This window comes from Phocoena phocoena, chromosome 12 (assembly GCF_963924675.1).
Source record: "Phocoena phocoena chromosome 12, mPhoPho1.1, whole genome shotgun sequence".
Lineage (NCBI taxonomy): Eukaryota > Metazoa > Chordata > Mammalia > Artiodactyla > Phocoenidae > Phocoena > Phocoena phocoena.
The window spans coordinates 78910164-79173460 of NC_089230.1; the positions used below are offsets into that span (position 1 = coordinate 78910164).

General features: G+C 37.4%; 1 protein-coding gene and 2 pseudogenes across 1 annotated transcript; 1 reads left to right on the forward strand and 2 right to left on the reverse strand.

The window, feature by feature from the left end:
* Positions 1–7382: 7382 nt before the first annotated feature.
* Positions 7383–108884, reverse strand: SENP6 (SUMO specific peptidase 6). Its single transcript, XM_065888734.1, has 24 exons — positions 108833–108884; positions 91083–91176; positions 88644–88704; positions 79294–79436; positions 78203–78298; positions 73497–73517; positions 63832–63902; positions 48657–48805; positions 44308–44602; positions 39595–39830; positions 36085–36255; positions 35093–35126; positions 34488–34682; positions 33278–33504; positions 31824–31930; positions 31590–31706; positions 25593–25715; positions 24502–24594; positions 20744–21174; positions 15462–15565; positions 13554–13642; positions 11804–11872; positions 11555–11705; positions 7383–7898 (listed from the first exon to the last, which is right to left on the reverse strand). The coding sequence occupies exons 1-24, from the start codon at positions 108882–108884 to the stop codon at positions 7692–7694; spliced, it is 3336 nt and encodes a 1111-aa protein (XP_065744806.1). The 3' UTR covers positions 7383–7691.
* On the reverse strand, positions 67639–67738 carry LOC136132386 (U6 spliceosomal RNA; annotated as a pseudogene).
* On the forward strand, positions 101493–108792 carry LOC136132305 (protein LSM14 homolog A-like; annotated as a pseudogene).
* Positions 108885–263297: the final 154413 nt, after the last annotated feature.

The window sequence follows — 263297 nt, forward strand, 5'->3', positions numbered from 1 at the left end:
GAAAGAAAACTTTTGGAGAGGGTAAGCCACTGAGATTTTGTAACTGTTACTACAGCGTAACCAAGCCTATCAGGACTCCTAGAGTAACGCGATGGCTAAATTATGGTCCATCATATAATTAACTTTGACCTTGATTCTACCAGGTGACTTGGGTTGATTTTCACAAGATATTGCTGAAAGACAAAAGAAAGATGCTTAGAAACATTTATATTATCCCAGTTTTTATAAGAAAAACAATTAATACATCTTTATACATATATTACTATATAGAGAGATTATATGAATACGGAGAATAATATGAAGAAATACATACAAAGTTGTTCAACGAGGCTATAAAGGAAAGATAAATCTAGACTGTAACACTTTAAAAAAAAAGCTAAGATGTGTGGTGTGATCACATGCCTCAGAGTTATTCATATTTAATTGTAAATACAAATAAAGTATTATTGAGCTGGTATCATCAAATAATTTCATACAGTATTTCATTGAATCTAGGATGCTTTATGCTTGGTGCTCTCTTGGTCTTACCTGCATCAGGTTTTCACGTACCTGGCTGGAAATGCTACTAAGAAATACACCAGGGCTTCTCAAGGTGTGCTCTTGCCTGCGTTGTTAGAAATGAAAATTTGCAGGCCCCACTGAAGACAATCCAGCATCAGGAATTGGGAGTGGGGCCCAGTAATATGTGTCTTATCAACCCTTGCACGTGATTCCAATGCAAACTCGTTCTTAATAAGATGTAGCCTTAATTTAGAGGTCAAAATGTGATTTAAAAAAAGTCCACCTTAGAAATAAGGTAACTTATTAGACTGTCATTTTAACACACTGTCCTCTGTGCTACTTCCGATTTGCAAATTTTTTCTTACTTACAGTATAAATTCCCAATGACCGGATTTGATTGGCTTTGTTTTGTTTGTTTTTTATCTGCTAGGTCACATCACTACACATAAACATCCTTGAGATCAGGTGTTGACCCTAAATCCAGTTAGCTGTGACCGAAGTGAGACTGGGATAAGAGAGCGAGTGGTACAAAATGTAACTAGCTGTTACAGGTGCTTTGGGCAGTTTTCCAAAGAAGTGTGTTTGGAAATGTCAGGCAATTGACCTACTATAATTGTTTTAATTTTATGTTGATAAAGTATTTCTCCTGTGAAGACAATGGAATGTTGATATTTTATGCTAATTTTATACTTCGTTTTTATTATGTTTATATTTTTAAAATACAACACTTTAAAAAATTTTTAATGCTTTTCCTTTGGCAGTTTCACATGCTTTATAAATAATTCTTTTTAAAATCAATTTTCTGTCAACAATATCTTCAGTTAATCATCTTCTGTTCGTTTTTCAGCTGTATGTTCCATTTACATTTAAGTTTTTTTTTTTTTTTTTTGCGGTACGCGGGCCTCTCACTGCTGTGGCCTCTCCCGTTGCGGAACACAGGCTCCGGACGCGCAGGCTCAGCGGCCATGGCTCACGGGCCCAGCCGCTCTGCGGCATGTAGGGATCTTCCCGGATCGGGGCACGAACCCGCGTCCTCTGCATCGGCAGGCGGACTCTCAACGACTGCGCCACCAGGGAAGTCCTATATTTAAGTATCATTGATAACCATTTGTTCGTAGAGAAAAAAGCGAAGCTCTGACTGGGACAAAGGAACTCTCTTTCCTCCTGTTTTTGTTGCCTGTTTCTAAGAAGAACACTTCAAATGAAATATGCAAATTATGTCTTATTATTTTGGCATTCCTGTGATCACAGGTATAACTGTATGCTTTACCCTAGCTATGGTAATTCATCATTAGTTACTTACAGCACAGGCTTGCACTCATTCTTGCCCCCCTCTAATGCTTTCATTACTGCCATCATGATCTTTTCAACATTCATAGTGCATCATGTTCTTCCTGTTTGAAATGCTTCGGTAACGTTTTAGGGTAATGACCAAAATCTTGAACATGGCTTCAAGGCCCTGCATGATCAGGTCCCAGCCTACCTTTCCATCTTACTCTGAGCTCCAGTTACACAGGCCTACTATAATTCTGTATTTTAAATTATGAAAATGTTTAAACATACTAAAAGATAACATAGTTCAAAAAAAACCCTATACAACCAGTTTCCATGATAATCAAGACTTAGCCACATTGCATCTCTAAAAAAATATGGACATTAATTTTCATCTTCTTTTTTCTAGCCAGGTTGACCTAGCTTATAGGGTAAGACGGTGCCCAGCTTTGCTGGGGAAACTATTTCTTTGGACCTCAGTTCTATAAATTGGGAGTACATATCTCATAAAGTCATTATAAATAAATGAATTCATACATTTTAGAATTTTAGAACATGTTTGGCATATAGTACACAGTTCATAAATGAGGTCATTACCATTTAGCACAGGTTACACATCCCCCTACCTCAGGGCCTTTGCACAGTCTACAAGCACTATTCTTCTTTTGCCCTCTCAGACTTTATGTCTACCAATAGTTCAAATGTCACATCTTTAGGGAAGATGTCCCCAACCTCCCTAGATTAGCCTATATTGTCTTCATACATTTTATGCTTTTCCTGCATGGCACTTATTTAAAATTATTAATTGGTGAGGCTGTAACAGTTGTCTTTCCATTGTAAGGAAGCTCCATGAGCGGAGAAGATGGTATGTTTGGCTCCCTGTTTTAAATCCCTAATACCTAGCACAAAGTAGGTACTCAGAACATCTATTCAATATTTAAGGATCAATTTCTTTTCAACTAATTTGTTTTGGATCAAATCCTCTGCTGTCAACAAGTATAAAGCTAATTATAATAAATGTAGTAAGTCTTATAACAGGCTTAAACAACTAATTTTCAGTTACTTGAGGGATTAAACATATTGAAAGCATATTAAGTTAATAAAGAGTACTTCTTTGCACAGGAGGAAAAAAATGCTTCTAGGTATAAAGTTTGTGTGTTTCAACTGAACTCTAAAGCAAAAGGCTGATGGAGTGGAAGTCAGGGGAGGTTTAAGCTAGCAGTTAAGTGGCTCAGATATAAACAGAAGGAAGAGCCTCTAGATAATCATTCAGCTGACTTTCATATTTATACACAATTTCTACCTGTGTATGAGTTTAGGGCATTTGATTACCTTACAAATATTAGTATCATCAAATCTGTTTTCCTCCTAGAAGAATCCACTTGTATATAAGAATTAGGTTTGTAATTTTTTCATTACAATAATTATAAAAGAATGATTCTCATGAAACTTCATCTCCCCAAGACACTAGTCATTTATTTTCAAGTTTCCAAATCATATACCCAACTATTAATAAAATAAAATGTAAAAAAATAACTGACCTCAGGTAAGTTTCAAAAGCACCTTCTCATAAAGTTCAGTTCACAAACACTCCAAATAGTTGACTCTGTCTTCTGATGGCTAGTATTTATAAGGAAGTTTAGAGAATCAGTGCAGGAGAGGAGAAGGATATGGCCAAATTCTGTATTGAGGATACTGTGTTCTGTATTTTCCTCTTGTTTAATCATTCTGCGTATTAGTTCCAAGCAACCTGCTTAATTTGTTCTAAATTTTCCCCAATTTATTTGACACAGAACTTATAACTATCTCTCAAAACTAGAGTTAGCAAACATACTTTGAGAACTGCTAGTCTGGCTGCACTCTACAGATTGACAGGCTCAGAATCCTAGTGAAAATATAAAACCACCTTGGTTATATATAGTGATCCCATAACTCCTGGTGACCATTAAGAGTTCACAAATCATCCATTTATTAATCCATTTTAGAATCTCAAGAGTTGATGTTCTATCTTACAATTTGCAGAATCTACTTTTTGCCTTTTGATTAACAAGGTATCTGCCAGTCTCTAACTTTTGAGTACCTTAATAATTTCTTTATAATTCTGCAAGGCTTAGTAACAGCAATTTATTAAGTTTACCCATCAAGTTCTTAATGAGAATTTGGGAGTTGGGGGTAAAGGGCTATCTTACGGCATCTGAGAGAAGAAAATGCGGACAAGCCTCATTACCTTTGGGACCAGCAACTTGAAAGTTGTCAGGGACAAATATTGATCCTTTTACATCACTGGGAAGTGCGTAATACAATTACTTGAGGAACTATTTGAAAATTCATGGCATCACTGGGGTTAAGACCCTAGGCATGCATGCGTATTCTGAAAAGCTCCCCAGGTGATTCTGATAAACATTTCTAGAAAATCCTTGTTTTGGATAATATGTTCCTCACTGTAATCTTTTACAATAAGCACAACGTAACTGTTATTTGTGATAAAGGCAGTGAAGACCTCCAAGCTTTTTAGCTTTTATCATTCTGTTTCAGGCCATAGGTCTGTGGTGTTTTCCTCTGAGTACACTGCACTCTGATTTCCTGAATAGCACTTTAGGGCTCTCTACCATTATTCCTTGATCTGATTATCAGAATTAAGATGGGAGGTCTATTTCCCCCCAAGGTACACATTTCTTCCACTTGATCAACCAATACTTCCTCTGTGGTTAAATTTAAGTTTCAAAGAGCAGTTCCCTTAACTTTTTTTCTTCTTCTCGGGAGCAGGGAAACAACAAATGCACCAGAAAGTCTTGCTGGAGTATTTTAGGACATTCTTCAGTAGATTACATTTCCTAATAGGGTCTGGTGTTGGCCTCTGTGAGTTCGGTTGCCTTAAACTATCCATTGATAGTCCCCTGGCTAGACAGGTTGTAGTATCCTCCCCCAAATATCTCTCCCTTCTCCTTCTGTCCTCAGAGCAATCTACTACAGAGCCACCTTGTTGTCTGTACCTCTTCTAGATATGCAGCACTACACCACCTCATCTCTTACAGATTCTGTTTCTTCTAACTATATTACCCTTTCTGTCACTATATCCCAGTAGCTTTTTTCCCACCAACTCTTGATCATATATATTAAAATACATTCTTTATTATTCCTCTTCAGTGAATTTTCTGAGACTTTAATTTTTAATCTCTGGGAAATTAAAACTGTTATTTTGTTTTGTTTTTGTTTCTTGCGGTACGCGCGCCTCTCACTGTTGTGGCCTCTCCCGTTGTGGGGCACAGGCTCCGGACGCGCAGGCTCAGCGCCCATGGCTCACGGGCCTAGCCGCTCCGCGGCACGCGGGATCTTCCCGGACCGGGGCACGAACCCGCGTCCCCTGCATCGGCAGGCGGACTGTCAACCACTGCGCCACCAGGGAAGCCCTGCTATTCTTTTTATATCTTACAGTTTTCGGAGATCATAGTTTTTTAAAGAAAAAAATACAGAATTCATTTTGGTGACTTAAAGCAAGATATAATTTAGATAATTATTTTATCCTTTCAAATAAGACCGCCTACATTTAATTGACTAATAGTTTAAGCACAGGTTACTATGCTTAACTTATTTAGGTTTATGTGAATCTGAAATAATACCATTAAGTTTTCAGCTGTCTTAGCAACATCAAAGGAAAAGGACTAGTTAAATGCCACCTTTGCTCCTAAACTACCAAGAGCTAAGACACATACAAATTTTATGGCAAGTAATCTAAAACTCTTCTAAAAATGATTAACTGTTATTCTATCCAACAAGAAAACAAATACAACAAATCTATCTAATTAGTTAAGACACCAGATACTCGTCATGCAGTTTCAGCATCTAGTAACAAACCTCTAAGCTTTAAAACTGTTTCACAACTTCTAAGCACTAATAATACATTTAAAAAGGTTGATACCCACTTTAAACCACATATAAAAGTACCAGAGTACACAATTAACAAGTAAATGCGCATAAACAACGAAGAAAGAGTCTCAAGTCTAATTCTGGAGCTCAACCTGGCAGTCTCCAAAGATTTATCTCCAAAGCAGAGCCATTAGCATAACTTTTAAAAAATAGAATTTTTCATGTGTCAAAACGTGATTGACTGAATTGGCCCAAGGAACAGGTTACCTTTTTATCTTTTCAAAAATTAAGAGTGCAAAATGTAACCATTAGAAACTGAAACAAAACCAAGCATTTCAGAATAGTTCTTTCAGTACCTTCAAATTCTGACAAAATACAGGACAGTAAAAAAATTAAATATGCCAATTTTGCCTACTGCTATCAGGTTTTAAAAAATTTCCATTTTTTGGTCCATATTCAGTAAATAATAAAATTAAACTCTTTTCATATCTGAGTTAAGAGCTCTAGGGTATTCCTTAAAAAGAAATAATGTAATAATAAATAAAAATGTTAAGACAGTTCAAAGTAACAAATCCATAATCAATACCACTAATGGTGATGTTCCTTAAACTTACATTTTAATGTTTCCCTTAATGAGTGTGTCTAAATATAAATATATACATATTTTTTGGTTGTTGTTAACAATACCCACAATCTGCCCCAAACACATCCATGGACTTTATTAAATCCAAGTAAGTAGCCTAAAATGTTGGTTTCAATGCCAGAAATGGCCAGATTAAAAATAAAGTAATTGCTGATGAAAAACGGTCTTCCTTTTATTCTCAACTATGTTTGTTATATGTGCTTTTTAAATTATTTAACAAAAAATGACCTTTAAAATATATAATTTCACATCTCAAAGTTAATTCGAAAGAACTGTGCAACATTTCATTTGAAAATAACAGTTTCAGCAGATATATGCAAGATTCCTACATGAGTTGTAAATCTGTCATCAAAACCATCACATTTTAGTATTTTTAAAGGGGAATTCAATATAGGAGATTTTTTCTGCATTATGCAACTGATTAAAGACAGCACTTTTACATGTAAAAATAATTTACACTAAAAAACTCAGGTGCAAAAAGTCTGATACTCTGTTTATCAAAATAACAAGAACAAAATGAGCAATGATAAAATAGCAAAAGTCATTACAAAAAATAGTAAATTCCTATTTAAATTCCTGTGCTCACAGGTTAAAAATGTTTATCAATTAACTATATCACAGATTGTAGATACTTTAAGCTATAATATAGAAAGGTAACATGAGATATTTGAAATTCAAGTTGTACTTACCAAAATAGTTTTAACCTGAGTCTCTGACATCTTCAGAAATGTACTTGACAATAATGTATGATAAAGTATAGTTAATATTTAGTAGTATAATTCAAAGTTATTTTTCTTTGACGTGCTCTAAATACTGCTTCTTCTTAAATGTTTGAGTAAAACTATAAATATTTATTACACTTTTGGGGCCAAGTTCTCTAAACACAAGGGAGTGTCTGAATCAAAAGCTGTTACTTTTTCCTGCTATACAAACATATGAGGATGTCTTTCATGTTCAAAATGCCTTTGATTTAATCTTATTTTCACATTTCAAGTTATTTTAAAACAAATGCAAAGGTCAAAAGATTATCATAGATACACACATCCACTGAAGAATTTAATACAATCTCACTAAAGGATATCAACTTAATCATCTCCTCCTATAAATATTTTCTTTTTATTTATTTTGTGTTTAGAAGTTGCAGTTTTAAGTACTATTAACAGAAAATACATAACAACAGCTTCCTAACAAGTGAAAAAAAATAATTATAAATGCTGGAAAAATTGGCCTCATTGACATATTTACAGACTTTTATTTCATACAGACTCCATTGGGAATTATATGACATTTATTATACAAGCATTAACATTTCCAAATCACTGCATAGTGAGCACTTCAGTTCTTTATTGTCTATACCCTTGAAAGTCACTCAGTTGCTGAAGGCAATACTGACAAGCATCAAAAATGGTCAAACTGAGATGCTACTGATATATCGTTCTGCTCCTTTGCCTAAAGATGTTTCTGTCGTGTCCTTATGCTTTTTTTTCTCCTTGCTCCTCTGATCCTCCTGCAACTTCAGAATGATGTTTCGGATTTCTTCTCTTTTCGTTCTCATTCTTGGGGGAGGAAACCAGTTTTCCAAATTCATGGGCAGTTCAAAATTGAGAATTGGATTCTGAAAATAAAAACATTAAATGCACCTTAGAAAACTATAATAAAAAGTATCTTGGTTTCAATCACAAAAGCATTCCAGAGAAGAAATGAAAAAAATCAGTACTTACTCATTATCTATTCCATGCAGGCACTGTGCTGGGCACTGGAGATGTAAGACAAGACAGTTTCTGCCTACAGATCTTATAGTCTAGATCAGGGGCCAGCAAACTACAGCTAGTGGGCCACATTCTGCCTATTGCCTGTTCTTGTAAATAAAAGCCTTACTGGAACACACCCACAGTAACTCATCTACATGCTGCCTGTGGATGCTTTCTTTCATGCCGCAATAGCAGAACCAAGTGTAGAGACCGTATGACCGCAGAGCCTGAAATATTTCCTACCTGACTACCTGGTGCCTTATGAAAGTGACTGCTAACTCCAGTCGAGATAGATAACTCAACAATTAAAACAATGAATATGACAAGTATTAAGGCAGGAGAAGCTGAGTCCTATGCAAATACATATCTAAGGGCTTAGCACAATTTCAAGAAGTGATGTTTATGCTAAGACCTGAAGAATGAGTAGGAGTTAGCCAAATAAGGAATGACAGAAGCAACAGGGAAGAGTATTCCAGGTAATGAAATATATACCAACGCCTGGAGGCAAGAGACAATATGACACAACATGAGAGGCTGAATGACATCCAGGGGGATGGTGTGTAGAATGCTGGAGTGAGAATGGTAGAAATGAGGCTAGAAGCTTGAACAGGAGTTGGATGATGCAGGCCACTGAAGGATTCTGGTCTTTAAGTCAAGAATAACAGGAAGCCATTATAAGATTTAAAGCAGAAAAGCAACACAATTAGATTTGGGTTTTGGGAAAACAACTGTGAAAAATACAAGGCAAGAGGCCACGTCAGAGGCTGGTGCAGCAGTTTGGAATAGTGAGGATAATGAAATGGACTTAGTGGTAGCAGGGGTAAATAACTGAACATAAGTGACACTAAGTGACAGAATTCACAGGGCTTATGGCACCACGGGTGGTGGATGAAGAAGAGGAAGAAGTCAAGATAACCGTAAAGAATATCCAAGAGAGCCCAGAGAGAAACCCACACACATATGGTTACCTTATTGTTGATAAAGGAGGCAAGAATATATAATGGAGAAAAGACAGCCTCTTCAGTAAGTGGTGCTGGGAAAACTGGACAGCTACATGTAAAAGTATGAGATTAGAACACTCTCTAACACCATACACAAAAATAAACTCAAAATGGATTAAAGACCTAAATGTGGGCTTCCCTGGTGGCGCAGTGGTTGAGAGTCCGCCTGCCGATGCAGGGGACACGGGTTCGTGCCCTGATCCAGGAAGATCCCACATGCCGCAGAGCGGCTGGGCCTGTAAGCCGTGGCCGCTGAGCCTGCGCGGCCAGAGTCTGTGCTCCGCAACGGGAGAGGCCACAACAGTGAGAGGCCCGCGTAGTGCCAAAAAAAAAAAAAAAAAAAAAAAAAAAAAAGAAAGACCTAAATATAAGGCCAGGCACTATCAAACTCTTAGAGGAAAACATAGTAAGAACACTCTTTGACATAAATCACAGCAAGATCTTTTTTGACCCACCTCCTAGAGTAATGGAAATAAAAACAAAAATAAACAAATGGGCTTAAAAGCTTTTGCACAGCAAAGGAAACCATAAACAAGACAAAAAGACAACCCTCAGAAGGGGAGAAAATATTTGCAAATGAAGCAACTGACAAAGGATTAATCTCCAAAATATACAAGCAGCTCATGCAGGTCAGTAACAAAAAAACAAACCCAATCCAAAAATGGACAGGAGACCTAAATAGACATTTCTCCAAAGAAGATATACAGATTGCCAACAAACACATGAAAGGACACGCTCAACATCACTAATCATCAGAGAAATGCAAATCAAAACTACAATGAGGTATCACCTCACACCAGTTAGAATGGGCATTATCAGAAAATCTACAAACAATAAATGCTGGAGGGCTTCCCTGGTGGCGCAGTGATTAAGAATCCGCCTGCCAATGCAGGGGACACGGGTTCGAACCCTGGTCTGGGAAGATCCCACATGCCGCGGAACAACTAAGCCCGTGTGCCACAACTACAGAGCCTGCACTCTAGAGCCCAAGAGCCACAGCTACTGAGCCCGCGTGCCTAGAGTCTGTGCTCCACACAAGAGAAGTCACTGCAATGAGAAGCCCGCACACCGCAATGAAGAATAGCCCCTGCTCACTGCAACCAGGGAAAGTCCATACGCAGCAACAAAGACCCAATGCAGCCAAAAATAAATAAATAAAATAAATAAATTAAAAAAAATTGCTGGAGAGGGTGTGGAGAACAGGGAACCCTCTTGCACTGTTGATGGTAATGTAAATTGATACAGCCACTATGGAGAACAGTACGGAGGTTCCTTAAAAAACTAAAAATAGAACTGCCGTATGACCCAGCAATCCCACTGCTGGGCATATACCCTGAGAAAACTATAATTCAAAAAGTCATGTACCACAATGTTCACTGTAGCTCTATTTACAATAGCCAGGACATGGAAGCAATCTAAGTGTCCATCGACAGATGAATGGATAAAGAAGATGTGGCACATATATACAATGGAATATTACTCAGCCATAAAAAGAAATGAAATTGAGTTATTTGTAGTGAGGTGGATGGACCTAGCGTCTGTCATACAGAGTGAAGTAAGTTAGAAAGAGAAAAACAAATACTGTATGCTAACACATATATATATGGAATCTAAAAAAAAAAAAGGTTCTGCAGAACCTAGGGGCAAGGACAAGAATAAAGACGCAGACGCAGAGAATGGACTTGAGGACACAAGGAGGGGGAAGGGTAAGCTGGGACGAAGTGAGAGAGTGGCATGGACATATATACACTACCAAACGTAAAACAGATAGCTAGTGGGAAGCAGCCGCATGGCACAGGGAGATCAGCTCGGTGCTTTGTGACCACTTAGAGGGGTGGGATAGGGAGGGTGGGAGGGAGATGCAAGAGGGAGGAGATATGGGGATATATGTATATGTATAGCTGATTCACCTTGTTATAAAGCAGAAACTAACACAACAATGTAAAGCAATTATACTCCAATAAAGATGTTAAAAAAAAAAAAAAGAATATCCAAGGGAGGTGTGCGTGGTATTGTACCTCTGAAGTCAAAGGAAGAACGTATTATGTGGAAGGAATAAAACAGTGTCAAACGGTGCTGCGAGGTCAGGAACAATTCCAATATAAGGGTGAGGGTCAAGCCGGATTATAGAGATTTGAGAAGCAAATAGGATTCGTGGAAATGAAGACAATGAATATAAACACTTGTCCAGAAATATATCTGTGAAGGGGAGAAAAGAAGGTAAAAGATATAGCCCGAATCATGGGAGAGATTTCATAAGGCAGAAAGAGCCAGTGGAGAGGAACTGATTAGTGATGAGTAATGAGGTCAACAAGCCTTGGATTTGATGGAGTATGGTCATTTTTATTTTATGCCTTAAAAACTCTCCAATTTAAGAGTCTTTGCTCCTTGGAATAATTTTTGAAACAACAGTTTTCAATCTCTTCAAAATATTTGCTTACTGTGATTTTTACACTAACATGAGATCAAACACACCATTTTATTATTTATTAAATCAGATCCAACAAACTGAAACCCACCTCAAAAAAGCTCTCTACATACTGCAATACGTATACACCACAATCACTGAAGTTGTTTTGCTGGGGTACTTTTGGATTAGAGCCTTTCATAACATCTTTGGAAAAACTTCTTTTGCATCCTTTTTTAACTTCCCACTCCACTTCTAAATACCTGCAATGATGTGTATATAGTAAGAATACATACATATAAATATACATAGTTCCTCATTCCCACCAGAATACAAAGTACAGGTAGAGTTTTGAACTTACTCTCTTAGAATTTTTACAACATTTGACCGAGAAGGCCCTCTGAGTGAGTCCATCAGTAGGATACAAGGTCTATACGGTAGAAATGACCAAATATTAATACTTTATAATGTTTAAAAGGCATAAAAAGATGTACATTAACAATAAAATTTCAAACCTTAAAAATTCACTTTGTATGACTCAGTAAAGCTTGCTGGGGGGGGCGGATAACACCCTAATAATACTTAACTATCCATGGTTATATTAAATACTGAATTAAAGAGTAATAATTTAATCATATCTAAGTTATGAATATAGTTCACCAAAGTTCCTAAAAACACTTAAAAATTTAGTAGAAAGTCAAAACAATTCTGAAAATTTGAACATCTGCATATTCCAAATTACCAAAAGTGAGACCATGCAAAAGTAGAAGAAAAATAATCCCATTTTTAACTAAAATCTATTTTAGATAAAAAAACCCAGGTGATCTTCACATAAAAGAATTAGTTTAGAATCCAGTGTTTTGGGCGAGGTTCCACTTCAGAACACTCAGTATAAATAATACTCAACTTTTAAAATTTTGTTGTTAAACCCAAGTAAGTGTGGAAGTCTAATGTAGTGCAAAAAGTCCTGAAATGATTAAAGATCTAGGTTCTTCCTGGCTATCATTTTATGGGATTTGGAAAAAATCTCTCAACTGCTCTAGGTCTCTATGTTTTCCTTTATAAATGAAGTTTGCTTTTCAAATGCTATTAATGGAGTTTCAGACAAGATTTCCTACAAAAAGTCAAAAGAGATGAAGTCTAGAAATAAGTACTACTTCATCGCCTAAGAAGTCTGCAGACCCTGGCAAGATCTCAGAACATGTACTTCTGAGAACCAAAATAGACTCACTCTCAATTTGGGGTTTCCATCTGTTTCTTTGTTGTTTTTTTTTTTTTTTTTTTCTGCACCACGGCTTGCGGGATCTTAGTTCCCCAACCAGGGATTGAACCCACGCCCTCAGCAGTGAGAGCGCAGAATCCTAACCACTGGACTGCCAGGGAATTCCCTGGGTTTCCCACCTGGAACATGTCCCTTAGGACTGCCTTAAGTCACTCCACAGCCTTCACACAGTAGCTATGGAACCAGTGTAAACTCCAATTCCCATGTTACTGACGTGAATTTGAATGACATTCTTTGTCCTTTCCTGCTCCAAATCACTATATATCCAAAAGGAGTAGTGGTTTTCTATGCACACGCACAGACATGGAAAATGGGCAAATGGAGAACTGAAATAATTTCCATTCTTCCCAACTCAAACCTTGGACATTGGGCAGGACCTAATTTTCCTCACTGACTCTGAAAGCTTCTGTGATTTTTGCTTAAATACCTGTTTTAATTAAAACAGTATGGTTAATGTTTTATTCTAAGAGGGTACGTGAATAAAAATTATCATGTAGGGTCTTCCCTGGTGGCGCGGTGGTTTAAGAATCCGCCTACCAATGCAGGGGACATGGGTTTAAGCCCTGGTCTGGGGAGATCCCACATGCCACGGAGCAACTAAGCCCGTGCGCCACAACTACTGAGCCCACACATCTAGAGCCCATGTGCAATGAGAAGCCTGCGAACCGCAACGAAGAGCAGCCCCTGCTCTCCGCAACTAAAGAAAGCACGCGCACAGCAATGAAGACCCAATCCAGCCAAAAATAAGTAAAATTAAAAAAAAAAAAAGAGTAACAGTTAAAAAAAAAAAACTATCATGTAGTTTGCAAGATGTACGGTTAATGCTTACTGTTTACAGATAGTAGGTTTTAAATGCCACTGTCCTATTTCAGAATTGCAGTTGTCATCGGCAAGGAATCCATCATCACTGCTGTCATCCTGTAAAAGAGAGCCTACTGTTAGTATTGAAAATATACAATCTAAATTACTAATAACGTAACAAAATAGCACTATTGAGGATAAAAATCCTTGTAGCAAATATGTAAAAAAATATTTTTCTGTTTAGGTGATCAGACATTAGAAAATGTGTTACGTCACTCAATTCCAATGATGTAACACTACAACACAGGCATCTTAATGAAAGAAACCATCAATCAGAGGTCTAAGAAAACTTGTTACATCTATTTACTCAATCTAAATTTTTAAAGACGAAGTATACCATGACTGATTCTTCTCTAGTCAAACATTATGGCTCTGATTTTAGGTATTTTTACAAAAATTTAATTTGTTGGCTAAAACAACTGTTTTCACAATAGGACATGAATGACTTATATTTATCATCTTTTCACACAAAAATTTTTTTCTTATCAGAAACATTTAAAGGTTTTTGGAAACACTGTTTTACTTGACAAAACCCTTTACCCACTTCACATGACAGAAGACAGCTTTATGATAGTGTGTCTTATTCTACTGATTACCTTGAATGTAAAACAAAGCTTTTTTTGTCCTGTGGGAAAGCTTCTGGCAACCTTTTGAATGAAACAGTCAACAGTAGGAATGATAATAGTAGTAATACACGGTTAGATTAACTAGTTCACGTAACTGCTATGACCAAAAACGAGCATATGAAGTGCTCATTATAAACCTTGAATGTAATCCAGATATGTGTCTGTATATATTAGAAAGAAAAACTGTATTTCATAGCCACGCACAGTAGACCAAGGGACATCACAAAAATGTTTTTTGTTCACAAGAGGATTGAGCAAAAAGGAAAAATGGTGCAGTACAAAGTTATCTTTACTACTAGATAAACTCAAAGTTTGTCTTAACAACTAAGGAAGAGGCAGAAAAAGGAAATGGAATAAGCTTTTCTGTCAGTAGAAAATGCCTGTTTAACTGAAGTTATAAAATATTTTCAAAAATATACTTTATTCTTGGTGTTAATAAAGCTTATTAGGGCAAATAAGACTCTAAGGAAATATGAGAATCGACCTACGTTAATTTTAACTAAACATGATCTGCTCCTGCCATGATGCATATACAGCAGATTAGATGAAAGAAAAAATCATTAGACAGGTGGTAAAAATAGTGTAATTCTGCTGTGTTCGTGCACCACACACCACATAATCGAAAACGTGAACACTTGCCTCCTGAGTGTTAAGTAAGACCGAAGGTTAAGCACGGCGCACAAATGCTTTAAAAGAGCAACGGAAAGGGGTGCGGTAGGGGTGGTGGGCGGTCGCTGGGTCGCGGCGGGAGGATCCATTTCACATGGAAACTTTCCACGGTGGGTGATATTAGTTTAGTCCTCAATGGCAAACTAAACAAACAAACAAAAACCCCAAAACAAAAAATGAAACAACGTTCATACATCTATCCCGGCAACTTCTGAACTGAAAACCAAATTTGTGTTGTGAGATGAGATCCAAGTACAGAAGGCATGAGTTAACCGTTTGAAGTAATCGCCTATAAAAATCTAAAGAAAAACTTTTTTTTTTTTTTTTTTTTTCTGTACGCAGGCCTCTCACTGTTGTGGCCTCTCCTGTTGCGGAGCACAGGCTCCGGACGCGTAGGCTCAGCAGCCATGGCTCATGGGCCCAGCCGCTCGGCGGCATGTGGGATCTTCCCGGACCGGGGCACGAACCCGCATCCCCTGCATCGGTAGGCAGAGTCTCAACCACTGCGCCACCAGGGAAAGCCCAGGGAAATTTTTAATTATATAAAACACTAGAACTTTTTGCCAAGCGTTAGGTTTCACCTGGTTATCCTGATCTTCTGAGAAGTCGATGAGTTCATCTTCAAGCATTTTACTACCTTCAGCTGATTCATCACTGTAGTTTAGTCTGATTTTGCTTAAGCCATCTGTATCAATAAGAAACATTACATAATTTTTAAAAAGAACACACACAGAACTTATAGTACATGATGTTAAAATTAATGCTAGTAATTAATTGCATAGTAATTACGAATACAAAATCTTAGCATGTAAATATCACAAGTATAAAATAAGTTACTTTTAAGTGAAAAACCTGGATTATGTCATCTACAGAGTTGTTTCTACTACTCAGACCCTAAAATTTATTAAACTTTAAACACTAGGTATCAATTATATTATTAAATATTTATGTATATTTAAATACATGTATATATATATAAAGATTTTGTGCTACGTATGCTAGGTATCTTTAGTAACAGAAGCTACAATAGTTTGAAAACAACTCAATTGTTCAATAACAGGAATGGTTAGCAAACGTAGAACATAAAATGAAATACTGTGTACACTAGAGAAATTAAAATTGTGAAAATATGGAAAATTATACAAGTTAAAAAAACATGATTAAAACAAAGTAAAACAGGCTTGCTTTTGCACAAATAATTTAAAAAAATACAAAAATGAAAATAATTATGCTAGGATAGTAGTTATGGATGAGTTCCTCAACTCTGTATATTTTTCCTTCATGTTTGGTTATATTCATAGACTTTTCAACAAAATAAAATGACACAAGCCAACGTAGGTGCTGGGCAGTATGAAAATAAATGACTCGTAGAAATATTTGAAATGAATTCTTTTAAAGGTCTGTTTCAAGAATCTAAATCCTTAAAAATCAATGATTTTCTTAAAGAAACAGAAGATTTACCAGAAAATAATGAAAACTGAGCAGGAACTTTGATGCCAAATATACAAATATTGTTTATTATAGAGCATACCATTTCCAAGTTTTTAAAAGCATGACTTCAAGGTATTTTAAACAGGATTTAACTTATTTTGGTACAAGTTATTAAAAGGGCAAAAGAATACTAATATAAGCAAGATAGGATGGGAAAACAGCAAGATAAAAGTGCTCCTGGAAAAATACATTTAACATATATGAAAGTCCAAACGTTGTGATCGAAAACATACTATTTGAAATAATAAAGCACGCAAAGAATAACCTTTTCAATTTCTCTTTCAAAAGTCTGTATTTTTATGCTTTCTTGAAGCAAGAACACCTATATTTAAATAAAACTTGTCCAAATCCTCAGGCAGTTAAGAGCTAGTCACTACAATCAAGTTATTTTTGTAGCAAAGTATTCCTGTCTATACCTATCTATTACACAGAAACTGTGTCATATAAACATGAACCTTATACAAATGAAATACGTGTGCACTGCAAAAAAGGAGAAAAGTAATTTAAATAGTGTAGTCAATTTCTTCAACTATTTCATTCAGTAAACAAATGCCCTAGTATAAATTGAGAGGCAATAACTCAATCAGCTGTTCTCCCAATCAGTCCCATTTCCTGAGCTTTTCTCACATAGTGAGATCACTTGAAGATGCCAAACCAAGCGTGATTCTAGAGTTAAAAAATACACAGTTTTCATGTACCATACAGAGCAAGACAACTACTTCAAATGGTGCCCAACTGAAAAAACACCAAATCAAAGTAGTGATAACAGACATTATTCTCCTACAGTTGACCTTAAAAACCTAATCCCCGTGGCAAGATACAACTCCTTATTTACTGCAGCATGTCAACCGACATCAGTCAACACTCTGTACATGTTCAATGGTTAAAATTATGTTAAATGTTTTATTTAAGTCCTGTCAACAATACTCCCAGACCAAATAGAAACAGATCACTAAGATATTAATCATAATCACAAAAATTTTTACAAGCTCTCCTTATCCTCATTTCTGATACGTCATTATTTTATCTAGGATAGACGGCTTAGCCATCCTCTCCAAGGCAGTAAAGGCTCCTCTAGAGAGCACTCTAATTCAATGTACTTTTGGGTGAGTGATGCCTTGGAAACATCTGATGAAAGATATGAGAGCTCGTTCCTGAAAAATACAGACCCATTCTAGAGAACCATTTTTCAAACTGTGGGACACTATGGTCATTGGATTAAGATAAGCATTGAATAGAAAAATGCCAGTGTATCACACACAATAAAGGTAAATTAATTTCCTTTAAGGAAGATATAGTCGATAAAGTTACACACATACTAAAAACAAAACAAAACAAATGCACAAACTATAATTTTTAATAGAAGAATAAACAGATATTATAAAAGGGCAAACTACATACAACAGATATTCTTTACTTTGGTCTCCATTAGGATTTATGGGTATATTTACTCAAATTTAACAGGTTATTTCTCAACTAGAACATTAACTTGTAGAGAGAGCCACCAGGAATTTCTGGGGTTTGTGTATATGAAGGAAGTCCTAAGGCTTTGTTTGTCCCATTGCTCTAAGACATGCACTTTAATTCATTTTTTAAACTTGAATTCACATTAAACTGTATGAAATTACTGATCAAAAAGGAACTTAAAAAATGTTCTGTGGAGATATAATTCACATACAATTCACCCATTTAAAGTGTACATGTAAGTAGTTTTTGGTATATTTACAAATACTATGTGCAACCATCCCTGGTGTCAACTTTAAAACATTTTCAAAATGTTTTAAATCTGAAAAAACCCCACAAAAAACAAACAAAAACTCTGTACACTTCAGCTATCACTCCCTTCTCCCCATACTCCTGTCCCATACCCGCAACCAGCCCTAAGCAGCCATTAACTCACTCTACAGATTTTCCTGGGAGATTTCATACAAATGGAATCACATAATATGAGGTCTTCTATGACTACTTAGCATGCTTTCAAGTTTCATCTATGTAGCATGTATCACTCCTTCGTTTCTTTTTATGGCCTAATAATATTCCATTGGATGGACGTATCATGTTTTGATTATCCATTTGTCAGCTGATGAACATCTGGATTGTGTCTACCATTTGGCTATTATGAATAATGCTGCTATAAATGTTCATGCCCAAGTTTTTGTGTGGACATATGTTTTTATTTCTCTTGGGTAATTATCTAGGTGTGGAACTGCTGGATCACATGATAACTCTATGTTTAACGTTTTGAGGAACTGTCAAAACTGTCTCCCAAAGCAAGCTGTACCATTTTACATTCCCACTAATGATATATGAAGGCCTCAATTTCCGCACATCCTCACCAACACCTGTTAGTATCTGACTTTCTGATTCTAGCCATGCTGTCAGGGCTATGAAGAGGCATCTCTTTGTGGTTTTGACTTACATTTCCTTCATGACTAATGATGTCCAGCATCTTCTCATGTACTAACTGGCAGGATTTTGTTGTTTTCTTTTTTTATTTTTAATGGGGTATAATTGATTTACAATGTTGTGTTAGTTTCAGGTTTACAGCAAAGTGAATCTGTTATATAAATACATATATCCACTCTTTATTAGATTCTTTTCCCATATAGGCCATCACAGAGTATTGTGTAGAGTTCCCTGTGCTGTACAGTAGGTCCTTATTAGTTATCTGTTTTATATATAGTAGTGTGTATGTGTCCAAAATAAATCCCAATTTATCCCACCTCCAGGACTTTGTTTTAAAGGCAATGAGAAACAGTGCACACTGCCTTGAAGGCTTAATCTTCAGAGTGCCCATCTACACAATGCTTTCTGTTTAGCAAAATGGTAATTAATCTCTAACGTGGCTATTCACTGCCTTTTTTTTTTTCTATTCAAGTATTAAAATACTAAAACTGAAAAAAATTAGTCAGAACTTGGTGATTACGTACTTCGCTTAATCTTCATTCCACTTCCTGCCTGCTGAAACAGACTTGAAAGTCAGCTAGAAAAGGAAGTGCAGTTGACCCTTGAACAACACAGGTCTGAACCGCACTGGCCCACCCACACATGGATTTCTTTTCAATAAAAACGTAGTACAGTACTACACAATCTGAGGTTGGTTGAATCCAGGGATGCGAATCTGTGGATGTGAAACTGTGGTATGACACGAATGGCTGACTATAAAGTTAGAGGTGGATTTTTGATTGTCAGAGGGTCAGCAACCCTAAACCCCATGTTGTTCAAGGGTCAACTGTATTTATCTGCTTGGCTTTCGATATACTTTTTTGCTTTATCTGCTACATTTCCCCCTTCTGCCTTTTATCTTATACCCCCTAAAGGGCACAAAGACCAACACATACGGCTAATGTCAGCTTCATGCAGCTGAGTATGTCAAACAAAAAATATTTTTGTAAGAGCGCAGCCAACACCTTTCTGACTTCCTAAAATAATACAGGCTGGTAGAAGTAGAGTATGTTGAGCATTCACAACTTTTTCTTGAACTTTTGAGTTCAACTTTTGAAAGTTGGGACTCAACTTTCTTACTGAGTTCACATAATTTCTTCTATGCCTTATACTGAGTTTTCTCCTCGCAAGAAAATGTATTAGATATACTCATAGTTTATTAAGTTTGCTATCCTATATACATAGCATATTATGGGTTTATGAAGTAGACTTTGGGGTTGAAGTGGAAATTATGCAGCTGACTTGATATATAATTTAAGTATTTGAAGAGAAACCTTAGATTTCTATAACAAGTGCTAGAAATATGGACCTGATTCAAGGAATAAAACAATTTATTAGAAGTGAAGGGAAATAAAAAAGCAGAGGTTGGACCAGTGCCCTTTCTCCCACTGAAAATCATGAAGGAGAGTGAGGAACAGAAACTAGCTTTTAATTTGAATGTCAACAGCTATTTGGAGGAGAAATTTCTGCCTCTTGCCCCTTGATCTCAACTGCCCATCTGTAACCTGAGAAGATCGAACTAATTTGCCTTAACAGATCTAAAACTGCAACTACTGTTTATGCTGAATAATTTCCTACAAAATAAATATAAGTCCAAGTTCCTATAAATGGAAAATGCAGACCTTGTACTATAATTTTAAAACTTCATTCTCTGTAAGGGTGAGGGGAGGAGACTCACTATAAAGGGGGCACAAGGGAATTTTTTTGAGTAACGGAAAGGTTCTAAATCTTGATTGTTGTAGTGACTACATGACTATACATTTATCAAAGCTCACTGAGCTATACTTATGAGTGAACGTTACTGTAAGTAAATTATACCTCAATAAACCTGACTTAAAAAAAAAGTGTGCCCTGAAATCTTAATCCTATTTCTAAAAATTCCAACTTATTCTAATTCTTTGATTTTTTAAAACATTTAGAAACATACCTGTATGGTGCATAGAACTTAAATATTCATTCTGTAGGCCACTCTCACTTTTAGTCCTATCAACAACTTTCTGGCATGCAGATTCTCCTTTATTCGATTCTTCATTTTCACTTGCAGTATGATTTATTTTTTTCAGACTACATTTCACACTGCTAAGGTTTCTCCGATAACGAGGGTCACTTTCTTCCTGTTCATTATTTGAATCAATTACAGCTACGCAATGCTTTCTGTTTAGCATCTTCTTAATTACAGGCTTGGCAGCAGAGTTTTGAGAATAACTGTCCATTTCACTGGCTGAAGGTGAAGAAATACAACTGTCCTCTACAGTTGAACATTTTTGCGTGACTGTATTTTCATGGTAATGAGGATTAGGTTCATACTTTGGTTTTTCCAAACCAGGGAAACAAACAACAGCCAAAAACCAGTGTGCACTGTAAAAAACAAATGAAACTACTGAATATATTATTAGAAAAATTTATTATATTTGGCAATAAATATTAAATCTTTTTTCTAAAGGTTTTATAAACAAATTTATTAAGAATGCCCAATTTTTTCAATTCTCAAATTAATCCACTTGTTCATAGGATCATTGATTCATTAACAGAATACAATGTCTATTCAAAAATAACATAATTTTTGTAATAACATAATTTTTGTCAGAATTACATAGCCTGCGTTCACTTTTGCAAACAATCCTTTGAACATTTTCTTGCTTTTGGAATGAAAAATTCATTGTTTTCCAGGCAATTTGACAAAATATAAATTACATCACTGCAATTCATCATTCCCATTTACCTTTCCTTTGCCCTATTTATGCCAAGGACAAATACTATCTAGCCTCAAGATTAAAATGTCTTCAGAAGTCTAATTAGACTTTACAATTTTGAACATTTTCTAAATATTGTAAGTAATAGCTTTTAAAAAATTTTATGTCTGTGTTTTTCTTATTAATGAGGTAGGAACTTCTTAATATTGAAAACATTAAATAATTCTTGTCTCATGCTATACTAAAATAAAATACACTAAATTGAAATAATACATCTAATCTAATCATCATCACAGAATTCCAAGTATTAGTAGAATTCCAGCTATCAAGTGGGTACTCATGATAGAGCTGAATTCAGGTAATACAGGTCCCAGCAGTAGGATATAAGCCATGAGTAAGATGCTGTACAGCTAAAAGTGGGTAATATTCATTAATTTAATTATTTTTATTAAGGGCTTACAATTAGCTAGGCACAGTGTTATGTGCTGAGATACAATGAACAGGCTATAGATGTCAGATAATTTATTAGCTGAGCTCAATATATGTCACAGAGTAGGGTGTTCAGTAGATATTTGCTGAATGAAAAATTAATGTTGACATAGATAAAAGTTATTCTATATTCTGTTTCTGTAAAATATTAAATTCCCCCAAGGTACTACTAAGAAACAGCACTGTCTGTCTCTTCATCAGACAGTATGAGTAGAAAAGGTCACAGATGCTGGATTCATTCTCAGTATTGAAAAGGCCAGATAGAGGAATGCCTCTCTCCTCTTCTTAATTATTAATCTTCAGGATCCCAAGGACTTAGGTCAGGTGAGGCTAGGAGAAGAGCAGCACACCATCTTTCTCACTTCATCAATTCTAAGACACAGCTGATTGTAAGTCACATCTCAACTTCATAAAGGTTATAATGTGAAAATATGTGTTTTGAAAATTGATTAAATATTGTATAATACAGTGACTCTCAACCTATAGCTGAAACCTACGTCTATCACAGTTTTAAACATTTTTCAGCTATAACAATATGGATAAGCCATAGTTTTTCTGTTGCCTCACCTAAAAACTTGGAAAAAAATCTTCCTTCACCTAGCTGAAAAGAGAAAGCTGAATCAGATGCATCTGAGGTCACTTTCAACCTCTAAGAGCCAGGAGCCAGGGTTTTGCTTTTATGATCCCTTTTAATATCAGCTACCTTGACCTTAAGCCATCAGTGGGAGAAGAGGCTAAAACAGGTAATTTCGCTTATCTTAAGATGAATTAGATCCAAATATCTAATTTCTGCTCCTTGTCAATTGCTACAATTTTTAACAAACAGCTTATAAACTTTTAGCTTAAAGAAATTACCGCCACAAAGAAAATTAAAAATAAAATAGATGACAAATACATAGCAGCCTAACTAATCTAATTAGCTTTATCTCTTAAAAAAAAAAAAAACCCATGATCTGGAAGCTATTCTTTCACCTACAAACAGCACAGTTCTCTTGGTGAACACTTCACTAATGCTGTACCTTTGTTCATCCTCTACCTTTCACCAAGACGACTAAAAGCACTGAATGTAGCTTCCAACCACATCAGATGCTGTGACTAAGAGGGATATGCCTCTATTGCTAAACTGTGTGTACCTAAAATTATACTTTTATTTTAAATTTTTATAATTAATTTCTGACAAATGGCTTCCTATGTATATCCTCCCTTTGGCCTAGTGGGCAGCTCACTTGCTACTTTATATGACAAATTAATGTCAAGAAACTACTTTGAGGAAAATGAAGAAATTAAAGATTAGTTTTAAACTTAGTTTAAAATTTTTTTATGATACTATGTTTGACTCAAATATATATCTTTGAAGAAGGTGGGCTTTACAGCTATAACCAATGTTTTAACCTAGTCTACCTATCTTTGACCGGGCTAATTAGAGGGCACAGGTTTTATGATTAAAGCATGATTATAAATAAATAGGATTTGATTATACTATAGAGTGAATTTGTTTTTTATAGTGGGGAAAAAAGAGCACATTCAGAAAATAGCTTGGCACAAACAGGCTTATTAGAAATAAACAATCTTACAGAATACCAACCTCAGATAAGGTTACTCTGCAACCATGATAAAATGAGACAAAGTAAGGCCATTTCATAATTTGTCTCAGCAGAGACAAATATAAGATCACAATGCAACCCCTCAAAATACCAAATATACTTTTTTTGCTAAATGAGCGAATGCAACTTCTTTATCCAAACAAACCACTGCTTCCTTAGACCTTCCACCAAACCAAAGCCCAAATTCTTTTACTGCCTCTTTCAAATACACTTTTACTGAGAGGATCCATAGTCGCCCATGTTGTGTGTTCTCCCTTGAGGCAAGTACTAAACCCAAGTTGTCCAACTACAGGGGTATTCCTGGAGGTCTTTGGCTGGAGGACACAGGAAAATTAAAAAATGAAATAGAAAAACTCTCAAGTTTAAATTGTATAATAAGACTATCCTATACATCTATGCCTCTCTAGTCACTAGGGGAGAAAAACACAAAATGTTTACCACCCCCATTTACTTAGAAAATAGCTGTAAGTGGTAAACATGGTTTTCAGTGAGCAAATGACATAAATCCAGCCACCTTTTCTTCTTTTCGATTAAGAGCCAAAGTGTACCTTAAACTAAAGATTCAAATTATTCTGTGTGAGCTAATCACCATTCTGTACATAGCAGTCTTTTCTATATAGGATGTCTGCTAGACCACAAGCACCATTTTTAAAAGATGACATTATTCTACATTGATGAATAAAATGAAATTAGAAAGATCTCTTATCTAGTGTCTGTAAAATTCAGTATCTTATATGATTCACTGGAAAAGTATATTAATTTCCATAAAATAAAGAATATGAGTGTCAATATATACAACAAATTTCAGAAAGAAGTTAAAAAATGGATGAATTATTCACCTCAAAAACACATCTGCTAAAAACTGCCATCATATTAACATAAAGGAAATTCTTACTCACGCTTCATTAAGGGGTACAAAAATAAAATCCTTTTCAAAAATATCTACATGCCGGGTCCATGTTTTTACTCTTCCATGTCGCTTCTGCTGTATCCTGTAAGACAAGAGAGAAACTATCAAGCTTTTGAAGTGTTTCTAGTGTTTCTGCCTCTAAGCAGCAATTTATACATTACAAAGATTGAGATGTTAATAGATCAGTTGTATGATTTAACAAGTTGTGAGAAGAAAGCAGAACATCTGAGATGGAGCTGGGAAGATGGGAAACTGCCCGTCCCTGAACCTGGAAGAAAGAGATTATTTAATTCCTCCTACTACTTACTAGGGTGGATCAGAGCTACTATTTTTATTGTTGCAGAACTGGTTTTAGCAACGATATCGAGAAGCATATCAGACCATGACCTATAAGAACTGAGGAGAAGAGAGCAGGAAAAGTGAGCACTATCTTACAGCTGGTGAAACAGGACAGAACCAGCACTGATCAAAACCAACCACTACCATCAACTCTAAGAAGCAAAATCAGGGATCACTGGAATAGTAGAAAATATTATTAATATTATGCACAGCAGCCATCAATTCAAGACATGTAACAGCACTTATGACAAAAAATGTTCCAACTCTTTGTGTGTATCTTGTGACCAATTGCCAGCAAGTATTAGAGCTGGATGCAGTCACTATATGGAGAGGCATTAGAAATAACTCAGGCCTCATATGTAGAATGTTGTTTCCTTAACTTGTCTGAGAAGAATTATCCAAAGAACTTATTAAAATTACAGATTCACAGGTTCCTCTGTTAGCTATTATGGATGGAACATCTGGGGTAAAACAGAGCAATCGGTATTTAATAAGTATTCAAGTAATTTTTCTTTTTTAAACTATCAGATATATTTGGGAAATACTGATCTAGATATCAGACCTAAAACTTTTATGAATTCCAGGTATTCTTGGAGTTTTAGACTATTATAAATTATATTAATTTTGCTAATTGAGAATGGAAGTAAAAAATGTTGCTTTAATACAAATAAGCGATTTTTTCTAAGTTAAACTTAAGTGACTTACTACATCTGTTAAATATTTTCAAAAAGCTTGACTTACGACAGATTAGTTGTTTCATGAAGATTTCTCCTCTCTCTCTGATTAAGGCGTTTATAGAAGAAAGAACTGAATACATGAATTCGGTCAGCTTCTTCTTTCTTCAATTTTTCAAGCACCAAATATCTGTTTCATAAAAAGTAATTCCAAATAGAATGAATTTAACAGTTTACACTAAAAACAGTGATCAAATATCTATTTAGCCACCATCAATCTCTACTCCTTTAAACTGAAAGAAGTCATAAACAAAATTTATTTCATATTCTAGACAATGATTACTATCAGATTATTTGTAGGTAATAAGTGGTGTTTGAGAGTAAAACTAGGATTTGAAAGATCTAATCTTCTATGAACATTCATAGAAACATTATTTATCATACCCCAAAAATAGAAATGACAGAAATGCTCATCACCGATGAATGGAAAATGTGATATATCCATACAATGGAATATTATTTGGCAATAAAAAGAAATGAAGGACTTCCCTGGTGGCACAGTGGTTAAGAATCCGCCTGCCAATGCAGGCGGCACGGGTTTGAGCCCTGGTCCGGGAAGATCCCACACACCGCGGAACAACTAAGCCCACGTGCCACAACTACTGAGCCTTTGCTCTAGAGCCTGCAAGCCACAGCTACTGAGCCCACGTGCCACAACTACTGAGCCCACATGCTGCAACTACTGAAGCCCATGCACCTAGAGCTTGTGCTCTGCAACAAGAGAAGCCACTGCAATAAGCCCGTGCACCACAACGAGGAGTGGCCCCCGTTCGCCGCAACTAGAGAAAGCCCACGTGCAGCAACGAAGACCCAATGCAGCAAAAAATATATTTAAAAAAATGAAGTTCTGATACATGCTGTAACATAGAAGAACCGTGAAAATGTTATGCTAAGTGAAAGAAGCTAGTCACAAAAGTCCACATATTGTATGATTCCATGTATATGAAATGCTCAGAATATGCAAATCCAGAGATAGCAAGGAGACTGGTGGTTGCTTAGAGCTGGGGTGGGCTGGGGAAATGGGGAGCCACTGCTAATGGGTATTGAGGATCTGTAGGGGGTGAAAATGTTCTAATATCGATTATGGTGATGGTTGCACAACTGTCTGAACACACTAAAAACCACTGAATTATACACTTTAAATGGGTGAATTGTATGGTATGTGCTCTGTACGTCAATAAAGCTGTTAGTTTTATGTTTATTTTGTTTTAAACAGTTAATAAACCATGACTAGCCATAAACTGCTTTTTATAAAACAGAATCTGTACAGTGGTGAGGTTATAACAATGACTCTTTAAAGTGATCTTACATCAGTTCTAATTTTTCCTTGCCTTAGTTGTTTTTTCCTATAGGTCTATATCAAGACAAATAGAAATGGTTTATATTACAGAGAAATTATGATATATTAAATTTAATTATTTATGCTCCAAACTCCCTCAAAGGAGCTATGCAAATTCAAGCTTATGACCATATTCATCTTATTAAAATGAGGAGAGTATGAAAGCCTTGTGAAACCTTACACAGAAAGAGCAAGTACCCAGAAGGCACATCTTTGAGACCTGTCACTTCTGTCATAATATTTGATAATTCTAAAGCTCAAGTTCTGATGAAAAGGACCTAACTTACAGATTGCTTGCTTCAGGGCAACTCAGTGTGCCCCGACAAAAGATATGTGAATCACCTCATGACACAGTTTAAATGAATCGCTGAATTCTGCATCTATATTCAAAACAGAGAATGTAGTGAACTGGACTTGAATTTAGGGACTACACCATAATGGGTGAACCATGCTGCTTTTACCATTACAAACTACAATGGCTATTTTGTAAACTGAATTGAATAAAAAAAGGGATAGTTCAACTTAAAAAAGAAAGTTACTGGTGATTTAAGAAAATGGACTCTACTTCATATAGAAACAAATCCATGCTTTATTTTTGTAAATGAAAGAAAGAAATTTATTTGAAGATAAAAGGATTTTCATACAGAAAACTTAAAAAGATCTACAGACATACTAGAAATAAAAGAGCTTTAGCAAGATGTCTGGCTATACGGGCAAAATATATTTCTTGTTGAAATCCTCAAAAATGTTACGTATCAGTTGTCTCCAAATTGCATAAATTTCGCGGAGGGTTCCTCAAGCTGGCGCCGCTGACATTTTAAGCCAGATGATGCTTTGCTGTGGGGGGTGTCCCGTGCAGCGTAGGGTGCTTGGCCTTACCTCTGGCCTCTACCCACAGATGGTATCGGCACGCATCCCTTCCTTTTGTGAGGACCAAAATGCCCAAAGTGCCCCCAGTGCACAATCACTGATTCTGTGCAATTACAATCAAAATCTCAAAAGGACTTTAAAAATGGAATCTGGGACTTCCCTGGTGGCGCACTGGTTCAGAGTCCGCCTGCCGATGCAGGGGACACGGGTTCGTGCCCCGGTCCGGGAAGATCCCACAATGCCGCGGAGTGGCTGGGCCCGTGGGCCATGGCCGCTGAGCCTGCGCGTCCGGAGCCTGCGCTCCGCAACGGGAGAGGCCACAGCAGTGAGAGGCCTGCGTACCGCAAAAAAAAAAGGAATCTGATGGGCTGATTCCAAAGTTTATCTGAAAGAATCAGAAGGTCAAGCATATCCAAAACATTTGTGAAGAAAAATATGGCGGAGAGCTTGCCTTTCTATTACAGATAACAAGAATAAAGTAACACTAATCGTGGCAGTGTGGTACTGATGCAGGGATAGGTGCACGGCCAACGGAACAAACTATACAGCCCCGAAAACAGACCTGTGCAACTATGTTATCTTAGCGTAACAAATCCTAGAGGAATTAAGGACTTAAAAGTGAAAAAACAAAACTTCAAAAAGCCTTTTAATTTAAAAAACTAGTTTTGTCTTTCTAATCTAATATAGATCCATAAGCATTTCTGTGACTATATATAGTTCTGGGTCTTTTTATGTACATGTATTAGAACTATTAATTTTAATTAAAACAACTAAGTCTCTTATTTTAGAATTAAAGGGAAAATCCAAGTTTATTACAAAAAAAACTCTTGGGAATTTCTTTCATTTTGGGATTTCTTTCGTTTTTTTCTTTCTGTATAAATCATTTAAATATTGGATGTCATGGTGAAGCTGTTCACCTGCTATTTTATAAAGCAGACAATCTAACAATTCAATCATGACATTTAGTTACAGGATGAAGTTAGAAGATGATTTTAAGGTTTTGAAAATAGTTTTTATTATTCTTTTTCCCTGCATTTTATTAACATTCTCTAGAGGCAATGCCCTTCTACTTTTTATAATTCTGGCAAACTGTTTAAAGGTTTGTTTCTAACTTGTAGAGTTAGAAATGGAAAAGAATGAGCAGTTCTGGTAGCAACTCAAATTACTTATTTTTAATAGTGAAGTTTAAAAAAGTTTCCTCTTTTCGGGACTTCTCTGGTGGCTCAGTGGTAAAGAATCTGCCTTACAATGCAGGGGACACGGGTTCGATCCCTGGTCAGGGAACTAAGATCCCACATGCCTCAGGGCAACTAAGCCTGTGTGCCACAACTACTGAGCTTGTGCACCTCAACTAGAGAGCCCGTGTGCCGCAAACTACAGAGCCCACGTGCTCTGGAGCCTGCACGTCACAACTAGAGAGAGAAAACCCACAAGCCACAACTAGAGAGAAACCCGTGAGCCGCAACGAAAAGCCTGCATGCTGCAACAAAATATCCTGCATGCCTTGATGAAGATCCCATGTGCCACAACTAAGACCTGACACAACCAAAAATAAATAAAATAATAAATCTTTAAAAAGAAGTTTCCTCTTCTTAATTCACTTCTAAGAATGTCATGAGATGAATATAAACAAAGATTTTTTAAAAATCATGGATTTTGGGCTTCCCTGGTGGCGCAGTGGTTGAGAGTCCACCTGCCGATGCAGGGGACACGGGTTCGTGCTCCGTTCCTGGAAGATCCCACATGCCGCGGAGCGGCTGGGCCCGTGAGCCATGGCCGCTGAGCCTGCGCGTCCGGAGCCTGTGCTCCGCAACGGGAGACACCACAGCAGTGAGAGGCCAGCGAGCCGCAAAAAAAAAAAAAAAAAAAAAAAATCATGGATTTTGTTCGATTTTCTATCTTATTTGGAATAGATTTGCATCAGAAAGGCAGAACTTGTAGATAATGTAAGTTTACTGTATAAAATTTGCTCTAAAGTTTAACTATATGATGTCAAGGGGCCTCCTGAAAATATATAAAGAATCCAAAAGAATAAAAAAAGACTATAAAATCTCTATTGTAATGTAAAAAATATAGATTTAAGTATGAAATAGAATAAACTAAAATATAAACAAAACACAGGAGTTCAATTTATTTTTTAGATCCAACTATGTGCTTTCAAAAACAAAGACATTTTAAACATAAAGACTTAAACAGGTTAAAAGTAAAAGGGTGAAGAAACATACATCATGCATCAGCAAACACAAACCAAAAGAAAGCTGGAGTAGCTATATTAATTTTGAACAAAGTAGGATTAAAAACAAGGAGATTATCAAGAATAAACAGGAACATTATGTAATGATAAAGGGGTTGATTCTCCAAGAAGACATAAACATGTATGTACCTAACAAGAGAGCTTCAAAATACATAAGGAGAAATAGACAAATCAATAACTGTAGTTGGAGATCAACGACTTTCTCAATAATTACAGAACAAGTAGGTGGAACATCAGTAAGGACAAAGACCATTTGAATAGCACTAGCACAACATGACCTAGCTGACATTCACAGAACACCACTTTATCCAATAACGGCAGCACTGTTCTACACAATCACTTAAGATTTTTCAGTAGCTTGGTTTGTTAAGGTAGTATACATTAGGATTAAGAGAACACATCTTTTTTTAATTAATTTATTTTTGGCTGCATTGGGTCTTCGTTGCTGCACGTGGGCTTTCTCTAGTTACGGTGTGAGGGCTTCTCGTTGTGGTGGCTTCTCTTGCTGTGGAGCACAGGCTCTAGGCACCCGGGCTTCAGTAGTTGTGGTGCACAGGCTCAGTAGCTGTGGTTCGTGGGCTCTAGACCACAGGCTCAGTAGTTTGTGGTGCATGCGCTTAGTTGCTCCAAGCCATGTGGGATCTTCCCGGACCAGGGCTTGAGCCCGTGTCCCCTGCATTGGCAGGTGGATTCTTAACCACTGCACCACCAGGGGAGTCCCTCCAACAGCTTTTAACAACCAGTTTTTTAAAAAAAATATTGTCTTCTGATATACATTTGAATAAACTAGAAAATACTGGAGAGCACTAAACACACTGATAGTTAAGTTCTGTTTTGTTTCATACACACATCCATCTTATAAAACAAAGCAGTAAACACATACAAATTTATACATGTATAAACACATTACACATACATGTATTCATGTACGTGTATATGTTATGTGTATTCTGGGTCATGACATAAGCCCTTCTAGGAGAGCTTCTTGATTCCTCGTATTTCCCAACCCCCAGAGAGAATGAAGCTTTCTTTTTCTGATATGTTTGTACCATGTTAATGCTTCTGCCAATACTTTAATCCCACATTCGTGTTCCCTATAAAATCATAAACTTTTAACACAGTACCTGCCACAAAGTTGGCACTTGGTGAACATTTATTGAAGGAAACGAGTGAAATCATACTTTTGTCCTTGCTCAACAAATTATTACCTAACCTAGGGTAGTAACAATTTTAGATGCTTTAAATACTACAACACTGATAATAAAATAAGCTATCATTTATGATCACTTTGCATGTGCCAGGTATTTTTCCTACCACTTGAAATGTATATCTTATTTAATTCTCATGATCCTTTTAGATATTATTTTTCCCATTTTTAAAATGAAGAAACATTCACAGAGACATTAAATAACTTTTCAGATGTCATACAGTAAGTGGCAGTGATGGAATTCAAAATCCAAACAATTCTGACTCTAGAAAATACATGTATACATTATAAAATGTTAAAAATTTGCTAAAGGTCTAGGAGAAATTTAACTTACTTCAAATAAAAGTCTATAATAACATCATTTAAAAATTCTCCTTCACTTAGACAATGCAGGTCCTCATTAGTAACGGAGATGCCTCCCTTAGCTGGAGGTGGTGGATACACTATCAATCTGTAACAAAATTTTAAAAAATAAGCCAACAAACAGAAATAGGTATGCATATAACCAAAATGTAATAAAACAGAGAAGAAACTTAAGAGTGTTGCAAATGTAAAGGAATCCTCTCACTTTTCTGCAAGGCCCATGAAGATGGTGTGGCTCTCTCCAGTTTCCTCATCATCAAAAAACTGGAATTCATGTTTGTTTTTAAGTTGTATTTTAGATTCAAGGGACACCTGGTAAAGAAAATTAAATTATCAATTCACAAAATCAATTTGAAACATTTTCAATAAAAAAAGTACAAGGCAAGAATGCTTTTCAATTTAAAAAGATTAAAAATAAGAAATAGGCAAAACTAGGGTCAACTTTCTTTTTATCTGTAGCTTCCAGAACAGTGATACTCTTCCAATTTTTGTAACTGGTTTTCCAGTATCCTAAGATCTCAACCATCCATATTAAATTAGATTATGTTAGTAAAATCCAAAGAACAGATAGTGTTTTTTTCTTCTAGGAGTGTAGGTCTACCTAAGCTCAGGCAATCCATGGAATATGGGAGCAGAGGCTCAGGGAACACAGTCCACTGAGCTTCAGTTCTCCAGAATCAAGGAATCCTTAAAGAAAAGAGCCTTCCATTGAAATCTGAGTCCATCACAGCTGCCTTAGGGCTCCAGCTGCTCTTTTCTTCCTCTGGCATTATCTCCTGTAGCCAATTCTGCAAAAGAAGGGGAATGGTTCCCCTTCCTCCTTCTATTCTTTTCTTCAACCCACTAACTGTGTCAATAGCTCTTTTCTGGTGAAGCCTTGCTCAACTTCACCAATAATATGCCTTGGATAGCCAGCCCTATTTCCAAATTTGTAGGCAGATGAAAGATTTAATATTTCTAATAAATTGTCAGCAAACTTCAGTTGCTGTGGTAGGTAAGTCATATTGATTAACAGTATATTATGTGTTACAGTAGTACTTCAGCCTTCGATTCAGGTAGCTTCAGAGTCACCTACTACATAATCCGTTATTCTAGAATTAGTTATTCTAGAATTGTTGAGAGTCAGAATCAAACGGTATACATTCTTCCTTTCCAAGTTTTCAACCATGTAGGCACATGTTACACATAAATGGACAATACATCAGGGACCAAAATTCCTTTATTTGTACTGAAGCCAATGTCACCACTGGGAACCAATAGCAAATTTAAGAAACAGAGTAACAATCGATTTGAATGTAGCACTGTACGTATATGTATGTTGAGAGTGAAGGAAAAAGAAAACAGGATGAGAGAAAAAGAAAAGGAGACAAAAAGTAAAGATAAGAACAGAATGCGGAAAGGAACTAAAATAAAAATGCTTCTGAGACTTGTACCGATAAAATGCTCCTGAGACTTGTACCAATTACAATTTGTGTCACAAATAATCCACCACCATTAATATTTCGACACAAGGTAGTTTACAAATCACATATAAAAGCAAATAATTCTGAAATGGAATTAAAAGGATCTAACTCCAAATGAGCAGTATGATAATGAAACACATTTCCCTTTAAAGGTACCATTTAAAATTACATTAAAAACATTAAAAAATGTAATTACATTTTTAATTTTGTTTTCTTTCTGCACACAACTTCCTTTGCTGCTCTCTTCACATGTTCTTGTACAGGCAACAAGTCTGCTATTGGCTTCATCAAAGGGAATTTTCGCAAAAAAATTTGACACATTATTCTTTATACCAATGTCAGTAATGATATTTTCAAATACCATATTTGTCTGAGGATCAAGGCCATTTTGAAAAATTAGAATTATGTATTGTTCTTCCAAGTCTGAAAAGAAATCAATATAACTGTAAGTATAAAGGAAAAAAAATAAGTAAACATATACTAGAAAAAGAGTAACAACAAGTTATTTCCAAGAGTATCACCAGAAATCCTGGTATAAATGTTCAAAGCACTGTTTGGCATACAGTGGATATACAATACTAGAATAAAGACCAATGACAGTGTCACCTAACAATGTCACCTAAGTTATTAAAAGAAAGGAACCAGAACACATTACTCTACAGCAGCTCAAGAACAAATCTATCCATAGATGTAACTAATTTATTTCATCTAATAGAATCCAAATATATTAGTTTTAAATATATAATCAGTTAACATTTTTGTCAAACACAAATAAGAAACTGCCAAGTGAATTGGTATATCTAGATTTAACTGTAAAAACTGCTATTCACTAATGTGCCAACTCTTGCAACTTTAATAGTAGCTATCATTTACTCATCATTAAGCTGAAGCAGCAATTACTGAGGAAAAATATTTTACAACTAGTCATGCTATAACCACAAACGTTAGAGGGGAAGGGAAACAAAATGGAGAACCACACTGATTTATTGTAGAGGATTGAAGACCTGTTCGATGAACGTTCAAACTTCCTAATCAGGCTAAGTTTCAAGGTTTCCAGATTGATCACTGATTTACCGTTAGAACTCCTATCAGTACATTTAAACAAAACAAAGCAAACAAAAAACTCATTTTATTCAGATCATACAGTGTTAAAATAAAGAGTATATATCTTTTGAATTTTAACCCATTTTGAAAACCTTCTACATGGGTAAACCCGGGTTTTATCTTCAGAACTTCCACTTTCTGTGGACTTTTCCTCACCTATAAAATGAGAAAAGTAATATCTATCTTACAAGGTCACTGTAAGGATTGTAGTTAAGATACATCTAAGGTATCTATCAAAGTCAACTCACATTCTGCTAAACAATGTATTGTATGTATTACTATATTTGCTCTACATAACTTACTTGTTAACTTACTTATTCCTTTACAGTGATTCTGGACTTTATCCTCCATGTTCATCTGCAGTTGCATGCTCAGCTTCTGATAAACTGCTGCTGTCGTCTGAAGAAACACTACTGGTAATTTTCGGACATTACACCACTCACATTTTGTTAGATCAGAGGTATTTAAAGTAATCCCTACAGGTTCCTTTTCTGGTTCTGGAGAAAAACAAATGGAAATGGAAAAGGAATCAATTCTCAAGAGGGCAAAATCATGAATGGAGGAAACTGTAAGGAAGTACAATTTTAAAGTTAAGTACATATTTATTATACTCTGTAAACAGTAACTCTAGTGGGAAATGAAGGAAAATCTTTGATCTTAAAGAAGTATCTACATTTTTTCCCAGATGGAAAGAGGATTCTAATGAAGCATACTTAAAAAATTAAACATAGCTTTTGTGATGTTATAGTATGAAATTATACTATTAAGGTATAATGCCTTTTGTTAAGATGTATGTAATAACTAACCATCTTAATGAATTCTAAGAATATCATTTAATTTTTTATTCCATTAAAGTGTTTTAGTGTAAACAAAGCTTTAGTGAGCAGTAGGATATAAAACAGCTTACCTTCTAGCTGTATCTTGATAAAATCTAAACAAAACTAAAAAATAAGATATGTTAGTAACAATCATAGATTTCTGAAGATTTTGCTACAAACACCCTAAATGACATGTTATTTGGGATTTAGCCCACATAAGGCAGAAAAACTGATCCATGTACTGCATTCCTCTATCTGGCCTTTACAATACTGAGAATGAAGCCAGCCTTTGCTGAAAACATAGTTGGAAATAGTCAGGGACACCAAGTTAAGACATTTAAAATAAAGGCTTTTACAAAATAAGTACAGTGCTGTAGGAAGATTAACCTACCAACAATGTATAGGATACATTAGAAAGAAGAAAAATTATGACTTAGAAGGCAGGTTAAGGAGATTATGTTAAAATTTTAATAGAAAATATACATTTGAATTGGATTGGTGGTAGTAGAGTAATAAGGAGACAGGTATGACAGGTAAGATAAAGGGACTATAGAAAGTCCTTTGGGCTTTATGGACACTGAACTAGTTCAAAACCACAATGCCTCTTGAGTGGCCACTGTAGTCCACTAATCTATTTCTAGGAGTCGCTATGTTACAAGACATTTTTCTGCAGACCACAAAGCTTTTGGATTCTTCTTTCTCTCACACAGTTCTTTAAAATACTCTTTTCATGCATTGAGCTAGCATGAGAATAAAACGATAACACACTGGAGGGTAATTCTAACTCAGTGAGAACAAGCATCTTCCCATGATGAATACGTACTACCTTGAATATTACATCATGATAAATTAAAAAAAAATTTTATTGGAGTATATATGATAAATTTTTTACCCAGTAATTTTTATGGTGAGTAGCAATTTACAATTGTTTATATATTCCTAAGCAATCTGAAGTCTTGAAATAATTTTAATATTCTATTAAATATTTTAACTTATAAATTTTAAAATATTACATATTAGCCTTAGCCATGAAATTTTGAATCTTATAACTGGTACAGTAAAGAGCTTAGAAGGTACTTACAATTACAGGCTCTATTAATAGTCGGCAGAGTGTTCCTACTCGTATACTTCGACAGTTTAAAATTACGCTATCAAAGGAACTTTGGCAGCTTAAAGATACAGGATCAACTAAAGTTTCTTGAGAAATCACTTTGCGACGTTTTAGAGGTATGTTGATAATAGAATTACCAAACTGAAAAAGGAAAAAAAAATTTCACTTAATAAGTTACTAAAACAAAGCTGCAAACTAAGTAGACATATGCAAAGAAGACCCAACATAAGAAATATAATTACTGGGACTTCCCTGGTGGCACAGTGGTTAAGAATCCTCCTGTCAATGCAGGGGACATGGGTTCAAACCCTGGTCCGGGAATATCCCACATGCCGCAGAGCAACTAAGCCAATGCGTCACAAGTACTGAGCCTGCGCTCTAGAACCCACGAGGCACAACTACTGAGCCCGTGTGCTGCAACTACTGAAGCCTGTGCGCCTAGAGCCCATGCTCCACAACAAGAGAAGCCAGCGCAATGAGACGGCCACACACTCTAACAAAGGGTAGCCCACGCTCGCTGTAACTAGAGAAAGCCCACGCACAGCAACGAAGACCCAACACAGCCAAAAAGAAACAAATAAATATTTTTTAAAAAGAAATATAATTATCAAGACATAAGACTGATTTTATTTCAACAGTGTTAGATGAAGTAAAAATTTATTGATTCTATAACAATAACAGTAAACCCTTCCTATTTTATCTTGCTCTATTTTATCTGGCTATTAACTGAAACGCCAGTAATAGCACAGCAGTGAGAAATGGTACTCTGGGAATCAGACAGCCTGGGTTCAAAGCACAACTATGCTACCTTTTAATGATCTGATCTTGTAAAACTTAATAACTCCTACTAAAGTTTTGGTTTCCTAAGCTAAAATGTAAGAGTATTTACTCAAATGAATTAATGCATATAAGCAGCTTAGCACTGTACTTCATGCACAGTAAAATGCTGGATAAAAGTTAGCTAGTAATAGTGGTAGTGGTTGTAGTATTTGGATTAAATTAGCAGCTCTTTAGAAAACATATAATTTAGGAAAATGGTTATTTATATTATAAAATGATGCTTCTTTATATATTAAAAAGTGTTAAATGACTTGATCTGTTAAGATTTCACAGTCACTCTCAAATGCAAATTAATCATAATATAAAAATGTATTTTATATAAATATACTTTAAATTAAATGTAATTAAAAGTAATTATGTTAAAAACCTTATTATCATCACAAGAATAAAACATGATCTTGATTAAAAATCAAGAGGAGAAAAAAATGTCCACTGCACAAAATAGTCACTACTCCCATTATCCCTCTAGAGACATTTCTGTGATCTATGTCACAGGAAAAAATATGTATTAAAACAAAATGTGATACACACACACATATTTATTTCTGTAAACTGCTTTCTCAGGCTTATTAACAGATTTATCATGAATATTTTCCCAGGTTATTAACAGAAACCTATTAGAGCAGTTTAAAAACTTTTTTTAGCTTTAGAATTATTTCTTCAAATGAGACGTTATTTAGCTCAATAATAAGTTAGATAATTTAAGAGCTGCTCCAGCTGAATCCATAGCGGAGAGACTGAGTCTAGAACTTGGGCGGTCCACATCCTCCCAAGGGGCCTGTAAACTGGCACAGAGGAACCCGTACTATTCAGTGTGTCAGTGTAAAAACTGCTCACAAATTCATGGAAATCCACGTTTATTTAACTGAGCCCTCCTATGCTGGACATCTGAGTTCTTTCTGACCTTTCCCCATGACACAATATTCTCTGGCAAGCATTTTTGCAGCTAAATCCTGGAATATACAATTATCACCAAATTGCCCACCAGCATAATTATACCAATTTACGCAGCCAATATTCCATTCCTCCAAACACTAGCCAAGAATAAATACTACTATAGTTTAAATGTTTTAGCCATCTAACACTTAAAATATATTTTACTTTAATTTCTTTTTTAGTACTTTACTTAAAAAAAAAACTCTATTCATACCCTTTACTCATTTTTCTATGGTTTGCTTCTATTTCTTGATTTTTAAGAAATTAAAAATATATAAAGGACCAACTCATACTCTGTCTCTTACTTCACTATTTTTTCCCATTTGCATTACCTATCAAATTCTGTGGATGGTGTTTTGGTTCACTGTTCTGTATCTTCCATTTAATCAAATATATTCATCTCTTCATTTATTATTTTTGCTTGTATTGAAATGTTTGGAAAGGTATTCCCCAAGATTATATTAAAAATATCAATCTATATTTTTTCTATAATTTTAACTATATTTTATTATAGCTATTTTGTTTTTCATTTCTTACAGTTCCTATCTTCATCAAACATGTATGGTTCCATATTTTTATCTATAACTTCTAGAATTCCTGACATATGTACATACACATATAACTTTTTAACATACAAGTTTTTTAAAGTTCTTTTTACAAAAATAAGAAAATATGCACATATTTCTGCATCTTGGTATTCTCACTAAGCAGGGCCATGTAGAAATCCTAAAAGTCATTGGTATAGCTCTGATTTTTATTGTCAGTGGCTGCATAACAGTCCATGGTATAGATATAGTTTCTTCAGCCATTTCTATATTAATGGGCAATGATTATGTTTGCTAATAATCATATTTATACATACAGTCTAAGCACTGGAGAGAGAGAATTCCTTTGAGATTGAGTCTAGGGAATGAATTACTTGGTCATTCAGTATACCTTTTAAATATTTTAGTAGATGTTTTACATTGCTTTCCCAAAAGGCCATAACAACTTAATTTTTTTTCATCAGCATATAAGGGAAGTACCCTTTGCCTTGGATTGTTGCCAGTAGTACATATTAATCGATTTTGCATTAATTTTGAAAGTCTGTTAAGTACATGGTTATATTTCATTTTCTTTAATATGTACTTTTTCTATAAAAGTTTATTACCTGAATTTTCTCTTATCTATTCCTATCTTCTTTTATTTTCTTTTTTCCTCTAATTTTTAAAAGAGGACTAAATTCTGTCCCTTGGTCTATTATAGATATTAGTGTATGTTATCTGCATTATTACAAATATCCCTTTCTAGATCTATTGTCTATAGACATAATTTCTGTTATCTTTGCCATCTGAGTATTTTAAAAATTTTATACAGTAAAATATAAAATATAGTAAAACCACAATATTATGGTAAAATACACCCAAGTTAGAATGACCTTTTCCTGCCCACTAGATTATACAAGTATATTTACACTTACATGTCACTTACTATAAGGTTATTGTTGTTTCTTGCTGAACTTTTTACACTTTAAGCCTTTAATTTAAATTTATTTTTGTATGTGTTTTAATGTTCTTTCAAATAGGCTTCCAAGTGTTATTTTAAGTTCTACTTCATGACTAATTCATTCTTCTCCTAAGATACTGCCAAATTGTCCTCCCCCACAAATATTTACATACCAAAGGAGATTTAATCTGAATAAATGTCAATAAATATGAAAAGTACCTGGTCTTTCATTCTTGCTTTTCTTGGCAAGGTAACTGTATTTAATTCTGAATCTGCTGGAATGCTTCTTAGTTCATGCTCTACTCTACAGGTGTTTTCATTTAGCGCTGCTTCTACTTTTCCCGTGGATGGTGCTGGGGATGAACATGCTGAATCAGCAGGTTGAGGAGAGATGCTTTCTCTTCTGTTAGTCCTATCACTGTCGTCATCATCATCATCATCACTGGACAAAATGACTACAAAGAAAATGTTAAATACTTCAGATATTTCATTCCTGTCAGTTAAAAATGTAAACACATGAACAAAGTGGGAAATATATTTGCTTTCAATCTCCTCCAGATCTGAGATTAATAAAAATTAAGATATAATTCATTCTATCTGATGAAAAGTTAAATTTGGAGAACAATTAGAACTGACATTTTTTTAAACAACATACAAATGTAAAATTGATTCTACAGTCCATCACAATCACCCACACAGAAACATACACAAGTTACAGCAAAAATTAAATGTTTATCAGTAGGTTTATTTCAGAGTTCCAGAAAGTCTTAGGTATGAAGATAATCTGCATATCAATTATTCACAAAATAGCACGCATTTTAAATGTGTGTAAAATTGCATGTGACCAAATAATTTTATCTCACACAAGGAATCACTAACATCACAACTGGTCTTTGGGAGAACTTGGACCAGTGCCTAATGCTTAATAAATCTTGTTTAGTAAATGAACGTGGGCAAGACATTATATTAATTTGTACTCAACATTGAATCTTATCAAACTCATCTCTATATTGTAATTGCACAGAGCCAGCATACTGTACTTGAGTCAAATACTAACTCCTTACTCTGGTTCATACATTTACGTAATCTGGCCCTACCCTACTTTCTCATACTACTCCATTTTTCCCTCTTTATGTTCCAGGTATACCGGCTTTTTTCTGTTCCTCAAACACCACCACCAGGTATACCGGCATTTTTTCCAGGTATACTGGCATTTTTTCTGTTCCTGTCTGACTGTAATTCCCCTAACACTTTTTTGCATTTTGGTCATCAAATATTAGCTTAAATACCACTTTTTGATTGACCACCCAATCTAAAGTAGCACACAGGTACTTATTCACATCAACTAATTTAAATTTCTGTTGTCTTTTGTTGTGGATGTTTACTTGCTCATTTGTCTCTCCCCACTAATATAAACTGTAAAAGAGCAAAAATACTGCCTTGCTTACTGCTATATTCCCAGCATCTAAAACTGCTTGGCAAAGAAAGTCATGTATTGAACAATGTATAAACTTGTACGAGCAATTTTCTTTTTCCGTATCATACACATAAATGCTTAGTTAATATTTTTTGAGTCATATACAAGTCCCAGAGAGGCATCACCCCTAGCATCACACCATTCATCTTTTTTATTTTGCTATCCAGTCTCAGGAGCAAATGCTAAAGTTGATCTTTTTCAGAACTGGTATTTTATTAACACAAAATCTAACAGGCCAGATTAGAAGGTCCAAGCTGATTTACACACACTTGAAAATTAGGGTCTTGCTACTTACTAGCTATTTGCCTCAGTTCTCCTCTGCGATACTGGGGACAATAAAGTCCTATTTCAAAGGACTGTCTTAAGAACAAATGAGTTAATATGTAAAAGGTTTATAGCATAGTGCCCGTCATATGTAAGCTTTTAAAAAGTCCATGAACTGCTTATGTTGTTTATGAAAAGCTAAGCAGAAATACATATTAAACGGTAAGCCTAGTGTTCAACCTACAGTAATTTTTATTGTGCTTCAGAAACATTAAAACTTCTACAGCTACTCTATCAAAAACTTATTTTAACTAGAGCATGGACTTGAGGATATGGGGAGGGGGAAGGGTAAGCTGTGACAAAGTGAGAGCGTGGCATGGACATAGATACACTACCAAACGTAAAACAGATAGCTAGTGGGAAGCAGCCGCATAGCACAGGGAGATGAGCTCAGTGCTTTGTGACCGCGGAGAGGGGTGGGATAGGGAGGGTGGGAGGGAGGGAGACGCAGAGGGAGGAGATGTGGGGATATATGTATACGAATAGCTGATTCACTTTGTTATAAAGCAGAAACTAACACACCATTGTAAAGCAATTATACTCCAATAAAGATCTTAGAAAAAACAAACAAACTTATTTTAAAGCCCCAATACTGCAACATATAGAATTGTACTACATAGCTCTTGTTTTATTAACTTAAAATAGAGGATTGTGCTCAATGTCACCATAACTGTAAAGTAAATGGGGAGAGAGTATGCAAAGATGACAACAGTTAAAGAGCTGTTTTCATAGCTGCTTTGATTCTATATAAAACATGGAATATATTCTATATGAATATACATAAGATTCTGTATCAGGGTCTGCTACGGACTAAATTCTGTCCCTTCAAAATTCATATGTTGAAGCCCTAATCCCCAATGCAACTATATTTGGAGACAGGGCCTATAAAGAGGTAATAAAGGTTAATAAATGAGGTCATAAAGGTGAGGCCTTAATTTGAAAGGACTGGTGAAATAGGAAAAAGAAATGACAGAAATCTCCCTCTCCCTCTCTGCGCAAGCACAAAAGAAAGGCCATGTAAATACACAGAAAGAAGGTGGCTATCGGCAAGCCTGGAAGAGAGGCCTCACCTGATGGCACCTTAATCTTGGAGTTGCAGCATCCAGAACTGTGAGACAATAAATCTCTGTTGTTTAAGCCCACTCAGTCTATAGTATTCTGTTATGGCAACCCAAGCTGACTAATATATGGTCTTTGCATTTACATTACAAACTTGTTCCACAGAAATCAGCCTATCTTCCTCCTCACTTCATTCTAGGCAATGTTCAAAAGTTACTCTATCGGGCTTCCCTGGTGGCGCAGTGGTTGAGAGTCCGCCTGCCGATGCAGGGGACACGGGTTCGTGCCCCGGTCCGGGAAGATCCCACATGCCGCGGAGCGGCTGGGCCCGTGAGCCATGGCCGCTGAGCCTGCGCGTCCGGAGCCTGTGCTCCGCAACGGGAGAGGCCACAACAGTGAGAGGCCCGCATACAGCAAAAAAAAACAAAAAAAAAAAACAAAAAAAAAAAAAAAAAAAAGTTACTCTATCAAGTAACTTTTTCACCTACCTATCTCAAATTCCACCACTTAATCTAAAATTGCAAGCTTCTTCATTGTGACACTTGTCACTCTCTATTTCCTGGACCTGCTTCACTTTTCCACATAGAGTTTATCACTACTTGAGACATTGTACATTTTATTATTTGACCACCAAGGACAGAATAAAAGCTTCATAATAATAAACTATTTTAATAGGAATACAAATTTAAGAATGATAAAGTATATAGAGACTTTGCAACTAGAAAAATCTGTTTTTTAAAATCTACACTTTGGGGCTTCCCTGGTGGCCCACTGGTTGAGAGTCCGCCTGCCGATGCAGGGGACACGGGTTCGTGCCCTGGTCCAGGAAGATCCCACATGCTGCAGAGCGGCTGGGCCTGTGAGCCATGGCCGCTGGGCCTGCGCGTCCGGAGCCTGTGCTCCGCAACGGGAGAGGCCACAGCAGTGAGAGGCTCACGTACCGCAAAAAAAAAAAAAAAAAAAAAAAAAAAAGCAATAGTAATATTATTAATAATAATGTTACTGAATACAGTCAGGATTTATTTGGAGTTCTGTTTGAACATCAGGGATGTATAGCCACAATATTAATTTAATGTAAATTAATTTGAAATAATTCTGTGTGTTCAAGCCACCAACTAGATATATAATTAAGTTCATTGGTTTCATTTTGTTTTTGATTTTATTGTTGTTTTAAATCTCCGACTTAATTTTGTTTTATAATCATGTAGAACATTTACATGGTTCCAAAGTCAAATCTATAAAACAAGGTATATTTGGAGAAATCTAGCATCTATCCCTAACTCCTACACTGTTTCCTACACTTCCAACTAACTTCTTTTTAAAATTAGCTTTTGATATATCTTTTCATTAAAAAAAAAAAAAACCTATATCCTCCCACACTTCATAAATAAAGAGTAGCATACTATAAGCTCTGATCTGCACCTTGCTTTATTTACTTGATTACACATCTTGGAAATCACTCTACACAATATTAAATAAGATCTTTCTTCCCCCCTGTACAGCTACGTACACTATAGTTGATTCAACCAGTTCATGACTGTTTCCAATCTTGTGCCATTTGTTACAAAAAGGACTGCATTTCATATACATACACATATGTACATGTGACTAAAGATAGGAAAAAAGATTTAGGAGATGAACAAAAGTAGTACAGGAATGAATTTTCAGCTCTACTGAGCTATGCTAGGCACTTCATGTTATTTTTAAATTTACTCCCTCAAGAACCCTATCAGGAAGGAAATATATCCACTTATAGATCAGAGAGATTAAATTAACCGGGTCAAAGTTACAAAATGGGGCATAACTGGCACTTGACCTAAGACTAGGGCCAAGGTCTGTGCCTTTTTTTTTTTTTTTAACTATTTAAGATGGATGGAATAAGAACAAAGTCAGTTATATTTTCCAACTACATGGACAGTTTTAATAATCTACCTCAAAACCATGGCACATAATTGACACAAGAAGATACCTTTTAAAATTACAGTTCTGAAATATGCTCATGCTCACATTAAAAATATATGTGAAAAATAACGGATTGATATCAGCAATACTAAAGGGAGTAAAATACTTACTTGGGTCATTTAGGTCTAACAGGCTTGTTTTCCTCTCTTTCAGATTTGTGATTTTGGCTACTTTTGCCCTAGGTAGAATGACTTTCCCATTAGTCTGTAAATTATTCTGTCCACTATCATCACAACTCACAATAATATCAACTGGAACCTTTCCCACACTGTTGCCATAAAACTTCTTGGCTGGTAATGCTGTGTTTTGTGACTTCTGTCCTCCAGAATTCTGATGAATTGATGTTCTTAATAATCCAGTAGATTCATTCAAAGTTACAGCTTGTCTGCAATTTCTTTGCAAATCCTTAGGAAAAGGAATACCACAACTTTGGCATTTGGTCTGGTTTTCTTTTTCTTTTCCACATTTTGGACAATATCCACACTGTTTAGAAACCTTAAATTCCAAAAAATAAGGAAAGAAACAAAAGACTTTGGCATTTTATTTCAACATCATGGAACAGCAACAACAGTAATCTCAAAATTAAATCTCCTACTTCCCATCATCATCACTATGGCTACCACAAAACCCTGAATGTTATTTGAGATCTATCATCAGAATGCTGGAAGGAATGTTCAAACCATCTAGTGCAGCAGTCTTCAAATTGGACTATGTATATTCCTCAAGGGTTACATAAAGATTTTCTAAGGCATACAGGACATATATAATCTCAAGGGAATCAACATCTAGATCCTCAATTCACACATGTAACCTTTCCAAAAACTGATTTGATTATGCTTCTCATGTCAAAGCACCACCTGCCACAATTGTTCTTCTCATACTTAAAAGCAAAAACAAAAAAAGAACACTAAACCCATCTTCCATTTGAAATATTACAAGGGTGCACTGCCTTGCGGTATAAAAATCACCGAACCAAGCAGAAGGATAATTTTAAATGTTGGAAAAATGAATCAATTCTAAGTTCTGATTAACAAAAACTTTTACAAGATAATTTATTTCTAAGACAGTACTTCAAAAATATTTTAAGGAAGGCCTAATCTAGGCCTCTTACAATTGTTATATCATTAAAAAATGTTTTTTGACAGTAGAGTGTCATGTAATTTTGAAGCATATAACACAGAAGGAGTTCAAGGTACTTGGTGATATTACTGTAATAAAACTCTTTCCATACTCATGTACCTATTTATGTGAACAAGGTTCTGTAGCACTTATGTCTATAAGAAGGAAAATAAATATACAAATAATGCAAATGGTTGACCACGTCCTACTGTACCAGAAAGGGAAACCCATAAACAATAGAGCAGTCCCTATCTACATACTACGCTCTAATCCTCTAAAAAATTATCTAAACCCCATTATTTTCATGATGAGCATAGACATATTTCCACCTCTAGCTAGGTTTAAAAAATATCATGGTACACTCAAAAAAGTTTAAATACGTTCATTTATGTGGGAGCTAGACCCCCCTCTGCCACAGTGGGAATCAGCTATGTATGACCTAACTCTGCCTTTTAAGAATCGAGGAGCTGGGTTCAGACTGTCTCCAATACTTTATTGTCTATAATAAAGGACATATTTCAATAAAAAGAACCCCATGGAAAGGCATACTTTCACATATTTTCTTATATAAAATTATATAAAATTGATACAGAAACAGAAAAAGCACTTCTCTACTATTAAAATTTTTAATATTAAAATATAGAAGGAAATATATCATGAGCTATTATCATAAGCCTTCCATCAGCCAAGAAACATGTATCTTAGAACCATTTGCAACAATTAGGAGTAAAATGCAGATCAGCTGAACCAAACATGATATTAAATTTTTCATGATAAAAACTAGAGATTAAGAATTTTATCAACCTAGTGACCTAAAAACTAGAATCTCAATAATGCTCAATTACTTTTAGTAAAGTAGTAAATTTTCCTAACAATTGTATGCTAAGTATAATTTCTTTTGGGAAACAAAGATTAATTAAAGTGTCATTTCCTCCCTTTTGGTCAGTGGAAACTTACAAAATAAAATAAATCCAAATTACATATCACATAGTTATCTGCCAGTCTCTACACAATAATAACCAACTATACTTAATAAGAAAGAGCCTGCCTTTGATGAGACACCACTGAGATAATGTCATACTGTGTAAATATTCTGAACTTTTTATAGTCTCATTAAATACCAAAGACCTTGTTTTCTTACAAGCAGTACATAGTGTGAAATTTCACAGACTACCACTAATCTTATTCAAGAATTTAAAGTTATGTACAGGATGGCACCAATCTATTCTTTATCTCCACTAAGAAAAGCATAAGTGGCACGGGAATAAACATAAAAAGGAAGAAAATATATATTAGATGTTAAAAAAAAAAATTCTGAGGTTTTTGGCTTGCATGCCTAATGGAGAAAGGATGATGTGTCTGGGAAGGAGCTTTCTTCCTCTCTCCTCCTTGCCCTGGGTCAAGCAGTGGGCCAAGCACTGTGGGGAAGGCCAGTATGTCCCAAGCCGACCTTAGGCTGGCATGTCAGAGGACTGGGCACGTAAAAGGCAATGGAGCAAATAAGTAATTACACTGGAGACGATGGGAGACAGGTTTCTCACTGTCAGAGAAGGCAGTTACAAACATGCAACATACAAAAGGCTAAAGTAAACACTGTGGTGTTGGACTAGAAATGGAATTGTCAATGTAAACTCATAGATTTTAATAAGTACTGAATATTAACACAGATGCACACAAATATTTCCTAGTTCAGTCGCTGAGAGGGCCTATAAATGTGACACCCAGTAGCAATGAGCACAACTATTGCCCAAATATCTTCCCTCCACTTATAGAAACAATGGCTCCTTGGGAGAAATGCATGACTAGGGCTGATGAAGAGAAAATACAAAGAAGTCTAGACCATCTGGATATACCATAAAGTAAGTACTCAAATAATGATGGGAATATGTCAAAAAGAAACAGTAGCCAGCTTGAAGAACTTTCCATGGGCCAAGTCTGGGACAATTTGAGCATCAAAATGAAAAATGATAGTTATAGAGTATAACCGTTTTGTGTAAAATAAGAATCTATGTGTCTAAGCTGATAAAAACAGAAAAATATATAAGTAAACGTGGGATAAGAAAAAACTCTTATTAATAAATGAGTACAGGGACTTTCCTGGTGGTGCAGTGGTTAAGAATCCGCCTGCCAATGCAGGGGACCCAGGTTCAAGCTCTGGTCTGGGAAGATCCCACATGCCGTGGAGCAACTAAGCCCGTGTGCCACAACTACTGAGCCCAAGATCTAGAGCTGGCAAGCCACAACTACTGAGCCTGTGCTGCAACTACTGAAGCCCACATGCTGCAACTACTGAAGCTCGCATGCCTAGAGCCCGTGCTCCGCAACAGGAGAAGCCACGGCAATGAGAAGCCCACTCGCCACAACTAGAGAAAGCCCATGCACGGCAACAAAGTCCCAACGCAGCCAAAAATAAATAAGTAAAATAAATAAACGAGTATAGAAATATCTATTAAAAATACCTACTAAAATACCGGGAAAAATCTAGAAGAGTACATCTTAAAAGTGAGTAATGTGAAAATCAACATTATATACTTCCCGATGTGATGCAATAAGATCAAAGCATCACTTCTGAGGATTCTTGAAAAATGTATAAATCATGATGAACCATTAGACAAACCCAACTTGAGGTACAAAGTAAGAGGCCTATATTCTTTATAAATATCAAGGTTATTAATAAGAAGGGAATATCAAGGAATTATTCCAGATTAAAGAAGACTGAAGATCATGACAACTAAATGTACATGATCCTGTTCCCATAAAGGACACTGGTTAGGGAAAATTTGAGTGAAGTTTGTGGATTAGATGATAATTTTGGATCCATGTTAATTAAAAATATTTGACAGTTGTACTCTGGTTATATAGGAATTTTTTTTTTTTAAGGAAACACACACTAAAGTATTATGTAGTAAATGGGCATTCTGCCTTACTTATACTCAAATGGTACAGAAAAATACACACACACACACACACACACAGAGGAAGGCAGAGTGAGGGAGAACAATAAAGCAAATGTGGAAAACTGGGGAATTAAATGGAAGAATATGTGGATACTTATCATTTTTTCTATAAATTTAAACTTATTTCTAAAAACTTCTGATTGAGAGCAATCATTTGAAGTATGCTGCAGGGAAGTACTCACAAATTCTTTTCAGAAAGATATATATTCTGGATTTTTGATAACTGAAAAATGATCTAATGAAGGCAGAAAAGTTTGCCTAAATAACTTTTCTAGTTCTCTTCCAGTCCTATTCAAAAGGTCACCTAGAATTTAATAAATACTAAAAATAGTATTAATAAAAATACCAATTGATTAGCAACAAAGAATAATTTCTCTACCCACCTCTAAATCAGTTAAACATTTTTTGGAAGCAGGAGACAGAGAATGTGGGGTAGACTGACATGTACTACTGTGACGTTTCTGTGCAACTTTCCTTTTAATTTCAGAATCCAGGTGTGATTCAGACTCTTCTGTTTTTTTCATTATACGATCTAAAGGAAGGGGGGAAAAAAAAGTACTGAAATTAAACTTTATAAATTCCTCATGATCTTTTGCTATGAAAAAATACTAACTTATATTATCAAATTATGTTTTAGTTAAAATAAACTAATGTTTCAATATGTACAATAAAGAAAAACAGAACTTTAGGTCAGAGCCAGTGGCCATCTCCTGGTTGCTCCTGCCTTTTCTTTACCAGGATCTCTCTGCCAGCCCCCAAACTGTGGACCATTTTCATCAAGTGTACCAATATTCTCTTCAGCTTATTCTGTGCAACTAAGGCAGAAGAGCACTTCTTGCACTGAATCTCTCTCTCCTTTCTCTCTCTCTCTCTCTCTCTCTCTCACACACACACACACACACACACACACACACACATTTTTTCCTCCCCTAAGTTGGTTACTCTTCTTAGATTGGTAATAAGAAAAATCTGAATTCAAACATTGGGTACAACTGCTTAGATAAAGGAAACTAAACTAATTCTCAATTTAATGGTTTTTTAAATTTAAGACACACAAAAGAGAATTTTCTTCATTATTTTTCAATGTAAATTCAATCATTTTCATTTCTAATTAATTCATAATTTGAATTTTTAAATGATTTAACGAACTCCAAACAGAACAATTTAAAATTTATTACAATCTGACTTCATCAGCAAAGAAAACTGAACACGTTTCTAAAACAAAACTTAATGAATCTACAAACTAAAATGCTCTACCTGCATAATTCCAAGTTTGTTAAATACTTCCATTTTCCTATCTTTTACATCCTCTTATCTTCTGATATTTTTAAAATAAGGAGATCATCTACACATAAAAATTAGCATTATCTTTCTGAGCTTGGTATACAATACTGTCTTAAGAAACCCATGCAATTACTCTGGTTTAGTGCAATCACAGAGTCCCACTGAGTGACTCCACCTTCCCATCCATTGTCCAGTCTGAACACCTTTATTTTCCTGGACACCAAAGCTAGAAATCTGAGTAAGCGTTGACTTGTCCTTGTGTCTCCTTTCTCACAGTCAAGTGAATTCTACCAATAGCTCTTGAACTCATTCCTTCCTCTCCAATTCCACTGCCACTATATTTCAGATGCTTAACTCCTACCTAAAATGATCTCCCTCACTCCAATTTTGCTTGCTTCAAATCCTTCTCCCCTACTGCCAAGGTCATCTTTCAAATATGATTCTACCATTCTAATGCTTAAAATCTCTCAATGATTCCATTAGCTAAGGAAAAAAGTCTAAACCCCGTATCCTGCCAAGCAGAAGGCTGCACTGATGTTCCAGTCTTAATTCCAAAAATACTATACCTCAAACACATGCATTTCTCCATGATGTTTTCTTTCACCCTCTTACATATATGCTGTTCTCTTCACAAGCAAAGCCCTCCCTACTTATCTAGTAAATTCAAACTATTCTTTGTTACGAAGCTACCTCTATCCCACACTAAGCATGATGAAGCAAATACTCAGAGCTTCCACAGCACTTTATCCATACTTCTATTAGTACTCATTTTATTTTAAGCTAATTATTTGCACTGATCTGTTTCCTCTCATTATACTGTCAGCTCTGGAAAAGCAGAAATCATGTTTTAGTCACCTGTTTTCTCAGAGTTTAGAAACTGCACAAGGCAGGGGCTGAAAAAGTGTTTACTGGATTAATGAATCACATCAGAAAAGACTACACGACACATTCAAAAAAGATGAAATCACATGGTTGAAAGGAAGGGATGTTAGTACTATGTCACCTCGGAGAATGTCTTAACTCTGTCACACAGAGAAACGATACAGTCGCAGACCTAGAAACATAAGGATTCAGCCAGGGAGAGGAAAGGAAAGCTGCTCCCAAGAACACCTGAGGTTACAGACCAGCTGCTCCAGTCAAAGCATCTAGCTGTTAGCTATATTCCTATGAAGGCTAACTTAGTTAGATGGATTGGATATAAAAAGCAGTTTCTATACAAATGAGTATTAAAGAACTAGAATGTGGCACTAAGTAAAAAAGGAGGCAGACAAGATTTGGAATTCAGAAAATACACACTGGTTGTGTGTGGAATACACAACCAATTATTGGCGTAATTTAATTTACAGAGACAGCTGTCTTAAAACATGGTTTTTTTTTTTCTCCTCCAACTTTTCTTGGTCTTGGTAATTAAATTTTTGTACGTACACAAGAGACCTTTTTCCTTTTAAACGTATTTTAGGAATCTTTGTAATCCCCACAATATCACTGCAAATCATTTTGCTCAAGTATGTCTCTATATCGTTTTCCTGCCAGGCCCTACTCAGAGACTGACATTTTAAAAACTATTATCATTTCAATCCTGATCATATACTCACACTCTTCTCTCCACTACAGCTATCTCATCATGTCTATGTCACATTTTTCTCTATCTCTTAACACAATTAACAAGGGGGGAAAACAAGGGGTCCAAGCCCTGAGAGAAACTGAAAATTTTTATTGATAATAGAGAAAAACGTTGTTTATATGTACCACATCTTCTTTATCTATTCCTCTCTCAATGGACATTTAGGTTGCTTCCACGTCCTGGCTATTGTAAATAGCGCTGCAATGAACATTAGGGTACACGTATCTCTTCGAATTGTGGTTTTCTGAGGGTATATGCCCAGGAGTGGGATCGCTGGATCACATGGTAGCTCTATTTTTAGTTTTTTAAGGAATCTCCATACTGTTCTCCACAGTGGCCATACTAATTTACGTTCCCACCAACAGTGTAGAAAGGTTTCTTTTTCTTCACACCCTCTCCAGCATTTATTGTTCGTAGATTTTTTTTGATGATGGCCATCTCATTGTACTTCTCTAATAATTAGTGATGTTAGCATCTTTTCGTGTGCTTTTTGGCCATCTGTATGTTTTGGTCTTCTTCGGAGAAATGTCTATTTAGATATTCTGCCCATTTTCTGATTGGGTTGTTTGTTTTTTTGTTACTGAGCTTCATGAGCTGTTTGTATATTTTGGAGATTAATCCCTTGTCGGTCGCTTCATTGGCAAATATTTTCTCCCATTCTGTGGGTTGTCTTTTTGTTTTGTTTATTGTTTCCTTTTCTGTGCAAAAGCTTTTAAGTTTAATTAGGTCCCATTTGTTTTTGTTTTCATTACTTTAGGAGGTGGATCAAAAAAGATCTTGCTGCGATTTATGTCAGAGAGTGTTCTCCCTATGTTTTTCTCCAAGAGTCTTATAGTACTGAGCCTTACATTTAGGTCTTTAATACATTTTGAGTTTATTTTTGTGTATGGTGTTAAAGAATGTTCCAATTTCATTTTTTCACATGTAGCTGTCCAGTTTTCCTAGCACCATTTATTGAAAGAGACTTGTCTTTCCTCCATTGTATAGTCTTGCCTCCTTTGTTGTAGATTAATTGACTGTAGGTGCGTGGATTTATCTCTGGGCTTTCTATCCTGTTCCATTGATCTATATATCTGTTTTTGTGCCAGTACGATACTGCTTTGATGACTGCAGCTTTGTAGTATAGTCTGAAGTCAGGGAGCCTGATTCCTCCAGCTCCGTTTTTCTTTCTCAAGATTGCTTTGACCATTCAGGGTCTTTTGTGTCTCCATATAAATTTTAAGATTTTTTTGTTCTAGTTTTGTGAAAAATGCCACTGGTAATTTGATAGGGATTGCATGAATCTGTAGTTTGCCTTGGGTAGTATAGTCTTTTTTTTTTTTTTTCGGTATGCGGGCCTCTCACTGTTGTGGCCTCTCCTGTTGCGGAGCACAGGCTCTGGACCCACAGGCTCAGCGGCCATGGCTCACGGGCCTAGCCGCTCCACGGCATGTGGGATCTTCCCAGACCGGGGCACGAACCCGTGTCCCCTGCATCGGCAGGCGGACCCTCAACCACTGCGCCACCAGGGAAGCCCATGTATAGTCATTTTTGACAACAATGATTCTTCCAATCCAAGAACATGGTATATCTTTCCATCTGTTTGTGTCATCTTCGATTTCTTTCATCAACGTCTTATAGTTTTTGGAGTACAGGCCTTTTGTCTCCTTAGGTAGGTTTATTCCTAGGTGTTTTATTCTTTTTGTTGCAATGGTAAATGAGATTGTTTCTTTACTTTCTCTTTCTGATCTTTCATTGTTAGTGTATAGAAATGCAACAGATTTCTGTGTGTTAATTTTGTATCCTGCAACTTAACCAAATTCATTAATGAGCTCTAGTAGTTTTTTGTAGCATCTTTAGGATTTTCTATGTATAGATACATGCACTCCAATGTTGATAGCAGCACTATTTACAATAGCCAAGACATGGAAGCAACCTAAGTGTCTATTGACAGATGAATGGATAAAGGAAATGTGGTACATATATACAATGGAATATTACTCATCCATAAAAAAGAATGAAATAATGTTATTTGCAGCAACATGGATGGACCTAGAGATTGTCATATTGAATGAAGTCAGTCAGACACAGAAAGACAAATATCATATGATAACGCTTATATGTGGAATCTAAAAAGATGGTACAGATGAAATTATTTACAAAACAGAAATAGAGTCACAGATATAGAAAACAATCTTATGGTTACTAGGGGGGCAGGGGGAGGGTTAAATTGGGAGATTGGGACTGACAGATATACCCTACTATACACAAAATAGATTACAAAAATAACAAACAAACAAAAAACCAAAAAAACCACAGAACCAATATATAAAGTACCCAAAGAGCTAATGTTAAATAAGCTAATACTATGAATTGGCTCACTAATCACTTCGAGAAAATTAATTTTGGAGAAATTAATTTTGAGAAATCAGGTAAAAAGGAAATTGCTTTCCCAACGTAAAGGTTTATACCCCCTGAGATGGCATTTTAAATATTGCCTTCAACGTTGTACTTAATCCTCATTTATGGCCTAAAAATCCCAACTCTGTAATCATTTTGTGGGCTCAATTAAATAATGTTCTAGCAATCAGTAATCTCAGATTTCTGTACCTGCACCTCACCTGAAAATATAAAATGTTCATACTGAACACCTAATGTTCATATGTTCCCCCAAAGCTTATTTTACAACAGTTTATATACCAGTATACCCTTCTTCATTGAATTTACATCTGTAATATGGAAGCTCTTCTGTATCACTGTGTTATTACAAAATGATTTTAAGAGGGTTTTAGATTTTTAAGAAAATAAATTTTGGCACCAAAAACGGAAAAAAAAAAAAAGATAATAGAGAAAAACGATTTTAAAATCTTGACCTCCTAAATCAAGATTATCTATAAGGAACTAAAGGAAAGAGACAGAAAATGCAAAGAATATTATAAGCATGCGCAGAGTGAGTAAACAGGAGGTCAACCTGTAGAGAGGAGAGGATAACCAAAGAGAAACAAAAGATTTTTCTCCTGTATGGACTCTCTGATGAATGAGAAGATGTGAATGCTGACTGAAGCCCTTCCCACACTGTTCACATTTATAGGGTTTCTCTGCAGTATGTACTCTTTGGTGAGTGTGAAGTGTGGAACTCTTGCTGAAGCCCTTCCCACATTCATGACAAGTATAGGGCTTCCCCCTTCACTCCGTATGGACCCTCTGATGAATGCGAAGATCCGAGCTGTGACTAAAGTCCTTCCCACAGTCGTCACATTTGTAAGGCTTCTCTCCTGTGTGCACCCTCTAATGGATTTGAAGATTTGAGTGCTGGGTAAAGCCCTTACCACAGTCATCACATTTATAGGACTTTTCTCCCGTGTGGACTAACTGATGAATTTGAAGATCTGAACTCTGACTGAAGCCCTTACCACACTCATCACACTTACATGGCTTTTCTCCTGTGTGGACTCTCTGATGAACATAAGTACTGAACTCCGACTAAAACTTACCATGCTGATCACACTTAAAAGGCTTCCCTCCTATGTGAAGCCTCTGGTGAATGTGAAGTAATGAATTTCTACTGAGGTCCTTATCAAAAAAAGAAAATGCAAAGAATGACATTAATTAGACGTTTTAAGATGAAACTTCTGAAACCAACGTGATGTGGAAGTACGGCAAATGACTGACAGTGTATGGGAAACTAGAGTAGATCTACAAAGAGACAATAAGCATAAATATGTTAATGTCAATGTCAGGATTAAGAAATTCCTTTGGGATTCTATCTTCCATGGAAAGAGAAAAACACTTGAGAAGATTATGACAATTCATGTGAAAATTAACTAGCTTCAAATTATAGCCAGAAACATAATATGGCAAAAGATTTAAAACCTGACTGGTCCAGGAACGGCAAATGCCTAACAACAAGAGGCTCATGGAAGTTTTAGCAGCTAACTGATCATGGAAGTCATTTTTGCTAAACTGTACCAAACCCTCAACAAAGTACTCCAGGGAGGTACTTGAGATGAAACCTATGTGACACTCTTGCTTTCACTGAATGCCCCCTTCTGGGGATGAGAAGGTGAATACTGAGTGTTTACCCAAGACCACACAAAACAAACACCAAGATTAACACGAGACACCATAAAGCTCCTGGCAGAGAACACAGGCAAAACATTCTCTGACATAAATAGTACCAATGTTTTCTTAGGTCAGTCTCCCAAGGCAATAGAAGTAAAAGCAAAAAGAAACAAATGGGACCTAATCAAACTTATAAGCTTTTGCACAGCAAAGGAAACCATCAACAAAACAAAAAGACAACCTATGGACTGGGAGAAAATATTTTCAAATGATGCGACCAACAAGGGCTTAATTTCTAAAATATACAAACAGCACATAAGACTCAGTAACGAAAAAAACCAAACAATCCAATCAAAAACCAGGCAGAGGACATAGACATTTCTCCAAAGAAGATATACAGATGGCCAATAGGCACATGAAAAGATGCTCAACATCACGAATTATCAGAGAAATGCAAATCAAAACTACAATGAGGAATCACTGTACACCAGTCAGAATGGCCATCATTAAGAAGTCCACAAACAAGAAATGCTGGAGAGGGTGTGGAGAAAAGGGAACCCTCCTTCACTGTTGGTGGAAATATAAATTGGTGCAGCCACTATGGAGAACAGTATGGAGGTTCCCTAAAAAACTAAAAATAGAATTACTATATGACCCAGCAATCCCATTCCTGGGCATATATCCAGAGGAAACTCTCATTCAAAAAGATACATGCACCCCAATGTTCACAGCACCACTATTTACAACAGTCAAGACATGGAAGCAACCTAAATGTCCATCAACAGATGAATGTATAAAGAAGATTGATATGTGTGTATACACACACACACACACACAGGAATACTACTTCCCCATAAAAAAAGAATGAAATAACCTCATTTGCAGTAACATGAATGGACCTAGAGATTATCATACTAAGACAAAACAAATATCATATGATATCACTTATATATGTGGATTCTAAAATATAATACAAATGCACTTATTAAAAAAACAAAACAAAAAACAGAAACAGACTCACAGACAGAGAAAACAGATTTATGGTTACCAAAGAGGAAAGTGGGGAAGGGATAAATTAGGAGTTTTGGATTAGCAGATATAAAGTACTATATATAAAATAGATAAACAACAAGACAAGGCCCTATTGCAGGGCACAGAGAACTATATTCAATATCTTATAATAACTTATAATGGAAAAAAATATGAAAAAGAATATATATTTATAACTGAATCACTTTGCTGTATACCAGACACTAACACAACAGTTGTAAATCAACTATATACGTCAATGAAAAAAAAAAAAAGATTGGGATATTTCCTGCTGGATTTTCTAGCTCAATGTCTTTTTAATATACCACACTATTTCCAGATATGTAGAAAAGGTAAGAATATGGAAGATATTATGAGACAAGTAAAAGTGATTAATAGGTTGGATCTTTGGAATAAATTTTAAAACCTAAACTTAAAAAAAAATGTCCTCCATAAAAAGAACATTTATAGTAGCTTTACTCATAATCTTAAAACAAACAAACAAAAAACCCCTGGATGGGCTTCCCTGGTGGCACAGTGGTTGAGAGTCCGCCTGCCGATGCAGGGGAGACGGTTTTGTGTCCCGGTCCCGGTCCGGGAAGATCCTACATGCCGCGGAGCGGCGGGGCCCGTGAGCCATGGCCACTGAGCCTGCGCGTCCGGAGCCTGTGCTCCGCAACGGGAGAGGCCACAGCAGTGAGAGGCCCGCGTACTGCAAAAACAAAAAAACAAAAAACCAAAAAACCCTGGAAACAACTCAGGTGTCCATCATCAGGAGAATGATAAACAAACTGGTACAGCCATACAATGGAACATTAAAGTAACAAATTACTAATGCATGCAACAACATGGGTGAATCTCAAAAAAACTATCCAGAGTGAAAAGAACACTTACAACAAAGAGTAAACGTTGTATTATTCCACTTATATGAAAATAGTTACCTTTGAGAGGGCAGGGATGAGGAGTAACTGAAAGGAACATGAGGGAACTTTCTGCAGTGATGATATCATTTGTACTATGTCTTCCCAGGGCTTTGGGTTAGTAAGGTATGTGTACTTGTCAAAATGTATTTAACTGTACACTTATGACTTGTGCATTTCATTGTATGTAAATTTTATTTCAAAAGAGAAAAGAAAACTAAAACATATATTGAACTCTAGATAATGATATGCCTGCTGAAGTGTTTAGGAGTAAACTGTACTGGTGTCTGTAACTTACTTTAAAATACATTGGAAAAAATAAGATGAATTTATATATAAATGATTAGATACACGGATATGTGATAAAGTTAAGTATAGAAAAGTGTTAACTGTAGAATCTATGTAGTAGATATATGTGTATTCACTGTGAAAGTCTTTCAACTTTTTGGTATCTTTGAAAATTTTCATAATAGAAGTCGGAGGTGGGGTGGGGCAAGGACAGCCCTTCACTTTTTTGTTTGAAAATTTAATCGTGATACTACTAATCTGCCGGAAACTATATACCTCAAGGATAGTTAGAACACAAACAACTATCTTTATTATGGTTATTTATTTGCTTTTAAGTTATTTTTATCATCTGTGAAAAGAGAAAGACTAATTAGAAAAACAGCTGGTTTTCTCCATCATGTAGCTGTTACTATGACTGGTTTTCAGTATAGAATAAAATGGCAGTCATATATCACATTCTCACTACAACCTCCTTAAAAATCACTTTTGTCTATGCGAAATATGTGATAAACAGGCAAAGGAGACAACAGGCAGACATGAATAAAAGAAGAAATCCAAATGGCCACTCAACATATAAAATGCTTCGTCAGTAATGAGGAAATTTTAAAAAAAACCAAATACTACTTCCCTATCAGCCTGGCAAAGCCTGAAGGATAGTAATATCTACTGCTGCTGAGGAGCATGTGAGAAAACAGGCACACTCAGATTCTGCTTGCTGGGAGCTGACACCCTTTACAGAAAGCATTTTGGCAGTAATATATCAGAAGTCTTTAAAATGTGCATAAACTTTGTCCTTATAATTTTATTTCTAGGGATTTGACCTAAGTAAATAATAGATAAAATACATAATATGAGCTAAATTATTAATAATATATATAATATCAAAACATTAAAAACCTAAATTATGGTACAGAAATATAGTGGGTCACTATGCTTTCATGAAAAAAATGACCGGAGACTTGGCTATATTAACTTGTAAAGTCCACTATATATAAATTCATCTATTTGATTCTTAAACTTCCCTTGTGTTTTTCATTCTGGTTTTCTTCTGATATTCCAAAATCTTTTAATGAGAGTACAGAAACCGGATAATAATGTAACAAAGTAAGAAGCAAGTTACAGAACAGTAAACATAGTATAAACGCATTAAAAAAAAAAGGGTATATATGCATAGAAGTGTAGCAAGTTATATGTTAAAGTACCAGGAGAAGATACCCTGACTGGTTAAGAGTGAGCGGATATTTTTCTTCTGCACATGAGTTAAATAGTGCTAAGTCAGGTGATTTAGGTTGAAATAATAATGTAATTACATTAAGAATATAATTAAATGTTCACTCAGAGACAGTATATAACGTCTATTAATTCTCTGACAAGAACACAAAGAACAGACTGGAAAACAAAAAGGAAGTTTAAGAAACAAAAGAAAGAATAGAGAAAAAAATAAGAAATCTTAATTTATAGTTATATGTTGTTATTTTACATACTTAGAAAAAATATAAAAAGAACACCAAACAAAAAAGCAATGGGATATCTGATCTATCCAAAAATTATACTTACTAGTTTACAAGCTTTAATTTAATCCTAGAGAACTGCTTATCAATGTTCGTTAGCTTAGTGCTAATAAATGGCTATAATTCATATTAAGTGTCTCTTAAATGCAAAATAAAGGAGAAAAACAATAATAAAGGAAGTTACTTTAAGTGGTAAGAACTATAAAAAGACAGTGATTTCTTTTTAGAGGAAAATTATTCCAGGTGCTATGCCAGTAACTTGATCCTGGGGTTTGAAATCTCACCATTTTAAAAACTAACTCCGGGCTTCCCTGGTGGTGCAGTGGTTGAGAATCTGCCTGCCGATGCAGGGGACACGGGTTCGAGCCCTGCTCTGGGAAGATCCCACATGTCGTGGAGCAACTGGGCCCGTGAGCCACAGCTACTGAGCCTGAGCGTCTGGAGCTTGTGCTCCGCAACAAGAGAGGCCGCCACAGTGAGAGGCCCGCATACCGCGATGAACAGTGGCCCCCGCTCGCCACAACTAGAGAAAGCCCTCGCCCAGAAACGAAGACCCAACACAGCCAAAAATAAATAAATTTATTAAAAAAACTATCTCCAAAGGAAATCCTAAAATAAAATGCAATCTTTATGTAACAATATATGCAATATTGTTATAGCACTGTCATTCATACTATACCCAAGTATACGTGTACCTACCTAACACAAAGCAGCTGTAGTTTACAAGCTAAATATACCAATATGCCTTTCCCAAAGTTTAAAAATACTACCTGTCCACATGATTGTGTGTGTGTGTATATATATTTTGGGTTGGCCAAAAAGGTCATTTGTTTTTTCCATAGGATGCCTCTAGTAGCTTAGTTGTCTTTAAATTCATTTGAAACAATATTGTTAAGACTGTGTTGTGACAGCTGTCACATCAGTGTGCATTTAAAAAAAACATCAAAATTGGTGAATTTTTGTGTGGCCATTTTAATACTGAAGATGGAAGAAAAATGCAACATTTTTGGCACATTATGCTTTATTATTTCAAGAAAGGTTAAAAACGCAAACGAAACGAAAAAAAAAAGATTTGTGCAATGTATGGGGAAGGTGCTGTGACTGATCGAATGTGTCAAAAGTGGTTTGTGAAGCTTCGTGCTGGAGATTTCTTGCTGGATGATGCTCCACGGTCAGGTAGACCACTTGAGTTTGATAGCAATCAAATCGAGACATTAATTGAGATCAATCAACATTATACCACACGAGAGATAGCCGACGTACTCAAAATATCCAAATCAAGAGTTGAAAATCATTGGCACCAGCCTGGTTATGTTAATTGCTTTGATGTTTGGGATCCACAGAAGTTAAGCGGAAGAAACCTTGAGCGTATTTCTCCATATGATTCTTGTAACGAAAACGTTCCATTTTTAAAACAAATTGTGACGGGCTATGAAAAGTGGGTACTGTACACTAATGTGGAATGGAAGAGATCGTGGGGCAAGTGAAATGAAGCACCACCAACCACACCAAAGGCAACTCTTCATCCAAAGAAGGTGATGTTCTGTATATGGCGGGATTGGAAGGGAGTCCCCTATTATGGGCTCCTTCCGGAAAACCAAACGATTCATTCTAACAAGGACTGCTCCCAGTTAGACCAACTGAAAGCAGCACTCGACGAAAAGCATCCGGAATTAGTCAACAGAAAACGCATGATCTTCCATCAGGATAACGCAAGACCGCATGTTCCTCTGATGACCAGGCAAAAGCTGTTACAGCTTGGCTGGGAAGTACTGATTCATCCGCCGTATTCACCAGACATTGCACCTTTGTATTTACATTTATTTTGGCCTTTACAAAATTCTCTTAATGGAAAAAATTTCCATTCTCCGGAAGACTGTAAAAGGCAACTGGTACAGTTCTTTGTTTGAAAAGATAAAAAGTTTTGGGAAGATGGAATTATGAAGTTGCCTGAAAAATGGCAGAAGGTAGTGGAACAAAAGGGTGAATACATTGTTCAATTAAGTTCTTGGTGAAAATAAAAAATGTGTCTTTTATTTTTGCTTAAAAACCAAAGAAACTTTTTGGCCAACCCTATATAGATATAGATACAGATATAGATAGATAGATACACATATATATACACATATACATATATATGTTATATATATGTATATGTGTATATATATATGTATGTGTATATATATATATATGTATGTAAGTATGTATTTACACACACACTTTATTATGAGTCCACAGGCATAAACTGAATAGGTAAGTAAAGGAGACGGTACAGCTCTTTCCTACAAAAGAATTTCAATTAATAAATGTAAAAGAAATGAAGAAAACAGAAAATTACCATTAGATAAACACCAAGTAATAATTGTTGCCAGCAAGATCCACCAATAGATGCAAAATCAGTGGGTGCAATTTTGAGGAAAAAGAGGGTATCTGCATAGTGTCAGAGTATCTCTCCCAAGATCTTTATTAAATACAAAGGGAAAAAAAATAATTTTACAGTGGAGAAACCCAGCAGAAACCACCTAACCAAGGTACCATGTTTAACATCACCAGCAGTAAGACAAATCAACATCATACAACCCCGGATATAATGTGTAGAAAAAGACACAACATCACTTTCATGAAAGTCTTGCCAAAAATGCATAGCCTCAATCTAATCACAAGATAACATCATACAAACTTCCAAACAGAAAGGCATTCTATGAAGTAACTGTCCATTACTCTTCAAAATTGTCAAGGAAACTTAGGAGATGTGACAAACAAATGCAATGTAAGATCCCAAACTAGATCTTAGAACAGAAAAAAGTTACCAGTGAAAACTGGTGAAATGAGACCAAGGTCTGTTGCTTAGTTAAGAATGTTATACCCATGCCAATTTCTTAGTTTTGTAAATGTACCATGATTGTAACATGTGAACATGAGGAGCAGCTGGGTAAAGGGTAAATGAGTCCTATTTTAATAACTTTTCAGTAGTCTAAAATGATTTCAAAATAAAAAGGTTTTCTTAAAAAAAGGTTATTCTTATCTACTTAATATTATTGAATAAACAAAAAATTTTTCAAAAAAGTCTGGGGCTGATTGGTATCTAAAACCATATAATGGGCCAAATCACTTAACTTACTGAAATGCATCTGTGTAAAGGGAATGATAATAGTACTTATTGTGCAGTTCTTCCCTGAGGATTAGGAGTAAGTTTCTTTCTGATCTAAGGAGAAAATAGTAAAGCACAGTGGTTAAGAGAATGCATGGCCTTTAGCATTAAATAGACCTGGATTCCAATACTAGTCTGTGTCCTTGAGCAAGTTGTGTAATCCCTCCAAGCCTCAATTTCCTCCTCTGTACAAAATGTAGGTAAAGTTGAATTTAGCTTATTGAGATCTTGGGTAGGGAGCCACGATAGAAACAAATAATGAATGTAAAGCAACTGACTCAGCATCTAGGGCAGATTAAGAATTCAATAAAGGTTTAAGGTATGAATGTTAAAGAGGCTAGTCATTATTACTACACTTAATAAACTTAGTGAACAGAACTATGCATTGTGAAGTATAATAATTCACATTCATAACTGCAAAGTTGTTAAGAAAGGATGAAGCTAAGTTTGGAATATTCTCTTTATAAAATAGGATATGTTCAATATATGCATAAAAGATTTTCACCCAAACTAAAAGAAAAATATAGGTGCCTCAAAAAAAAAAAAAAAAAAAAAAACAGAAACAACAAACTGCTGGCAGTCAGGAAAACCTAGCTGCTATCTATCTATTTATGCTGCGCCGGGTCTTAGTTGCGGCATGCAGGATCTTTAGTTGTGGCATGCAGACTTCTTAGTTGCGGCACGTGGACTCTTAGTTGCGGCATGTGAGCTCTTTAGTTGTGGCATGCATGCGGGATCTAGTTCCCCAACCAGGGATTGAACCCGGGCCCCTGCACTGGGAGCACAGAGTCTTACCCACTGGAGCTGCTTAAAATCATTAGACTTTGGATAATAAGAGCCCCTAGTGCTATTTAAATAAGCAAAGGCCTATGGGATTAAGAGATACAAACTACTATTCGCAAAATATACAAGCAACAAGGATATATTCCATAGCACAGGGAATTACAGCCATTATCTTGTAATAACTTAATAAATAATAACCTGTAAAGATACTGAATCACAATGCTGTACATCTGAAACTAATATAATATTGTAAATCAACTATAATATTTTTTAAAAGTCAAAAAATAAATAAATAAACAAGCAAAGGTCTGGGACAAACAAGATGGACACACAGATTAAGAATCTATTCTAGATAATGAACATCAATTTGATGGTGAAACATTTTTCATAAATGCTATCTGCTCTTATTTTATTTTTGCTTAATATATCACTGTATTAAAAATTACTTCAATGCAAATATAAACTTCTACTTACAATAATTTTCCAACATCTACTATTAGCACAGTTTTATCAGGTATGGGCTCTTTTTAATTCAGTGCCTAATGTATTCTAAATTTTAGGATCAAAACCATTTTAATCAAGAAAATTACATAATGTAAGATTATAACAAAGAGCAACAAAACACAATTTTGAAGCTATAACCCATCTAGAGTTAATATTTGGATCCTGAGTTTAACAACAATGCTAATATAATCAAAAAGATTTCCAACTATAATCACCTGAATGTGCACTCCTTGAATCATTCCCCAATGATTTCAGGTCACAATTATAATAAATAAATTCTCAAATCAATTATAAAAAATGGGTCTGTATATTCCTATTATACCTGGGAATATTCTAAAACTGGTACCATATTCCTATTCTACCTCCCTTACAACTACTCAAAACCCTTCACAGGTGTAACAAAAAAACTGCACACTTACTTACCAACACCTTGGGGCCGACTTAACCTTACAGGATTACTTTCAAATTTTTGGACATGAGGTGGATATTCTTTCCTAGAAAAGGAAATTTATATAGTTTCAGTCTAAAAGAAAAAAATATTTTTAAAATGAAAAAGTAGAGGGAATACTTAAAATATGTTTATCAAAAGCAAATCATAGCTTGTTTGTCATATAAAAAGTGGTACTATAAAATAGTAACACTGTATTACCCAAATATTACCCAAATAGTGCAACCTTAATGCACTATAAGATCCCTAAGGGCAGTGACTATATTTTATTTAAACTGTCAATCTATGAAAGCTGACAGCAGGCAGTCTTTCAAACAAATATTTAATAAATAAATACAAGTATTTGTCCTTTCAAAGTAGTCACTTTGGAAAGTTATATATTTATTCCCCCAATACACAAAACTTTAGAATTTTTCTTTTGGAACTGCCTTCATAATCTGTTAAAAAAAAAACTTAAAAAAAAAACTCCTAATATTTCATTGTCACATGCATTTTTGGAATAAAAAAAGTTAGTCAGCTTATAATAAATACTCAACTTGCCCAATTTTGCTGTAAATGTTTCTAGTTGTTTAAAGATCAATGAATAAAGAATAAAGAGTGAATAAGATCTTGTCCTTGAGGATAATTCCAAAAGCAGTACAAAAAATGTTGTGTACAAAACTAGAAATCATGAAATAAATATTTTAGTCTTATAATATGACTACATTATGGGGGTATAATTATACTTTAAAAAATATATTACATTGTCAGACTTCACACCTAACCAATTTTCAGAATTCTGAACAGGAATCCTTAGTAAATAAGGATCCTAAAATACTATAGAAGTCCAAATATACAATAGTTTGGGAGAAAAGCAAAAATCCTATAGCTAATTGTGGGATAAAAGCATGAAAGGAGGAGGTTTGCAAAAAAATGCAATAAACCAGGGAGCTACAATAGCTACCTTCCCATCCTAAACAAAAGCTTCTAAAAATATTTTCATTTTATTTAACGGGGGAATTAAAGGTTATTCTGTTATTTGTAAATGCATTCACCCGAGTGATCAATACTTATCACAGGGCAATATAATTATTAAACAAAAATCCTAAAGGAATTTTCCTGTAAGGATTTCATATTCTTATACTGTAAAAGTCAGAGCACCTAAATTGAAAACAAAATATGAAAATGACACAAGAAGAAAATAATAAGAGTAGTGATAGTAGTGTATTTGTGACAGCAGTTAGCAAATAGTGAGCATCATGTGCCAGGTACTGTTCTAAGTGCTTTGTATCTAATAATTACTTTAATCTTCACAATAACCTTATAAAGTATATACTATTGTTAGTACTTTACAGATGAGGAAACTGAGGCACAATGAGGTTAATTAACTTGCCCATGGTCACACAACTATTAAATACCAACACCAGAATCTGAATCTTGGCAAACTGCACCAATATTGATGAGTAATGGTGTTTTCACCATTTCAATTATTATTACTGAGCAGCATTTGGTACAACTGGGTAATTTCCACACTGTCCACAATTTCCATAAGATTCGTGAGGATACGAGTTGTGAAGATGAGAATTTGCCTTAGAGATAGTGGTACTAGTGTTACTAAAAATAAGGTAGGTTTTCAGCTCCTAACTACATTAAGCTTTAAATAAAATGCATGTTTTTATATACTACACATGCTCACACTAAAAATGATATAACATAGTCTTATCTTTAAAACAAACAATTTTTTAATCTCTAATTTTTATAACTCTGCACTGGAAAAGTAAAGATACCAAATATAAAAGGCAACCGAGTCAATAAATCTGAAGCAAAACATGATGATACAATTATATTAAACTACAAAACCTCTATGCATTATATATTTTTAAAACAGTGGACAACAGAAACAGTAGGTATTCTTAAATACTAAGGATTATCAACAAGCAAAATAATTTGACAGAGTGGCCACAAAATCTGAAATACATATTTTGGATTTCTGTCCGCTTAATTGCTCATTCTGGGGTATGCTATAAACACAGGTTTATTCAGTAATAACTGGCATAAATCACTGGAGGCAACATATCATAGATGTGCAGGGATTTCTGAAAATGCTGCACTAATTCACACTGCTCTTTGCTGTTTGACACTGCACTGAACCATGCACTGCTGATGAGGAACAAACAATGCACTGAATATATCATGTAACATCCATGACCTATCATGTATTGTAATGTAATGCTAAAAATTATGCATATTTGCCAACATTTCCAAACCTTATGGCCATTCTGTATCTAATATTTACTACACCTTTCCCTAGACAGACAGAGCAGATTGTTTTAAAAAATGTATTATAATGAGTAAATTACAGAAATAAAAGCATACCTTAAGTTTAATACAAGAATACAATAATTTCAGAATAAAGTAGTATTTGTTTAATAAGGGAATTAAAAGAACTTTCTAGCTATAATCTTGTGTTCTTTAAAACTTAGTTTTTAAAAGAAACTTTGTTAGGTAATCAAAAATGAAATTTCATGTTAATTTCTTAATTTGAGAGTTCCATCACTCTACAGACACTAAAATTTCAAACTCCAAACTACTATGATGCTTAAGGCTAGAATTTAATCTCCTGGTGGATTTTCTTTCCTACCTCAAACCAAGCAGAAACAGAGAAGTGTCCCTATCTTCTGTCTTCTACCAAGCGGGAGCATTTTTTTTGCTTCTGAGGGCTTGTGTTCTGCATAGAAGTTTTAGAGAAAACCTCACTTCATGGACCCAACGTTTTTACAAGCTGTATAAAATGAACTGGAGAGCTTTTTTTTCCTTCTGTGCAGAACTCTTCAAATAACATCAGACTCCTTATTAAAGGTTAGACAGGCTTCAGACCTTTTTTTTTTTAATAAACTTTATTTTAGAATAATTTGATTTGCTGAAGACTTGAAAAGACAATTCAGAATTCTCTTATATCCTTTACCCAGTTTTTCTTAACGTTAACACCTTCATTACCCTCATACATATGTCAAAAAAAGAAATCAACACTTGTACACTGCTATTAACTAAATGCCACGCTTTATTTGAACTTCGCCAGCTATTCCACTAATATCCTTTGTTTGTTCCAGAATCCAATCTAGGATCCACCGCATTTAGTCATCATGTCTCCTTAGTCTCTTCTTTGTTTCCCAGACTGTTTTGTTTCCCACTGTTTTTCATGACCGTGACACTTTGGAAGAGACTTGGTTAGTTATTTTGTAGAATGCCCCACAATGTGGGTTTGTCTGATGTTTTTCTCATGATTAGACTGAAGTTGTAGGTTTGGTGGACAGTGCCCATCTCATCACATCATATCAGGGGGTTACATGGTATCGATGATTTACATCACTAGCGAGGTTATCCCTGATCATCTGGCTAAAGTAGTGTTTGCCAGGTTTCTCCACTCCAAAGTTATTTTCCCTTTTGACATTCTACTTGGAAGCAAGTCCAATCAGTCCAGCCCACAAAAGGGGCAGGGGTAGTTAAATTCTACTTCCTGAAGAGGAAACTATCTTCACATATTATTTGGAATTCTTCTGTATAAACACCTATTTACCCCAATTCATTTTAAGCAGCTTATAAAAACCCCAGGAGAGTTCAATAAATAAATCACTTATTCAATCATTTATACCAGTATGACTCATGAATATTTATTTTATACTTTAGGTTATAATCCAATTGTTTCAGTTTTGGCCCTTGGGAGCTCTTTCAGTTGGCTCCTGTGTTCATGTGACCTCATTCTTTTTTTTTTTTAATTCTGATAAAACATACATAAAATTTACAGAAATAAGGAATGCTTTGCCAATCTGCATGTCGTCCTCATACAAGGGCCATGAAAATCTCTGTATCGTTCCAATTTTAGTATATATGCTGCTGAAGCAAGTACCCCTTTGTTTTTTGAATACCTGTCTGGATCCTGGTTTTCCCTAACCCATCCCTAGAATCAGCCGTTTCTCCATGTTCCTTTTATTAGAGTGGTATTAGAAACCAGGATCTGAGTTCTGCTTTTTTTTTTTAGGTTGGTTTTGAAACTCATTTTATAAATCGTTCCATTGCTCGAACTGATCTCAAAAGATGTAAATTCCTATAAAATAAATTAAATATGTTCATTTTTCATGAAAATGCATTATTCCAGATTCATGTTTAAACTGTAATCTAATTTTTGAAGAGATGTATTAAAATCTCCCGAAGTTGTACTCTAACCAAGAACGTCTTGCATTTTAGATATTTTAGGGGAGCTTTACACAGCTCGTTGTTACTTACACTCTCACGAGTTGTCTCCATTATAAAATGTGCTCCGTTATACTATTTAGTGCTTCTAAACCTTACTTCTATTTCATTTGTTGCTAAAATTCTACTCATGCTTTCCTTTTGTTTGCATTTCTTTTGACTCTAAGACTCAAGAGACCCCTTTACTTACAAATTGTTATTTTATAAATATCTGATTCTGGTAAACAACATGATATAGCTGGGTTTAATTCAACCAGTTTGTCTCTTATTAAATATACTCGAGCTGATCACAATCATTATTGCATCTGATAAACTTCATGTTTTCCTTTCATCTTACTGTATTAGTTGTTTCTTATATTTGTTTATTTTCACTCTTTTCCCCTATTTTTACTGATTTGCACAATTACCTTTCATTTGTTTTTCCTCCCCTGGTTAATTTAACAAATAGTTACCTTCCCTCTCTCAACCCTTATTCCAACTGCATATTTTGTTCATCAACATGGTCTCAAGACTACAACTATTTCCTCAAACAAGATATTCTACTGCATCATCTCTAAGGGGATAAGATCTTTAAAATCCTTTTACTTCCCCATCCTACTCCATTCAGTCCCCCTTCCAAAAATAAAAGGCCTTAAGATACCTTTTACTTCTGCCCTTCTACCTCTCCAATTCCTAGATTTTGCTGAGAGAGTTTTGAATAGTCAAAGATTATTCCTGATTTTCTTTTGTAGCATATCTCTATTTGGTAAGTAAATCACGCTTAGCCTTAACTGAATGCCACTGACTTAAGTTTTTAATTGTGCCAAATTATAAATCATATACAAAAGATTATTTTTTTAAATCTCAAAGATTTATCAGGTAATAACAACACTTCCCTACCTAAAATGACCTGAAATCTTCTAGTGAGTGCACCACATAAAACCCAAACTCTTCAGATCATCTTACAGAAAGACTTTTATGATCTAGGGGCCCTAGCTGACCTTTACCAAACCCACCCCGCAGTGCTTCTTTCTGTTCTTTGAACATGCCAAACTCACTCCAGCATTAATATCTTAGCACCACCTCTTCCCTATGTGGAAAAGCCATCTCTATGATCACTGTATGGCTAACTGCTGCTCATTCAGTCCCTGCTTAAATGTTAGCTTCATAGTTGAGTGTCTCTCTGAACATCTAAAGAAACCATACTGTCACTCTATACCACAACATCCAATTATACTTTTTTACACAGAACTTATTTTTTGGTGTTTTACTTGTTCATTATCAGTTTTTGCCCATCAAAATGTAAACTACACGAGAGCAGAGATCTTGTTTGTTTTGTTCATCACTGTATCCTTATACCTAGAACACAGCAGGCACTTGATAAATATTTGGAAGTAATAAATGTGTATAACTAAGAGGCAGTACGTAATTAGAAGTGTATTTATCAGGTCAAATAATTGTACAATCATGCTGAACAAGGGTGGTAATGTCAAAACTGAACCACTGGCCACCATGCAGAGCCACCATAAAGTAATTCAAAATATTAGCCTATGTGCAAATACCATAATTCAGGCACTGTAAACTAAACATTTATTGATTAGACAGGGTAGCTGGAAACTGAATATACTTGGAATCTCTAGTCTGTTTACTGCTCTACTTTCTAGGCTTTTTTCCAATGTTTCCATATCCAATCACTGTTTTCTTCACAGTATGCTTTATTATGTGGTAAGACATGTCATTCTTCTCTTCCCCCACTTATTCTTCTTTTTATAAAGTAAGTCTCATCTCTTACTCTTCTCAAATATTTACTCTCCTAAATAAACTTTAGAATCAATTGGCCAAATTTCCTAAAATAACAAAGTCAGCAAGATTTCTGACTAAAATTGCATTAAGTTTATTTTAAGGAGCACTGATATCAAATAACCAACCAGGAACCTAATATATGCCTCAGATCAGGTTCTTTAGATATATTTATAAAGGATCTACACATCATTAATTTTATTACTGAATATTTAATTTTAGTTGCTACTGTGAAGGAAATTTTGGTCATTCCAATATATACCGCAATTGATCAGAGTGAATAAAAAATTATTAACATTATTAGTCTTGTATTCTATCATCTTGCTATACTCTTATTATATCTAGGGTTTCAGATGACTCATAATTCTAAGGAAGGCAGTACCATCTGAATATAATTTTATTTTCAGACACCAATTTATAATGCTAATTTATAATGCTAATATAAATTGGTACCACCTGTCTGCAAAACAATTTCGCAATACCTATTAAGAGCATTAAAAACATCTGTAACCTAGCCCAAAGAATCCTTTCCCAGAGATTTATCTTAGGAGATGCACTTAGAGATTTACACGCAAAGTTGTTCCTCAATGTGTCATATACCAGGGGTCCCCAAGCCCCGGGCCTCGGCTGGTCCGCAGCTTGTTAGGAACCGGGCCGCACAGCAGGAGGGGAGCGGTGGGTGAGGGAGCGAGGCTTCGTCTGCCGCTGCCCATCGCGCTCGCATTACTGCCTGAACCATCCGCTGCCCCTGCTTCCATGGAAAAACTGTCTTCCATGAAACCGGTCCCTGGTACCAAAAAGGTTGGGGACCGCTGTCATATACAACAGTGAAAAACAACAAGAAATGGACTAATGGGTAAATAAATTATGTATATCTGCCGGACAAGCTATTACATAATCATTACAAATCATTTTTAGAAGCCAACTTAACAGGGAAAAAGGCTAGGACATACTGTTAGGTGAAAACTCAAAATATGCAGCTGTACTTTTATTATGATTTCATGTATTAGGTATATTTAAAAGTACACAGGAAAAAGAAAATTGGAAAGAAATGCATGAAGATACTAATGATGTAATTTTCGATTATAAGAGCTTTTTAAAAATTATAAAATCTTTCATTGTAATACTTGTCTTTTCAAATACTCTCTTTTAAGTTAACATTTCTAGTGTTTCATATGTCTTTTATTGTATTCTTTTCCCTTTGTATCTTTTTGTTGTTTAAAAATTCTCTACGATACGCACATATTTATAATAAAAATATTAAAAAAAAATTTTTAATTTGAAAATTACTATGTGCTTCAGTTTCATAATAGGTCAACTGTCTTTATCTAAGGAGAAAAAAAAAGTTCTAATACCAGATTAAATATTCTAGGTTGCTGGTGCTACCACGTACACTATATTCACAAGCCAACTGTCCAAGAGTCAGAAAAGAATTCAAGTCATTCAAGTTGTCAAAGTCACCTACAACAAAGAAAAATGGCAGCAAATTTTTTAAGTTTGCAAGCTCTGGACCTTAATATCGTTGTTTAATTTTTATTCCAGCTTGGTTTTAAACCTAAAATATACCTCATTGTGCCCAGTATACAGTACAAAGGGAAAGAACCTGGAGAAGATTAACCTTCCACAACTACCTAACTTTTGTTTCTTAGATAAACCATCCTCTTTTAAAGAAATCATTTAGTTCAGAGATTTACAGTCCTTCATGTGTTAAGGGATAAAGATAAAAGATTTTCTATTACTTTTCAAAGGTCAGAAAAAAAGATGTGGCTTTGTTCATAAGGGAGGAAAAATGGCTTACGTAAAAAAAATTTACAAAGTAAAATCTGACACAAAAGTTCTTCTCAGTTTATCTCTGACAAAGATAAAATAATTTTAGGTGAGATTCCAAAGGATTAATGGGCTAAATGGAACCTAACAGTAACTAAGCTGCTGAATAAAGCACTCCAGTGTATTCATCATAACATATTTTATAAATAGATGCTGCTTCACGCCTAGCCCCTGGCGGTAATGTTGGTACAAAAAGACAAAGAATTTCAGCACCTATTATTACAGAAATTTCAAACTTTACAGTGTATATGTCAGTTTCAAATAATTATCTCATAACAGAACAAATCTCTGTTCTTCACAAATCTCCTTTAAAATTGGACAAATATCATTATCCCCATTTTAGAGTAAGTTATGTGCCTACTGGTAATGCTGGTTACTTAATTCTACATCTCTGACTTCTATTCCAGTATTATTCCAACAGGAATATAAGCTCCAAGAGAGTAGGGATTTTTGTCTGCTCCTAGAAGAGTGCCTGGCACATAGAGTCACTGAAATATTTGCTGAATGTATCAATGAATAAATTTCCCCAACAGAAATATGCATAAGAAGCCAAAACAGTAGAAAAAAATCAGTATAAACCCACCAAGGCTATTATAAGAGAATATTCTAAGACCTTTATACTTTATAAACATCTTATTAATGATCTTCTCCCCAAAATATAGTCACTTATGAATTAAAAATTCAAAAGATATAAAATGACTCATCTATGTCTGACAAGAAATAATAATTTACTCAGAGAGAAAAACAGACACAATAGAAAAATAATTTTTCTTTCCCAGGAGGAAAGTAGTAAAATATTTGCACAATGCATTCATTTAAACCATGTAAGAACTGTGAAGTATTTCAGAATTATAAAATATGCCTAAATCTTTTGCTGACAGGATCATCTTTAGTTCAGAAACCTGGTGTTCATGAAGTAAGATGGAATATATAGCATTCTATAAAATATTGCAAGGTGTCCTCTTTGCCTCCTCTATACCTTTAAACAAAATTATAGAGTCAAAGTTACATAATTAAATAAAATTATAGAATGTCCCTTCTTTTGACCATCACCAATGATATTAAAGTATTGGTTTAAAACAAGGGCTGTTTACCTGTTTTGGGAGGGGAGAATTCATAAAAGGTTCTTGAAACTCATGGAAGCAAGAAAAAAAGATACACACATGCACAAAAATTTCCACATACATACATTGAGGAGAGGAGCTATTCTTATGGGCATTTGATTTAGAAAACTACAATCATTTCACTATTCTAAGAAATGTGTGTTCTTAAAAACCTGTTTCCATGTTATTTACATTATTCAACATTTCTGCTAAAGGATGATGTGTTTGCCAGTGTTATTACAAAGGGAACAAAGAGTGATCATAAAATTCTGTCACAAATTTTTGATGTTTAGAGTTTTAACTCCAAGCTTAAGGTATTCTACTTCTATTTTTCCCCTCACTCTACTAAAGTATAAAACAAAAATATTACCACTGAAATACAAGAAATATTTAAATTAAGTAACTGAAAACAATTTTACTACTAAGATCCTGAAATATTCTATTTCTAAAACAAAAGTAGTTACATATCAGTATAAATATATAATAATCGTTCATGGAAAATATATATATATATTGAGAATTATGGTGAAATATTACCCACATAAGTCAAATATCATGTTGTGCTATTAGTTTCCTTTTTATTAAAATAATTAATAAACTTAATGATGAACTCTAGTTCAATGGACATTTTTCAAAGCATATAAATAATCTGGTATTTTACTGCTGTATCCATGCTCTAATTTCATCAATATTGAGCTTACCTTTCCTTTTGGTCCAGACTGCTTAAAACATGAAAAAGAAAAAAAATGTAAGAGGCAAGACCTCATTTTTGATATATCATTGTAGTTTTAGTAACTGCAGTCAATAAGGCAAAACTCTGTGATTAATTTGTTTTAAACACATTATATATATACTAGTGTTTTAAATCTTGTCAGATATGTAAATTGGCTTTCAATTTCTGTCAGTACAGAAAATAATTTATATCTAAACATATTTAAAGAATAAAAAAGTATGTACAAAAATTCTTGAAAGAGCTTTATTTAACCATCCAACACTTGAGGATATACGTTATTTTAGAGTGGTTAAAGAAATTGTCTTCAAGGAACAATACAACTTCCTAAAAGTTATAAAATTTTTAGAGGTCCCAATCCCGTTATCAGGCGTGATTAAAGTCATCCCTCGGTTATCTGCACAGGATTGGTTCTAGGACCCAAGGCAGATAACAAAATAGTGGGTGCTCAAGTCCCTTATATAAAAGGGTATAGTATTTGCATATAACCTAAGCACATCCTCCCATATACTGCAAATCATCTCTAGACTACTTATAATACCTAATACAATGTAAATGCTATGTAAACAGTTGTTGAGTACCAGAAAATTCAAGTTTTGCTTTGTGGTACTTTCTGGAATTTTTCCCTTGGATTTTTTTTTTTATCTGTGCTTGGTTGAATCCACAGATGTGGAACCCCCAGATACAGAAGTCCAACTGTATTTGCTTCTGAGTAAGAAAAGAAACATTTTTTAAGGCTGAAACTTTTGCACAAAAGCCTTAGATTAAATACAAATACAGTACACGGTTTGGGACACAAGAAAAGTCCTGGGACTTAAAATCATGGCCTCTAACCAAAAGTCCAATGTATAAAATGTCCACCCTTCTCCACAATTCATGGAAAATCTAAAAAGCTATCAATATCAAGTACTCAAGGGTAAAATTATAAAACCCTCAATTTAGAATAAGATTCACATCCTAGAATTATGCCTATTACAAAAGAAACTAAATATTCAGAACTGTAAGCAAAACATAGTTCACAAAAATCCCTGAGTCCCCATATTAACTCTTATATTCCCATCACGTGAAGCACACAGTAAAATATCAATCTAATCCTAGCAAATTAAGAAAAAATAATAATGGTAAGTTGGTTTTACATAACATTGAAAAGAAACACATTTTAAAAAAAAGTTTTAATAGTAAGGAAAAGAATTAATATAAACTTACACAAATACCACATTTGAACTTTTACTTCTGCTATTTAAAAAATGGGATAATCTGTATAAAATAAATTTACGTTGGACAAATGACAGAAAAATGAAGGAAAATTATCATGCCCCTATTAAAGTGAAACAAAATACAAACATAAAAGTTTAAATATAGTCTGTCTATTCTTATATACTTATTTCTTATGGCGTAATATTTCCAGGAAAAGTAAAATAAAAACGAAAAGTTAGACGTTAATACCTAATCTAGCCATTTCCAACCCTACACTGTTGTGCTCAAGAAGTGAGAAGAGTTTAGTACTCTCTTGCTTTTATTCTTTAAACTCACCTGTTGAGAGTAAAAGAGGTAGAAGACAGAGTAAAAGTAGAAGAAACAGGTTTGGTTCTTTCCAATAAACCAAGGGAGTTAGGAAGAAAACAAAACCAAAAAATATATACACCATCCTCATTTCTCTTATCCTTGAGAAAAATGCACTTACTATATCTAATTTATACATTATGGTAATTCTCCAATACTCCTCAATATGTGTTTATTACCAAAGCCCTGTCCTAGAAGAGTTTATATATATTAAAAAAAAGAAGAAGAAGAAGAAAGAAAAAAGCTTTTAAAAAATGAGATGGGAAGCCATTATCAGTAACATAGGGCTTTGTAAAAATGTCGACGTACATTCTTTTTGGACTATTTCTGCTCTTAAAATTTAAAAAAAGGAAAGAAAAAAGATAGAGTGATTGATTCTGGTATCCATGACCTGATTTTGGACTTCAAAAATTCTTTCAAAGTGGTGCTTTTCATTAATAATTAAATCTTGCTTATTCCAGGAGCCCATTTTCCCATTTATGGATTATATATGCTTTTGTAGACATTCATTTCCCCCTATGGTCCTTTTAAGTCTTTCTACCTATCCTTAATAAAAAACAAAACAAAACAAAACGGTGAAAATGTAAATAAAACATAAACCAGTAAATGTGCTCTTTTTCCAAGTGTGGTTAAAGTTAGGAGTGGAGATGGTATAGTTATAAAGATTTTTAATTTTCTGCATTTCATTTCTTCCATTCTAATACTATCCTCCTCTATCACTGCTAGTATATAAACAATCTATCTTTTAAATATGAATTAAATTAACATTTGGAATAGCAGTAAGAAAACTGATTGCAATCATAATATTCTCCAAATAGCAGCTAATCTGATCTGATACTTTAACAATCTTCATTCATTTCTTTTAGACTAAAAACGTGTGCTATACTTGTTCCCATATCTTACAAATTATTCAAAATGCAGGTCTGATTTACTTAAATGACAAGTTATACCACTCACCCCAGGAGTAATGGATTATGTGTGTGAATTACCAACTGGTGGCATTTCCTTTAATAATTTCAAATTAAGAGTTGAGAAAATAAGAAAAATTAGGAGAAACTGTAAAAGCCAGTGTGCTCATCCTCATCTGAGGCCTGACAATTGTGCCAACACTATACTAATTAAAACCAAAAGTTTGGTAGCAATCGTCTCAGGTGAAGGCTTTTTTTCATGCCTTTGAAGATGTGGTTCCTAATGCATGGAGTGTTCTCTTTTAGCTAAAACACTCAAAAGCTTCTTTAATACTTCCTTTGTGAACTCCTCACTGCTCCCTTCTCTGTAAACAGTACTACACATACTTTGTATATCTCTACACTGCACTCACCAGGTAATCATTTGTTTACTCGTCTTTCTGTCCTTTACCCTAACCACACTTGAGCTTCAAGGCAAATACTGTCATATTCATCTTTGACTACTTTGTACCTATACCTGGTATGTAGCATAAAATCACTCAATATTTTTGAAGGAAGAAAACTGGGAAAACTCTCCATGACTGGTATTTGAACTTCAAAATCTTTTTAACAACAGTCACACTGCAGTAGGGCTAAGAAATGTTTATTTTATGAGACAAACATAAGTAGAATCTGTTTTCCTTAATGGATTGTTTCTTTAAATACAAATTAAATTAGGGGTGTGTGTGTGTGTGTAAGAAACAGTATTTTACTAGTAAATACCACTTCCTATTAACAGAATCTAATCTTTTATACAGATGAGCAATGATACACATGGCAAGGTATAAGATGTGCCAGGACCTAGAATAAAACAAAACACATACCAATTCCCAAACTGGAATCAATTTTTTAACATTACCAATGAAGAAAGGAGGGATGGGGAGAATAAGGCATAGTGTAAATAATTCTAAACTGGTAGATAACTTCTAAACCAATAATAATTTTGGTTGTAGAATATATCACTTGATTATAAATCAGTACTTCAACTTAGACCACATTTCAGAATAGCAAGTAGACAGATCTTTCTTAGCGATGAATTCTATCAATGTGATCAGTGTGTGAGAAACAGTGTGTCTATCCTTCTTCCCTCCCGCTAATTACTCTCCTCTTATTGTTTGTTCTCATGTTTGTGCCACATGTAGGCCAGAAAGCTTGATTTGTAAGGCAAGCCAATTTTGTGGTATGTATAGTAATTTCTCCATCTTTTTAGTTGATTTTCTGAAATATCTTATGTCAAAACTACGAAAAATAATATATTTAAGCAAAGGAAAGGTTTTCTTATTGTCCTAAAGTATGAGAATGATAAAATAGGTATTTAAGTTGAAAATCTCTGTTATAGCAAATCTACATAAATAGCAAATACAGCAAGGGTAAGAATCAGGACACATTTTCTGAATGAGTAGCAGTCTAGATCAACATTTTAAAAAATGAAGAACTACATCTAGCATATATTTAAAAAATCCTTAAATTTTACTAGTTATAAAAATTTTATGCAACTATTCAAAATGCAAGAAATAAAGAGATAAATTATTTTTCTAATTGTTGGAGCCTAAGAATTTCTTGGTCAACTGAAACTGATGAAGAACTGAAATTCAACGGAAATTTCATAACCATCCAAAAATGGTTGTGAAAAACCTCAAAAGCATTTAAAAACACCAAGCATTACACTGTTACATTCATTATTTCAAGATTCAAGTAATACTTTCATGATCAATGAGAACACTCAAATTTATGAAAACACAAAAATTTCTCAAACATTTAAAACTAATAATGTAATTTACTTTGATGCTATGAAATCTTATAAACCTTACAAAGAAAGGTAATAACTGTAGTTTTACTCATCAGAACTAAACTACCAGCTGAAGATTTCTCTGTCAAATGTTGTAAAAATCAGCTTAATTTAACAGAAACATAATGCAATAGAATAGCTTTTACTTAAAATGTCTCTATTTACAGAATGTGATTTACTCAAAAGCAGATATAAAATAAAAAAATTCTAGGACATGAATTATTTCAGAAACATGAATATCTCTTTAGAGACAATGGAAACATAATAAAGTTCCACAAATTAAGGAAAAAAAAGGTTTAAAAAAAAAAAAGGCAGTGAAAAACTCCTATTAAAGAGGATGGTGTATATATACTAAACAAAGGCAATCAGAATCCTTACCTTTGGGCTGCTGTTTTTACTATTGCTATCTGTGCATTAGTATGAGGAAAACGTCTTACAGTTCCAGAACATAATGATGCATTTTGTGTATTTGCACTGCGGAGTCAAGAAACAAAGAATAATTTAAACAGGGAAAAAGTATGCACTTACGCAAAATAAACCCTTTAAAATCTAAGCATACCCACACAAAAACCTGTAACACTTAAAGAAAATTTTTTATACATAAACCCATTGACCATGTTAAATTGTCCATTAGTTTTCCACTTTCTGAATTTGTCTCTGAAATGTTTCCAATCCGGTTCATGGAAGAAGATAAAGAGTAGAACACTAAAACAGAAATCAGGAATCCTAAATGAATGTTTCATACTGTAAGAATTCCTGTAAATTAATCCCGATATATTTTCTCTTCTTATTCTCTATTTAAGACTATGTACTATGAGTATACAAACTATGTACTAGGAATATACAAAAGTTTTCTTATATGTCAAAATAATACTAAATGTTAATTATAAAAAAAATAAAAAGTGCTAAATTCTACTTTCGATTCTACCACTGACTTGAAAATTATTTAGCCTTTATGTACCTCACTTGTCTATAAATTGACAAAGTAGAAATAAAATAGTGACTTCAACCCTATTTCTGGGATATGTAACAGTCCAATTGTATCAGTAATAGTGGTTCACTATGACAACCACTAGGAAAGATGAGTTATATCTAGAAGAGAAGGGGAATTAAGAAATCTTAAAAAAAAAAAAAAAAGAGTCCCTCATTGAGAAAATCCTGGTAAGTATTCCCTAAAGGAGACGTGACCTACCTCTAATATTATAACCAAGATTTTGCTAACTTCATAAAAGCAAGATCATCTTATGAAATATTAGTCTACTGAAACTTTTCTTTCAATATTTTAATTCCAAACCAAGAAATCACTGCAATCAAGCCTATTCCCAAGATTCAAAGCAAAGATGCCCAGTGTGTAGGATTAGATCTACTGACAAAGTGAAAAGAAAAGGTGTTAAGTTGGAATGGCCAATTAATTTTTGGTGTCAAACTCTTTATCTTTTCTGTAGGAATGTGTGGTGAAGTGCCTATACCTCAATTTCTTAGTGCTGCTCAACATGTTAAGTCCAAGTGGGTTGCCTTTCAAAGGTTTTAAGCTTTCAGTCCTGTTTCGTTTTGTACATGTCTTCCAGGGATCACCAGAACTAGTAGCAACAATTTCAGATTGACGATTTAACTGTAAAAACCATAAATGTTAAAATCAATAAACAACATAATAAGATAATTTATCAACAATTATTTGAAAACCCATTTATTAAAAAAGCGATAAAAATGTACCAGATATTGGGGATGGGGGAGAAGGATGGCAGCGGCACAGATCTAAGAGTAATTCAACTGTAATACTTTTTTTTTTCCCCTTAAGGACAACATAAATATGTAGGAACATGGGAGTTTATCATATTATTTTCTTTTCATTTCAATATCACCCAAGATATTTGAGAAAATTAAAAGAGAAAAACAGAAGGGATAAGGTAGAGGATCTTAAGATAGCTCTTTCCCGAAAGCAAAAAATAAACATTTCCCCTGCTTAACAGGCCTTGATGCTACCCGTAGGACAGTACAACCAAATATGGCAGTAAATTGTCATTGTACAAGGACTTGGGCTTTAGCATCAAAATTTCTATATAAACACAGAAACCGAGATAATGTCTTCATATTTTCATACTTGAAAATAATAATATAAACATATCAATAACAATCACTTTGCAGAGATTACAGTATGACAACAGGATGGCTCATTCCTTGGGAAGCTCTTCTCAACAAAGAAACCTAGCTTTATTACATTCTTTGCACAAGACATTTAAAAGCTGTTTTCAGACTCTTTAAGACAAAAGTCCTCAGTTCTTAGTGATAATTTACCCAAAACAACATTTTAAAAATCATTCTTACCTACTTTTAGTTTTGAAACAGCAGTCTAATATTTTACTTTTTACTCTTTTACAAGAAAATGTAGTCATAAGAAGATAATAACTTGGCTTTTAGCCCCACCAATTATCTCCACAGAAACCTAACAGTTCCCTAAAAACATATATCTCCCACAAAAAATGTCTTCTGGAGAAGAGCTCACTGTGCCAGCACCATCTTGTTTTGAGGCATGTCTGTATCACAAAACTCCAAAAAGCTGTATTTTGAAAACACTGCTTATCATTTTGAGACATTTTTTTTACTTCTAAATCTTTTACAGCCATGTACTTCGGACTCCTTCATTTATGGTGATGGCAGATTAGATAATGCAGCTCAATCTTCCCTCTACTCTCTGAAAACCAGAAAGCTGGACAAAATAGAAATTTTCTTAAAAAAAAGAAAATCTGTTTGAAGCACCTGAGGGCTACCAAGGCAGTGAAGAATTAAGAATTAAGATCAGGGACAAGAAATTCAGAGATCTGAGCCCAGATTCATATTTTTCTCTGAGACACCTGCTGTCTCCAGAAGATGCAACTTCTGGAGTTGCAGAAGATGAGAGGCTGAGAAGCTAAGCTGAACTCCCAGAAGACTCAGAGAACTGGGGAGACAAAAGCAGAGTTCAACATCCACCAAGTATTGACTGCCTCATAAACACCTCAAAATCTGAATGAGGATATAGCCTATGAATAAGGGTGAACTACAACTATAAATCCAGCTTCCATTCATCTCAACCTCCAACTCAATTAAGTCAGTTCTCCAATTTTAGAGTAAATCCAGAATTACCTGGATGGTTTGTTAAAACAAATTGCTGTGTCCAACCCTTACAGTTTACTCTGATTGAGGAGGTTTGGGATGAGCCTGAGAATATGCATTTCTAACAGGTCCCCCCGGGTGATGCAGATACTGCTAAAAAGGGAACTACGTTTGGAGAGCCACTGGATCGAGGTGATGTGAGACTGCTAAGGCTCCTCCTGGTCACTAGCCAAAAGTAAATGTGTATCTCTACAGGAAGGGAATATTATCCTAGGCCTCAAATTATCTCTGTGATTTTTCATATGCAATACCTACCAATCATAAGCAAGCTCATAAAGATGACAATGTGATCAAAACCAAGAGAAACAACTGATAACAGGAACAGAACTATAGGGGATAAAGATAAGAGGGGTTATCACACTATTTCATTTCCATTAGAAAGAGAATACAATCACTTCTGCATTTGGTGACCCTTTTTCACAGAAACATAGTGCTATTGTAGAAAGATAACTCAGGAATCAAACAGAATTGTCTCCTAGCCAGGTAACTTTCCTTATAATCACGAGGTTATTTTACGCATCAACAAAGCTATATACAAACTGCCTAGCTCTGGAACGGACAAATAGGTAGGAATTCAGTAATTATTAATTCCCACTCAAGGAGAAACACAGATATCCTCAATTAGAAAGTCCATAAATTATTTTATCATAAACAATTGGTCATTAAGCTACATTCACCTGAAATTTCAGGACATCCAGTCACTGTCTATTCCTTTGTTATTTTGCAAAAATGCCCTAAGTTCTCAGGATCAGCATTACCTAGAACACTTTAAAATGCAAATTATCAGGCCCCACTCCAGAACTCCTAAATCAGAGACTGTGGGAGTAAGGTCCAGCAATCTGTTTTATCAAACCTTCCAGGTGATTCTGATGTACACTAATACTGGAGAGCCAGTGCTGCACGTGATTTTGATACATGTCCCGTTAAGAATCTGGGAAGCGGGACTTCCCTGGTGGCCGCAGTGGTTAGGAATCCATCTGCCAATGCAGGGGACACGGGGTTCGAGCCCTGGTCCGGGAAGATACCACATGCCGCGGAGCAACTAAGCCCGTGCGCCACAACTACTGAGCCTGAGCTCTAGAGCCCGGGCCACAACTACTGAAGCCCGCGCGCCTAGAGCCCATGCTCTGCAACAAGAGAAGCCACCGCAATGAGAAGCCCACGCACCACAACAAAGACCCAACGCAGCCAAAAATAAATAAATAAATTTTTTAAAAAAAAGAATCTGGGAAGCAAAAGTTTCCATTAAAGGCTAACCATATAATTTCATTCCTCCGTATATAGATAATTACAACTAATATTTGAGTGCTTACTATGGATAGGCATTATGCTAACTACTTTATATTCAATATCTCATTTAATCTCCATATTTTATACATTTCAGTAGTTCTTCAGATTGGGATTCAGAAACTGCACCTAAAGTATCAGGTCAATTACTTGATGCTACTGAGTGATAGGATCAACATGCTCAAATTTCCCACTTTAAGTCTCTTTCTCCAACAAAATCTCTCCACCATATAACACCTTAAACTTTACTGAAACTCTACCCCTATGCTATTAGATCCTTGAGCTTAAAAAGCAAAGTAACTTGTCCAAACTAGTTAAAAGGATTTGAACAAAGTACTGGCCTGACTCCAAAGCCTATGCTTTCCCATACTACACTGTATAAGGAATTTTTATAGTATTATTTGTAGACATATAAATTCTTAACAAGAGGCAAAACCAAACTATGTTATTCCAGATAACACTCAAAGTCATTAGGATACAGAAAATCTCAAAATCAAAGGAACTGCACTAAAAATTCCTTTATATAAATGTAGAAAGCTAATCCTTCCTCTTAAGAACTGGTTAAGCCAAAATTATCTCACCCAATATATAGGCATATAATTCAGCTAATTCAACATATTTCTGATCAAGTGCTTAAACATTTCCAAATTTTCTTTTTAAGAAAGCATTTAGGCATAGCAATAGACAACCTAAAGTCCATCAATAGAGCAAGATTTGCATAAGGCAAATTCTTAAATTTCCCAATTCTGCTGCCCTAAGGTACTATCAAAAGCTACATGCACTTCAGTCAGCAATAAGACAACCAATACTTCTGGTTTTGCAGATATCTCATGAAAACCTTTTCCTGTATTGTCAAATTCCCTTAGGAAAGGTTCCTTACTATTTGTTATACTTAGAAAGTAGCTGGGGTGATGGGGGAGGATATCACTCCACAGGAGAATCACAGGATGTACATTTGTAAAAGATTCTCCTCTCACATAGTCATAAACCTATAGGACATAATTCCAGGTGCAAGAAAATTTAGAGATACCTGTTGAACTAAAATACAACATATAAATTATATTGGATGCGTGGCACATCTACATCTCTTTACGTAATTAATAATTTTTATTTTCTCTCATTTTATTTGTGCTCTTGGTAATCTACATCAAATTATTGGGAGAAATAAGGTGTAAACAAGTAAAAATCGAACGTTTTATGGCTAAATCACAGATTAGAGCACTACTACTACTAAAGAGAAGATGATATATTCAGTCTAAAGGCCCCTGAAAAACTTTAATTCTCCTTCCCCTCCAACCCCTTATTTAGCAGCCTAACAGAGCTTTCTAGCTAATGCAAGCACAACATCAGGAGAACTCCTGTGGACAAATGGATTAGCACAAAACAATCACATGATTATAAAACTACAAACATGGGCCGTAACTGATGTCAGAAAAGCAACTATCAACACATCGTTATCTGAAAAGGAAAACCAGCTTACAAAGGTTCAATAACACTGCTATTTATGGAAGATTTGCTAGTGCCAAGTACTAGGTGGATTACATGTTCTCATAATTCTCACAACCATCCTATAGAGTAGATAGCTGCAAGCAGACCTAAAATCTGATATTCTGCCTAACTAATATACCAGCCATCAAAAAAAGCTATGTTGCCCTCAACTGGATATCAATCTGTACAGAAAATATTTACACAGTATAAACAATGATACAGGGGTCAGCAAACTTTCTCTGTAAAGGGCCACACAGCAAATATTTTAGTCTTTGAGGGTCACACAGTCTCTGCTGAAACAAATCTGTTCTTATAGTACAAAAGCAGTCACAGACAATACATGAACAAATAAGCACAGTTGTTTTCCGATAAATATTTATGGATACAGATTTGAACTTCATATAATCTTCAATGTCACAAAACAGTATTCTGATTTTTTTCAACCATTTAAAAAATGTAAAAACTATTCTAGTTCATAGACCATAGGTTGTGGGCCAGATTTGGCCTGTGAGCGTTGGTTTGCCAACCCTTGTTTTAACATTAATCATTAATAACTAATAAATAACTAATAAACAGCCAGTTACCAAAATATAAGCGCCACAGGAATAAGAAACTTGTCTGTTTTGCTCTCTATCTCATGAACACTGTGCTCAATACATATTTGCTGTATGAATGTGTATCTCATTGGGACTGCTAAATGTGCAGAAGTTATCAACATGTGGTACCTTCCACCCAAACTTATCACACATCACGAAGCCAATTTAACTAAAACAAAAAAGTAGTCAGGGGCTTCCCTGGTGGCGCAGTGGTTGAGAGTCCGCCTGCCGATGAAGGGGACGCGGGTTCATGCCCCGGTCCGGGAGGATCCCACGTGCTGCGGAGCGGCTGGGCCCGCGAGCCATGGCTGCTGAGCCTCCATGTCCGGAGCTGTGCTCCGCAACAGGAGAGGCTACAACAGTGAGAGGCCCGCGTACCACAAAAAAAAAAAAAAAAAAAAAAAAAAAAAAAGTAGTCAGGAAATTTAGCACCTAAAATAAGATAAGAAAATAAGATAACCTAAAAGAATCTATTAAATGATTAGAGACATTAAAAACATATATTAAAGGCACTGAAATTCTTAAAAACAAAATGGAAACTGAAACAGTACAGAAAGAACTAGACACTATGAAAAACACAAAATTTTGAAAGAGAACCAACGGAAGTTCTACAAATGATGTCACTGAAATTAAAAAAAAAAGAATGGATAGATTAAATTGCATATTAGATATAGCTGAAGATAAGTAAGTGAACTGGAAGACAAAGCTGAGGAAACCATGTAGGATATGGTACAGGGATGATTTCTTTCTTTGCCCTTTATCCTTTCTTTTCTTTTTCATATAAAATATATGTAGGACATGGAAAAAAATGATGGCCTTATTATATCTAATAAAAGTTAGTTCCAGAAAAAATGAGGAAAGGCAATATTCAGAGATAATAACTAAAATATTTTCAGAATTAATAAAAGATACGCATCCTTTATATAAAGAGGCATAATGAAACTGCAGAAATCCAAAGGCAAAGAGATTATTCTGTGGAAGAGAAAGGGAACACTAAGACATTCTGAACCAAAATAAAGGCTTTCTCATAATTCCATGCTCATTTTTGAATGCAAAAAAGGGACTATATTAGTTTAAACCAATGTTCCATATGGACCTACATATTACTCACAAGCCATTAAAAATCCAGGGATATTTAAAACCCTGGGATACACAAAGACTTTCTAAAGGACAAATGGACATGGATAATTTTAAGAAAATCAATTCCTAAATCCTCAATCTCCACTTTAACACTTTCTTAAATTGATCTACTTTAAAACCCATCTGTAGAAAAGGTACATATAATATCTCCTTTCCTATCTCCACTTTCACACCAAACCTTTTTCCACTTTACAAAAGACATAATTCTCATTTATTGTACTAGAGTCTAAAATACTCCTGAAAGGAACAATTTGACATAATAGTATCTGGAATCTCTTTTGGCACATGAAATAGTAGTAGGGCTTCATATCTTTCCCTGTTTTATATATATTTCTGTTAAAAGTGAACCACAGGTTAGAAACTGGGTGTTCTGGACCAAATTAAGATTTTCTTAATACAACAATAATGCAAAATGGAAAAGCAAAAGTAATGAAAATTTGCATTCAATGACTTTGTATCTTTTACTCCAGTTATTATCAAGAAAAGCACTGCCCCAAGGAACAAATCATGTGAAAACAACTCAAAGAAAGCATTAAAAAAAAAAAAGCAAAACCAACAAACCCTTAAATGTGCATGCCTTTATTACAACCAGGTAAAAAAACTTGGGTCAAAACCAAGGCTGCAGGGCTTCCCTGGTGGCGCAGTGGTTGAGAGTCCGCCTGCTGATGCAGGGGACACGGGTTCGTGCCCCTGTCCAGGAAGATCCCACATGCCGCGGAGCGGCTGGGCCCGTGAGCCATGGCCGCTGAGCCTGTGCGTCCGGAGCCTGTGCTCCACAACGGGAGAGGCCACAACAGTGAGAGGCCCGCGTACCGCAAAAAAAAAAAAAACCCAAAAAACCAAGGCTACATTTTTCTGCCTAGAATTCTAAAGTGAAATGTCATCATGAAGATGCAGATTAACATGTATATATGAAATGAAAACAGAAAAAAAACACTATTTATTATAAATAAATAATACATTTGATTTAATTGACTGGCTGTACTATGAACTGGCCTTGACAAGTAAGTTATATGTAGACATTTTCCATAGATCAATAGAGTTAAATATGCAGTTCTTTTAAAGAAAATATACAAAAAATCCACAATATTTTACAAAACTATTTTTACGAAAAAAATTGGCAAAAACCAATTAAAAATTAACAAGATTTCAATTTTTCCAATTATTTCTGAGATTATCTGGTTAAAAAATAGGAATCTAAAAGGAATTTAAAAGTAACAAGTGTAACTACTAGCTAATCATTAAGTCTTGATAAGGCCTTTTTAGTGTATTTTCCGCAAATTCAGAAAGACAATAAATGCAGAGGCTGGATTACAAATTATTTTTAACTTTTAAACTTTTATTACATTGCTAGGTGATTTTCCTGCCATTTAATTCAAAAGGAAAGAACTGAATGATAATGCTATAGCAAAACTCTATATCCATCTATTTATTATATGACCAAGATTTCTCAGCACTTATATCTAAAAAAAGTTGAAAAAGAAAATCACTGTTGAAAGTTTTATTAGACCAATAAATAACATTTATTTATGGACACATGAACTAAATGAATAAGGAAGGAAAACATCAACACCATCACTTTAAGAAATACATTTCCAATGTAATTCTATACAATAGGTTCAATAATTATAAATTACATGTTTATTAGTAATTATAAAGATAACTCAATCCAGCAAAAAAAATTAATACTTGCAACTTTTAGTGAAAATATCATTTAATATTAAATTTCAGTGAATGTATATCTTTTTATTCAGTGAATATATATCTATACAGTATGATAGAGTAATTAAAAGATTTTCAATTGCATAAAAATACACCATGTGAAGTTAAAATACACATATAATGTTAAAATTTTGTGGGAAAACTGAACAAAAATATGAATTTAAGGAGAAAAAGGAACAATATAAATTTCCAACTGTTAAAGAGGAAATGGCACATGTATTTCTTTAAGTTTTTTTATGGAAATATAGTTGATTTACAATGTTGTTGTACATGTACTGTTAAGACAGATGATGCTGAGTATCAATTCTGAATTACCTTTAGAGATCACAGGATACATAAGTGTCATATAAGTTTTATTTTACTTTAAAAGTATCAACATTAAAAAAAAAGGGCATCTGCAAGCAACCCCCCCTCAAGTTAAAGACCAATGTCACAGAAGATCATGATGAAAAACACCTTTTACTTTTACCTACAAAGCTCACTATATTTGTGTCCACCTGAAGAACACCTAAATAGCCCCACTCTAAGGAATCAAAATGTTAAAATAAAAGCTAGAGAAAACTGCAATGTAAAAAACCTTATAGTTTTTCAGTGTGAGTAGCCTTATAGAGAAAAACTTTAAATTCTATAAGCTCCCGAAATTATGTCAAAATAGAGATGTGGGGAAAAAAAAACAACCCACGAAAACAGGGAGAAAAAAGTAACTTTAAAAGTCTCTAAAATACTATTCAACTGTAAGTACAGGAAATATGCAAAGAGGGTACTATGTCAGATTGGCAAAAATTCAAGTTTGACCACATACTCCCCAAAGTTAGAAGAGAAACTCTCATACATTGCTAGCAGTTATGGCTAATGCTAATTCCTATGAATGAGGCATTTGGCAACATTTAGCAAAATCACATGTAAATCTACCTCCTGAAATAGCAACTGCAATTTTAGAAATCTATCCTACAAATACACTGTAAAGATGTGAAAAGGTATAAGCACAAGGCTTTATTAAAGCACTTCTTGGGCTTCCCTGGCAGCGCAGTGGTTGAGAGCCCGCCTGCCGATGCAGGGGACACGGGTTCGTGCCCCGGTCTGGGAAGATCTCACACGTCGCGGAGCGGCAGGCCCGTGAGTCATGGCCGCTGAGCCTGCGCATCCAGAGCCTGTGCTCCGCAACGGGAGAAGCCATAACAGTGAGAGGCCAGCGTACCGCAAAAAAAAAAAAAAAAAAAAAGAAGAAGGTGGGGCGAGAATATATATTTTCTTTGTGATAAATAAAATACTTCTGATGGGATAAATAAGAAACTGGGAATATCATTTGCCTTTGGGGTAGGAAAGTGGGTGGTTGGGACTTACAATCAAAAATACAAATCTTCTTTTGAAGCTTTAGTTTTTAGTATATAACCTAAAAAAATAAATAAATAAAAATAAAAAGTAACACTTGCCTTTTTTCCTTTTGAGGTTTCAGAATCCTCATCTTCATCTACACTGAGTAGATTTGCCTCACTACACAGAAAATAAAGGGGAAAAAGCCTTAAGTGACAATTACAACCCATACATTAAATTCAGAAGTTTTAGCCTCTGTCGTCACCTAATATAGAGATTAGCAAACTTTTTCTGTAAAGGGCCAGAGAGTAAATATTTTAGACTTTGCAGGCCATACAGTCTTGGCAGCAACTACTCCGCTTTGCTTTGCCACTGTAGTATGAGAGTAGCCACAGACTATCTGTGTGGCTGTGTTCCAACAAAACTATAACAAAAATCCAGGGGTGGGCCAGTCTGGGCCCATGCGCCACTGTTTCCTGACCTCTGCCATTAATGAACACATAGTTTTGCTTTCCTTAACTATGGATTTCATAAATAGTCACTCATTTTTCCTTTCTGTCTTGGATTTTAAATTAGGGGGAAGGGGCTGAAAAACAAAGTAGAGGGAAAGAAACATACTGGTAAGAAAACTTTAGTTAATGAAAAGAAAGTAACTGCAATGGTATTAACCCAATAAAATAGTTATACCTCTACCATTGTGGGAAATATCAACCCTTTACTGAGAATCATTGACCTGATTCTAAAAAACCGATATATCTATTAACAGTTCATGTTAATCTGAACATAGTGATAAACCAAAGAGTACAATTCATAAGTGAAACATACAGGACAGGTAGCACCTTAAAAGACACATTTTTTTAATATATAATCATGACAAATCTTCTAACAAAGTCAAAATACACCCTTCTGAAGACAATTCTGCTAAGCTATTTTTAGTAAAATCTTAGCTATTTATAACAAAAATGTAAAATGTTTGTTTCATTATTGTTTGTATACATCCCAACTTTTTTAATGCTAAAAATTCTGTCCTGCAAACATTTTACAAAAATGCTTAAAAGGTGGGATACTGGGCTTCCCTGGTGGCGCAGTGGTTGAGAGTCCGCCTGCCGACGCAGGGGACATGGGTTCGTGCCCCGGTCCGGGAGGATCCCGCATGCCACAGAGCGGCCGGGCCCGTGAGCCATGGCCGCTGAGCCTGCGCGTCCAGAGCCTGTGCTCCTCATGGGAGAGGCCACAACAGTGAGAGGCCCGCATACCACAAAAAAAAAAAAAGGTGGGATACTTTTTAACGTTTACAAGAGGTCTACTCAATTTCAGATTTAATTCCAATTTTTCAAAACTACATAAATAACAAATGTCTGTTATAAAATATAATCAGAAATAAAAAGAAATGAAAGAAAGAAAACCATAAAATACCAATTTCGAGTGAGAAACTTACCAGTTCAAAGCTCTCCCTCAAATAAAACTTCACTTCAGTTCAACATCTCATAGGTGAAGGCACATAAAGTGGTAATGATGAACGGAGCTGTTGCCCAGACAGAAGTGAAGCACCTACAATATTTAGCCAATATACTCTGAATGACTTCTTGTGTAAAATTTCTAAAAAATATTTGCAGTTTTGGTAGAAGTTAGTGTATATATTTGTGTGTCTCTTAATTTGCTGTTTGTTCTGGCCAGTGGAAAACCAGATCAGTAAACTAAGAAACTAATAGCCATACTAAATTTGTAATACAAATCTCATGACACGCAAAAGGCTCTATTAAAACTATTTAAAAAGTTACAGCAGTCATTCCAAGTACATGAACAAAGTGTAATGAACGCTTTGCTTAACGTCTGTCTGGGTCAACACCTGTGTTTATCACTTACAGGGTTTCTGCTTTCTCTGTTAGCAATCTAAGATGAATGTGGTGGGGGGCAGGGTGAGTCACAACTGGAAAGAAAGACACTAAACTTTCTTACAAATTTCAGGAATCATAATGTGGGTTCATTTACTCCTGATAAATGGTGGCTTCTCAAATCACTACGTGAATAGAATGCCATATTTTTTTATTTTTAAAGAACAATTTCTTTAATAGGAATCCTGTAGTATGGTCGCCTTTTTTTTTTTTCTTTACTGTACGCGGGCCTCTCACTGTTGTGGTCTCTCCCGTTGCGGAGCACAGGCTCCGGATGTGCAGGCTCAGCGGCCATGGCTCACGGGCCCAGCCGCTCTGCGGCATGTGGGATCTTCCCGGACCGGGGCACGACCCCGTGTCCCCTGCATCGGCAGGCGGACTCTCAACCACTGCACCACCAGGGAAGCCCAGGTCAACTTTTAATTATAAGGTTACATGTACTATATGCACATATTTATACATTTCAAAAGATGAAGAAATATAACCACAAAATTATATACCAATAAAAAAATTGCTTTTTCTTTCCTTAATGCTACTGTAAAAGAGTTCAATGTTTTCTTAAGAATACCATACTCTTAAAAATATTTCCATGGAATAAAATTGTTTATCTAATGAAAAGTTTCATTCTTATAAAACATCAGAGGGGGAAAAAAACATTCTTACTCTTTGTCTGTATCTCCTTCACTTTCTTCTCCATGATCAAAGCTCCAATTTCTTTTAAAACCTCTATCTCTTTTAGATTCTGATCTAGCCAACGCTGAAATAAAAACAAACTCAGATAAGTATTCATTAATAGAGCCATTCAATACAAAATAAAATTGAGCATTTCCCAAACTTTTTGCTTAGTCAGGATTTTCTTTTAATTTGCTTGCCTTTTGATTATTTCCTCTAAAGAGAAAAAGAACACATTAAAATCTGTTTTTGCTATTTTACACTCATCCATATGTGTGAGTTTGCTACAGAAAAAAAGCTCAAATCAGTAAAATATAATAAAAATGTGGATGGGGATACATGAATATGAAATACATAAAAATCAACCCTGCATCTCCACCGTATTTGATCACTGGTTCTAGAAACTAGTACCTGTTAATTTGCTTGCCTTATTTATGAGAACTAAATCCAGACCACCAGCCTTTTCTTTACCTCAGCCAATCATCTCTGCCTTTTAGCAGAAAAGAGACAAACCAAGGTTTTCTGTGTTAGCATCAGGGTGAACTCAATGTTAGAAATAACTCTCCAGATCAGAACACCAAACACGCTCACGATGAGTTTAAGAAAAATTTTAAGTGCATGCCTGAAATACCCCGAGGCCATAAACAGCTATAAAGTGGGAACCTGAGAAATAAATGAAGTTCTGAAGCTGGCATTTGTTTTTGAGCCATATGACAAACACCTGAGGCCTAGAGGCTGGGAAGACCAGGTTTGGAGGCTCAGTAAAATGAAAGGTCAGATCACAGACCAGAAGACCTGAAGGGTGACAATCCAATTGGGTGAACTGGGTTGGGGCGGGGGGGACGGGGGGTGGAGAAAAAAAAATCTTACTGAAGAAAGAGACAGTAGGGATAATTATGACATCTTGCCGTTGGCTCTGGGTTTGGGGGTGAACTAATAATGACAAAGTGTATCTCTCCACCCCATGTTTAGGGAATTCCTAAACATCAGCTCACAATCACTCAGGTTTGGTACCAGAATCTTCATAACCTATGTGGCCCAGAAAAGCCCATAATTAAAACAGCCTCACGGAAATGGTGCCCAATATCACCAGATGTTAAGGAAATGCAAAGCAAAACTATAATGAGATACTACTTCACACCCGTTAGGATGGCTGTTTTTTTTTAATGGAAAATAATAAGTGTTGGTGAGGATGAGGAGAAATCGGAACTCTTACGCATTGCTTGTGGGAATATAAAATGGTGCAGCCACTGTGGAAAATGTCTGGCAGCTCCTCAAAAAGTTAAACACAGAATTACCCTATGACCCAGTGATCCTAGTTCTAGATATATACCCCAAAATAACTGAGAGCATGGACTCTGACACTTGTACACCAATGTTCACAGCAGCATTATTCACAAGAGCCAGAAGGTGAAACAACCCAAATATCCATCAACAGATGAATGGATAAACAAAATGTGCTGTGTTCACACACACATACAGAGGAGTGTTATTTAGCCATAAAGAAATGAAACTGACACATGATACAATATGGATGAACTCTGAAAACATTACAATGAGTGCAATAGTGGCACAGAAGGACAAGTATTGTATGATTCCACTTATATGAGGTAACTAGAATAGGCAAATGCAGAGAGCAAGTATAATAGAGGACACCAGGGACTGGAGGGAGAGGAGAATGTAGAGTTACTTTTTAATGGGTACAGAGCTTTTGTCTGGGATGATGAAAAAGTTCTGGAAATGGATAGTGGTGATGGCTGCACAACATTATGGATGTATTTAATGGCAATCTACGCTTGTACATTTATAAACAGTTAAAACAATAAATCTTATGTTACGTATATTTTTCCACAGTAAAAAACTGTTTGTAAAGGCAAAAAAACAATCACCAAGACCTCTAAATGACTAGCAGAATCAAATATAAATCTTCTCTAAAAAAAATAAAATTTCAATGCCTCAAAAAACATTTCCCGGGCTTCCCTGGTGGCGCAGTGGTTGAGAGTCCGCCTGCCGATGCAGGGGACACGGGTTCGTGCCCCGGTCCGGGAAGATCCCACATGCCGCGGAGCGGCTGGGCCCGTGGGCCATGGCTGCTGAGCCTGCGCGTCCAGAGCCTGTGCTCCGCAACGGGAGAGGCCACCGCAGTGAGAGGCCCGCATACCTCAAAAAAAAAAAAAACAAAAAACATTTCCCAAAAAAAATGAGTTCACAACCCAAAATATCATGAAACAGGAGGAAACAAGTCATCATGAGTAAATCTGAAACTTCTTTACATGTATAATGTAAATATAAGTAAGTAAATAGTAGATAATAGGAGCAAGGTGTCTCCCTTTCAGAAAAAGAAGTTATGAAAAAAACAAGAGAGGAAAGCTAGAATGAACTGTTCGTTCTAGTGGTGCTAGATTAGAGGAAGAGATATCAGTACCAACTTTTATGTGATACACATACAGATTAATAGATACAGACACGAATATAGATATGCTGTTCCATAGGTTAGTATACAGAGCTAAGGGTCTGTCCTCAGAAGGTGTAGAAGCAGTGATACCCCAGTAGCAACAAGCACACCTACAACCAGATCTTATTTTCTAAATACCATTCTCCAATACAAGGAGCCAGAGCTCCCAGGAAAAATGACTGATTCTAGAGATGACGCAGGAAAAATAGAAGATAAGCCTGGAGTATTATGTAGGGCCAGAAAGGAAGAAGGCGTTTTTTTAAAAAAATGATGATATGAATTATAATTCTCCTTAATAAAATAAATATTCATGAATCCACATGGGTATAAATAATTGAATAAATAAATAAATGGTGAGAAGGGACACATCTTCCTTACAGAATTCCAAATGATACATGTACAAACTCTCCTCTAAGAGATGGAACTGAATTCCCTTTCCCTTCAGTATATGCTGAACTTTGTAACTCACTTCCAAAGAGTCAACTATAGAAAAAGGAAAAAAGTAAACTGACAGTGAGAAACCTACCAATCACTATCTCAGCTAAGTGATCATCAAAGTTAACATCAGAAGTGATGTCTTATTCATAGCATACTTAACATGATGTGATGAAAATGCGACTTCAGCTCTGTGGCTTCTTCCCAAAAGCCCACAATGCCAGTTTAGTCACAAGAACACATCAGATAAACCCAAATTGAGGAACATTTTACAAAATTCCTGACCAGAACTCTTTTAAAACTGTCAAGGTTATGAAAAATAAGATAAAGAAACTGTCATGATCAGAGGGGACTAAGGAGACATGACAACCAAATGCAATGTGGTGTCCTGGACTGGACTGTGCAAAAGGAAAAGGACATTAATGAAATAACTAGTGAAATCCAAGTCAAGTCTGTAGTTTAGGCTATAGTGTTATGCCCATGTTAATCTCCTAGTTTTTGACAAATATACTACAATTATCTAAGTTGGGAATTTTAGGGGAAGATGGGTAAATGGTATACAGAAACTCTCTCTAACATCTTTGAAACTTCTCTATAAATCTAAAATTATCCCCCACCCCGATTTTCAAAAATCAAATGTAAAATGAACCTGTTTTTTAAAAAAAGAAAGGCTTAAGTTTAAGTTATGCCACCAACACAGAAAAGGTAATAAACTATGATGATTACTGTCTATAAAGACTCTATCCATCACTGAGAGTCAGGCAAGTTAACAAAAAAGGCCACTAAGCAGTGAAAAGTCAAGAGATTTTATATTGTGTACGCTCTAAAGAAGCAGGGTTCCGTACACACAGTTCTAACAAGTGTAATCACAGGATTTCCTAATTGACAGATTAGAAGCTATAAATTAACAGATGAAAGAAAAATAACCTCATGAAAGTGATAACTGCCAATGAGAAAAAATAAATTACAAAAAGCAAGCAAATTCTAAGAACATAAATTTTAGGACAACTTGCACTAAGGACAAAAACTCTGAACCCTCAAAAGTCCTTGAGAGTATCAACACACTTCAATATCCTGTTATGGTTGACACTCCTAAGAATCAGAATGGAAAATTATGTCCACTGTACTGTACTTACAAAATTGAAAGGAAATACAAAGGTTAAAGAGAGATCCCAGTTAAGCATCGTAAATTAAATATATGCATTTTTCTCCACACCCCTCCAGTAAAATGACAGTAATGGAAAGAGGGGTAAAAAGCAGAAACCCATAAGAACAAAATGAACCCAGAAAGAAGATAATAGCAGATGAGAGATGTAACTAAACTGATGAAAGGTGAAAATTTGATGGATGGGTAGGAACTGACTTAGTTGACTACAGAAAGCAAACTTAAACACCTATGAGGGCACAGATATTACCAAACTGACACAAGAAAAAAAATTTTTGAACACTGCTGTCAATAAAAGAAACTGAATTATTATAAATCTTTCTGTAAAGAGAAACTCAAGACCCAGAAGGCTTCTCCCACAATTTCTTTCAAACTTGTAAAATATAGCAACAAATTTACCTAAACTTTCCCAGAAAATAAAAAAAAAGGAACACTTTGCAGCTCATTTTATGAAGTCAGTATACCTGATCCTAAACCTGATAACGACATTTAAGGAAGGAAATTACCAAGCACTCTCTCATGAAGACAGATATGAAACCCTAAATAAGATATCAGTAAATCAAATCCAGTGATAGACAAAGAAAAATATATTACAATCAAGTAGGGTTTATTCTAAAAGCAAGGGTTAACATTTGAAAATTATGAATATAATTCACAAAACAAAACCATTATAATAAAAAATGATTCAGGGATGCATCATCAAGGAATGCTGAAACTAATAAATGAATGGAAAGAAGCTAAAACTAATGGATGAAATCTGAAGAGAAATATGGCATTTATATTGCTTCAAAACAGTTTCCCACAAAATATTTAATTACAAAGGGGAAAACAATACCTTTCAGTGGAGAAATCTGGCAAACACTAAATGATCAAAGTTAATTTCACCAGTAATAGGACAAAAGATCACTACCAAGGCATTCCTTATAAAAACTCATAACCTAAATCTAATCATGAGGAAACATCAGACAAACCCAAACTACAAAATAACTGTCCAGTATACTTTAAACATGTCAAGGTAAAGAAAGACAAAGAAAGACTGGAATACTATGATCGTCTAGGTAGAAAATCCAAAGAATCACTCAAAAAAAAAAAAACCCTACTGGAACTAGTAAGCAATTATAGTAAGGCTGCAGGATACAAGGTTAATACAAAACAATTAAATGCTTTCCTATATACCAGTAATGAGCAAGGTAAATGTGAAATTAAAAACACAGTAACACATTAGCACCCCCAAGAATGAAATACTTATCTATAAAGCTAATAGAATATGTACAAAATCTTTATGATGGAACCTACAAAACTGATAAATGAAATGAAAGAAAAACTAAAAAAATGGAGAGATATTTCATGTTCATGAATGGGAAGACTCAATACTGTCCAGATGTCAGTTCTTTCCAACTTTATCAATAAATTCAGTGCAATCGCAAAGTCTTAGCAAGTTATTTAATTCAAAATGGATCACAGACCTAAATGTAAAATACAAAACTATAAAACTCCTAGAAGATAACATAGGAGAAAATCTAGATGACTCTTAGGTATGGTGATGACTCTTTAGATGAAACACCAAATGTATAATCCATGAAAGAAAGAACTGATAAACTGGACTTCATTAAAATTAAAACCTTTTGCTCTGCCAAGAAAATTAGAAAACAAGCCAAAGATTAGGAGAAAATATTTGCAAAAAAAACACATCTGATAAAGGACTTTATCCAAAATATACCAAGAACTCACTTAGTAATAGCCATGAAAAGACACGGAAGAACCTTAAATGCCTATTACTAAGTGAAAGAAACCAACCTGAAAAGGCGATCAACTATATGATTTCAACTAGATGACATTCTGGGCAAGGCAAAACTACGGAGATAGTAAAAAGATCAGTAGTTGCCAAGGTGAGGTGAGGGTGGAGGGGCTGAGGGATGAACACGTGGAACAATGAAGATTTTTATGGCAATGAAAATACTCCGTATGACATGATAATGATGGATACATGTCATTACACACTTATCCAAACCCACAGACTATACCACACAATAAGTGAGCCATAACGTAAACTACGGACTATGATTTGTCGGTGGAGGGTTATCAATTGTACCACTCTGGTGGGAGATGTTGATACTGGTGAAGGCTAGGCAGATGTGGGGGTGGGAGGTGTATGGCAAATCTCTGTACCTTCTGCTTTGCTGTGAAACTAAAACTGCTCTTAAAAAATAATAAGTAACTCTTTTGCATGGCTAGAAAAAAGAAAAATAAAAAGCAAAAACAAGTCTTCCCTGCCCGGTTTTACTGATATATAACTGAGCAGCACTGTGTAAGTTCAAGGTGTACAACATAATGACTTCACTTACATATATTGTGAAATGATTACCATAGTATGTTCAGTTATCATCTATCAACTCATATAGATGAAAGAAAGAAAGAAAGAGAGAGAAAAGAAGGAAGGAGAAAGAGAAAGAGGGAAAGAGAGAAAAGAAAGCAAGCTAGGGAAAGAAAGAAAGAAAAGGGAAGAGAGGGAAGGGAAGGAAGGAAATGAAGGAAGAAAGTTTCTTTCCTTGTGATGAGAACTCTTAGGATTTACTCTAACACCTTCCAAATAAGCCCTATAGGAGTATTAACTATAGCCACCCATCATTTTATACATTACAACCCCAGTACTTATTTATCCTGTAACTGGAAGTTTGTACCTTTTGACCACTTTCATCCAAGTCCCCTACGTCCTGTGCCCTGCCTCTGGTAACCACAACTCTGTTCTCTTTTTCTATGAGCTTGGGATTTTTTTTTTTTTTAAGATTCCACACATAAGTGGGATCACACAGCATTCTTATTTCACTTAGCATAATGCTCTCAGGGTCCACCCATGTTGTCACAAATGGCAGGATTTCTCTCCCTTTTATGTCTGAATAATAGTCCATTGTATATATACACAACATCTTTATCCGTTCTTCCACTCATTGACAGATTGTATCCATGTCTCGGCTACTGAACAGGGGGGCACAGATATCTCTTCAACATAGTGTTTTTGTTTCCTTCAGATATATTCACATAAGTAGAATTGCTGGATCATATGGTAGTTCTACTTTTAATCTCCTGAGGAACCTCCATACTGTTTTCCATAGTGGCTGCACCAATCTACACTCCCACCAACAGCACATGGTCACCATGGTTTCATAATAACCATTCTAACAGGCGTGAGGTTATATCTCATGGTGGTTTCGATTGGCATTTCCCTAATAATTAGTGATGCTGAGCACCTTTTCAGGTATCTGTTGGCCATCTGTAGGTCTTCTTTAGAAAAAATGTCTATTCAAGTCCTTTGCCTATTTTTAATTGGATTATTTGGGTTTTTTGCTATTGAGTTATATGAGTTCTTTATATCTTTTGGATATTAACCCCTTATCAGATATATGGTTTGCAAGTATTTAATAAAGTCTTTTTTTTTTTCCTTGGCCATGCTGCGCAGCATGCGGGATCTTAAGTTTCCTGACCAGGGACCGAGCCCGTGCCCTCTGCAGTGGAAGAGCAGAGTCTTAACCACTGGACCGCCAAAGAAGTCCCATTAATAGTCTTTTTAAAAAACTTTTTTAAATGTACAGAAAACATAAGAAGTAGATACACTACAAATAGATTTTCAGATTCTGTTACCCCAACCTGTACAGCCGACTGGCACTCTCCTGCTATCATAAAAACTAAAGAAATGAACAGTGATTAGTAAAACCAAAAAAAGTAAAGTTATAAGGGACCAATAAGATCAAAGAATTTCTTCTATCACAAAAAGCACAAGACATTAAGAAAAAAACAATAAATGACTACATTTAAAAAATCTGCTCATAAAATTATTCCATGAGTTTAAAAATAAGACAAGTAATAATTCTGTAAGATGTATGTTCAATACACGTAATTCAACCAAGGTTTCCTATCCAGACTATATAAAGAACCCCAACATTCCAACAGAACAAAATGTGCAGAAAACATGAGCAACTAAGAACTGAGGAAACACACAAAATAACCCAAAAAACAAAAAGAAACTCATAGAGTATTTTGTTTAGTTTACTCACACACCACAGGCACAAAGAATAGGGATTACCTCTAGGTTGGCACTCAATATTTTTTGAATATTCAATGAACAATGAACAATTTTTAAAAACACAGTAATAAAGATACTCAATCTCACTATAAACCAGAGTATTACAAATTCAAACCACCATCTGATAACCACATCAGACTGGCAAAAACTAAAACATCAGACATTATTAAGTGGGTAATGATGTGTATAAACAGAAAACTTAAAAAGTGCTAGTGAAAGCACTTTGGAGATCAATTTGGCAATACTTAGGTGAAGCTGAAATTGCACATGACCTGATAATTCCATTGCTAAGAAATACCCTAGATCAGATGTTAGTAAAGTATGGCCCAGCCAAATCTGGCCTGCTGCTTGATTTTATAAGGCCCACAAGCTAAGAATACAGCTTTTACATTTTTAAATGGCTAGGGGGGAAAACAAAAAATCAAACAAGACTAATGTTTCATGTTACAAGAAAATTATATAAAATTCAAATTTCAGTGTTCAAAAAGGTTTACTGGCACACAGCCACACTCGTTTGCTTATGTATTATCTGTAACTGCCTTCTTGATAAACTGGCAGCACTGAGTAATTGTGACAGACTGTTTGGAATGCAAAGGGTAAGATATTCACTAGCCCTTTACAGAAAAAGTTTGCTGACCCCTGCTCTAGAGAAACACACACATGTGCACAAGGAAATATACTTTAAAAAAAAGTTCAGGGCTTCCCTGGTGGCGCAGTGGTTGAGAGTCCGCCTGCCGATGCAGGGGACGCGGGTTCGTGCCCCGGTCCGGGAGGATCCCACATGCCGCGGAGCGGCTGGGCCCGTGAGCCATGGCTGCTGGGCCTGCGCGTCCGGAGCCTGTGCTCCGCAAAGGGAGAGGCCACAACAGTGAGAGGCCCGCGTACCGCAAAAAAAAAAAAAAAAAAAAAAAAAAAAAAAAAAAAAAAAGTTCACAGTGGCAATATGAGACATACTAAAATATTCATAGTAGCAATGTATGTAATAGTAAAAAATTAGATACAACCTAATTCCCACAAAAAAGGAAATGCATAAATAAAAGGTAGTATATTCATACTATGACAAAACACTAGACCTATTCTTATCAACATAATTTAATTTCTCAAACAATGCTGCAAGAATGAAAAGCAAATTACAGAATACAGTATGCCATGATTTATAAAATATTCTAAACATTCAAAACAATTTGTACACACACACAGGTTCAGAGATAAGAACATAAAGTACAAAGAAATGTATGGGAATGATAACTACCAAATTAACGATGGTGCTTACCCCTGGAAAGGAGGCAGAAAGATGCAAAAAAGAAAGGGTTCGGGACTTCCCTGGTGGCGCAGTGGTTAAGAATTTGCCTGCCAATGCAGGGGACACAGGTTCAAGCCCTGGTCCAGGAAGATTCACGTGCTGTGGAGCAACTAAGCCCATGCGCCACAACTACTGAGCCTGCGCTCTAGAGCCGGGTAGCCACAACTACTGAAGCCCGCACACGTAGAGCCCGTGCTCCGCGACAAGAGAAGCACCGCAATGAGAAGCCCACGCACCGCAACGAAGAGTAGCCCCCGCTCGCCGCAACTAGAGAAAGCCCGCATGCAGCAACGAAGACCCAACGCGGCCAAAAATAAATAAATTTCTTTAAAAAATTGTTTAAAATTAAAAAAAAAAGGAAGGGTTCAGCCCAGCTTCAACTGTATTAGTAATGTTTTCTTTAGGCTAGGAAGTAGAACATGAGCTTTTGCTATATTATGCTTTATATTCCACAGATATGAAATATTTCCTAATAATTTTTTATTGATAAGGTTTTACAATAATAAAAAATAGAATTTTTAAAAAAGGATCACGGAGACAGAAGTTAACTTCTGCAACTTAGAAATATAAAAGCAGGGCTTCCCTGGTGGCGCAGTGGTTGAGAGTCCGCCTGCCGATGCAGGGGACACGGGTTCGTGCCGCGGTCCAGGAGGACCACACATGCCGCGGAGCGGCTGGGCCCGTGAGCCATGGCCGCTGAGCCTGCGCGTCCGGAGCCTGTGCTCCCCAACGGGAGAGGCCACAACAGTGAGAGGCCCGCGTACCGCAAAAAAAAAAAAAAAAAAAAGAAATATAAAAGCACTAAAAGAAACCGTAAAGAGCGAATTAAATGCAAACGTCAGGAAATCTCAATAAAGCAATTTTAGGTGGCTCTGTAGTGCTTTAGCCCCAGTCTTTCTCAAGAACCTGTCAAGATTCTCCACAGGCAGTCTCGTGGAGCCCTAAGCCACCATGTTACAAGTATGGGTACCCCGCTGCAGAGACCACATGAAGAGGCCTTTCGACCACATGGAGAAGGAAGGGCCCAACTTTCCATACCGGCCAGAGTCAGACATTTGAATAAAGCTGTCTTGGAGTCTCCAGGCCAGCCAAGCTACCACTGAATAACCCCCACAGGCGCTTCATGAAGCAGAAAAATCACCCAGCTGAGATGAGTTTTCTTAAATTCCTAATCTATACAACCTTTATTTTTTGATACAGGAGACAGACCAATAGACTGTCCAATACTATCTGAAGATGAAGTCTGAATATATTATATCCTTGAGAATAATATTAGACTTCTCTGTGAACCACCAAAAGCACAATATTCTTTGCCTCAGGATCCAGCTGTATTGTTCAGTGTTCCCTCAGTTTATCTACCTCTTCATTCCATTCAGTGGGTTTCTATGGATCTTTCGGCAGGATGCTGGCATAAGTTAGTTCTGTCCAAGGCCAACATCAGGCAGCAGTTTGATGCTGTTGGTGGTGCTGGAAGCATCTTGATCTTCTATGGAATGGAAATACCAAGCAGTGGGTACCTTACCCCAAAGTAATGCAGTTGGTTCTATCTTCACACAGAATACACAATCTCTAAAATATAGTTATCACAAGCACACAAAGTTCCAAAGAGAGAAAACGAATAACCTAAGAAATGATCGCGAGAGACAAGTGGCTCCAAATGCTCCTTCTGCTCCAAGGAAAGGGGAGAACTCCATCAAGATGGCAGGGGAACAGTATTCAGTGAGATGGACCAATGAAACACTTTAATTCTGAAAGTGCAAATGCATCATTCAACAAGGAGAAAATTGACAGTGTCATAATTAAACTTAAATTAAAAGAAGATAAACTTGAAAAACAGGGAAAGCCTATGAACGGTGAAGACAAAGAGACTCAGGAGTTGGTACTCAAACTTGTAAAGGAAACGCTGATGAAGATTTGCAGACTTAATTGCTATACTGACAAAATTAAATCAGTGTTTTTTATTTCCTGTGATAATAGAGAATGGAGACAAACCTGAGCTGAAGAAAGAAGTTTAAATGCCAAAATATGGAATCCCTCCTCATCCAAACAGTGGCATAGGAATTTCAGAGGCAGAGAAGATATTGGTTTCCATGAAGACAGAGTCACCAAGGGTCATGGTGGTAAAAGGCAGTATTTTCACCATGTCTCCAAGATTTAGTGGCAGATTCATACACAGGAGGTTGTGGAGGCAGAAAGTTTGCAGATTTTTTTTTTAATATAGGAAAGACAACAAAGTTATTACATAGTATACAAACAAGTCTCGGGAAATTTCTAGCTCTTAATGTCCTTAAAAATGGCTTCTGTCTTTGCAAAAAATAAAAAAGTACACTTGTTATACACTGTACACCAGCACTGTTTGGTTTTTTTCTCCCTGCTATATTTCAAAGATTGTAATGCAGTTAATGTGGGAGAAAAAAACCCTCATATTCAAAACCAAGCATGAAATGTATTTGAAATAACAACAAAAAAAACTCTCTGAGGGCTTCCCTGGTGGCACAGTGGTTGAGAGTCCCGCCTGCCGATGCAGGGGACACAGGTTTGTGCCCTGGTCCGGGAGGATCCCACATGCCGCAGGGCAGCTGGGCCCGTGAGCCACGGCCGCTGAGCCTCCGCGTCCGGAGCCTGTGCTCCGCAACCGGAAAGGCCACAACAGTGAGAGGCCCGCGTACTGCAAAAAAAACAAAATTCTCCCAAAACAAGGTCAGAATATGGCTTGCTGTCTTACTTTTCAAGCCTATAGTTTCAAGCCTATAGATGGCCTCAAAGTAGTTGCTGTTAACGTGGGACAAGGCAGAGTGTCCACATGTTCCAATTTGCCTAGGACTGTTCCAATTTTAGCCAGGAGACAAGAGGTCCTAATTGCTGGTGATGGATGCAGAAGGCTCTGAGAAGTACAAGACCCTAAGGTAGCCCAAAAAACGGGCTAAAAGTAACTCTGTTTTTAGGGTCAAATGGATACTACATATCTACTTTCTGTTTTTTAGGTGATGTAGGTAACCATAATTTGCAGCTCACAATACTGCATCATCCATTGTTGCATCACTGCAAGTAATGTGACCTAATTGTACAAATGAAGTGGGTTGTAATTGTGATCAACAGTCTGCCTCTGACTTTATGGATTAACTGTTGTGTTTTGTATCAAGATAATGTTTAATTTTTAATACTGTAAATAGTGGTGACCATGTTTCTAAGAGTTTAGGTAATGAAAATGAGAAAGATAACAATAACAACTCCACCATGACCCAGACATCACTGAATGAAAGAAAAAAAGGAAGGAAAAGTTCCTAACATTCTTCCTCTTTTCTTCTTACTTATGCTTGCTTGGTTTCAGAAATTCTTGAATCAGTCCCTAATCAAAGGAAAGTTAACCAATGACTGTTTATGTTGCTATTTATACCTTTGAAACAAATTACAAATGTGTGGTCTAGTTTGTTCTCTTCCTTTGGCTTCCTAAACTGTCCAGAAATTAGAAATTTTTGGATCTCAAAAGAACTGTCATTTTCAAGTTTAAGAAATACTATGACTTTGTTGAAAGTATTAAAAAAAAAAAAAAAAAAAACCCCAAAACAGGGAGGTTTGGGAGAGGAAAGATGGCTGCATGGATTAAAGATGGCTGCAAATTCTTTCCCACTGTTCCTGCTGAGTGATGGTTCTCCTTCCCCTCCTCTTGAATCTGGGCTGGCTCTGTGGCCTTCTGGCCACTCGAACGTGACAGAAGTGACACTGTATAATTTCTGAAGTTGGGCCTTAAGAGACCTGTGGCTTCAGCTTTTGCCCTCTTAAGAGCGCTGCTTCATCAGTAAATGGTAACTCCCCATAACTCCCTATTATTTTCCCGTCTCTTGTCCACTCCCACCCCCAAGGTTAAATAGGTAAGAAGAATGGGAAAGCAAAGGGATAAAGAAGGGAAGGAGGGAGGAAAGAAGGAAGGAAATGCTGAAGGAGGTTAAGGCTATAGGACAGGTCCCAAGCTCCAGTTCTGACTGCCCCACTTACTTGCTCTAGGTCATATAACCCCTCTACACCACTTGATTTCAAACAGTCAACATACTTTTGTAATGGCAACAGGAACAATTAACTTACAGAAGTCTAGACATACGGAATACATAACTTCATTCTGTTCTGTCTCACTACACTAGTCAATCTAGAATATATCAAGAACAATCAGCTAATACCTAGAAAAAGAAAAGTAGTAAGTGAAAGACAACAATAAAAACTAGAATTCAAATGAGAGAGAAGGCAAGCATTAAAAGAACGAAAACAAAGTAGAAAATACACACACCCACACATACATACATATGAAAGGGAAAGCAGAAAAAATGGGAGAAAATATTGGTGAAGCAATTAGTTGGTAGAAGAAAAAAGGTAATGGGAAAGCTAGAATGAACAAGAACAGTATAATAAAGAAAAAGAAATGAGAGAGGAGGTAGACTTGACAGAGGAGAAAAGAAGGGGGAGAATATCAAAAGAAAGGTTACAAGAACGAGCTAACTACCGTCACCTTTGCCCTATACTACAAGTCTCCAAACTGATCTCGACAATAATCTTCTGCCCCTCTCTAGAGCTATTTCCGTGTGGGAGCCAATGACCTTTTCTGAAACAAAGCTGATGATGTTAACCTCCAGTCTTATCTTGTACCACTCTCCTTACTAGCACCACACTGTCCTTTCAGTTCCCTAAACGTGCCATGCTTCCTCTATTGTATTCCCCCTGGCTGGAAAGCTCTATCTCTCCACCCTTCCCTCTCCTATTCACCCTTCAAACTGCCCTGATTAGATCAAATTCTCATTATTACAAATAATCCCCTTTGGTTGCACTTGACAGTTGAAATTTTACACTTACAAGTATGCTTATTTGATTACTGACTCCCCTCACTGGACTGGAAACTCCAAGGGGAAACCGCCTTCCCTCCCCCACTGTGACTCTCAGCACAGTACCTACAATGTTACAGTTGCTCAATAAATATCCTTTGAATGAATAAACAAAAGAGAAATCTGCCAAACTAGCTATCACAAGTGGAAAAGGGGCAGAAGACAACCTTAAGTGAATAGAAGAGAAAGAAACAAATCAAAGAGGGGAAAGAAAAAATTCAATACAAGCTGTGGCCTAATTAAATTCACACAATTTCAGTGTGATACTATACCAACAAAATAAAGTACAATAGTAACCAATAGGTCTCTTTTCCCTAAAGAAGCCAGAAAAGGAAATGGAATTAGTTTTTTACTTAATATTTTATAAGAATGTAAAACATAATTTAGAAAATGGACAACAAACAAGCACCTCAAACTTAAGGAGACCAAAGTAGAGCTATTAACTTACTTCTCATTCCTCTGCCAGTCTACTCCATCTCAGTGAATGGAATCCCGCGCCCCCCTGCAACACCTCAAACCAAAACCCTAGGAGTCATCTTTGATTCCTCCCTTACCCTGATCCTCAATATGCAATGCATCAGGAAGTCCTGTAAGCTCTACATCCAAACGGATCTTCGATCTATCCACTCCTCTTCCCCAACTGCCACTGCTACCATCCTAATCCAAGCCCATCTATTTTTCAGACTGCTACAATACTCTCCTAAGTAATACCCCTGCTTTTATTTTACTCTTGCTCTCCACTAACTCACTCCAGGAGCAAAGCGGTTTTTTTTTAAAACAAAGATAAACCGTATCATTACACCCCTTTGTCCCAAACACTTCAATGACTTCCTACTTCTTAGAATCAAATAAAAATTCATGATCTTGCATGATCTGCTACCTCTCTTTCATATCACTCTCTTCTTTGCTTGCTATGTTTCAGCCATAATGACCTCCTTTTTTTAAACAAATGGAATCCTATATCATCTTGGAACCTTTAGAGACATCATGCCCTCTGTCATACTCTAGTCCCACAGTTAAGGTATTACCTTAATACATGTGTGACCTCAGTAAGGCCTTTCTTGACTTTAACACTGTAAAATGGCTTTCTCATTCATCCACTGCTCTGTATTTTTCTTCCATAGCCTTTATCACACTATTATCACCCTGTTTATTTCACTAACAACAAATAAATATGCTCCACATGCAAGAAATATGATGGTGAAAAGAGAAAGCCATTGCTTTCACGGAGCTTATATTTTAATAGGACTAAAAACCATGAAGACATAAATTTATCATGTGAAAAGTGCTACCATGAAAAATAAAAGTTAAAGGGAATACCAAATTTATCATGTGAAAAGTGCTACCATGAAAAATAAAAGTTAAAGGGAATACCATGTGTTTGTACATGTGTGGCAGCATGACACTGTAAGTAGGTTGTCAGGTCTGAGCAGATCTAAATAAAGTGAAGAAGGAAACTATGTGGAAAAAATGGGGTAAGAGTGTTTTAAATGGATTAACTTTTACTTATTTATAAAAAGTCCCTCCCACTAAAATGTAAGTCCCATAAAGGCAAGGACCCTAACTGTCTTATGCACTGCTGTATTCACCTTGGTAAAGTGCCTAGTACAGAGTAGGCCACTATAAATATTTGATGAATGAATATCTGGCAAGCTATATTGGAGTATTTTATCATTAAAAGTGTAAAGAACCAAAAGAATTAAATACAAAATATTAAACACAAAAAATACAGGTACTAAATATCATTCCATTTATTTCAAAAGATTCAGTACAGTATACGAAAAACTGAAATGCCTGCTCTCCCTTATGCTCATATTCTAAACAAGGTACCATTCACTTGCTTTCTGAGAATGCTGAAGGAGACATGGTGAAACTCAAGTTTAACCCCTAGAGCAATTCACAGACCCTTAAGTCAGAGTAAACTAAAAGCAACAGTTTTAAATTTCACATTGGCCTTGTATCTGTTGGCCTTATTTATGCTCTTTCTATTCTCCCTATGTTCATCACATAGCACCACCTGTAACACAAGCTGCACCACTCTCAGCCCCTGACAGGTAACCATTCTGCCCAAACAAGAATGGAGATAGAATAAAAGAAATACGAAGTGAACCCAGAAAAACTTGCAAGTTTTCCACACCTTCTTACCACAAATCTCATATAAAACTCTCATCACTTTTAAATAAAGGCTGGTTTGCACACAAGGTAAATTTTTGTTTTTGGCTCTGCTACACTCCAAGGAAGATTAAGAAAATTAAGGTTTCTTTTCCCACTCAGCTCCATTAGTACCCATTTGTTCATTAGCCTAATACTGAGTACCTACTGTGTTCCAGGCCCTATTCCAGGTGCAGTTAATAAAACTGTAAACTCGGCATACCCACCCTTCCACACACCCTCTTAGAAGACCTTGTACCACAGTGAAGTTGTACTTTCTTAATTCAGAAATGTTTCCAACTAGTTATCTTTAAAGTACTCCTTTTACCCCATATGAAATTCATCTTTGCAACATTATCCGAAGAGGAGTTAAATCTTTTTTTAAGTCACCGCACAGCAGACAGACCCACACTCATAAACCCGCTCTCCCAAACATATTTATAAACCTAATTACCGGCACAAACGGTGAATCCACAGTCGAATTACGCAATAAACGTTGAGAGTTCCACAACGACAACGAATCTAGCCGTATTTTAGGGATCCTTATATGTGGGCCAAGAGCCAATACTGTTACCCATTATCCCCAACAATAATAGATGGCTTTTCTTACTTAAGACTGGCTTAGTCCGCCTACAGCAAATGTTTAACTTTCCCTCACAAATGAATTAAAATGTAACCACTCAAACTTCGTCTATCAGCTTGGGTGACTGTCCCAAAATTGACACTGTGAATCTCGTTCTCTTTTTTTCCGATAAATTATTTTCTAAAATATCGTTAACAAAACACATTTCGTAAGATTACCTGACAGAGCCAGGCCTAATCTGAATGCTGGCTGCAAGAGGAAGCCTGAAGCTCCGCGAAAAAAGAAAGACGGGGACGGGCGTATAAAACAAGCTCAGGAAACTACCTCTCCCCTCCCTACGTGGACTGGCCCCCGATCTCACCCAACCTTAGCGATTTGAAACTTTCCATGAACACCAAACGAGACCCGAGCGTAATCTGCTCTCATCCTTAGGCCACCACGGAGAAACCAAAAAAAGAAAAAACATGTCAAAGGACACGCATCAACTCCGGCTCCCGGCCGGTCCACCGACGCCCCCTCGGCCTCCCGGCTCCCGGCCGAGCCCCTAGCTCGCACGGACTCGGACCCAGCGCGCCCGCCAGCGCCCCGCAGCCCCCCAAACCCAGCCGGCGCCCACACCTGAATAGCCGGGAATCAGGGGCCCACATTTTCCTGTAGTTCCCCACCCCCAGCCCCTCGAGGGCAGAAATTGATGTACCTTCTAGAAAAGTAATCTCCCCGGCGCTGCCGTCGCTCTTGCCAGCCGCCATCTTCCTCCTCCCACGCCGCCGCCTCCCTAATCCATGGCCCACACCGCCGCCGCGTAAGCCGGGATGAGGGGCCGCGCCGCAGGAGGTTAGCCGCCGCAGGGTTGCGGGCCTAAGACTCGGCCGTCAGGCGGGCGGCGCTCACCCGTCCGGACGGGCCTACACAAAAGCAGGCCGGCTCCCGGGCCTATCCGCGGGCGGGCGGCGAGACCCGCGGCCTGGGCTCCTCAGGCTCCGCCGGGCAAACGCGAGCGGCGGCGACGGCGCTTCCCGGGCCCGGTGCCTCTCGGCCCGCGACTCCCCATCCACCGCCCGCCCAGGCCGCCCGAGAAGCTTCCCCTAGCGGCGGGCCCGCAGGAAGAGAGTCTGAGGGCGAGCACACAAACACGCCTCCCTCAGTCCCGGGCCGTAAAATGGCCGCACCCCCCGCCCCGGGTTTGTGAGGTCTCCGCGACCGTCAGGCGCCCCCGGGCCCTCCGCTCCTTTCAGCAGCCACAGCCGCCGCCGCTAAGGCCGTCCGCCCACCCCGCCCAGACGCGAATGTATCAGCCGAGACCTCTGCGACTGTCCATGTGGACAGTGGTGGGTCTCCTCCGCCACCGCCTCGCGTCCGTCGCCACAGCAGCGCCAGCCGCCGCTCCTCCCCCACGGTTGCCGCTGACGCCACAACGCGCTCGCCCCCCCGCCCCCCCCGCCCCCACCCCGCCGCCGACCCTGTAGACCCCAGCGCGGCTCGCCCTCAGGACCCCGAGCTCGCTTGCGGGTGGAGCGGGCTGCGGCGCCCGCCGCCCGGCCCTCTGTAGCACCGGCCCAGCACGGTGCCGGCTCGGCCCGCACACGTTTGGTCCGACCTCGGGAGCGCCCGCCGAGGTCCCCATGGCAGACCTGAGCTTCCGGGCCGGGCCGGCGATGCATTCGGCTTCTGTGGCACCGCGATGGCCTGAGAAATGTTCCGAGTTCATATTCCTCTGAGGAGGCCTTCGGTTTAAACCGTATACAATTGAAGAGAAAAGGTAGAGTGAGGTAGCGCGATCACATGTGGGGGAAATGATTGTGGTCTTCATTCATTTTTAAAGAAGTTTTCAAAATAATTCATCAGGGAGGATTCTACAGTACCCTTTGGATGACAGTGTAAAAAAAAAAAAATCCTGTCCTTTAATGTGCCTGAGACTTCAAAGCTCGTCCGCTGTCTTACAAGTCAGGCCTTGTAATTGCAGGTGACTATGTCATGTACGCTTTTCTTTTCCTTCTTTGCCTTTCTTTTTACTTTCTTTTTTCCTTTTAATTACAAAGATGACACGTGCATTAATGAAAATTTGGAAAATACAGAAAAGGAAAGATGTCTTGCATGGTCCCACCATGAAACTCAACTCCTTCCTCTGTGTAGTCCTCTAATTAAATACTTTTCTTAAATCCCTCACTATCCCTCCTTAAAAAACAAAAATTTATGCTCCATACCCATGAAAATTCAACAGCAATTAAAATGATACAGATAAACTATGATTTAGTGCAATCTTTGAGGAATGAACTAACTAGTTTAATTGTCCTGTTAAGGCATAAGTTGAAAACCTTTTTGTTTAAAACTTCTTTTAAAATCTTTTCCTAAAATGAACTAATAACCTTTACTGATTTAGTAAGAGTAATATAATGAATATAATTTATCATTTGCTATTTTTGTTGCTTGAGGATATTGAGTGATACTGTTTTACTTTTTTTTTTTTTGCGGTACGCGGGCCTCTCACTGTTGTGGCCTCTCCCGTTGCGGAGCACAGGCTCCGGACGCGCAGGCTCAGCGGCCATGGCTCACGGGCCCAGCCGCTCCGCAGCATGTGGGATCTTCCCGGACCGAGGCACGAACCCGTGTCCGCTGCATCGGCAGGCGGACTCTCAACCACTGTGCCACCAGGGAAGCCCCTGTTTCACTTTAAGTGAAAAACAAACTAATATTTTTTTAAATTATAAATTAATATACCCTCAAAATAACAAATTTCTTGTAATAGTCAATTTCTACCAGGCACCTTCAGTGTCAACATTTATAAATTAACAGTCAAGTTTTCAGGTGACCAGGGTTGGATTTTTACTTTCCTGGGTCTTTGGCGCTTTTGTCTTCATAGGCCCTTCCTCTGTAAGAAATATATTAAAAAATTTTTTTCACAGCCATCAATATTTATTTTTTTATAAGTTCACATTCATAACCATGTTTCTCACTATGAAATTAACAAAAAAATGTTAAAGATAATACTTAAAGTTGGTGAGGATGCTGTGACGTGAACATTCTCATTCACTGATGCTATTAATTTAAAGGAGAACCAACTACCTGGAAAGCAATTTGGCAAAAATCTATCAAGTGTTTAAAAGTCCTATTCCATTGGTCTCTATTATATATGCATTTATAAGCAGAGCAAAAAGACAGTCTCCCAGCCCCACCTCACCCCCAAAAAGCCAAAGTGTTAACGGTGGTTATATCTTGCGGATAATAGGTAGTTTTAAATTTGGAATTATGTATATTTTTTATTTAATTTTTTAAATTGAGGTGTAGTTGATTTATAATATTAGTTCACAACACAGTGATGCAAAAGTTTTGTCGATTATACTGTTTAAAGGTATTATAAAATATTGACTATATTCCCTGTGCTGTACAATATATCCTTGTAGCTTATTTATTTTATACATAGAAGTTTTTACCTCTTGATTCCCAGACCTTATCTTGCCCCTCCTCCTTCCCTCTCCCTACTGGTAAACATTAGTTTGTTCTCTATATCAGGGGTCCCCAACCCCCCGGCCGTGGAGCAGTACTGGTTCGTGGCCTGTTAGGAACCGGGCCTCACAGCAGGAGGTGAGCGGCAGGTGAGCGAGTGAAGCTTCATCTGCCGCTCCCCATTGCTCCCCATCGCTTGGATTACCGCCTGAACCTTGCCCCTCACCTCCCCGTCCATGGAAATGTTGTCCTCCACGAAACAGGTCCCTAGTGCCCAAAAGGTTGGGGACCGCTGCTCTGTATCTGTGAATCTGTTTCTATTTTGTAATATTCATTCATTTGTTACATTTTTTAGATTCTACATATAAGTGATACAATATTTCTCTTTCATTGTCTGACTTATTTCACTAAGCATAATGCCCTCCAAGTCCATCTGTGTTGTTGCAAATGGCAAAATTTCATTCTTTTTATGGCTGAGTAGTATTCCATTGTGTGTACATATATATACACACATACAATGAAGCACTATATATATGATATATATGTAGTATATGTATAGATGTCCATGTCCATTCATCTTCTTTATCCATTCATCTGTTGAATCTGTTGATGGACACTTAGGTTGCTTCCATACTGTGGCTATTGTAGATAATGGTGCTGTGAACATTGTGGTGCATGTATCTTTTTGAGTTAGTGTTTTTATTTTCTTCAGATGTACACCCAGGAGTGGAATTGCTGGATCATGTGGTAGTTTTATTTTTAGTTTCTTTGAGAAACCTCCATACTGTTTTCCATAGTGACTGCACCAATTTACATTCTCACCAATAATGTACAAAGATCACCTTTTCTCAGCATCCTGTCTATTAGGTCTTCTGCCCATTTTTTGATTGGATTGTTTGTTTTTTTGATATTGAGTTGTATGAGCTGTTCATATATTTTGGATATTAACCCCTTATTGGTCATATCATTTGCATATATGTTCACCCATTCAATAGGCTGTCTTTTCATTTTATTGATGGTTTCCTTTGCTGTGCAAAAGCTTTTACGTTTAATTAGGTCCATTTGTTTATTTTTGCTTTGGGTTCCTTTGCCTTAAGCAGAGATAGAACCAAAAAAATATTGCTACAATTTATATCAAAGAGTATTCTGCCTGTGTTTTCTTCCAGGTGTTTTATGGTTTCCAGTCTTACATTTCAGTCTTTAATCCATTTTGAGGTTTTTGGTTTTTGTATATGGTATGGATAATGTTCTAATTTCATTCTTTTACATTTAGCTGTTCAGTTTTCCCAGCACCACTTATTGAAGAGACTGTCTTTTCCACATTGTATATTCTTGCATCCTTCATTGTCCATTAATTGACCATAAGTGCATGGGTTTATTTCTGGATTCTAGCCTGTACCATTGATCTATGTGTCTGTTTTTGTGTCAGTACATACTGTTTTTGATTACTGTAGCTTTGTAGTATAGTCTGAAGACAGGGGATCATGATACCTCCAGCTTTGTTCTTTCTCAAGATTGCTTTGGCTCAAGTTAATTAATTTTAAAACTGCTTTGGTATAAAGATACAATCCAGTCTGGATTCACAATTATATATTTATTATTGTCACTATGTTAATGTTTTTCTGACTTTAGGAGGAATAATATTAAAACATTTTTCATGAGTCAATATTTTTTCCTTATTTTGAGGAATTAGGATTTACTCTCTTAACTTTCATATATAACATACAGCAGTGTTAATTATATTTATCATGTTGTACATCCCTAATAGTTATTTATCTTATAACTGGAATTTTCATAAGCCTTTAAAAGTATCACAGGCCTAAAAAAAAAAAAAAAAAAAAAGTATCACAGGCCTAAGACACTGTTCCTCTTGTGCCTGACGGATAACAGCCCTGTAGGTGATTGCTGGATCCCTTAATGTTCATTCATGGAAATGATCACCTAAAAATCATGTCTAGCTTAACTCTAAGGCAAGTGCATAAGAATCATCTGGAGAGCTTATAAAAAAGTTTCCTGGGCCCCATCTCAGGCCATCTAATTCAGTAGGTTTAGGTAGGGCCCACGAATTTGCATTTCTAATAAGCTTAAAGGTGATGCTTCTGCTGCTGATTTGAGAACCAGTGCTTGGAGTAATTAAGTGTTTCGTTCATGCCAAGGCATTGCTCCCAGTATGATTTTCGAGGTATATTATCAAGATCTCATAACCAACATTTACTGAACATCTACTGTTATGTTTATTTTATAAGTAGAAACTGAGACCCAATACACTAAATAACTTTTTGAGGTGACTCAGCTAGAAAAGTTTAGAGCTGAGATTTGAGCCCAGGTCCATCTAGACTCCAGAGTTCATACTCTCTTATCATTATCCTGTGGTAATGATCCCAGAGGTAGAATATAATCAGTGGTCTTAGAAGCAAACTTTGAAACATGAAATAATGCATAAAAATGGTAAAGAAATGTATTTCCTAGATCATCGTTGTATTTCCCCTGTTTATTGGAGTTGGCTGATGGCTTGCTTCTTTCTGGCTCTTTATGCCTCAGTTCTTACTTCCAGTTGATAACGGGCAAAACACTGTAGTAATGGCTTGCAACATAATTTCCTAAGAGTACTGTTCTGTAATGCTGACTCCCAACTAAAGCTGATTAGGGTTTTGCATTTTTCATTAACTTCACTTTGCAATTTGAACTACTTCATCTCTTCTGCAGGCCAACAAATTTAATCTTTACAGCACAAAGCAAGTATGGGTTAACTTGCACTCAGAGTTTTGGACTCTATACATCTTCACCTTTTGAGGTTAAAAGTCTCATTTTATAACTAGCTTTCTCATCCATTTTTCTTAATATTGGCTCATTATAACTATAAACACACAAGATAATTACTTTCTCTTTCTCCATCCGTGTGTGTGTATATATGTGTATGTGTGTTTCTTATTCCTTTTCTTTCTCTGAATCTTTTTTTCCTCAAGAGCATAGTCTAATACAAGTGTAAGCTATTTTCTAAAGTTGTGTTTTTCAAGAAGATGCTTTGGTGACCTCAAAGTTTACCAAATTTTTTCCCCCACCCCAGTGTAAAGGGACCACAGTGTTTTCACCAATCACACAGACATAATAAAATATGTACCAGAAGGTATATTACAAGGATAGAGAAATGATCAAAAACATTATGCAGCATCCATGTAATGAAATGCTTTGCAGCTATTTAAACCAGTGAAGTAGATCTATTTGTACTGATTAGGAAAGTATCCATGATTAATTGAAAAGAAAAAGCAAATTCCAGGCCAGTTTGATTTCATTTTTAAAAAGTAAATTTATAAGTCTGTATAGCTAATCTGTGTAGCATAGGCTCTTCTGGAGGAAAGAGATTAGAAGGTTGATATGGAGGACTTTGTCTTCTTTTTTATGGAATTTTAAATAGTTTTTGGATTGTAGGTAACTTGCTTTCTTCCTAGTGTTTTTCAGTATTTTCAAATAATTTTAAGCTAACAAATAAAGCTATATTTTTAAGGCATTTTCCTCAAAACTCGAAAGTTTAACAGTATGATCTTACCGTTTTCATAAAAATACATGTTTTCTAGAAATAAAAATATGGTCATTGTAGACTTGCCCAGTTTGTATATTTTTCTTCATGGGCAACATCCTTGAAGTTTTAAAATTTTAGGTGTGAAAACAAAAGAGTTCTATAATCTTGGAAGTGGGAAAACTATTTTATATATCAGTCAGAATTGAATTCTGGACAACTGCAGTTGATTCCTCTATTTTCTATTTCTTTATTATTATGAACATGAAAAAACCATTTATTAAAGGTGTAGAACTTATATGGTGACTATTAAGCCTATAATACAGGCATGTACTACAACCTTGCTTTTGATTATTAGAAAAAAAAATAGGACTTCCCTGGTGGCGCAGTGGTTAAGAATCTGCCAGCCAATGCAGGGGATGTGGGTTCGATCCCTGGTCCGGGAAGATCCCATGTGCCACAGAGCAGCTAAGCCCGTGCACCACAATTACTGAGCCCATACGCCACAACTACTGAGGCCCACGTACTCTAGGGCCCATGTGCCGCAACTACTGAGCCTGCGTGCTGCAACTACTGAAGCCCACGTACCTAGAGCCTGTGCTCTGCAGCAAGAGAAGCCACCACAATGAGAAGCCCGCACACCACAACAAAGAGTAGCCCCCGCTTGCCACAACTAGAGAAAGCCCACGTGCATCAACAAAGACCCAATGCAGCCAAAAAAAAAAAAGCAAATAGTATAATATTATTAAGAATAGATACCAGCCATTAGCCATAATGTGACAAATTGGAGATTACATTCTTATGAAATCATTTCATTTGGTTAGGAGGTTATGTCAGGCTTTTAATGAGGAATTACTTAAAGAATGTTTATGATTATCTCCTCTTGGGAAAAACTCATAATTTAGTTTGGAATGGAATGCATTATATAGTAAATTAGAGAATATTTTATACCAGTCAGCACCTCATGTCCATGAAAGTATTTTATTTTCTACATATTACTGAACTTTGTAATCCTAAGCAAGATAGTTAGGTTTGGTTCTGTGAATGGGTCTTCACTATGCAAAGGCCCTTGCCTCTTATGTAACAAAGATGGCAGAGTAGGACAAGTTCCTGCTTCTGATAGACAGGAACAGGCTAGGGTGCATTATGTAAACTCTGGACTATAGCTATAAACACCAGTGCTGAGACCCTACCTTGCCTCTCTAGCCCCTTTCCCCAGAGCGGGCTTTGTGGATGACTTATGGACAAGGCATGGTCCTGAAGGAGCCATTAACACCATGGAAGTAGCCATTTCTGTCTACCCTGGGGTGGCTGTGTGGACTGGGAAAGATGTCTACCCAGAGGCGGGGCATGAAAGAACAGCAGAACAGGAAGTTGGTGCCACTTCCTTCATACCTGCTGTTGTCACTAAATCAACTCACCTGAGAAAAATATAAGTCCCTGATCTATTTCTTTTAAGTCATGTGGATAGGATAGTCTGCCTTTGGTGTCTTTAATAGATTTAGAATCTGTCTGGAATATGTGGGTTTTAGAAATGAACTAGAAATATGTGGGCTCATATCCCTAAGAAATTTTAAAAATTGCTATAATTATGTAAAATCTTCTGCAGTAATACCATAATGAGAGAAAAATACTGGCCCACAGTTCAACCTGCTGCTTGATAAAACAGTTACTCTAGTATTATTGAGATAGATTATTGAGATAGACCCATTTCTATAAAATATCATGGGAATCTCTACCTTCCCTCAAAATGGCAGAAAAATTGAACCTAATATAAAACTAGATACAACATTTAATAGGTATTCAATAAATATTTGCTGAATTATCTTATAATTTGTCTCTTCATTTTCTGGAGTCTGGACCTGTTATAGGTTTGGTAGGTTGTAGCCAAGCTTACTGGACTGGAATTTCAGTAGGCTTAGTGGTGCACTAGGAGGTGAACATTTTTTCTCATACGGTAATAGGACCAGTCCTTGAGCACTGACTTGGCCTCTCCTTTGTGGCAGAACTTAGGACATACCTCTGTGAGGAAAAAGAGAAGAATCAGGGAACCCCATCCACTCATTTGTACCATTATATCTTGTTTAATCTTTGCATTTCTTTTTACTCTTTTCATAGTAAAATAAAGTGAAATCAAACTTAGTGAAGTCTAGGTCATCAGTCTCAGCAGTCTTCCAACCTAAGTGGCTTTGTGGGCATACACAAAACCTAGTATTCTTCTGAATACCTGCTATAATCATCAGGAGATTTCTCTAACCTAAAAATAGATTTAAAACACTAGATTATAGGGAATTCCCTGGTGGTCCAGTGGTTAAGACTATGTGCTTCCACTGCAGGGGGCGTGGGTTCGATCCTTGGTCTGGGAAATAAGATCCCGCATGCCACACGAGGTGGCCAAACATAAAAAACAACAACAACAAGAGGAAAAAAAAACCCACTAGAGTGTAATATGAAATAATTTTATCAATTAAATAATTTTCTATTAAGTTTATAGAAGAACTTTTCCTAATCCTGTATAGCTAAATATACTCACTTTATCCTCACAATTCCAGGCAAGTCATGTATTTTGTTTTTCTAAATTAAAAATCAAATAAGTTGTGTCTTCTTCAAATTTGTGTCAATGTCACAAATAGATTTTAGGGTCCTAGACCCTGAGGGTGCCTCAACAAGGTCGATTTCCACCTTGTCTCAATGGCTTTGGGGATGACCCCAGCTCCAAGGTGTGCTTGATTTGTGTAACTCAGGCTAATTCCACTCACCCTGGCATAGTGATTGCTTCAGATAAACCTATCTAGTTCTGAAAATACACGTTGATAAAGGTGAGAAGTTCTCTTTCATAATTAAGAAAAGGATCCAAAGACCATTAACATAATCTTGACAAGTTGGCTAACTTTAGCAGTTCATATTTATTATATTAGCCTGTTTCAGAGTGTGAACTTTGTAATATAGTCCTCTTTAAACACCGTGTAGAATAAGTGTATTGATTAAGGTTGGAGACAACAAAGTAGAAGTACAGAAAGAGTGAAAAGTTTTGGAGAAGAAAGATCGTATAAATGATTGTTTTAGCTGCAAGCAACTGGTAGCGGTCATTTTCTTCTGAGAAGAGTACTAAGGTGGAAGGAAGATTTACCTTTTATCATATATCCTGTTCTACTTTTTGATTTTGTATCAAGAATTTTGTATCAAGATACATTTGTATCAAATGTATCTTGTGTATACATTATCTAATAAAAAGGAACTTTGAATTGATGGTGTTATAGTCATCTGAAAAGTTCTCTGGACACTTTTATAGTTCTCAACCTCCTAAATTGCTGCCTTGCGCAAGTGACAATAATGTTACCGAGCCAATGCCCCTGGGTGTTTGTTTATTTCAGTTGTCAGTCTGTAGTAGTAGGTTTGTAATGATTCATGCACATTGCCTTTCCTTCTTTAACAAGTACAACCATCATCAATTCTCACATTCAAAATTATACTCTTGCCTCTATTTTTTAAAGAAAACCTCATCTCAATCTGACCATATTTAAACTCTCCAAGAATGCTTATGTTTAACATTTTTGAATGCCACCGTGTCAAATTTTGACAAAAGCACAGCTGATGCTAAAACGATGACATTATATTTTATTTAAAACTTCAGCCTTTATTCTGAAAGTATAATAAATACAAAGGAGATATGATCAACTAACATCAAATAGCTACAGTTTGGAAGCAACTAATTTGTAAGTTAGTTAAGAACAGGAAATATTTTTAAAGATTTCTTTATGCCTCCTACAGTATAGTATCTTGAACATAGAAGGTACTTAATTAATAGTTGTTCATTGGACTTGATGAACCAAAGATTCTAACATCAAAACACCAGAGGATTCTGAATACACGCTTATTTTAGGTAATTGTGCTGTTAATGGAGGTGAGGTGGTAACATTAAATGTGCAGCTGCTGAGATCAAGTTTCCTCTGCTACTCAATGTGCGCAAAACAACTCAACAAATGTTCTGTATGTTTCAGGTATTTCTAACACTTTTTGTTATGTTATTTTAACTTTTAGTCACCAAAATTAAACTCCTAGCCACAAAATTATTTTAAATATGTAGTGTGTCTGTGAAACAAACTCAGAAGAATCCTAAATCATGATGTAATACTATACTGATTTCAAGTACTAACCACCCTGCCTGCTTGCCTTCTTGTGTATGGTTTTATTTACATATTCTTATTGTATTTATTATAATTTAATCTTTGTTTTAAAAAAATTCAGCCGTACTTCTTACTTAATGTGTGTTACCCATGAGCTTTAAATACACAAAGATGCTGGAGTCCCTTATGAACTTCCCTATATCCATGACAGATTATAAGAGATGACATAGTAGTATAGTAGGGTCTTTTGGTATTTTGCAAAACACACCCATTTAAATGGCTTGAAGTGAGAGCTTTTATGTGACTCAGTCCATGCTGTAACGTGTCCTGTTATAGGATGATTCGGAATACACATAGATATGTGTAAACCAACACCAAATATCTTTCAGACTCAAGGCTGTTGGGGTTATTATTACTGGTACTGATGTGGTTTTTATTACTAATGTGATTAATGTGATCATTCTCTCAAATATTCATGGCTGAGTAGAACAATAGATGATCAGCTTTCAGTGCATGAAGAATGTGCTTTGGTTGGCAGACACCAGCACTACCTCACCCAACATATGAAATTTCTTCAAAGAAATAATCTTACTATTTGCTAACAAGTTAATGGGATTTGTTGTTGTTATTATTGACTGGTATTCTACAGTACTTCTATGAATTTTAAATCAATACTCTATTAATAGTTTCTTAATGATCATAAATGCATCAGAGGTTTTTTTCTTTGTTTTAATACCTGTGGTGATGTTTGGCCCACACTGACCAGCACTAAATTCTGGTAAATTACCACTGGCCAGGATGTGATCTCTCTTCTTTAGAGTTCTGGAACTTTAATAATCACAGCTTTCAAATAACTGGTTTACTCTAGCCAAGCACTTAGTAGGTCAGTGTGTGTGTGTGTGTGTGTGTGTGTGTGTCTGTGTGTGTCTGTGTGTGCTAGAAGATCACTTTATTAATTTTTAAAATATCAGTGTTTCCATCGGCTGGATTACCTGTATCTGTTATCTGGCACCCATTCGCTGGTACCAAAGTAACCAAGAAATCATATAATGTTGCTTGGTAAATATGAAGCAGAGTTAGGGGAGTTTGGTAGTTAAGAGAGATTTTCCCTTCCAGCTGTGGTAGGTCCAGATAAATGAGCCCTCCTTCACTATCAAACATACCTTTCCAGCCCCTGTCCTCTTATCTACCATATGCAGAATTTCTCTTTTCTTTGTATAAATTCTAGATGAAAATCCAGTTTTGCTTTTCAATTCTGTTTTCTATTTTCAATATGCATACTTAAAAAGAATCAGTGACACTCCTTTACTAATTCAGAGTTTAACATGAGAGTCATGAAGCAAAAGGAGGCTCTCGTGCTTCAGCGTGGGAGTGGTGTTACATTTCAAGTGCAGCTCCAAAAGAAATTCCAATCTTTTTTTTAAAAAAAGATTTAATTTTTTATTTATTTTTGGCTGCTTTGGGTCTTTGTTGCTGCACGTGGTCTTTCTCTAATTGTGGGGAGCGGGGGCTACCCTTCCTTTCGGTGCCCGGGCTTCTCCTTGTGGTGGCTTCTCTTGTTGCAGAGCATGGGCTTTTGGCGTGCTGGCTCCAGTAGTTGTGGCACGTGGGCTCAGTAGTTGTGGTGCACAGCCTTAGTTGCTCCGCGGCATGTGGGATCTTCCCTGACCAGGGCTCAAACCCGTGTCCCCTGTATTGGCAGGCAGATTCTTAACCACTGTGTCACCAGGGAAGTCCCCCTAAAAGTCTCTTGATTGCCACTTTCCTCCTAGCTTCTGGAGCACAAGCCACGTGTTCCCAGAAGCATGCCGTCCCCTGAGAACTGTAGTTCTTTCTAGTCCTTTCTTTTCCACTCCTAAGGGACGAAGGAAGAAGCTTAAGTAGGCAGTCCCTGAATGTTTTGTGGAAGCAGTTTGGGGGAAAAGGAAAGAAAGAAGCTGTGCATCCCCTATGTTAATAATTTTAATCTTGTCACATATACAAGACAATAAGAGAGCCCCATTATTTGTGGGGATTATGGAAACCACCTTGATTTTAGAAAATGTGATGCAATGATTATTTACACTCAAAGAAGTATACCTACCTGACCTAAATAGTCTGTCTTTTTCCTTAAATACCAGTTAGGGTCTCTCTTCACCAGCAGTCCTCTGACTAGTAACTTTAAAAAATTTTTATGGTTGAGGGTGCTTCAATAGCTGAAGAGGGAGCATTGTATGAATTATGTCCCTCTCACTTACATACCTTCATAGCCTTTGTACTCTGCATACAAATCTGGGAAAGAGCATTTCGTCCTATTTATTTTTAGCTAATATTTAAAAATTACTTCCTAATCATTTTTTCAAAATACTTTTATTATTAAATTGTTTTCATTCATGAAAATTTGAAAATAAAAAAAGCAGAAAAAACCCATTTATATTTCAGCACTCAAAGGCAAGCAGGAACTGTTCTCATGCTCTCTTGTTCTCTCTCTCCTCTCCTTTTCTTCCTCTCTTTGTCTCGCCCTCCTTTCCTTTCTCTCTTAACATGCCTTTATGAACCCACAGATGGAACCATATTATAAATACAGTTTTATTATATTTAACTTAATTTATTAATATAACCTAACCTTAATATAACCTAAGCATTTCCCACTTATTCCGCATTTGTCTATTTCTTCGAAATAATATACTACATTTTAGGAACTTTCCTTTAATTAGGCATTTAGAATGTATTTTTCCAGTCTTTTGCTCTCATACTGTGGGCACCAGCTTTCCTGGAACACCACCAACATAACCTGGTCATAAGGCAAAGCTGAATGTATTGCTTCCCTCTGTAAAGGAGACCATTCATTACCTTGACAGAACCTTAGGAGCATCTCAGAAGGATGAGGGCAAAGTTGGGATATTTATTAGGCTTTTTGGGGGATCTGATGTAAAGTGGGTCTTTGAATAAGAGAGCTTGACTAAGACAGGGTAAGAATCATATAGTAGTTAAGGATTGATTGGAGGACAGGCCAGGCAAAGGCTTTGAGGCTAAGGTTTTGGAGACTGAAAGAGAAAACCAAGGTAAGAGTCTACCACAAATATTATCTTGGTTTTTGATGTAGAAGTGTTTCTTTTTAAATTACTGCATTTCTTTGACTAGTTGTAAGGACAGTTTTGTAACTTATTTTGGGGTAATTTTGTTTTTTCATTTGAGAATTACTGGCTGATATCATTTGCAATTTTCTTACTGATTTGTATGAACTTTTTGTAAAGTTAATGAAATAGCCCCTTTCTTGTCATTTTTGCTGTTAAAATACTTTTTCCAGTCCGCTACTTTCTTTTGTATCTCAGTTAATTTATCTAGGTGCATATGTATAATATTTTTATATTTTCAATATTATGTTCCTTTTGTATTTAATAAGCTTCATCAGATGTTTGACAAATCTTTACCTTTATTATCTAAGTTTTTTTCTTCTTTGGTTTTGATTTCTTAAGGTTTTAATATTTAATCTATTTTAATTTTATTTGCAAATAGAGGATGAGTTGAACACTTAAATTGGCTTCTTAAAAAAATTCACAAATTGCCATTATTTCCTTAATATTTTTCTCCTCTCTCATTGATTTGTAATTCCTCCTTTGTCTTATATTAAATCCAATAACAAGGTCTATTTCTGTACTCTCCATTTTCTTCCATCAATGGTCTTTTATTCCAATGTTACCACTATACCTTTAAGATTATTGTTATTCTATTATATAAGACATTTGAATTATTGGTAACACTATTTTTCCCCATCATTGCTTTCTATTCTCACCTAACCATAATATATGATTTTCAAGATCATATTTTTTTAAGTTCTGATATAAGTATCCCATTAGAATGTTGACTGGAATTATTAAATCTATGGGGAAAACGGAAAACATGAAGTTTCAAGTTAACAAAAAATGATTTTTTAAGAAAATGGCATTTTTTTTGAGAACCTTCTAAAAAAACTACTAGGCTTTTAAAATATGTTTCCTTTTTATTCCCCAAATGGCACCTGCTGTGCAGTTTTACTGCCAGCTAGAATGTTGTTCTCAACTTCCACGGGAGGTTTTTTTTTCACTCAATCTGCAGGCTCTTTTTTCTATTGTATTTGCCAGCATGACATGTACGGTGAAGTATATTTTATCACATATTGCGTATATACAGAATTATTGCATGTGTATTACATACACACTGAGTAAACTGTATTTACATTGATTTTTATATTCTCTGGACAGTTTTACTGTAAATAAATACAACGTTTTATCACTTCGTTTACTTTTTCCTTTTTAAAAATTTTACTTATGGTATTCTTTTGGCCTTTGATTTTGGTCAGTGACCTTTAAGAAAAAACAAGAAGAAAAATATATTTTACCCCTTTTCTACTATAACTAAGGTCTCCACAGGCACTGTCTTAAGTGTGAACTGGGTCACTGCTCGCTGAGGAAGGAGTAGTCTGAATATAGCTCCATCGAAGGAAATTTTAAAACATGCCTTTATACTGATACTTACAATTCTAATTCAGCACATCAAGGCTATTTCTGGTCTTCTCCCTTTCCATGTATGTAAGTACCTTCTCCAACAGTGAGAAATCTGGCTCTCATTATTTTCAAAGCTAACCGCTGATTGTTTCAATCAATTTATTTTCTCATTGTATCAATCTCCCAATCTCAATGTCTCCTTCACCTACCACGTCCACGCAACCACCCGCCATCCCAGTCCTGCATGTTTTGGTGCTGGTGTGCACACTGCGCACCGCTGAGAGCCTCCTGGTGGCTTCCCCCTCCCTGCTTTATACTCCATCTCCTTGGGCGCTGGCGGGTACATCCTCCTTCACCTCCTCGTCACCCTGAATGCAGAAGGGAAGGGGAAAATAGGCAAAGATTAGGAAGAGAAAGGAACAGGAAAGGAAGTGAGCAGGAAGGGAAAGGAGGGAAGAGAAAGGAGAGAGTCTAAGGTTTTCATTTGAATTTTATGAGAAAGAGTGAGTAATTAGATCTTTAAATAAACAGTACTCCTGATGACTCCAAAGGTTCTGGCAATAAATGAAACTCCAGTACTTGCAGCTTACCCTGTGTAAAATTTTCTGTCTTACAAATTTGTTATGTTGTTTGAGTGCAGCATTTGGGCAAGGAGCACACTTTTGGTTCTTCCTGGCTAGTGTTTCTCCTTGAGCTCTCATTTACTGAGGCTTGATTGTTAGGTGGACAAGGGAACAACAGCTGGGCTGCCATAGTACAGAGGCTTTCTTCTCTAATCTGCTCTGGAATGAACTAACCTACACTCAAGAATTTGTACTCCCTGAAACATTTTCCCTTCTCCCCTCCCTCCTTCCCTCCCTCCCTCCCATCCTTTATTCCTTTGTTTTTTAGGCAGAAAGACATTCATTACTTGACACAAATTATTTTTTTAATACATCAAAATAAATCAAAGATTCTGTTATATCCAGTAAGATGAGCAAAAAGTGTGACTATGTGGTTAAGAACACACCTTCCAATGCAGGGTACGTGGGTTTGATCCCTGGTCGGGGAACTAAGATCCCACATGCTTCAGGGCAACTAAGCCTGTGCGCCAAACTACAGAGCCCACTCACTCTGGAGCCCACGTGCCACAACTAGAGAGCCCCCGTGCCGCAACTGCTGAGCCCATGCACTCTGGAGCCGGCACACCACAACTAGAGAGAAGCCTATGCACCACAACTAGAGAGAAGCCCGCGTGCTGCAACAAAGAACCTGGGCACCGCAATGAAAGATCCTGCATGCCACATCTAAGACCTGATGCCACCAAAAATAAAAATAAATATTTTTTAAAAATAACATTAAAAATATTAAGAAGCTTGAATTGCAATTTAATAATATAATGAATAATTTAGTTGACCTCTTTGGGGTCAACTAAATTCATGTTGCCTAAATATCTATATGAAAAACTATGGTAACATCCATTTTTGCTTGTTTTGTAATAGCGTTTTGAGGAATTGTCAGTTTTAAAGATAGTATCAATATATGCTATATAGTAAAGTTACATTTTAGACATTGGCATAAACAGTATAGTTCAGTTTCTAAAGATAATTTCCCAATTGTTACCATATTCTACAAGGTGTATAATTTTATCTTCAGAATATCTATGTATGTAGTCTAATAAACTTATTTTACTGTGGGTGAACAGAAAAAAAAACAATGTCTCTCTAACTTAGTGCTAAATTTAAAGTCGAATTGAACTTAAAATTAGGTTCAGTAAATAAAAATGTTATTTTAAATAGTCTAAGTTATAGATATACATGGTAGTTTTTCAAAAATAAATAAATGTATTTATTTATCTTTGGCTGAGTTGGGTCCTCGTTGCTGTGCACGGGCTTTCTTTAGTTGCAGCGAGCAGGGGCTACTCCTCGTTGCAGTGTGTGGGCTTCTCATTGCAGTAGCTTCTATTGTTGCGGAGCACAGGCTCTAGGCACGTGGGCTTCAGTAGTTGGAGCACGTGGGCTCAGTAGTTGTGGCTCACGGGCTCTAGAGCGCAGGCTCAGTAGTTGTGGTGCACAGCCTTAGTTGCTCTGTGGCATGTGGGATCTTCCTGGACCAGGGCTTGAACCCTTGTCCCCTGCATTGGCAGGCGGATTCTTAACCACTGCACCACTAGGGAAGTCCTACATGGTAGTTTTAAAGTATCAAATGGCTCTATAAGGTGAAAGAAAGGTTGTTATCTGCTGTTCCACTGGTCCCACTCAGAATTTCCCTCCCCAAAGGCAAGTACTTTCAAATCTTCTAGCTGTTTGTTTCTGATATTTGCCTCCATATATCTAAGAAACATACCTAAGCTTTTTATTAATATTTAAGTTTATAATTTCTATTGACTTGCAACTATAAAAGATGATGATTAGCTCCTTTATCCAAATACACCCTCACACAGACAGATAATTCCTGTCTTTTTATCCTCCTGCCATTTTTGGTTATATAATATTATTTGTTAACTCAATTTCTAGTGTTTAAATTACTATAACTTTATTCATGTGGTATACCAGGATTATACTTATTTTCTTTTATAATTTATGTATTTAACTTAGAGTTTAAAATGGTTTTGGTTGCTTAGTTTTCAATACATTTTAACCAAAGTTACCCCCAAATTTTGCTAGAAATAGAATTCTCAGCACAATGTGTTCAGATTCCACCCCCACCCTCTGCCCCAATTTATTAGTACTTGTTCTTCTTAGTGATAGACTTCCTGGAGACCTGTATCTTCCTGTTCTCATCTCCACTGGTTGTTTCTGGTCTTGGACTCAACTGTCAACCTGGGTTTTTTACTTCACTGCTTTCTTAGGGATTCACTTTCTCTTTCTCTTTTTTATCTGGATCCCACTCTTTCTCATTCTTGATTTACTTCCTTGTTTGGTGGAATACATCCCTCAGTAGCTTCTAGGAAAGGGTGTAGTAGCCAGCCTCCAAAATGGCCCTCAGTGATCCCCACTTCCTGGTATTCACAACCGTGTGCAGTCCTCTCCCAACAGTGTTTGAGAGAAGTGATGTTATCTCACTTCTGAGATTAGGTTATAAAAGATTATAGCTACTGTCTTGGGAACCTGGCCTCTGTGTCTCAGATTATTTGCTTTGTGGGAAGTAAACTGCCTTGTTTTGAGCAGCTGTATGGAGAAGCCCATGTACTGAGGAACTGAGATCTCCTACCAACAGCCTGAGAGGAACTGAAACCTGCCAACAAGCACATGAATAACCATGGAAGTACGTTCTTCAGCCCAAGTGCCACCTTCACATAACTGCACCCCTGGCTAACAGCTTGACCTGCAATCACACGAGAGGCCCTTAGCTAGAACGCCCAGCTAAGCCACCCCTGGATTGCTGGCCCACAGAAATTGGGAGAAAGTAAATATTTGTTGCCTTAAACTGTGAAATTTTAGGGGAATTTATTATGTAGCAATAGATAACTAATTCAAAGAGTGAATAGGAGATAAGATTTTTGAGATATTAAAGTCTAAAAGTGTATTTGTTCTATCCTTGTACTTGTTTGGAAGTTCGGCTGTGTATGTAATTCTAGGGTAGAAATGAATTTTCCTTAGAATTTTGAAAGCTTTGCAGCTGCAGTTGAACAGCTCTCAAACATCTTGAACTCCTGATTCTTTTCATATATCCTTCTTTCCCACCCAGAATCTCTGTACTGAAATTTTATGATGACATATCTTGGAATGGATCCATTTTTATTTATTATACTGGGGGATATATTAGTCTCTTTCAATTTAGAAAGTTGTGAGAAGTTTTCTTCAGTTATTTCTTTGAAAATTTTCTCTTTTTCTTGTTCTTTCTCTCTGGAACTCTTTTTTTTTAATTTTTAATTTTTTTGCGGTACGCGGGTCTCTCACTACTGTGGCCTCTCCCGTTGCGGAGCACAGGCTCCGGACGCGCAGGCTCAGCGGCCATGACTCATGGGCCCAGCTGCTCCGCGACATGTGGGATCCTCCCGGACCGGGGCACGAACCCGTATCCCCTGCATCTGTAGGCAGACTCCCAACCACTGCGTCACCAGGGAAGCCCTGGAACTCTAATTTGTAGGCTGTTGAATCTTCTACACTGATCCTCTAATTTTCTTAATATTTTCTCTTCTACTTTTCATCTTTTTTGTTTTTTTTCTATGCTCTGGATGATTTCCTCAACTTTCTATTGCAGCTGTTCTATTGAATTTTAAAATTCTGCTGTCTTTTCCTTCCTCCTGATCTTTCAGATAATAAGAACTTTATTAGGTAGATCAGAATAGAATAAACTTCCAGGGGAAATATTATTCATTGGTTGCAGGCAAGGTGTTACAGCTACTCAGTTCATCTATTCTATGAACATTGTTCAAATTTGGAAATGCCCACCTCCCGGGATAGCACCAAAGATCAAACATCTGCTGTTGAAGAATGTATATAAACTCTAATGCTCCAATTAGATAATTGATTTAGATTCTTTTTTTTTTTAAACAAGTCTAATCGTATATTGTTGAACAAAAGACTACCGTCATATGTGGGTTGATGAATTCAGTTAAGTCCTATAGGATTTTAGGCAGCTGGGAAAGTATCAGTTACTGTTCTACAATACATTTACTATTTTTCGTGCTTTTCATTTCTTCATGTAGGTCTGAGGTTCCATTTGGTATCATTTTCCTTCAGCCTGAAAAATTTCCTCTAACATTTCATGCTGACAAATTCTGTTGAGTTTTGTTTTATCTGAAAATATCTTTATTCCACCATCATTTCTGAAGGATATTTTCACTGGACATAGAAGTCTAGTTTTTTTCCTTTAGCAATTAAATGATGTCATTTTATTCTCTTCTTGCTTGCATTGTCTTTTATGAGAACTCAGTGATAATTGTTATTTTCCCCTTGAATATAATGTATTTTTTTCTTCTGGTGCCTTGTAAAATTGTTTTTTGTCTTGAGTTTTCAACAATTTGACTATGCTTTGCTGTGGTTCTCTTTTTTTTCTTATTATTGAGATTTTTTCTCAGTTTTACTGAGGTGTAATTGACTTACAACATTGTGTAAGTTTAAGGTGTACAATATAATGGTTTGATACATGTATATAATGCAAAATGATTACCACAGTAAGGTTAGTTAACACTTCCATCACCTCACATAGGTATCTTTTTTCCCTTTTCTTTCTTTCTTTCTTTTTGTTTTTCCAGTGGTGAGAACATTTAAGATCTACTTTCTTAGAAACTTTCAAGTTTGTAATACAGGATTGTTACCTATAGTTAACATGCTGTATATTAGATCCCCAGAACTTATGCATCTTATAACTGAAGTTTGTATCCTTTGATCAACACCTCCCCATTTCCCCCACCTCTCAGCCTCTGGTAACCACCATTCTACTCTTTTGTTTCTATGAGTTTGGCTTTTTTTTTTTCTGCAAGTAGACTTATTCTTTTTTTATAATTGAAATATAGTTGCTGCACAATATTATATAAGTTACAGGTGTACAATATAGTGATTCACAATTTTTAAAGGTTATCCTCCACTTATAGTTATTATAAAATAGTGGCCATATTCTCTGTGCTGTACAATATATCCTTATAGCTTATTTTGTACCTAATAGTTTGTACCTCTTACTCCCCTACCCTTATCTTTTGCCTCCCCACTGGCCACCACTAGTTTGTTCTCTATATCTTTTTTGTTATATTCACTGGTCTGTTGTATTTTATACATTCAACATATAGGTGATATCATACAGCATTTGTCTTTCTCTGTCTGTCTGACTTATTTCACTTAGCATAATACCCTCCAAGTCCATATATATTGCTGTAAATGGCAAAATTTTGTTCTTTTCTATGGCTGAGTAGAATTCCATTGTATACACATATGACATCTTCTTTATCCATTCATCTGTTGATGGACACTTAGGTTGCTTCCATGTCTTAGCAATTGTAAATAATGAGTTCAGCTTTATTAGATTCCACATATAAGTGAGACTGTACAGTATTTTTCTTTCCCTGTCTGACTTATCTTGCTTAGCATAATGCCCTCTAGGTCCATCCATGCTGTTGCAAATGACAGGATTTTCTTCTTTTTAATGGGGGAATAATATATATATATATATATATTAGTGAATGTAAATATATGAAAAAATATATATATCACATTTTCTTTATTCATTTGTCAATGGGCACTTAGATTCTTTCCATGTCTAGGCTATTATGAGTAATGCTGCAATGAACATGAAGGGTAGATACCTCTTTGAGACAGTGATTTCACTTCCTTCGGATGTATAGCTGTTGTTCTCTTTATGCTTCTACTGCTCAGAGTGTATTGAGCTTCTAGGATTTATGAATTGATAGTTTTCATCAAATTTGGAAAAATTTTGGCCCTTATTTTTTCAAATATTTTTTTCTGCTTCAATCTCTCTTTTCTTTCTCTTCTTCTGGGATTTCAGTTACATTTTAGACCATTTAATTTTGTCCTGCAAGTCACAGAGGAACTCATAATTATATGCAACATTTTTTCTTTCTGTGCTTCAATCTGGATATTTGTACTGCCTCCTCCCGTTTTTAAGTTCACTGATTATTTTTCTTACACAATGTGTGATCTGCCATTAAACCTATGCAATGAAGTTTTCTTTTCAGATATTGTATTTTTCAGTTCTAGAATTGTTTCTATTGTAAAGTTTCAATTTCTCTACTGGGATTTTCCCCATCTTTATACTCACAGCTTATGTTTTCTTTACATCTATTAATATATTTATGAAACCTGCTTTAAAATCCTTGTCTGCTAATTCCCCAATTTTGCCATTTGTGAGTCTATTTTTAGTCTCTGTTTTTTTCCTGCTTATGGGTAATATTTTCATGCTTCTGTGTATACCTAGGAATTTTTAATTTAATACTGGACATTGTGGTGGGTATATGATTTTGAGCCCAGATTTTATTTTCTTCCTTTTAAGAGAATTGCATTTTTAAATTCAATTTACTTGCAAAATTAACTTGATATTTTTGAGGCTTTTTAAAAAGTGGTTAGGGCAGGTACAGAGGTAGCCCTTCCTTTACAGCTTAAGCAACCCTACTTCTAAGGTGTGGACTTTCTGTGATCTCAGTCGAATGTCTAGTCTGTTCAGTGATATTTCTCCCATCTGGCAGTTGGGACTCTATCTCTTGGACTATGCAACCTCCATTCAGCTCACAGGTCTCCAGTAGCTGGTCTTTACCAGGCCTTGTATCGTCTCATCTTTAGTATTTACCCCAAATCTTAAGGAGTTTTTGATGCAGGTTTCTGGAGCTCATTCTCTATATAACTTCTTCTCCAGCACCCTACCCCACAAATTCCAGCCTCAGCAGACCTGAGCTCTGATCTTTGCTTCCTCACAAGCAGTGAGACCTGTGTATTTGACTTGGCCTCCACCTCTGTGTGCCACAGTGTAGGATGTGCTCCCAAGGGAAAGTTCAGTCAAATGTGTGTGGTGCACTCACCTATGTGTTTCCCTTTATTTAGGGATCACTCCTGTGCTCTAATTGTCTAATATCTGATTTATATCAACAATGAATTCATATATTTTGTCTAGTTGTATAGTTTTTTGTTTGTTTATTTTTAATTTTCTGAGGGCTGGTCTGGAAGCAGTTACACTGTTGTGAATAGAAGAGGATGTTGCTTTTACATTTTTAACTTCCAAGGGTAAAAATAAATTCTGTAACGTTTTATTCTTCTTTCTATATATTTTGTTATTTCAAGTTCTTTTTATTTCTTTTTTATCATTACTGTCTTCATGTTAGAGAATTTTCCTGAAATATCTGGTGATCCTTGGCCATCTGCTCATATTAAATGGTAAGGCAGTGCAAGACTATTTGAAGTTGTAGGTGTTTATAGAGAACTAGTCAAACGTAAACTTTATTGTAGGATCATTTGGCAGGGCCTGTTATCAGGACCTTTAAGTAATTTCTCTTGGGCTAGGGGAAATCCTCCTTCTCCTAGGAATAGGGGTCAGAGATCTCATTATTCAGCAAGTTAACTTTCACATGATCATCTTGTTTCAGTATTTATCCCTGAGTTCAAAGTCCTTATGGTTCAATTTCCAGAGAGCAAAGCTTTAGCTGTCTTCCAGGGTTGGGAGGGGCTAGTAGCCTGCGTGTTGGGAGAGGTATTGGGGATGGAGGTTTAACTACACAGTGTTTCAATCAATCTTTTATTTTAAGATTCATCTGTGGATCTTATTTTAAAAAATCATCAACTTTGGCTTTTTTTTTGTGTGTTTTTTTTTTTTTTTTTTTTTTGGTACGCGGGCCTCTCACTGCTGTGGCCTCTCCCGTCGCGGAGCACAGGCACCGGACGCGCAGGCTCAGCAGCCATGGCTCACAGGCCCAGCCGCTCCACGGCACGTGGGATCCTCCCGGACCGGGGCACGAACCCGTGTCCCCTGCACTGGCAGGCGTACTCTCAACCACTGCGCCACCAGGGAAGCCCTCAACTTTGGCTTTTAAAGGTAGTTGGTGCCTCAATTTTCTGAGCATTGCTGGGATCCTGCAGTCTGTTTCTGTATTTCCCTTATGCTGGCTTACGTTTTAATATTCTCCCATTTGTTACATCAGTTACCACTCATCCATCTGCTTTCCAGCCTCTAAAATATTGTTGCTGTGATCTTTTTATCCTCTTTCTCTTTGTGGTTTAAAAAAAATCTGCCTACCATCATTTTAATGGGGTTTCAGGGGGGAGAGACACTAACTTCTATATTTTCAATCTGCTGTGTTTAAATGGATGCCTGTGTTCAAGATTTTAAGTTTACAAACATCACATGATCAAGACTAAATGTTGCTGTGGCAGCTACAACTCAGTCCTTACTTTATCTGCGTGATGGCAGGGTCTTTTTTTTTAACCTTAACTACAGCAATAATTTTTGAGTTTTCATCAAGTATGATATTGATTTCTTAAATCTGAGTTGATATTTTAAAAATAAGGGAAATGTTCTTGATACTAAAAAAGACAAAGAGGGCTTATGAATCCCCTTGAAGTCTGTCCAGAGAACCCCAGATGCTAAGCATCAAGTATTTTGTATACACAAACATACTCTTTGGTGTCACAGAGCAATCACTTCAAGATATGGAACATTTTAATGGAGGAAATATGTGTTTCTGAATTCCTTGCTTTATCTGCTGTTAAATCTAATACTTCTTTTACATAGAATAGGTCAATTTTGATAATGATAATTATTATGATAGAATCAATACCTTACATATGCTTCTTTTGCACAATAAAAAATACTTTTATGCAAATAATTTCATTGGTATGTAAACATATAGACTTATGTTCAGTGTCTTTAAAAATGTTACTAATTTCTAATCATGGTTTAAATTACCTTCGGATCAGGATTATTAGCAAATTGTAAGCAAAATGTTAAGATCACACTTATTTTTCAAGTCAATAAAATTCTCCTTCTTTCTTCCCCCCACTCACCTTACTTCCTGCCACAGCTATTTACCAGTACACAAGTATTTTCTTTAGGATTGGAGTAGGCATGGTAGGAGATTAAAAGCAAGAAGTTGAAACTATAGTCCAGTACTGATACAAGATTGATAAAGTGCATTTTTGGGTATAGTATTTGTGCTTATGGTTTGTCTTTATTTAATTTATGCTGATGTCTCAAATTAGATGAATTCTTTTAAAAGGATAGGTTGGTTTGCCATGCTTGGCCATTAATACAGAGATAGTCTGGGAAAACTATATCAGAAGAAAGTAGGCTTGAGAATGAGTACAGGGGTCAACATAATCAACATTTGGTTTAGAGTTTGTGATTTTAACTAAGGTTATGAACCCTTAACTACCAGACCACTCAACTGTCCTGGAATCCCAGGAAAATGTACTTAATTTTAACAGCTGCTGGTAGGTTTTCATTTCCATGTTTATTTATCCTTTGGTTAAATAACCAAACGAATTTCTTTGAATCAAAAGACCAGCATTGAAACATAGAATATTAATGGCATAGAAATCACAAAGGATTTCCGGAAACATACTTGGGGAAAACAAGCAGTGTGTGACTCCTGCTCGGTAGCCCAGAGATCCAGAAGTGAATTACTACTGCGCTCACCCAGGTCAGCAAGCATAAATGTGTTCTGGGGCTACTCAAGTGAAATATATTCATCAAAGTACACATCTTTTCATTAATGGGTACAGCTGCAAAAGGTGGGGGAGGGCACTGGTGTTAACTTTGCTGATGTTTTGTCAGAGGACAATAAACAACTGGTGACTCAGGAATACATGAGGTTGCACAAGGCAGCAAGTAAAGACCAGATTCTTGTAGTCCTAAAAACTAACTAACATGTTACATTCTTGTAGTGTATTGTGATACATCCCACATTTTCCCAGCTGCCTGGCCTTACATTATATCATGCACCATCATCTATTACTTAGGCCCTATTGGTGGGCATTTAAGTTATTTTTAAACTTTTAATAGTATTAACAATACTGCTGTGATTAATCTTGGACAGCCATCATTTTGCAAATCAATGAATGTACCTGCAGGATAAATTCCAACAGTGCAATTGCTGGGTCAGAGGATAGGTACAATTAGAATTGTGATAGATACTTAGCTGCCTTCCATGCAGGGTGTGGCAATCTACCTTCTAGCAGTAGTGTGGCAAGCAAAGTATATCAGTGATTTTCTCTTTGCCATTTTGATAGGTGAAAATTTAACTCAGAGTCATTTTTTTTATTATCATGAGAGGGGTAGTCCACTTTTTCAGTAGAAAAGGAGCCATTTGTATTCACATTTTAGTGAACTGTCTCCTCATACAATTTGCCTGTTTTTCTATAGGGCTGTTGGGCTTCTTATTGATTTATAAAACATAGATATAAATACATATATATTAGTCATTTTTTAGTAATATGAATTATAAAAATTTTTCTGCAATGTATTTTTGTTTATGGTGGCTTTAATTTGCAATATTTTAGATATTTAAAAGGTGGTTGAATTTATAAAACTTTTATTTTCTGGTTTCTGGGTTTGCATCATATTTAGAAAGACTTTCTGAAATATTGTTTCATCTTTGCATTCCTAGAATAAACCACAATTGATCACGGTGTATTCTTCCTTTACTGTGCTGATGGATTCTCTTTGCTAATAGTATGCTTAGGATTTTTTAATTAATATTTATAAATAATAGTGGCCTATAGTTTTCTTTTTTGTGCAATCTTTGTTAAGTTTTAGTATCAGTGTCCTGTTCGGTTCATAAAAAATCATGTTAAACTTTCCTTCTTTATGATCTGGAACAATTTAATGGTATTGTAGTAATCTATTCTTTAAAGATGTGGTAACATCTCCTTGTGAATTCATCAGGGCTTTTTTGTTTTGTTTTGTTTTGTTCTTTTGAGTGTTCTCTTTAACATTTTTCTTTTATTTTCTATGATCCTTGGTTTATCTAGATTTTCTCTTTTTCTGGAGTCTATTTTGGTAAATTTTACTGTCATAGAAAATTATCCATTTTATTCAATTTTTAAAATGTATTTGATGTGGACAAATTAGTCTCAAGATTATTTCAATTTTTTTTTTTAACCTATGATTATTTTCCACTTATTATATTTTCTATGTTTATGCTTTCTTCCAGCTCCTTTTTTTCTTAGTTAAGTTGGCTAATGGTTTATTAGTTAATGGTTTATGGTTTATGATTGTCTCATTACCTCTTTCTTATCATTGTTTTGTATTCTTGCTTAATACAGGCATTATTTCATTATGTTTTAAAGCTTGTGGCAGAATGTTCTATTGTAATTTTCATATGCGCCCACGGCAGTAGTTTTTCGTGAATGCTCCTCATCTCCCCTATTTTTACTGTTCATCTCCTCACCCCCTTCCTGATATAATATCATGTGTATGAATTCTCTTCTGGTTCATTTTTGACTTTCCATCTGTGAAACAAGTGAATTTTTCTAGGTCCAGATTTTGCTGGAGGCCTATGTGGGAAAGGCATCAGGGCCTATTCCAGGCCTGAAAATTTTTCCTTAGAAGCCTAGTCTTTCTTCCCCTCCTTTATCCTCTCATTTCCTCTCTGTCTCCCTCCCCCCCTTTCTTCCTACCTTCCTGCTTCCCTCCCTTCCTGTCCCACTGGCACAGGGACAGACTCTTTTGTACAAATTGGGTTTGTCTGTTTTATTTGTCATTTAGCCCTTCCTTTTCTGCTTTTTGGAGCAAAAGGAATGATTTTGTTACTAGTCTCTGTTTGCTGTGTCTCCTGTTTTTGACAAATGATCTCAGTTTTATACCTCAATGTGTGTCTGTCAATTTTATGTGTCAACTTGACTGGGCCATGAGGTACCCAGGTATTTGGTCAAACATTATTTGGGGTGTTTCTGTGGATGTTTTTGAATGAGATTAACTTTTAAATCAGGAGACTGATTAAAATAGTTTGCCCTCCTAATGTGGATGGGCCTCTTTCCATCACTGGGAGGCCTGAACAGAAGAAAAAGGCTGACCCCACCCCATGTAAGAATTCTTGCCTGACTGTCTTTGGACACATACAGAAACATCTTTTTGGGTCTGGAGCCTGCTGGCCTTTGGAAGGGAGCTACACCATCACCTCTCCTGGTTCTCAGGTCTTTAGACTCAGAATGAAACTAAGCCAGTGGCTCTTTGGTCTCCAGCTTGCTTACCGACCCAGCACATCTTAAGACTTGTCTGCCTCCATAAATCCATGAGACAATTCCCTGCAATACAACTCTTTATACATATATAAGCATAATAATAATAATATGTTTATATATGTTATATTTATATACTTTTATATATGTAAAATATCCTACTGGTTCTGTTTCTCTGGAGAATTCTGACTAATAAATATGGTGTCATTTACCTGTGAGTAATGTACATTGCTGGTTATTTCTGAGCTTTTAAACAACAGACGTCCTCTTTCCTTCTGACTTTATTTTATCTTCTCTGGTTCCTCTCCTGAAACTATACTGTGGTTTAAATATTGGCTGTCTCGATTCTCTTCAAAGATGAATTATACATTTTTTTTCTTGTTATCTTAACGGGATTTAAATGATTTCTGGGCGGAGAAGAGAGAGCTGCCTACTTTATTCTTTGTTTAAAAACCAGAAGTTTAGATCCTGTTAAACTAGAGGTGTTATTATTCCGCTTATCCCTTCTTAGGTTTGTTGACTAGTGCTCCATAATAGAGTAAGAAAAATTTGGAGCTCTTGGGGCAATTTGGAAAGAAGGAAATGAGAAATAGGATGGAGATGAAAGGGAATGGCTTGAGACTGGACCTAAGAAGAGCAAAACAACTGGTGAAAAATTACCGGTATAATCTTAAACGGACTTTTCAGGTCAGTAATGTCCACTAGGCCATTTGAATTTGTGTTTATACTATGAAAATCTTTCCTGAGACACATCTCCTCTCTCAATCCTCAGTAAATTCTACTGGAATCATAAGAAATTTGATAAGCAAGTTTTCCCTCTCTCTTCTCTTTGGGGGAATGTGGTATGGTGTGTGTGTTTTGAATTGAGTAAAAGGCTGAGTTTCATGCCTGAGTCTTCTTGGTACGAAACAGAAATAGATTGTGCAGAAACAAACATCAAAGCAGAGGTGACAATGAACTAAGCTCCACCTAGTAGGTATGTAGAAGAATTGAGGAAGGTTAGGAACTTACGAAAAATGTGGAATAGCAGTTCTAGCTGATTACATCTAGATGTGAAAGGTTGGACGGAACTGAGTGGATATCTGAAAGAGACCTTTTATCCTAAATTGAGAATACGCATTTTTCTTTTGCCATTCATGTGTACTTTAGGATAAATGCTTTTGGGGGGATAAACACATAAATAAAACATGGCCCTATATTCAAGGAACTCATAGAAGTAAACCAAGCTTAGAATAGAACAATGGTTTGATATGTTCACTTCCTTTCTACTCCTGTTTAGCCAGCAGACTACTCACAGAAATGTGACCCTGCCTGTTGTCCCTATTTATGCATGACACAGGGGAATGTGTGTGTGTGTGTGTCTGTGTGTGTGTGTCTGTAGAGGTACCATATAAAAATAGGATACTTGGGGTACCCAAAGAAGGCTCAGATTATACGGTCAAGCTCTTTATTTTTCCTACCACTACCCCCATCTTTCAATCACCAAAAATGATATTTTTTGAGATTGTTTAATTATGAGGAAAATATTCACAAATTATTAGGGAAAAAAGCCAGGTAAAAATTTGTGTATTTATTATGATCTGTGTAAAAATTATGTTTGAGGGAAAAAAAAAGTAGACAAAGGAAATGTCTTTTGGAGATGGTGCTTTAGATCAGGAGGCCGCAGCCCCCGGGGCCACGGACTGGTTAGGAACTGGGACGCACAGCCGGAGGTGCACAGCAGACAACCCAGTGAAGCTTCATCTGCCGCTCCCCATCCACGAAAATGGTCCCTGGCGCCAAAAAGTTTGGGGACCACTGCTTTAGATGATTTCTTTCTTAAAACTTTCTGTGTAGTCTAGATTTAAAGACTACTTACAAAATTTGATTTATTTTTTTTCTTAAATAGAATGACTATGGTGGCATGCATAAGCTGTGGAGGCCTGGTTGCCAGCAATTTAACACTCTTCCTTACTTGATATCTACACCAGATGATTTTTTTCTGTCAATTCCATCTTAATATTTTACGCTTGTGAGGCATAAACTTGCATGTTTTGCCTGTATGTTAATTTAACTAGGAACAATGTTCAAGTTAAATATTTGTAAAATTTTATTTATTTATTTTTAAAGCTTTTTTTATCATGAAGTTTTTTTTTTGCAGCTTTATTAAGATAAAATTGACATATAACAATGTGTACATTTAAGGTGTACAGTATGATAATTGATACAAATATATATTGTGAAATGATTACATTTGTAAAATTTTAAGTTCAAATGATCTTTTTTCTCTGTAAGTTTGCATAAATATTTTTCTCTCAATCAAAGAATCAAGACTGATAGCATTTTACATCCTATAAAAATACAGTCACTCCACTGGTAAAAAATTAGTATAGAATTACATTATGTAACAGTGGTACCCAAATATTTAAAAGAATAAAATTAGAATTATTGAGGAACATTTTGGATGGGAAGTTAATGTTTGAGCTTATCCAGTGTCTAAGCTAAGATTATTTTAGTGGAAAATAACAAACTCACTAAGGCAAGATTTAGCAAGGAAGGCAAATTTATTATAAGGATACAGGGGTGTCTCTCAAAACTCAAGGGCAGGGTGCAGGTCACACTATTTTTGGATCTTGAACCAAGTCTTGAAAGACCATTAGGACACCTAACAGCTTGTTCCTCAAAAGAAGATCCTCTGTTTCTCTGGAGACACATGAACTCTCTCATCTCTGCCTCTCTCTGTACTTCTGTTTTGTTTTTTTCCACAGGCAGGCTTTTCCTATTTCTCTGTACACATGACCACCTTACCAGAGAACCGTTTACATCCTTGCTCAAGTGGACATCTCAGACTAATGAAAGTATCAAAATTTCAAATCCAAATTCCTAGAAGAACATATTAGATGGGCCCAGCCTGAGACAAGTGTACAACTCTGGGTCAATGATGCATGGCCAAAAAGCAGGGTCACAGATTACTAATGTAGTTGCTAAAGGTCTGTGTCTGAGGAGGGAGCAGTTCTCAGAGAAAACACTCCGATGGAATTGACTTCTCCCTTTTGTGTGCCTTCCCAAAATCTACTTAACATGTCTATTATAGCACCTGTTAACACTGTTTTATTTGGTTTTTCCTTGTTTCTCTTCCTCACTCCTGCACCTTGAGGACAAGGACAGCTTGCTTAGGGTCCCTATCACCTAGCAGACATGAAATTAGGGACTAACAAGAGTTAATATTTATTTAGCACTTATTGTAGGCTAGGCATTAAAAAAATTTTTTTTAAATTAACTTAATTCTTATAGCAGCTCTATGTAGAGAGAAATTCTAACGTTATTTTAAAAAATGATTAGATGGTATCGACAGTGAGTCTTAGACAGGAACATAACACTGTATAAATTTTTTGCTCCATAACAATACCAGCTATAATATTTTTTGGTCAACATGCTTATACCTTTTCTTACCACTTGGTGTCAGAGTTGTACTATTTGAATATATTAGTGCATTTAGGAAAGCTTTGAGGTTTATGTGTTTTGTTTTTTGCGCTCTGTTTTAAGACTTTCTTAGAACATAAATGTGTTCTTTGCAGAGTCACTGAGGAGAGAAAATATTGCTTTGTCTTCCTCTGATATTTTTAGGTTAAATTGAATTTGCTGCCAGATTGGAAGAGAAGGTTATTATTACCGTAAGAAGTGCACACAGAATTTAAGAGAGAATTCCTGGAGGCTCAAACAACTTTTTCTAACCTTTGTAGAAGGTGAGAGTTAGTCAGTCCCTCAGATTAACCCTCCACACAGAAACTTGTTGAATACATCTTTCCCTTCCAAATGGAATCCAAGAGGACTTACTTCTCAAGGCTTATGACAAATTGATCTCTGACTGATGGATCAGAGAAGCAGGATAAATAATGGATGAAAGGATCCAGAATTTCAAGTATGAAAACAGTGGTAAATGATGATTAGAAGTAATTCATTAATTCATTCAACAAAGATTTATTGATCTGCTGTAATGTGCTAGGCCCTGCTTTGGGGAGATTTTCCTGACATCAGCTGACTATTATTCTCAGCCCCCTCTGAGCTTTTATCTATGCCAGCATTCCTCACATATCCTGTGTTTGACAAACACAGGGAGAAAATTACCTGTTACGGAGAGACTCAGTCCAGACACATTGCAGGGTAAAGAATCATCTTGGTACCTGAAAAACACAAAGTATTCTTTTTTCTAAATTCCGGTAAAATATACATAACATAAAATTTACTCAATTTTAACCATCAAGGTATTCTTAAGTATTTGCCTATTAGGATCAAAGTTTTTTGCTGTGAAATTTTAATGAAAGAAGAGTTCTAAAAATATGATTATTCGGTCATATTATGTCTTGTTTATATAAAAACGAATATGAAGAATTAGGAAGTAAGTAAGGAAAAGAAAAAGAAAAAGGTGATTTCTATGATTACTTGAAAAGTGGAAATATGTAGGTTCTATGTTTTTTTTTAAAATATTACTTTATTGACTAAGAAACATAATCTCAAGTTTCAAAATTCAAAAACATAGAAGGATATATATATACATATATATAAAAAACATAGGATATATATATATATAAAACATAGAAGGATATATATACATATTTGTATATATTTAGCATAGAAGGATATATATATGCTTCTTCTCATCAGTGATCCCTAGCCACCCTCTTTCCCTTTCCAGAAACAACGGACTGTGTTAGTGCTTAAAAAATCTTTCCAGAGATATGTTACTCATATATATACCAAAATGTGTATATTCTTTATTCCCACATCCTTTTTACATTTATGGGACCACCTCTGCTCCCTACTTTTTTATAACTTAATAACAGTCTAGAATTCTCCACATCCTTACATAAAATTTTTTCTTATTCTTTCTTATGTCTTAATAGCATTTCATGGCTTGCCAGGCAAAATTGTGAAAGACTTTGAAATGGGAAAAGAAAGAAAGAAAGAAAAAAGATTACTGGCTGTCTTTTCAATGGAATACTAAGCATCCTTCAGTGAACCCTTTTATATTGGCTGATTCAGTAAGGGTCTGTGTCTTTCATTGTCTGTAACAGAGCTATTTTAAACACCGTGAGATGGAGAAGACAAAGTAATGAACATGAATTTCGTCTGGTGAAAAGGCAACTGATTTCTTTCCCCATGCCCCACTCCTGGGCCCTTTCTTTGTATCTATTAACAAATTTATTTTAGTATTTTTGATGATATATCTCTATCTCTATCTCTATCATCTCTATCTGTTCTTTAGACTCTTCTTGGAACCATTTGTAACATCTTACTGGTTCCTTCATCAATCAATGAGTTAAACCTTTGATATGTGTTAATTTTATATTTGTATGATAGTCATAATTTTACCTTTAAAAATATAATTCTTAACAGTTTCGGTGGTCATCCACTGAACCGCCCAATGACAAAGCAAGGTCAACTGCATTGCTAGAAAAGTGCATTTCATGGTTTTGTTTTGGTAGGTCCTTTTCTTCTCTGGTGTTTCCCACTTAGAGAAGTTCCTTTAGCATTTGTTGTAGAGCTGGTTTGGTGGTGCTGAATTCTCTTAGCTTTTGCTTGTCTGTAAAGGTTTTGATTTCTCCATCAAATCTGAATGAGATCCTTGCCGGGTAGAGTAATCTTGGTTGTAGGTTCTTCCCTTTCATCACTTTACATATATCATGCCACTCCCTTCTGGCTTGCAGAGTTTCTGCTGAGAAATCAACTGTTATCCTTATGGGAGTTCCCTTGTATGTTATTTGTCATTTTTCCCTTGCTGCTTTCAATAATTTTTCTTTGTCTTTAATTTTTGCCAATTTGAGTACTATGTGTCTCGGCGTGTTTCTCCTTGGGTTTCTCCTGCCTGGGACTCTCTGCGCTTCCTGGACTTGGGTGGCTATTTCCTTTCCCATGTTAGGGAAGTTTTCGACTATAATCTCTTCAAATATTTTCTCAGGTCCTTTCTCTCTCTTCTTCTTCTGGGACCCCTATAATACGAATGTTGTTGCATTTAATGTCCCAGAGATCTCTTTGGCTGTCTTCATTTCTTTTCATTCTTTTTTCTTTATTCTGTTCCACAACAGTGAATTCCACCATTCTGTCTTCCAGGTCACTTATCCGTTCTTCTGCCTCAGTTATTCTGCTATTGATCCCTTCTAGTGTATTTTTCATTTCAGTTATTGTATTGTTCATCTCTGTTTGTTTGTTCTTTAATTTTTCTAGGTCTTTGTTAAACATGTCTTGCATCTTCTCGATCTTTGCCTTCATTCTTTTTCCGAGGTTCTGGATCATCTTCACTATCATTTTCTGAATTCTTTTTCTGGAAGGTTACCTATCTCCACTTTATTTAGTTGTTTTTCTGGGGTTTTATCCTGTTCCTTCATTTGGTACATAGCCCTCTGCCTTTTCATTTTGTCTTATCTTTCTGTGAATGTGGTTTTCCTTCCACAGGCTTCAGGATTGTAGTTCTTCTTGCTTCTGCTGTCTGCCCTCTGGTGGATGAGGCTATCCAAGAGGCTTGTGCTAGTTTTCTGATGGGAGGGACTGGTGGTGAGTAGTGCTGGCTGTTGCTCTGGTGGGCAGAACTCAGTAAAACTTTAATCCACTTTTCTGCTGAGGGATGGGGCTGGGTACCCTCCCTGTTGGTTGTTTGGCCTGAGGCGACCCAGCACTGGAGCCTACCCAGCTCTTTGGTGGGGCTAATGGCAGATTCTGGGAGGGCTCACGCCAAGGAGCACATCCCAGAACTTCTGCTGCCAGTGTCCTTGTCCCCACGGTGAGCCACAGCCACCCCCCCCCGCCTCTGCAGGAGACCCTCCAACACTAACAGGTAGGTCTGGTTCAGTCTCCTATGGGGTCACTCCACTCTTGGACTCCCTCCAAGAGTGGAGTCTCTGTTTCCCCCAGTTCTGTCGAAGTCCTGCAATCACATCCTTCTAGCCTTCAAAGTCTGATTCTCTAGGAATTCCTCCTCCTGCTGCTGGGCCCCCAGGTTGAGAAGCCTGACATGGGGCTCAGAACCTTCACTCCAGTGGGTGGTCTTCAGTGGTATAAGTGTTCTCCAGTCTGTGAGTCACCCACCCAGCAGTTATGGGATTTGATTTTATTGTGATTGCGCCCCCCTACCATCTCATTGTGGCTTCTCCTTTGCCTTTGGATGTGGGGTGTCCTTTTTGGTGAGTTCCAGTGTCTTCCTGTCGCTGATTGTTCAGCAGTTAGTTGTGATTCCGGTGCTCTTGCAAGAGGGAGTGAGTGCACATCCTTCTACTCCGCCGTCTTGAACCAGTCTCCCATTTTATTATTATTTTCTGTTTGTGTCCTCTATTATTCCTCTTTTCTCCCTTGTCTGCCTTCTTTTTGATATTTGAATGTTTAACAAAATTTTAATTTTATTTATCTATAGACTTTTTAGCTAGATCTCTTTGCATAAAAATGTTTTGGTGACTACTTGACATAAAAATGTAGAAACCATGAAGCTTTTTTATAAACCAATTAACTATCCCCTCTACCATTCTTTATGCTGTAAATGTCATATGTATTACATCTACGTGTATTTTAAACCCCAGAAGACAATATTTAATATTTACTTTAAATAGTCATGTAGCTTTTAAGAGAGGAAAAGTAGTCTTTTATATTTACCCATAGTAACAATTTCTAAAGCTCTTTATTTCTTCTTGAAGATTTGAGTTTCCATTCCATTTCACTTTTCTTTCAGCCTACAGAAGTTTTGTTTTTTTTTTAAAGCATTTCTTATCGTGAATTTCTTTTAGTTTTCTATTGCATGAAAATGTCTTTATTTTGCCTTTATAGGTGAAAGACATTTTCACTGGATATAGAATTCTAAATTGACAGCTTAAGTTTTCTTTCAGCACTTTAAAGATATTGTTTCACTGTCTTCTGATCAGTATAGTTTCTGGTGAGAATTCAGTATATAGTCAAATACACTGAAATGTATGTCAAATGGTTGTCCCCCTGTGGGCAATGTATCATTTTTCTCTGGCTGCTTTCAAGATCTCTTTAATGTTGCTTTCTAGCAGTTTGACTATGAAGTGTACAGGTGTGGTTTTCTTTCTTTCTTTTTTATTTGGCTACACAGTTTACAGCATCTTAGTTCCCCGACCACCTGTTGAACCCAGGCTCCCCACAGTGGAAGCATGGAGTCCTAACCACTGGACCGCCAGGGAATTCCCAGGTGTGGTTTTCTTTGTATTTTTTCCTTCTGAGCATCTTCAATCTTACGTTTTTGTCTTTCACCAAATTTAGATGTTTTGGGCCATTATATTTCAAATAATATTTTCTCCCTCTTTCCTTTTAGGACTCTGATACATGTATGTTAGACTTCTATTATTGTCCCACAGGTTTCCAAGACTCTGATAATCTAAAAAAAGCATTTTTTTTTTCTTTTTTTGGCTGCACCATGTGGCTTTTGGGATCTTAGTTCCCTGCCCAGGGATTGAACCCGGGCCCTTGGCAGTGAAAGTGCGGAGTCCTAACCACTGGACTGCCAGGGAATTCCCTCAAAAAATATCTTAAAAAATATTTTTGTCTTTTAGATTGCATACTTTCTATTGATCTATTTTGAAGTTCACTGGTTCTTCTGTCATATCCAATATTCTGTTAAGCCTGTTCAGTGAGGTTTTATTTTCAAAATTGCATTTTTTTTTAAGCTCAGGAATTTCCTTTTGGTTCTTTTTTATAGTTTCTATATTTTTTTCTGCTGAGATTCTTTGTGTTTTCATTAATGCAAGCATATTTTCTCTTATTTCAATGAGCAGAGTTATAAAGTCTGCTCTAAAATCCACGTCTGCTAATTTCAACACCTAGATCACTTTGGGATTGGTCTCGGTTCATGGTCTTGTCTGTTGAAAATGGGTCACATTTCCCTGGTTCTTCACAAGTTGAGCATTTTGGATTGTATGTTGGACATTGTGGGTTGTTGCGTAGTGAAGGCTCTATATTATATTTCTCCAAAGAGTGGTGTTTTTTTGTTTTTTTTAAGTGAGAAGTTAACTTGGCTAATCTCAAACTGTAAAGACATTTTCTTGTGCAGCAGCTCAACTCTCTATTTTACCTTTAGCTGAGGTATTGGAGTCTGCTCCATTCGTATATGCCCAAGTTCAGAGACTTGGGCAAAGTTTATAAGCAGAATTCAGGGCTCTCCCTTTCTGGATCACCTCTTTCTCCCCACCCTCTCAACTTTTCAGGATCTGTGGTTGCTCTAAATTCCTCTGATTCTTTAGTCCACAAAGACTGTTTTCTATTAGAGTATTAGGCATGCTCTTCAGTGCTAACTTCAGCCTGCCCTCAGGGCAAAATTTGTAATAATGGAAAACTCAATCTCTTCTGATCCTTCTCCCAAGTTTTGATTCTTCCAGAATCTGCTTGCTTACTTTCCAGTGAATTCACTTTCCAGGTTTTCTTGTTTGCTTTTCTTGTATGGAGTTTTTAGTTGTTGTTTGTGAAAGATCCTGATGGGATCTTACTTGGCCATCTGAGTCATATTCCACATGATACCTTAGTGCGATTGAGTCTTTTTTCCCCAAATTGTAACCTGATAATTTTATTGACTTTTCTCATTCTTTATCTCACTTTTCCCACTCCCTCACACATTCTTCCTAAATTACCCACATCAATGTTTATCTCAGGGTCTAATTTAGGGGTGACACAAATTAAGACCCACTCACTCATTAAATCATTTGGTCATTCAAACATTATTTAATTTAATCCCTCCAACAGCCATTAGAAGTACCCTGTGAGAAGAGCTGTACTGTTACGTCTGTTTTACATGTGACTGATTTTTTAGTGAGATTGTATTATGCCTTTGATACTATATTCAATAAGTGGTAGAATATAACTTCAAAGCTAGAAGTGTGTGATTCTAAACTCTTATGGCACTGTGTGTTTCGGATTAGTTACTTTACCTCATCCTTGTTTTCTCGTATGTAAAACGGGGATAATAAAGTATGTAACACACAGGATTATTGTGTTAGTTAAATGAGATATTGTGGATACGGGACCTAGTGCTCACAAAATATTAGATATTATATCAGTCAGCTTTTACTAGACGGCAAGCAATCTCAAATTTTCAGTGGTTTACAATAACAAATATTTATTTCTTTTCAGGTTTATATTGTCAGCTATTGATTGGATGTTGTGATTTTACTCCAGACTACAAGCTGATTGTCCTCTACATATATCCTTATTTTGAGACCTGAACTAAAGGAAAGCCTTACGTTTTTCTTATGGCAGAGGGCACAGGAGCTAGGAGAGTTTTGGAATCTTTCAATTCCTCAAAAACTTCTGTTTGGATGTGATACATAGCAAACATTCCATTGGCCAAAGCAAGTCAGATGTCTGAGCCCAAAGTAAAAGGGGCTGGGGAAACATATTTTATTCATGAGGAAAGAGGGAGTGAATAATTACAAACAATAATACCACCTACCACAGGTATAACAGTCATTTTTGCTCCCATGGCATACAGTTACTGTTTTCCAACAACTGGAGTAGAAGGTTAATCATAAAAATGGTAAGGGTACAAGGGAGTATTTTATTAAATGCCGAAAGAAAAAGAAGTTCAGACAAGAGATGCTGTGGACATTCAGAGAGAGTTAATCTGTGAACCACAAGGACTGGGAAAGGTGTCATGAATGAGAGGGGCCTTTAGCTGGGTCTTGAGAGATGATTAGGGTTTGGGTAAAAGTCATTCTAAGCAGTTGTAGCAGGATGAGCAAAGGGACAGAGGTGGACTATTTGGCCCTGTTACTGGGGTGTTTTTGGTGGGAGGGGAGTCACTGGAGGCAGGTTGGAGAGCCTGGATTTCAGGCAGGAGACAAAAGGGAGACCTTAGGAAATTGTGGGCCAGGTTCAGAATCGTAAAGTTATTTTAGAAAGATTGGCTTGGCTGTCCTACAGAAGGGAAGATGGGTGTCAGCGAGGATTTCTCCAGTGTGATACACAGTGGCCATTCTTCTCTCTTCAAAGTTGCACGCTGGCTCTGTGAAACAAATCTATGACAAAAATGTGGTGAGCATGACAAATATTTCCTCAATGCAGACTTGACTCCCACTAGTAAGAAAACGAAAATTGTCTTACTTGTTTTTCTCTGAATCTTCTGTCTGACCAAATAAAGAGCGTGCTTTGGTAGGAGACAGTAATTCCCACACAAAAACATAATTCAAGTAATGTATTAGATAGGCTGGGTGTACAACGAAGCATTGCAAACTGGATGAAAATGTTTGTGCACTGTCATTTGATTTTGCTTTTGAACTCACCAAGGGAAGACAATTTGAGCACAGTTTTCTGTTGTGCACTTCAAAATAGAGAAACGATTTCTAAAATTTTCCATCTTTGAATTCCTTAGCAAAGTACAATGCCCAGAAGCTTTTGGAAAGCAGTGACAGGGGCTGTGGTAAGAGTTTCCACCTATTCTTTTATTCAATTAGTTTCCTATGTGCTGTGGTTGTCTGGGTTCATTAATGACTTCTGGTATTTGTTATGTTGATGTTGCTCTATTTTAGAGTTGAAAATCGGTAGCAGAGGTTTGAATGAGATTATTTGATTTTCAAAATTAGATTTATGACTTAGCTAAGTGAAAAAAGAAAAAGTGATGTATGTATTTATCAACCCTTAAACCAATCACTTAAAGATTAAGATTTCTTTTCAGATGTATTGGACCATCCTTATTCCTGCCATGAAACTACATTACTTCATAGTATGCTGCTGATTTTTGTATGGTTTTATAATTAAAAGGCAAAACTGGCTAGCAAAAACAGACCAAATGGCTTTCATTAACTTTGAAAATACTTGTTTTCCAGACAGGAGCTGATGATTCCAATCTATAGCCACTATCTAACACAGAGGTCATATGCCCAACCGCATACACATCTTAGGAAAAGAAGGATCAAAAAAACTTGAAATAACCTTAAAATTCTCCAGAGTGATGTAGATATTATACATGAGAAACAAAAACTTAAATTTCACAAATAGTTTTTTTCTATCAATTATGCAATTTAGCAAAGACTTGTAGGTCAACTAAACAATGTGAAAAAAAAAACAACTCACTTTTTTGAAAGTACAACGAATGCTATTAAAAAATTGAGATACTTTGTTTTTTATTTGGGTTGTTTTTACCAAAACTTAATACCCATGAGATTTTCGTTGGTCTTTTAATGCTTCCTGTGTTGTACTATACTTGTATGCTCCTGTTTTTGCCCTATCAACTTCTTTTTTTAAACAACACAAATTTATTTATTTATTTATTCATTCATTCATTTATTTTTACATCTTTATTGGAGTATAATTGCATTACAATGTTGTATTAGTTTCTGCTGTACATCAAAGTGACTCAGCTATATGTATACATATATCCCCATATCCCCTCCCTCTTGTGCCTCCCTCCCACCCCCCATCCCACCCCTCTAAGGTTGTCACAAAGCACTGAGCTGATCTCCCTGTGCTATGCAGCAGCTTCCCACTAGCTATTTTACATTTGGTAGTGTATATATGTCAATGCTATTTCCTCACCTCGTCCCAGCCTCCCCTTCCCCTCCTGTGTCCTCAAGTCCGCTCTCTACGTCTGCATCTCTATTCCTGCCCTGCCACTAGGTTCATCAGTACCATTTTTCTAGATTCCATATATAGGCATAAACAACACAAATTTATTATCTTGAAGTTCTGCAGGTCGCAGGTCGAATATGGGTCTCACTGGGCTAACACCAAAGTGTCAACAGGTCTTCACTCTTTTCTAGCCGCTCTAGGGGAGAACACTTTTCCTTGCTTATTTAGATTGTTGGCAGAATTCAGCTTCTAGCAGTCATGGACTGAAGCCATCTCCATGTCCTAGCTGGTTGTCAGCTGAGAGCGTTCCCAGCTTCTAGAGGCTGCCCACGCACCCCTTCCATTTTCAAAGCCAGCAATTTTTCTGCCATTTAAATTTTATTTTGAAATTGTAATGATTAAGTTCTATATACTTTTCCTTATTTAGTGTGTCCTTCTTGGCCCATCTGAGATGGGAAGTAGGACGGGATTTGATCAATAAATGGATTCATGGAAAACCACCATGGATTCTGTGCTTCAGATTTCACAGCTTTGCGCTAAACATTGGTTGAATTTGGATGAGCTGCTAAGCCTCTCAGTTTTCTCATCTTCAGAAGGAGGGAATGGAATTAGATGATTTATAAGGTCCTTCCTAACTCAAGACCCTTATATTTAGAAATGCAGTTCCTTCCACGAAGTCTTTCCCGATCTCCAGTGATGTCTCCAGCTTTCAAAACTCATGGTATTTGTGGGCTTTTCTTTCTTGCCTCACATAATCTTTCAGTTTTATAACAGTCATAGCACATAACATAGTGCTTTTGTCCTCCAGCTTTTTATTTAAAATTTTTTTGAACTGGCAGGAATTTGGAATTTGAAAGACAAGTACAATGAACTCCCATCTATCTCTGAACTGTATATATAACATGAAAATAAGTTGAAGGCATCACGATACTCAGCATTTCCTAAGAATAAGTCCATTCTTCTACCATCATCACATCTAAGAAGACAATACTTTAATAATATCTAACTTATATAGCTCGTATTAGAATTTCCCCAATTGTACAGAACAGAACTTTTACAGCTGTTTTCATTTTTCGATTCAGGATATGATCAAGGATCATACATTATGTTTTCTTGCTATGAGATTTAATCTAGGACATTACCTTGTTTGGTTTTTTTTTATGACATTGCTATTTTTGAAGAACATAGACTATGTAGTTGTCATTTGGAATGTCTCACATTCTGAGTTTGTCTTGTGATGTTCTTTGATTAGATTTAGATTAAACATTTCTGGCAAGGCAGAATCACAGTTGATGTGCACTTACTGCATTACACAGGAGGGTCAGCGAGTCCCTTTGTCTTACTGTCGGTGGTGCAAAGTATGATCACTTAGCTAAGGGCAGACTGCCAGATGGCTCCATTTTGAAGGTATATTTTCCTCTCTGAAGTTGGTACTTACAGACCATATGAATACTGTTTCCCATCAACCTTTAAGCAATATTTTTATCATCCATTAATGATTTTTGCTTAAATTAGTTATTACATTGGGGAAGGCAAAATGGTTTGTTTTAAAAAATTCTTTCATTCCTTTGTAGTTATGAGCTGTCATTCCAATATCAGGAGAGTTTTTCTTCTCCCATTCCTCTTTTTTCCCCTTCTCACTCTACTTCTTTTGAGAACCACCAAGGACTCCATTTTTTTATTCAACATGTTTTAATCCTTTACTGTTTTCAGTTTTTTTGATGCTCGGATTATCACAGATTGAGCCATTGAAAGCCTCTTCAAATCAGGACACAACTTCATTAGTCTTGAGTACCTCCTTGCCTTGTGTTGTAAGACGTTTCAGACTCACCTTATATTTTTCTCTGTCCTAAGCCTGGAACCAGCCACTTCTCCATAAGAGTCTTGGTTTCTTTCAGTGTGAAATGGGATTTCAGTTAACAGTCTGTGCTCTAGGAATGCTCATTGCCAGTGGGATAATCATTGTTTCTAGGCCTTTCCAGTGCAGAGAGCCAGGGATTTCTTTTTAAGAGGAATTATATAATGAGTTATAATAATATATCCAATTCAAGTTTAGGATTTCACGGTTTCTACTAACTGCTTCTGTCTTACATTTTTATTTCTTTTCTTCCGTGCCAAGAATCCTGGTTCTCAGTGACACTAGGGATGAAAGGATTAGCACATCACATAATTACTCATCTGCTTTATCATGTATTACATGCATCATAATCTCAGAATAACACTGTTGTCTGCAATATGATTACTAAAAATAGATAAATTTTTTTGTGTAGTTATTTGCATCCTTAGGGTATATCTCTCTAGAGGTGTACAATCACAATTTATATTTAAAGTCACTTGGATGTTAGCCAAAAAAGAATGAAATATTGCCCTTTGCGACAACTTAGATGGACCTAGAGGGTATTGTGCTAAGTGAGATATGTCAGACGACAAATATTATATGATTTCACTTATATGTGGAATCTAAGAAACAAAACAAATGAACAAACATAACAAAACAGAAGCAAATTCATAGATAGACAACATATAGGTGGCTGCCAGAGGGGAGGGGGTTACAAGGATGAGTGAAATAGATGAGGGAGATTAAGAGGCACAAACTTCCAGTTATAAAATAAATAAATCACATGAATGTAATGTACAGCATAGGGAATATAGTTAATAATAGTTTAAACTGTATGCTGACAGATGGTAACTAAACTTATTGTGTGATCATTTTGTAATGAATAGAAATATTGAATCACTGCATTGTGAATCACTGCTGTAGGTCAATTATACTTCCAAAAACCAACCAACCAACCAAAAAAACTAATAGAAAAAGAGATAAGATTTGTGGTTACCAGAGGTGAGGGATGGGGGCAGGGGAAATTGGATGAATGCAGTCAAAAGGTACAAACTTCCAGTTATAAGATAAGTACTAAGATATAATGTACAGTATGATAAATATAATTAACGCTGCTGTATGTTATGTATGAAAGTTGTTAAGAGTGTAAATCCTGAGTTCTCATCATAAGGAAAACAAATTTTTTTTCTTCTATTTTTTATCTTATGTGAGGTGATGGGTGTTCACTAAGCTTATCGTGGTTATCATTTCATGATGTACGTAAGTCACATCACTATGCTGTACACCTTAAACTTATACAGTGCTGTATATCAATTATATCTCAATGAAACTGGAAGAAAAAGTCACTTGGAAAAGTTATTTTCTGTGTGGATGTAGCACCAATTGGATATAATTTTAATTTCATGTGTTAAAGATTGTTCTCATTTAATTTAAAAATGAATACAATTCAAAATGAACATTTCAGTGTTTATTCTTGCTTTTGTTTAATATATATGCTTATTTTATATATATATGTAATTTTTTATAGGGAACATCTTAGTTCATAGTAACAGTAATATGTTAACTTATTTACAGTGTCCTAAAACGCATGTAAAATAGTTTCAGAGTTTTAATACAATATCACTACTAACAATGCAATGCCAAGTAAAGTTAAAAAAATTTCTTTTTGTCATTAGAATATATCCCATTAAGGATGTACAGTAATGGCTTCAAATGTTACTTGAATTAATTCTTTTTTCTGTTTGATTTTTATAACTTGATACATTTAGGTTCATCTGTTTGTATTTGTGTTCAACTTAATGTTTTTTTTACAGCCATTTCATTTAATTTTTGATTATGTAAAAACATTTATATGGTTCAAAGGTTGAAACTATATAAGGTGGTATGTTCACTAAAGTGTCACTCCTTCCAAGGATGTACAGTAATGGCTTCAAAAGTTACTTGAATTAATTCTTTTTCCTGTTTGATTTTTATAACTGGATACATTTAGGTTCATCTGTTTGTATTTGTGTTCAACTTAATGGTTTTTTTTTACAGCCATTTCATTTAATTTTTGATTATGTAAAAACATTTATATGGTTCAAAGGTTGAAACTATATAAGATGGTACGTTCACTAAAGTGTCACTCCTTCCTTATTTCTTCTGTTCCACCCCCCACCCATCCTCTATAGGGAAACATTTTCTTTTTTTTGGCTTACACTTCTTTTCCTCATTTCGAAAAAACATATATTTCCCTTTCTTAATCAACGGGTAATATATAATAGACTTTTTAAACTTTATTGTGTTTACTTAACAATATATCCTGAAAATGACCCCATATTGATTCATAGAGATCTCGCTTATTCTTTTCTTTTTTATGTTTATACAGTATTCCATACTACAATCTATTCAAGCAGTCTCCTATAAATAAGCATTGCCTTGTTTCCAATATTTTCCTGTTATAAATAATCTTGTAATTCATGACTTTATGCATATGTTGTTATATATATATATGGATATGCCACAATTTAGTTCTTTATTTAAAAAATATTTATACGCTAATTATTTTATTGAATTGCATTGAACTTTTGGGGAATGGGGCAATGGCATACACTTAGCAGAGCCTGCGAATCTATTTATAAGATGCTGCAGTTGAACCAGTTCTTGGCTTATTTTATGACAAACATTTAGATACTGGAGTTGCTTCATCTTTGCCACATATATTGAGCTCTCAGTATGTCTAACGCAATGTGCTTCCTCAGAGATGAAGACAAAGTCCTTACCTTTCAGGAACTGACAGTCTATCCCCAAGTTTGTAACCTGGCTCAAATTTGAATCACCTGGAGAGCTTTTAAAATGTACTGATCCACGTTGCCCCTTCTAGACCTCTTAAATCAGATTCTCTGTGTTTAGGCCCCCATCTTTTTTTTTTTTTTTTTAACCATCAGTGTGATTCTAGTTGCAGTCAAGGTTGAGGATCACTGATCTGTAGGTAGATGTGACCATACACGGTAGGTGTCACAAAGTGTGAAGGGTGTGAAGGAGATGGAAGGAGTCTCTTGGGCTGGGAATATTTGGACTCATGGAACATACAGGATTCGAAATAGTAAAATAAGAGGATGAGTGTGACTTTGAGAGGAGGAAGACATAGAAGTTGGCAAGAGCAACCGAGTTGTGACTAATGCACGGGAAGGAGTAGGTGGTGAAAATGAAGACAGTAGGAACTTTGAGGCCTACTGTGGTGTACTTAGAATAATAGAAAATTCAGGTCAGATGATGGGTTAGGGAAGGAAAAGGGCAGCAGAAAACGTGTCTGGAGTTTCAGAAATAGAAAGCAATGATCTGACAAGATGATGTGTCCCAACCTCTCTACTAAATTTTTTGATCTACAAATGAGAAAGCAGACTAATATTCAATAGAAGACATTCTGCAAACCACACAGTTTCGAGCATCAGTAGTGCTACCCGCCTCTGATCCAGACTTTCCTCCTCCCCGTGTGGTCTCCTGAGCACGAGCCAGGCTTCTCCAGACCCCCTCGTCCCCAGGCTCTTGCCCACTTCCCTTAGGGTCCTTGGTGACCTCACACTCCCTCTCCTGGGCAGAGTAAGGAGTTGGTTCTACTGTTTTCCCAACGGACCCATATGGTGTAAACTTTATGGCTGCTCCCCTGACAACCCATTTTGTAAGTCATTAAACAAACCAAACTGCACTGAATAGTGACTTTTTTCTTTTTTGTTTTCTTAACAACTTTCTTACTGACAGAGGAGTGGGGAGACAAGAAATTATGGAGAAAAAGAAGTGAATGTTTCAAAATTATCTTTTTCTAATCAAAACAAGGATAATTTTCTTTACTTGCTCAAAGGTCACACTAAACATGTGATACCTGGTTTTCTGATTCCAAATCTCCTAATCCCTTGGTGACTCATGTGACTAAATTAAGATGTTAAAACATGATAGATTATTTAAAAATAGCAAATAACTACTAATTTTTTTGCCTTTCAATTTTTGTATTAGAGCATATTTGACCAAAATAGAACAGAGCCGTTTATATATTTCAAAATATAGATATTACTGTGTTACGAGGTTCGGGAGTCTACTTTTCGAATGATCTGTCTGGCAAAGAATGTCTTATTTTAATTTGGCATTTGGAGTGTCAGGCTGGTGCCAGGGCTGCCTCACGCCAGAGGGTCAGGGAAGATCACGCTGTAAGTAGGAGAGCGGCCACCAGGTGGCAGTCAAGCACTACCCGTCAGCGTCTGAGTTCAGGTTAGTGTGTATGATGGCGAAACAACTAATTTTGTTGAAAAACAAATGTGTTTAATTTTAAGAGCTTTCTCCCTCATATGTAGATAAAGTCTAATATGGACCGCAGACCCCATTATTAAAATCCATCTAAACTAAGATAAAGTTTTATTACTTATCTGCCATAAATATAGTTTCGTTTCTCTCGCATACTGCAAAGCAAAAAAGGGAGATGATTGAGTACTTATGTATTATTGACCATATACTTGAAAATATATGTCAATAAATAGTGCCTAACAGTCTTCTGTCAGAAAAATGTCCAGAACTTCTGTGCAAAAGGGAACTGCAGTAGGGTTCCTGAGCTGTCACGATGTACCTCTACCTGACATTTCTCTGGAGAGGCCTCTTCACCTCAGAGGGTGTCCAACTTTGCAAGCTCCCTCCACAAGGATGGAAAATGATGAACATGAGACTGTCTTACTTATATAAAAAGATCATATTATTAGTCTCAAAGTTAACTTTTTGTAAATACTTTAACAAAGTATTTATTTGTAAAGCATTTGAACATTTTGAAGAAAAATTTGGAGTTTCTATATGTAATTATAACCTTTTAGACCTATGCTAAATTAATACTATCACAGAAAAAGCAGAAAATTAAAATTATATCATCCTGATTGGTATAAATTAGTGTATCTCATTGTTACTGTTCCTTTCTCTTTTAGAGACTGCATGATTTGTACTCAGTTAATATCTTTTTGTTTTATAATTTTATTATGAAAATTTAAAAATATATACAAAAGAAGAGAGACTAATATAATGAGCCTGTTTATATTCATCTTCCAACTTCAATAATTACTAACATTCTGCATTATTGTTTCATCTCTATCCTCCGACCTTTATTTTTCCAAGTATCTGAAGCATTTTAAAGCTAACCCAAGAGATCATATCATTTCTCCTGTGAACACGTGTTTGTATCACCAAATAAGTGAAAACTTAAAAGAAAAACACCAACCACATAACCACAATACTGCTATCCCATTACTGGAGCTCTTGCTATGTAGCTTTGTTTCAAAGCTCAGTCAGGCAGTACAACATCCTCAGTGAAATAATATTTAAGTCTTGAGGGCTTAAAATGAGGGTATGCTGTAGGATGTTGAATAAATACTAATTTTTAAAAATAGGCAGAACTATTTTTAGGATGAAATACATAAACTATTTTTAAGATGAAATATATTTATAGAGAGTATATTTTATTATTTAATTAAACTATAAAATCTCATATGTGAGTCATTGGACAAAGGGAAAGCATGTACATATCTGGAGACAGGCGAAGTTTTTTTATTTACATGTGTATATAAAATTTTGTACACGTTTACAAGTTCGATAAGTGTGTTCCAATGTGCATAGCTATGTTTTATTACCACAGTCTGGATGAAAATTATACGAGTAAGACTACATTGGCTAAACTATGTCTGCCGTGAGGCATAAGACTTTCTGATGCACAGCTCTGTTTACTCTGGCTTCCATTCTTTTTCAGACTTCATGTGATGTAATGTTCCCTATAAAAATCTGACATCAGTAAGGGTAGGAGCAGACTCGTTACATTTTCTGAAGGTAATCAGTGTTTTTAGGTTTTAGTATTCTCCTCCATGCCTGGCCATATTGACATTAGCTTCAGCTGAAGCAAGCGTGACCACAGAGTTCGTTTACCTCAAATAACTAAAGCTTAAGAATATGCCGCAGAGTTCAGCAAAGACCAGGAGAGGCATGCAGTTGCATAGATGAATGTAAGTGATATTGCATGTCTTTTTAGGAATGCAATGTTTAGATTATATCTAGTGGCAGTTAAGAGTAAACAGACAGCTTTTATTTCCTCTAAGATCTTGTATTGATAATACTTCCACGCTATTTCAATATTATATTAACCCGGTGTATTGCCTGTGTGTGACAATTTTCCAGGGGTTTTCCTAGCACACTGTTAACTTAAAATCTAAAAGAATGCACAGATTAAGTTGCAAATACAAATCTAAAGTAACTGTTATTTCCTCAGATTTTTTTTTTCAGTTGCTATTTGCTTTTTTTTTTGAAGTTTTGAATTTTATTTTATTTATTTTTTATATAGCAGGTACTTATTTGTTATCCATTTTATACATATTAGTGTATATATGTCAATCCCAATCTCCCAATTCATACCACCACCACCACCCACCCTGCCACTTTCCCTCTTGGTGTCCGTATGTTTGTTCTCTACATCTGTGTCTCTATTTCTGCCCTGCAAACCGGTTCATCTGTAACATTATTCTAGGTTCCACATATATGCGTTAATATACGATATTTGTTCTTCTCTTTCTGACTTACTTCACTCTGTATGACACTTTGTAGATCCATCCACGGCTCTATAAGTGACCCAATTTCATTTCTTTCTATGGCTGAGTAATATTCCATTGTATATATGTACCACATCTTCTTTATACATTCGTCTGTCGATGGGCATTTAGGTTCTTCCATAACCTGGCTATTGTAAATAGTGCTGCAATAAACATTGGGGTGCATGTGTCTTTCTGAATTATGGTTCTCTCTGGGTATATGCCCAGTAGTGGGATTCCTGGGTCATATGGTAATTCTGTTTTTAGTTATTTAAGCAGCCTCCATACTGTTCTCCATAGTGGCTGTATCAATGTACATTCCCACCAACAGTGCAAGAGGGTTCCCTTTTCTCCACACCCTCTCCAGCATTTGTTGCTTGTAGATTTTCTGATGATGCCCATTCTAACTGGTGTGAGGTGATACCTCATTGTAGTTTTGATTTACATTTCTCTAATGATCAGTGATATTGAGCAGGTTTTCATGTGCTTCTTGGCCATCTGTATATCTTCTTTGGAGAAATGTCTATTTAGGTCTTCTGCCCATTTTTGGATTGGGTTGTTTGTTTTTTTAATATTGAGCTGAATGAACTGTTTATATATTTTGGAGATTAATCCTTTGTCCGTTGATTTGTTTGCAAACATTTTCTCCCATTCCGAGGGTTGTCTTTTCGTCTTGTTTGTACTTTCCTTTGCTGTGCAAAAGCTTTTAAGTTTCATTAGGTCCCGTTTTTTTATTTTTGTTTTTATTTCCATTACTCTAGGAGATGGGTCAAAAAAGATCTTGCTGTGATTTATGTCAAAGAGTGTTCTTCCTATGTTTTCCTCTAAGAGTTTGATAGTGCCTGGCCTTATACTTAGGTCTTTAATCCATTTGGAGTTTATTTTTGTGTATGGTGTTAGGGAGTGTTCTAATTTCATTCTTTTACATGTAGCTGTCCACTTTTCTCAGCACCACTTATTGAAGAGACTGTCTTTTCTCCACTGTATATCCTTGCCTCCTTTGTCATAGATGAGTTGACCATAGGTGTGTGGGTTTATCTCTGGGCTTTCTATCCTGGTCCATTGATCTATATTTCTGTTTTTGTGCTAGTACCATATTGTCTTCATTACTGTAGATTTGTAGTATAGTCTGAAGTCAGGGAGCCTGATTCCTCCAGCTCTGTTTTTTTCCCTCAATACCGCTTTGGCTAACCGGGGTCTTTGTGTCTCCATACAAATTTTAAGAATTTTTTGTTCTAGTTCTGTAAAAAATGCCATTGGTAATTTGATAGGGATTGCATTGAATCTGTAGATTGCTTTGGGTAGTATAGTCATTTTCACAGTATTGACTCTTCCAATCCAAGAACATGGTATATCTCTCCATCTGTTTGTATCATCTTTAATTTCTTTCATCAGTGTCTTACACTTTTCTGCATACAGGTCTTTTGTCTCCTTAGATAGGTTTATTCCTCGGTATTTTATTCTTTTTGTTGCAATGGTAAATGGGAGTATTTCCTTAATTTCTCTTTCAGATTTTTCATCATTAGTGTATAGGGATGCAATTGATCGCTGTGCATTAATTTTGTATCCTGCAACGTTACCAAATTCATTGATTAGCTCTAGTAGTTTTCTGGTGGCATTTTTAGGATTCTCTATGTATAGTATCATGTCATCTGCAAAGAGTGACAGTTTTACTTCTTCTTTTCCAATTTGTATTCCTTTTATTTCTTTTTCTTCTCTGATTGCCGTGGCTAGGACTTCCAAAACTATGTTGAATAATAGTGGTGAGAGTGGGCAACCTTGTCTTCTTGCTGATCTTAGAGGAAATGGTTACAGTTTTTCACCATTGAGAATGATGTTGACTGTGGGTCATATATGGCCTTTATGTTGAGTTAGGTTCCCTCGGTGTCTACTTTCTGGAGAGTTTTTATCATAAATGGGTGTTGAATTTTGTCAAAAGCTTTTTCTACATCTATTGAGATGATCATATGGTTTTTCTCCTTCAGTTTGTTAATATGGTGCATCACATTGATTGATTTGCGTATATTGAAGAATCTTTGCATTCCTGGGATAAACCCCACTTGATCATGGTGAATGATCCTTTTAATGTGTTGTTGGATTCTGTTTGCTAGTATTTTGTTGAGGATTTTTGCATCTATATTCATCAGTGATATTGGTCTGTAATTTTCTTTTTCTGTAGTATCTTTGTCTGATTTTGGCATCAGGGTGCTGGTGGTCTCATAGAATGAGTTTGGGAGTGTTCCTTCGTCTGCAATTTTTGGAAGAGTTTGAGAAGGATGGTTGTTAGCTCTTCTCTAAATGTTTGACAGAATTCACCTGTGAAGCCATCTGGTCCTGGACTTCTGTTTGCTGGAAGATTTTTAATCACAGTTTCAATTTCATTACTTGTGACTGGTCTTTTCATATTTTCTATTTCTTCCTGGTTCAGTCTTGGAAGGTTATACCTTTCTAAGAATTTGTCCATTTCTTCCAGGTTGTCCATTTTATTGGCATAGAGTTGCTTGTAGTAGTCCCTTAGGATGCTTTGTATTTCTGTGGTGTCTGCTGTAACTTCTCCTTTTTCATGTCTAATTTTATTAATTTGAGTCCTCTCCCTCTTTTTCTTGATGAGTCTGGCTAATGGTTTATCAATTTTGTTTATCTTCTCAAAGAGCCAGCTTTTACTTCTATTGATTTTTGCTATTGTTTTCTTTGTTTGTATTTCATTTATTTCTGCTCTGATATTTATGATTTCTTTCCTTCTACTTTGGGTTTTGTTTGTTCTTCTTTCTCTCGTTCCTCTAGGTGTAAGGTTAGATTGTTCATTTGAGATTTTTCTTGTTTCTTGAGGTAGGATTGTATTGCTATAAACTTCCCTCTTACAACTGCTTTTGTTGCATCCCATATGTTTTGGATCATCGTGTGCTTATTGTCATTTGTCTTTAGGTATTTTTTGATTTCCTCTTTGATTTCTTCAGTGATCTCTTGGTTATCTAGTAATGTATTGTTTAGCCTCCATGTGTTTGTGTTTTTTACAGCTTTTTCCCTGTAATTTATTTCTAATCTCATAGCGTTGTGGTAGGAAAAGATGCTTGATATGATTTCAATTTTCTTAAATTTACTGAGGCTTGATTTATTACCCATGATGTGATCTTTCCTGGAGAGTGTTCCGTGTGCACTTGAGAAAAAAGTGTAATCTGCTGGTTTTGGATGGAATGTCCTATAAATACCAATTAAATCTATCTGTTATATTGTGTCATTTAAAGCTTGTGTTTCCTTATTAATTTTCTGTCTATATGATCTGTCCATTAGTGTAAGTGAGGTGTTAAAGTCCCCCAGTATTATTGTGTTACTGTTGATTTCCTCTTTTAGAGCTGTTAGCATTTGCCTTATGTATTCGTGCTCCTATGTTGGGTGCATATATATTTATAATTGTTATATCTTCTTCTTGGATTGATCCCTTGATCATTATGTATTGTCCTTCCTTGTCTCTTGTAACAGTCTTTATTTCAAAGTCTATTTTATCTGATATGAGTGTTGTTATTCCAGCTTTCTTTTGATTTCCATTTGCATGGAATATCTTTTTCCATCCCTTCACTTTCAGTCTGTATGTGTGTCCCTACAGACTGTTGGGTCTCTTGTAGAGAGCATATATATGGGTCTTGTTTTTGTATCTGTTCAGCAAGCCTGTGTCTTTTGGTTGGAGCATTTAATCTATTCACGTTTAAGGTAATTATCAATATGTATGTCCCTATTACCATTTTCTTAATTGTTTTGGGTTTGTTTTTGTAGATCCTTTTCTTCTCTTGTGTTTCCCACTTAGAGAATTTCCTTTAGCATTTGTTGTAGAGCTTTTTGGTGATGGTGAATTCTCTTAGCTTTTGCTTGTCTGTAAAGCTTTTGATTTCTCCCTCGAATCTGAATGTGATCCTTGCCGGGTGGAATAATCTTAGTTGTAGGTTCTTCCCTTTCATCACCTTAAATATATCATGCCACTCCTTTCTTGCTTTTAGAGTTTCTGTTGAGAAATCAGCTGTTAACCTTATGGGAGTTCCCTTGTATGTTATTTGTTGCTTTTCCCTTGCTGCTTTCAATAATTTTTCTTTGTCTTTAATTTTTGCCAAATTGATTACTATGTGTCTTGGCGTGTTTCTCCTTGGGTTTATCCTGTATGGGACTCTCTGGACTCGCTTCCTGGACTTGGGTGGCTATTTCCTTTCCCATGTTAGGGAAGTTTTCGACTATAATCTCTTCAAATATTTTTTCGAGTCCTTTCTCTCTCTCTTCTTCTTCTGGGACCCCTATAATGCGAATGCTGTTGCATTTAATGTTTTCCCAGAGGTCTTTTAGGCTGTCTTCATTTCTTTTCATTCTTTTTTCTTTATTCTGTTCCTCAGCAGTGAATTCCACCATTCTGTCTTCCAGGTCACTTATCCGTTCTTCTGCCTCAGTTATTCTGCTATTGAGTCCTTGTAGTGTATTTTTCATTTCAGTTATTGTATTGTTCATCTCTGTTTGTTTGTTCTTTAATTTTTCTAGGTCTTTGTTAAACATGTCTTGCATCTTCTCGATCTTTGCCTCCATTCTTTTTCTGAGGTTCTGGATCATCTTCACTATCATTATTCTGAATTCTTTTTCTGGAAGGTTACTATCTCCACTTTATTTAGTTGTTTTTCTGCGGTTTTATCCTGTTCCTTCATCTGGTACATAGCCCTCTGCCTTTTCATTTTGTCTATCTTTCTGTGAATGTGGTTTTCCTTCCACAGGCTTCAGGATTGTAGTTCTCCTTGCTTCTGCTGTCTGCCCTCTGGTGGATGAGGCTATCTAAGGGGCTTGTGCAAGTTTCCTGATGGGAGGGACTGGTGATGGGTAGAGCTTGGTGTTGCTGTCATGGGCAGAGCTCAGTAAAACTTTAATCCACTTGTCTGCTGAGAAGTGGGGCTGGGTTCCCTCCCTGTTGGTTGTTTTGCCTGAGGCGGCCCAACACTGGAGCCTATCGGGGCTCTTTGGTAGGGCTAATGGCGGACTCTGGGAGGGCTCACACCAAGGAGTACTTCCCAGAATTTCTGCTGCCAGTGTCCTTGTCCTCATGGTGAGACACAGCCACCCCCCACCTGTGCAGGATATCCTCCAACACTAGCAGGTAGGTTTAGTTCAGTCTCCTATGGGATCACTGCTCCTTCTCCTGGGTCCCGACGCACACACTACTTTGTGTGTGCCCTCCAAGAGTGGAGTCTCTGTTTCCCCCAGTTCTGTCGAAGTCCTGCAATCAAATCCCCCTAGACTTCAAAGTCTGATTCTCTAGGAATTCCTCCTCCCATTGCCAGACCCCCAGGTTGGGAAGCCTGACGTGGGGCTCAGAACCTTCACTCCAGTGGGTGGACTTCTGTGGTATAAGTGTTCTCCAGTCTGTGAGTCACCCACCCAGCAGTTATGGGATTTGATCTTATTGTGATTGTGCTCCTCCTACTGTCTCATTGTGGCTTCTCCTTTGGCTTTGGTTGCGGGGTATCGTTTTTGGTGAGTTCCAGTGTGTTCCTGTCGATGATTGTTCAACACTTAGTTGTGATTCCAGTGGTCTTGCAGGAGGGAGTGAGAGCACATCCTTCTACTCTGCCATCTTGAACCAAATCCTCCCTCCCCAGATTTTGAAAAAAATATTTATTTATTTATTTGGTTGCACTGGGTCTTAGTTGCAGCATGTGTGTCCTTAGTTGCAGCATGCAAACTCTTAGTTGTGGCATGCATGTGAGATCTAATTCCCTGACCAGGGATTGAACCCAGGCCCCCTGCATTGGGAGCACAGAGTCTTACCCACCGCACCACCAGGGAAGTCCCTATTTCCTCAGATTTTGACTGTCCTCTGTGTATGCCTGCTTTATATGGACTTAGTCTTAGGAGTACTTGCATTAGGAAAAGCGTAGGAAAGGTAACTTTGTCTCATCATGTATCTCTAAATTTTATTTGTTGACTAACTTCTGAAGTTCTAAAACCAATGTTCTATTAATTCTATAGTAGATAGATTGAATTCTTTGTTCAAATACAACAATTCCTGAGCCCTAAGCCTTATGAATTATAACACCTCGATGTGTATTCACCCACTCTCCTTTTCTCTGTGCAAGTCTTGATAGGGAAGTGAGCACACCGAGTTTGCTATCAGAAAGAATACACACAGGCCTTCTTAAGAAGCAGGTTTATTCAACAGAATTAACTCTAGTCAGGATTTGACTAACTGAAAAACGTGCTAAGTAAATTTGTGTTAGCAAGTATCCTAAAACCGCCTGTTTTTTATCTATAAGGCTAAAACTATCTGTTTAACAAAATGTTATCGGAAGCGTTTTATTTAAAACAAATATTATAGGCTAATGTAGAGTCTATTTTGTCTAATTTCCCTGAAGTGTATTCTCCAATCATAAAACTGCCAACATCATCATCTACTGAATGTTATATCAACAGATAATTGGAAAACTTACACTTCGGAGTTTAGTATCAATATTAGAATGTGTAAAAACTTCTGAGTGAGATTGTCCTGGGTTCTAATTTTAGTTCTGACACTGACCTTGGTCTATTACCCTCTCAGAAATTCGATTTCTTCATCCATAAAAATAGCATAATCCTATCTAATAATAATAGCTGTGTTGGAGAATTGTTTTGGCTCAGATGGTGAATATGAAGTAGCTGGCTGTCTTAATTTGGGTTCTCCCAGAAACAGGAATTCTAAGGCAAGAATTCCAGTGAAATAGTTTACTCGGGAAGTTCAGAGAATATGGTAGGGAAGTGGGGGAAGAATCAAATGACAAGGTGTCAACTGGCAAAGAGTATGTGGGTCAGCCAGCTACCACAAAGGACACCTAGAGCTTAATTCTGTAGGGAAAAATGATGCAAAGCACACACCTTAGAAATTTCCACCTGAGGGGTGAGGGAGTTGGGATATTAATACACCAACTTCTGGGAGGTCAGTGGTTGAGGGCTTCTCTCTGGGGTATTAATTCCTTAGCGCTATACTCTGCTCCTGAACAACAGCCCTGAGGGATGCATACACCATGCCAGTGGTTGGAATCTCACCAGAGCATACTGAAAATTCCTCAGGAATGTGGGGTGGGCACTGATACAGCTTCTTCACTAGTACAGTGTTTTCCCAGGCTTCAATAAAAGATAGGTATGAAAATAAAAAATAAAACAGACCTCTTACTAGAAGATATTGTTATTGAATACTATACCCTTCCCTTTATAACATACTCTCTTTTCTGAATTAGTCAGCTTAAGGCTAAGCTGCTGTATGAAAAAAAAAAAAAAAAGATCCCAAACACAGTGGTTTGAAGAATGGAGATGTTTCCTTCTTATGTATTAGTCCAGGGTTCTGTGGGACAGATTCGCGGGCCTCCCATTCGGGGAAGCACGTTCCTTTTATCTTGCTGCTCCACAGTAGGAGCTGGAGGAGACATGAGGGTAATGTCTTTGTTTACATGGTCAAAGCAGAAAGTGCCATTTCTAGGTTCCAGCCAGTGGGAAGGGGAAAAGAGAGGGGAGGAGCGTTTGCCCATTTTCTTAGGCCCAGCCAGCCCCAGAAGTAGCATCCACATCCCTGCTCCCATGGAGGGAGCTTGGTCACGAGGCCGTGCCTATGGCAGGGGAGCCTGGGAACGCCGGCCAGCTGGGTGAGCAGCGTCCAGCTCCAGATCGGTTACTATGGGAAAAGGGAGAAGGGGTTTCTGTGCACAAGCGACACTCTTTGCCACCTCTCAGTAGCATAGCATCTATTTTAGGCTTGACTAAGCTTCTTGTAAATCTCAATAGCCACAGAAAGAGCACAGGATAGGAGCCTATCAACCGATCTGGTGGCGTCTTTCACTGAAACTGAGTCACAGAGCTATTCACATACTAATGACGGGCTTGGACTTCACCGCATCTTTTCTTTTCACCACATCTTCTTCACCCAGTCATACACTTACCTAGAACTTTTCCTGCTCTCACTCATAATTTTGCACATTTGTATATTTCCAGTGTCTTGATTTGAGTTGAGGCTTACCTAATTGATCTGAGCAGAGGGCTGTGCAATCAGCACGATTGACATCCCAGCATCAGTTCTGAATAAATTCCTAGAGCAGGGGTGGGGGAAACCATCTTTCACCATCCAATCACCATGCAGCTTTCTGGTGTGCATGTGACCTGTGGCAAGGTTCTTCATCTACTGCTTGCCTGGCGCTCCATTGGAGATGGAGAGAGGAGGAACATGGAGCATGGGGGCGGGAGGGGAGGTTGCATTAGGGGCACCGTGGAAAAAGCAGGTTCTTGACCCTTGGCCTCTGGGTGGGACTGTTGGGAGGTCAAAGGGGTGGGGTCTTAGCTTGCTGGAAAGGACTTCTGTGACTATCTGGTATGAGATGTGGAAGGGGACAGCTGGAGGGGGCTTCTTAAGTTATAGGTCGGTCCCCACAAACATGGGCCAGTGAATGACCCCCCTCCTTGCTGTTCTTACTGTTACCAGGCTCTTTTTCCCCCAGCAATATCTTGCACAAAGTACCACCTTGTGACTGTGGAGTAATTTTTAGTCAAGTGACTGATGAAACTCTGATTTAGGCCCTGTAGTTTAGGGGAATTGATGCATGATGTAAGAAAGTGTGAGATTTTTGAAATTTGACTGTATAAAACTTGAGGATCTCATAGATATATTTCAATCACCTGCATAATTTCTATCCTTATAATCATGAATATTTGAGAACTGGCTAATCTTTATGTTATGTATGCAGTGTACTCTTTGTCTAATGATTATCTATCTGCATCTCTGATTAACCAGACCCTTTCAAAAAAAGTTTCTCTTCCTCACATGCTCACATTAAAGAGGAATGTTTATGATTCTTTGACCTAATTCTGTGTTGTGTTGATTTAATTACAACTGTGTGCATTCTAGTTATGCTATCTATCACATCAGCTAGATGAAATATCTTGAAGGGAGGGACAAACTTAAAACTTCTTGTTCCTAGGAACAAGTCCTTTTTTTTTTGTTTATAACACTTTTATTGGAGTATAATTGCTTTACAATGTTGTGTTAGTTTCTGCTGTATAACAAAATGAATCAGCTATACATATAGATATATCCCCATATTTCCTCCCTCTTGCGTCTCCCTCCCACCCTCCCTATCCCATCCCTCTAGGTGGTCACAAAGCACAGAGCTGATCTCCCCTGTGTGATGCGGCTGCTTCCCACTAGCTATCTATTTTACATTTGGTAGTGTATATATGCCAATGCTACTCTCTCACTTCGTCCCAGCTTACCCCTTCCCCTCCCTGTGTCCTCAAGTCCATTCTCTATGTCTGCATCTTTATTCCTGTCCTGCCCCTAGATTCGTCAGAACCTTTTTTTTTTTTTTAGGTTCCATATATATATACGTTATCATATGGTATTTGTTTTTCTTTTTCTGACTTATTTCACTCTGTATGACAGACTCTAGGTCCATCCACCTCACTAGAAATAACTCAATTTCATTTCTTTTTATGGCTGAGTAATATTCCATTGTATATATGTACCACATCTTCTTTATCTACTCATCTGTTGATGGACCCTTAGGTTGCTTCCACATCCTGGCTATTGTAAATAGTGCTGCAGTGAACATTGTGGTATATGACTCTTTTTGAATTATGGTTTTCTCAGGGTATATGCCCAGTAGTGGGATTGCTGGGTCGTATGGTAGCTCTATTTTTAGTTTTTTAAGCAACCTCCATACTGTTCTCCATAGTGGCTGTAACAACTTACATTCCCACCAACAGTGCAAGAGTGTTCCCTTTTCTCCACACAGTCTCCAGCATTTATTGTTTGTAGATTTTTTTGATGTTGGCCATTCTGACCCGTGTGAGGTGATTCCTCATTGTAGTTTTGATTTGCATTTCTCTAATGATTAGTGATGTTGAGCATCCTTTCATGTGTTTGTTGGCAATCTGTATATCTTCTTTGGAGAAATGTCTGTTTAGATCTTCTGCCCATTTTTGGATTGGGTTTTTTTTTTTGATATTGAGCTGCATGAGCTGCTTGTATATTTTGGAGATTAATCCTTTGTCAGTTGCTTCGTTTGCCCATAGGAACAAGTATTGCTCCTTGTTGATACTCAATGAGTGTGTGTTGTTAATGTTGTTATAGTTTATAAAGCTGAATGCCTTCTCCTTTACTTCATTTCTTAAGCCCTTTTTCATACATATGCGGCGTCTAAAGGTATTTTACAGAACTACCCAGATTTCCATGCACTTTCCTTTTGTTAAGTCCCATCCGATCCGGATATGCAATATGGAGCCGCATTTCTGGGAATATTCAGTGTGCAACACAAAGTCCTAGGAAGTTCCTTTGGAAATCCAGGGATTTAGGGTTTGGAGGGAGTAGTTTGAGTTGATGAATTAATAGAAACTCTTCTAAATTTGTCCAGCTCAACCTTCTACTCCTTTCTAAATAATTTATTGAGGGTATAGGATTCCTCCCACCCCCAATGAGATATGGCCTCACATACTTTGCTGCTCTTTGAAGCCCAGTTGTTCTCCAATAGTTCATTCTTAACATTTCAAACAAGTTTCAGATGTTTTCCTTAGGTTTATTAATCATAGAGGCATTATAAAACCTTACCAGACAAACTCCGCCTGACCTCTTCTTATTTGGTCCTTCCGTAACTCTGATTACTCAGCATTTGTATACTTTTCTGGTTATGTTTGGAAACTTGCACATTGGTAGAGAGAACTTTTTTTAGTTGGAGTTATCCTAACTCAACTAGAGTAACAATATGCATGAGATGCAATTGTTGCCACTGCCTGGCACTAAATAGAATACACAGAAAATTGAATCCATTAAAATGTGAAACATCACAAGCTTTGGGGACCTTTCAGTAAAACCTGCTCAACTTTGGAAAACCATTTAATGCCACTCTAAAACATTAAAACTTGTAATTTAGGTTTGAGATACTTAAATGAGTAAGCCCTAAGTGGAAACCTGATATAAAATAGTTTTTGTTGTTTATCCATTCTAAATGTAATAGTTTGCATCTACCAACCCCAAACTTCCATTTTGTCCCTCTCCCTCGCCCGCTGCCCCTTGGCAACCATAAATCTGTTCTCTATGACTGTGAGTCTGTGTAGCACAGGGAACTATATCCAGTCTCCTGGGATAAACCATACTGGAAAAGAATATAAAAAAAGAATGTGTATATGTGTATAACTGAGTCACTTTGCTGTACAGCAGAAATTAGCACAACATTGTAAATCAACTATACTTCAATTAAAAAAAAAGAAAGGGACTCTCCTGGTGGCACAGTGGTTAAGAATACGCCTGCCGAAGCAGGGGACACAGATTCAAGCCCTGGTCAGGGAAGATCCCACATGCCGCAACTAAGCCCGTGCGCCACAACTACTGAGCCTGTGCTCTAGAGCCCTCGAGCCACAACTACTGAGCCTGCGTGCCACAACTACTGAAGCCTGCGTGCCTAGAGCCAATGCTCTGCAACAAGAGAAGCCACTGCAATGAGAAACCCACACACCCAAACGAAGAGTAGCCCCCTCTCGCCGCAACTAGAGAAAGCCCACGTGCAGCAACAAAGACCCAACGCGGCCAAAAATAAATAAAATAATAAATAAATTTATAGAAAAAGAAAAAACTGTTTTTTGGCTCGTCAAAGATAAAATCACAGAACCATAGACTATTTAGAATAGGATTTAGTTCTAAAATCAGTTGAACCTTGACCTCTGAAGATCTAATGGTTCTGACAGGGCATCTGACAAAGGCATATATTTATTTGGCTTATTAAGTCTATGCAAAGCATCTTAATTTTGAACGACATTATGTACTTCTCTCACTATGGGCAGAACATGGCTGAGAATGGATACCTTCTGCATGTTAGTTATTTTATCTTGCAAGTATTAAACCAATACATTTTATTTCCACCTCTTCCCTGAAATTATTTTTCATTCACAGTCCTCTATTTCTGAAGCTGAGTCTTGAGGCTTATGAGAGGCTGGCACTGGACTTCTTTAGTAAGACAATAGGGTTGAGAGCAAGGCTTTTTGGAGTTGAGAGTTTTTCCCAGTCTCCTTTAGCTTTGATTTAACTTACCAAAGGGAAAGTCTGGAAAACTTGGGTCACAGAGTTTTCCCATAGTACAGAGGAGGTAACTCTCCCCTGTGGCATCTGAGCCACATCCCTCCCTGAGCTTTCCTGGAAGAGGAGGAGCTGTGTTAAATAGATGTGTGGGAGGCTCTTTCCATTTATCATCTGAAAGAGATTGCATTTTGAGCTAACATGGGACTCAACCCCATCAGACTGAACTTGGCTGTGCAATGTGGCTAGTGGGACACTCAAAGTTTAGCTTTTCCAAAGACCCCTCCCCCATCCCGTGTTGTATAAATAAGTCTAAGGAGTTCTTGAAACTCTGGAAGGGGAATCTGCAAATCAGCTAAGTTGGGAACTGGTGAGCCTGCCCTATGTCCCTGTTTGAGACTGTCTTAGTTTACCCCAGTTGTTCCCGTGTAATTATAATCAACCTTCATTTCACTCTCATGAGTGTCTCAATTTGGTTGATCAATTTTATTGTCAGCCCAGCCGTGGAGCCTGCTGAGATGGGAGCGGCTCTGAAGCAGAGGCAGGAGGAGGACTGTTGGGCCAGATGTAGGAAATGTCATAGATGTGGGGAGCTCTACAGCACTGCTGAGAGCTGAGCTGGAGATCCATCAGCCAGGGAATGCTACCAAGTCAGCTACGAGACCAGATCAAGGATGATTCCAGCAAGGGAGTTGAGTCATGAATGCCGGCGGGGCAAGCAGAAACCAGGTGGACCTGGACATCAGGGGTAAGACTGGAGAACTTGAATGGTTATCTGTCCACACATAAACCATAGCCCTCCCCCATACACCCCAACACACCTTGTAGAGCTGAGGTATGTGTGTATACGTGCATGTGCATTGGTACACATGGATGGGGTGGAAGGCTAAAAGTCTGCCCTTCTTTCCTAGATAGGTCAGAACATCACCTAAAGGGACTGTTTCAGTTACTGAATGGAGGTAAGTTTTAAATAGTCTTGAAGAAAGTTTAATTCCTTACCCTCTAACCAGCTGATAGAGGCTTGTGAGGAAGCTCAGAACAGTTTCAGTCAAAGTAAAGGTGTTACATTTCCTTTGCACATCTTGAGTTGCAGTATGCCAGTAAATTTGTGACCCCACTAAATGTATATAAGTGCAGTCTAACTACTGATTAAACTAATGACCAGTGGAGTTAGTCTGTTTGGGTCCAAATCCCAGTTCTGCCAATTACAAGCTTTATGATCTTATTCGAGTCACTTAATTTCACTATGTTTTTATTTTTCCAAGTGTAAAATAGGGATAATAATAGTGCCTAACTCTCGGTGGTTTTCTGAGAACTAAGTGAGATGTATGTACTGGGTACATAATACATGCTCAGTGAATGTCAGCTATTGTTATTAGTATTCTGGTAGTCACAGTGATCTATTTCGTAAGTTGTATAACTTCTAAGTGCCTACATTTGCATCAATCCTACCTCAACCGATAAGATTCAAACTCCTTAAGGCCTTCGAGGTTTTTTTTGTTTTTTTTGTGGTACGCGGGCCGTTCGCTGCTGTGGCCTCTCCCGTTGCAGAGCACAGGCTCCGGACGCACAGGCTCAGCGGCCATGGCTCACGGGCCCAGCCGCTCTGCGGCATGTGGGATCTTCCTGGACTGGGGCACAAACCTGTGTCCCCTGAATCGGCAGGTGGACTCTCAACCACTGCGCCACCAGGGAAGCCTGGCCTTAGAGTTTCTTTTATCTGTACCCCTTCCAGCATGTGTTCAGTGCTCCACGTACCAGGAGTTATCAATGGATGTCCCTTCAGCTGTTGACCATAGAAGGCTCAGGTGTTCGTAACACAGGACAAGTCATTTTTGATTCTCTTACCTTCGATATCTAATCTTTCAGTAAATACTACATTTTCTGCTTCCAAAACACCCTTTAATCCATTTACTTCTCTTCATTTCCATCGCAACCTCTCTATTTCAAGCCACTGTGATCTTTCACCCAGATTCCTGCAATAGTCTTCTCATCTGTATCCTCTTTTCCATTTTCAGTTCTCTCAATCTATTTATTTATTTATTTTTTACAGTGAATGGAGTATATATAAGTCAGATCACACCATTCCCTTGCTTAAAATACTTTAAGGCAGGGGTCTCCAACCCCCGGGCCACAGACCGGTAGCTGTCTGCATGGTGTTAAGAACCGGGCCGCACAGCAGGAGGTCAGCAGCGGGCAGGCGAGAGAAGCTTCATCTGCCGCTCCCCATGGCTCCCCATCGCTCCCATTACCGCCTGAACCAACCCCAACCCCTGTGGAAAAATTGTCTTCCATGAAACCGGTCCCTGGTGCCAAAAAGGTGGTTGGGGACCTCTGCTTTAAGGGCTATCCTTGTCTTAGGATACAATCCAACTTTTCTTTTTTTTACCATAATCTATAAAGCCCTAAGTTAGGAGCTATAAATTCAAACTCCCGTGGAGGCCAAATCAGCAACATAAATGAGTGAAAAAGGCTGGCTTTGGGACAGTGGTGAACTTGAGATCACAGGCCTTGTCTCAAGGGGTGGATCTAGCTGATTGTTGCCATGTAAGAATACAGGCCCACTGCTGACAAATCTTTTGAATTTTCTTGAAAATTCAGAAATTATTGTGTGATATCTCCTTATTTTCAACTTCTGGCAACTAATTTAAAAACACACATATACAGGAATCTAAAAAAGCCAAACTCATAAAACAGAGATCAGATCTGTGGTTGCCAGAGGTAGGGGGTGGGGGAATTTGGTGAATGGGGTCAAAAGGTACAAACTTCCAGTTATAAGATAAATAATTCCTGGGGATCTAATGTACAACATGGTGGTTATAGTTAATAATACTGTATTGTATATTTGAAAGTTGCTAAGAGAGTAGATCTTAAAAGTTCTTATCACAAGGAAAAAAATTTGTAACTATGTGAGGTGATAGATGTTAACTAGACTAATGTGGTGATTGTTTCACAATATACACAAATATCCAATCACTATGGCATATACCTTAAACTTGTACAATGTCGTATGTCAATTATATCCCAATAACACTGGAAAACACACACACACACACACACACACACACACACACACACAGACACACACACAGACACACACACACACACAGAGCTGTGAACCAGATCCAGGCCTGAGACCTCTGTTCTACATGACTGGACTCAACGTAGCTTTCCAAACTTCTCTCTCCTATGCTCTGCCATTGCCTTCTTTATGTTTCCTGAAGGTTCTGTGCTCTGTTCCACATCAGAGCCTTTGGACAGGGATTACTCCTCTTCTCTACAGTTTGCATAGCCTTCTTGCCCTTCAGGTCTCAGGTTAAAACGGCAGCACCTCAAATAGGCCTTCTCTTACAAGAGTCCCTAATTTAGCTCAGGTTACCTAGAAGGCAGGACCTGAGACAAGGATTATGTACTAAACTTTACTTGCTAGGTGTCATCCCAGGGCAGTGAGACTAACAGAAGAGAGGACAGAGGAAGGATGGGAAGCGGTGCAAGGTGGAGCGTCACAGAGCTGGTCACGGCTCCCTGATGAGCCACATGGAGCTGTGGCTGGGCCCAGGGGTGGCCTGTATGGATGGACATTTGCTTTTGTTAGATAGTCTGTGGGATTACCAGTCTGGGGCTTCTCATAATGAAATCTTGGATTGGGGATTCTCAAACAATGTGAGTGGTGTACCTTTGGTCATCAGACCTACTGAAACCTGGTTTATGGTAATGAATTCTCAGCATAGGCTATTTTTTCTTTTTTCCTCATCCAGCCCAGGCCAAGATGGTTAAGCTACCTTCTTATTTTCCTACGTCTGCATTTTTTTTTAAGTTCAAGTGTCCTAGTTTTATTCAGGGGTCTCACTTCCAGATCCTAATCTCTGGGATCTGAGGCTTCATATCCTATTTCGGTAAAAAAAGATCTATTGGTTTTTGAGACTAATACCCGACCCTCCTCAAGCCCCAAGGATCTCATTGTCAGTTTATGTTCCCTGCTCTTGTTTTCACTTCCCTCTTTGTTTTGGGCCCTTAATAGTTTCCTACAGTTTCTTTCAGGTTCAGCTGGTTTTCAAAAAGAATGTTAGTGATATTTTAGCTAGCATTTCTAGGTGTTTTGTTGGAAGAGAATTTCAGGATTTTTGGACTATACTCTAATATTTTTAAAAACAGAATTCACACACTTGAAATCACGCATTTGTTGATTTGATTTCTGTCTCTCTCCCCCAAGAGATAGTGTATTCTTCAAGGGCAGGAACCTTGCCTAAGTTCTGTGCCACGCATAGTGTTTGGTACATAATAGGCATACGTGATCTCTTTGGAGAAATGAATCTTGATCATGTTAATATGGAATTGGGGACGTAGCTGTTCTCTGAGCGCCAGAGGATGGTGCCTCTGTTTTACTCAACTTTGTCTTTCCAGGGAATGTAATACAGTTTCAGGAATAGGGAGGATGTTTTCTGTAAGTATTTGGTGGTTAACTTATGGTTACTTATAGAAAAAGGAATTGTAAAAATAAGCAACTTCTTTATGTTTGGTTATTATAGGAATGTTAAGATGGATATTTACAGTTTTATTTTTCAGACTTTCCCCTGACCTCTGAAGCTAGAAGTAAATTTTCCTCCATGTATTTCTTATAGCCCTCCTTGCTTTGCCCATCTTGTTGTGTATCTATCTTCACTACCAGACTCTTAAGCTCTTGAGGGCAGTTACTTCTGTATTCCTGTCTTTAATCCTCTGGTGCTTGCTGGGTTTTTCAACCTTGGCGCTGTTGACACTCTGACTGGATAATCCTTTGTTTTGGACAGCTGTCCTGTGCATTGTAGGATATTTCGCAGCATCCTTGGCTTCTACCCACTGGATGCCAGTAGCATTCCTCCGCTGTGACAACCAAAAATGTCCCCAGATGCTGCCAATCGTCCCTGGGGCACAGAAATGCTCTCAGTTGAGACCCATCACTTTAGAGCCTCACACAGAGAAAATGCTCCCCATTTGTTTATTACATAAACTTCTACAGCAAATTCTGATTGAATTGCACAAGGCAAATGTAGAATTCACATTTTCTTGAGGAAACTGGTTTAGTGTTGGACCACCCTTCTTGTCTGCAGGTCTGAACGGGCACTGAGATGAGCTGTGCTCCTGTCACCACTCACTGTCAGCTCCCTCCTCAAAGCCTATCCTCTCATTCCGTCTACTTGTTTATAATCTGAAAACATCTGGAGGTGCAGAGTTTGGGTGTGTGGCTTAAGTCCACAGCTTCCATAATGCATGTATTCATTTTCTGACAAATGCTGTCAGTCAAATTTACATTTGAATGCACCTGCTCTACAGATGACAGGATTTCTAAGCAAATGCAGACAGAGGATTAGAATACTATTTGTTGGCATAAATGTGCAAAATTTGGCCTCGGAACTGTAACATTTTTTTTTTCCTTTAGCAAAGCTACGACTAATTTAATCAGCAGTTTTTGAAAAGAAACATTCCTGCTTTCTTACTTTTACTTATTTTACACTGTTTTCAACAGTTTAGAAATATATAAAAAACTTAAGCAATAAATTATGTTTTGTTAAAAAAGCTTTATATTAGAAACAAAGCTTATAACAAGTAACACATTTTAGTTAACAAAATTAATTTTAGGCAAGGAAAATGATTTTAGGTAGTGAAAGTGGACGGTGAGACCCTGTTCCCTCTCATGCTCCATGCCCACTCTTAGGGCATCGGCTCACCGTTAACTTGTGTAATGTGACTCTACCCTCCAGTGGTGAAGGGTACAGAGTGATGGTGGGATGTATGGATTAAATTCCATTATCTCCACTTGTCAATGGAGGAAATAGGCTCAGAGGGATTAAACCATTTTAAAAAATTGTTCACTAGTTGAGGTCAGAGCAAATTCTCCTTTTTCCCAGGGCTCTTTCTACCATGAGACATATTCAGATAGTGATATCATATTCCAGATATTGCTGGGGAAGTGCAAAAAGTGTTTCTCTGTCCCTAGTCACTTACAGTCCACAGCAGCACAATGGCTGGAAACTTTCCTCAGGTAAGCCATAAAGGTGAAAATATTTCCTCCTGGCACCATGCAGAATTTCCAGGCAGAGCCCAAACACAATCTATGGCTCAGAGGGAAAATGTCATGGGAGAAAGTTACAGAAACAAATGCAGTGTTGTAATGGTATGAAGAATTAAGACATTTGTAAGGATAATAGAGTAGAAAAGGCATAGAAAGCAAAGCAACTGTAGTTCATTTTGAAGAATCATGAAAAGATGACCTTTTTCTTTTCTTCTGAGCAAATATTAAGAGGAATTCAATTAATGAATTCCAGACCCACGCCAGACAAAATTCAGCTGTTTTAGTTTGTTTAATTATTACATTATCATAAGGCAAGTTCACTGAAATCCTGAATAGTAACCAGAAAGGCAAGTCATACCAAGCACAGGTCTTCAAGTCTCCACCTCAGCAAAATATTGGAAAACCACCAACGAAAAATGATTAAAAAAAAAAAAAATTTATGGAGTATAGTTGATTTACAATGTGTTAGTTTCAGGTGTACAGCAAAGTCAATCAGTTATACATATACATATATACACTCTTATTTTTTTTAGATTCTTTTCCCATATAGGCCATTACAGAGTACTGAGTAGAGTTCCCTGTGCTATACAGTAGGTTCTTATTAGTTATCTATTTTATATATAGTAGTGTATGTCAACCCCAATCTCCCAATTTATCCCTCTCCCTCCAAAAAATGATTTTAAGTAATCTTATTTTCCTACTATGAAAACAAAACATCAATTAAAAATTTAGAAAACGTAGGAAAAGATAACCATTGTAATTGTTACCATTTATGTAGTTCAGATATAAATATACATACACATATATAAATATATATGTATGTATTTTTGTAGAAATACATATGCATGGTGTGGGATGAAATATTTATATCTATATCATATCTATTTTCTATATATCTATCACCACGTGATAATACAATAATTCATTAATGCTATTTTATTACCTGCTGTTTTCACTTAACATTCAGGGAACTTCTTTCTGATTAATTAAATAATTAAACATTCTTCTGCAATGTTACTTTTATGGCTAAAGAGTCAACAGGGAACTTATAATTAAGGTGTGGAAGTCAGTTTGCTTTAAAAAACTACTGCTTTGTGATTTTCATTTACTTTTTTATTGTCTCACTCTACCTAATGATTCTGATTTCTACATTCTGTAGATTCAGATTTTTGTATTATTACTTAACACTAGCCTTTTTAAGAACTTTCTTCCTCATTTCATCATATGGTTGATTTCCTCACAGTCCTCAAGGTAGGGACTAAAAGGAAAGCTTTGAGGTACAACATTTTTAGATATTTCATCATTTCAAAACACTTTCCTGTCCCTGGTTATTTGTTCCAGCTCTCCCAGGTGAATTATTACCACATTTTCAGATGAAAGGGGTAAAGAAATGCAAATATTAAGCATATGAAGGCCTGCTCAGCTATAAAATGGATTATCGAATTCAAATATTTCTGAGCATTGCTCACCCTGAATTTTTCACCGAGTCTTTCACCCTTGTAACGACATTTCCTGTTAGTAACCACCTCTGCTGGCCTACAGCCTTTAATGCCTAGACATCTTACTTTCGTGACAGTTTTCCTTTTCATTATCAGATAGGCAGATCAGTATGTTGATGAAAGCAAGAACTGAGCCTGTTTCCCCTGTGGTTTAAGGACTAATTTGCCTAAGGTGGGCCTTTTTAGTTTCCTTACTTTTTTTTCTCTTTAAACTTTTGATCTCAGTTGCTAATAGTGTGTTATTAATATTAATCCAGTTGTCTTCTTAATTAGCTCATGACATCAGGGGAATTCCATGTGTCTTCCACGTAAAGACTCAGTTAGATCCGAAGAGTTCAGTTCATACAGGTATTTTAAGATGACTGTCATATTAATAATGAAGATAATATTAATAATGAAGACAATAACTAATATTTATTGAGTATCTACTTATGTGTCCAATAGTAAGCACTGTTGTGAAGATATTTTATTATGGAAGACTTACAACCTGCGTGAAAGAGAGAGCACTGTAATGATTACCCATTACCCAGCTTCAGTAACTGTCAACTTCTGGCCAATCTTGTTTCATTGTCCTCTCTCCCACTTCTCTTCCTCCCTCACACCACAGTGTTTTGCAGTAAATTCCAGATATCGTTTCATTTTATCTGTATATATTTCAGGAGATAAGAACTCTCAGGAAGTATATACTCAAATGTATTTTTAATTTTTAAACTTTCTGTTTAATTATTACGTACAGAAAAATACATAAATCGTACGGGCGCAACTTGGTTAGTTTTTGCAGACTGAACCCATTGGTATACCTAGAACTTCGCCGGTGCCACAGAAGTCCCCGTTGTTCTCATTTCCAGTTGCGTCCCCACATCCCAAGGGTAACTACTATCCCGACTTCCGGCAGCCTAGATTAGTTTTGCCTGTTTTTGAAGCCGGTATGTATGGAATCATGCAGTGTACTGTTTTGGGTCTGGCTTCTTTCATTTAGTCTGAGAGATTTATCTGCATTTTTGCACGTCTGTCCTCGTTGCTGTATAGCACACCATTGTCTGACTGACCGCAGTGTAGCGATTCAATTGCAGAAAGCATTTAGAGAGGGGGTCCCCAGCCCCCAGGCCACGGACAGCTACCGGGCGAACGAGCGGAGCTTCACCTGCCGCTCCCCATCACGCGCTCCCCATCGCTCGCGTTACCGCCTGAACCAGCCCCCCACACCCCGTCCGTGGAAAAATTGTCTTCTGAAAAACTGGTCCCTCGTGCCAAAAAACGTTGGGGACCGCTGATTTAGAGAGTTTCTAGTGTTTGGCTATTATGAATAGTCTTAACTTCCTTTATTAATCGTATAGAAGAGGTAAAGGCGGGTTGGGTGAAATAAAGTAATTTGCTAAGTTCACACAGGTAATAAGTAATGGAGTCTGAATTCAAACTAGCTTTGCCTAACTTCAGACTCAGAGGTCTTAACCACTGTGCTTTTAAGGCAGCCCTTTTCAGAATTAACTATAATTATCTGCATAGTGTGTATATACAAACCCATACGTTTGTGGGGAAAAGTACATTATTCTGCACGGCTCTGTGCCCAATCACTGGTTTTCCAATTCTGTGTCTACTTCTTGGAGAGTAAATGTCTCACTCCATTTAAAAACATTGTTAAAAGTCATCCATGACTATTAAGATTTAGAATATTGAGCAAGAGGAGAGATGACTTTAGAATAGGAAAGGAAGAAGGAAATACACTCAGGCACATGTCATCTGACCCTTTCAAAAAATAAGATGCTTGTGAACTGTAAATGCATGCAGAATATGGTCTTATATAATAACTACCAGGGTTAAATTCTATTAACCCACTTTCACGCACATAAACAGGGAAGTGGGGTTTTTAATAATAATAAGTTATTATTATCTTATAACTTTTAAACCTAGTCTTGCCTCTCCTTTTTCTGAAACTGTTGGGAAAATAAATAATTTAGTTAAATATTTTATGAATAAATGTAGGTGTAACACTATTTTATTTGTAAATAGGACAAAGTAGTTATTCTATTATGAATATTTGTAGACATTACAAAGTACGTATTAGTACTACTTCTTCTAAAGTTTTGTAAAATCTAAATAGAAGTATAGCTAGATTAATAGAAAGTGTAAGTATCTGCAAATTGTAAAACCCGACTATAGCAAATATATCAAACTATCATTTTGATACCAAAGAACTAGCTAATGTATATCAATCCCTCCATCCCCATTGTTTTTTGTTTTTTCTTGCTGTTGATTATGTCTTTGAGAAGTTTTGGTTGTGAATGGATAGTTCATAAACATTTTTGAATTGGTTATCAAATCATAGACCAAAATTATATTTTTAGAATGTAATTTTAGAATTTTGCTAAGTGAACTCATTCACATGCATTGTTTGTTTTAGAGAGAATACTGAACAGCTCATATCCTTTGCTTAAAAATAGATTTTTTTTTTCCCTCAAAGCAATTATCTTCTTTTCAGTCCAATTTTCTCTTTTCTGGTATTCAACAAGGCTTCATTTCCAATAAGCTTTTATTTTACTACGCTGATCATGAAATTATGCCACTTTTTTTTCTGTCTGCCTCAAAGCTGTGGAGTTTTAAGTGTATGTTTTTGCTCAGAGCATATATCTTCAGGTATAGAAAAGCCTATACATTTTGACTCTCAGCGACTGTGAAGAATAGTTTACTGTGACTAACATATGTAAGAGACAGTTAAGTGGCTAAGAACACAAATTTTTGGAACCAGACTCCCTAGTTCAAATTCTGGCTCTGTCACTTACTAACATGTGACCTTGGTCAAGTTACTTAATATCCCTGTGCTTCAGTTTTCTTGCCTGTAAAATGAGGGACAATAATAACACCGACCTCACTGGGTTATTGTTAGAATTAAGTGGGTTAGTACATGTCCAGCCCTTAGAACTCTGCCTAGGATATAATATGTTACACAGGTATCTTTATTATTATCCAGAAATCTATTACTTTCCTTTGAAATTTAAAAATTTCAAAATAATTAATTTACAATCTAAGAATTTCTTCCTACAACTTTGAATATGCAGCTAATAATGACCCAACTCTGTCCAGAGAGCCTAGATTCATTTTCCATAAGTTTACGGATAATATGCTCTAAAGTTTTCTTCATGTTTTCTTTCATTTTTTACATGTTCATTTGCTCATTCAATCATTCCTGTTTATTGAAGACTTACTATGGTGCTTGAGTATTTAGTAAGGAACAAACAGGAAACATTCTCTGCTACCTGGGTGCTTACATTGCAGTCTTAAAGCCAGCCAATGTGGAGAACAGGGCAGGTCTGGAAATTCCCCTTGTCACCTAGGCCCCCACACCCTGCTGCGCTGAGCATCGTTTTGAAGTCAATGTCTATTTTTCTCTTCACTGTATATATTAAATAACATAAACTTTAACTTAAAAATCACTATGCCTCTTTAAATGAACAATGGGGTAAATTTTGGTCTTATAAACGGATACAGACATAATGTGCCACCTCCCTTACAATTCCTCTGCTTTTTTCTCACTGATAACATTAATCTATCTTCTTATTAAAAAGTTTCATCGTGATTCATTCTTGAAGTTGGGAAATTCAGCTTTAGTCATAAGTTTATTAGAGGTTCTCAGAATAATGCTCACACTTAAGACGGGGAAAAGGATGCCGCTGAACGGTAATATATTAACAACATGTGTTGAAAAATCGATTCCTTGTTGACTGTATACAAAACACAAATTTCTAATAGTTCTTAATGCACTACTTCCTCTGTGGATTATGTAGGAAATGCTTTTGTCTGAATAATCATTCCCAGGGGGTGGGGGAAGCCTTCAAAATAAATTCACTTTTATAGAGAGAGATGGAGTGTGTGTGTGTGTGTGTGTGTGTGTGTGTGTGTGTGTGAGAGAGAGAGAGAGAGAGAGAGAGAGAGAGAGAGAGAGCATGAGAGAATGAGAGAGAGACTGATGACTGTGGGGTACTGAGTCAGACCAGTACATATGCCTAGCCTGATTAAAGGACATAATTCGAAGGTAGCAATAGTATCTAATTACATGAAATACTTTGTATGCTGTTGCTTGTTACCACATTTTAGAAATAAACGAACAGCAACAATGAACAGCTAGTCCAAAGGTTAAAGAAAACAACGGTGGGGGACTAGGTTTTCATTAAAGAAGAAAAAATAACCCACCAAAACCTCTAATTGTCTGGATAGTTAGGGAAGAAATAAATAACGATCACCCTCTCAATGGAATTACCTAGGCCCATAAAGGCAAAGTGGGTTATTTCCCCTCAGTCTTTTTTTTTTTTATACCTGGCTTCAGGACTTAGTAATGAAGCTCAGGTTTTTTTTTTAGACGTAATGGATTTACTTTATTTTTTTAACATCTTTATTGGTGTATCATTGCTTTACAATGGTGTGTTAGTTTCTGCTGTATAACAAAGCGAATCAGCTATACATATACATATATCCCCATTTCTTCTCCCTCTTCTGTCTCCCTCCCTCCCACCCTATCCCCCCCCTTCCAGGTGGTCACAAAGCACCGAGCTGATCAGAAGCTCAGGTTCTTGATGTCCCATCGCAGAAAGAATTCAGTGAGAGACAAAATGACAGGTAAGAAGTGGATTTATTTGGAGAGAAAGGCACTCCACAAGGCAGAGTGTGGGCCATCCCAGAAGGTGAGAAAGGCCCTCAGTCTTCTTGACTTTGGCTAACATACTTCTCTGCTTCCTTTTGGACTGGGGACATCTATAAAATGAACTCTTAGGAGGGATGAAATGATACATTCCCCAGGTCCTCTTTAGGGAAGGGGGTGCTATCGCATGTGGGGTATGAGTGGGGTGTGGGCATTTTTCAAACAATTGTCTCCCCACACCACCCCCTTTGTAATGTTTTTTAAAAAATTCTCCTAGTCCCTCTCTGAACCATGTCACAGCCCAGTCACACACGTCCACTGCCTATTAGAGCCCACTTTCTAGGGACTGTGAATAGATGGTCTCTAAAAGATCCAGTAGCGTTCCAGAAGAGGCAGTTTCTTTTAAGAATGCTTTCATCTCTGTTTTCTTTTTTTGGAGTATAGTTGATAAGAATGCTTTCATCTTAATAGAAGTCTTTTTTAAAAAATCAGCGCTGGCCCCAGACCCAGAAGGACTGAGAAGAATCTGAACAAATGCAATTTTATATATGAACAGTAGTAAAGAAATTAGAGGGGGAGGATGAATGCTGTTAGTGCGGTGGGTGGGTTGAGGGGAGCTGAGACGTTTTCTCATTGGTTGAGGTGTGGGCTCATCTAACCTTGGATGTAAGTGTCATTTCTTTAAAAAGAAGGACACACACACCCCTTGTGAAAAGTGGCAGCCTTTCCCAGACAGACATCAGGGTTCTTTAGCATATTAAGCCTCTTTTCGCAAGTATGCAACACTTAAAATATGCAATCTATGCCTTTACATGTCTCCCTGGTCCAACTTCAGTTTGCATGTCAAAAAAAGGGTATCATTAAAAACGGTAACATTAAACTGACAAATTGATCTCAGGAAAGGAGTCAACATTTTTAGTGGTAGTGGCAGGATTTTTGTCAGGGCAATATTCTAGTGTGTTAGCCAGTAATGGTGTGTGTTTTTGTGTGTGTGAGCACGTGTGTGCATGTGTGTCTCCCTTCCTACTTTGTGGCTAAAAGACACTCTCTCAGATCCTCTTACTGTTAATTTCACACATGTAATTAGTAAGGGAGTCCCAAGAATAGATTTAAGCACACGTTTTTCATGATTCTTAATCTTGGAAGATTCATACTATTTTCCGACATAGAATAAAGCAAATAAAAATATCTTGAGACATTCTTTATGTTGGAGTTCAGGGTAGAAGTGATCGCTCTCTGGTTTTGGAGACTGGAGGGTTAATGATGAGACAAGGCTGTTGACAACCAGAGGTGTCTGAAGTCCTGGTTTTCCTGGAGTGTTCTCCGTTTCTTGCTTTGAATGAATGACCTGAGTGAGAACGCTAAGATTTTCCTTTCAAAAACATAATGTTATAGACGTTCCTTTATGATAAACTTACTTTAATAACAGTCAGGTATATAAGCTGGTTAAGTCTGATATGCCAGGTATGAATGTAATCTAGCTACGAATGCAACACATCAATGTAAAAAGCTGCCTGGGAATGATCTTTTACTGTGAATTTTCCCAAGAGTTGTCATACAGTTTTAAAAAGCCTTTTCTATTTAAGACCGTTTATCTGAGAAAGCCTAACTGAGCAGAATATTGCATTGATAAATTGCTCTTTTCAAGGCAACTGCCTTGAGGTTCCAAATCACAATCTGCATTTAAGGGCTTCCAACAATAATTACCTCTGTGTAATGAGCAGCAGTCCTTAAAAGGGTCTGCCGTTTCCCCGCAATCTTTTACAGGGTGAGCAGAGCTGTATCCACTGATAACCCAGCTGCCGAGGAACTGAGCAGAGCCGGCTCCAAACTTCTCAGCTGTTGACAGGCTTGACTTGCTGAGAACACGGGTTAAATATAGCACACGCGAGCTCAGCTTCTCGACAAAGTCACTGCTCTGACAGTGCTGTGAAGGGAGCAGAAGACGAGAAACCTAATCTCAGAACCCAACACCTAGCAACAGTTGAAAAAACTTTTAAACAAAAGTCTGGGTGGGAGATATACAACAGCCTCCAATTTCTGCTGATCGGGATTTCAGGGAGAAGAAGCTGCTTTCCCCTTCTCTCTACCCAGTTTCCTGCATGACTTCAGCTATTGGCTAGTCCTAGGAAAGAAAGTGGGAAAAGCTTTTTCCTCTGTATTCTTTTGGGCTGGATAGTTTTCCAGAACTCCAGTCTCTCTTGGGCTGTGGGGCAAGCCACTGGGTTCTTCCAAGGATAAGCTACCTCCATAAAGGACGTACCTTTGGTTAGACGAGCTGCCAGTCAGGTAAGACCAAAATACACAGCTACCTACTGTCTTAAGAAATCTCTGTTTCCACAAGAAGAGAGCTCTCTCTGATTCTGTGTTGTCTGTTTCCTTTGATTCTCACTGTTCCACTATGTGATAACACATTTAGGAATTATGACGATCACTGTGAATTCTTTTTAAAGAATCAGAAAGTCATCTCTTTCTCAGAGTTATCCGATTGTTTTCTAAACACAAAGATTGTAATGATGCTTTAATAGCGATCAAAATATGTCTGCCAAGTTATCATTTTCTGGCAGGTAGCAGAAATATGACAAAGGACAACTTCACAGTCCTTTCACAATGAGGATGGCTAACCAATGGGAGGGGTATTTTCTCTAGAAGCAAAATAACTTTCATATAATGAAACTAGCTGAGCAGCTTGTGTGGTAAATGAGAGGCAAGTCCTGCGTGGTGTTTGCGTTGCCGTGCTTTTGACCGGCTGGCTTCTCCTTTGCCGGATTCTCTGATTACACTGGTACCCCTTGTGCTGGTTCTGACCTCGTTACATGACAGTCACCCCGAGTGCTTCTCACTAGGCACAAGATATGCCTGGTTTCAGATCACTGCTTTTGCACTTGTTGAATAGTATTCAGGAGAATACTATTTTGTGTTTTTTTTTAAAAAAGACATTGAGTAATTGCTTGTATATAGATGAGACAGATTCTGATTTTTAAAACTCAAATTGAACGTATTAGAAAACATTCTTTCTTAAGTTGCACGTATGTGTGTATGAATGTGTTCACCATAGTGTGAAGGAAATCCTCCTTTTGTCTGTTGTACTGTCTCCCCTTCCATGAGTTTCCATGCTGTTTGATCAGAGTTGCTTAGCGTGGTCAATATCACACTGAATCCGACACAACTTACGGCTGCACATTGGTGACGTGGTTAGTATTGGTAACTCGTGTCTGTAGTTGGGTTGGATTTGTGTAAGAAGTTTGTTCCTCTAAGTGAACATGATAATTTGAAAAAATATTCTAAACTAAGGATAATTTCAAAGAAGATACAAATGCACATTTTAAAAGAAATTATTCGAGTCTATTTTGTCAACTTAAGTAATTTACCCCAAACCAGTTTTGAACAAATTGTTGACAAGAATGTATCAACTCTTTCAGTAAATGTTCCTATTTTAAGAAAAACTAATTAAAGCTTATATATCATATGCTCAGAAAAATGAAATAGTACATACATTTCAGTACATATTATATTTCATGATTCTGATTGCACGATTAGTTTACAAAGTAAATGCAGCTAATCACGTATAATGAATGTAGCAGTGCAAAATGCACTCTGGTAAACTTGGTATCAGAGAATGAAACTTCTGGTGCTTTAGTGGAGATGAAGTATCTTTGTCTTTAAAGAGTTTCAAAAAGTCTGAACTAAATGCTTTACATTTTTCTTGTTTTTATCTTAGGAAGGGTCACATTGTTGGCTTACAAATGTCTGTGTAAAGCCAAAATCTGCCATTCGTAGATTTCGGAGGCATGTAATTTCTTTTGGAGTTAGTGGAACCGTGTGAGGATGACTGAGTACAGCATTTGGCCCTGGGTGAAAGCATGTTTCCTGATGGATTGATTTCTGAGTATCACTGTCTTCATGACTGTAAGTTTACCCTTGAGAATCAAAAACAGCTCAGGTTAGAGCACGTGCTTTCCTCCAGTTTATGAACAATCAGCGGTGCAGGTTGTGTTCTCTCGTTCACTCAAGCTCACGTCTGTGTTGTTTTGACCCTTGACCATAAGAGAGCCCATTGCCGTTTCTCCCACCACCCTAAGGTCTGTTCCCTTCATCCTTGGTCTGTATGATAACAGCACTGCTCCCCTTCCACCCCTCGTTGCCATCCACACCACCTTGCCCATGACCCTGGGGTTAATTTTCTTATGCTCGTCTCTCCTACTCCTCGCTTATCTTTTGCAACTAGTCGCTGCCAAACACCTAGGCTGGGTATTTTGAGGACCTTCCATCATCTGGCATGTACTTAACTTTTCCAGTCTCAGCTCCCACTACTCAACAACAAGTGTCCCTCTGCTTCAGATAGTTCAGATTTTGGGCCCTTCTCCAAACACCTACACACTGCATATTTCAATGCTCCACCTCTGCCCCTTTCATTCCCTCCTGCCTGGAACACTTTTCCTCCTCTCTCCTGTAGAGACTTTGACCGCTGTTTAAAACCCAGATCAGTGACTTCCACTTTCACAATGATTTCCCAGACCATACCATTTAGAAGTGATTCCTTCTTAGTTTGGGCTGTTTGGTGCTCTGTTAGAATTAGGGTCCTTTGGAGCAGGGTTTACGTCTTTAAATTCAGAACAGTTTTATGAAGGTGACCAGGTACAAAGCATTGTCCTAAGCATCCCTTGGCTCTGGAGCGGTTCGGCCCCATGTACCTTGTGGATGTTCTATGAACATTTTTGTCTCTGGATTTCTAATGGTGAGCATGTGAGAAAGTATAGGTAAGTATAAAATCAAGACAAGCAACTGTAAGTGTGGTTAATAGCTTTTTGTCTCAAAAATTTCTCAAGGATGGTCTTCATAGTTTTACCGAGTACAGAAAAATTACAAGTAATTGTGACTACGCTCGTGTACTTGATTGTGGAGACGATGTACCTTGTGGGAATGAAATAGGAAGGCGGATATATAAAGACTATATATATATTTATACATGCATCTCCTGTGTATACACCTAGAGCTCTAAATACTATAACTCGTATACTTTTATCATCTTCTGGTACCGGATTCTATTTATAGTTACCTTTGGCACTATACATTTAAGTCATGGTTCCTTCCATTTGTGGGTCATCATGGATTAAAATCTGGCCTTGAACATTAAAATATTTAAATATCATGATTATCCCTTTTTATTTTTCCGTAAATATTTTAAAAAGAGCCATTTCTCAGTTTTATTTTAAATCACTCCTGAAACCTGTAGCCTTACTGTGTGAGATAAAGCATGAATCATGATTCTGAACTAATTTTTTTCCGTGTTCATCAAAAGAAAAGAATTCTCTTTACATTTTAAGACGGCCAAGGAGGTTAAAATTACTCTTTTAAATGGGTGTTCACCAAGAATCACTATGGGATTTTCTCAAAGAAACTTATGAAATATTTAATATATTCATTTAGCAACGATTTCCCAGTGGTTATAATTTTTACTTATTCTTTAGAAGTGACACTTTGTGGTAAAATACTCATTCTCAACTAATGCTAATTGTCTGTTTTGGAAGATGAGCATTTCTTCACAAAACAGTTGCCCTAAGAAATAAGATTTTATAGAGCTTGTTTATTTGACATCTTCATTAATTTGTCCCCTCTCTAACATGTGGGTTTTAAAACAGCAGCATCATGGGAAGTGAAGGGTTGAGCTCAGGCTGAGATCTATTTCAGCAGACAGGTTTAAGAGAAAACAGGCTGGTAACAGCTTATTAGAAAAATAATATCTGAAAGCCCGCAACATACATTTGTTTATACATTAATTATTTTAAAGATATGTAGCAGTAGAATGAAAGATAAGCTAATAAAATGTGTTTTGCTTCCTTATATCTGAGCTGGATGTGTCATTCAGATGGAGGAGGCAGGAAAGGCTAATTGCATAGGCAAGTCAGACGGCCTGAATTCAGGTTTCAGCTCACTATGACCCTGGGGAAGTTACTCTCTGTGCCTCAGCTTCCTTATCTCTAAAATGAGGGTAATAATACTAGCTTCCTCAGAGAGTTGTTCTGAAGATTAAACGAGTTGATAAAACTTACAGTTGCCCAATAGACTTTTCAATAATTTTATGCTATTCTTGCTTTATTAGTACACCTTAAATATAGTTATCTGTTTAGTTTAATCTTTGTTGCACACAAAAATCTTAGATACAGACGGTTTGTAAAATCAGGTTCATAGATCATAGGAAAGACAGAAGAATGTATTGTTTAAATGTGGAATCCTGTCAGGGACATACTTTGCTGCTGTGTACTCCAAGCAGACATAGTTTGAGCTCCAGCCAATAATTTAGTATGGAATTTATGTTTCAATCCCTCCGTTATCACTCAGCAGTGTGCTGTCTTATAGAATTATTACTAAAAAGGCCAAGAAATCACCCACAGCATAGACCGTTCCATGGTTTCTATATTTGCACTTGGAGATAAAGTGTGTTTATACGTAGTGCTTGGGTATCTCTTTTATAGCCGACTACGCTGGGAGACTTCCTCTTCCAAGGAGGGATATATTATTAAATTTATCATTCTTTATTTCTTCCCTTAGATGTTTTGTTTTGTTTTACTAGCCTAGTAACAGATAAAAATGAAAAGACCAAAAAAGGTCATCTCACACGAGCTTCAGCCTCACCAAATACAAGTGAATTCTTGCTACTCATTGCCCTTAATCCTAGTCATTCCTCTTAAACATGGCAAGAAAGTATATCCCAAGGCAAAAAAAGAGTGTTACCTCATAAAGATGTATGAGTATATTATGGGGTGCTCACTATTCTGTATATTTAACTTAACAAAAATATATGAAGCACTCAAAGTGGAGAAGTTTCTTAGTAACTTCTACTAGCTTATGCAGGGTACTCACAGTTTAGACCTGTCCATTTTGCTTTATTTTTCACAATTGAAAGGATAAGTTTCTAAAAGATAAGGCAAACTGAATTTCAGAATGATCATTCTCTAATGAAGACCTTGTTTTAGAAAGAAAGAAAGAAGAAAGGAAGGAAGAAAAAGAATTTTCCTGGCTTTATAGAATACATTATAAAGGTTCTAGGGCAAAAATATGGGAACCTCAGGAAAACATATTGGCTTATGTTCTTCTTTTTTCCTTAAATGGTCGGTCCTACTCTTTAGCTAATCAGAGAAGAGAAAAGGCTGCAGGCAGAATACGACTTTCCCCATGGTAGTAGCTGAGGCAGTGTAATTTCAAAGGATAGGCAGCAAGTTGTGTAAGGACTTAGAATAAGGAAAGTCCAGCATGAATTGGGCAGCTCCAGTTGGCTGTTGACCAGCTGATTGCAGAACTTGAGAAACTCCCAGGAAAGAGATGAAGAAACACGATATTAACCAGCGCTCCAGTCCCTGAGAGCTTTGTTTAAGCCACAGCAGCACTGAAAAGTCAAAAGAACGTTGGTGTTGCGTTTCCTTTTTGGGAAATGGTGTCAATGTGCATAATATTGTGTGATTTATGTGTTTCTGAGGTCTGTGAAAGACAGACTTTAAAAAGAATTTTTAAAGCTAATGCAGAACTTATCTCAAGTGGTCTGACTTTCATTGAACCCTTAAGGTTCAGGGATTTTTCTGGTTTTGCTTTTTTGCTTAAATGCTGTCACCTACCTCCTTCACCAAAACATAGATGAAAACAATTGTTGCTTTACTGGCCAAGGACTTTATATGTCTACACTTGAAAATAGTCTTTATTTATTTTTTTTGCTTTTTCAATAACTGTAATTGCAATCTTTCAATCTTTCCAAGTTACTTTGAAGAAGTGAATTATCTGCTGCTTATCTTTGTAAGGAAGAGGTGAAAGAAAGCCATGAGATGGGCATATCAGAGCTGGCCAAATGCATTCTTTAAAAAATGATTTGCTACAGATTGAAAGCCAAAAGGCAATTTGATTGAAAACAGTAGACTGCTGACATCACCAAGACAATCAAATTACTGCCAACTTGCCTTGTTTATATAAAAGATCTTTGCAAAAATAAGGTCCCCCCCGACACACACATGAGTCATAGGCGATACAGTAATAGGGATACATGGACTTTATTTTTCTTTATATGTCTTTAATATACTTATGTCTTAAGTAACTCCTTTTAGGGCCTGCTTCTTTGACTGAGATACCACAGGAAAGGAAGAGGCATTGCTGAGTTCATAATGCTATTTCAGTGTGGCAGCCTAAGTACATGAGGAAATGACACCCCGGGCCTGTATTTGGAGCCTTGCAGTTACTGTGACGACAACACACACTAATGGAAAACAAAGATGGTCTGCTTGCCAGCACGAGCCAGGAAGAGTTTTGCCAGCTCAGATTTTTCCTAATTATTCTATAAGTCTTGAAATGTGACACTTGAGATATTCAAGGCTCTTTGTGTTTCATTAACTGTTTAGTGAGTGACGCATGCTTCACGGGCAGCCTGGAATTTGGACGAGGGAGGGGCCTTTACATATAAGCTTAACTTTCACATGCTGTCTTGATAGATCTCATCCTCTGGTTTGGACACCGCCAGACCAACTGCTTTGGTCACAGCCTGTTGTTTGGTCCTTAAGGAAGGCAGCTGCTTTGGTAGAATTCACTCCTCGGGGGCCCCTCAACTTTGGTGACAAATCCCCACCTTCTATCTTCTGTTCATTCCATAGATCGTTGCCCAGCGTGCCAGGTGTTCCTACTAGTGACTGGGACATCTGAATCCCAATTCTTATATAGTGATATAATAGATAATATAATGATAATAACAGCTACATATAGTATAGATTATCTACTTAATGTATGTATTGTAGAGCTATGCATAATTATTTAGTATATATGCATGCTGCCAGTAATATCACGTACTGGAGATTTTTCTGTGCCAGGCACTTTGAATGATTTTATTTACTTCTCATAACAGCCCGATGAGGCACTATTTTTATCTCTTGTTTTATGGATTAGAAAAATGAGGTTTATAGATGATAAGTAACTTGCTCAGTGGTAGATTTGAGATTCTAACCCAGGAAATTTGATCTTATTTAGCCCATATTTTCACCACTTTCTTGTAATGCAGGCAGTTGTTCAAGGAGGACCTCTACCTAGGTGACTGTGAGACGTTTTGGTGAAAGGTGTCGAATGTGACCCTGCAGTCTGAAAAGATTCACTAAGAGCAAAGAACAAGGAGATCTGGGGTCAAAAGGCCAGTGGGGCTCTTCTCCAGGGTCCTGAAGTAGAGCCAGAAGCTGTAATGGCCTGCGGAGCTGGGCGACCCAGGAAGAGCTAGGCCTGGGGCCCTGGAACACAGAAGCTCTTCTTCCACAGTGGTGGATGGCACAGCGTGGTTCTCGGCTTCTACGCTGCTGAGATGATTCTCTGGAGAAGGAACACGTGGAGCGTTTGGATTTATGATCTGTTATGGGCGCTCTTGTAGCCAGATCCCTTGATGCCATTGGGGGTTTTGGTCTGTTTTTGCTCCTGTTGACAAGTTAGAACTCCCCCTCCTATTGTAAAGAAATGCTCTGCAGATCTCTGCCTTGGTCATGGGCATTCCGTTTGTTAAGTGGTTCAAGAGAGAGTCCTGCGACATACTTATTCCAGCTGTTGGTAGCAATAAAGCTGGAAGAAGCCTTCGGTGGTGTGTGTAAGGTTGTTGGGGGAGGTACCGAGGAAGGGGACAGAAAGTCTCATTCTGTATAAGAGCCTTATTGACTCCCAATGACTTTGTTTAGGGAGTGAGTTGTCAGCCTAACAGCATGTTGTTCCTTCTGAGAAACAGAGCTGGCTGTAGTTTAAGGAAAATTACCTGATACTTTTCAGCCAGTGGTTTGCTACAGTGGAGCAATGGCGTGAGATATTTTATTATTCTATTTAATTCTTTTATCTTTATTCAAATCCGAGTCGTCTCCAATGAGGCCAAAAATCTGACTCTCTGGATATAATTGGAATTTTTGAGTTTCTATTTACTTGCATGACACTTGACTTTTGTACTATCTGAAGTAAAAGGAGAGCAGTTCTAATACAATTTTGATGGAGCAGATAATGCTTTGCTTTTTCTTACGCCAGTGGCCATAAATACTCTACTTTTCCTGTGTATCAAATATCCCAGGTGGTAGGATTTAATATCCCAAGAAGGTGAATGTTTCGCGTGAAATAAACACATAACAGAAAGAATCTCTACCTTCTGAGAAATTCTATTCTATGAATTACAAACGGCATCTTGTCACAACTATGTAGCACACCCCAGCCCCGCTCCTACATGCTCACTACTGGTCAGCACACAGGACTTGTAGGCTACTTTCCTGACAGGCTAAACACCTTCCTGAAGCAAATACACTCTTTGCTCTGTGGCATAGACCTATTTAATCCAAAATAAAGGTCGTGATGTATTATATTTCATTAAGGCACTCTTTTTCATTCACATGATCTCTCCTGACTTCCTTACGACAAACAAAGAATTTCCCTTTTGTCCTCCCTGTCTTTATGTAAAAAGGTGTAACAGTGTCAAAGGAGGGAAAGGATTAGTGCTATATCCTTTGGAGACAAAGGGCTTCACTGGTTGGCTTCTGGAAGTATTTTTTTTCTCATTCAATTATTCTAAATTCCTCTTGGCACCCAAACCGCATGATAATTCAGACATTCTGTGAGACCTCCTAGTTCTCTTGGCATTGCCACAGCTGGTCTGACTTCCAGCAGGAATGGGGGCTCTGAGTCTCACACTGTCCATGATCATACAGCTTTGGTCCTGGAGCCACCCATACCAAAGAGAGTGGAAACCTCTAGACTCTGAGCTCACTCGGGACCATCAGGTCATCTAGTCTGCGGTTCTCAACACTCCCTGTGTGTCAGAGTCACCTGGGATGCTTTGAAAATGCAGATGTCCAGGCAGTGCCCCAGAGGTTCTGATTCAAGCTGGCCTGAGTGCGTGCCCAAGTGTTGATCTATTTTGGAAGCTTTTATGTGATTTTAATGTGCATCCAGGGTTGAGAACCAGTTATCTAATTACAATCTCTTCATTTTAAAGAAGGTACCAGGATGAAGGAAGAGAGGTCGCTTGGTAGAAGTTACAGTGTCCTCTGAGGCTGAGTCTATTACCTTTTCTATCACATGATCATAATAAACAACAAAGTAGCCAATATTTAATGACTGCTTTCTATGTGTTAGGCACTAGCGAGGCAGAAGTGAGGCAGATACTCGTACACTCTACGTGTACAGATAAGGAGGCTGAGGGAGCTGCCCAAGGCCCTCCAACAAGCAGGTGGCAGATCTGCGATTTGAGTGCAGGCAATTGGACTCCTCAGCTTGTGCTCTTAATCTCTTAATCACTTTGCTGTTCTGGAGCCAACTCTGAGAATGTAAGGTGTTGAGTGGCAGCTGCTTCCCTATTTCAGCATCAGGGGTCTTGTGGCAGCTGGCCTTGGTGCTCTGAGATCCCACTAGCTGGTTTGCTGCTTGACTGGAGATGGGGTCCTTGCATTCTCTATTTTCCCAAAAAGTGTGCCAACTGGAGACAACCCATTCTCTTAGAGACTGTTCCAAAGCGTTCCATTTTCCCCAGTGACTTTGTTTCTTTTATCCAGTCTTTCTTTTGTGGACCGTTATAAAATTTCCTGTCTTACCTTTGGGCACATATCTTTTTACCTTTATGTGGAAATTCTAACCACAAACTCTACTCTCTCGTTCAGACCTTGACTTTTCCCCTAACCCTGTGAGTTTGGCTGTGTTCACCATTTTCCCTGGGATTTCCCCATCTCTGGACTTTCTTACTACCCCCTAACTTCTCATGACCTCAGCAACAACAGGAAGGGATTAATCACTTCACTTCTTCTATAGCAGCAGGTGCATTAGAAACAAGCTGGTCTGTCCCATGGAAGTGACTGGCTGGAGGGTCAGCGTACTCCAAAGATCTCTTAAAGTATACATTTTTAGGTTGCATTATGGAATTAATTTTCTGATTGATTCTGTAAGTTTACATTTCTATAGAGAAGGCTTTTTTACACCTTGGGAAAAATCTATATACATTGTCTGGTTAAATGAACTTTACCAAGATGAAAATCACTAATGGCAAATACTATAGCACAGATTTCTGTAAGCAATGGCAACTCAACAAAAAGTGAAAGATTATAATAAATATTCTATGATAAATATTTACATGTACATTTAAATAATGAACGTGATATATAGATTCAGGTATGACTTGGGACTTTTTTTAGAGCCATGTTTCATAAAACAAGTGCTCAATAAGTTGAATCTGTTAAGTGTCATGGAATTGAGGAAGGAAACATTACTGAGCAGCTTTGATCAGTAATTGGACTGAACATAATTTTTTTATATAAACATGGGAGTGACAATCACTGACCATGGGTGATTATTTCTCTGCTTCTCAGTATTCTCTAAACCTTTAATGACCACATATTGTTTTTATTACAAGTTAAAAATCAGCAGACATCTTAAATGTTCATTAGAGCATCAGAGAGTAATGAATGCTTAACTGAGTGGAAGCTAGACTCTGTAGCTGTGATTAGCATGATATATGTAATTCCCAACAACAGACTAGAATTCTTACTTTAAATGCAAAACTATTTTTAAAAAATTAATTAATTTTTGCTGTGTTGCGTCTTCGTTTCTGTGCGAGGGCTTTCTCTAGTTGTGGTAAGCGGCGGCCATTCTTCATCGCGGTGCGCGGGCCTCTCACTATCGCGGCCTCTCTTGTTGCGGATCACAGGCTCCAGACGCGCAGGCTCAGTAGTTGTGGCTCACGGGCCTAGTTGCTCTGCGGCACGTGGGATCCTCTCAGACCAGGGCTCGAACCTGTGTCCCCTGCATTGGCAGGCAGATTCTCAACCGCTGCGCCGCCAGGGAAGCCCCAAATGCATAACTATTGACACAAGTCTAATTGCTCCTCATCTCTTCACTCATGCACTGCAAAACTCATAAAAAAACAACAACAACAACAAACAAACACAAAACAAAACACAACCAAGCTCTTATTTGGTTTACTAGCTGGAAATGCTCTTATCCTTGGAAATCTATTTTGGAGTTAGTTGCTCTCCTCCCCTACAAGTGGTAAAGCAACAGCTGCCATTTAATTAATGTTCTGCTGACAGCTCCAGCTGATGAATACTGTTGAAGTTCCCTATCAGCATCAATACTACCCACATTACCCCAGGAGGAAATATTGATTATAGTTGCTTGATTTTGCCTTATTTCACCGTAGCTTTCTTTCCTGCACTACTTCCTTCAAATTCCAGTGAGGCTGTTATTTACATCACCATTCACATCTTCCAGGGAATAAGGTCCCGGTGGAACACATGTGTTCCTGGTGATGTATTGCAATGGAATCTCACCAAAATGAACACGTGAAACACTGAGCTCAAATAGAGGAGAGGACTGGGGGAAAACCAGATGAAAGTGACTTGTGGTTTCTCAGAAAGTAAAGAATTTTGTCCTTTTGAGAGAGAGATTAGAGAAAAGAAAAAGAGCTCTTGTTTTTCCACGTAGCATAAATGTATGGTTAAAACCCTGCACTCTGATTTATATCTGGATTATTATTTCAAGTTCTGTTCCCAGAACTTTCATAGGAGTTGAACTTCAACAGTACTATCATTACTATTGTGTGACAATGAAAAAGATTTGAGCTGTGTGAACACAACCGTTTCCAGAATGAGATCCGTTCAATCCACTCATCCTGAAGAACGTACCTTAGGCTCCGTCAGGCAAGGCCCATGCTAACTGGCAACAGGTAGAACACAGGATCCAAATGGTGTGGCCTTAGATGACAAAGAGTGGTTCAAGCGAGTATCTGGCCTCTGAGGGTCTAACATGAGGTTATGGGGTGTCCTGGAAGGCAGGTGGGGCAGGGTTGTGTTCTGACCCAGGTAGGGTGTCAGCGTTTGGGCAAGCCTGTCAGCAGGACCAGCGGGGAGAGCCGGGAGGTGGGATTCAGGGGCAGAATAGTTCTGGAGGAGGAACAGTCCTAGAGACTCTGTAATGCAATGTCAAAACAACTGAGATGATACTAAATCCCAGAGTCCTGGGCTGGAGCTCTTTGTGTCCCTCCTGCTTCACATTTAGTTCGTCGTGTTCACCGACTCGCTAAATATTTATTGAGATTCATCTGTGTCAGGCACTGAGCTAGGGATTGGGTACAATAGTGAATATCATATTATCTCTAGTCTCTAACTGGGTTACAGGTAAAAACAATGGCAATTTCAATGCCATGTGACTAGTGAGTGAATGGGATTGTGGGAGCACTCACCTGGTTTTGGGTGGTGAGTGACTGATTCAGGAGATCAGAGATGGGGCGATAAAGCAACTCTTGCTGTGGGGAAAGGGGACCCTAGAGGCTGAAAACAAGGTAGGGCCTGACAAACAAGGTCTAAAGGAAGGCAGAGGAAATTAATGTGACTGAAAGGCTCAATGACTGATTTGTTGCAACAAGTCCATATAGCTTTATGAATGGTGGGGAACTCGTAAGCTGCATTCTTTTCTTATATGATAATTTAAAAAACATATGATAATGTTTTTATCATATATGATAATTTTATATGATAATTTTAAAGTTTTTAAAACATATGATAATGTTTTTATCATATATGATAATTTTATATGATAATTTTAATGTTTTTAAGAATAATGTGATGAAGAGGATGCACTATATACATACATTTTCATCACACTTAAATCTGTCTTGGCCATTATGAGCCAACCAAATATGCATCTTGTGGGCTGGAAAATTCCTGACCCTCACCACCACCCACACTCTGAGCATTCTTTTAAAGCAGTGACCAATCTTAATAGGAATTCTGTGGTGGTCCAGTGGTTAGGACTCTGCTCTCACTGCTGAGGGCGTGGGTTCAATTCCTGGTTGGAGAACTAAGATCCCGCAAGCCGTGTGGCCAAAAAAAAAAAAAAAAAAACCCAGCAGTGATCAGTCTTTTAGATATATTTCTAAAAGGGAGTGATGGATATTGCCTATAAAATTCTTTGCTTTTACAAGTTTGTGCATTTTGAAAAATACTTACGTATATTCAACACTTCACTTCAAGTGAGTAAGTGCTTCTGGAGCAAGAAACTTATGTGAATAGCCAGGAAATTTTTGAAGTACCAGTTGGGAGCATTGCCTCACCACATAATAAAATGAATTTTGAAATCACACTCATTAAAAACACTTTTGATAGTGGTGTCAGAATCAGTTCACATCAGATGAGGAGATCAAAGGAAAATAGTCAGAACTCCAGAAACCTACATATGAGAGTTTTGTGTTAGAAAGGAGAGACACTTCAAGTCAGAAAAGAAAATATGGAGTTTTCAGTCAATGGGGTTGAAAAAACTGGAAAAAAATGAAATGAAATCTCTATGTCACCACTTATACCAATACATACTAGATGCATCAGAAATTTAAGTGTAGAAATTGAAAGTGAAATACTTGAAAAATATATACATATTGGTGGAGTGGGAAAGACCTTCCTACGCAAGGGAAAAAAGCAGTAAAACAAAAGACTGAAATATTTGACTCCATGAAAACTTTTATACACGAAAAAAAACCCACCTCATGAACAAAGTTAAAATGCAAACAGCAATCTGGGCAAAAATATTTGTGACAAAATAAATTAAAAACAAATATCCTTAACACAAAGAGCTCTTTTAAATGAATAAAGTAAGAGACACGACAATAGAAAAATGGACAAATGGCATAAATAAGCAATTTGTAGTAAATGTGTGAAAAACTATTTAACCTCATTGATAATTAAAAGTTCAAATTTAAAGAAGATAGTAGGGGCTTCCCCGGTGGCACAGTGGTTAAGAATCCATCTGTCAATGCAGGGGACACGGGTTCGAGCCCTGGTCCAGGAAGATCCCACATGCTGCGGGGCAGCTAAGCCCGTGAGCCACAACTACTGAGCCCATGCGCCCAGAGCCTGTGCTCTACGACAAGAGAAGCTACTGCAATGAGAAGCCCGCCCACCGCAACAAAGAGTAGCCCCCACTCTCAGCAACTAGAGAAAATCTGCGTGCGGCAGCGAAGACCCGAGGCCAAAAATTAAATAAATTAATAAATAAATAAATTTTAAAAATAAATAAATAAATAAGAAGATAGTATTAATTCAACCAACGCATTGACAAAGACACAACAGAATCCAATACCTGTATGGTGAGGGTGTGATGAAGTGGTCGCTATGGAATGCTGGTGGGAAAATCAGCTAGGACGAGCTTCCTGAAAGGCAATTTGACAATGTGTGGTAGAAATCTTAATAATCAGAAGAAAATCAGGCCACTTCCATTTTGAAAAAAAGCATTGTTTTCCTTTCCTCCTATTGTTCTCAAGTATTGCCTATTGACTTCTAAACGTTTGGCACACCTAGAGGCTCTTATTAAAAAGAAAAGTCCACATACTTCTTCGTCAGTAGCTTGATAGGATTTCCTAGGAGGGACCTTGCTTGATTAGAATTGTGGAAACAAGGCTGCATAATCCGTTCTGCCTAATCACTGAAATGCCAGGAACATCTTGATGGCCGTGTATTTCCCGAGTAATGTTATTATCAGAACAGAAATTGATATCCAAAACGGACACATATACGACTGGATCACGAGGGTAGGGGAGCAGGGGCAGGTGGATAAAATGGGGCGCTGGAGTCAGGAATCCTTGCTTCTGATCACTACTTCCTAAAACTGCTGAGGCTCATTAGGGTTATAGGGCTAAACTGATCCAGGAAAACGGTACCAAGGCTCAAATTTTGGGCGATCTGCTCAGTTCGTGAATTATTCTGAAAAAATTGTTTTACCATAATATCTTTAGATACTGATAGATGCTAAGAGATGATTGACTCCAACCGCTTTTTAGGAGGGATGAGGAAGCTGAGACCCAGAAAGTCTGTCCTTCTCGAAGTCGTATGGCTTATGAATTCAAATCTGTGAATTCATAGACAAGCCATAGCATCGTGCTGCATATCTTCCTGGAATCCAGAGCATTATCTGTCTTGGGTTATTTCCCAAGATACTTGTTGTTTAAAAGCTCATGGTTTCTCTGTCTCCTCCTGCCTCTGGCACTCCAGATGTTGGGCTTTTCGGGACACCAGCACCTCTCTCCTCATCAATTCTGTCTGTTATTCTAGGGGATGGAAGGAGGCCAGTTGGAGAGTGGTGTGTGGTGTGTGGTGTGCGTGCGTCCTGCAAGGGGTCTTGTGAGGGTGGCGCCTGGTGCCTGTGATGCTCAGCTGCTTCTCACTTGTCTGAGAGCAGAAACATTTTGTGAACGGGTAGGGAGCAGTGATGTGAGTGAAACCTCACCCAGACCTTGTGTGCTAACATTCTTGTGCTTTGTTCTGAACAAGGCCTTTCTTGGAAGAAGCCACTCCTGAAAGATTACCCAGAGTGTAGATAGGCAGTAAGCATTTCACACCATCTTTTGTTGTTGGGTCCTGCAAGGAATGTGCTGAGATGAGAGTGGTGCTTTGTCACTTCGGTGGTCCTTCCAAGTGTTCTTTTTCGTACACTGGGCACAAGTGAATGAGTTCCCTTTACTTCTCTCAAACCCACAGATAAAGTGAGCCTATGCGTTATATGTAATTCTGTTAATTAGAATGTAAGTGTGAATAATAGCACAACTATGCTTAATTTCCAACTTCTATTTGGCGATTTGACTAGCAATGCATTATTTAGCGAGTTCATCACCTTCTCCTTCTGTAGCCCTACTTTCTTTAAACAGCCAAAATGAGTACATTCTCATGTCTTTGCTTCTTTATCATCCCTTGTACCCTCCCTTCCATACTCACACTGTGATGGTGGGGATTCTGTTTCCCCTTTCTCCCTCCCAACCTGAGTTCAGGCCCTGATATGTGTGAGTTTTGTCCCCTCCCTCACAGGAGGACCTTCTCTGTCAGGCTTCCTAATCAACTTTCCATGCTTTCCTGGGCTTATTCCTCATTCTTTCCTCTTTCCCTTCTTTTCAGAACCCTCTTTTTGTTATTTCTCCTGCTTCAGCCAGTCTTTGAACATCTTTCAACATGAATATACATGAAAGGTACATAAATCAAGACACTTTTATTAATGTTATGGAGAAAGTTGTTATTCATAAAGGATAATTTGCTGTCAGTAATTAACTTTCAACCTCAAGATTTATTTTCAATTCCCAGTCGTTCTCTGAGAAATACCCATCTTGGAGGAGGGAACTGCCATTTCTCCTAGATTGTTGTACAACAGAGCAGAGATTGAAGCATAAATTACCACTCTACATGGGAGGTCAGGCTAGATGCTTGGGAACAAGGAGATGGTCTGACTTGACTCTCTTCTCAGTTTTTAATATTTGTTTTTCTATTCTGGAATTTGGTGATTTAAGCGGGAATAGTGTCTACTCCATTAAGAGACTGGAAGAACATTGTGTAAGTACAGTGATTGTAAAGGGTGTTTAATATACCAGGAAAAGGTCAGAATTTGGTTCTATAAAATCCTCAGCTAAATTCCAGAAATTTTTCATGAGTGCTTTATTTAAAAGGAGAGCTATAAAATGTGGATTTAAAATATGTATGTGGGATGGATTGGATACCATTTTCTCAAATATTCTTGGAAAGGTTCTATACAACGATGGTGTGTAATTAATTTCTTTTACCCAACTTAGGTTCCTCACTAATAGTGTTTGATTTATTTGTTTAATTTGGTTCATATCAAACTGAAGGTTACAAATAACCTCCTTTGCTGTGTATGGTCTGGACCCAACTATAGAAGCAATTGTCTATGTAATTTTCTACTTACAGCCCAATTAAACTGAAAGACAAATTAAGAATGATGACATCAGTAAGACCTGATCTATAAACTGTCATGTGAATATGACAATCATTAATGCATTAATGTTCATTTTAATATAACTATTATAGCTATTGGCTATAGGAAGAAAATAAAGACAGAATAATAATAAAGTTTTTACTGAGTGCTCCCAACATACCAGAATCTATGCTACATGCTTAATGTGCATGGTATAAAAATAACTATTATTATTCCTGTTGTATAGATATGCTGTTTTTTAAATTCTTGCTTAAGACATGGTCTGACTTCTTGTCATCTAAAATTTGGGCTTATCTGAAACTCACGTGTTAGGAAACAGGGTGCAAGCTCATGAAATACTTTTTCCCTCATGGATTTCCTAATATTTGGTAGTGTTGATTTGTATACAGAATTCACTATGAAATAAAAAAAAAATTTGCCCATAAATACATTATCAGAGTCAAAAAAGTAAGCAATATTCAAAGCCATTTTAACTTGTTAAACCTCAGAAAAGATTTTTTATTATTTTAATACTATATTAATATATTAATAGTTAATTTTAATACGTTATTGACATATTTTGTGTGATATAATAATAAAAAAATATTATATTATTAATATGTGCACGGTAATCCTATGTAGGGAATGGTGGCGTCGTGGACAAGGCCCAGCCACCATAAATACAACAAGGACTGTAAAGTGATTCCAGGAGAGGAATTGAGTTAACTCTGAGCCACCCATTGTTTTATGTCAGATTCTCCTCGTTATTAGTTCAGGTTATAAAATAAAATTTTCTTTTTTTTTTTAATTTAATTTTATTTATTTTTTTATGCAGCAGGTTCTTATTAGTTATCCATTTTATCCATAATAGTGTATACATATCAATCCCAATCTCCCAATTTATCACATCACCACCCCCCACCCCCCAGCCACTTTCCCCCCTTGGTGTCCATACTTTTGTTCTCTACCTCTGTGTCTCTAATTTGGCCCTCAAACCAGTTCATCTGTACCATTTTTCTAGGTTCCACATATATGCGTTAATATACGATATTTGTTTTTCTCTTTCTGACTTACTTCACTCTGTATGACAGTCTATAGGTCCATCCATGTCCACACGAATGACCCAATTTCGTTCCTTTTTATGGCTGAGTAATATTCCATTGTATATATGTACCACATCTTCTTTATCCATTCACCTGTCGATGGGCATTTAGGTTGCTTCCATGACCTGGCTACTGTAAATAGTGCTGCAATGAACATTGGGGTGCATGTGTCTTTTTGAATTGTGGATTTCTCTGGGTACATGCCCAGTAGTGGGATTGCTGGGTCATATGGTAATTCTATTTTAAGTTTTTTAACGAACATCCATACTGTTCTCCATAGTGGCTGTATCAATGTACATTCCCACCAACAGTGCAAGAGGGTTCCCTTTTCTCCACGCCCTCTCCAGCATTTGTTGTTTGTAGATTTTCTGATGATGCCCATTTTAACTGGTGTGAGGTGATACCTCATTGTAGTTTTTTTTTTTTTTTTTTTTTTTTTTTATGCGTTACGCGGGCCTCTCACTGTTGTGGCCTCTCCCGCTGCGGAGGACAGGCTCCGGACGCGCAGGCCCAGCGGCCATGGCCCACGGGCCCAGCCGCTCCGCGGCACGCAGGATCCTCCCAGACCGGGGCACGAACCCGCGTCCCCCGCATCGGCAGGCGGACTCCCAACCACTGCGCCACCAGGGAAGCCCTCATTGTAGTTTTGATTTGCATATCTCTAATAATTAATGATGTTGAGCAACTTTTCATGTGCTTCTTGGCCATCTGTATGTCTTCTTTGGAGAAATGTCTATTTAGTTCTTCTGCCCATTTTTGGATTGGGTTGTTTGTTTCTTTTTAATATTGAGCTGCATGAACTGTTTATATATTTTGGAGATTAATCCTCTGTCTATTGATTCGTTTGCAAATATTTTCTCCCATTCTGAGGGTTGTCTTTTCGTCTTGTTTGTAGTTTCCTTTGCTTTGCAAAAGTTTTTAAGTTTCATTAGGTCCCATTTGCTTATTTTTGTTTTTATTTCCATTACTCTAGGAGGTGGGTCAAAAAAGATCTTGCTGTGACTTATGTCAAAGTGTGTTCTTCCTATGTTTTCCTCTAAGAGTTTTATAGTGTCCAGTCTTACATTTAGGTCTCGAATCCATTTTGAGTTTATTTTTGTGTATGGTATTAGGGAGTGTTCTAATTTCATTCTTTTACATGTAGTTGTCCAGTTTTCCCAGCACCACTTAGTGAAGAGACTGTCTTTTCTCCATTATACATCCTTGCCTCCTTTGTCATAGGTTAGTTGACTATAGGTGCGTGGGTTTATCTCTGGGCTTTCTATCCTGTTGCACTGATCTATATTTCTGTTTTTGTGCCAGTGCCATACTGTCTTGATTACTGTAGCTTTATAGTATAGTCTGAAATCAGGGAGCCTGATTCCTCCAGCTCCGTTTTTTTCCCTCAAGACTACTTTGGCTAACCGGGGTCTTTTTTGTCTCCATGCAAATTTTAAGATTTGTTTTCTAGTTCTGTAAAAAGTGCCATTGGTAATTTGATAGGGATTGCATTGAATCTGTAGATTGCTTTGGGTAGTATAGTCATTTTCACAAGATTGATTCTTCCAATCCAAAAACATGATATATCTCTCCATCTGTTTGTATCAATTTTAATTTCTTTCATTAGTGTCATAGTTTTCTGCATACAGGTCTTTTGTCTCCCTAGGTAGGTTTATTCCTAAGTATTTTATTCTTTTTATTGCAATGGTAAATGGGAGTGTTTCTTAATTTCTCTTTCAGATTTTTCATCATTAGTGTATAGGAATGCAAGAGATTTCTGTGCATTAATTTTGTATCCTGTGACTTTACCAAATTCATTGATTAGCTCTAGTAGCTTTCCGGTGGCAACTTTAGGATTCTCTATGTATAGTGTCATGTCATCTGCAAAGAGTGACAGTTTTACTTCTTCTTTTCCAATTTGTATTCCTTTTATTTATTTTTCTTCTCTGATTGCTATGCCTAGGACTTCCAAAACTGCATTGACTAATAGTGGCAAGAGTGGACATCCTTGTCTTGTTCCTGATCTTAGAGGAAATGCTTTCAGTTTTTCACTGTTGAGAATGATGTTTGCTGTGGGTTTGTTGTATATAGCCTTTATTATGTTCAGGTAGGTTCCCTCTATGCCCACTTTCTGGAGAGTTTTTATCATAAATGGGTGTTGAATTTTGCATCTATTGCATCAATAGATGCATGAATTCTCCATCTATTGAGATGATCATATGGTGTTTCAGTTTGTTAATGTGGTGTGTCACATTGATTGATTTGCGTATATTGAAGAATCCTTGCATCCCTGCGATAATTCCCACTTGATCATGGTGTATGATCCTTTTAATTTGTTGTTGAATTCTGTTTGTTAGTATTTTGTTGAGAATTTTTGCATCTATATTCATCACTAATATTGGTCTGTAATTTTCTTTTTTTGTAGTATCTTTGTCTGGTTTTGGTATCGGGGTGATGGTGGCCTCATAGAATGAGTTTGGGAGCATTCCTTCGTCTGCAAATTTTTGGAAGAGTTTGAGAAGGAAGGGTGGTAGCTCTTCTCTAAATGTTTGACAGAATTCATCTGTGAAGCCATCTGGTCCTGGACTTTTTGTTTGTTGGAAGATTTTAAATCACAGTTTCGATTTCATTACTTGTGATTGGTCTGTTCATATTTTCTATTTCTTCCTGGTTCAGTCTTGGAAGGTTATACCTTTCTACGAATTTGTCCATTTCTTCCAGGTTGTCCATTTTATTGGCATAGAGTTGCTTGTAGTAGCCTCTTAGGTTGCTTCATATTTCTGAAATGTCCATTGTAACTTCTCCTTTTTCATTTCTAATTTTATTGATTTGAGTCCTCTCCCTCTTTTTCTTGATGAGTCTGTCTAATGGTTTATCAATTTTGTTTATCTTCTCAAAGAACCAGCTTTTACTTCTATTGAACTTTGCTATTGTTTTCTTTGTTTCTATTTCGTTTACTTCTGCTCTGATCTTTATGATTTCTTTCCTTCTACTAACTTTGGGTTTTGTTTGTTCTTCTTTCTCTAGTTCCTTTAGGTGTATGGTTGATTGTTTATTTGAGTTGTTTCTTGAGGTAGGCTTGTATTGCTATAAACTTCCCTCTTAGAACTGCTTTTACTGCATCCCATAGGTTTTGGATTGTCGTGTTTTCATTGTCATTTGTCTCTAGGTAGTTTTTGATTCCCTCTTTGATTTCTTCAGTGATCTCTTGGTTGTAGAGTAACTATTGTTTAGCCTCCATGTGTATGTGTTTTTTATGTATTTTTCCCTGTAATTGATGTCTCATCTCATAGTGTTGTGGTCAGAAAAGATCCTTGATATGATTTCAGTTTTCTTAAATTTACTGAGGCTTGATTTGTGACCCAAGATGTGATCTATCCTTGAGAACATTCCATGTGCACTTGAGAAGAAAGTGTAATCTGCTGTTTTGGGGTGGAATGTCATATAAATGTCAATTAAATCTATCTGGTGTATTGTGTCATTCTAAGCTTGTGTTTCCTTATTAATTTTCTGTTTGGATGATCTGTCCATTGGTGTAAGTGAGGTGTTAAAGTCCCCCACTATTATTGTGTTACTGTCGATTTCCTCTTTTAGAGCTGTTAGCATTTGCCTTATGTATTGAGGTGCTCCTATATTGGGTGCATATATATTTATAATTGTTATATCTTCTTCTTGGATTGATCCCTTGATCATTATGTAGCGTCCTTCCTTGTCTCTTGTAACATTCTTTATTTTAAAGTCTATTTTATCTGATATGAGTATTTCTACTCCAGCTTTCTTTTGATTTCCATTTGCATGGAGTATCTTTTTCTATCCCTTCAGTTTCAGTCTGTATGTGTGTCCCTAGGTCTGAATTGGGTCTCTGGTAGACAGCATATATATGGGTCTTGTTTTTGTATCCATTCAGCAAGCCTGTGTCTTTTGGTTGGAGCATTTAATCCATTCACGTTGAAGGTAATTATCGGTATATGTGTTCCTATGACCATTTTCTTAATTGTTTTGGGTTTGTTTTTGTAGGTTCTTTTCTTCTCTTGTGTTTCCCACTTAGAGAAGTTCCTTTAGCATTTGTTGTAGAGCTGTTTGGTGTTGCTGAATTCTCTTAGCTTTTGCTAGTCTGTAAAGCTTTTGATTTCTCCGTTGAATCTGAATGAGATCCTTGCTAGGTAGAGTAATCTTGGTTGTAGTTTCTTCCCCTTTCATCACTTTAAATATGTCATGCCGCTGCCTTCTGGCTTGTAGAGTTTCTGCTGAGAAATCAGCTGTTAACCTTATGGGAGTTCCCTTGTATGTTATTTGCCGTTTTTCCCTGTTGCTTTCAATAATTTTTCTTCATCTTTAATTTTTACCAATTTTATTACTATGTGTCTTGGTGTGTTTCTCCTTGGGTTTATCCTGTATGGGACTCTGTGCGCTTCCTGAACTTGGGTGGCTATTTCCTTTCCCATGTTGGGGAAGTTTTCAACTATAATCCTTCAAATATTTTCTCGGGTCCTTTGTCTCTCTCTTCTCCTTCTGGGTCCCCTATAATGCGAATGTTGTTGTGTTTAATGTTGTCCCAGAGGTCTCTTAGGCTGTCTTCATTTCTTTTCATTCTTTTTTCTTTATTCTGTTTGGCAGCAGTGAATTCCACCATTCTGTCTTCCAGGTCACTTATCCGTTCTTCTGCCTCAGTTATTCTGCTATTGATTCCTTCTAGTGTATTTTTCATTTTAGTTACTGTATTGTTCATCTCTGTTTGTTTGTTCTTTAATTCTTCTAGGTGTTTGTTCTTTAGGTCTTCTAGGTCTTTGTTAGACATTTCTTGCATCTTCTCAATCTTTGCCTCCATTCTTTTTCCGAGGTCTTGAATCATCTTCACTATCATTATTCTGAATTCTTTTTTTGGAAGGTTGCCTATCTCCACCTCATTTAGTTGTTTTTCTGGGGTTTTATCTTGTTCCTTCACCTAGTATATAGCCCTCTGCCTTTTCATCTTGCCTATCTTTCTGTGAATGTGGTTTTTTTCCCACAGGCTGCAGGATTGTAGTTCTTCTTGCTTCTGCTGTCTGCCTTCTGGTGGATGTGGCTATCTAAGAGGCTTGTCCAAGTTTCCTGATGGGAGGGACTGGTAAAATAAATTTTTCTTTGCGGAAAGCTAACCACCATTAGTGTTATCAGATCTTTACTTGCTTCTCTAACGACTTACACTGACCAGCCCAGACTGTGTGTGATTTACAGTTCAAATAATGTAGATTTATATTCGTGGTACATTTGAATGGAAACTTTTAGTTAAATGCACTTTAAAATGGAGACCAATTAAACTTTTGTCTGATATTATCTTCTTAAAATAGCTAATGAGTATAATAGTCTCATGGAAGCTCTGTGCCTCCTCTGGGGAACCAAATGGACAGCTCCTCCACTGCCTCTATGGCAACTGCAGACCTCCTGAGGAAACACTGCCTGGAAGGGAGACAGAACTAGCATCTCAGTTGGACCAAGTTACAGTGGAGGGATCCTCCTTACTTTTCCTTGGTTTTCACGCATGGACTGTCCTTGAAGGCGAAGATTGTTGGGTCTGACATACGGGTAGTTACCATATGATAACCACTTGGGGGAGTGGGAGGTGGCTTTAAATACAGCATGAGTGTATAACTGCAGACATTTAGTGAATCACAGCTCTATGAGTGCAGCTTTTTTGTTGTAGTGAAAACTTGGAGGCAATATATATTACTAATTAGGAAAAGGAGGAATCTGAGTTGCTCTGACATCAAATTTGAAAAAGTAAATGACTATTTAATAAAACAATATATTAAATAAAAATAAATACAAAAATATCTAATTTAAGATTCTTTTGGAAACATTAGAAGACTGTATTACAAGAGTTAACAATGGTCATCTCTGTTTGGATGAGTGTGACTTAAAATTTCTACAGTAAGTATGCATCTTATTTAATAAGAAAAAAAGTTGAAGTAATTTAACAATGACTTGATGGATTAGTTCACATGACCAAATAGATAAGGAACATTCCATTTAGACCCAAGATTTAATAAGATATTCTCTGAAGATCATAATGCCAACATTGTACTTGTGTATTTATAGGCTATGTTTGCTATAAAAGATTTAAAAGATTATCATATAGATTTGGTAGGAATTGTTTTACGTTGTCCCAAATAAAACTATAATGTCTCTGTATTTTTAAACAAAACATTTCTTGGCTAGCATATGCATGGACATTTTGCTTTTCCAAAAATGCATTTGTTTTGTTTATTTTTTAAAAAGTTTAAGCAATCATGAACTTACAGAAAAGTGGAAAGTACAGTACAAAGACTGGCTTCCCCTGGAACCATTGGAGAGTGAGTTTCAAACCTGATTCCCATCATCCTTAATTCTTTAGTGTGAATTACCTACAAATAAGGATATTCTCCTATGTAACTGTGATACAAGCATCAAGATTAGAAAATTAACACTGATACTTTACTACCATCGAATTCCCAGAACCCATTCCAGTTTCCTGGTTTTCCCAGCAGTGTCTTCTGTAGCAAAAGGATTTGTTTCAGAATCACAATTTCTTTTAGTTATATCTATCTCTTTCATTTATTTCAGTCTGGAACATTTCCCTAGTCCTTCCTTGACACTTTTGAAGATTACAGGTCATTTATTTTGTGGAATGTCCCTCATTTTGGGTCTGTCTGATGTTTCCTCATGATTAGATCCAGGTTATGCACCTTTGGCAAAGCATTTTTTGTTTGTTTGTTTTTTATGCTTGAGTTATATTATGTATGTTTGTATATGTATATATGTAGACACATATATCTATATAAAATATAAACTTTAGTATGTCCTCCTTTTCATTCCTAATATTATTTTTAATTGAACTATATTTGACATATAATATTTTAATTTCATGAGTACAATATAATGATTCAACATTTGTATACATTGCAAAATAAGTCTAGTTACCATCTGTCACCATACAAACCTAATACAATATTATTGACTGTATTCCCTATGCTGTACATTATACCCTCATGACATTTATTTTATAACTGGAAGTTTGTACCTCTTGATTCACTTCCCCCGTTTCACAGCCTTTCAACCTCTCTCTGTCAACCACCACTCTATTTGCTGTATTTGTTAGTCTGGGTTTTTGTTTGTTGGTTGGTATGTTTTGATTTTTAGATTCCACATATAAGTGAAATCATACGATATTTCTCTTTCTCTGTCTGACTTATTTCACTTAGCATAATACCCTCAAAGTCCATCCAGGTTGTGGCAAATGGCAAGATTTTCTTTTTTAAGGCTGAGTAGTATTCCATTTTAGGTGTGTACCACATCTTCTTTATCCATTCATCTATCAGTGGATACTTAAGTTGTTGCCATATCTTGGTTATTGTAAATAATACTTCAATGAACATAGGGGTGCATATGTCTTTTCAAGTTAGTGTTTTTATTTTCTTTGGGTAAGTACCTAGAAGTGGAATTGCTGGATCATATGGTAGTTCTATTTTTAGTTTTTTAATGAACCTCCATACTTTTCTCCATAGTGGCTGCACCAATTTACGTCCCCAGCAACAGTGCACGAGGGTTCCCTTTTCTCCACATTCTCACTAACACTTGTTATTTGTTGTTGTTGTTGTTGTTTTCCACAGGAGAAGGAAGGATTTATTTTGCTTGCAGCAAGTAAGGAGAACACTGGGGATATTTCCCAAAGCAGTGTCTTTTGTTGATTTTTTGATAATAGCCATTCTGACCATTGTAAAATGATATCTCATTGTGGTTTTTATTTGCATTTCCCTGATGATTAGTGATTTTGACCATCTTTTCATGTGCCTGTTGGCCATGTGTATGTCTTCTTTGGAAAAACGTCTTTTCAGATCCTCTGCCTATTTTATAATTGGATTTTTTTTTGTTATTGAGTTGTATGAGCTCTTTATCTATTTTGTATGTTAAACTTTTATTGGACGTATGATTTGCAAATATCTTCTCCTACTCAGTAGGTTGCCTTTTCGTTTTGCTGATGGTTTCCTATGCTGTGTAGAAGCTTTTTAATTTGATGTAGTCCATTTGCTTATTTTTGTTTTTGCTGCCCTTGCCTTTGGAGCCAGATCCAAGAAAGTATCTCTGAGACCAATGTCAAGGAGCTTACTGCCTCTGTCTTCTTCTAGAAGTTTTATGGTTTCAGGTCTTACATTAAGTCTTTAATCCATTTTCAGTTAATTTTTGGGTATGGTGTAAGATAGTGGTCCAGGTTCATTCTTTTTCATGTGGCTGTCCAGTTTTCCAAACACTATTTATTGAAGAGACTGTCTTTCCCCCACTATATAGTTTTCTTCACTAAATATTTGTTTTTAATGACCTCCCAAATCTTCTTTGATACCAGAATTATAACTTTAGGGACACAAGAAGACTGTAACCTAAGCTTGGATTTCCATATGACTCCATCATTTATAACTGTAACATCATTTTTTACCTTCATCCAGCCTGTTTTGCTGCATGAATTGGTTAGGACATGTCACCATCAATTGCCCTTGTGGTCTGTCTCAGGGCTTCTCAACTTCAAAGCAGTTGACATTTTTTGCTGGATAAGTCTTTGTTATGGAGGCTTGTCCTGTGTGTTGTAGTATGTTTATGTTTATGTATCCTTGGCTTCTACCCACAAGATACCAGTAGCACCTCCTACTCCAAGCTGTGACAACCAAAAATGTCTTTAGACATTGAAAAAATATCCCTTGAGGGATGAAATTGCCTCTGGTAGAGAACTCATGGTGTAACTTGTTTCTTTAGCTGATCTGAACTCAATTGGTGTCCAAATCTTCTTGAAACAGAAATAGAATGGTTTAGGCAATTTCTTTTCTTCCAGTTGTGTTCCATTGTCTTTTAAATATAACCAGAACATTCTATCATATTCTAGCAATGGCATTTTTCTAAATGCTAAATATGACTAGTTCTAACTTAGTTTCCAGTGGGACCTTGGCAGGACAAGAGACTTGCTTGACATAAGTTGCCATTTTACTAGCAAGCACCAACCTTAGTTAGCTCCTTACTTAAAAAATTCTTTGGTGTTCGTATCTCTTTAAATGTTGTTTATTTTTCAAAGTCTATTAAAAGAACAAAAACTGATACCTCACACTTTCCTTTGTAATAAATGGGACTTTATGATTCCTTCTCTTTGTTCCTTAAGGGCACTTACTGTTTGGTCTATACATTTTGGCAAGTAATTACTTTCCATTTCACACTTGATTTTATACCTTCTTGTTTGTTTGCTCATTCTCACCTTGTCATTTTATATTCCTGTCTAATTGGAAACTCTTGAAGGCAGAGATATACCTCCTTTGTTTACCCTACAACCTTGACATATGGCTAGACTACGTGGAGTGGATACTCAATAAATACCGGATTCGATTCAATTGGTTATGCTGGAAGTGGTTAAAAACTGAGTATTTTAGAATATGATGGATTCTCAGCAAGCTTACCCCTAGAAAATGCAGAAAAGAAATTTACTAAAATATGTCAACTTTTCTAGTGTTTTGTTGTTAGTCATTTGCCTTAGTATTCCCATGAAGCAAATGAAGGTATACCCATCTGCAATGAAAAGTGGGCTTAATGATTGTGAACTGTATCATATGGCTACTGCTCTCACTCGAACTGTCCTACCTTGAGGAGTTCTTTCTTCCTTCAGTTTTTTCATTTTGTGAACAAAAATGTGGCTAAGTGTCTCTCAACAATTTCAGAATGATGGGCTCTGGATATATGTCAACACTTGAAAGTTACCATAGCAATCAGCTGAATTTTTCTCTCAGTTGGTAAGTTTGGTTAGTTATAAATATTATGGGGTTTTTTTCAAAAGCAGTTTTTACCTTTCACCAATCCAGGATATTTATGTTTTTTTTTTTTTTTTTTTTTTTTTTGCGGTACGGGGCCTCTCACTCTTGTGGCCTCTCCCGTTGCGGAGCACAGGCTCCGGACGCGCAGGCTCAGCAACCATGGCTCACGGGCCCCGCCACTCTGTGGCATGTGGGATCTTCCCGGACCGGGGCACGAACCCGTGTCCCCTGCATCGGCAGGCGGACTCTCAACCACTGCGCCACCAGAGAAGCCCACCTATGTTTCATTTTTTGTTGACTATAGAAATGATAAGACATTTCTACACATTTTGACAAATATAGAGATCATGTAAAATTAAGTTGTTATCATGGCCAAATACTCAGAGGAACACAAAATACATTTTGCCAAAAAAAATTTATCTTGGACTTAGTGAGAAAAAGACATTTTACTAAAGTTAACTACAAACCAAGCACTTTAAAAAGATTGGAATAACTCTTAGTATTTTAATGAATTTAGAAGAAAGAACAGATATATTCTCCAAGATGGTATTTTTTGTTTAACTCGTCATGTGGCATTATGCAATCTTAAATGCAAACCAGTACTGTTATAAATATAGTAACTGCAGAAATATATCAGGCTTCCCTGGTGGCACGGTGACTGAGAATCTGCCTGCTAGTGCAGGGGACACGGGTTCGATCCCTGGTTGGGGAAGATCCCACATGCAGCGGAGCAAATATGCACCACAACTACTGAGCCTATGCTCTAGAGCCTGTGAGCCACAACTACTGAGCCCTCGTGCCGAAACTACTGAAGCCCGCGTGCCTAGAGCCTGTGCTCCGCAACAAGAGAAGCCACCACAATGAGAAGTCCACGCACCGCAACGAAGAGTAGACCCCGCTCGCCGCAACTAGAGAAAGCCAGTGCGCAGCAATGAGAACCCAACACAGCCAAAAATAAATAAAGTAAATAAATTTATTTAAAAAAAAAAAGAAATACATCTCAGGCAGGCTTGGGCTTGGGCCTGTTGACCAGTTCTACACATGGAAAACTGACCTTCCACTCACCTCATCCTACAGTAAACTCAGAGAAACATGCCTGTCATCAATTATACCTGTACAGAGGTAGGTACTAATCTAAGTCTCTAAAACATACAGATTGGAAGAAACAGCACATTGCCAAGTTCAGTCTTTAGGCGATATTTTTACTTTTCTTTTCTCTACAATTATTCCAATATTTTCCTACCTTTCTAATTAAAGTTTATACCCCGAGGGAAGGGAGTGAAGGCAAGAGGTCATAAAACACCTTTAGAAATAGCAAATGGAAGCATCTTAAATGACCTCAGTAGAGCTGGGTACCCCTGTAGGTGCTGAAGACCAGGAAGGTTGGTGCTGTCACAGGGAGAGCTCTGGATGCCCCGCTCTGCACCATAGTCTTCAAGCTCCTCAATTCTTGTATTTTAACTTACATAAAGGAAGTTAAAGGACCATAAATCCTTTGCTTGTCCTTGTTGAGATCTTTTTGAATAAATCATCTTCACATTTGGAGGCTGTTGTGGTGATTAAAATTTCTCGGAGAAACTGCTGTATTAAGACAGGGAAAATTCCTAAGATTCAGTTTCTTCCTAAATCATATTTGGCTTTTTTATTTATTATAAATGGAAATGGCTTTCAAGAGAGGCTCCATTATTTTCCTTTAAATGTAATATAATAAACTCAGTGCTTCCATTTTAATTTTAAAAATTAACTTTCTACTTATTACTTTTCTATTACTGTAAAGAAGTTTCTTTGTCTTAAAATTCTATTGAACATTTTGTCATTTTCATTTGAATTTTGCTTTCATTATTCATTTACTTGACGCATATTTTTAAGGACCTACAATGTTATATCATCAATAGGCACTTTGGCAAAGCAAATTCAGATATAGTCCTTCCTCAGGGATCTTCTATAAAGTTAAAAACAATAACAGCACATAATCTTCCCAAGTTTAGTCAGTTTGAAAGTAGGCAGACCTGATTTCAAATCCAGATTCTACCAACTGAAAAGGCCCTAAGCTCTAGTGTGCCCACAGTCTTCCCTGTATAGACCTTAATTAGAAAGGTAGGAAAATATTGAAATAGGTGATGAGAAAAGAAAGGTAAAAATTTGGCTAAGAGACTTTGAGATTTGGAAATGTGCCATTTCTTTCAATCTCTATGGGGCTTGAGATGGGGTTTTTGGAAGAAGTAAGATTTATGATGCATTTTGTATTTTGTCTCTGTGACCAATATATGTGTCGTGGAGATAATTTGATGCTTTTAGTTCTTTAAATATTTCTTCTTAAATAAATCCATTCAGTCCATTAACCATAGTTAATGTTTTCCCACTGGTTTTCATGTCAGAGCTAAAGCCCAATGTAGGCTAATGGGGAAGGAGAAAGAAAAATTGGTACATTCATGATTTATTCCCTGTTCTCACTTTAGACAAGTTAATTTTCCTTAAATTATCAGGTTCTATCTTAATCATAGGCCACTTGTGGTTATCAAGAAATAAATGTTTGTATATTTGGCCTTCATGGTTTTACATTTCATACTAAAAGCCAAATTCAACCCGTCCTTTAACACCCTATCACAAAACAGTCCATGTGGGAGCCAAAATTCTAAGAAAATGAATAATTCTTAAATTATAAAAATCTTCTCCCAATGGTTATTAAACTAAGACTTGAGAGGGGCTATTTTGTTAAATTAACATTCACATGTTATAATTGCCTTAAGAAGATGACTCTTGTTTCCAGAGTAATCACATTACAAATGAAAGAGCACTTACATCACAGCATCCTGGGTGGGTAATTTAAACCTCATCCAAAAAACAGCCACAAAAAATAAAGCCCCACCCAAGATTACCTTTCTTTTTTTTTTAAGACCAGAGGGTAAAGGGTATGGTGTGATGTGGTTTCTTTGGATTCTCTGGTACTGTGAATGAAAGGAAGAAATAAAGAAGGAAAGAAATAGCCTAGATTTTAATGAGTGTTGTTTTATTCATTTCATCCGTTTAAAGCAACTTTGTTTACAGTTTATTATAACTTCATCACTTGTCTTCCACATTTGTGACATATATTAAAAAGTTTATACGTTAAAAAATCATCCTTAGCAGTAGATTCTCCTTATTAAGAAATTAGAACTTAATAGATCAAACTGGAGTACCCCTTGATTATTCCCCTCTCCAATGCCTCCTATCTTAGTCCTTTCTCTAGAAATACTCACTATTAACAATGTAATATATATGCTTCCAGACTTTTCTCCGTGGGGTTGCCCATAGAAAAGGTATCTATGTGTGTATGTATTTTAACATAAATGATGTATCCATTATTTCACTTAGCAGTATGGCTTAGACAATTTTTCATGTCAGTGTTTACAGGTCCAGCTTATTTTATCAATAGAAACTTGCAGCATGATCTTCCACAGAAAAGGTGCACAATTAGTTATTTAGCCATTCCTGTTGTTATGAATATTTAGGTTGTTTTTGAATTTTTCACTGTTACAAACAACATTCCAGTGAAGATCCTTGTACTTGCTTCCTTGGGCACGTGGCTCTCTGGGGGAGATATTAACAGTAGAATTTCGGAATGATGGGTTATGCAAAATCACCTCTTAATGGTTGTCCTTGTACTTATATTCCCTCCAGCTATGTATGAGTATACTCATTGAATTTTAATTTCCTCTGTTAAAGTAAGACTGAGCAACAGTTTGTATTAAGCTAGATCATTTTTATTATTTCTTCTGTGAATTACCAATTTATATCCTTGGCCCATTTTTCAATTAGTTCAGGTTTTTTCTTTCTTTAAATGATTTATTAATTCTAACCCTTTTTTGTTGTTTATGTTGCTTGTCTTCTACCTTTTAAAGTGCTTTGGTCATTCAGGTGTTTTAAATTTTGATGTTAGTCAAATTTATTATATTTTCTTTTATAACTTTTCCTTTTTTGCATATTATTTCAGATGGTTTCCTGACTCCAAGGTTGTACATATTTGCCTGTATTTACTTCTAGTAGTTTCTTATATATATATATGGCTGAGTAATATTTGTGTATATGTATATCTCCCACATCTTCTTAAGCCAATTGTCTGTTGATGGACACTTAGGTTTCTTCCATGTCTTGACTATTGGAAATAGTGTTGCTATGAATATTAGGGTGCATGTATCTTTTTTTTTTCATCTTTTCTGAATATATGCCCAGGAGTGGGATTGCTGGATCATAAGGTAGCTCTATTTTTAGTTTTTTAAGGAACCTCCATACTGTTCTCCATAGTGGCTGCATCAATTTACATTCCCACCAATGATACCTCATTGTAGTTTTGATTTGCATTTCTCTAATAATTAGTGATGATGAGCATCATTTCATGTGCCTGTTGGCTATCTGTATGTCTTCTTTGTAGAAATGCTTATTTAGATCTTTTGCCCATTTTTTGATTGGGTTGTTTGTTTTTTCAATATTGTATGTGCTGTTTGTATATTTTGGATATTAATCCCTTGTCAGTTGCATCATTTGCAAATATTCTCTCCCATTAAATAGGTTGTTTTTCATTTTGTTGATGGTTTCCTTTGCTGTGCAAAAGCTTAACATTTAATTAGGCCCCATTTGTTTATTTTTGCTTTTATTTCTTTTGCCTTGCGAGACTGAACTAAAAAATATTGCTATGATTTACGTCTGAGAATGCTTTGCCTATATTATCTTCTAGGAGTTTTTTGGTGTCATGTCTTATATTTAGGTCTTGAAACCATTTTGAGTTTATTTTTGTATATGTGAGGGAGTGTTCTAATTTCATTCATCTACATGTTACTGTCCAGCTTTCCCACCACCTCTTGTTGAAGAGACTGTCTTTTCTTCACTGTATATTCTTTCCTCCTTTGTCATAGATAAATTGAGCGTAGATGTGTGCATTGATTTCTGGGATCTCTATTCTGTTCCATTGATTTACGTGTGTGTTTTTGTGCCAATATAGAGTCTTTGCTCTTAATGAGTACACATGATAATAAATTCCTATTTGTACGTGGGTCTGTTTCTGAGGTCTCTTCTGCTTATGTTAAACAATAATACCTCATAGTTCTAATGACTATAGATTTCTAATATGCTTGACATCTATTAGACAGGTTGCTTTTCTTTGTATTTCTTTTTTTTAAAAAGGACTTTAGTTACCACTGTTCATCCAATCTTTTGTATAAATTTTAGAATTTCATAAAAATTATAGTTGTATTTTGAATAGGATTACGTTGAAATTATATATTTATTTGAAATAGAATTTACATTTTAAAAATATTGAGGTTTTCATCTATGAATGTGGTATATTTCTTCCCTTATTCAGGCTACTTTATGTTTTTTTAAATTAAGTTTTGTAATTTTTTTTCCATAGAGGCTTTAATTATTTCTATTAAGTTTATTCTTAAGGACTTTATAATTTAATTTCTGTTGCTATTGGGAATGTGATTTTCCCCCCAATTACATTTAAAAAAGCATTGATGCCAATAGCATAGAAAAGTTGTTGATTTTTTTAATGTTGATTTTGCATCTTGCCATCTATATAATTGAGCTTCCTTCTTAGTTATAGTAGTCCTTTATTTAAATACCTTTAATTTTCTAGGTAGATTGCCATGTCCTTTGTAATTAGTGGTAGTTTGTCTCTTACTTTCCAATATTTATAACACCTGTTATGGTTTTACTTATTTGATTCCATTGACTAGGATGTCCAGTTTGATACTGAACAGTAGTAGTAGTATTCGTGTTTTGTTACTGAGCTTAAAGGCAATATTTCCAGTAAGTCTCATGTTTGCTGTATTTTGCAGGTTCAGTAGATACCTTTGATCAAATTAAAGAAGCTTTGTTTTGTTCTTGGTTTTCATACACACACACACACACACACACACACACACACATTGTGCACGTGCAGACACACACACAACCATATATATAGCTCCACAGTTGAGTCTTTGGAGCATCATTGAAATTATTTTTCTCCTAAATCATGTGACTAAGTTAGCGAATTACATTGGTTGTTCATTATTAGAAAAATCTATCTTTGCATTCCTGGAATAAAACTTGCCTGATAATAATGCATTATTCTTTTGATGGATTGCTGAATTTACATTTCTAATATTTTATTTAGCATTTTTGCATCCATGTTTGTGATATTGGTTTATACTTTTCTTTTGTTATGCAGTCTTATTTTGAATTTTTGGAAAACTTATGACCCATATGTAAATAGGTTGGTAGCTTCTCATATTTTTCCATTCTTGTTTGTTTAAAATATGAATTTCTATTTTTTAAAGGGCTGGTAATAGTCGCCTACAAAATTTTGTGGGCTGGTTATATATTTGAATACTGTTTCTAGTTTTTTCTGCCTTTGTTGGATTGATTCAATTTTCTTCTACTTTTTTTCCTGATGGTGTAAAAATTATAAATTGTTTTTGTTTTTCTAGTAATTGCTATTGCTATTCAATTTTTAACACATACAACTAAATATATTTTCTATTAATATTCAGAGTTTACCAGTGTCTCTCTACATTCATTGAACAAAATGAAATCTCTGTATGCTTCAGTTTTACTCGAAGCATTTCCTTTCATTACCATTTCCCCCATGTTGGGATTATTTGGACTTTTGGTTCTACATTGTTATTTTTAAAATTATCATTGTTGTTTTAAAAAATCAACACAATTAGGATTATTAATGTAATTTAATGGATTTATTTGTTCACCATTTCTTCCTTATTACTATATTTATTTTTATTTTAAATGGGATAATTATTTCAAAGAGTTATTATAAATGGTAAACTTACTGATTCCTTCATGTTTCATCTTCATACCTGAATGGTAGTTTAGTTAGGTATAAAATTATAGGTTTAACTTTTTTTTTTCCTTGCTCCTTTTTTCATTGTTGAGGAGATTCTCTGTAGATCATTTTTTTTTCTTTCCTAAAGATTTTAGGATTTGTTTCCTTTATTCCTGGTTTTCTGAAATGTTAATATAATGCCTAGGTGTGAGTTTTAAAAATTTATCTTACTCAGCACTTGGTTAGTCCTTAAATTGTTACTAATGTATATATTACCTTCCTTCATTACTTCTAATATCTCTTTTAGTAACTCCATTAGATGGGTGATTGAATGTTTGGGTCTATTTTACATGATTTCTAACTTTTATTCTATACTTTATGTCCCTTCATCACTTTTTCTTGCATATTGGAAGAACTTCTTAGCTTAATATTCTGGTTAAGAAAGTTGTTCTTTGGGGCTTCCCTGGTGGCGCAGTGGTTGAGAGTCTGCCTGCCGATGCAGGGGACGTGGGTTCATGCCCCGGTCCGGGAAGATCCCACATGCCGCGGAGCGGCTAGGCCCGTAAGCCACGGCCGCTGAGCCTGCGCGTCCGGAGCCTGTGCTCCGCAACAGGAGAGGCCACAACAGTGAGAGGCCCGCGTACCGCAAAAAAAAAAAAGAAGAAGAAGAAAGTTGTTCTTTGACTCTGTCCATTCTTTGACCCACTTATTGAGTACTCTATTTCAATGATCAAAATTTTAATAGTTGTTTATTTCTAATTGATCATTTTCTATGGATTTAATATCTTCACAAATATCCCTATGGATATGAATTATACTTAAAGTCATATTATGACTTCTTTATTAATTTTGGTTCCTTGATATAAGTTCTTCACTTTTTTAAAACAAAGAACTCTTATTTCTAATGCTTAATGATTCCTGAGTGTTTGTTCCTGCAGCTGAGACTCATTGTTAGGCTGTCCATTCTATGTGTTCCTGCAGTTGCTTAGACACAGGGGCAGGATTTGCTGCTGGAAATCTGTATTTCAGTCTGTTTTGAAGAGCATGTAGGAGGGATAGGGCTGCCACTGGGCAGAGTGCCTCAGAGGCTAGCTTCTGGTAGGTGAGGGGATGTCTCCATCCTCTTGGGTAGCTGCAGCCACCCAGGGCGTCTGGGATGCTGTTTTGCTTCTTTGACCCAAGTTCCCATACCCATTGCTTTCAGCTGAAGCAACAACTCTTGTTTCTGCTCTTTGACTCAACAAGTGGCCTGCATTGGTAGAGGGGGTGAGCACAGTTCAACCTTCTTGACTGTTTGTGCTGCTGTTCTCTAACAGTCACAGTCTGTTGTCCCAAACTCGCCACCCCCCTTGTCCTTGGTTTTCATTCCTAACATTTTTGGCAACACTCTCCTATTCTTGTTGTAAGCTGCGGTTTTAAATCTTCATTCTAATCCCATCTGCTTTCTGTCTTCCAGTGTTTTCTCAAAGTTTATGGTCCTCCAAAGGTTGATACTGTTTTCCAGTTATATGGATTTACCAAATCCTTTCTAAAACCTTAAGGGTTTGCAGTGAGAAGAGGAAGCTATAATCTATTTCCATTCTGCCACCTTGAAATGGAAACCAGAGTACTTTTTAAAACCTTAGGAGGATGTTTTAAAAGTAAGTTTAACAGACCAGTTTTCAGGACTGCCATTTATGGTCATGTGTGCTATTCACCTTATGAAGGCTCTGGCTGAGGAGGTAGATGAGAGCTGACACTGAGCTCACTTCTTTTCACTGTACTGTGTTTACTTTCAGAGAAGAGGGGCCCTTTCCTCCAATGTACACAATGATGCCCTAATGGTCAGCAGTGGTGCTGGCCATTTGAGCTTTAAAATACATTATGTATGGTGATAGTTCCACGGGTATAAACTTATGTCAAAACTCATCAAATTATTCACTTGAAATATGCACGGTTATTGTACATCAATTACAATACCTCAGTAAAGTTGTAAAATAAAGTTAGAAAAGTAAATTATGTTATGCAAGTAGTGAAGTAGGTAGAATGTGCTATTGGATTTAGAGGATAAATTCTGAAGGTTTCATATTTTATAAATTGGTTAATATAATATCAAAGCTTTACCTTAGTTGACAAAGTACCAATAATTGTGAAAGAAGAGACATTCATGAACCACAGAAATGATAGTTAGCAAGCAATGGTAATTAATCGTTAGTCATCTTTTATGAGGGTAGAAAATAGTAGAGTTAACAACCTGCCTTGGGTATCTTAGGGAGACTCCTAGGTGGAGGCAGAAGGATGAACTAGGGCTGTGCTGTTCACTATAAGACCCACTAGCCACATGTGACTATTTACATTTATTAACACAAAATAAAATAAAAATTCAGTTCTTCAATTATTCTAGTTTCATTTCAAGTGCTCAAGTCCTTGTGACTAGTAACTACTGTAACAGCACAGATATAGACCATTTCTGTCATTGCAGAAAGCTCCATTGGACAGTGCTGACCTAGATAATCTCTTAATTTAGGTTCTTTCCATTCTAGTCGCTTTATCTCTGTAGATTAGTATATTAGTATATTTATCTCTGTAGATTAGTCAGATTGTCTAAGGGGGAAATGGAGTATGGATACACACTGAGCGTAGAATAGGTACTGGGTGATTGATGACATTGTTGGTGGATGTGTGTATGAATGAATACATGTATGAAGAAGTAGCAGTGAATTCACTATTTGATAAAGCATTGCATTCATTCATCCACTCATGAATTCAACAAATATTTATCAAATGTTTGCCATGTACTGGGTACTGCTTCAGCTTCTTGGGATATATGAGTAAACTAAATAGACAAAGATCACTTTCCGTGTGGAGTTTACATGCCAGGGTGGGGATGTGTGACAAATAATAAGCATAATATGTAAGTAAATCATATCACAAGTTTTAAGGTGATAAATGTTGTGCAAAATAAAATGTAAATAAAACGTAAAACAGAGTAAGAGGAATCAGGAATGCTGGGTGAGGATAGAGAAATAGGGATTATAATTTTAAGTAGGGTCGTCAGGTTATGCCTCACTGAGCAGGTGACATTCGAATAAAGACTTGAAAGAAGTGGGGAGTAAGCCATGTGAATATCTGGGCAAAGAGCATTCTAGGCAGAGAGAACAGCAGGGCGCAGACCTATGTTGGGGGCATGAGTGTCATGTCCAAGAAATAGCAAGATGAGTGGTGGAGCAGAGTGAACAGGAAAGTAGCTGGAGAAGAGGACTGAGAGGTAACATATGGACAGATCAGTAGGGTCTTGTAGGCCATTGTAAGAGCTTTGATTATGACTCCAAGAGGGTTTGGAGCGGAGAAGGGACATGATCTGACTGAAGTTTTAAAAGGTTCAGTGTAGCTTCTGCGTCAAGTAGACACTGCACTGGTACAAGGACAGAAGCAGGAAGACCATTTGGAAGCCGTTGCAATATCCATGCAGAAACTGATGGTGGTTGGCTCTAGGGTGGTAGTGGTGAGAAGTGGTCAGACCCTGATGTATTGTTTAAGTACAATGATAAATATCTGGATGAATTAGAAGTGGGTGTTAGAGAAAGGGAGTGTCAGTTAGGATACCAGAGTTTTCACCTGAGCAACTAGAATGATGGCATTGCCATTCACAGAGCTAGGGAAGGCAGAGGAGGAACAGCTTAAGGGAAAGATTAGGAATTGAGTTTTAGACCTCCTGGATTTAGGATGTCTGCTAAAGTAGTTGAACAGGCTGCTGGGTAAGCAGGTCCAGATTTGGGAGAACAATCAGGGAGGGACATAGTGTTATTGATAAGTAAGGAAATATATTCTCTGTTAATGAACTAATGCAAGTTTTTGTACGTCAGAAGGTGAGAGTTGGCTGGCTGTGAGGTGGGATAAAAACGTCATCATTTGGTTCTTAGCAAGAGCTAGGAGAAGACCTGTCCATAAATTTTGCTTTGCAAATATTCACAAAATATCCAGGCATTAATTTTGGCTTTAAAAAAGGGAATGTTTCCGTGCAGGCAGGGATGTGCCCACGCAGAGATGTGCCCTCTCAGGCACAGGGTTTTCTGTGATTTTTGCAGCAAACACTTTAGCGTTTTTTGTTAATATTGATGCCATGTTAGGACATATGCTGGTATTTTTTTCCTCCCAGCCCCATAATTTTTTTAGCAATCAAACCCAAAGTACTGTACTTTAAATATATTTTATTTATCACTGCAGCATAAATAATTTCTTTTTAAGTAATAGGGAAGAAAGCCCTGCTATTAATTTAAAAGAATGAACTAATTAAATGTAAGTATTTGAGCATCAGGCCTGAGTCCTATAAAAACAAGTTAATCAAAATCATGGAGCTTTATAATCTTAAAAGGATGACATCAAGGGTCTGATGTCTTGGATTCTTAAGGGCAGACATGGAACAGTCCAACATCTATGCCAGAATGACCTCTATGAAGCATAATATTTCCTTTTAAATATTTAGACATCAAGATAGTTTTCTGTGGTTTTAATTGACAAAACATGGATTAGGGGGAAAAAACCACAGAAGTACAGCAATTTTTTCAGCTGTCCTCCTCTTTCTCTACCTTGCTTTTATCTCCTGTTAAATAAAGCTCACCAGTCCTAATGTGAACAACTCAGTTAGCACCTTCTTTCAGAAATGTGACCATTTATAAACATCTCTGGATAAGGAAATAAAGTGATAAGGAAAAGTTCATCAACTCTGAGTTAGAGTCATGAAATCTAAAGGAATTAATATGAATAAACTAAGATAAGAAACATTAGATAGTTTATTCTGGGTTTAGCTATGTTGCTTCCATAATGCTTTTCCTGATATTTCTATTTGGTTAAGACTCGTATTTTTGGCTGTTTTCTAGATCAAATATATCATAGTGGCCCATGTTATGCACAAGGATTCTTGTTTTATGATACCCAGAAAACTGTTTAAGTTTTGGTAGTTTCAGAAGAATCACGAGTTAACATAGGGAACTCTCATTCAGATAGTTTATTTTCAGCTGATTTGCTTTCTTAATTGCATAATCCCAAACTAGATATTTATGTAAAAAAAAAAAAAAAATATATATATATATATATATATATTTACTAAGTTTATCTTCGAGCATAATTAGCTAGTTCTTTTTCTTTCTCTTTAGCCTCACCCTAACCCCACTCCCAATACCCACACACCCTGGAGCCAGTTAGGTTATAATAGAATACAATAAACCAGTGATTGGTTGCTTATCCTGCATACTGGATGCTAAGAGCCAAGAAGTGATTATGTGGAATAAATGAAATTCCTCCTTTCCATGAGATCGTATCTTAGGCGCATGTAGGGGGCACAGCAGTGAGCTTGAGCTGTGTGCTGAAAGCAGCAGTTCTAAGATGTGCACATGCCCCTGGACATGTGCTAAATGCAGACACTCAGCCTTAAGGCCCTTTGCTCACAGGTATGTCCTCATCTCATCAATCTCACTTGTTTACTCCCTACTATGAATTAAATATTTCGACTGGACATTTCTCACATATAATGTGCTCTTCTTTTTGTTTTTTGGCCACACCGCGGGGCATGTGGGATCTTAGTTCCCCGACCAGGGATTGAACCCTCATCCCCAGCAGTGGAGGCATGGAGTCTTACCCACTGGACCACCAAGGAAGTCCCACAATGTGCTCATTTTTTATTTTGTTGCCACTGTGAAGCTCTCATGTACAGATGAGGTCATATGACAATGGAAAATAACCAAATATCTGAGTAGCCACTGTCTTTAACCCTCCCCCACCCTGTAGCCCCCTCTCCTGAAGCCTCCTACCTCCACCTAGATGGCTCTTGGGCCACTGTGGTCCTGATGGAGGTGGTGGCAAAGAGGAGATGCTACAGAGGTGCCTAGAAAGGAAGAACGAGTAAAGGGGTGGTGGTTACTTGCATGGAAGTCCCACCTCTGCACCCCAGACAGCCGTGGGATGACAGGAGAGTGAAAAGAGAGCCTGGGTAGTAAGCTTGGCTTGCGTTTGAGAGAGAATTTTCTAGAGTTTAGAGTGAGCACAGAAGGGGATTTTTTAAAGCAGCTGCTGTGCATAGCTATATATATCCATGGCTATTGATATGTGTATGGACATATACACATGCACACACATGTGTACATGTGTTTGTACATATATGATTTAATTGATAAAGATTTTATCTTATTTTCAATTATTTTTGTTATTGGCAGAATTTATGCTAAGTTGGTACATGGCAGGATGGGCAAACTGCTTGTTTATAGCTGCTGTCTGTTCTAACTGAGCCAGTGTGCTCCCATTTGGCTGGTGACCCTGCCATTGCCTCTGTGCGGCCCCTCCACTGAGATCCTCTGGGCCTCCCTACAATCCAGAAGCTAAAGCATTCAAACTTATGCCGCAGGGGGCCTCAAAACCTCACTTCAGCATGGCAGCTGGCATCATTCGGATTGGTTGTTAAATATTTCAAACATCACTTCTGATTGTAATATATCTGGAGCCGGGCCCTAAAGAAATGAGATATTCAGACAGGGCAGGTCCCTGTGGGCTTCACCTTGGTAGGGGGAGAAAGAGAAGTGATAGGAAGGATTGTACCAAATATGGGGTGTGAACAAGGAAACTGAGGATGTAGGCAGAGATGTAAAGATGCACCGCTGGGAAAGGATACTACCAACAACTCACTCATGTCCTGGTTGCCTCTGGGGCTGCCACACCTTTGCACGAGCCACTGTCCCCTGCCCACTCCCCCGAAAGTTCTTGCCTTCTGTCATCCCACCTGATCACTCACATCCTGTCCTCTCTTCCACTGAGCATGTGTGTCACATGCTCACACTTCACACTTGCTGACATGGTGCTCGGTACGAATTCTGGAGTGTTTGTTTTCCAGTGTGTATGTCCAGGCACCTTAGTGCACAGAATCTGGAGATCACCTCATTTAACACCCTACTTTGAAAATCAGAGAATAGAAGTGGTCCAGAGCAATTAAATAATTGCCCATGTCCCTTGGATCTGGGATCAAAGTCTAGTCCAGGCATGACTCTCTTACTATACCACGTGTCTCAAGTTGCAAGTTTCCTGAGGGAAATTATATCCCAATCAGGACAGACTTCTCAGTTAGTTGGTTCTGTGCTTTAAGAACAATTGACGTAGTTTTTCTCTTCACCCTATGAACGCTTGGAAAAATAGTCGTAACATTGTGTTGAGTAAAAAACCCCATATGATCCCATTAAAATATGTATGTAAACATAATTTTAAGCAAAGGAAAAATTCTAGGTCCAAGTCAATAAATATTCTTCTATGATGTCAGGTGAGGCAGTAAAAGAATGGACTCTGGAACCCAGCTGCAATATTACACAAAGTATTTACCTTCTCTGCCTCAGCTTCCTCACCTGTGTAATCGAAATGATAATGGTACCACTTCATAAGGTAGTTCTGATGATCAGGCAAGAGCAATGCCTGGCACATAGTAGGGCTGTATGTGTTAGCTATTGTTATTATTATAAGTTTTGGTGGGTTGAAGTTCTCTACAAACCAGATTCAAAGAGTAGGAGAGACCTGATTTATTGGAATTAGATTTGTTGAGATGACTGTAACAAAGTGAAAGGTCAGATAGAAAGGAAGGTCTGTGGCAGGGTGGCAGGGGGGCTGTTTACAGTAAACACTGCATGAGTTATATACCCAACATCTTGGCCGCAGAAAAACTTGAACATACTAAATATTTCTTCATAAATTAGCTTGTTTGGACCAGTTCTATTTTTATCAACATGTCTTATCTCTCTTATAAACAAATCATGTCCACCAAAGCTGGAAAATTAAAAAGCTAACAAGTATTCTAATTCAACAGAATTTTTTTTTAAACATGCAGAAAAGCTCGGTATTTTATACTGACTTTTGGCCATATTGCTTTCGTTATCTTCTGAGATGAAGTGTACAAAAACATAGTTATTTTCTGGGGCTCACAATGGAATCTCAGAAATAGGGGATGAATTCTCAATCCTAAAAGAACTTTTCACCTGGGTATTAAGTCAAGCCTTACTGGAAGATGAAAATCATTATCAATAATTCTGATAATTATTTCCCTCTAAGATAACTGAAATTCTAAGGTATTTGCTTTGTAAAATAATTTGTTGACGCTAAATTCGCAACTATAGAAATGATTTAATATCTAACATTACTCCTAGACAAAATTCAGCTGTTTGCTTAGGACATGATAGATTTTCCTCAAAGCAACATTGTTTCTTTCTTAAAATATGTAAATGTACATAAAATGATCTTAAGTCATTCAAAAAGGTGTTTAGGAGCTGAGTGCCTTTAGAATGACAGAAAGGTGACTTTCTCCAAAAGGTATTAAATTCTGGGGAAAGTGTCTCCATCTCTTTAAAATCTTCATATATTTGCTGAGACAGCAAAGAGGTATTGATGGTTCTAGTCAGCTTAATGGTGGCTTATATTCCTTGAGGAAGGTTATAGTTGTGGAGATTGCAACAAACACTTGTGGTTCTTAGCAAAGAATCCTTAGACATGCTCTAATCTGTGGGGCTGCAGAGATTTTCTACCATCTTTTAGGTCCAGAGCCACTGGCAGAAGCAATTCTGGGGACTTCTAGTCATAGGACCACTGCCATCTCTACTGGCTGTGTTGGGGCCCAAGTGTTTCCCAAATAAGACGGAAATTAGAGCCAGGAGTCAGTAGCATTTCCTTCCTCAAGATAACATTTGATTGGAGTTACTTTTTTTGTTTTAATTCTTTATTGGAGTATAATTGCTTTACAATGGTGTGTTAGTTGCTGCTTTATAACAAAGTGAATCAGTTATACATGTACATATGTCCCCATATCTCTTCCCTCTTGCATCTCCCTCCCTCTCACCCTCCCGATCCCACCCCTCTAGGTGGTCACAAAGCACCGAGCTGATCTCCCTGTGCTATGCGGCTGCTTCCCACTAGCTACCTATTTTATGTTTGGTAGTGTATATATGTCCATGCCACTCTCTCGCTTTGTCACAGCTTACCCTTCCCCCTCCCCATATCCTCAAGTCCATAGGTCTGTGTTTTTATTCCTGTCTTACCCCTAGGTTCTTCATGACATTTTTTTTTCTTAAATTCCATATATATGTGTTAGCATACTATATTTGTCTTTCTCTTTCTGACTTACTTCACTCTGTATGACAGACTCTAGGTCCATCCACCTCATTACAAATAGCTCAATTTCGTTTCTTTTTATGGCTGAGTAATATTGCATTGTATATATGTGCCACATCTTCTTTATCCATTCATCCGATGATGGACACTTAGGTTGTTTCCATCTCCGGGCTATTGTAAATAGAGCTGCAATGAACATTTTGGTACATGACTCCTTTGTAATTATGGTTTTCTCAGGGTATATGCCCAGTAGTGGGATTGCTGGGTCATATGGTAGTTCTATTTGTAGGTTTTTAAGGAACCTCCATACTGCTCTCCATAGTGGCTGTACCAATTCACATTCCCACCAGCAGTGCAAGAGTGTTCCCTTTTCTCCACACCCTCTCCAGCATTTATTGTTTCTAGATTTTTTGATGATGGCCATTCTGACTGGTGTGAGATGATATCTCATTGTAGTTTTGATTTACATTTCTCTAATGATTAATGATGTTGAGCATTCTTTCATGTGTGTGTTGGCAGTCTGTATATCTTCTTTGGAGAAATGTCTATTTAGGTCTTCTGCCCATTTTTGGATTGGGTTGTTTGTTATTGAGTTGCATGAGCTGCTTATAAATTTTGGAAATTAATCCTTTGTCAGTTGCTTCATCTGCAAATATTTTCTCCCATTCTGAGGGTTGTCTTTTGGTCTTGTTTATGGTTTCCTTTGCTGTGCAAAAGCTTTTAAGTTTCATTAGGTCCCATTTGTTTATTTTTGTTTTTATTTCCATTTCTCTAGGAGGTGGGTCAAAAAGGATCTTGCTGTGAATGTCATAGAGCGTTCTGCCTATGTTTTCCTCTAAGAGTTTGAGAGTTTCTGGCCTTACATTTAGGTCTTTAATCCATTTTGAGCTTATTTTTGTGTATGGTGTTAGGGAGTTATCTAATCTCATACTGATTGGAGTTACTTTTAATTAACTTACTTGAAGTGATTAATGTAAAAATTTAGGAAAGTTGCCTTCCAGAAAATGCATAAGTGTCTGAGGATTCTGACAATTATCTTCTAATTCTCTTGGGAATATAAAGTGTGTGGGTAACCTAAATATTAAGAGACAGAAACCGTCTGACAATTGGAAGGCTGCAGTTGAAATGCATCCCTGTTCAAATCAGTGGGTCAAAAAAGCAACTGGAAATTATGTGTCCGTAAGGAAATGTGGACGTTAGTATAAATAACAATGGCAGAGTGGATGTTCCAAGAGGGTTTTAAAAAGCAGTCGGTTCAGAAGTTAGTTGTACCAGGACTGGAAAGGACAATGATAATGGCAAAGTTTTAAAACTTTCTTTTGAAAGTTTGACAGTGAGCTGAGAGGATGGGAAGGAAGTGAGAAACTCTTTCCCCAAATCTCCAATAGGATATGCCCTTCCTAAATTCATTTTTATGTTTCATGTAAAAATTCTTTTAGTAAGATGAATATTTCTTTAGTTAAATGATGTGGTTAAAGCAATTATTCCTCTTCAGACCTGCCAAAAATTCATACTAATAGTTAATAACATGCTGAATGAATATTTTAAACACTGCATTTGAGAAACCTCAACTCATAACTTAAGAAACGTTTTCAGTAAGCAGTGGCAGGGAATCACTGCAGACACGCACAGAAGAGAAGCAATAAAAATTGGTCTGTCACCTAGAGGGGTGGGATAGGGAGGGTGGGAGGGAGATGCAAGAGGGAGGAGATACGGGGATACATGTACATGTATAGCTGATTCACTTTGTCATACAGCAGAAACTAACACACCATTGTAAAACAATTATGCTCCAATAAAGATGTTAAAAAAAAAAATCGGTCTGTTAAAATAAAACCAAGCAGGATCAGAGACGGTGTATAGTGTCATTAGATTCTTAGCTCATTAGATTATCTTGGCTGGCTCTGTACTTAGATGAACCATGTTGCTTGCTTTGGGGCCTCCAGGCAAACCTTATGTGGCAAGAGTTGAGGTCTGAACACATTTTCAGTACACCGCTTCGTGTTATTTCTTCTGACATTTGGCCATCCCCCAAATAATCTCTAGTACGTTTCATCAATGCCTTCATTTTCCTTTTGTAATACTTAATAACTTCTTTGGGTTGCTTTCTATTTAAGCAATTTCCCCACATCCAAGAGCAAGGAAATCCTTGAAAAAGGAAAGTTTAGCCCTCTTAAAGACTCAGACAATGTATCTTTTTGTAGGTCAAAGAAAATGTGGAGGGGGCGGGTAGGCATCATCGTAACTCATTCCAAGCCAGCGTTTTCACTCATCTTTTCCTTTACTATAAATAAAATTAAGTTTTGGGAAAAGGATTTAGAAAAATATTTGAATAAAAATTTTGTCCCAAGCCCTATACCTCCTCTTCCTCCCAGCCAGAGGCCACCCAGGGACTTGATTAATGTTCTCTATTGGAGAAGTCTGAAGGAATACACTTGGATAGCTTAAGTGTATCTGCTTTAGTAGGTAACATTTCCGGGCCACACAGAAATGGAACTAGTTTTCTGGGTGTGCCTCCAAGTTGACCAACTTGGAAAGTAATTAGCGGTGAGGCTTAGAGAATGCTACTTTAACTCCTCTGGGTTTTCTGTTCCTCTCTAACTAAAATAAGAGGGCAGATTAGATGTTCTCAAAGGTGATTCTAAATGAGGATCTTTTAAGTTTGACCCTACTTCCATTTTGGACTGGATAATTCTTTGTTGCGGTGGGCTGTCCTATGCATTGTAGGATGTTTAGCAGCATCCCTGGCCTTTACCCATGCCAGTAGCATCTTCCCTAGTCTTAACACCCAAAATTGTCTCCAGACTTTGCCAAATGTCCCCTGTGGATAGACTGTCAGATAAAAATACAGGATGCTAGTTAAATTTGAATATAAGATAAAGAATGAATAATTTTAAAATATGTTTGGGGCTTCCCTGGTGGCGCAGAAATTAAGAATTCAGCCTACCAATGCAGGGGACATGGATTCGAGCCCTGGTCCGGGAGGATCCCACACGCCGTGGAGCAACTAAGCCTGTGTGCCACACCTACTGAGCCTGCACTCTGGAGACCGTGAGCCACAACTACTGAACCTGCGTGCCACAACTACTGAAGCCCATGTGCCTAGAGCCCGTGCTCTGCAACAAGGGAAGCCACCACAGTGAGAAACCCATGCACCACAAGGAAGTGTAACCCCTGCTAGCCGCAACTACAGAAAGCCCACGTGCAGTAACGAAGACCCAACACAGTCAAAGATAAAATAAATAAATTTAAAAACAAACAAAAAGAAAAGACATGAGAACATGCATTTAAAAAAATATATGTTTGTCTGAAATGTTGAATGGGACATATTTATATTAAAAACTTATTTTGATCATGTTGAAGAATATGTTCTGACCTGATAAATATCAGAATGTTCAAGCCATTGGTCCCTGGAATCAGACCTGGATTCATACCCATCTCTTCTCAGCTTTGTGTCTAGGGCAATCTGTTTAACTTCTCTAAGCCCCAGTTCATACCTACCTTTTAAAGTTGTTGTGGGGATTAAATAAATTATTTTACATGAAGCGCTTATTTGAAAAAACCTTTTTTGTTGTTCTTTATCTAAAATTCAAATTTAACCAAGCATTCAGGATTTTCATTTGCTGAGTCTGACAACAGTATCTGGGGAGCAAAATCACTTCCCCCCTCCTCTTACTGAAAATCTCTCTTCTAGTAAAAAATTTAATGAAGATGTGGTTCTATTCTCCCTGAAGTTTTCTGGATTAATTATAGGGATAGGCCAGACATCCGTTAGATTAGATTTTTGGAAATGTCCCTATTTAGTTAATTTCGCGTTCATAGAAATACCTTTTATAAAAAAGAATATTTTTCAACATTGTTAAGATAGGGATGTCAGACAGTGACCATTCCTTTTGATCACTGTTGATTTTCCTCCTTGAAGACTAAGTGTATGCCGAGGGCATTGTCAAAATGGGGGTGGGGGGGGGGAGAGAGAGAGAGAGAGAGAGAGAGAGAGAGAGAGAGAGAGAGAGAGAGAGGAGAGAGGGAGGGAAGGAGGAGAGAATATGAATATGAGAAAGAAAGATTTTGTTTGAATTAGATTTTTTTTTAAAAGTACCAGTGTAGAAGTAGACGACATGTGAGAAGTTATAACTTTGTTAAACTTATTTTGAATTCCATACGGGAGTAAGATGAAGGATAATCTTGTCAGTGCTGAGGGCATGTGGAGTTTTTAACCCTGTCTTGCTTTGGGGACATTTCCCCCTACATCAGCCATAACCGGAAGTGGAGGAATTGCCCCCAGAACCTGCCTCCTTCTCTTTTCTACTCCAAGCTCTTGACAAGTTGTATGGAGAGAGCAGGGTACTGTAATGAAGTGTGCGTGTGGGGAAGGGGATGATCAAATGAAACAGAGGTTTAAGTACATGTCTTTGTATTGTGCCAAACTTGAGACACTGCTTTTTCAACTTGAGCCCAACTCATTTCACCAATTTAGGATCCTGGCAATTTTTTTCATCAGGATTTCCCATCTTCATGAAAGCAGGGGGCGTTGAAGACGCAGCATAAAAATGAGGGAAGTTGGAACTGGTGAGACATGGCAGTGATAACTGTAAGCCCGAGTGCTTGTTGGTACTGAAGAGTAAAGTGTATTTTGTCACTGTTATCGATAGAGATTTTTTTCAGTGCTTACAATAGGCATGGGATCAAACATGGAAGGACATGCTGAACAGCATAAAATTGCTCCTCTCTTTTACAAACTTCCAAGTCATTTAGGAAAAGAATACATGCAGACAGAGAAAAGGTAGAAAAAGAAAACAAAATATATGCTAAATGCCAAAAGACTATTCATACGTTTGGTGTTATACGAGTTGAGAAGAGGAGATTCCACTTTATTCTCGTAGAGGGTGGCTCACCCTCAGCAGTATTGACATTTTGGGCTGTAGAAGTCTTTGTCATGGGGGCTGACCAATGCACTATAGGATGTTTAGCAGCATCCCTGACCCTTACTTATAGAAGCCCATTGTGATCCTCAAAAATGTCCCCAGACATTGCCAAATGTCCCCTGGGGAAGAAAAATTGCCCTGGCTGGGAACCACTGGTCTAGTAGTGTGTGGGAAAGCTTCCTAAAAGAGAGAGCGTTTGAGCTGGGCTGGGAGGATGGGTAAGGTTTTGAAAGAAAAAGGTAGTGACAGAGGAGAGCATTTTAGGTGGGGGAGATGGCATGAATAAAGATGCCAAGGTGGAAAATCAAGTCAATTTGGAGTATAGTAGGCAGATGAGTTTAATTAGAGTTACTGTCCCTGTGGGGAATAGAACATATTTTAAGAATAAAACATATTTAGTGATTCTGCCTATGCCCACTGCACCTGAAACTGTCTTGACCTTAGTAGCTGTTCAGTAATTAATTGGTGATTTGATGTGAAAAGTAATCTGTATCAAGATTTAAAAAAGCCTTGAGTGAAAGTCTAAAAGATTTAAACTTTTTTTTTTTTTTTTTTCTGGTGGGCAATGGACAGCCCTTGAATGTTCTTTGAGCAGGAATGACATAATCTTGAGAAAGTCAAGCTGTTCTGGAGTCAGTTGTCTCATTGGCGAGAAAAAGGAGTTGGAATTGAGTGTAGTAATAGCAACCAGCTTTAAAAAAACCTTTCTGCTTCAAATTTATCAAACACCTTTGCCTACGTTTTCTAAATTGGTTGCCTCCCAAAATCCAATATTAACTACAGAAAATTTTTCTTCTCTAGTTATTTTTCTTCCCAACTAACACTGGTGCTCAGACATTGCAGTGGAAATGGGCTTTGAATACATTTCACGCTAAGAAAAAAACTCCCACAGTTTTATTGTCTTCACCCCTCAAGATGTGATGTCATTAGCGGGCCCAGGCGGCTGGTTCACCTCATGGGCAAGATTAAGTTGAGCAGCGCTCTGTCCTTGGCAGGGAGGAGCGTGAACCTGGGCTCCTTTCTGTGTCTGGGATCAGGGTTGAAGGCATTTCCTTGTGTCCCCTCAGATGAATAAGTGGCAGTGTACAAGCCTTAACAGAGCTGTCTGTCATATGAATTTGGCATTTACCCTCCACAATCTCTTGAAAGTCTGTTTGTGGTGCCACAGGGTGAGTCGTTGACCACTCTGTTCTTTCCATTCCCAAAGAGGCCAGACAGTTTTCTCTCTAATGTTCCCACACCCCAGGTGCTCTTTTTATTTACCACAGGATCTGATCTTGTCCTGTGGAGAAACTGCATAATTTACTGTTATGAGGTAATACACAGCTCGTCTTTCTCTGTCCCCAACCCCCCAAACAAACTTCTCTTGTTCCTTGGGTTTCTCAACGTCTGACTGATGTTAGGACAAAGATGAGAATAAATTAGTTGAATCAACAAAAATGGGATTTGGGTAATTAGGAGAAAACACAGCTATGGCTAAAAATGGGTTATATTAATTCAAAACATTGGCAAGCAAAAGATTATCAATGTGTTCTAGATCTGGTCATCACGAAATCAGGCTTATGGTAGAAATGTTTCTCATGAGAAGAAAAAACAGTAGGCTTCGTGGAATTCAATTAAATGTCTTGAGTTGAGTCTGTCATTTCAGTCGGCGCCTTCCATACAGTTGTTCGTTGCTATTACTATACGTGGTAGGCAGAACGGCCCTCCCAGAGATGTCTACACCTTAAGCCCTGGCTCCCGTGAATATGTTATGTTATAAGGCAAAAGAGACTTTGCAGATGTAATTAAGGTTATGGACCTTAAGTTGGGGAGATTATCTTGGATCATTCAGGTGGACATAGCCTAATCCCATTCATCTTTAAAAGCAGAGAAGTTTTTTCCAACTGGAGGCAAGAGATGCAGCAAAAGAAGTCAGAGAAAGTCCAAGTGTGAGAAGGATTCAGTGCACTGCTACTGGTACTGAGATGTAGGGAGCCAGGTGCAAGAATCAAAGAGGGGCCTCTAGGTGGTAAGGCCTCCCAGTGGACACCCAGCAAAGAAACAGGGACCCCAGTCCTACCAATTCAAGAAACTGGATGCTGCCAACAACCTGAATAAGTTTGGAAGTGGATTCTTGCCCAGAACTTCCAGTAAGGAGTACAGCCATGCCGACACCTTGATTTTATTCTTGTGAGACTCTAAACAGAAGACCCATCTGAACTACACTGTACCCAGATTTCTGACCCAAAAGCTGTGAGCTAATAAATGAATGTTGTTTTGAGCCATTAAATTTTATGTTAAATCTGTCATGGCAGCAATAGAAAATGAATACATTTTTCTTGGTCATTGTTTCTGTCTTCCTTACTTCATTACATTGTCACAATTTACTATGGATTTGCATCACCTATGACACGGCACCAATTATCAGGCTCCAACACTAGATTGCAAGCTTTTGATGGCATGGATATTTTTCTCTCTTTTTAAAATTTCACTTGTCTGTCCCTAGCACCTCAAACAGTGTCTAATACACATGCTATGTGCTCAAAAGATATTTCTTGAGTGACTGAATAGGGCAACAAAAGAATATTCAATATTATCCCTTCCCTGGTGGAGTTTAAAAATCCAGTTAAGGCATCAAACTCTCAAAGTAAAAAAAGAACCCAAAAAACAGGACAATAAAATTTAAGTACAAAATGAGAGATATAGACAATAGATACTCTAGACTTCTAGTGGAATAGAGGTTGCAGTGCCTTGAGGTGGAGAAAGATTTCATGGAGGAGTTAGGCCTTCAAGTAAGAAGAGAACTTAAGGAAGCAAAGCAGAAGGAGAAGGACAGGAGAAAAAGAGACAGCGCCAAAACTCTACACAGAGTAATTCCAGATGACCAGGTGGTGTGTGAACTAGTCTTGGTTTAAGCATGGTGGGAAGACATGCTGCACATGCCTTGCTGGAAATTACTGTGCATGTTTTATAGTACACTACACCTACCATTCGGGACCAGAATTTCAGTCATCGACATTCTTTGTCAGTCCTGTCATTCTTCTATTTGTGCCTTTCTCTCATAATATGACATTTTCTTATTTAATGGTGTCATCTTACTTTTGAAAAACACATTTTAATGCAAAAGTAATATATGTTCAGTCTAGACTTCTTGGGAAAAAATGAGCATAGAGAAAAAAATCATATACATTTTCACCACTGATAAGTAACTCCTGAACAGTTTGATGTACTTTATAAATTCTGTCCTTTTGAATAATTTACCTACTATATTCACAAAATTAGCATTATACTGAAGATACGGTTTAGAGCTAATTCTTGTTTTATGAATTAATAAATAAGCCATATCTTATCAATAAACCAGTCACAATTTATTTAATAATTTCCACACTATTGGTCATCTAAATTGTCTCTAATGTTTTGGGATTTGGAATCTAATACTATTATTAAAACATTGACAAAAATCCTTGTCAATCAATTTCTGATTGCATCTGTAATTATATCTTAAGGAAAGCATCCCAGAAGTTGGGATTATTGGATCCAAATGAATGACTATTTTGAAGGCTATTTATACAATTTGTCAAATTACTTTGCAGAAAGAAAAGGAGGAGTTTGTGGTATGTACTGCCTCATATCAATTTACATTTTCATGAGTTATGTGTAAGAGTGCTCATCTCACCATATCCTCACCAACATTTAGTTTTCTAACTCTATCGCTGTTAATGGTATTTCCTTGTTGTTCTGTTGTAAATTTCACTAGTTTTCTAAATGTACTTTTGTATATGTATGAAGTTAAATATAGTTTCATGTTAGAGAAGTTCATTTATCCTCTTTGTGAATCACCTATTGATACCTTTGCCTACATTTTAAAAAATTAATTAATTTATCTATATTTGGCTGCATTGGGTCTCTCTTGCTGCACAAAGGATTTCTCTAGTTGCAGCGAGAGAGGGCTACTCTTCACTGGGGCGTGCGGGCTTCTCATTGCGGTGGCTTCTCTTGTTGCGAGGCATGCGCTCTAGGCAAGTGAGTATCAGTAGTTGTGGCCTGCGGTCTCAGTAGTTGTGGCTCACAAGCTCTAGAGCACAGGCTCAGTAGTTGTGGCACATGGGCTTAGTTGCTCCACAGCATGTGGGATCTTTCCAGACCAGGGCTCGAACCCATGTCCCCTGTGTTGGCAGGCAGATTCTTTTTTTTTTTTCTTCAACATCTTTATTGGAGTATAATTGCTTTACAATGGTGTGTTAGTTGCTGCTTTATAACAAAGTGAATCAGTTATACATGTACATATGTCCCCATATCTCTTCCCTCTTGTGTCTCCCTCCCTCCCACCCTCCCTATTCCACCCCTCTAGGTGGTCACAAAGCCCTGAGCTGATCTCCCTGTGCTATGCGGCTGCTTCCCACTAGCTACCTATTTTACATTTCGTAGTGTATATATGTCCATGCCACTCTCTCACTTTGTCCCAGCTTACCCTTCCCCCTCCCCATATCCTCAAGTCCATTCTATAGTATGTCTCTGTCTTTATTCCCGTCTTGTCCCTAGGTTCTTCATTACCATTTTTCTTTTTTTTTTTTTTAGATTCCATATATATGTGTTAGCATACGGTATTTGTTTTTCTCTTTCTGACTTACTTCACTCTGTATGACAGACTCTAGGTCCATCCACCTCACTACAAATAACTGAATTTTGTTTCTTTTTATGGCTGAATAATATTCCATTGTATATATGTGCCACATTTTCTTTATCCATTCATCTGTTGATGGACACTTAGGTTGCTTTCATGTCCTGGCTATTGTAAATAGAGCTGCAATGAACATTTTGGTACATGACTCTTTTTGAATTGTGGTTTTCTCAGGGCATATGCCCAGTAGTGGGATTGCTGGGTCATATGGTAGTTCTATTTTTAGTTTTTTAAGGAACCTCCATACTATTCTCCATAGTGGCTGTATCAATTTACATTCCCACCAACAGTGCAAGAGTGTTCCCTTTTCTCCACACCCTTTCCAGCATTTATTGCTTGCAGATTTTTTTTGATGATGGCCATTCTGGCCAGTGTGAGATGATATTGCATTGTAGTTTTGATTTGCATTTCTCTAATGATTAATGATGTTGAGCATTCTTTCATGTGTTTGTTGGCAATCTGCATATCTTCTTTGGAGAAATGTCTATTTAGGTCTTCTGCCCACTTTTGGATTGGGTTGTTTGTTTTTTTGATTTTGAGCTGCATGAGCTGCTTGTAAATTTTGGAGGTTAATCCTTTGTCAGTTGCTTCATTTGCAAATATTTTCTCCCATGCTGAGAATTGTCTTTTCGTCTTGTTTAAGGTTTCCTTTGCTGTGCAAAAGCTTTTAAGTTTCATTAGGTCCCCTTTGTTTATTTTTGTTTATATTTCCATTTCTCTAGGAGGTGGGTCAAAAAGGATCTTGCTGTTATTTATGTCATAGAGTGTTCTGCCTATGTTTTCCTCTAAGAGTTTGATAGTGTCTGGCCTTACATTTAGGTCTTTAATCCATTTTGAGTTTATTTTTGTGTATGGTGTTAGTGAGTGTTCTAATTTCATTCTTTTACATGTAGCTGTCCAGTCTTCCCAGCACCACTTACTGAAGAGGCTGTCTTTTCTCCACTGTATATTCTTGCCTCCTTTATCAAAGATAAGGTGACCATATGCGCGTGGGTTTATCTCTGGGCTTTCTATCCTGTTCCATTGATCTATATTTCTGTTTTTGTGCCAGTACCATACTGTCTTGATTACTGTAGCTTTGTAGTATAGTCTGAAATCAGGGAGCCTGATTCCTCCAGCTCTGTTTTCCTTTCTCAAGATTGCTTTGGCTATTTGGGATCTTTTGTATCCATCCAAATTGTGAAATTTTTTGTTCTAGTTCTGTGAAAAGTGCCAGTGGTAGTTTGATAGGGATTGCATCGAATATGTAGATTGCTTTGGGTAGGAGAGTCATTTTCACAATGCTGATTCTTCCAATCCAAGAACGTGGTATATCTCTCCATCTATTTGCATCATCTTTAATTTCTTTCATCAGTGTCTTATAATTTTCTTCATACAGGTCTTTTGTCTCCTTAGGTATGTTTATTCCTAGATATTTTATTCTTTTTGTTGAAATGGTAAATGGGATTGTTTTCTTAATTTCACTTTCAGATTTTTCATCATTCGTATATAGGAATGCAAGAGATTTCTGTGCATTAATTTTGTATCCTACTACTTTACCAAATTCATTGATTAGCTCTAGTAGTTTTCTGGTAGCATCTTTAGGATTCTCTTTGTATAGTATCATGTCATCTGCAGTGACAGCTTTACTTCTTCTTTTCCAATTTGGATTCATTTTATATCTTTTTCTTCTCTGATTGCTGTGGCTAAAACTTCCAAAACTATGTTGAATAAGAGTGGTGAGAGTGGGCAACCTTGTTTTGTTCCTGATCTTAGTGGAAATGCTTTCAGTTTTTCACCATTGAGACAATGTTTGCTGTCAGTTTGTCATATATGGCCTTTATTATGTTGAGGAAATTCCCCTCTATGCCTACTTTCTGGAGGGTTTTTATCATAAATGGGTGTTGAATTAAATGGGTGTTGAATTTTGTCGAAAGCTTTCTCTGCATCTATTGAGATGATCATATGGTTTTTCTCCTTCAATTTGTTAATATGGTTTATCACATTGATTGATTTGTGTATATTGAAGAATCCTTGCATTTCTGGAATAAACCCCACTTGATCACGGTGTATGATCCTTTTAATGTGGTGTTGGATTCTGTTTGCTAGTATCTTGGTGAGGATTTTTGCATCTATGTTCATCAGTGATATTGGCCTGTAGTTTTCTTTCTTTGTGACATCTTTGGTTTGGGGATCAGGGTGATGGTGGCCTCATAGAATGAGTTTGGGAGTATTCCTCCCTCTGCTATATTTTGGAAGAGTTTGAGAAGGATAGATGTTAGCTCTTCTCTAAATGTTTGATAGAATTCACCTGTGAAGCCATCTGGTCCTGGGCTTTTGTTTGTTGGAAGATTTTTCATCAGTTTCAATTTCAGTGCTTGTGATTGGTCTGTTCATATTTTCTATTTCTTCCTGGTTCAGTTTCAGAACGTTGTGCATTTCTAAGAATTTATGCATTTCTTCCAGGTTGTCCATTTTATTGGTATATAGTTGCTTGTAGTAATCTCTCATGATCCTTTGTATTTCAGCAGGCAGATTCGTAACCACTGCACCACCAGGGAAGTCCCTGCCTCCTTTTTTATATACTAGTGTTTTTGATTTATAAGAGCTCTTTATACATTATCATTAATTATTGATATTGTGATTATTATACTAATAATTAATCAGTATGTTAATGGCATATATTTATACATAGTACTTGCAAATAATGTTCCCATTTTATAGTTTGCTTTTGAATTTTGTTTATGTTTATGCAGCATCAAGATTTCAAAGTAATACCCCAAAGTAAACAAGGCAAGTCAATGGCTTAAAAAAAAATTGTCCTCAAACATGTTTTCCTCTCACTGCCTGCCATCCAACTCTATCCCTGCTGCCCCAACATGGAACAGAAAGTCTACTAACGTTGGGACTTATATTACTTCCAAAGTGGTGTAAATTGATTACATTACTTATATCAACTAATTCTTGAATTCAAGAGGTGTTCTATAAATGCTTTATGATTGTTTAATAATCCCACCAATGAATTCTTTTTTAGAATAATTAGATATAGCAACTTAGCACTCAGAATTATGTGCATTTTGACCTGGAGTAATAGGTCTTAACTGGTTATCATATTGCTCTGAGTGAAATCACAGACTCCATTGATTATTTTGAATGAGTCGTAAACACTCATAACCTGAATGTTTGAGCTAGATATAAGGCAGGAGTTGATATAGCCACTCACTCTAAGGAGTGACTTTGGGACTGTCTTGGAATTTTTGCCACAGCAGTCAAATAAGCATCATTATTTCTTACACTTTTGTATTCTTGGTGAGCTTTGATCAGCCTTGTCTTTAGCCAGGCTACTTAGGCATCATTTTTAAAAGGATTCACTTGCTATCTAATTTATTCAAAGAATGAATCATGTTTCACTTTAAAAGAATTGAGAGCAGAAATGCCAAACCCATATTCTGTGACCAGGAACCCTGATCTATTAGTAGAGGTAGTTCGGGTGAAGTGTTGAGAATTCTGGGAATATATTCAGGCTCAACAGCCAAAAAATACCACAGCCAATTAATGATCTCGGAGGAAAGTGTGACAAAACTCATGCTGTGTATTTACCAGCCCAGGTTAAAGGAAATGTAATTACTAATTTGAAAGTTGAAATACAAACTGATTTTCTAATTTATTTAGTTTCTGGCATGCTGTCTTTGAAGGAAAATTACAAAGACATTTTTTCCTCATTTGTTTTAGAAGGTGTTACTCTATTTGTAGAGAACAGCTCTCTGTGGAAAGAGTTTGATATTACAACTATTTTAATTTTTTTCTACTTGAAAAGTGTTGAAGAATCCTGAGAAAATTCCCTTTCTTCCATATTGACACTTGGTTTGATTTCCTCAAGAGCTCAGTCTTCAAAGAATTGGAAAAGAGGCCTGATTTGCAACTGTGACAATATCTGGGTCTGTGTAGGTTTTAAAATGCAGTTTTTTTTCAAGATGAAGATTTAGTCCATGTAACCTCACCTGGATGTTTAGCTGAGGGCACACCCAAAAGATCCTGAGTCGTAGTTGTAAAATAAAGATCTTTTCAGAGCTTCCTTGATCAAAGCCCCATGTACCTGTAAAGCAGAAATAACTCCAGCTCCTTTTAGGCCTCATCATTAGCTTACAAAATTTACCATTCTCTGTTCCCTAGACAACTAGCCTTCCTCTTTTTTTTTTTTTGAGGTACGCGGGCTTCTCACTGTTGTGGCCTCTCGCGTTGCGGAGCACAGGCTCCGGACGCGCAGGCTCAGCGGCCATGGCTCACGGGCCCAGCCGCTCGGCGGCATGTGGGATCTTCCCGGACCGGGGCACGAACCCGCGTCCCCTGCATCGGCAGGCGAACTCTCAACCACTGTGCCACCAGGGAAGCCCCTCTTCTGTATTCTTGATATTCTCTTTTTAAACACGGTAATTTTGTGTTTTGACAATATCATCTTATTATTTATTTATTTTAATTAATTAATTTATTTTTAATTTTTTTTGTGTGGTACACGGGCCGTTCACTGCTGTGGCCTCTCCCGTCGCGGAGCACAGGCTCCGGACGCGCAGGCTCAGCGGCCATGGCTCACGGGCCTAGCCGCTCCGCGGCATGTGGGATCTTCCCGGACCAGGGCACGAACCCGTGTCCCCTGCATCGGCAGGCGGACTCTCAACCACTGCGCCACCAGGGAAGCCCTAGCCTTCATCTTTTATTCTGTCCTATGAATATTTAAAATAATGTCAGCTTGATAAAGCAAATCTCAAGTCTACAAACCCAGTGGTGGAAAGCACTGCCCTTCCTCTTCACATGGTGGGTGGAACCCCAGGCCCGCCCTACACCCCGCCCCCCTAGTTTCCCTCAATTGACAGTGACCTTATCCAAAGTTCTTAGATTTGAAAAAACAGTTCTTAGCTCTAGCTAACATGCATGGTGAGCTGCAGTTTTCATTGAAAATGCTTCCTGCCAATTAAAAACAAAGGAAGAAGATAATTGCAAATGATTTTCAGGGAATTAAGTTTAAGTTTTATTAAGTGGTTCTTGCCAGAAAAAGACAATTCTTTAAAGAAATCTAAAAATCTATTTTCATATGCGTGTAGCAATTTTCTCTCTTATTTCCCTAACTACACTGAAACTGATTTTAGCTAAAACTACCTATAGGTTCTTAATTAACACTACACACATTTATAGACTAGCTGTGTTCACACCAGCTTTGTGCCCCAGTCATTCGTTTTCAGTTCTGACTAAACATCTCCTCAGAATAATATGCTACTCTTTTGGAGGCAAGTTGTCTCCTGCCTGAGGTTTGGTGACTTCATTTGATATGACACCAATGTTAACCAAGGAAATGAACATCAAACAGTAAAAAAACCAAAAGGGAAGGTGTGTTAAATCATTGGGCAGACACTTGGCACCAGTACAAGCAACTGGCTCCATTAGCTGGTCCAGGAAATGTGCCACATTGTGTGTAGAGAATCCAACTCCCCAAATTATAGAACTGGTAGAACGTTGTACACCGGGTTTACTTTGCTGGGTAACGTCATCCTTGGCTCAGATGCAATGAAAGATTCATCGTCTTCCCAGGTGACGCTGGGGCAAACCAAGGTTTAGTCTCCTTTTATTGCCAGGGAGAGATTGATGGTTGTGGGTAGAAAACTATGCGAAAGTTGGCAGTTCTAGCTGGCTGGAGCTTTCAGGTTTGTCCAAGAGAAAGTCAAGGGTGTGAACCCAGGTAAACTAAATGTTTACAGCTATGGAAGCCACCGTGGATTTGAAACCACCGAGGGGCATGGTCCCATTCATAGACAGCATGCCATTCTCTACAGCCACAGTTTTCTCCGTGAATGACTATGAAACGTAGGTTAGCTCATCTAAGTTTGGGGCTAAACATGCAAGAGGACGATTTCACCAAGATAGGTAGATTTGTAAGATTCAGCAAAATAATGATCTTAACTAAACTGATGGGATCACACACTTTGTTGTTGTTAATAGGTATTAAGCACAAACAGATGAACTGTCCCAAAGGAATAAATGAAGAAAGTAAAATGTATTGAAAAGAAGGATGTGCAGAAATATACTCTTAAGTATTTGTAGTAATCATAAGAACAGTCATGACTTTGCAGAATGGAATCTGCAAATGTATAGGCCATGGGAACAAAGCAGTTTCATTTATTCACTATTTAGCAAATATCCTGTTGCCTACAATATGCAGACACTCTATTAGGTGCTAGGAGTAAAAATATTTAAAAACTTGGTTTCTGCTTTCAGGAAGTTCACACATAGGCAAATAAACATGGTAGTTGCCATAGTTATATGTGAACAACGTTCATGGAGAGTAAAGAAAGAAGCAGCTAAGTTTTCCTAAGGGACCCAAGGAAGAGAAAGCAATGCTTGAGTTGACACTTGAAGGAAGAGTGGGACGAACGGTGGGGATGAGAAGAGCAGTCCAGAGGCCTGGAGAAAGGGTGGTGTGTCCAGGAACAGAGCTGGACTTGGTTCTTTGAGGGCAAGGGCAGGAAGGGAATGCAGAGAGCTTGACAGGGTCTAGGTCATGTAGGACTGTAGGATTTGCTTCTGGGTAATAGCAAATTACTCAAGACTCTTGAGCAGAGGAGTGACACAAAGACACTTCTGTGTTAAATCTCTTTTTCTGAGAGATCTGCAGAGTATGAGTCGGAAAGACTGACACTTGGGGGCGGGGTTGCGGAGCTGTGGGGAGAAGGGATCCAGGTAGGGGGTAGAAGTCAGACCACACTGGCTACGGGCTTCCCTCTGGCAGCCCCATTCCCATGCGTCTCAGCTCAGCCTTCTGCTGGGCTGAAAGTCAGTGGAACGCCATAAGCTCTGAGAACATTAAATAACACTTACACAATTATGGGTAAAAATCCCAATAAAAAAAACTCTGGGGGGAGGTGTACAAATTATCTTATTTTTCTTATATTTTGTTATCTAAAGTATTGTCGGATAGAACTTATGAACTTTTTTTCTCCACAAATGTACGCATACAGTAATGGTATGTGTAAGTCGAAATTCATTTAAACATGGATCTTTTAAAGTATGGGCAAATCTGTGGCAGTCACACACCGGAACAGGCCCATTTAAGCTCTGTGATTAATAAGGCAGTCTGATAGATAAAGTGTGTGGCTGAGGAAACGAGCTAGTGAGTGACAGGGGGACATCACTGCGTATGAGTGACTACAGAGTGACTTGAAGGGGCGGGGACACTATGACAAAAACTCCCGTGGGAGTTCACTCTATATGGGCTCATTTGCAGCTCGTATACAAATGTCTCTGTTCAGTTTGTTATTTGCATTTAACAATAATAAACAATGATACACTGTGTACCTGGCACGTGCAGTAAGTAGGATCAAAGCTTACAGTGAATCAAATGTTGACAGCCGGTTCAACCAGAAAAGGGAAATATGAGAACTAGAGACCCTCAAAGAACACTGTTTTCTTGAAATTTCTGCATCTCATTTGGGAATCTCAACCTGTTTATTATTAACTGAACAAAGTGTATCTGAAAATTAGAGGCAAGTAGTTGGTTTTTGATGGGGCCAGTGGTGCATTTGGAAGAGAAGAAGCAGTAAACCAAGTTTAATTTAGATTGGATCGACTATCAGAGAATTGTATTTGAGTCATCATGTTCACCATTATTTGCATTGCTACCTCTACTGTTTATTGAGCACTTTCTACTTGCACGGCACTGTGCGAAGCAGTCACCACTCACGATTTCATTTTGTCTCTCCAAAGCTCAAGGGGTAGTCAGAGGTTATTATAATGCCCATATTGCAGTAAAGCTGAGGCTTGGAGAGGTTGAACGGACTTTTTTCTCTATGGCTCACCTTAAATGTGAGAATGTTAGAGCAGAAAGAAACTTGAGGTCATCTATTTCATCAGAAACTTAGATGCTAAGTAGTCCGGCAGATAAGGTAACACCGGGACTCCGTGCCTTATCCAACAAGGACAGCTGCTATTCAGTAGCAGCCTTTGTTGCCACATGGGAATGTAGGCTTATTGTTGCCGACCTTATAATTTTTAAAGAGAAATCAGGAATTTGGATTTGAATGTGTAAGTTCCCAATTTTTAAAGCATGCTGGGCAAACAAGGTACATCCAATGGCTATATCTGGGCAAAGGACCACCAGTTAGCAACTTCGAATTAAGTACAATCCCATTATTTTACAAATGAGACACAGAGAGGTGAAGAGAGCTGCCCAGTGTCACACAAGTCAGTGGCATAGCTGGGAATCAATGTGCAATACATATTTCTTCCATTTTTTTCCCCTGAAATCATGTCAGATTACAAGTTACCAAAACATTTCTTTACATTTTTCAGAAAAATTTGAAGTATGTAGCTGGGGAAATGAGCTAGTGAGTGACAGGGAATAGATTGACTACAGATTTTTGAAAGGTATTTAGAAATTGTTTACTTCCTCAATATATTCTATTAAAAATTGACAGATAATGATAATGCTTTTGACATAAATATTTGCTTTCCCTTCTGCTGATTGCTTTGCTTAATGACTTTATAAAGAGCTTTAAACAGTGTAATTTGGAGAATAGGACTTCTAAGAAAAACATGAGCTGATTTTAAATTTTTGTTTAATGGATGTTTCAGGAGCATAATGACTTCTAACTACAAATTTTCTAATAGTCTTCAATTTTCATTTAATCCGAAAACTGGAGAAATGAGTTAGGGAATCATTTTCCCAAATAATAAAGAAACTTTCCACTTTTATTTCAAGAGTTTTCATTGTGGACCACAACAATGATAGTGTCATTTTATAGATTAACTGTTAACATTTTCTCCCTTCCTTGTTTCTCTAGTGGTAAAAAGATGGCTCTTACAGGAACTCCTTGTTCCTCCATTCATCAGCTGGGTTGTCAAGGAATCCGGGAGAGGCTACTGCACTGATAGCACCAGCTAAAGATCCCACATGTGTGCAGATATGGACGCGTGTGGATGAGGGTTTGGGGAAAGAATATAAGAGAAATGAAGTTGGAGGAGGGAGGAGGTTTCACTCTTCTATCACATCCATTTCTTTTTTTAAATTGAAGTATAATTGATTTACAAAGTTGTGTTAATTTCTGCTATACAGCAAACTGATTCAGTTATACAAATATATACATTTTTAATACTATTTTCTATTATGGTTTATTATGGAATATTGAATATAGTTCTCTGTTCTGTACAGTAGGACCTTGTTGTTTATCCATTCTAAATATAAAAGTTTACATCTGCTAACCCCAGCCTCCCACTCCAATCCTTCCCCCCACCTCCTTGGCAACTACCAGTCTGTTCTCTATGTCTGTAATCCTGTTTCTATTTAATAGATAGGTTCATTTGTGTCATATTTTAGATTCCACATATAAGTGGTATCATATGTTATTTGTCTTTCTCTTTCTGACTTACTTCACTTAGTATGATAATCTCTAGATCCATCCATGTTGCTGTAAATGACATTATTTCATTCTTTTTTATGGCTGAGTAGTATTCCAATGTATATATGTACCACATCTTCTTTATCCATTCATCTGTCGATGGACATTTAGGTGGCTTCCATGTCTTAGCTATTGTGAATAGTGCAGCTGTGAACATAGGAGTGCATGTATCTTTTTGAATTATAGGTTTGTCTGGATATATGCCCAGGAGTGGGATTCCTGGGTCGTATGGTAGTTCTATTTTTAGTTTTTTTAAGGAACCTCCATACTGTTTTCCATAGTGGCTGCACCAATTTACATTCCCACCAACAGTGTAGAAGGTTTCCCTTTTCTCCACACCCCTCCAGCATTTGTTATTTGTAGACTTTTTTTTTTTTATTTTTGCGGTGCGCAGGCCTCTCACTGTTGTGGCCTCTCCTGTTGCGGAGCACAGGCTCCAGACGCGCAGGCTCAGCGGCCATGGCTCACGGGCCCAGCTGCTCCACGGCATGTGGGATCTTCCCGGACCGGGGCACGAACCCGTGTCCCCTGCATCTGCAGGCAGACTCTCAACCACTGCGCCACCAGGGAAGCCCCTATTTGTAGACTTTTTAATGATGGCCATTCTGACCCATATCACACCCATTTCTTAAAAGAAGTCAGGGGAGTCAAGAGTGACAAATTGGTGGGGTTGGAGGGGTTCTCAGTGGGCCCTCAACCATGTGGCCTCATGGAGACATGAGATTCTTCATCGCAGGAAGCCAGTCCTGCCTGCCATTATACTTTGTAGACGGGTCTCAGCATTTCCCTGAGTGGCTCTTAATAGTACACATGTTACATATCTCCAATAAGCTCAACCACAGTGAGACCTCTCTTCCTCTGCAACTTCCCCTTTACTTCCTGCACTATCAGGGGCCTGGCAGTAAACAGGCTGACTTGCCCTGAAGGTTGGGGAAGGCAGATGGAATCCTGAATTTCCAGGTTCTTAGGATTTTACTGACTTGGAATTAAGCATTTTAGTTCAGCTCATATCTTGTTTTCACATTTGTCCGCAATGTATTTTTTTTAACTTTTATTTTGAAATAACTTTAGATTTACTCAAAAGTTGCCAAAAGAGCCCACAGTATATTTTCAAAATAAATTCTGTTTAAAAAAACCTAGAAATTATTTCCCTATCTTATTTATATCATTTACTCGATGCAATTGTTATATATATGTTTTACCTTTGACAGGAAAAGTAAACCATCATAGCAATAACATATGGTCATACAAATTCATGTATTTTTTAACTGACTCAGGTAAGGGGGGATATCCATAGCACTCTGCATTCAGTAGGTTTTCAAGAAATATTTGTTGACTGCTGTATATAAAAGGGAGGGTTTGATGACACATCTTCCCTCTTTTTGCGGTACGCGGGCCTCTCACCGTTGTGGCCTCTCCCGTTGCGGAGCACAGGCTCCGGTCGCGCAGGATCAGCGGCCATGGCTCACGGGCTTAGTTGCTCCGTGGCATGTGGGATCCTCCCGGACCGGGGCACGAACCTGTGTCCCCTGCATCGGCAGGCGGACTCTCAGCCACTGTGCCACCAGGGAAGCCCACATCTTCCCTCTTTAATTGAGAATTACTTAGCAATGGCCTAGTTTGTATTTCAGCGTTAGGAGGGACTTAACTGTGCACTGGTTCAGATATGTGGCCCCTCTAACTCAGAGCTTTATTTTGCACAGGGGCCCTGTCTTAGTATAACACAGTCTGGGTGGCTTACAAACGACAGGAATTTATTTCTCACAGTTCTGGAGGCTGGAAGACTGGGTGACAGCAGGGTCGTTTTCTGGTGAGGGCCCTCTTCCGGGTTGTAGACGGCTGACTTCTCCCTGCTGACTTCTGTCCATGGTGGGAGAGGCTAAGGGGCTCTGTGGGGTCTCTTGTAAGAGCACTTATCCCATTCAGGAGAGCTCCATCTTCATGACCTATGCACCTCCCAAAGACCCCACCTTCTAACACTGTCACATTAGCATTAAGATTTCAACATGAGTTTGGGGGGAACACAAACATTCAAACCATGGCAGGTCCCCAGTGACCTTTCAGGAAGAGTATGGCATCTGCTCTCTAGGACATTATACTCAAAGGCTAGTGCGGTGCATAAATATTTCCTAACTTCTTTTTAGCATCCTATTTTCCACTTTTCCATCATTTATTTATCTAAATCTCTTTCAAATCTGAGATGCTTGAGAAATCCCAAAGGGTGAATATATCCCACTTGTTCTACAGTGTTAAGAATAGCTTACTTTTCATTGTCCCTATGTCTGCCCTCCTGCATACTTTAAGGAGTTCTACTATGTTTGCACATGCAGCTATTGTTCTGTATTTTAAGAGACAGAGAACAACAGGTTTGCACACTCTGGTCATGACTCTATTAGCTTACTATTCCTTTAACCTTTTCTCAAGAGCTTTTAATTGTCCTTCTCTCAACAAGCTGGGGAATTGCTGTGATATAGGACCTCTGGGTTAACATTCTGAGGGTGAGAATTCAGAGATCTGGAGAATTTCATTAGAGGGTATTTGGAGAGAATGTAATATTAGCCTATCAAGTTGATCAGCAGCCTGTTTGTAACCCTCATCTCCGGCAGAGCTTTCCTACTGGGGAGTCATTCAAAATTCATCTAGTTTCTGAACCTTTCAGTCACTTTTTGGCTTTCCTGTTTTCTCTGTAATATCTGGGAAATCCTGCAACTTCTTCACCTTCTGAATGAAGAGCCCATGAGTAGAAGCATCATTCTAGAGGGTCTGTATGATTTCTGAGGACTTTTTGAGAGATCAGTCTACATTTTTTGCTTCCTTCAATTTATGTCAGCCCGAATGGGGCCGCCTTTTCCAGGAGATCAAGTAGAATATGCTGGTGTCCATTGCACTTTCTCATACCCTGCCTTTTCCCCCCTTAGCTTAGTTCAATTACATAAAGATGTATTGCTCATAAATTCTGTGTAAGCCCTGTGCTAATTGCTTCAGGGGCTTTGTAAGTGAATTAGATAGCTTTTGCCCTCAAGCAGGTTATGATCTTGTGGGATCATAAGAAAAGGTGAAGTACACCAAAGCTGTAATATACAGACAAAAATAAGTATAATTTTTGTTTCTATTTTTATTTATTTCTGTTTCTGCTTTTGTTGCTTACTTGGGTTAAATTTATTCAAAGCTTTCGAATCAAAGCCCTGTGGAATAAAGGAGAGGAAGAAGAGAAAAGCAAAGCCCTTGGGCTGAAGATATTCATCACGCGCTGAGAATAGTGTTGCTCCAAAGTGTGAAGTCCGGACGTTGGGTTTATCCCATAGCTCAGTGAATGACAAAAAGTCCTAAGACTATATCTTTTGTAGCTTTACTCTCTACAAATAACCTATGATGAAGCAGTAGCCCTCTTTGATTCAGATTTTCAACCCAAAATGGTCTACTGGAAGGCATACAACTTAGCACGGCTGGAAGAAGCATATTCTTGAGTTCATGACAGTAAAACTGGTTGTCTTTGGACTGTCACTGTGCCACAGTCAGAGAATGTAATAGAGGTGATGCAGGAATTGTTACAATGCAACTTGGCTAAGACAGCCATCATACATAGGGCCTCGTTTCTAAAATCTATCCTTTCTATAAATTAATTCATGAAACCTCATAGCTTACCCCTGTGAAAAGGAGAACAGTGTGTGACCTCCTGCCTTAGATGGAAAAACTAAGGCACAGAGCAAGCAGTTAATTTCTCTGAAATATCCTGTGAGCTGTTGATTTCTTTAGAAAGTCCAGTTAACCTCTTAACCAGCGTTGCTGATGACTAATGTTTGGTTCTCGACCACAGCTCTTCCCTGGCTCAGATATATTCTCAGCAAATCATGGAGCTCATGACCAATGAGCACTGCTCTGCGCAACCCACCACATGCAGTAGAAGCCTTCGAGGTCACTGTTTGTTTGTACATATCTTTGACATCATCTTTTGGATTGTGCTCGAGGCAGTGTTACCTCATGGTGAGTATCTCCGTAGAGATCCCTCACTGTGTCAACACATCAGGAGCTGTTACCGGAACATTACAGGCCCAAGCTCTCCCATGAGGCATCTCTGGCCAAGAGGATTGCTGAAATGAGGAGTGTGAGGAAGATGGGAAAGCCTTATGAACTAAGCTGTATTCCCAATAAAAGAAAACAAGAACAAAACATTGACTTCCGTTCAAAACCCAGCCTGTTTTCTTTACAAAGGCCATTTGTTTTAAGTTTGTCCATACAAACTCACGTATTTTCTCCCTGGCTTATTGTCACATACTTTAGGAAGACAAACTCTTCGTCTGATTTTTCCCTCCTTCTACCTGCTTCTCGGTCTGCTTTGTGACACTGCTGTCCTTGGACTAAGGCTTGGCTTGTCAGAATGTGTTTATCTTTGTCAGGCAGACAGAGGGTCCAATGAAGGCAGTAGCAAGTGATGCTAGGTTTGTCTGATAACCGGCTGTCTTCTTACTCACTTCTTACTTCTGCCTTTGTAATATCTTGCTTAGGAATGCAGGGAAATTTCTCCAATCTGATTCTGTCTTCACGGGAAAGCGAGAGCCGGGGAGTGAGGCTGTGGCCGTCACTTGGCCCTTCCTCAGTCCTGTGCTGGAGCCAAGTGGCACTGGCTGTGTTCAGTGACGTCAGTGTTGGTGATCACCATGAACTTGGCCACGATGGGGGAATTTACACCACAGAAATCTGCAAATGCTACCTACTAATCAAGGATTTATTTTCTTTCTCTAAAGAGCTGGCTTACCAGCACATCACTGCCCTCTGTCCTTAACCTAGCTATACCTGAAGGATTTCTGCCAGCCTCCAGTACAACTTCACCAAACCTCCGACATACTGTGGACACAAGATGGCAAGTCAAGACGAGTTAGGAAGAGATGATTTCTCCACCTGTGCCATCATCAAAAGATATTTTGGGGACAGGTCTTTATCTGACCTGTAATCTCCATGAGCAGCCCTTTAAAGCGCCACCAAATAAGTATCGATATTATAAGCCACAAAAGTGTGCTTTCTAAGCAAATGCTGCTTTAAGATAACCTATAATCCCTTGTTCCCACTTCCAACCAGGTTTGTCTCACTAGGTCTCCTGTCCCCTCAGGAGCCACCCTTGCTCCCAACTTTGGTGCATCCACAGTTACAGTTGGAGGCCTTTTGTGCAGTGACTTCTGTGACTCTGGGGGCTTCAGTGACCGTAAGGACTTCAAGACCATCAGGGATTCTGGCCCCACCAATGCGTTCAGTGTGTGCGAAGTTTGGTTGCTGTCTGAGCACTGGGGTTCAATCCTGGAGGCTTCCGCTCTTCCTGCAATCGCTTCTTTGTTGCCCTTGATAACTGCACAGCAGCTTCAGTGATGACAGCAGAGGCCACTGGCAGCAAGAGCAAGAGAGAAGGAAGTGTCAGAAGGTCTCCTGGCAGCCATCAGGACAGCGCCGACGAGCTCGGTTCTTTACCCCCTCCGCTTGGGGACTTCTAGAAATAGCTGAGTGAGGGTCTTTGAGGAGAGTCTGGACGTCCCCAGTCATGCGTGGGAGCAGCGTTTGAGAGGCCATAGTTTTACCTCCAGGTTACTGTATTCCACGGGACCTGATTTTAGGTTCTCAGTTTGTGAAATGGCAGCGGCTCAGAAAGGTGGAATCTGAATTCAGTGAGACATGATTTAACTATTGGTTAAGCCCCTAACAGTCACCTATCCACTCATTCATATTCCAAGATGAAAAAAGCAAAGAAATCTCCAAGAAATCAATATTCTCCTCTGAAGAAAAGTGAACAAAGAAAGTTGCTAGGGCCTGTGAATTGCCGGTGCACCTATGATATAATTTTGTGCTTTGAAAAAAATCGGCTGCTAGAATACAAAGTACCTTTTTCATTTTTTAAAAGATCACATTAAAGATCCCTCTCTTTGAGCCATTGTGGATGAAACCAGTATGCCTTGCGTAGGGAAGGCGCGCAAGAACATTTTTGTGGAATTGGCTTTGAGATAGAAATATTGACTCATTCTTATCATAATAAATTTTTAAAAACTGACCTGGAAATAACTGATTCAGCCAATAAGCTAGCATAGGCAAAAGGTCTTCCTAGTTTCTCCAGCTCTCTCTGTGACTTACCTAGTCAACTGGAACACCTTTACTAGACTGTGAGGTCCATGATGGCACAGACCCCCTACAGTTCTTTTCTTTACCTAGGACTGGCGCCACGAAATCACGTTATGAGTATGTATTGAATGAAAGTAAGAAAGTGGATCCTGAAAATAATTTCACTGATGACAGTAACATGAATTCTATCTTTAAATTTAGTTTTGAGTGATACATTTTAAAGTGACAAAGAAAGGTTAATTCTCAAATTTCCTTTTCAGTGATGCATTCATATGTAGGGTGTGGCATATTTATAAATACACAAGTGACAAAACTAGTTCATGAAAACAGTGGGACTGTTTTGGTAAAATCTAAACGGACTGCCCAATATAGGTTATGATTGGTTTATAATCTAAATGAAACCTATAGAGAAATAGAAAACCTCTAAGTCTGTGTTCTTGGTGAGGACTCTGGTTTAAGCAAAATCCAGCTATTTGTAATCCTTAGGAAACTATTTTCACACAATTCACCTATGTCACTATCTTTTGCATGAAGTACTGTGAGAGTTTTTTGAAAGGTATTTTTCTTATGTTCGGAGGTTTTGACTTTTTTCTGTTTTCTATTCTTCTGCTGCTCCTGCTATTAGTTCCTGGGCACATTTCCTTCGAGCAGAGCTGTGGGGAGGACAGAGTAACATTTAGACCTACTCAGTTGGCCCTGGAGTGCAGTCATGTAGGCTTTTCTCTCCCGGGGACAGCTGGCTGGGCCTGTGTGGGGGAAAACCCCTGGTTCACAAGCTACGTCACCTCCCCACTCTGGTTTGTCAGCTGCCTGGCAAATCTTTGTCCTTGGCCACAAGTGTCATTAGATGAGAGAATATGGGTGACTGCAAGTAAACACATCACCACTCCTAGACAAGCAATTATCAATCTGTGTTCTGTGGACGGTGAGTCATGTTAGTGTACAAAGAACAGAGGAGAACAGAAAACAAGGGGAAGGAGGGTACAGGACACCCTCCACCCTCCCTAGTTACAAATTTGGAAAATACTCACTTTGGGCATTTTTGTTGGCTTGAATGGCAGCTGATGAAAATGAAACGTCAACAAAATAAGAAGGTTGTATTGAATTACTGGGAAAGTATTTTTTCTCATGGCTGCTTGAGAAACAGACATTACTATTTATGTACATCTTAATTTTCAGACATTAAAATTATAGGAACAGAGCCAAAATTAAAAATAACCTGTGTTTTGTACTTTCTTGATAGAACATTCCTTGACCTTCCTCTGCCCTCGCTCCCACTATTTAGTTACCATGGTGACCACCAAGGTTCACTTTTTTTTTTTTTTTCTGATGGGAAAAAATAACAGTGCCATATGAGGGACAGACTGAAGGCTGAACATGCCAACACAGACTGTAGTCTCATTATCAGACACAACTTGCCTGAGTTAATCCATTATGTTTTGTTACACACATAATTAGTATTTTGCTGCATTTGTTCTCCATTTTGAAGTTCTCCTAAGTCCACATCAGGCCAATGAACAGCTATGTAATTTTTTTTTTTTTGCCGTACACAGGCCTCTCACTGCTGTGGCCTCTCCCATTGCGGAGCACAGGCTCCGGACGCGCAGGCTCAGTGGCCATGGCTCACGGGCCCAGATGCTCCACGGCATGTGGGATCCTCCCGGACCGGGGCACGAACCCGTGTCCCCTTCATCGGCAGGCAGACTCTCAATCTCTGCGCCACCAGGGAAGCCCGGCTATGTAATTTTGTTTATACCCTTTCCTCTCCCTGGAAAGAGTTTACTCATTCCCCGGGCCCAGCTGAAGTACCACAACCTGAGAAATGGTTGGTCCTCAGAGCTTCTCCCTCTGTCCTAATCTACAGCCATTTGTCTTTGCATGTTTCCAATTTCTTTAAGAACTCAGGAGTTATTCGGGATCAGGTCCAGTTAATCCTCAGATCCACGAGTGCTATTAAAGCATTTCCCAAGCTTCCTTTTATTTTTTAAATCTGTTTAAATGTCTGTTTTGTACACCAATTATCACAGGAGAAGTCATTGGGGTATGAGCTTCCTATATTTATTGATAATGTTTGTTATTATTTAGTTAGTTTTTTTTCTATTTGGGGATATAATTTATAATAAGCCTAATATATTAGGAGATTAGCATAACACTTATAATTTACAGGTAAATATACAAATGTTGGAATAAGTGATTACATTTTTAAATAATGGATTGAACTGTTAAAAAACTTATAGACCACTATTTTGGACTATGACATTCTTGAGGGAAGGAATATGTGTGTGTGTGTGTGTGTGTGTGTGTGTGTGTATCCTGGCACCCAACATGGTTCTTGTGTGCTTGTTATTTTGTATAGTGGTGCACAAAAAACTCTGTGGGATGAACTATAACCCAGAGTTCTGAAGCTGAGAAAGCCAGGGAGTTAATAGTACGAGACCAGCATGGTATTTCCTTGTCTTAGTTTCTTCCTAAACAATTGCAGAACATCCTCTCCACTCAGGTTAATTTAAGAGGGGGTCCCCAGGGGCGGTCTGTCAGGCCCTCCACTGTCCTGTCCCTCAGCTGGCTTGATGATCTATTGATGCCTCTACCACCTCTGCTGGTTCCAACAGTGACCCTGCGGAAGTTCCCCAGATCCTCCCCCTGCCTTCTGCATGGCCAGTTCTCCAAGCAAGGCCCCGGCTCCTTACAGAGCCTCTCCTGGTACACATCTCTGTTTCCATGTGTGCCCTTATTGCAGCCCCCATCAGCCTCGGCTTTGGCCGTGTGTCTGTGGAGGCATCATGGGAGCGTATTCCCGCCATGCACAACATTCTCTCTCCCTTGGCAAAGTGACACTGTCCTCGGTCAAGCTTGTGACAGACTGCAGCTTCTTCCTTTTGGACAATTCCTTTCCAGATGGTTTCTTTGACTACCCTGCCCACCAGTCTGCTTCTTGCCTCTAGTTCCTCCCTGCGCATTTCTGCCTGCCATCCAGGCTTGTCCAGACTGGACCCAAACGCAAATGGATTCAGAAGACAGGTGGCTGGAAACAGATGAAGCTGGCAGAGTATTTGCATATAAACCCACAGAAGTAGTCATTACTAGATTTTTTTTTTTCTTGAAACCTGAAGCTTTCTCGATGTAGCTTTTGCTTTTCTCAGGTAAAGAGAAGACTTTCTCTACTAGAAGAAAAACAGAGTACAGATAAATATATGGCAACTGACTTTTGGGTCTCAGTGTTCAAGAGGTAATGGAGAGTAGTAAGGACAGGTGTGAACTAGTGAGCAAATTCTCCATCTAAGTGGGTCGGCCACCACTCAACCCCAGCTAAACGTAGGTACGTGGGAAGATGGGCCCCGTAGTGCCAGACCTTCTGATTTTTTTCAGTAAAGTCTGAAAATCTAGATTATTTGTGAGCCTTCTGATAAAAACTGTCTTGTTAAACACATACACCCATATCTGCAAAGAGGTTTTGGCCTCTTTGTAGCCTACAAGTTTAAACACTCAAACAGGGCCTCTGCTGGAGGATGAATGATAATCAGTCATGTAAATAGTTACAATTAACATTTTCTCCAGCCAAGTCAACCATTTCTAGTTTAGTTAGGGGAAAAGCAGAGAGTTTCTAGCTGAAATAGATAGATATCCTGAGGCCTCTTTGCAGCTGTCCGGACCTATCCCAACCCTAGAGTGTTGTTTCTCCGTGTGTGGTCCTGGGACCAGCAGCAGTAGCATCACCTGGGAACTTGTTAGAAATGCAAACTCTCAGGCCCCATCCTAGACCCACAGAATTAGAAACTCTGGACATGGGGACCAGCAATGTGCGTGTTAACATACTCTCCAGGTGATTCTGAAGTGTGAGATCCGCTGCCCTAGGCTTGCAGAGGGAGCTGCTGTGCCTGCAGCGTGTTCCCGGGGCCCTGACGGTTGCCGTAACCCTGGGCTTCCTGGTCCCACACCGTCAGCACCAGGTTTTAGGAGCCAAGATCTGTGGGCTGTGTGAACTCTGGGTCCAGCTTGGCTCTCCAAAGAAGGTATGTGACACCAAAGAGGACGCTGGCACATGTCCTAGAGAAAAGGGGATCTGGGAATTGCATGTGTCGAGAGAGAAGAGAAGAATAAAATCTGTTCCTGGAGTGTTTCTTACCCTCCCCCCGCCATGACTTCTTTTACATAGGAGAATCGCCCAGTGGTATGATTTAAAGAAAATCTGCCCTCACCCTACCTTCAATCGAACCTCTTTAAAATGACTACTTCCCTTTTCATTTCAATCTAGGTTTAAGACTGAGGAATACCGAGTAAGGGTAGTGATGCTATGATGTGACTTAAATCTAACCACATGATTTCTTAACCCCATCCTTAGAACCCAGAAGACTTAGAGTTTAGTAGATGGGTCAGGTTCGGGTTTGGGGAACACCTCGTGCAAGTCTGGGCTGGGAAGGCCCACCGTGGAGCAGAATGAGATCACCGGGATCTCATTTTTATAATTTCAGTGAAAGGCATAGTGAGGAACCCAGATGGGAAAACAAGAGAGGTGCCTAGAGAGGGAGGTGAGGGGGGGCAGAGAAAGTCCACCCAGTGGTGGCCTCGGGGCAGAGCTCCCTGTGTCACCCCCTCTCTGCATCAGCCTCCTCTCCCAGGTGCCGTGCAGTCACTTCACTTTTGGAAGGGCCCCAGCTCTGGCTTCCTCCGGCCCCCGTGTGTGAGTCTCATTCCTTGCTTTTCTTTTTCAAAGCCAGGGCGAGAGCAATAGCGATGTGATTTAAAGGAAGACTCCTTTACCTATATTGCCTGAAAGTCCTGTAGTACCTTAAGGTTTACAAAGCTGTAACCAGTGTTATATTTCACAGTTAAGATGCCCCATAAAACTCAAGGACGTAATTCTAATACTTTCTTTATGACTGAACTCAGCTTTTGTTACTCTTTGGTTACCTCTCCCATTCTCCGTGCCTCCAATCCCCACCTGAAGCAAAGACCTTAACCTGGCTATTTCCTGGTAAATTCAATTTAATCTGGTGGTTTTTGTTTTTTAGTTTTTGGGTTTTTTTGGTTAAATTCAATATGCGTAGCTCAATCCTAGAACAAATCAGAATTCCATTTTGGTCTTTCCTTTCCCTCCTGCTGAGCTCCCCTCCCCTGTATTTGGTACCACGCAGACACTGTGCGTCCTCTGGGGGGTTGTGAGGGCATGGTGTAGTCTGCTAGCGTGCACACCTGGTTCAGAGGGAGTGCCCTGAGGCTGTCGGGACTGGCCACATAATTTAGGGGCCCAGTGCATAATGGGAACTTGGGGGACTCTAGTTTAAAACAATTAAGAATTCTGAGACAGCAATAGCAGAACATTAAACTGAGTGCAGGGCTGGTGCAACTGCACAGGTCACACTCCTACGAAGCGGGTTACCTGTATTCTCCCAGCCTGGCTCCTGGTGAAAGTAGTGGCTGAGGCTCTTTCTGGGCTGTTCAGTGTCTCTCCACGACTCTCAGATGCTGCAGATTCCCTGAGAGTAGCTGCGCCTTCCATCTCATCCCGTTTGGGTGGTCTGCTGTGAAGCCCTCTGCCCTGTGACTCTGCCATGAGCACGCCGACCGTCCTTCTCAGCTCCCTTCCACCCTTGCTGGCCCGCGGCCACTTCTCTATCTCCTCCACATACTTAGTGGGTGTGTCTCCATCACCCACGTTGTACAGACACATGCTGCTAAGTCTCTACTCTCTGTCTGCATATCCCGGGCATGACTAGTGCCAGGGGTTATCCTACTCTTAAATTTTAGCCTGTCAAGCTCTTCCACTTTAGATTCCTCAGACTTTGTGAAGGAAAGGAAAGAGCCAGGTAAAGCTGTCCTTCCTCAACTTACCTGCAAGAGAAGAGGATGGGTAGGCAGATGGCACAGTTACTGCATTCTTTTTTTCCCTAATTTTTTTCTTCTCTCTTATTTTCAGGCATTTTCCTGATTACTGTACACTGGGGGAGGGGGTGGGGAGTGGCAGAAACCAGTTCCCTTTCTCCCAGTTTAAATGCATCCATCAATCATATTTGTCACGCAGTCTAATTCAGGGCTGGCAAACTAAGGACTAGGGGTCAAACCTGGCCACACCCACCCATTTACGAATTGTCTGTGGCTGCTTTCATGTTGCAATATAGCAGAGTTGAGTAAATGGAACAGTGACCACACAGCCTGCAAAGCCCAAAATTTAACGTTTACACCTTTACAGAAGAAGTTTGCTAACCTCTGTGCTAGATGATCACAGCTGAAAGCAAAGTGTCTTTGTCACTGGTGGTACCTACGTGGAGGTGCTGAAAGATGTTTGATGACCCTGGCGGTTAACCTGCCTCAGATTAATGCTTCCTGCCTTACCACTGCTAGTAGATACTTTCACACACATACGGAGAGTAGAACAGGCGTTATGATTTCACATATGCATGGTGGGTGGAACAGACATTATTATCCTCGGTTTAAAGATGAAAAAAGTACAGGTTGGAGAGCTTAAGGAACGTGTCCAGGATTACAGAATAAGTGTGGGGTTAACGGTGGGGATGTGGAGCTCTTGATTCCTTGGGGTTAGTGGCAAACATCTCCGGGAGGATTCAGCGTGTTAGAAAAACAAATGCTGAGGCTGTTGATACGTGAGGTCTTGGGACACCTTTAGGTCTACCGTGGAGTTGGGTGGTACGCTGAGGTGGGGTGGCTGGAGGGTGGAGAAGAGAGGGGGTTAGGGGCCATTACGTGTTTGAAAAAATTATTCCAAAAGGTGGTAACTCATTTTCTTACATACTTCCTGCCCACAAAATGAGCCTGAAACTTCTGCACTGGGAGAGCATGGCATTTTAGATAGAGTCAATTCCTAAGGCACGTTAATTAGCTAATCACAAAGTTCTCCTCTTGACTGTTCTTTCCAGCCTTCACACTCAAACAGCAACTAGGTTTATGAAGTTTGGTTAATGGCCATAGAATTCACAGCCTCTTCACACAGCATCAAAGTGAAGAGAGTCTTTAAACATCCAACACCTTTGACAATCATATGGCTTCAGTAGCATTCATAGAATGTGTTCCAATAGGAATAATTTTAATTTTCTCCTGGCTTGGTTTATAAAGTAGCTGTGTTTGTTTTCAGTTTAGGCTCCCTATACTCTGATCTATCCCGAGACAAGGGATGCTCAGAAAAGACCAAAGTCAGGAGGAGTTCAAAACAGACACAACCCATGACTTCCTACATTACAGCTGATTTTAGGTTGCTGTTCATTGCAGCACTATTTACAGTAGCCAGACCATGGAAGCAACCTAAGTGGCCATTGACAGATGAATGGATAAAGAAGATGTGGCACATATATACAATGGAATATTACTCAGCCATAAAAAGAAACAAAATTGAACTATTTGTAGGTGGATGGACCTAGAGTCTGTCATACAGATTGAAGTAAGTCAGAAAGAGAAAAATAAATACCGTATGCTAACACATATATATGGAATCTTTAAAAAAAAAAGGTTCTGACGAACCTAGGGGCAGGACAGGAATAAAGATGCAAACATAGAGAATGGACTTGAGGACGCAGGGAGGGGGAAGGGTAAGCTGGGACAAAGTGTGAGAGTAGCATGGACATCTATACACTACCAAATGTAAAATAGATAGCTAGTGGAAAGCAGGTGCATAGCACAGGGAGATCAGCTTGGTGCTTTGTGACCACCTAGAGGGGTGGGATAGGGAGGGTGGGAGGGAGATGCAAGAGGGAGGGGATATGGGGATGTATGTATACATATAGCTGATTCATTTTGTTATACAGCAGAAACTAACACACCATTGTAAAGCAATTATACACCAATAAAGATGTTAAAAAAAAAAGAAGTGGTTGAGAAATTAAAAATGAAAGGCATTTAAAGGACACCTGCATACAGTTGACATAAGTGTAGGCAATTAGAACTCATGAAGTCATCGTCAGCACACGGATGGGGTGATCTGTGCAGTATTCCATCTTCTCCCTTGTCAGCATGAAGCGGTGATATCACTCACACCACTGCATGTCTTTCTCCGCAGGGAGGCTAACCCATCTTGTTAACATCCAGCCATTGTGATTTGCCTCGCATTTCTTGAAAACTACAATTCAATTATTTGAGAATCTTTTCTGCAGAAAGACAAACATTTTTTTCTAAGAGGAAATTTTGCACAGTTGGCTTACTAGAACAATCAGCCACTGTGCAAACTAGAATTTTTCTTAATTTGCCTAATTAAAAGAATCAGTTCATCCATATCCAGTCGTATAGCAATTATTGTATTTCTTGAGTCTTAGTGACTTTTTAAATTCAAAGACTCAGAAGTCAAAACACTGCAAAGGGCAAAGTTCCTCTTCAGCTCCTTGAGAACCTCAAGCACTGAGAAGTAAAAAGACAGTGTCGGGGGACACTGTCGGGGGAAGAGAAGGTGGTCTTAGAAGAACAAGGTGTTACACAAGTAGAAATTAGAGGGAAAAAATCTGCTGCAACAGTGGGATTCTATGTTAACTCTTGTGGCTTGAGACTATTTACTGAATGCTATACCCTGTGAGTAAACTTATTTCAGCCCCAGGAAAGGATGGCTGCAAGTTCATTTGTGTTGCTGTGGTCCTGATATAGAGATAAAAACTGCCATTCAGCTTCCTCCTTGCACCTGGAGAATCCAAACAAGCCTGTGTTCTGGTTCAGCCTTTCGCAGGTACTGGCCGTGCTATTTTGGGCAAATGTCTAAATCTCTCTAAGCCTCACTTTCCTTATCTTTTTAAAACAAGTAATTATAGCACCTGCTTTATGCATTGCTATTAGGATTTCATGAGATGATACTATCTATGTCAGATACTTAACCCAATGCTCAGAGCATAAGCTCCTCAGTAAAGGTCAGCTACTATTATTGTGAATAGAAGTATGATAATATTTAAGAATAATTCATCACATATAGACTGCTGAGAGAAAGCCTAAGATACTTTTCTCTGTAGCTATAGATAAGGCTCTTTTGTGAGTGAAAGGAAATGACTGATTCTTGTCAATTGTGGGGCTGGGCCTTTTCAGAAGTGATGAAATACAGGAAGGAATTCTAGTTCTGGCTAACCTGGAGTCTGGTAATTTTCCAGAGATGTTTTCTTTGTCAGATAAAACAAAAAGAGAGGCCACCCTATTTTAGTTCAGTCTTTTTTTTTTTTTTTTTTTGCGGTACGTGGGCCTCTCACTGTTGTGGCCTCTCCCATTGCGGAGCACAGGCTCCGGACGCACAGGCTCAGCAGCCATGGCTCACGGGCCCAGCTGCTCTGCGGCACGTGGGATCTTCCCGGACCGGGGCACGAACCCACCCTATTTTATATTCAAAGTTTTAAAACCCTCCAATTGTACATTCATTCAGACTCAATATACAATTAAAATTTTTTTTTCTTATTTCATGGCAGTTCCCTGATCTAGTCTCGTTATTTATTTATTTTTTTTCTGGAAACCTTTTCCAGGTCTGCTGTTATCTTCCTTGAAAAATATTAAGCAGAACTCCATAAAATATTTCACCATGGTTTTAGGCTAGAGTAGAATAATATTTTTCTATTTTGCCACAGTTGTAATATTTTCCTTAAACTTTTGGTTACAACATCACTGCAGTGACTCCAACAGAATCCCCTTTCTTGAATTCTAACATTCTGTGAAATCATTTAGAAGAATTTTCAGTTGGTCTGGGTAGATTTGTCCTAGTAGAATGAAGAGGTTTCACATAAACAAAAACCTTAGTTATTTTGAGGATTTTATGAGTGTAGATAATGAGAAGTGAAAAATCATTTAACGTGGCTTGCTGCATAAATAGGATTATGAAAATGAAAGAAAATTGTAAAGAAAATTTAAAGGCAAACCTAGGAACATTTATTAACAGTGTGTGCTGTTAGAATGAACGATAATCTCCTGAGAAATGTTTGAACGTTTCATGAGTTGGGATATTTATAACTAGACTTAACCAAGTAAGTAAGATAAGCAGAGGGAATAATCTGGCACTGATAAGGAATATACTAGTTGATTTGATGGGTTTTTTGCATCTTAAAATTCACATAACATGTTTTCTTTTGCCTCTGGTTTTGGGTTCTGTGGGTATTGTCATTTATGTATGAAAGAAAGAATCAGGACAGTTCCATGCTCATGTTCTGGAAGCCCCACTTGCAGTGGGCTTTTTGCCAGGCCACACTGGAAAAAGTAGGCTTTCTGTAATTTTGTGCTTTCCTTTTTGCTATGCCATATAGTTATAGTTCTATAAAGTAATTAAAAAATGGAAATTATATAAAGAAAATTATTTTGGTATCTCAACCTGTGCATTGGGTAGGTTCTTGAAAAAGAACATAAATAAAATAAAACCAGGAACAAACAGGAGGTGGATGGATACTTGAGAAGCATAGGAAAGATGCCAAAACCTAATTTACGCAGAAAAGAAGTTTTTGTTGGTGGTAGGGATGGAGAGTATCGTGACCAACATTGAATCATAACATGGAAAGACAAATCTGAAAGGAGGCAAGAGCAAGGGTGAGACTGCTACGTTAAATTCAAGGTCAAGATTTGCAGGAGCTAATGAAGATGGCAGCTGGAACGGGTGTTTAATTGCTGAGGACTCTTTTCTTTGTCCTTTTTTACTTGTTCAAAGGCTCTAGAAATACTTGTTAGTTCAGTATAAATTACTCAAAATTATTATAAATATTTTCTGATTCCTAGGATATTGTTCATCTGACAGTACACTGTTTATTGCCCAACATATGGGGAGGAAAAGGAAGAAAAGAGATGACCATAGACCTAAAAGAGGGAGGTTTGGAATGAAATTTGGTCTTTCTTTTCTTCACACCGTAGTCAGAAAATTCCATGCAAAGTGTTGCTGACAAATTACTATGCAAGGAAAAGTGAATGTATTTCATGAACTATGTTAGGATGATTTATTTATTAACTAGAAGAATCTGTGCCCCAAATAACATTGATTCAAAAAAAAAAAAACCAAAACAGTTCTAAATCTGATGTGAATCTTCAGTTTCTTTACACCATTTTCTTGAGGAGCACTTTCTTCAAAGGATATGCATTGGGACGAAGCAAAAGCATTCTTGGCTTCATTCAGAAAGTTTGTTATTTACGTGTCCCAACCTTCTTTGGCTGGTTTAATAATGAAATTGATATAAGAGATTAATAGGAGAAAAACAAATTTAATTTTATACATACGGGAGTCCCATGAAAATCTGAG

Bases quoted from the DNA above. Each gene is read 5' to 3' on its own strand.
- SENP6 (XM_065888734.1), bottom strand. From the start codon at position 108,884: ATGGCGGCTGGCAAGAGCGACGGCAGCGCCGGGGAGATTACTTTTCTA. The intron at 34,683-35,092 runs GTAAGCTGTTTT...GTTTTTCTCCAG, and splicing joins TATCAAGATACAGCTAGAAG to AACCAGAAAAGGAACCTGTA. The intron at 25,716-31,589 runs GTAAGTTAAATT...TTTATGAAACAG, and splicing joins ATTATAGACTTTTATTTGAA to ATATTTGGTGCTTGAAAAAT.